The sequence below is a fragment of the Schistocerca cancellata genome, chromosome 5, assembly GCF_023864275.1.
Source record: "Schistocerca cancellata isolate TAMUIC-IGC-003103 chromosome 5, iqSchCanc2.1, whole genome shotgun sequence".
NCBI lineage: Eukaryota > Metazoa > Arthropoda > Insecta > Orthoptera > Acrididae > Schistocerca > Schistocerca cancellata.
The window spans coordinates 348664649-348953006 of record NC_064630.1 but is presented as its reverse complement, the minus strand read 5'-3'; positions in this window follow the sequence as shown (position 1 = coordinate 348953006).

Genomic DNA, 288358 nt, shown 5'->3' with positions numbered 1-288358 from the left:
AAATCTTTCATTTGCTAACTATGCCTATCAGTAGTTAGTGCCTTCAGTAGTTAGAATCTTTTATTTAGCTGGCAGTATTGGCGCTCGCTGTATTGCAGTAGTTCGAGTAACGCAGATTTTTGTTAGGTAAGTGATTCATGAAAGGTATAGGTTATTGTTAGTCAGGGCCATTCTTTTGCAGGCATTATTTAAATTCAGATTGCGTTGCGTTAAAAAATATTGGGTGTCAGTTTAGTGATGATCGGAATAAGTAAAGAGAGAACTGTCTGAGTACGTTTAGTTTTGTTCAGCTGTTTAGAAATCAAATAACGTAGAAGTTTACCAGCACAGTCATTCTTAATTTTTGAAGGGGAAGTTTCAATATATACGTACAAAATGTTAGACGAAGGTATTTGCGTGAGCTGATTGACTCCAACGGTGACTCCGTGATATTACAATCGTAGGACACTACGATTCCGCATTCTATTAAGTGCTCATTCTATTGTCAATGTCTGACCATTTAAAACAAGTTGCCAATTTCACCAACACTTTGAAATTTAGTCGAGATCTTACTTAACATTGCTGCAGCATTTTTCAGATAGTAATTCACTGCAGATAAATGCATCGTCTGGGATCTGGTAGGTCGCTAATATGCAACACGAACAACAGAAGTTCCAACACACTTCCCTGGGGCAACACATTTATTCATGAATCTCCAGTCAGGATCACATGGTGCCGTCTGCCTACCAAGAAATCCTCAGGCCAGCCACGAATTTTATTAGATACACCAAGTGATTGTATTTTCCTTAATAAGGGTTGGTTTGGTGCTGGTATTCTACTGGTTTTACTTCAAATACTCAAACGAACTCTATTCAAACGATTGTCATTGTGACACAGACCTACGCGTACTGAACATAAAAAGTGTATTTTCTAAAGAAGACATAGGAAAAGATAATTGAAGACAGCCGAAGTAAAACATACATCGGAAATAAAAATTCGTTGCTAGTATCAAATATTGACACAAACTTATGGGAGGTGTTCTAGAATTGTACGTCTAGAACAACAGACAGTATGAAACTTATTCGCAACGCGGTGTAACGGTATTACAAGTGATCTGTATTTATTTACTTATCTTTCCTTTCTGGTGCCTTGCTGTAAATCGCTTATTTACATTCTTCCTTCCACATAGTCTGTTGCAGACGTAAGTACCCTTTGGCAGTATTACTTGATAGCATTTTATAATGTGCAATATGGACACTGAGTCTTCACTACGAACTGAGTTAGGGACAACGAGTGAGTCAATTCTGCTGTCGCCGCGACGGAGAGAATCATTCGGCGTGTCACGGGACGTGGACGAGTTCGGAACTTGTTCTGGCCGCCTGTGTGACTGGCATCATGCGCCATATCAACTCATTTAACCGCTATCAGGCTGTGAGCGCCTGAAATGCGTGATATTCAGACGTCTCGCTGCCTCTGATTTTTGTGCTTTTGTGCTCCCGAAACCAGTTGTCGCCGACAAAATATTGATAAGATTCGTCACGGTCGACTACTGCGGATTGCAGCGGTTGATGTGTTGATAATACTACACAAATCACTTGCCATTTAGAGCAGAATAACAACAACCGTTCAACAGCCAAGTCAACCGGAACCAACACATCCGTATGAAGTACAGAAGCCATCGCCCCACACGCGTATCTGCTCCTACCGTGAGGGCCAAGACTAGTATGGGTGCACGAACACCGCTCAATAAAAGGAAGAGCCCCAGGCTTGCGATCGATATTTTGAAACCAGCTATAAGGAGGTATAGGTCAGGATCCTATGTGTTACACCCCGTATCCATCACTCTGGTGGGCTCTCAATTGCAACTAATGGCGAAAAAAGAATTTCTCCTGATGCACTAGAGCCGTTAAATTGACGATGATTTTGAAACGATGAATATAATAGAACGAATGAAGCTTTGCTCCCATTGAACATGCAGACCATGCAGACAGTAAACAGCGTTTCAAGCATGCTCGCATTGCTTCTTCCATTAACACTCTTGTTACATGAAGCAGATCTGGCTCCTTCTGTTGTATTAAAACTTCATCAGCCGCAAAGGTCAGGGTGTTGATTATTCTATTCAAGTGAATTCCTGTCTCTGGTGCTCTTTTCAGGACCTGATTAAACAGAAGAGAGAAGAGGACGTAACCCTATCGCACTCCAGTTCACACCTTGAACTTCTCTGACGTCTTTCCATTCTCTTTCGTAGTGTATGTTGTATCTTGTATACATGTTTGAGCTCGTCTTGTTAGTCTTATCGGAACCTCCACCCTTTCCAGTTCTTGCCATGTTGCTTGCCTGTTCACATTACCTTAAGCTTTTTGGAAGTCCACAAAAAAAACAGTGAACACATCTGCGAATTTCCCAGCTCTTTGATAGCACTTGTCTTGTTGTACGTAGTTGGTCTACAGTTGATTTTCCTTTTCAGAATCCTGCTTGTTGGAATCCAAGTACTTCCTCAACGTATGGTGTTTTTGGCAGCTTCAGCGACAACATGCTTATGATCTTATAAGCTCTACATAGTAAGGGAATTCCTCTACAGTTACTGTATTTCATTTGGTCTCCTTTTTAAGTATCGGGAAGATGACAACCTGCCCATTCTACTGGGATCCTTTCTCTCCTCCAAGTTTATCAGATAAGGTGGTATACTCCGTCATGTTGGATATCTCTACCCCTTTTTCAGCGTCTCTGTAGGTATTCCATCCCTGTTGGTATTGTCACTATATTTTCTCTGTTCTCTCGCCGTCGCAACGTTATTGATGGTTCTGTCCACATTCAGGAGATTTCTGAAATAGTTTTTTTCATTCCTTCACAATTTTCGTTTCATCTGTTATCATTTGTACAGCTTGATCTTTGATCGTGTCAATTCATGCGTTATATCCTTTTTTGAAGGACGTGACTGTCCTGTAAAAGATTCCTGTATTACCTACTGTTCGATCCTCTTCTGCCAGTGTTATTGTTTATATATTCTCTCGCTTCTCTGCTTGGAGGACTTTTCTTGCTCCTCTAGCTGCTCCCATGTATCCCAGCTTGTTTTTCGTCTTGTTCGTTTCTCAGCCACAACACTATAGCCGCTTTTCTCTTGTTGACGGCATCTCTGCACCTATCTTTAAACCTTCCTCTGATTCTCCTCCTTCAGCATCTCATCTGTGGCATGTTTGACGCCGATCTTGAACTTAGACCATGGTTTATTTTTTGGTCTGCATCTCTTCTTCTATAGTTACTGCCTTCTGTCCTTTCACTAATAGTTGTCAACACAAGATAGTGTTCTGAACCTGTTAATGCACCACTTTGAGATTCTACATTCTCAGTAACACTTCTGTATCTCTGGACGTTTTGTTTCTCTTGACTGTTATTTCGGTTTCCCACAAAGGGACGGCCTGGCAGAGGACAAACCATTCTTCAGCCAAAGGTTACAAATGGAAGGAATGGCTTAAAGTACATTAAAACAGAAGACAATAAGTGATGATTAAAAAGCAAATCGTTGGACGATACTCACGAGCTATTAAATCTTTATAAATGATTTTGTATTATAGTTAAAATATAATCACCTATGACAGTGTGAGTCATGCTATGGTGTAATGGTGATTCTGGTGATGCATGAAAATTATCACGGTGAAGACGGAGGCGGGTTGGTGTGTTTCAATATGGGACCCTGAGGAACGATAAGTTGTGACTAAAAGTCAGCAGGGTAGTGGAAGGCGGAGGGAGAAAAATCGAAGGATTGTGTGAGTTGGGGCCTTATGACTAGGTTTAGAAAGACGGGTATATCTTAAAACGGATATCATTGTTGGACAATGGACTTGGTTGAAATTCCGGCGGGAAAGAATGAAAAAAGTCTTGAATGCGCGTGGAAAGTGGAATATGAATGTAGTGGCGCAGCGGAGTACCTATATTGGTGATTAGTGGAAGGAATATTTGGTGCCGGGGTGGGTTTTGCGATTATTGTATTTGATCCGAAGGTGATTTAGGTAGAGAAGAAGTTGTGAGAAGTGGATGAGTTGGTTTAGGATGTGTATTGGGGAAGCAAGATGCATGCGGAAGTCGACGCGAAATACATAACTTTCCAGGATTTTAGGGGAAGTTGAAGTCAGGGCAAAGTTGCGAGACTAAAAGATTAGAGTTTAACGCCTCGGTAATGTTGACATGGAATAGGTGAGGAGTTACAGGTGAGGATAATGGTAGAAGGATGTTGTAGTTTTAGTCGGATTCGGAATTCGTGTTCCATGGTAAGGAGATTTGCTTCCATGTTAGTTTTCTGTCGAGGGTTAGTACTATATACTTCACTGTATTAGTCAGAGAGTTGGTTTAATTTTAGAGGAGAGATGGAAATACAGACAACAGGATCACCGAGTGATGCACCCAAACGTGGTGGCTTACCTTATTTGGGGATTTAATGAAGTTCCCTGTATTACACCACTCGACCAAGAGATGCAAGTGACTTTGGAGGGAGGCATGAGAGAATTGAAGAGTGTGAGTGGCGAGCATTAAACACTATGTATCGTATAATGGATTCTGACCCTTCATCAAGGGGACAAAAGCACAGAGATGTCGACCATGTCCTCCGTACGAAGCCGTACTACCGTCCAGAGGCACAGATCGACGGTGGGAAGTTCAAGGAAACTGGAGACCAATTCGATAGCTGAGAAGCTACGACGGGAAGGGTTGTCTTCGATGTTCATCGTAATATGTACCAACAAGACCAGAACGAGAGGATCCAGTAGCGCCGCCATACAGAGGACTATAGACAAATTTTGCAGTCAGGATGCTATTGTCGTCTTTTATTAGAATTTCTGAAACAGTGGGTCGGTTTTTCTCGTGGAGAGCGAAGATGCCGCAAGCTACCGCTTTGGCAGTATGGCCTTGTGGTTATCTTCGCTGCTTGGCGTGATGCACTTCGCCAGTTCAAATCTGACCACAGTCAATAATTTTTTGTTTAATATTTGTCGTTTCTGGGATGTTCTGCAAATAACTTACGTTTGTGTCAATTTTAGAATATTCGATGTTCGTGTAAATACTATCATTCTGGAATTTTCTATGTTTGCATAAGGAGCGATCAAAAGGTTTCAGTTCGAAGGCCGTACATTCCAGTATCGGTATGCCAATCACGAAAAATCGACAGGCGCAGTGACGCAATCGTCCCACCAACGCCCCAGTTTGAAGACAATCTTTTTGTTAAATTTCTACCCCGCTAGGTGAAGAACTTTATAACTGCTTGCCGCACATCCTTGTCCGACAGGAATCGTCGACCTTTCAAGGCATTTTTTATGGTATCGAAGGCGTGACAACCACAGTAGGTGGAGATCAGGACTATAGGCCTGGTGCTCGGATGTCTTTCACCTGAGATGGCGGAACTTCTATATATCGCCCAAATCGACCGGCATCTTGTGCCGAATCGCAACCTACCCGGAACATGGTGCACTATTTCACAACGGAGGTTTTCGACAGATATGCTATCCTGGACACAGTCTTCATTGTCCGATGGATGTCTATCAGTGTTTGTCCTTCGGCAGCGTCTTGTGTCGAATACCAACCAGCACGGAACATGGTGCATCATCCCACAACGGTAGAGATGCTGTCCCATACGCATTCTTCGTTCTTCGATGGCTGTCTACCGGTGCTTGCCCTCCGGAAGCCTAAAAAAAGAAGAACAGTACATTAGTCCTCTTTGGACACATTTGGTTATAACTGTTCCATAGTTCGTGTTTCCGCATTTACTGCATGCACGCCGGAAAGACACGAATGCCGCACTAATCCATTGCCTACATGTCGGAGCATATACACCCGCATCGGAGTCGTGCTACTTTCCATGTATTCTGAAATAACACCTTTAAATGGAAATTGTATGATTGACCCTCGTATAAATGCCTGTACTCCCTATCCAAGAGTTCATTTCTCTTCTTGTTGTACATTGGTGACAGTAAAATACTTGAAAAGCCCCGCTAAACCTGCAGGACGGACAGGTAGTTGGAATTGTGGAAATGGTCCAAAATGAGCGGCTGTCAGTTACACTCGAACACATATAACTTTATTTATTTGACCAAACATTACAGTAAAAATTCTTGAACTTAGTTATCGGTTGAATGCTCAACACTATCTTATGCCTTAAGGGCACACCCACTTTAATTTTTTTTTAAAGTCTAAAAGCCATTAACTCAAAATTCAGACGCCAAAAAGAATATTTAGAAGGCAGAAGGCCTCACATTAAGGAAGTTCTACAATTTGGCTGAAGGCCCAAAAATCTAACACTTCAAAAGCAACATCCTTAATTTAAAGACGGGTGAAGGCCGATGTTTTAAGACTCAAGGTAAAATTATATAAAAAAACACAAGGCAAAGCCTTACCTTCAATTACACTGAAGGCCTCAAACAGTGTGACGCTCGAAAGACAAGAATCGTTAATTTAAAAACGTCTGAAGGTCCAAGACTTAAAATATAACTAAAATAATTCTTATTAGGCAGAAGGTCCAAGGCTTTATCCTTAAACAATATATTAATCAGGCTGACGGCCCAAACAATCTGACAAGCAAGGAATTTTAATTTTTAAAACGGCTGAGGGTCCATGACTTCAAACACAACTAAAATAGTTTTTAGTAGGCAGGACGCGCAAGGCTTTATCTTTAAACAACATTTCAATCAGGCTGAAGGCCCAAACAACCTAACACTTGAAAATTCAACTTTAATTCAAAACCATCGGTTATGAGCCATACAAATGCACACCACAGAAAATAAGAAAAGGCAGTGCAGCTAACAGCGCTCGGAAGCTTCGGGGGTTGGCCAGCACTTGAAATACTAACGTTCACTTAGGTGAGACAGGCAGTCGACCCAGCCATTCTCGATCCGACGACAACATAACCAACAGACAGTCAACGGACCCACCAACAAGGTAACTTGAGCACCACTCGACCAGCACACAACCGGGAGTTCAATGCAAACGTAAGAGGCATGGACGCGCACAACCAAGCATACATTAAGCTGTCGAACTACACACTGAGCTGGACAGCGACAACACCGTGAGGAAAGAACAATGCCTAAATTTATGTCAAAGGTCAGGGCAGGTAACCGGAACGTTAAAGGCAGAAAATTCCGCTGGTGCACTTCAATTGCAAATAATCAAATACAGTTAGACTCCACCAGACAGTGGTTAAACCTTCGCCAACTCGAACAAACACGTTGTTGCTCGCGGGAATGTCCCAACAGCCAACAACGAAAACCATACGGCACAATGTGAACAGTCTTGACTTGCTGGTAATCTAAAACCAAACTCAACTTTTGTGTCCAGAGTCGGTGAGCCACAGACCTCATAGCAATGGGAACAGCCCCACACACTGCGACACTGTGTACAGACCGCCAGAGGACCCGGCAAAACCACGCCCCACGGAGATTTTCTTGCTACTCCACGCCAACCGACCAACTGCCACACATCAGCACGGAGACAGCACTAAAATAACTGAGCAGTCGACATCACAAGTTACACACAGGTTCAAGAACACTTGCACGAAGGACTAGACAACACTAACGGCAGCGACTGTCCAACAACAAGGACGAATCACGAGTCGGCACACGCAGGCAACCCATAAGCAATCGCCGGCTCGTCCGATAAGACAACCGATCGACAACCAAGCAAGGTGGTCCGGACTCAAGTGATATGTATCGGCAACCCGCCGGCAAGTCATGGCTGTCCGGATCTCACTGCAGCCGTGCCCCGACTGAAGTTCTGCCGCGTCCTAAGTCAACACTGCCAGGAACGAACTGCACTGCTCACGCCTCCCAAATCTCTGGCAGATCTGTACTAACTCCGAACACACGATAACCGGGAAGTAATAGCAGTCAGCAAAGATAATGCGCCTGGGGTTATATCGATAAGCGCCGCTGCTGCCGCTCACGGGGAGGCAAAGCAGCAACACAGTTACAACAGAAATTGAAACTAACATAACGAGGTGGCGGTATCGCAAAAAAAAAAAAAAAAAAAAAAAAAAAAAAAAAAAAAAAAAAAAAAAAAAAAACATGTAAAATTAGAGATGGCGCGAACACAAGCCACGCACGGCTAAAAACTTGCTTGTACTTCACCGACAATCTTGCCATCTTATTTCGACATGATTATGGCTCTGACGTGACAGTATTGAAGTCAGAGGTTGAGTTCCCGCTAGGCCAGGATACAATAGGGCCCGTGCCTACTTGCCGGCATGTCGGTGATACATTAAATTAATTCTTCTTCCTGTGGTCGTGTCGAACTAAAGAGCTCGAATCTGTTTGCTGTTCCTGACACACATTACAATTGTTATTATGCTGTTCACGACTGATGCAGACAAGCCACCCCTGGAAGTGAGCGGCAGGTCTCTGCAGCCCGCTGGTGACACTTGAAGGGCTGAGTCAGCCGGCCACGCCCCCTAGCACTGACGTGTCGTGGCTCGGCTTGACTCCGGCGCACGTGCCAAGCCACGTGCAGCGCGAGCCGCGCCCTCAGTGGCCAACCGCGCCGCCCTCCGCATCGAATTTCACCCTCAGTTACCTCTGCTCACGTAATGAGGCACGCTGCCGGACCATTGCTTTTGACACGTTCCCACATGCTCATCTTCGAGAGACATGTATTTGAACTGAAACTCTTTCTGTATATTTTTACACAAGCTCTGTCTGAAGGATGTCGTACCCACGTTTACATGTCATCGTCCCTACTGATTACTAATATTAATTGACTGCTTACTCACAGACTGGTAACTGAAGCAATCGAATATCTCACTTCGAACCTATCTCCATCCTACCATTTACAGCACCCCACAAATGCACGAATTTCAGGCCGCAGTACCTTGTCATCATTTTGGTTCTGTAACAATATTAAGTTTTCCTACATAAAAACCAGCAATACATGAATTTTCCACTCATGGCGATCCTCTCTTTTGGCGGCACGCCAGTCTCGTGACAGGCCATGAGCAGATGTTTCGAATGGGTGGAAGATGTGATGGACGTGTTGACGAAGGCAACAGCCGAACCCTGTCTGTATTGTGGTAGGTCTGGACTGCTTGGGCAACGTTCGGTGTTTTGCTATCTTGTTGAATATTAAAGTGACCCTTCTCGGTAGCTGCCCATTCGGTGTGGCAGATTCCTAACCGAAAAGGCCCATGTTTGATTCGCGGTCGGCTAGATTTTCATTATCACGGCATTTAGTAACTGTTATATTAACCAACAGACGTTACTAAATTCTTGGAATGTTGAAAGTTACACAAACCATTTAAGAGAAAGTCTGATTTAATATCAAAGTTTCTTTGTTTCCTTGAATAGTTAGTATGTTTCACTTTTAATTTGAGATAGCTTCATTTATTCACACAGCCACAATATAAATTCTGTCGATTAGTCTCATGTTGTAATATTCATTCCACTAGTGCTTCATTAAAAGTATGATTTTGTAATTTCAGTCAAGGTAGTGTGCGCCACATTAGCTTCTTCCAGTGCAGTGCTTGCATAATAGTAAGATCCCTACAATATCCATGTAAGCTTTCATCACTACGTGTTTAGCAACTTATTTGTGAATTCTCTGTGTTCTTTGGATAGTGCTCTCGCTATCAATAACTGCAGTTACGTGCTTCGTTCTTTTAATCTAAATTTTAAAAAATCATTAAATTGTGCTAACGAAAAATATGCATACAAAAATTTGGTGCCCCCTATTCATACAGTTTGTTCTTTAATAAACTGTACAGTGGCTCACCAACAGCTGTGGTTTCACCCACTGAGTATTGCTACCCATGATCACTTTTGTGTACTTTTTTGGCTTTTTGATTGACTGATTGAGCATTAGCTCTAATAACATTTGTCGCCTGTATAAATTAACTCCTGTGGGAGTGAGTTGCAACAGCTTTTGTGTACTGGAGGTACGAAGATGAAACCTAAACGTGTGGAGAAGTGTTCAGTTCTGTAAATTCCGAGCGTGGTCTAAGTCAGCAAGGAGTCAAATACCGAGAGTTTTATCAAGAAATCAGTAAGAATTTGATTCTCGAGATGTGGAGTAACCTGTAAACAAGAACTGCCGTGTCTTGTTCATATGTACGGTGATGAGCTGAAACATTCTGACCACCCGTTTAACACTGTGCTGGTTCACGAAAGTAGTTATTTTACGTGACATACATTCGACAAGTCCTTGGTAGACGTATGCGCAAAGGTGACGAAATTTCCGCATATCGTCTTAGATGAGCTCCATGGGTTCATATCAGGTGGTCAAGACATCAGCATCGAGACTCACCTGTGAAAATAGCAGGTGGCATGTTGTAGAAGTCCTATCTGTGCAGATGCGTAAGAGGTACACATACAGTGGGTCTGCCGAAGTCTTTTGTACGCGCTTTGCCTTGATGCAACACTTCCAATGGAGACTGTGAGGTCGGATACCATTTGCCGTGCAGTACTAAGGCGATACCATAGTGCCTTTGCAGTCGTGTAACGGTTCTCTATTTCTGATGTCACATGTGGTCGGCTCTGCCCCGGTCTTCGGGATACAGTTTCGGTCTCTATGAAGTGTCGCCACATCAGAGAAACAACAGAACGATTCACATTAGGCCGTCGGTCCACATCAATTTATGACTGTTCAGCTTCCATTGTTCCTATGGCCCTCCACTGCAGAGAGTTTTGTCAACGTCTTCTCTGTACAATACTGTATCGTCTGTAATTGTGTACACAGTGACTGTAGATGTGGGACTACCCGGCAAACACTATCTCATTTGATAGTTGCCCTGGTGTCATCGTTGGAGTTGTTCCCCGTTGAGCGGAATGCCATCTTCCGTGCAGAACACGACCGTACGGACATCTGTTGACAGTCTGTTTGATTATATCGTGAATTAGACTCTGAACGGAGAAATAGCGGTTTGTTGTTTTAATTTTGTCACCTGCGTATTTCATGTGTTCTAGCTCGATGAGCTTTCTCCCAGACCAAACAAAGAACCCGGAGTTATGGCCGAACGGAAGTAGTTTTGTCTTGTCACAACGAATATAACGTACAATGAAATGAATATCCTTAGCTGCATACAGGTGTTGATGTAAGTCAACGGGATGTAATATCTCTTTATATTCGATGAATTATTCTGATACAATTCTACCCTTGAATGACGTTTACTAATTTTCTATCTTCATACTCGCAGAATCCATGCGAAAAATAGTTTCATACAATAGCTATGCCATGAGCGCATAAGTATTCTTTGTAGTACTCTCTCTGGTGGTTGTTAGAAAAAAAAAAGAGAAGAGGGAGCTTCCGAGATTGTCTTCGTGCCGATTAGCCTGTGCTTGGTTCGGAAGAACTGTAATCTGATTATTGAGATTTATCACAGAAGATAACTGATACGAACTGTACGATTAAAAGGAAATATATATAGATGGCTCCTTCAAGGAAATGGTGTGTATTTGAAATTTGAGAATTAATGATATTTATCGATATATTGCGTAGTTGTTAATCAGAAGGGACTTCCGAAAGACTGGATACGAACCTGCATTTAATAATCCAAGAGCTCCATTACTTCTTCGGAAGGTTAAACTTCATCAAAGCCGAATATCCGCTTGATCTGAGGTTTCCCGACTGATTATACAACGCTCCCAAAATTATGAGGCTTTATATTTGTACAGATTAGCAGACTGCCGCAAAGCACGAGCCTGCAGAGAAGAATCATCGCCTGATTTCATTGTAACAAGTAAAATTTCAGAATCATTTTGAGTGACTGAGCTATGACGGTGTTTCCTATCATGAATGATTGATTGCTCGAACGAATTGAGAGCTACAGAATTACGTAGATAGGAGGAAAAATTACAGGGAACAGTTGAAAATGTGTGCCCCGACCGGGACTCGAACCCGGAATCTCTTTCTTACATGGCCGACGCTCAATCCAACTATTTTTTTAATAAAATGTTTATTTACTGCACTATGCTTTTCGAGCCCTGGAGGCTCATCTTCAGGTGCTTTTTAGTGATTTAACTTAGGTTTTTTAGTTGCTTGCAGTTTAACATTGTATGATGTCTGCTTGTGTTGTGCAGTTGGCATACACAATATACACCTTTAATTTTGCAGTACATACTGGGATATATACACAGTCACACACTTTTTCACACATTGTAGTAGCAGAACGCAACTTGTGACTGAAGGCGGTTTGTTCTTCATTTTACGAAAGTAAAACAGTCGCGGACGAAACACTGAAAAAACAATGGTTAAAATTAAGTTTTTTTACGTTCGATATAGTTCGTGACGTTTGGTCTGGGCGGACGTCACAAGACATCCGTTGAAACTGATCGTTGGTTCCTTAACTCAGTTTTTTTATCACAAGGAGCACGCAGCCCTCTGACCGAACACGCTGAGCTACCGTGCCGGCGTCCATCTGAGCCACCGAGGACACAGAGGATAGTGCGACTGCAGGGACTTATCTCTGGCACGCCTCCCGTGAGACCCACATTCGCAAGTTATTGTCCCGCACTATTATTCATAGTGCCCCTGCCCATCATACTCCTTACTCGCGGCATTACCTCCGATTCACGTAAGAGTCGGGCACTGTTTGTGCATCCGCACAGAAGAAGATGATGAAATGGCCGGTGAGCCTTCTATAAAGATGTCCCAAAGAACAGAGGCCATCTTCATACATAAATATAATACTTATTTTTCGTTCCAACCGTGATGTCATTATCTTGAAGTTCTCAGTTTAGGCTCCTGTGTCATCTGTATGATTTTGATCCTGAATGTCTATGACACCCCCTCCCAACGTGAGTTCGACGCAGACGAACCGCGACAGCGCGGCGACCGGACACGGGTCCCCGTAAATAAAGCGCGCGCAAGGAGCGGGCGATTCGCCGGTGTAAACAAAGGCACGCGCATTGTGTGCAGATGCTTGATTTATCCCGGAGCTGGCCGCGTCTCTCTGCCCGCCAGTCGCCATGTTTTATGTAAGGCTCGCCGCTCCGGCCGCCCTGTCCGGCTGCCGCATTAACGGCCGAGATTGCGGACTCCGATTAATTGCGTTTTTGCGGCGCGTAAACATCGCCGGCCTTCCGTGACAGACGCTCCTCCATCATTAAGGCGCCGGCTCCACCACCAGCGCCGGCGACTATCGATTGAGCGATCGGCTGCGCGGCGCGAGCCGACGGGCCTAATTTCCGGGCCTGTTTGTTCTTGCGCGTCTAGCTCCGTCCCGAACCGTCCCGTCCACATTGCTATTACTCATTCTATTGTAATTCCTCGTAATTGATGGGCAGCGTTCTGAATACATACGGCCTCATAAATAGCGGGTCGGAGCTAACATACACGTCAGGCGACTTGTAACGCATTCATGACTGGCACACGTCCGCTTGCGCCATTCATTCTTGCTCCAGAGTTTCTATTAAGGTTGCTGGAAGCTTTTGTTTCTCGAGGCCAGTTGAGTTTCCGTTAATTTATCAGAGAAAGGAACGTATTTCCAAGTACGGTGACGTAATTTTTTCTCTGTTCTCTTTTAAGAAGGCTACCGCCCATTAAAGTTACAGAACCACAATATTAATTGCGATACGTATCAAAAAAGCAAGGAACAGAACAGTGAAAGGAAATACTTACTATTACCGGTTACACATGGTGTTAGACGAAGGATTTCAAGAGAAGCACCCTTCTACGCTGTCTTATCCACCTTCTTGCACGAATCCTGCTCCTGTAGTAGTGTTAGATGAAACTAATATAAGTTTATTTTTCCATAAACTCCTTCTGTGTGGTACACAGTGTCAGACAGTCAAACTGTCTACCAACGTTTCGCCCGCTTTTGCGTATCATGGCTAAAAATGGTTCAAATGGCTCTGAGCACTATGGGACTTAACTTCTGAGGTCATCAGTCCCCTACAACTTAAAACTACTTAAACCTAACTAACCTAAGGACATCACACACATCCATGCCCGAGGCAGGGTTCTAGCCTGTGACCGTAGCGGTCTCGCGGTTCCAGACTGTAGGGCTTAGAACCGCTCGGCCACTCCCGCCGGCTGCGTATCATGATGAAGTCCAATCCCAATTATGACCGAAACATCCCTACATGATTTTATAAGATGACGCGGTATTTAACGTAATAGATACCTAATCTCGACTAGAAAGTCTTTCTTTTCCTTTTTTCTCTGTCGTCAGTCTTCTAACTGGTTTGGTGTGACCCGCCACGAATTATTCTTCTGTGCCAACCTCTTCGCCTCAGAGTAACACCTCCAACCAACGTTCTTAGCTATTCGTTGGATGTAGTCCAATCTCTATCTTCCTCTGCAGTTTTTACCCTCTACAGTTCTCTCTTTGTCATCCTGTCCCTTCCCAGTGTTCTCCACATGTTTCTCTCTTCGCCGATTCTGCGGAGAACCTCTTTATTCTTATCTTACCAGTCCACGTAATTTTCATTATCCTTCTGTAGTACTACACCTAAGACACTTTGATTCTCTTCTTTTCCGGTTCTCGCACACTCCATGATTCACTTCCATACAACTTCGTACTCTAGACGTACATCCTCATAACCAGCTTTTGTGAAAGGCTACGAACTTATAATATAGTCTTAGTCATTTCCATCCCCGGACAACGGTAATTCGTAAAATTACAAAATGAAACAAACACTGCAGACTTTTAAACCTTATCTTTTCGTCCCACCCAACCTGGAGGTTGTCAGCCCCTATGGCGTTCTCCAGCCTACATCACTTTCAAAACTCACTACAATATTACATTATTAATCGTAGATGGAAATAAAGAACTGAGATACCTACAATATGTTATGAATGTCATGTATAAAATCCGATGACTGTGCACTGCAGCAGGATGAATAGTCTGGTAATTGTCAAACGACGATTGAGTAAGTGGGAAGTTGTAGTAATAAAGGAAGCACAAGATTCTTGTGAGTTTGTGCGGGGGTTGGAAAGTGCTTTGTATGTCATGTTATGTTAGACGAGGAGTGGGAACTGGAGGTGAGAAATGAGAGCTGTGGTGGTACTTAAAAGAGACATGATTTAATCGGGAAAGAGAAAAGGCTGAGTTACTATCTATACGGATTTCTTCAACAGGAAGTGGGCGTTTGTTAAAGTTGTTTTGAGACAGAATGTGGAGGGTGTGGAGGTGAAGAGAAACAAGTATGTGGTGATAGAGGCGCGACGTTAGTCAAGGTTGTGTGAGGACTAGAGACACAGCGGGGATTTGATCACCAAATATACAAAATATACTGGATTTCCAAAGTTGTTCCAAGAATTCGTGGAGGGTAAAAACGTAAATATCTGGTAAAATACGATAATAGGGAAATGTAAGCCTATGCATAACATAAAGGGGAGACCTTGAAGCTCAAGGACTGGTAAAAATTTAGCCAGTGTGGTCAGCTTAGCTTCTGCTTTCCGTAGAGACAAGTCTGTAATGACTGAGCATGCTTGTATGCGATTCGTGCGTAACCGCATCCCGTATGTTACATCGTACAAGTCCTGGGAGTTGAGAGCCTCAGAGCTTACTGCAGTCCCGAAAGTATCCACACAGTAACGTCTCTGGGTGAACATCCTTCGCTGATGTAAAGAAAAATGTTAAGAATGCTTCTAGCAAAACCACCCAAACCCCTGTCGTTAGAGAGCCATGTTAATAAGTTTGTCTTGTTTCTGTATACGATGAAGGAGTTGACAAGGAAAATGTCGCAAGCTGACAAACCAGTGTCTCATAAACTACAATTCACTTTTCGTTTTCCGCCCATGTGCTTTCTGACGTGTTCCTACCTCCCCTGTGACCTCACTGGTGGAAAGAGCACGTCTTGAGAAGTATACAACAAATATTTGATAAAACCATTTCCATGATACGTCGTGCTAAAATCTCAGTTTCCGTTGCGCTTTAGAGATAGTTCATTGGATCAGTGTCAGTAAATTTTCATGAAGTGTTCACATGACATTGCACTTAGTGGAAGTGGGATATGGAAAGGCTTTGGCTATCGTTAATGAGAATCAGAAATAAGAACAGAAGAGTTTAAATACGAAAAAGAAGTGTACCTCTTTCATTGGGTGGCTTCTGCCAAGAAATATATTTTTATGCCTAACTGGCCTGTCTTGTTGTTGTTGTGGTCTTCAGTTCGAATATTCTACATTAATGCAGCTCTCCCCCTGCCCCCTCCCCTCCCTGTCTATAATTCATTCATAATATTCATCACTGTATAAGTATTGCAACCTTCATCCATTTGAACGTCCTTGCTGTATTCATGCTTTGGTCCCGCTATACAACTTTTATCCACCGCACTTCCCTCCCTCCACACACTGACTTCTTTGATGACTTACAGCCTGTGTTATTTACTTATTTTTTATAGTCATCTTCCGAACTCTTTTGAAGATACTATATCTTCCACTCAGCTGATGTTTTAAGCCCTGTGTTGTTTCTATCAGAATTTCCGTGTTGTCGGCTACCCACACAATTTTTATTTTCTCTCCATTTCCCAAATTCCCCTTGATTTTCTTTACTACTTGGTAAATACACATATTGAATAATGTCGGGGATAGACTACAACCTTGTCTCAAGCCATTCTAAATTACTAGTTGCCTGGCATGTTCTTCGAGTTTTGTAACAGCATCCCGGTTTCTCCGTAAATTGTAGATAACCATCCACTCAGTGCATTTGATGTGTTAGTAGTCGGGTTCTTCTTGATAAATCTTCTTCCGCACTATGCAACACCATCTCCTCAGTTCTACAGTGCTAACAAGTCTTTGTCTCCATTTCCATCTATGTCTAAATCCACACTCTGGAAAGCGAATGTGTGGTGGAGAGTCCTTTTGTGTACCACTGTCACTTCCCGTCCTTTCTGTTTCAGTCGTGAATGGTTCACAGGAAGAACGATTGTTGGTAAGCCTCCATGTCAGATTAAATCTCTTTGAATTTACCCTCAAAGTCTTTTCGCGAGGTATACGTAGGAGGTGGCAACATATTGGTTGATTCTTCTAGGAACGTAAACCGCACCGTGATGAAGTCGCATCTCTTGCAGCGTGTGCCACTGGAATTGGCTGAGTATCACAGTGGCGGTTTCGCAACTACTAAATGAACCTGTAACAAAACGCGTTGCTCTTCTTTGGCTCTCCTTTATTTCCTCTATAAATTACCTCCGGTTCAAATCCCACGCTAACGAGCAATATTCAAGTGTTGTTCGAACGAGAGTTTTGTAACCTACCTCACTTGTGGGTATACTATTTTTCATGAGGATTCTTTCATTGAATCTCACTCATAGAGTTACGTGCAGTTAGTTTTAATATCACTCCGTATACATACTCCTAGATATTTTATAGATGTAACTTCTTCCGCAGTTGTTGTGCAATCGTGAACGTATATAATATAGAGTCTTCCAGCCTATTTATGCGGAATACATTACATCTTTTTATGTTGGGGTTCAGCTATCAGTCCCTACACCAAACACCGACCCTCTACAGATCATTCTGAATTTCGCTACAGTTTTATAGCTTTGAAACTTCTGCACCCAACAGCATCATCTGCGAAAAGCAACATGGAACTTCCCACATTATCCAATAAATCATTTATTTATGTTGTGAAAAATGATGGTCCTATAGCACTCTCTTGGGCTCCACCCGGAGGTACTTTTACCTCTGAAGATTGCTGCCCATCGAGAATGACATGCTGCAGCAAACAGAACACGCTACACAAGTTGAATGTAAAATGTAAAAGAAGACGGCGTTCACAAGCAATTTCATCAGTTATATCTTAAATGATGCAAAGCGATTGAAAAAAGAAACGTTAATTTCATTTTGACGATGATGTACTAAAAATGATTCTGTTGAAGGAAGTATGTGATTGCCTTAAAATAAAATGGCTCTGAACACTATGGGACTTAACATCTGAGGTCATCAGTCTCCTAGAACTTAGAACTACTTAAACCTAACTAACCTAAAGACATCACACATATCCATGTCCGAGGAAGGATTCGAACCTGCGACCGTAGCAGTCGCGCGGTTTCGAACTGCAGCGCCTAGAACCGCGTGGGCTTCACGGTCGGCGATTGCCTTCATTCTTTCTATCAACTATTGGGGAGCGGCCGAAGGCTGAACGTGAAACTGTATCTACATTTATACTACGCAAGCCACCCAACGGTGTGTGGCGGAGGGCACTTTACGTGCCACTGGCATTACCTCCCTTTCCTGTTCCAGTCGCGTATGGTTCGCGGGAAAAACGACTGTTTGAAAGCCTCCGTGCGCGCTCTAATCTCTCTAATTTTACATTCGTGATCTCCTCGGGAGGTATAAGTAGGGGGAAGCAATATATTCGATACCTCATCCAGAAACGCACCCTCTCGAAACCTGGAGAGCAAACTACATCGCGATGCAGAGTGCCTCTCTTGCAGAGTCTGCCACTTAAGTTTGTTAAACATCTCCGTAACGCTATCACGGTTACCAAATAACCCTGTGACGAAACGCGCCGCTCTTCTTTGGATCTTCTCTATCTCCTCCGTCAACCCGATCTGGTACGGATCCCACACTGATGAGCAATACTCAAGTATAGTTCGAACGAGTGTTTTGTAAGCCACCTCCTTTGTTGATGGACTACATTTTCTAAGGACTCTCCCAATGAATCTCAACCTGGTACCCGCCTTACCAACAATTAATTTTATGTGATCATTCCACTTCAAATCGTTCCGCACACATACTCCCAGATATTTTACAGATGTAACTGCTACCAGGGTTTGTTCCGCTATCATATAATCATACAATAAAGGATCCTTCTTTCTATGTATTCGCAATACATTACATTTGTCTATGTTAAGGGTCAGTTCCCACTCCCTGCACCAAGTGCCTATCCGCTGCAGATCTTCCTGCATTTCGCTACAATTTTCTAATGCTGCAACTTCTCTGTATATTACAGCATCATCCGCGAAAAGCCGCATGGAACTTCCGACACTATCTTAGGTCATTTATATATATTGTGAAAAGCAAAGGTCCCATAACACTCCCCTGTGGCACGCCAGAGGTTACCTTAATGTCTGTAGACGTCTCTCCATTGATAACAACATGCTGTGTTCTGTTTGCTAAAAACTCTTCAATCCAGCCACACAGCTGGTCTGATATTCCGTAGGCTCTTCTTTGTTTATCAGGCGACAGTGCGGAACTGTATCGAACGCCTTCCGGAAGTCAAGAAAAATAGCATCTACCTGGTAGCCTGTATCTAATATTTTCTGGGTCTCATGAACAAATAAAGCGAGTTGGGTCTCACACGATCGCTGTTTCCGGAATCCATGTTGATTCCTACATAGTAGATTTTGGGTTTCCAAAAACGACATGATACTCGAGCAAAAAACATGTTCTAAAATTCTACAACAGATTGACGTCAGAGATATAGGTCTATAGTTTTGCGCATCTTCTCGATGACCCTTCTTGAAGACTGGGACTACCTGTGCTCTTTTCCAATCATTTGGAACCTTCCATTCCTCTAGAGACTTGCGGTACACGGCTGTTAGAAGGGGGGCAAGTTCTTTCGCGTACTCTGTGTAGAATCGAATTGGTATCCCGTCAGGTCCAGTGGACTTTCCTCTGTTGAGTGATTCCAGTTGCTTTTCTATTCCTTGGACACTTATTTTGATGTCAGCCATTTTTTCGTTTGTGCGAGGATTTAGAGAAGGAACTGCAGTGCGGTCCTCCTCTGTGAAACAGCTTTGGAAAAACGTGTTTAGTATTTCAGCTTCACGCGTGTCATCCTCTGTTTCAATGCCTTCATCATCGCGGAGTGTCTGGATATGCTGTTTCGAGCCACTTACTGATTTAACTTAAGACCAGAACTTCCTAGGATTTTCTGTCAAGTCGGTACATAGAATTTTACTTTCGAATTCACTGAACGCTTCACGCATAGCCCTCCTTACGCTAACTTTGACATCGTTTAGCTTCTGTTTGTCTGAGAGGTTTTGGCTGCGTTTAAACTTGCAGTGAAGCTCTCTTTGCTTTCGCAGTAGTTTCCTAACTTTGTTGTTGTACCACGGTGGGTTTTTCCCATCCCTCACATCTTTACTCGGCACGTACCTGTCTAAAACGCATTTTACGATTGCCTTGGACTTTTTCCATAAACACTCAACATTGTCAGTGTCGGAACAGAAATTTTCGTTTTGATCTGTTAGGTAGTCTGAAATCTGCCTTCTATTACTCTTGCTAAACAGATAAACTTTCCTCCCTTTTTTATATTCCTATTAACTTCCATATTCAGGGATACTGCAACGGCCTTATGATCACTGATTCCCTGTTCTGCACATACAGAGTCGAAAAGTTCGGGTCTGTTTGTTATCAGTAGGTCCAAGATGTTATCTCCACGAGTCGGTTTTCTGTTTAATTGCTTTTTTTTCGGATAGTGCACTCAGTATAATGTCACTCGATGCCTGTCCCTACCACCCGCCCTAAACATCTGAGTGTCCCATTCTATATCTGGTAAATTGAAATCCCAACCTAAGACTATAACATGCTGAGAAAATTTATGTGAAAAGTATTCCAAATTTTCTCTCAGTTCTTCTGCCACTAATGCTGCTGAGTCGGGAGGTCGGTAAAAGGAGCCAATTATTAACCTAGCTCGGTTGTTGAGTGTAACCTCCACCCACAATAAATCACAGGAACTATCCACTTCTACTTCACTATAGGATAAACTACTACTAACAGCGACGAACACTCCACCACCGGTTGCATGCAACCTATCCTTTCTAAACACCATCTGTGCCTTTGTAAAAATTTCAGCAGAATTTATCTCTGGCTTCAGCCAGCTTTCTGTACCTATAACGATTTCAGCTTCGGTGCTTTCTATCAGCGCTTGAAGTTCCGGTACTTTACCAACGCAGCTTCGACAGTTTACAATTACAATACCGATTGCTGCTTGGTCCCCGCATGTCCTGACTTTGCCCCGCACCCGTAGAGGCTGTTGCCCTTTCTGTACTTGCCCAAGGCCATCTAACCTAAAAAACCGCCCAGCCCACGCCACACAACCCCTGCTACCCGTGTAGCCGCTTGTTGCGTGTAGTGGACTCCTGACCTATCCAGCGGAACCCGAAACCCCACCACCCTATTATGAAGCTTCCCAGATTTCAGAAACAAAAAAGTAACAGGAGCGGAAAACATGATTAAATAGAAGTAATAACATTAATGATTATTATAATATCGGTAGACAGAAATATAGACAGGGGACCGAATTTCACATAATTTCTATGTGCAATACATAGTCGTTTGAGCTACTAAATAAAATGATTTTTAGTTTCTCGACTTACAAAAAGTAACTGCATCTAAACAGAGTAGAAATTATTATTGAAATCAATCGGACATTAATGGGTTTGGAGTCAGAGGGGCAGCCCTGACGTACTTGATAGTGGAAGCAATACTGAAGAATAATCAAGTCACGTTCATAGAATTTGTCGATCTGGAAAAAGCAAAAAATGGTTCAAATGGCTCTGAGCACTATGGGACTCAACTGCTGAGGTAATTAGTCCCCTAGAACTTAGAACTAGTTAAACCTAACTAACCCAAGGACATCACAAACATCCATGCCCGAGGCAGGATTCGAACCTGCGACCGTAGCGGTCTTGCGGTTCCAGACTGCAGCGCCTTTAACCGCACGGCCACTGCGGCCGGCCTGGAAAAAGCGTTCGACAATGTAAAATGCTGCAAGATGATCCAAAATTTTGAGAGAAACAGGAGTAAGTTTTAGGGAGACATGAATAATAGAAGTATATACAAGAACCAAGAGCGCGCCGGCCGGTGTGGCCGAGCGGTTCTAGGCTCTTCAGTCTGGAACCGAGCGACCGCTACGGTATCAGGTTCGAATCGTGCCTCGGGCATGGATGTGTGTGATGTCTTTAGGTTAGTTAGGTTTAAGTAGTTCTAAGTTCTAGGGGACTGATGACCTCAGATGTTAAGTCCCATAGTGCTCAGAGCCATTTGAACCATTTTGAATTAAGAGTGAACTATAAGACTGGAAGGCCGAGAACGAAGTGATCGGATTAAAAAGGGCGTAATTCAGGGATGCAGTCCTTCTCTCCTACTGTTTAAACTACACACCGAGGAAGCAATGACGGAATAAAAGTAAAGTTCAAAAGTGGAATTAAAATTCAGAGTGGAAGGACATCAATGATACTGATAACAGTACTATTGTCATTGAACCTGAAGAAAAATCTCAAGATCTGTTGAATGGAATGAACGGTCTAAAGAGCAAAGCACATAGATTGCCAGAAAACCGAAAAAAAGAAAACAATGAGAAGAAACAGAAAAGGAAGTAATGAGAAACTAAACATAAAAATGTTGATCACGAAGTAGACGAAGTTACGGAATTCTACTGCATTAAAAAGTAAAGTAACCGATGAAGGAAAAAGCAAGTATGGCATAAAAGGGAGGCTACCTCAGGTAGAGGGCCCGTCTGCGTAGTTGGGTGGTAACGTGCTTGCCCGCCATGCACTGGGCCCAGGTTCGATTTGTGGCCGGGCTGGAGATTTTCTCCGCTCGTGGCTTGGGTTCTGTGTTGTCCTCATCATTTCATCCCCATTATCGGCAACAAGTCACCCAACGTGGCGCCGACTGAAATAAGACTTGCACTTGGCTGCCATACCCGAGTGGGACCTCCAAGACAGAAATACCATATCATCATTTGATTTTCATTTTACAGGAAAAGAGGGAATTCCTGGCCGAAAGAAGTCTACTATTATCAAACTTAGGCTTTAATTTGAGGAAGAAATTTCTGAAAATGTACGTTTGGGTCAAAGTATTGTATGGTAATGAATCATGGACTTCGGGAAACTGGATAAGAAGAGAATCGAAGCATTTGAGATGTGGTTCTTCGGAAGAATTTTTAAAATTAGATGGTCTGATAAGAATGAGGAGGTTCTCCACAGAATCGGCGAATAAGGAACATGTGGAAAACAGTGACGAGAATATGGGACATGATGATACACAGTCCTATGACATTAACATGACCACCTGTCAAAAGCCTGAATAATCACCTTATGCAGCGTGGACGTGCAGTTAAGAGCCAGTGAGGTTCTGGAAGACACCTGCAGGGATGTGGAGTCCTGCCCACTCCAGTGCTTTGGCCAGCTGCGCTGGGTTTTGCCGTTGAGCATCCATGGCGAGAACAGCCCGTTCAAGGTGCTCCCACAGATTTTCGAAAGGTTTTAAATCCGAGGAGTTTGGTGGCCAGGGGAGTTTGGTAAACTTATCTTGGTGCTTTTCGAACCACGCACGTACACAGAAAACTGTGTGACAAGTTGCATTGTCCTGTTGGTAGATGCCATCGTGCAAAGGAGAAAAAAAAGAGAGAAGCCGGCCGAGGTGGCCGAGCGGTTCTAGGCGCTTCAGTCTGGAACTGCGCGACCGCTACGGTCGCAGGTTCGAATCCTGCCTAGGGCATGGATGTATGTGATGTCCTTAGGTTAGTTAGGTTTAAGTAGCTCTAAGTTCTAGGGGACTGATGACCTCAGATGTTAAGTCCCATAGTGCTCAGAGCCATTTGAACCAAAGGAAAAAAACAAACTAGGTGTGGGAGTCGACAAGGTCCCCAAGGATATATGCATACTTGTAGTGATCTGCTGTGCTTCTAGAATGACGAGATTGTCCAGTGAATGCCACGAAAACATTCTACAGACCATTATTCTCCCTTCTCCAGCTTGGACCCTTCCAACGATTGTTGCGGGGCCGTATAAGCCAACAGCCATTTTGTCAGATGTAGCATACAACGTGTTTCATCTGAAAAGGCCACCTTTCGCCACTCAGTGGATGTGCAGCAGAGGTATTGTTGTCCAAACTCCCGCCCTCGTCACCGACGAATAGCAGTCAGCATGGGTGCATGAACCAGGCGCCTGGTGAGAGGGCCCTTACTCAGCAAAAGTCGCTGAACGGTCGTTAAGGAGGCACTGTCAGTAGCCCCTTGGTTCATCTGGGGGGGGGGGGGGGGAGGATGGGGGAGGGCAGTCGTCGCTCAACAGTAGCTCGCTTGTAGACATCTCTGCAGCCGTCGTTCATCCCAGTCACCTATGGCCCGTGGTGCAACACACTTGCCTCAGTGCCGGTCTTACGTAGCGCCTTTAGGGCATGCACCGTATACTTTAACCACAGTGACACGTGCACAGTTCAGAAACTTGGCCGTTTCGGGAATGCTTGCACCCTTGGCCCAAAAGCCAATGATCACGCGCTTTTGGACATCAGATAAATCGCTCCGTTCCCGCTTTACGACAACCACTTCACTGTTTCCCGCATCCACCTGCCCACCCCCCACCCCCCACCTCCGCCTGCCCTTCGCCCATCCGGCATACTTTATGTACCCTCCACAGCTGGTGCTGCCACCTGCCGTCTGTGGGTGGTTATTGTACGTTGACTCGATTATAGGCAGTGGTCACAATAATGTGGCTGGACCGTGTATAAACCTGGAAGGTGTCAGTCAACCCGCCTCTCACATAACTGTATAGCTTTGCTACATCAAGCTCGGCAGACTAACTTTTCTCTCCCTGCTTTTGCTCATATTTTCCATATCAACAAGGAAGGTCAGGCCGAGAAACTAAGCTGAGTATATTCAATATTCGTTTTATTACAACTGATAATCAGGACAATATGTACATAACAACCTGTCCTCAACACAGATGATGGTTCGTTTCGAAGAATGTAGTTGTAATTACAAACTGTCCGCCCCCGGTAGCTGAGTGGTCAGCGCTACAGAATGTCAATCATAAGGGTCCGGGTTCGATTCACGGCTGGGTCGGAGGTTTTCTCCGCTCAGGGACTGGGTGTTGTGTTGTCCTAATCATCATCATTTCATCCCCATCGACTCGCAAGGCGCCGAAGTGGCGTCAAATCGAAAGACTTGCACGTGGCGAACGGTCTACCCGACGGGGGACCCTAGCCACATGACTCTTACATTTATTACAAAGTGGGTAAACTCAGCAGGTAATTCTTGGTTTAGCGACACACTGTCGCAACACTCAGCTGCACGTCCCTGGAGTGTGGCCACGGGATTTGTCCCTTGTTCAAATTTTCAAACGTTGAACCTGGTGGAAAATTTTAGGCCGAAGGAAACTGGTGCTTCCTCTCCTATCTTCTGATAGGAGGAAACCCCGGAAAATTCGTGTTGCTGGTTGGTCAGTGCGCCCCCACCAAGTTCTTCCGCTCTCTGTATGCAGAGGTAAATCACTTTGGTTTAGGAACAGAAGCTACCTAAGCACAGGCGGGTCGAGTCGTAGCAAACAATAGCTTCTCTGTGGTCACGTAAGTATGATGTGCTGCTTCTGTGCACAAGTAAACGGCGATTTTTGGATGGAAGTTAGTTCGATTTGAAGTAGGATTCTCCATAAACTTCTACAGTATAGGAGTCTCGAGGGTTATGATTTTAGTACTGATCTACGTAAATTCAGACTGAATCGAACTGCATCCTTAATCGGTCACGATTCACTTCATGTTTTCTTTGGCTGCGAATCACGAGCCGTCTTTGACAATTCAGTTTTTAATGGAAGGTGGTGAACGTCACTTCCGTTTACTCTGTGAATTGTAATCTTTGTGTATAAGAAATTGTGCGTCCATGTGGCGCTTCCTTCTTCCACAAATCCATGCTGAGTGGCAATGACAGGTACGTTATTACCGTTTGTCCGAATGGAACGATAGGATTATTATTTTTATGTGTGTTCCCTGTAAATGTAGTTTCTAAAGCGCACTACATCTGTCAAATAAATTATCATTATGCAGCTACTAAGTTGGCTAACTTCGACACAACGTAGATAACATCACGCCTTCCCTCCTTTGTAATCTACAACCTAACAGACCCTGTCCGAGAAAACTACTTGGAGTGTTTCATAAAGTGCAATCTCTGATCGGTCACTCTGAAGTTCACTCGGTAAATTTTTTTTTGGGCCGTTTTCTCTTCGGCGCCGTAGTAACATCGTTTCCCCTGAGATCGTCGAAATTAAGCGCTGCCTGGCTGGGCTAGCACTTGGATGGGTCGCCATCCGATCTGCCCAGTGGTGTCGGCAAGCAGTGTGCACTCATCCCTTGTGAGACAAACTGAGGAGCTACTTGACTGAGAAGTAGCGGTTCCGGTCTCGTAAACTGACATACTGCCGAAAGAGCGTGTGCTTACCACATGGCCCGCCATAACCGCGTCCAGTGACGCCCGTGGGCCGAGGATGACACGGCGGTCGGTCGGTCCCGTTGTGTCTTCGTGGCCTCTTTGGGCAGAGTTGAGTTGTTTCGGTTTTTTCCTTAGGATATAAACTAGGGTTAATACCCAATCAATATTCATGGGACTTAGTCGACTTGGCACTCAGGGGTTGGCAGAAAATGTTAAGCATTGTATTTGTGGAACGGGTAGCTCTTATGTACGAAAAGTCTTTGGTACAAAGCGAAAGACAGTCACACAGTAAAAGAGTGGGAGTTATTTTAGCATGTGGTAAGACTTCAGGGAATACATTGCATGATGCTATAGGGAGCTGTAGAGTGCAAAAACTGTAGAGAAAGACAGACGTTGGAATACAGCCAACAAACAATTAAGGTTGTAGGTTGCCAGTGCTACGCTGAAATGAAGAGGTTGGCCCAGGAGAGGAATTTGTGGCGAGCCGCATAAAACCACTCAGAAGACTGAAAAAAAAGTGTGTGTTAATACTATTCTGGGAAATACGAAAACAGATCTATTCCTGGTGAACTGGTTCACGGCTCGTCCTAATGCACTTTTAGTTATTTGAATAAAATGCGATCACAATCTGCACTTTAATTTTTATTTAAAAATTGCGACCAATTTTGGCCCCAAAGGCCATTATTCAGTGGTTATCTATATACGAGAGGCGTTGAATAAGTAATCTATTTTTTTCTCGGTCAGTTTCGGTTGAAAAAACGCGGAATTTGTTTTGGCAAATCGTGGAAAATTCTCGCTTTAGCCCTTATAATTTCGTGAAATTCCGATAGTTGGTGGCACTATACGTAGCGTTCAAAATGACGTCTGTGACGATGCTGCGTTCCAAAGTGAGTTTCTTTTGGCGTAAAACCAGAGAATCGCAGATATTCATGGTGCTTGAAGAATGTCTACGGAGGCCTAGCATTGAACAAAAGGACGATGAGTCGGTGGCTGAAGCGTCTGTCATCATCACAATAAGGTCTCACGCCTGTCGGCTGTCCCTAGTCCCGGCCGTGACTCCTGCAATGTTGGAACGTGCGTACTCCCTCATTCGAGGCGATCAAAGGATCATAACCAAAAACCTCGCTACTCAACTATACGGCTCTGTTGGCAGTGCTGACACACTTGTCCACCAGTTGGGGTTCTCAAAGGTGTGTGCCCACTGGGTTCGCCGGCCGGTGTGGCCGAGCGGTTCAGATGTTAAGTCCCATAGTGCTCAGAGCCATTTGAACCATTTGAACCACTGGGTTCCTCGCCGCCTAACAGAATACGCGGAACTGCTTGCGTGTGACGAGGCTCATCGTGACAGTTTTTTGTCGAACATCGTCACAGACGATGAAACATGGGTTCATCACTTCGAACTTGAAACAAAACGGCAGTCTATGGAGAGGGGCCACACCACCTCTCCCCTGAAAAAAAAACTTCAAAGTCGCAGCCTCAGCCGAGAAACTCATTCGACGGTCTTCAGTGACTGTGAAGGAGTTATTCTATTTGGAGTCTACCCTCGTAATGCAACGATCAGCTCTGAAGTGTATTGTGCGATCCACAGGAAACTTAAGAAATGACTTCTGGCTGTTTGATACCAAACAATCCGAACTAACTCGTACTTCTCCATGATAATGTTAGTTCCATTTCAAACATCATGGACCAGAACTATTATGTAAATACTTGTACTTATTCATACTTTATTTCAGTTTGTAGTTAAATGCTCAATTTCTTGTTTTTGTTATATCGGTTAATATATTGTTAGTGAAGTTGTATGAAATTAAAATAAGCAATCAACTTAATTATAAACATGCTGATTAGTTTTGGTTTGATAAGGTGATTTTTTGATATTTCTAATACTTTTTTACTTACCTTTCAGTATATTTTAAAGAAATTCCTGTTTGTTAAAGGTCAATTTGGTCAAACTAGGGCCGTTAGTGAAAAAAAAAAGAGTCCGAAATAATTTTTTTTAACAATGAACCCATCATCATCCCAGATTTATATTTTGCCATGTGATTTACAATAGTATGAAGTAGTTATGGAAATATTTTGAAAATTTTCAATTATGTACTTTTTGTAAAAAAATTAAAATTAAATCAAGATATTAATTAGTATTTTGAAAAAGGTTATTAATTAGAAGCTATGTTTTGTTTTACATCCCTGGAAATAGCATACTAAATGCTGCAAAGTGACATCTTTCCCAGTTCTCTAGCTCAATTAGGGCAGCTCCTAGGACAATTTAAAAAAAGTCCGTTCACACATTTTTGGCTGGTTTTTGAAAAGTTTACATAGGAATGGTTTGAGATAAAAAATTGATATTTGGTATTTTTCTCAGTCTCAGTGACCACTATAAGTATCCCAACTTTCAGCAAAATCTAAGAGGGTGAGGTAAAATAGGTGTATTGATTTGACATGGAATGACTCAACACAAGGTCTCACACAAGAATGAGCAGCAGACAGGATCTCACAAAACTTTACTGATCTATTCTTCCTCAAACCACCCTCCTGCCCCCGGGATCGATTCCCGGCGTGGTCAGGGATTTTCACCTGCCTCGAGATGACTGGGTGTTTGTGTTGTCTTCATCATTTCATCATCATTACTGAAAGTGGCGAGTTTGGACTGAGCAAAGGTTGGTAATTGGTACGGGCGCTGATAACCGAGGAGTTGAGCGCCCCACAAACCAAACATCATCATCTCACCCTCCTGCCCGACTTCCAAAATTTTGGCCCAGTGGAGCATGCCTTCCACTGGAAGCAGTACTTGGATGACGGGAAGGTTGTTGATGCAGCAAGACGTTGGGTCCGACGTCGACCAGTAGAGTGGTTACATGTGGACATACAGGCCCTCCCAGTAAGGTAGCGTAAGGCCGTCGCATTGAACAGAGATCATGCTGGAAAACAGGATTTTGTAGCCAAAAGAATGGGGAATAATACTGTGTATTGGAATCCTGAATAAAACCAGCCAGCTTTCAGAAAAATTGTGTTTGCAATACTTGTTGAACGCCACTCTTAGTATCAAAAAACAGTGTACAGTAAAATTGGTCGCATGGAGAATAATGTATCAATAATCATCATCAACCGTAAGCCGCATTAAGTAACTCATCCATAAACTTCATAAGACCAGCACAATAAAATTAATAAATTTGTATATACACACCCACTATTAAAGAAACAGATATGTATATGGCATAAAATAGACTAATGTTCAGAAACAACTCGTCAAGAAAAAGATAAAAAGCATAATAACATAAATTGGTATACAATTTAAGAGACTGTAACATGAACCTACATGCCGGTCGTTGCGAGGGAACACACTATCTGATGAGACGTGCATGGAGGTGGCACTTAAATAGGGAAGAGGCAAATTACAATGAGTCCTTTAGAAGTCAGGGACATAAGAAAAGAGAGGCAAGTAATGATAAGAATATAGATATAATGCTTTAAAAACAGAATAAAATGCAGTACTGTGTAGTATTTAAAAGATTAACATAGATACACGAGGAAAAAATTCGTAAAAACAAAAATTACGAGAAGAGTAAAGACACTAGACGATCGAAAAGTCGACTCTGGGGGACAGCGGTGGCAAACAAGTGGAAACAGCAAAGGTTATCTCTGCACACCAACACCATGTTTACAAGATATACAGCCTGATAAACTGCGAGGAGTCTGTTGATTTTCAAAGACTGGGCCAACCATACAATGTAACGAAAAGTGACAGACCTAGATTCATTTACGTTGTAATACTTCAAACACATTCTGAAAGACATCACGAAAGTGACAGACCTAGATTCATTTACATTGTAATACTTCAAACACATTCTGGAAGACATCACGAAAAACAATGGTTTTTACGCTTTTTTGTTTGTTGAGAATTTCGTTCTTATTGCGGTAGACATTGTTGTAAAATTCAATTTCCTGGAAGATGTCCATACAGGTACCTTTCTCAATCCTATGCAGAACTGTAAGGTTATTGTCAATATTAGTGATGCTATGTTCTTATGTAATGAGGTGAGAAGGCCGATTTGCCAACTGCCTTTTTCCTTCTCGTTTTTGTGCATTCTTTGAACCTCGTTTTGAAGTTGATGGCTGTTTGGCCGATGTAACCGGCGTTGCACTCAGTGCCGCAGATTTTATGAATGCCTGCAGTAGCACGTTTGTTGTTGTTGGTTTTAATATTGTGTACAAGCTACCAGCCTAATGTGTTAGCGGTCTTGAAGGCAATTTTAAGGTTACATCATCGAAATAATGCACCGAGCTTATAAAAAACATTGCTGTAAAAGGGAAACGAGAATAATTTTAACATTTCTGCAGTATCGTCATTTCCGCAAATACTGTACGCTTACACGATTACGCTTCCAGCTTTTGGCAATGCTGGGTGCCTTAAAAAACCCAATGCACAGGAAACAAGGTAGGAGGGAGATAGTGACGGCCAGAATAAGGTGCAACCATCACGCCAAACTCTAATTAATTTGCTATTACGGGGCTCCCATAACAGTTCCCCACTTTTCTCATGTAAAGGGAGTAAAGGGAGTAATTTGGTAAGACAGGTCGACTTCGTAAGCTACATGCAAAATGAATGTTCACTGACGGTAGTCTAAGTGGGAACTAATCACATTGTCGATTATTATCTCTCCTTTTATTTACGTTCCATTTGGTTTCTTATATATTTAGTTTCATAACTGGTTATATATATCACAGACAATCTCAAAATATGAATCATTCAAATGCTGACATGAAACACTAAAATGGCGAATTTTGAATTTCTTTTTGGCTACAGCAGTGGTTATCAACCTGGAGCCTACCGCCTGCCAGTGGACGTTTCAGCTTTCATGGTGGGCTGCAGGGGATATAGATTTTAAACACATTTTCATTAGGTTTTCGTAAAATTATGATAAAATATTTGGTAAGCAATAATTATCATATGCTTTAGCTTGCTCTAACCCAACTTTAGAAATTTTATAAAAGTAAGGCTACGTTCATTATGTGGAACCGGTGAGCGGTTCGAAAATTGTTTTACTTACAGAGATACAAATGTGGGTGGTAGATAAAAAAATGTTGACTACCCCCGGACTACAGCATGTGAAGTGCGCCATTTTCTACTGCATCTAGCTGTCTTTTTTTTCCGGAACATTGTAATGTTTGCTACTTCCAAGTGAGAACTGTATCGTACTTGAATAGTATCATGCAACTTCGTAAGTTCATAAACTTTCTACACGAAGAAGCTGCGAGTCGAAATTAACTGGCACTGTGCTGGTTACAAGCCATATACAGCAGCGAATTGTCAGGTATAAATTCTGGTCATACAGTTAATTTGTTGTGTATAGCCTCGTTAAAATATAAGGCTGGAGCTGAAATACCTGAGGACACATTGATACCGTTGTTTTCCTTTAATAGATAAGCTCAGTCGGAGAGTGAAGACAATGTGTGGAAAAAGAAGAAAGTGACGGAACTGGTCTAGAATAATAAATCAGATAATATAAAGCACATCCAAAGGTCATTTGTTTTCCGACTCACATCCTATCTTAATATTTATGTTCCTCATTAGTACTCGCATTTTCACGCAAAAATAAAAGAAGCTACAAGCTGGTCACTTTGGCAGCTCGAAAAAAAAAACAAACAAAGTAATCGAAAATTAAACCCCACTTGGGCTTGCGTTGATGCGACATACATGGCGCCACCATCACAGAGCAGGTAGCGCCTCGCTTCTTCTGCGCAGCGGCACGTCCGCATCAAATAGTGCTTCCTCTGCATCTCCGCATCGAGTGCCACCGCCAATTCTGGTCACCAGTAACGTGAAGGCCATGTGAACTGACAATAGTTGACGTCCTTCGTGTACAGTTCTTATCGTCTCGTCTATTTTACGTCCACAGTGCTCTTTGTTCATCAATTATGTTACTGTTTCCGTTTCTCCATTTCCGATTTAGTTTTCTGATTATTGTTCATCATCAAGAGTGGCCATTTGACAACCACTGCTTGATAATTTACTCGTCTTGACTTCTGTATGCACGATGATGTTTACTTGTATCCCTGTCAATATTGTTTCCTTATGATCTATGTCAGCTACCTACGTTCCACTAGGCAGTCGTCTCAGTCTTTCCTATACAGGGTGTTACAAAAAGGTACGGCCAAACTTTCAGGAAACATTCCTCACACACAAAGAAAGAAAATATGTTATGTGGACATGTGTCCGGAAACGCTTACTTTCCATGTTAGAGCTCATTTTATTACTTCTCTTCAAATCACATTAATCATGGACTGGAAACACACAGCAACAGAACGTACCAGCGTGACTTGAAACACTTTGTTACAGGAAATGTACAAAATGTCCTCCGTTAGCGAGGATACATGCATCCACCCTCCGTCGCATGGAATCCCTGATGCGTTGATGCAGCCCTGGAGAATGGCGTATTGTATCACAGCCGTCCACAATACGAGCACGAAGAGTCTCTACATTTGGTACCGGTGTTGGGTAGACAAGAGCTTTCAAATGCCCCCATAAATGAAAGTCAAGAGGGTTGAGGTCAGGAGAGCGTGGAGGCCATGGAATTGGTCCGCCTCTACCAATCCATCGGTCACCGAATCTGTTGTTGAGAAGCGTACGAACACTTCGACTGAAATGTGCAGGAGCTCCATCGTGCATGAACCACATGTTGTGTCGTACTTGTATAGGCACATGTTCTAGCAGCACAGATGCAGTATCCCGTATGAAATCATGGCGGTGAATCGAGGAAGTACAGTACATACTGACGAAACTAAAATGAGCTCTAACATGGAAATTAAGCGTTTCCGGACACGTGTCCACATTACATCTTTTCTTTATTTGTGTGTGAGGAATGTTTCCTGAAAGTTTGGCCGTACCTTTTTGTAACACCCTGTATAACGCGCGAAATTTAACACTGCAATCCTGGACTCTCATTCATGAAGAAGACGGAACTATTCCTCATACGTCCAAATTTTGGTTTCCTGTTGTTTCCCTAAATAGTTTAATGGAAATGCAGGGATGTTTCTCTTGAGAAAAAAAAGGTTCAAATGGCTCTGAGCACTATGGGATTTAACATCTGATGTCATCAGTCCCCTAGAACTTACTTCTACTTAAACCTAACTAACCTAAGGACATCATACACATCCATACCCGAGGCATGATTCGAACCTGCGACCGTAGTGGTCGCGCGGCTCCAGACTGAAGCGCCTAGAATCGCTCGGCCACAGCGGCCGGCTGTTTCCCTTGCAAAGAACACGTCCAGATTCCTTCCCTAACCTTCCCCAATCCCATCTTCTCTGCAAGAAATTCCCCTTGGGCTACATTTCGACGCATATGGATCCCTTGACGAAAAGATCCGGGAATTAACATCCTGCCGAGCGTGAGGAAGATATTGGGTAAGTAAGCAACTTCCACCCGTCGCGACTGAATATACGGACGTGCAGGCATTAAGGGACAAGGTGTAGAGAAGTCCTCCTGTACGGCATTACAACAGGCCTTACGAAACGTGACTCTGCAGATTGATGCCATGACCGATTAAACGTTTCAAAACCAGGAATCAATTATCACAACGGCAATTGAATTCCTGTCTCGATTAGTGCTTCGTATATGAAGATAGGCCGAAGTCTAGGGAAGGCACTAGTTGTGCTTATTGGGTACTTCTAAGCAAACCACAAAACCTACACAATCTGCATCCACACTCCTTTGTTATGACAACCGAGCTGATTGCCATTTTGGAAGCCTGATTTTCGCACAGGCGATAACTCGCACAGCTGACCACAGCAGACACAATAGTCATCATGTGTGATAGTATGTCAGCTCTACAACTGATTGGAAACTACCATAATAGTTGTACCGACCCTATAGTTGCAGCAGTTGTCGACGCTGAGCTTCGGGTACAAGGGAACTGTCGCAGCATCGTGATGGTATGGATGAAAGGCCATTCTAGGTTACCTGTAAATGAAGAAGCAGATATCGTAGCAAAATAGGCATCTCTGCGTGGAGCTGTCATACGATAAACTCCCTCTCACAGATATGATACTAAGGCTAAGAAAGCGGTTGTCCTCGGACTCCCAAGAGGAATGGTCTAGGACATATATAATCAAAGGCAGTCACACCGCACTAATCCATTCCACAATTCCAAGACTACCATGCCACAGTAAGGTACAAACATCAGGGAGCTTCAACACACAGCACTGCTGAAATTTAATCATTCCAAGTTCAACAAACAACAGTATCGGCTCATCTTAAGTGCCAGCCTTCTATGTGACTGCGGAGAGGAAGACGATTCGAACCATGTGTTCCTACGGTGTCTTCGGAACACGTATCACATAAACGTATTTGCAAGTAATCTTCGAACTCTTGATCACTTGTTCCCAAGCAGCCTCCAAGGCTTGTTAGCATTGAGATATACGTACAGTATAAGCTACTGTAAGAGTTCGTCAACAGTGCCAACATCAAAATGTATCTTCCTGCAATGCTAATCTAAAGCTCTTGGTACTTAGAATGGCACAGGAAGACCAATGGCTAAATTAACTGACTGTATTCCCATGTACCGCTCAACGGATTATGGAGCGCTCACCCTTTAACTGTACGTCACTGTGTACGTCCTACATGTACATATCTGAATACGGGCGTAACTACATGGATATATGAAAATTGCACCCAGTGAAAATCGCACCCAGACAGAATTGTGTGAAATTCGCACCCAGTTTTGCTGGAAGCTACCTGCTCAAGGGCAGAGCCGACCTGCGCCTCCTGGGATTGTCATTCACCGGAAACGATCCCTGTGCGGCACGGCCTACCTGCACTCAGGAAGTCCTCGTCCACGCAAGTGACTGACTGTTTGGCTAGTCACTGTCAGTGTCAGTCTAACTGTCAGAGTGTTCAGCTCGTTCGCTTTGTGTGTCTGTGTGCTTACACGTTCATTATGGAACTGTCAACAACCATCCAAGGGGAAACCATGTGCCCACTATGATGGTTACCCGAACATCGTAAACGGAACCAAAGCAGATGTGATTGTGATACTGCCGCATGCTTATGACTAAAGACTGTATCGTGCTTGGTTCAAACGAAGATCAGTGTGGGGCACCGGAAGAAGCTCGATTACCAGTAAAAAAGACGTTGAATCAGGCGAAGAACAGATCACGAGCGGAAGAGACTTCAATTTCAAAAATATATACCGAAGAGTTAGGCGACTTGCACTATCGAGGGTATCATTTTGTTTCCGAAATACCAGAACAGCAAGCAATGAAGTGGGTATTACACATGCACCGGGCCAAATCACACGGCACTCAGAAAGAGCCAGAAACACGATAAGAAGTTGATCTACAAGCAGAGTTACTATCCATGAATGACAGGAGCAGTTTCCTCTTAAGTGTGACAGCTTTGACGATAGGATCATAGTTTTTAGCAGAAAAGCAGGAAAAGAGGCTCTAAAGACTAAACAACTTTTTTTTTTATTTTTACGGATAGGGCCTTCAAATGCTGCAGCAAGCAATTTTCACAAATGTATACTACATATGCAAACTTCGGAGGTTCAAAGTACGAAACAAACATCTATCCGGTGGCTTTTGCATTATTACCAAACAAAAGAAAAGAAACATATATCCGTGTTTTCCGCGATGTTGTGGATAATGTACCAGAATGGAAACCTAATTATGTCACAGTTGGTTTCGAATCAGCTGCTATTTTTTCACTAAAACTTGTGATCCCGTTGGTTCAAGTGCATTGCTGCCACTTCCATATGAAAACTCTCTGGAGGAAAGTGAAAGACATGGGTCTTACTTGCGAATACATAGAAAACTTAGAAGTAAGGTTGCAAATTCCTATGTGCGCTGCTCTCGTTCCTTCGATCTGAAGATGTCTGCGATGGTTGGCTTTGATGCATTTACAAGCACCGGATATCGCCAAGCTTTCTCGGTTTTTCGACTATTTTTTAGATAGAATATTTGATCAAAAGTATCCGGACATCTGGCTGAAAATGACTTACAAGTTCGTGAAGTCCTCCATCGGTAATGCTGGAATTCAGTATTGTATTGGCCCACCCTTAGCCTTGATGATAGCTTACACTCTCGCAGGCATACATTCAATCAGATGCTGGAAGGCTTCTTGGGGAATGACAGCCCATTCTTCACGGAGTGCTGCACTGAGGGGAGGTATCGATGTCGGTCGATGAGGCCTGGCACGAAGTTGGCGTTCCAAAACATCCCAAAGGTGTTCTATGGGGTTCAAGTCAGGAATCTGTGCAGGCCAGTCCATTACAGGGATGTTATTGTCGTGCAAACACTCCGCCCCAGGCCGTACATTATGAACAGGTGCTAGATCGTGTTGAAAGATGCAATCGCCATCCTCGAATTGCTCTTCAACAGTGGGAAGCAAGCTGGTACTTAAAACATCAATGTGGCCGAGCGGTTCTCGGCGCTTCAGTCTGGAACCGCGCGACCGCTACGGTCGCAGGTTCGAATCCTGCCTCGGGTATGGATGTGTGTGATGTCCTTAGGTTAGTTGGGTTTAAGTAGTTCTAAGTTCTAGGGGACTGATGATCTCAGATATTAAGTCCCATAGTGCTCAGAGCCATTTGAACCATTTTTGAACATCAGTGTAGGCCTGTGCTGTGATAGTGCCACGCAAAACAACAAGGGGTGCAAGCCTTTCCATGAAAAACATGACGAGACCATAACACCACCGCCTCCGAACTTTACTGTTGGCACTACACACGCTGGTAGGTGACGTTCACTGGGCATTCGCCATACCCACACCTTGCCATCGGATCGCACATTGTGTACCGTGATTCGTCACTCCACACAACGTTTTTACACTGTTCAATAGCCCAATGTTTACGCTCCTTACACCAAGCGAGGCGTCGTTAGGAATTTACCGCCGTGATGTGTGACTTATGAACAGACTCTCGACCATGAAATCCCAGTTTTCTCACCTCCCGCCTAAGTGTCATAGTACTTGCAGTGGATCCTGAGGCAGTTTGGAATTCTTGTGTGACGGTCTGGATAGATGTCTGCTTATCACACATTACGACCCTTTTCAACTGCTGGCGGTCTCTGTCAGTCAACAGACGAGGTCGGCCCGTACGCTTTTGTGCTGTACGTGTTCCTTCACGTTTCCACTTCACTGTCACATCGGAAACAGTGGACCTAGGGATGTTTAGGAGAGTGGAAATATCGTCTAGAGACGTATGACACAGGTGGCACTCAATCACCTGACCACGTTCGAAGTCCGTGAGTTCCGCAGAGCGCCCCATTCTGTTCCCTCAAATGCCTAGTTATTACTGAGGTAGCTGATATGGAGTACCTGGCAGTAGGTGGCGGCAGAATCCACCTAATATGAAAAACGTACGTGTCCGGATACTTTTGATCACATAATGTAGATGGTTGGAAAATAATGAAAATCCGATCAGTCTTTGGAACTGCTACAGACGGCACCATCGCACCACCAACGCTGTAGAAGGCTGGCACAACAAAATTAATAATCTTCTCGGTAAAACGAATCCTAAAATTAAAGTCGTGATCGAGTGTATGAAGACATAAGCAGAGAACTCAGCATGTGCATTAATGAGGTCAGAATTAAGTATGGAAAGCAAACGAAAGAAAACAACTTATACGAAACTTGATGAAAGGCTGGAAAAAATAGTAGAGAGGTATTAAAAGGGTGGTGACATCAGGGTTTGTTTGAAAGCAATCTCTTATGCCGAAAAATTTGAATGAAGCCATATGTTAGCGTTGTATGATGTATATGAAAAGAATGTACAAAATGGAAATACTCATAGTAACTTACAAACATAAAAATAAATTATAAAATTGAAAAAAATAAAAACCAAAAAATTAAAAAATACAAAAAACTGATTTTAAAATCGCCTAAATTGCAGTTTACTCGTGCTATTTAGCCACTCCAAAGTCTGGATAAATTATGATGGGATCTGTTTATTACGAAAAATCCTTTGACACAACATTGTCACTTTCTATACGAAAAGGCGTTTTACATAAGGAGTATCATGATTGTTTGATATTTTTCTTATTTTCTCTCTGATGGAATCACAAAATTTTCACGTATGGCCTGTACCGGCCAACGTCGTCCATCTAAAGAAGTAATGTAAAACATGTATATAATATTACAAACATATAATTTAAAAATCGTATCTCTTCTGCTTGTCAAAAGCATGCTTCAAAATAAACATAAAATAAAATATGGCTCATAACTACGGATGGTATACCATGTATATGTAATGTAAAGTTCATAACATGCATTGTCGCATTATGTGCGAAGATGAAGGCGGCCTGTGCAAGGGTTGTGGGTATTCGTGACTAACCCTGGGCTTTTAGTTAGTATGACAACGCGTCTTAGATATATTACATGGTTCAAACGGCTCTGAGCACTATGGGACTTAACTTCTGAGGTCATCAGTCCCCTAGAACTTAGAACTACTTAAACCTAACTAACCTAAAGACATCACACACATCAATGCCCGAGGTAGGATTCGAACCTGCGACCGTAGCGTTTATTTTATTCTTTGTGAAGTAGAAATGGTTATATCTTTAAATTCTGCGTTTGTAAATTAGTTTTTCTGTTTTAGATTGTAGTCTCTGAAGATATAGTACTATGTAAACATCATGTAACAGAAAAAATGATCACTTCTCATAATAAGTAATATGGCTTTACGAATCTTATATCAGCACTAGTCCTCTTCACCTGTACACCACATAAAAGGACGTTCGCACGGACTGTAAGAATTGGCTATTGATGACAATATAGGCTGGCAGTGTTGTCTGACAAAATAACGGCAACACGAATTACAGGCAAACGAGCGGCAACATCGCCGGCCATTTTCTCCCGGAAATGGCCGCATAATGAACAAAAGCAAGACAGTGGATGTGAGTGGAGCTCTCCTACATTTGCATTCTACAAGGAACGAAAGAACAAAAGAAATGGGTCATCTTGGATGTGTTCATTTTTAAACGTAGGAGAACTGCTTCAGAAAATTTATCTTGCTAACTGATACTGGGAACATACCTTTTCCAGAATGCTGAAATCCGATTTCGAATATAATCTTTTAAAAACAATTCGTCCAGAACTGATAAAAGCAATACCACTATTATCTACTGTGGACGAGCTACAACCTTTCAGTTTTCGGCTAGTGGGGGTTTATAGAGAGGTCGGATATTCCTCTTCCAAGAACCGAAAAAAATACATTTTTAAAAGTTTACACCAGAGCTGCTAGCTATTTTGTGTTGACTGACAAGTTTCGAGCTTTGCCTATTTTCATATGCCACTTGTTACACAGACTAAATTTTGTAATGAGTCGATGCATCTAATGTGGACAATAAATGTAGGCTCTCAGTAATAGTATTGTTCATATGGTAACTACTTAAACATTTTGTATTTAGGATGTGTCTGGTGTGGACAGTTCTGTTAATGTAATAACACTTACATGTGTCTCAAATCTGCGTTAAAATACGTCAAATTGTAGTTATAACTTAATGTATTATGTTAACATATCTGCATAATATATTTTCCTTAACTGTTGTGCCTTCATTACCCAGCATGATGTGATTCACTTGACAACGATAGTTTATATACAATGGAGTATTTCATCAATGATCTACACTGTGCATCTCGCTGGCTTATTTATCGTAAATATTATCACAATTTTGACAGATGTTGACGTGACGAATTTTATTATGTTTTATACACACATCAAAAGAAGTTTTGCATCACCCTAGTTCCCAGAAGCGCTGAAGATAGACGTTGACTGTGGATATTGTATCACAGACACAGCCCCTTTGACGGTTTAGAGATGGCACTAAACCCGCCCAAAGATGTAAACCACCATGCATGAGCAGCGCCTATTAGATGGAGGGGGTCCGACAGCCGATTACTTCCAGTCATTCCACCAGGAAGGAGGTACACGGCTCATGTTATCTGTAGTTCAACCATGCCTAGACAGTCTACACCGCGGTTCGATCGCGTCCACATTGTTACTTTGAGGCAGGAAGGGCTCTCAACAAGTTAAGTGTCCAGGAATCTTGGAGTGAACCAAAGCGACGTTGTTCGGGCATGGAGGAGATATAGAGAGACAGGAACTGTTGAACATATGGCTCGCTCAGGCCGCCCAAGGGCTACTGCTGCAGTGGATAATAGCTACCTACGGATTATGGCTCGGAGGAACCCTAACGCCACGATGTTGAATAATGCTTTTCGTACAGTCACAAGACGTCGTGTTACGACTCAAACTGTGCGCAGTAGGCTGCATGATGCGCAAATTTACTCCGGACGGCCATGGCGAGGTCCATCTTTGCAACCACGACAGCATGCAGCGCGGTACAGATTGGCCCAACAACATGCCGAATGGACCACTCAGGATTGGCATCACGTATTCTTCACCAGTGAGTGTCGCATATGCCTTCAACCAGACAATCGTAGGATACGTTATTACACTAACGCTATTCCCTAATAACCGAACCTTTAGTTCTGTCACGGGAAAAGCCACATTTAACACTTACGTACCGTTAAACACGCTTTGAGAGGATTTCGAAGTTCGACCGCTCGTGTGTCTGATGGACAACGGTGTCGGACTGTAATTTCGAATTTGATGAAATAACAGAAAAACCAAATGGGTTTTAATCTTGGGAGTTCACGAAAGTGGTAAAATCATAAATGAATGAAAAAATGAACGGTCGCCATCCCAGTTTGGTACATTAATTGGCAAATATATATTTGAGTAAGTTTAATATTGGTTATTGAAGTTACTTTTGTTGAGCTTTCCCTTTGTATATCAAACACGATACAAACTGACACAGTGCACTCTGTACTGTGGGTAGCAGCAGTTACCAATAACACACACACCAGTATATTACGGGGAGAAAATTTGCACCAAACTCATATTAATGACAGCCACACTCAAGAGCATTACTTAATCAAATACTGAAATGTCACTGCACTAAGTGCAGAACTAAATTTGGACATAAGGGGCTTTTATCTTGACTGTCATGAAAAAGACAAACAAAGATGAATAACATGATAAACACACTGTTTTAACCTCCTCTACATATATCAGTTTTCCTTAGCAACAGTAACAGTTCATTTTTTTTTCTAATAGCTGGAGAATATGATGGGGACCCATAAACTAGTATAGTTAAACTACTCAAACCTCTTTGATTATTACAATAGTAAAGGCTAACTCCAGAAGCTAATCATTCACTTCACTTGGAGTAGTTCATAATTTACTTTTCAGGACAATAAAATACAAAACTGGGTTTAATTAACTTCAAGAAAGAAACCTTTCATTATTGGTACCAAAAATACACGTTCTTTAAAATTGTGCATAACTTTTCTTTTAACAATACTATCGTAAATCTGTTCATTAAAGATTTATATGCACCTGAACTTTAATTACATGTGAAGCAGGTTTTCTTTGTAATAATATTTACATAATCTTGCATTGTAATCCTGCAAAATTATATTTTATGGTAAACCAAAGATACTGTCGCAGAAGACTATCCAACTTCACTTTTTTGGTCTTAGCTTTAACTTTTACTACGCCTTTTACTTTAGACAAAAAATCAGTTTTAAACACATGACTGCAAGAATTGTTCATTTAAATCAGGACACTCAGTTTTAGTAGCACTTAGGTGAGGACCCTGCGAAAGTTCGTGATCAGGATTGAAAATATGGTTCCGGACACGAATTTATGTTTTATGTGATCATTACTGAAACAACGCACAAATTAACTGGTCCATGCCTATATACATTACTTAACTGAACGTATGAAGTTTGTGAAGCAGTGGCGAAAATTAGTGGCAGACGCAATGGCGACTAACTGTAATCACGGCTCTTGATGTGGAATGCTCTATAAATACTCTTCTGGGCGTAGGATTTTCAACATATTAGAGCCATTCTATTATTCCGTGAATACCAAATAATAGCCAGATCCACATCCGAGGCAAATCCCTTATAATGCAGCTTCCAGTTGCCTCTCTTGGCACCGTCGAGGTGTACCGTGCTAAGGCTAGCGACACACTGCGCGCCGTTCACACAAAGGAGCCGCTCAGTTCGACCGCCAAACCCGCCTTTTACATCGCGCCAGCACTTCCGTTGTGGAGGGACGTCCCTACAGCGTTTACATGTTACAAATACAAGTGCCCTAAGCATGAACCAGTTTTCAATAAACATTTTCTTTTTATAATCTTATTCCTATTATAATAATTTACCGTTTCAACCTATCATTTTGCTTGTTTCATATATACATTACAAAATTCTAATTTTCTTGCCATAGATCAAGAAGTTTAAACAACACAGAATACACATTTCATTAATTGCAAATACACAGTTACATAACATAAACCTACTCCTAAACGATATAAGTGTTACAACGTGTTTGGAGGCAACGCCTTAGACACACTGTCCAGCGAGTGTAGCAACGTGAAGTTTCCCTGGTGTTTAGGGGTGGCAGTATGTGTGGCCGACGTTCGCCGCTGGTGGTCATGGAAGGCTGCACGATACGTGAAGGCCTTCCAAAAATGGTTGAAATGGCTCTGACCACTATGGGATTTAATATCTGATGTCATCAGTCCGCTAGAACTTAGAACTATTTAAACCTAACTAACCTAAGGACATCACACACAACCATGCCCGAGGCAGGATTCGAACCTGCGACCGTAGCAGTCGCGTGGTTCCGGACTGGAATGCCATCCTCCGACCGATAGCACAACCATATCGCCAGCATACTGGCGAGGCATTCGTCTCCATGGCGACAATTCGCGCCCCCATCGTGCACATCTTGCGAATGACTTCCTTCAGGATAACAACGCTCGACTATAGTGGCCAGCTTGTTCTCCAGACTTGAACCCTATGGAACAAGCCAGGGATAGATTGAAAAGGTCTGTTTATGGACGACGTGACCCACCAACCACTTTGACGGATCTACGCCGAATCGCCGTTGAGGAGTGGGACAATCTGGACCTACAGTGCCTTGATGAACTTGTGGATAGTATGCGATGACGAATACAGGCATGCATCAATGCAAGAGGACGTGCTGCTGGGTATTAGAGGTACCGGTGTGTACAGCAATCTGGACCACCACCTTTGAAGGTTTCCCTGTATGGTGGTACAACATGCAAAGTGTGGTTTTCATGAGCAATAAAAAGGGCGGAAATGATGTTTATGTTGATATCTATTCCAATTTTCTGTACGGATTCCGGAACTCTCGGAACCGAGATGATGCAAAGCTTTTTTTTTTGTTGTGTGTATAATCTTTGATGTATTCAGTTTACTTCGCGATTGTATTAAGATCAAAGACTATACCCATTGTAAGACAGAGTTCCATTACATCAGAGTTGTACAATAAATATTTCATTTCCGTTCAGCATTGTTTGAAAACAGATATATTGTTTAGTTCGTATTTCAGTGAAATCTACATACAATAGTATTCTGCTGTTATAATTCTCACTGTACAGATTGCGATTCATATGCTGATTAAGGTACTCTAGTAGGTTTCTATGAATCGTATGTAGTCGCGTATTTGATTATCAATGCTTAGCGCAGTGCCTTTCATGTGCTGGTTAAGGTGCTATGAAAATTTTCTATGATTTTTCCACTGCGCAGTTCTGTTTGGTGAGTTAACATTTGTTCTGGGAGCTTAGTCGTGTGAATGTAGATTTATACAGGTATTTCTTCTGGCGTGTCCATCAATCGGCCTTTGAAGACATTCGTAAAGTAGTGAAATTTCTCTCGATATTTTCGGTGGAGTATGTATTATTCTCTGAGATGCGTGCTGAATTGAAAGGTTATTTTCGCTTCTGTTCATGTATCCTGTATATCTCGTTTTAAGGGGACTGGAGTTCAACGGGCTGCATATCGACGCCTCGATTTCATCGCGTGCTACTCTTGATCTACAATGCGAAGGAAATTATGGTTTCGTACCCACAATGCATGAGATTAACTAAAGCTGTACAAACAAAGTTATTTTATTATCTGTTATAGTTTAAGAAATACGACATTCTGTATAATAGACGGTTCACTTTGGAGGAATTTGGTGAACATAGCTCAGATCATTGTGAAGATATATCTACTTAATGTCCTGAAAATGTAGTTTGGAGAAAATGAGAAAAGATTGTTCTCAGTGTTTTTGACTCACCGAAAGCCTCTTTCAGAACTTTTCAACTGCATTATTCTTGCTGGCGTGCTGCTTCTCCATCCTCTGTAGACTTTTTTAGGAATATTTTCCTTACTCTGGACCGTTAGTGCTGACTTTCGCAACCCTTACAGCTTCCACTACTTACTGACTACCTTTGGCATTTAACACAGCTATCATATTATTTCCTGGTTGGATGCCTAATTTGTCCATTAGTTTTGTCTCGCTAATTACACCATCACTGAAATAGATAACAGCATCCATTACACCTGAGTATTGTTAATCGAACAAACACTGTTTTTGATACTCTTTGCCACACTTAGCTGTTGAAACTCTCATTAGGGTTTTGTATATGGTCATGTACACATCTGCTAAGTAATTTTTATCTGCATGGTCCCTGTATATTGGCTTTATTGTTTCCGTGACTGTGGCAGGCTAGAGATGTTTGTGGTGATATTCTTTGCCTGTCGCATGAGCTTGACTGGTTCGCAGACATTTGTTCAAAGAGAGTTTAAAACCATATGAACAAGTGAAAAATAAATAAAAAATACATTTTTTTGAAACGGGAGAAATTTGTCTTTCAGATGATGACAAAAATATGTTTTCGAAAATTTCAGTCATTTCACTCCAGGTCCTCTTAAAAGTCCGACTGTCCAACGTAGCCTTTAATACATTCGTTGCATTCGTTTTTTTAACTGCCAGATTAGTTATATCGTCATGTTTCGGCTGCTTTATAAATGATGTTGTGTAGAGTGTGTTTCTGTCAGAATTGCGATAATGCTTGCAATAAATAAGCCAACGTAATCCAATGAGAACAAATTCTCCACTGTATATAAAATATTGTTGTCATGTAGATCACATCAGCTGGTTAATGAAGGTACCACAAATCCACATACATTAACATAATACGTTACAGTAATCTGCAAATACAATTGTGACATCTTCGAACGCAGATCTTAGATACATTCAAGTGTGGTGACATAAATAGAAGTGTCCCCACCAAACACTTCCTAAATACATAATACGTAAACAGTTACTATGTGAACCATATTATTTATGATACCTTTATTATCTACAATCACCGCATCCATTCGTAACAAATTTTGTTCCGTGTAAGAAGTGGCTTGTGGAAATGGGCGGTCCGAAACTAGTCAATCAACACTAAATAATTAATTAATGACTTTGTTGTAAATGTTTAAAAATGTCTTTTCGTCCACATTTTTGAGCTGCCAGACGCGACACACTGAAAAATTTTATGTTTTTAAAGTTCATTTCTTATCCATATGCTTCTTGGTACAAGGTGTTTGCAATGCTTTGGTGGAAGAGTTCAAGGTATTTATTAAAGTAGTAAACCAGAGTTATGGGGCGTGCAAAGCAATGTATACAACCATGGCAATAAAATAATAACAGTTGGAAAATTCAGGCGTCTTAATAACCGATGTAGAATAAAATTTCTGTTCAGTACTGCAGATATTCTAAAACGTCATTTTTCAAAATTCGCTCTTTGTATACATTACTTTCTGTTTCTTTCGCTCTAGTTGTAGATGTATTTATCGTGTTCATGGATTTCTCGTTGGTTGTCTTGTTTGCCCAATTTTACATACCTGCAGCTCCTTCTGTATTCTTGGAGCAGTGGTGCGTGTAATTAATTTGATCAACCTCATCTCCAAGAACGAAATAATGCTGTTTCACGTGACTTGACACAGCAGCACTGTCGGCTGAGGAAGAAGAATCGAGGCTGAGAGTGAATGGCAAACACATACAGACAAGAACTGAGGGGGATATGGCCTGGACATTAACACGTTGCACCAATGTTGCTGGCAACACAACTGCGCTCACACATTGCCGTAAAATAAGGCCTTCGGCTCTCCTATCTGCCGAGCGGCTACTCCGTATGCCGGGCGGAGAAATTCACAGGGTGTGAATTTCACTGGGTGCGAATTTCAAGACACCTGACTACACGTGTGGCTGTAAGACACAAATTTGATTCTTGTAAATTGTTCCCCTGTTCTGTCTATAGACGAGCACAAATAGTCAGTTCTCTATCCCAAGCTTTTAAAACAATTCTTACAGAACGTACAAAGAACATTGTTAATTTAGATATGTAATTAATATGGGTTGAATTAGGAATAAAAAAAAATGGCTCTGAGCACTATGGGACTTAACATCTGTGGTCATCAGTCCCCTAGAACTTAGAACTACTTAAACCTAACTAACCTAAGGACATCACACACATCCATGCCCGAGGCAGGATTCGAACCTGCGACCGCAGCAGTCGCGCGGAATTAGGAATATCCCAAATGTTTAACAACGGCGGTTTACCACTACTTATTATGTTATCAGTAGAAATTTTATAGCATACTACCACTTTGTATCATGTATTGTATACCCGTATCAGAATAGTCGCTTCAGTCCTTTGTTAAGCCTATGTAAGTTCGTGCTGGGTTACGACTGAAGTTAATGTCTACCAACGACTGTAAAAAAAATGTAATATAACATTTCGTGTGTTTAGATGGTTGTATGAGCATGTTCCGAAAGCAAATAAATTTAAGAATAATGTGAGAGGTGGTTCCTGGCGAACTAAATCATTGAAGCCCTTTCCAGTGTAATTCTATATGTTTAGTGAACACGCATGTGCAAGAGTAATATCTACACTCCTGGAAATTGAAATAAGAACACCGTGAATTCATTGTCCCAGGAAGGGGAAACTTTATTGACACATTCCTGGGGTCAGATACATCACATGATCACACTGACAGAACCACAGGCACATAGACACAGGCAACAGAGCATGCACAATGTCGGCACTAGTACAGTGTATATCCACCTTTCGCAGCAATGCAGGCTGCTATTCTCCCATGGAGACGATCGTAGAGATGCTGGATGTAGTCCTGTGGAACGGCTTGCCATGCCATTTCCACCTGGCGCCTCAGTTGGACCAGCGTTCGTGCTGGACGTGCAGACCGCGTGAGACGACGCTTCAGCCAGTCCCAAACATGCTCAATGGAGGACAGATCCGGAGATCTTGCTGGCCAGGGTAGTTGACTTACACCTTCTAGAGCACGTTGGGTGGCACGGGATACATGCGGACGTGCATTGTCCTGTTGGAACAGCAAGTTCCCTTGCCGGTCTAGGAATGGTAGAACGATGGGTTCGATGACGGTTTGGATGTACCGTGCACTATTCAGTGTGCCCTCGACGATCACCAGTGGTGTACGGCCAGTGTAGGAGATCGCTCCCCACACCATGATACCGGGTGTTGGCCCTGTGTGCCTCGGTCGTATGCAGTCCTGATTGTGGCGCTCACCTGCACGGCGCCAAACACGCATACGACCATCATTGGCACCAAGGCATAAGCGACTCTCATCGCTGAAGACGACACGTCTCCATTCGTCCCTCCATTCACGCCTGTCGCGACACCACTGGAGGCGGGCTGCACGATGTTGGGGCGTGAGCGGAAGACGGCCTAACGGTGTGCGGGACCGTAGCCCAGCTTCATGGAGACGGTTGCGAATGGTCCTCGCCGATACCCCAGGAGCAACAGTGTCCCTAATTTGCTGGGAAGTGGCGGTGCGGTCCCCTACGGCACTGCGTAGGATCCTACGGTCTTGGCGTGCATCCGTGCGTCGCTGCGGTCCGGTCCCAGGTCGACGGGCACGTGCACCTTCCGCCGACCACTGGCGACAACATCGATGTACTGTGGAGACCTCACGCCCCACGTGTTGAGCAATTCGGCGGTACGTCCACCCGGCCTCCCGCATGCCCACTATACGCCCTCGCTCAAAGTCCGTCAACTGCACATACGGTTCACGTCCACGCTGTCGCGGCATGCTACCAGTGTTAAAGACTGCGATGGAGCTCCGTATGCCACGGCAGACTGGCTGACACTGACGGCGGCGGTGCACAAATGCTGCGCAGCTAGCGCCATTCGACGGCCAACACCGCGGTTCCTGGTGTGTCCGCTGAGCCGTGCGTGTGATCATTGCTTGTACAGCCCTCTCGCAGTGTCCGGAGCAAGTATGGTGGGTCTGACACACCGGTGTCAATGTGTTCTTTTTTCCATTTCCAGGAGTGTACATTCGCTGTCAAGTTGTTAACTGCAATTGCTGTGTAGTGTATACGTTGATGACGGTATAGGTTGTTAACTGGAGAAGTGCTGTGGAGGAGAACACAAAGCGCTTAGCATGAAGGAACTGGAGAGTGTTTCTACACAACAGATTTTATCAGTTCTGATTGAGCTAGCGAGTTTGCGATTGAAATCTCACAGACAAGAATAGCACTCAGGCGGCTGTCGCTGGTGTCAGTGAAACACACTGCTTCTGATTAGACATGCCAGTAGACGACTTGACGTGTCATTAAGAAGGCAAGCTGACGGGCGCAAGGATGTGTTCATCGGCACGTTTACGGTAATAGAAGCGGCGACTCGTCGAGACAAAGAGCCAACTAGAATAGAAATCTGCTCGTACAAGTGCACAACACCAATGACATTCTTAATGATCAGACAGAGTTACTCAATAAAATGTCCCTAAAAAAATTCCATAAATAACTTGTACAGTCTAGTCATCAAGAGTAATCCCAGGAAAAACACAAACTAATAAATAACAGAAAAGGGACATGTTATTCTATCATCTACTCATGTGAAAATTAAGTAACTATGTGAAAGGTAATATTACATCTCACATGTTCTTGCCAATAGGTTACTGTCCCTTCCGTGCTGTCCAAATGGCATTGTTACATTAGTCTAGATAAAAATTAAAATTCTGCCTCTGAAATAAAGTCGCGTAAAGTATGCCATACTACTTTTGTAACATTCATGCCAATTGAGTTACCATTTTGTTAATGCTAGCCAAACAATCGCTGCACTCGTCAGAGAACAATATTTGAGTCTGCCATATAATATGATAAATGTTAATATGTTGTTGTTGTTGTTGTGGTCTTCAGTCCTGAGACTGGTTTGATGCAGCTCTCCATGCTACTCTATCCTGTGCAAGCTTCTTCATCTCCCAGTACCTACTGCAGCCTACATCCTTCTGAATCTGCTTAGTGTATTCATCTCTTGGTCTCCCTCTACGATTTTTACCCTCCACGCTGCCCTCCAATACTAAATTGGTGATCCCTTGATGCCTCAGAACATGTCCTACCAACCGATCCCATCTTCTAGTCAAGTTGTGCCACAAACTCCTCTTCTCCCCAATTCTATTCTAAATAGCAATTAATATGTTGGTGTTTATTTGCACTCCACTAATCTAAATGAGAAAATAATACAGCACTAATCGTTCCACAGTACGATAAAGTCTTAAGCAATGATAGTTGTGTGGCATCGTATGTAGTTTCATTCATACAGAAGTTTGTATTAAGTTCGAAAGTTGACAATATTAACTCCACAAACGCAACTGACTTCATAAGTAGTTTACGAAGATACACGAAAACTGTAATTTGATTTCAGCTGTATTTTTCGGTGTAAACCATCACGTAAATCGGCCACGTGGCTAGCGTTGCGCTGAATACGTATGCCAGTGGCCTTATGTATGTAAATGCGAAACAAGATGCTACAAAACGCAGAATAAAAACAAAGAGCACCAAACTGTAAATTAGACGTATCTAAGCCATTGGGAAAACGTGGAAGCTTAAGGAATTAATAACATAACTTTGAACAAAAGCGACCGCTTGTAATACAAAGTTTTGTGACAAACAATTGAATTCGAAATTTAAGTTTTTTAATGCGTTTCTTTCTTACTTAAGTATCTTCGTACACGTCCAAGATAAACGTTCAATGGTACTAAAGCGCCACAGATAACGTCGTGTAGCACAGCATTATATGATACAGATACAGCAACGATGGATTTTTCCATTGAAGTATCATTATTGTACGACTTTATTCGTAGTAACTACTGTGTATGTTTATATGAACTATTCACTAAAATGACATTCTGATTTAAGTAATGTGTGTGCTGGATGAATGGGCGACAGACTGGAAACCAGGTGAAACGGCAGAACTGGAAATAAAGAGTCTGGACAGAGTGTCTTGTGTAGTCAACCAGTGACATTAATATAGGCCAGCCCAGGCAAGGGGCATCACAGATAAGGCTGTTCCTGGTACCTGTGTCAGACACTGCCGCTGATTAGCGGCAGGCCAGTAAGTCGCTGGCCTCAAAAGATGGAGATCTGACACCCGTCAGGAGATCATCTGAAGCTTTACATTGTTCTGGAGACTACCACCTCCTTAACATCTCGACATCTGCGCTAAACAGGTTGCAGATTGTCGGCGAAAAAACTGGCTGTCAGCGACAAGATCCATTAGCTCCACTTCTCTGTCCATATTTAAGATACCATCTTACCGTAGTGGTATGTAGCTGCTGCTGAGCTCGTTACGTTGCTACGTGACGTTATTCGGTGACTGATCACCTTAGGGATTGACTATTAATGTAGTCTCCGGCGGTACTAAATTGATAATGCATTGTAAGTGACTTTGCATATGCCTGGTACGGACAGTTTATATCTTGATCCACGACACTGGCTGAATTAATCGATACATACTCGGCATGATCAGTATGTTATTTTCCTTTTAAAACCAATGGTAAATATGTTTTGCACTTTACTTCTGCTTCAGTCGTCTAAGCACACGAGTCTCGAGAATTTGCGATTTCCACCTTTCTTTCTTGTTGCCCTAATGGTGGACGCATCGACCATTTTGATATAGTATAGCTAACCTAAGCCGCAGATGAGACGAGGTACAAAGCACTTTGTAGAACTAGAGCAGAAGTGATCGGCCTCCTCCCAAAACTGTGGCTGAGGCACGTTTCTTTCCAGCTATATTCAGCCACAATGATAAGCCAAAATACACTCATGTTCAGAAAAAAGCAGAACAACTTGATCGACTACAAATAGGATGTCCATATTCACAGGACATGTACATTAGAATGTTCTGCCAAAATGATTAGCATTTCAGTCACCTAGGTTCAACACATGTCCTGTTGCGTAGCAGGCACAGGATATCCTGATAACTTTTTCCATGAGTGATGACATCGACGCGTCTAAGACGCGAATGGTGTCCTGTGGTATAGACATTCATGCTGCTTTCACCTGATTCCAAAGTTCATCTGCAGTGCTTGATATTGGATCACAGCACTGCACCCATCGTTTGGCCATACGCCACACATTTTCGATTGGCGACATGTGTGGCGATCTGGCAGGCCAGGGCAAAAGGCTGACGTCCTGTGACACAAAGAACACTCGTGGTCACGCAGCAACATGTGGTCGTGCATTGATTTGCTGAAAAATGGCCCAAATGGCTTGGTTCAAATGGCTCTGAGCCCTATGCGACTTAACTTCTGAGGTCTTCAGTCGCCTAGAACTTAGAACTAATTAAACCTAACTAACCTAAGCACATCACACACATCCATGCCGGAGGCAGGATTCGAACCTGCGACCGACCGTAGCGGTCGCTCGGCTCCAGACTGTAGCGCCTAGAACCGCACGGCCACTCCAGCCGGCTGAAAAATGGCAGCTGGCCGGAGTGGCCGTGCGGTTCTGGGCGCTGCAGTCTGAAGCCGAGCGACCGCTCCGGTCACAGGTTCGAATCCTGCCTCGGGCATGGATGTGTGTGATGTCCTTAGGTTAGTTAGGTTTAATTAGATCTAAGTACTAGGCGACTGCTGACCTCAGAAGTTAAGTCGCATAGTGCTCAGAGCCATTTTTTTTTTTGAAAAATGGCATCTGCGGTGTTGTGCAGAAAGAGTATTGCTGCGGGTCGCAGAATGTCATTCACGTAGGTCACCCTGGTCACACACGCACCAGTTATGATTTGTTGTTGTACCAATAGCACCCCACTCCATAAGGCTTTGAGTTCGTGCTGTATGTCTTGCGCGAATGCAGTCACTGTGAAGCCGCTCCCTCAGCCTGCGGCGAACGAAAATACGCCTATCGTTTTCAAACAAACAGAACCTGTATTCATCCGAAAACACTATTTGATGTTATTCCTTTCCCCAGAGACTTCGTTCCATACACCATTGCCGTCTAACAAGTTTCTGCACCTTCGTCAAAGGCAGGCGGAGGAGTTGACGACGCGTAAGTAACTCAGGCCGTAATAAACGGCGACGGACTGTCACCCCAGATAGTGTACGATGCGCTACACTGTTCCACGGTTGCACCAGAGTCGGGGAGGATACACATCTGCCCCACAAAACCATTTGGATGAGATGTCGATATTTTTGGGGTGTGGTCTGGGTTGTGCGACCTGACCCATCTCGTCGTGTTCTACGGCCTTCCGTGAACCATTCTGCACATCGCCGTTGCACTTCCGAAACAGTCCCACACGAGCAGCAGTTTCCCGGCTAGATGCATCACATTCTCTCATGCCAAAAATGCACCCTCTTTCAAACTCACTGATTTGACGGTACGGTTCGCGCATACTTCTGCGAGGCATCCTGCGCGTCTGCTGAAGTTACACTGGTCCATTACCTTCGGTTTATAGCGAAAACAATAGCCGCAGGGAAATTTTACTCGCCGGCCGTGGTGGTCTTGCGGTTCTAGGCGCTCAGTCCGGAACCACGCGACTGCTACGGTCGCAGGTTCGAATCTTGCCTCGGGCATGGATGTGTGTGATGTCCTTAGGTTAGTTAGGTTTAAGTAGTTCTAAGTTCTAGGGGACTGATGACCACAGATGTTAAGTCCCATAGTACTCAGAGCCATTTGAACCATTTGAAATTTTACTGGTAGGTGTTGCGCCGCGAATCGATGTTGATCTTGAAACCGCAGACCGAAAGGATTCAATTGCTAATTATTTCTGCAGAACATACTAATCTACATATCCTGTGAATATGAACACCCTATCTCTAGTCGTTCAAAGTGTTGTGCTTTTCTTGAACACGAGTGTATTACGACCGCTGGCAGCGAAACAGTGAACGCTGCCTGGTGGCTGGCACTTCGGCCAGATAAAGCCGTAAGAAAAGTATATAAGTGGTGCATAGACGAATGGGGATATCCACAGACATGAGTGACTTTGGCAGCGGGTAAATTGTTGTGGTCCGGCGCCTGGGAACAAGCATCTCTGCAAGGGAGAATCTGGTCTGCCGTTCGAGTGCTACTGTCTTAATGGAAGTTGGCTGAGGGACAGTGAAACCACGAGTAGGCGACAAGGTGTTGGACTTCAACGCCTCACGTCAGAATGTGGAGGACAGAGGCTTGCCCGCAGTTTTAAGCAAGAAAGAGAGCACTGTGGTAGATTTTACGAATGAGTACAATGTTGGTATAGGCACAAGTGTTTCGAAACGCACTACTCAGCGCCCTTTGTTGAATATGGGGCTCCGCAGCAGACGGCGCCTACATGTTCCGTTGTTGATTTAATGACATCGGCAGTTACGATTGCTTTGGTAACGGGATCATCAAGATTAAACAGTGGATCAATGGGTATGTGCCGCTTGGGCAGATGAATAACGTTTCTTGTTACACCAGATCGATGGTCGCGTTCGGATGATCCATCTTCCAGGCAAAAGACTGCTCGAAACATTACTGCGCCAAGGACGCGAATCGGTGGTTGCAGTGTTATGCTAAGAAGCATAACCTGGGCTTCCATTGGACTTTAGTAAACGAAAGCACCATGACAGCTGTGGACCACGTGAACATTAGTGCCGACCATCTGCATGGCTTCAAGGTTGTTGTCTTCGCCGACGACGTTGGCATGTTCCAGCAGGATAACTGTCAGTGTCATGATAGAATCGTGTTACAGATCTTTTGGGGACGTGACAGTGAACTCTCGTCGATGGTTTGGTCACCGAATTCAACTGATCTGAACGCAATGGAATAACCTCGGTGACATTATGTGGCACCCACGAATCAACGGCCCGTAATTTGCGGGTACTGCGTGAACTCTAGCCACATATCTCCACTTATGAAGAACTTGTCGAATCTATTCCACCAACAATCGCTGCTTTATTGCTTTCAAAAGATGGACGAACGTGCTACTAACCAGGAAGTCATAACGTCTTACCAATATTAATCATAATATTTTGGCTAAACAGTGTAAATTGGTCATTCGATAAATGTCAACACTTCTCCCAGCCCTTGGATGTTTCTCTACAGCCTTGAGAAACTGCTCTCCTAGCAATATTGTCGCGTCGTAATCTGGCACGAAGGAAATTTCAGATTGCCGCTGAAAATATTACATATAAACAAATGGATTTCTGTTTGCTGTAAAATCTGGTAGGCACAAATATGACCACCGTACAAAATCGCCACTGTGTACTGCTGGACGAAGTATCACAGTTTCACTGCCTGAATATTTGAATTTATAAGAAACTACATAGCACCAGAATGTTGGCTTACGTTACGTATTTCTATTCCTTAATGTCATATGGGATATTTTTCTGTGGCAGTGCTAAAACTAAACAGAATATTACTCTTTGCAGAAAGGACAACACCACAGTTTGGATGGGAAAGGCATAACTTATCTACCATTTTGATAACAGCCTCTGATCTTATCGCAAATGTGGAAACTCAAGATACAAAGAAATAAACTGCAGTAAAAGGTTAATATCGCCAGTGCATGTGTATTTTAACTTTTTTCCATAATATTTTTGGTTTTAGTAAATCACAAGTCTGCCTTTACAGTTTTTGGGGTGTTTGTATTCTGGCCAGCTTAAATCACTCCAAACAAGCTGTTTGAGCTATCCATTTGTGCCTCCACTGACGCATTTCCTATCTTTGGAGGCTTATTTAGACCATTACTCAATGGGAAACGTAAGTGGGTGTGAAACCACGCAGCGATAAAGTTTACGATGAGTTTTAACCATTCTGTTTCTGGTTTTCTGTTTGGGAAGCAGGCTGGCCTGATTTGCTGCTTACTTTGTTTGGTGTCGATGCGATCTGGTTCGCATTTTCTATAACAATGAATGTTACGGGTGAGATCTCGAATTAGCAATGGTATCCTTCCACATGGTGAAAGAAAGGTTCGTAATTTGCTTGCTCTTCGTGAAATACAAACTGATTATAGAACCCAGAAAAACTTTTTAATGAGTTCCGCTGACATTCAAACTTATATTCCTCTCATGCATTATAAATGACTTATAGTCCTGCTAGAGGTCGAGTATTGAGAATATGTAACTTCTTTGCTCTTTTCGCGAAGCTTACTTTGTATTACCTACATTCAGGGCTCAAGTGGGCTTTCTGGAACATCTGCACTGGTTTGGGAACTAATATATGTAGTCACTCGTACACTTTCTTGGAATTATTTCATTCAACATAGGTTCTTTCATTTATTATCTTACGTAACATAGTTACATGCAGCCATGCCGCCATATTGTTCACACCTGTTGCTGTTACTGTGTTACTGTAGGCCTCGTCACATCAATGAGTACTCGGCAGTATCAAAAGCCAAGTTCAGTGAATCAGAGACAATGGAAAAAAAAAAAAAAAAAAAAACAGATCGACAGAACTTTGTATCTCAGCTGAACTAAGTCTTCCCAGGATTGCTTCTTGCGCAAGGTGTTTGACGGCATCAGTAACCAAATTTTACTTCCGAAAATGCGAGTTTACGAATCTCGTGGTTCAGTTGTTCAATTGCTTATTTAATACAGATAAAGCAGAGAACAGTTGTAAATAAATGAACAAAACCAGCTAGGAGAAAGTTTTCCGACCGCGCTAAACCATTCATGTAATTCCATATGGTTGATCATATCCCATTACTGTTGCTCACAGTGTGAAGGACATTCATAATATTCGATTTACGGGACTAGCTGTATTTGCAGATGAGGGAGACATTACATTCCATCTTAACTCATATATAACAACAGAGAATATGGTAAAGAACATCGTATTTTTACTAGTCAAAAAAATTACAGTACACACTAAGTGATGTAGCATCGTTTGTAAATTTGAAATGTTATAAATGTTCAAAGATAACAAGTAGGGCATAACCATCTGAATCTCTGAGTGGATATGGATAATACGTTGATTTAAACATAAGATGATTTACTAGCCCAGTTTAGCAGCTCTGCAGATATCAGAAAAAAGAAACGAACAGGTTAACATATTTGTATGTATAATTCACTAATAGCTTACGGGCTGATGCAAGTGGAGCAAAACATTGACATGTACTGTTTCCTCACTCTCTCTCTCTACGCCCGTAACTACAGCTTCGCAATAAATATATCACGTAACCAAAATTATTTAAACAGTTCATCAGTATTATTATTTTATAATTATGACAAAAGAAAAGAAAGGATCCACATTACAGTCCTGTAAAGTTAACTCTGGAAGGGAATGAGTTCAGTTATATGGTGACAAACATTTTAGTCATACTCTTAACGATGCCACATGAGTGACAAATTTAAAATGTAAGAGCAAACTACTTCAATATCAGATACTATCTTTTTGAAACTCTTAATATACGTACAAACGTTGGCAGTTTAGTCTAGTGGCCTAATGGTAAGAGTGATAGACTCCAGGCTTGGAGGTGCCAGGTTCAAACCCGTTTAGGGATGGGAACTTCTTCTCTTTCCAGTCCCACCAGAAAGGGCCCAGGTCCACTCAGCTTGCTACTAAATTAAGTACTGGAGATCTTTCCCTTGGATAAAAGGCGTCCCCCATCCCTCCCCCTCCTATTGCCACGGCGAATACCTTTGTGAAGGAAATGTATTGTTCATTTTTTCTATTGTTCATGTGCAAATATGCCGTGTGGAATGCTGGATTATGTTAACAGCACATAAAATCTCTCCATATCATTATTATATGTAGCACAAACGTTTCATGGGACATGTAACTAACTGTTCATATTTCTAAAGTAGACGTTGTTGGCATAAGTCAGACAAAGGAACGCTTGAGCGCGAGGTCGCAAGTTCAATCTTTATTAAGACTCTTTTAAAACTGTTGTGCCGACGGTTATGACAGGAAAAATATTAGCTACTAATGACTCATCAAATGCATCAGGAGGTCAACAGAAAATGTGCGTCCGGAAGATGCAGAGATCAACCTTCTGTGGGATGTATACAGGGTGTTACAAAAAGGTACGGCCAAACTTTCAGGAAACATTCCTCACACACAAATAAAGAAAAGATGTTATGTGGACATGTGTCCGGAAACGCTTAATTTCCATGTTAGAGCTCATTTTAGTTTCGTCAGTATGTACTGTACTTCCTCGATTCACCGCCAGTTGGCCCAATTGAAGGAAGGTAATGGTGACTTCGGTGCTTGTGTTGACATGCGACTCATTGTTCTACAGTACTAGCATCAAGCACATCAGTACGTAGCATCAAAAGGTTAGTGTTCATCACGAACGTGGTTTTGCAGTCAGTGCAATGTTTACAAATGCGTAATTGGCAGATACCCATTTGATGTATGGATTAGCACGGGGCAATAGTCGTGGCGCGGTACGTTTGTATCGAGACAGAGTTCCAGAAAGAAGGTGTCCCGACAGGAAGACGTTCGAAGCAATTGATCGGCGTCTTAGGGAGCACGGAACATTCCAGCCTATGACTCGCGACTGGGGAAGACCTAGAACGACGAGGACACCTGCAATGGATGAGGCAATTCTTTGTGCAGTTGACGATAACCCTAATGTCAGCGTCAGAGAAGTTGCTGCTGTACAACGTAACGTTGACCACGTCACTGTATGGAGAGTGCTATGGGAGGACCAGTTGTTTCCGTACCATGTACAGCGTGTGCAGGCGCTATCAGCAGCTGATTGGCCTCCACGGGTACACTTCTGCGAATGGTTCATCCAACAATGTGTCAAAAAAATGGTTCAAATGGCTCTGAGCACTATGGAACTCAACATCTTAGGTCATAAGTCCCCTAGAACTTAGAACTACTTAAACCTAACTAACCTAAGGACATCACACACACCCATGCCCGAGGCAGGATTAGAACCTGCGATCGTAGCAGTCCCGCGGTTCCGGACTGAACAATGTGTCACTCCTCATTTCAGTGCAAATGTTCTCTTTACGGATGAGGCTTCATTCCAACGTGATCAAATTGTAAATTTTCACAATCAACATGTGTGGGCTGACGAGAATCCGCACTCAATTGTGCAATAACGTCATCAACACAGATTTTCTGTGAACGTTTGGGCAGGCACTGTTGGTGATGTCTTGATTGGGCCCCATGTTCTTCCACCTACGCTCAAGTACGACACAACATGTGGTTCATGCACGATGGAGCTCCTGCACATTTCAGTCGAAGTGTTCGTACGCTTCTCAACAACATATTCGGTGACCGATGGATCGGTAGAGGCGGACCAATTCCATGGCCTCCACGATCTCCTGACCTCAACCCTCTTGACTTTCATTTATGGAGGCATTTGAAAACTCTTGTCTAGGCAACACCGGTACCAAATGTAGAGACTCTTCGTGCTCGTATTGTGGACGGCTGTGATACAATACGCCATTCTCCAGGGCTGCATGAGCGCATCAGGGATTCCATGCGACGGAGGGTGGATGCATGTATCCTTGCTAACGGAGGACATTTTGCACATTTCCTGTAACAAAGTGTTTGAAGTGACGCTGGTACGTTCTGTTGCTGTGTGTTTCCACTCCATGATTAATGTGATTTGAAGACAAGTAATAAAATGAGCTCTAACATGGAAAGTAAGCGTTTCCGGACACATGTCCATATAACATATTTTCTTTCTTTGTGTGTGAGGAATGTTTCCTGAAAGTTTGGCAGTACCTTTTTATAACACCCTGTATATTACACTTCACAAAATCGATACCGTCGACATTCAAAGCGAGCCATTAACTTGCACCATGAACTCTGAATAAAAAATTGCGCACCACAGTCATAATAAAGGTTCGCACCATCAAGATCGAAGGCGAACTTCTGGGGTGTTACAAACCGTGCAGAACGTTAAGCTAGGTTTCCACGCTTAAAGAATGCATATTCAATCACATTGGTGTAGGAGGGTGAAGAGAAGTGATGGAACGTGATGGCAAGCAGTCGAATGCGAAACAGTCTGCCGTGGAACTTACCGTGAAACTGGCTGTATTGTAAGGCATAACTGCAGATAGTACAATGTTTTACATGCAAGGGAAAACAAACATCCAGAGGCTGTATTTGTCCATTGGTTCCAGACAGAATGAATTTCAATGTCGCACACTTTTCAGGAGGGATAGTACACCAGGAATCAGGCAAAAGTAAATTATTTTGACCAACTATTGGCCAAAAGCAGTGCTCATGGCATAGTTGTAGCTCTCGTACGCCCATTTTCCCACTCTTGCTTGCTGTGACATAGATATTGCCTACTGCCCTTGCAAGTTCATGCACACGAGAGAGAATCGTAGAAAGCAGAGCACTTCTAACTTCAGAAAAATTGTTCAAATGGCTCTAAGCACTATGGGACTTAACATCTGAGGTCATCAGTCCCCTAGACTTAGAACTACTTAAACCTAACTAACCTAAGGACATCACACACATCCATGCCCGAGGCAGGATTCGAACCTGCGACCGTAGCAGTAGCGCAGTTCCGGACTGAAGCGCTTAGAACCGCTCGACCACAGTGGCCGGCACTTCCAGCTTCCCGCAGCACAATAAATAACTTTCCAGACAATTTAACATCCAGCTTAACAGTCGGTGTAATGCTATACGAATGCATTGAGAAAGTGATTTTAGTTGATCTTGACACATCGCCCTTGGAACCTCTAATTTCTAGAGTTTCTCTCGTATGCTTTTCTTCTTCAAATCCATTGTCGTCAAACTTGAACAGAAATTCCTTACTGAACGATGAAATAAGTTGTTTATCTCATCTACAAATTTTCAGGCCGATTCCACAGTTTTTCGTACATAGTCGAGTTCACTCTTCGTTTGAAATTTCGTAATCTTAGGTCTTTCAATTCTGTAGCACTGTTTGAAGTTATGCAACCATCCACTGCTTCCACTGAAATCACTGTAATCTATGTCGCACGCTATTTGATGTGCGTAACGTAGTTGTTCGCTATCATGCACATCGTGTGTATTGTATCGAGAGTCCTTGAAACTCACAAACACCTGTTCTTAGAACAAGTGCGCCTTGCCGTCCCCATTTTTCTTAGGCATTACACGACCATATTGCTGTGGACTTATTCTAAATCAGTTTTAATTGTTTCTTTTTTTACTATGCTTCGGTTGGTCTTCCATGTACGTAATTATGTTTAGTATCCGTTCCTTTGACAATAACTGTTATTTGCTACGTTTCACTTGGGAGGGGATTTGTGACTCCTTGTCCGACAGGGATGATGAACTACACTGCTCAACTCGACACCCGTTTCAGTATCACGTTCACTTGTTAAGCACGTATCTTCATCATTGTACTCTCCATGTACAGTATCTGCACAGTCGAGCGTATACATTTCACTGACTCATCTTGAAAAATCGCAAGTATTTCGTCTGCCCCTTCTTTCTCATTCTGCAAAATACTTTAGGTTCCTTTCTGATGAAATGTCAACTTCTGCAGCTGTTATTGTAGATATAATGCAGTGTTTGCTTCGTTTATCGTTGCTGTTGTTTTGCTTTATATCAACACAACAAGCACTGTAGCACTGTTATGAGATACTTGTCGACTAAGCAGCTCAACTACACTCCGTAGCCTCAAGCTGTGCTCACTGTTGGATACCTCAGGTCCCACCCCGTGTTGCCATTTGTGGCCAAGATTGTAGTTGCAGGGTACTCAATATGTGGGGCGTCGAATGCCGTAAACGTGATTGGCTGTTTGCTACCTCGCACTCAAGTGGTTCCTTGTGCGATGAATACAGACGACGTTCCCATATAGCGTCATCTTCGTTCATTGATACTTCAATTCTGGACTGGTTCGTTATTAATGCTCTGTACTGGTTATTGCATTTTCTTACATTTTTAAATGTCTTCTCTTGATGATAAGTTACAACCATCCTCTGTAAAAGGGCATGCGCTCCATACGTTCTTAGGGCGGTATAGCATCAACTACGGTTTCTTGCTCATAATGGGTCTAGCCTTAGCCTTATTTGTGAATTTATCCGAACATTTAGCTTCAGTTCAGTATTCATTATTTACTCTCCCCCTGATAACATTGCGAAAGAATGAAATAATGTTCTCACGTTGATCTAATTGCATGGTCTGTGGATAACATTTACAGTTGAGCTGCCCGAGCCATAATGTCATATTTGATACCTGAAAATGTGAAACTGCTGCCAACCGTATGATGAATGGCATATATAAATTAGGGTACCTGGCAATCTAACTAGTCTTCAAGAATTAGTTCCAGCTTAATAACACATTCTTAGCCCGCAGAAAATATGTTTCTGTCACTAGTATTTCGTCTTTCCCGACGTGTACAGCATTTATTATTACATGTTGAACTTTCGTTTGCATAATTGCGTTATCGCCTCACCGTATTTTATGGAAGGAGAGGGCATTCCGAGGTTCACAGTACGGTCCCACAATAGTGCCGTAAAGCACCAGGTACAATAAGCACCAATTTATTTTGACGTGTCTATCCGGGCGTCAAAGAGAGGGACGGAGAATAAAAATAATAAAAGGACGCCGACGCGCGCGGGCGAAAGCGGAAAAAGGAACACAAACGAGTGGAGACCTTCAAGTAAATTACACGGCACGCCACGCCACGCCACCCCACGCCAGCGTTTGATGAACGGCCGGGGATCATGCGCACGGAGAGTTCTTATGACACATAAAACAGAGAGCTGAATCTACGTGTTTTTATTATTAATGGCCTGTCAGGAATCCTGTATTAAAGGGCGTTTAGGAGTAGCGCAAGTGATTAATATTCCGCCTGATTGGACGTTGTGTGGACACGCGTGTATTAGGCGCCGTATATTACAGTCAGCCGCGCCAGAGGTAATAACAGCGGGCGCTCTGCGCACAACCATACGCGAGTGCACGCACGCATACACACGTCTATTGCGTGGCAGCCGCGCACCCTGATGTCGGCATTGTTTCGAGTAGAGCGTTGCCGTCAACAGCTGACAGTAGGCAAACAGAGTACCACACTTGTCAGATTTCCAGATAAAGCTGTCAGATCAGGGATTTCATAGTTCCAACGAAATTGTTTCTATTGATGACAGTTCTCTTAGAAGCGCCTTACAGCTCGCGAGATAATGTGCGGATTTCGCAACGTAATAAAATTTTGTATCACGCACAATAAGAAAATAAAAATTTAAACCGAAGATAGCAACATGAAACAGGTAGCAAGAAGTGATCACTTCGTCAAAAATGAGGGGGAATTAGAAAGTTTTTGTTCGAAGGCCGTACATTCCAGAATCCATATGCCAGTCAGACAGAACAGCTGTGAGCAGTGAGGCAATCGTCCCATTGACACACCAGGCTGAGGATACCCATATGGAAAACAACACATCCTGCTGCGTGGAGAAGTCCTTAATTGCCTGCTGCACATCCTCATCCGACAGGACTCGTCGACCCTTGAAGGTCTTGTCTAAGGGACCGAAGGCGCGATAATCTCAAGGGGAGAAATCAGGATTATAGGGGCGGGTGCTCTAGTGTCTCTCCCTCGAGTTGGCGTAACTTACGCGTTTGTTAATGTGTCAGGATTGGCGAGGAAGGGAAAGCAGTAGGCACCTGCTGAGGTGATGAAGTTAAACATTTTATGATAGACATGATGGTTTATTGCAGTAAAAAGTGGTTGAAGGCAGGCCGTGAGAAGCCGCCGAAACTGAATGGGCTGCTGCCCAAGATAGCAGGAGAGGAGAGCGTCTAACCGGGTCGGAAGCTGCCAGCAGAAGAGAACGGACGGCGTGTCCGCTCCCGGCGGCTGACCACGGTTCCACCCCCACGTGACCACCTCCAAAACTCCCTATTGGACAGCCAAATCGTAGACGCGTGGTTCGGTAGCGTTACCTTGTCAGCAACACGTGAGTTTACCTGCTGATGGTTCAACACATGCGTTTCGAAGTGGTATAATGTAACGTGACTTACGAGCTGAAACTAGCTGCCTGGCAGAAGGCACTGGCGAACATCAATTGAAATATCAAAACTTAAATTTTAATAATATTACATCCATTCAGTAACGGCCCCCACTGTACACGTTGTTTCACTTACGATGTTGGGATGTGGATTATCATGAAGAGCAGCTCCCATCGTCGCAGTTTTCCTGGATGTTTCGCCTTAATTGCACACATCATTCATTCTCCGATGGATATCTACCAGCGTTTGTCCATCGGCAGCCACGAAAAGAATAACGGCACTTTGATTATATCTGTACACATTTGGTAATAACTACGTCATAATGCACGTTTTCGTATCCATTGCACACACGTAGAAAAGGTACGTATACCACACTGATCCCTTGGATACAAGTCGGTGCTTGTATACCCGCATCTGAGATGCGCTACGTTGCATATACACTGAAGCAACACCCTCAAACGGGAGCTTTTCGATCGCCCCTTATACAGTACCAGTGCCAATGGCGTTGCCGCAGTGGTAACTCTGGTTCCTCTCAGATCATGGAAGTTAAGCGCTGTCCAGCTTGACTAGCCCTTGGAGTCGTGGCAAGCGGGGTGCACTCAGCCCTCTTGAAGTTAATTGAGGATCTACTGGACTGAGAAATAGACGATGGCCGCGAGAGCGGTGTGCTGACCACATGCCTCTCCATATTCGCAAGCTGTGACGCCTATCGGCTGGGGATGACACGGCGGTTAGTCGATACAACTATGCATTTTGAGATTTTGAGGCCTGTTCTGGCGGAGAGAGGGAGAGAGAACTAGAGAGAGAGAGAGAGAGAGAGAGGGAGAGAGAGAGAGAGAGAATTATACGGTACGTAGAAGGTGAATGTTACTTGAGCTGGACATATTCATTTGTAAACAGGTGAGATAAAAAAAAATTCGGAAATAGATACCCTTCGGCACCCCGACTGGGGGAAAAGAATTAGGCTACACTGTTGTTCGCGACAGCCTAGTTCGCGGTATCTTGCTACGACGAGATTGGTGACTTAGTAGCAGGAAGTACGACAGGTCAGTTAGCGTTCATTATACGATTATACAAATACACAGTTTCAATAAATTGTTTCAAAATGTGGGGAAGTCATGGAGGTTAATATTCCACCAAATGTTACATGATGAATTTAAAAATGCGACAGTCGGCCTCTGTGACCGAGCCGTTCTAGGCGTTTCAGTCTAGAACCGCGCGACCGCTACGGTCGCAGGTTCGAATCCTGCTTCGGGCATGGATGTGTGTGATGTCCTTAGGTTAGCTAGGTTTAAGTAGTTATAAGTTCTTGGGGACTGATGACATCAGATGTTAAGTCCCATAGTGCTCAGAGCCATTTTTTTAAAAAAATGCGACGGAAGTCAATAGGTATTGCAACATAATCAGCCAGTGGAAACAGTTACAGTCATCTACAGCGTTTTAAGGCAGAGTGAACTAAAATGAGGAGGGCATAAGATGACATTGTCTACGTAATCCTTGTCTGACCTATTTTTTATTGCTCTGCGTTGGTCCAGGTCTTCTACCACGTGAAATTAATAATAAAATATGCAATTTCATAAACAGATGTCAGATTCGTCATAGGTTTGCTTGGTGGCTAGCAGAGAGTCTCTGAAATGTTCAGTGAATCCCAGGAAAAATTAAATGTTAAAAATCACAGAGAGTATTTCCGAAGGCAAGTCTCGAGGGGTTTTATTCGTTCCCAAATCTTTTTCACGTGGTGGCCGTGGCGGTAAAATTAAAGAAAGTCTGAAACATACGGAACGGAATCAATGTCACCTTACACGTGGTATCCGACAGTTGAACGGTTGGTTGAGTGAAAGGCAGAGATGACATTAATACTCAGTATAATCAGTGTAAAGTCTCATACTTTCAGTATTTTTATGATTATACTGAACTCTAATACACATTACCGTATCTAAATGACATGCTAATAATGTGTAATGTATTTTCTCAAACACATACGCTGAAAGTTTCGAAAATAAATGCGTTTCAATCTAAAAGCTGTAACAAAATACATAGACAGGAGCAAAGTAGACAGTTTATAAGCAGTTGTTCTAATTTGTACCACTACAAGTTTTATTTCAGGTACCTCAAGAAATAGAGAAATTTATATGCCCAATATTTACGTTAATTTTAAGACGTTAGCAAACAAATCTAGACCCTGAATACATATCCATTACCTAAAATATTCAGCTACTTTTGGACTCATACTGAAGAGTTTCAACATTAACTACTCATTTAAGTTTGCAGGTATCACAATAAAATACTTTTTCATCGCACTTACCTTCGCACTGACGGTATAGAACCACACACACACACTTTTTGAGAAACTTAATCATTTCTGCCAACTGGTCAATTCGCATATTTTGCAGAACCAACTTGATGACGTATTGCTACTTTTGGTTTTTCCAGTTTTAGTTCTGTTAGGACTCATTTTATTTTCCTTAGATTATTAGTCACGGAGGAGCCTCTTAGGGACTACTTGTGATCTCTACTGCAGCCAATGTTGCTCAATTTCTTATTCGTTTTTGTGTTGTTGGTATAGAGGAGATATCTTGTGGGTCTACTGACACTTTCCTAGTTAGGGAGTTAAAGGATTCAGAAGCGCATAATTTCCATTAGTTTTTTTAGATTTTCTTGGGAGTTCTTGCCTTATCTTTTCACTCATTTCTTCTTTCTGGTTTCTAGTTTTTTATGATGGACTGGATTTAGTAGCCAGGGAGTCCGAATACCGAGAAATGTCTGGTTCCAATGCCCAGATTACAGTTTTGAGGAAGCCACTGATAGCATTTTTTACAGCTGCAGCCCTGTCATATGACTGTCCCAACAGCTGAGCAATTGCTGACTGACTAATATTGATGTCAAGATTTGTACGAAGCCATTTTTCAGCTGCTTGTTTGTAATAATCTGCAAGTGGCTTAAAAAATACAATGTAGATACAACGTATGGTTGATGTGCGGGGTCAGTTAAAGCGTTATTACCCCATTATCTCTGCATATAGTTTTACCAGGCAACAAATATAACAGTACTGAATGAGTATAGTTATATGCTATACTCATTATAAATGGACCTACATATCTGTAATGCTTAACTTCACAACAAAATATTTATTTTCTCAGAGCACAAAATAAACTTAACGACTCCAAGCCAAAACTGTCAACAATCTGTCGACCTACTCTTGTACAACAGCTAGATACAACCTGACAAACATTCAGTCTATTAGTGGAATGACAACGAAAATCCGTGCTGGACGGAGACTCGAACCCCGGTTTCCCGCTTATCACTTAGGGTCGCCTTACCAGTTGGCTATCTGTACAGTACCCACCGCCAGACCCTAACTTCCATATATCGTCAACCATGCGTCTACAACCTGTACTCGCACATCCATTACGTATGCATGCATGTCCAAAGGAATTTTGCGCTGCATACATAATAACACAGGCACTGCAGTACCATTATACACATTCTGTCCAACATGTGGCGTGACCATTCAGACAGCCTGCTAGATATGTTAGTGGTACAATTTAAAAGGCGCGACAATTTCTAAGATTTTACCCTATAACTCAAATAGCGAAACATAAAGCATATGCTAATGTAGAATACTCTAAAAATGATTTTTTTAAATTCCTAACGGAAATGGATACTTCATAGCTCTGCTTTGCCGTCCATACCTGGTCGATGACTAGCTGATAGTTAAATAAAGTTGAATGCCACCAACGAATAGAGACGTTTAGCACACTTTAGCTTAGACCGTAATGGCCGTTGATAATTCCCTAGTGAGACACGTCGTATTATTGCAACCTACCTGTGGAGTTAAGTGCCCATCTTGCCCTATTATCACAAGAAGGACCCGAATCTATCTGCTATAACCACGGACTTTTTTTCTTCGTTCGATAATTGGGAGAGATGTGTTGAGTTATCAACGGACAACTGAAGGCGAACGAATGGTTCCCGTACCGAAGCCGCCATGAACGGCCGGATAGGAAACAAGACTATGGTTTAAAATCAGGCCTGCAGATAATGCTTAAGGTTGTACGTCGTTTCCCTAAATCGCTTACGGCCAATGCCACGATGATTTTTCTGAAACGGACAGAGCCGAATTTATTCCTCTTCCATGCACACTCCAAGATTGTGAGCCGTCTCTAATGACTTTGGCGCACGTTAATAATTAATCTTCCTTACTTCCTACACATTTCGCGTCCTCTATCACTGCCTACCCCACTTTCTGGACTGAGAGGCAAATCATCGATCAAGAATTTCTCTCGTCTTCCACGTCCGATTTCTCCTTCGAGTTCGCGCATCTCGCTGGAATGCTAGGAATTGTCTCCACGCCACTGATGGTGGTCTCCCGTAGGTGGGTATTCACGATGATTAGTCGCCGAACCAGGGAGGGAGTCAGGACGTGAGGAATTCATGAATTCAGCCTGTCATAACCAGGGGTGCCGCGCCCCGCTTGTCGCTGTCTGTTACGGTGAGGGGCTGCTAACGACGTCCTCGGTAAACGTCAGGTTTTTTCCCCTGTGCAAGCAATGGGCACATAATAACAGACTAAATTATGACTCCACAAAGTTGTGCAACTTCTACGGAGCCACTTTGCTACCGTCTAAGCAGCTCAATAAAGCATTTATGATGTCCACAAGCGTCCTATTAGATACTTTGACAAAAAAAATCCTTTGTCTGAATTGCTACGCTAACACTGTGTGATGTAAAATGAAGGAGAATAGACTTTGAACAACTTGCAACCATTGCTGTGACGCATAAAAGTGCCTCGCATTAGAATGTTGCTCGTAGCCCAGAGATACTACGTATAACCGTGTAGGTTCCCGCATTTAAACTCATTTTTTAAAAAAAAGTAGATCCATAAGAGGATCATTATATCCGTGACCGGAACGGCCGTTTTATCCAGTTCTAGCTATTTTACAATATGACACGGCACCATAGCAAGGCATCTTTTATATTATTAGAGATACTATAGCTTCAGGTAAATCATATTTGTCTGCAGGAAATTGGAACAAAAGCTTTGACTACAGTTAGAGATTGACAATCGATTGGCATGATTCGCTGTTTTATTATCACCTGCAGGTTGTGCTGTTGTATTTGACCAAGGACGAGATCTAATGAATCATTCTTTCACACAAATTACAGCAATGATTAAGTCGTCATAAGTGGTCTGCATCTCGTTTGGTGTCACAAGCAAATTTCGCAAATGGAAGAATAGAACTAAAAACGTAGTTTTCTGCTGATTATCAGGTTATTACACAACAGAAGAAGATGTTCAGAGATGTGTGCATATCCTTCAACAGAACTGCTTGGGCGTAACATGAAAATCTCTGCAAAAAAAGACGGACTGTACTGCTTACAGAGGTGAATACCCTGTTAAAAAAGAACTAACCCTAGATAATAGCCCTATTACGCTGGTGTCTCATTTCCAATAGCTCGGCCTTGAGAGGTAGGGGTTGAACATAATATTTGGGAAAATGAATGCTTGTACATAAATACAGATGCTATCCAAGCCTGCTGGTTGCGCTGTTGTATTTGACCAAGGACGACACCTATGCAATGTCCTCAGTACGTTCAGTCAGTGTCAGTCGTGTTCACAACGCTGTTCCGTTTAGTCCTGCGTGCATTATGTCGGAGCTAAGTAAATTCTATTGTGAACAAATTTTCGGTGCTCGTATGGTAAATGCTCTGATAACCGAGGTAACTAAAGTGTTCCACGAGACACCGTATCGAAGATTTATACCGCATACAGGGAAAGCGGGACTTCAACTTTACGTCACATCGCGGACGAAAGTGTTCGTTGAATGATCAAGATGGACAGTCATTGAAGAGCATCGCCACGAAAAATAAAAGGGCGACAGTTTCAAAACTCACTGCAGAACTGAATATAGTACTCGTGAATACCGTGATCACAAAAACAACAGGAAGGAGACTCAAGCAGGAAATAGCAGGGCAAGCGGTAATTTCAAAGCCAGCCTCTGTAGCCGAGTGGTTCTGGGTGCTTCAGTCCGGAACCGCGCTGCTGCTACGGTCGCAGGTTCGAATCCTGCCTCGGGCATGAATGTGTGTGATGTCCTGAGGTTAGTTAGGTTTAAGTAGTTCTAAGTCTAGGGGACTGATGACCTCAGATGTTAAGTCCCATAGTGCTTAGAGCCATTTGAAACATTTTTGTAATTTCAAAATCATGCACCAGTGATGCAAATGCCCGCAACAGATAGACGTTGTACCGAAGCCATTATGCTATAATGGTAGTAGAATGTAATTTGGTCGGATGAGTTTTGTTTCACACTGTTTCCATGTTGTCGAAGAATTTTCAACCCATGAGTGAAATAAAATTCACTTAAACACTATACCAATTTAAACATTCTAAGACTAATGGATGCTCTTTTGAACGACAACGGGTTTACTACACCATATGTGGTAATGGGTTTTGTTTTTGATGTTTCCATATATCTATCTACCCCTGTATATTATGATATTGATCTTGAAATCGACCACAAACTGTCTAAGTAACAAGCCATACATGGATCAATCAAAAGAACATTATGTAGGAAAACGATAAAAGGTGCAAGAGCCGAATTTTATGATGTTGTACGACTCGGAAAGTTGGGTGATAAGTGCTAAATACTTTAACTTTATTTACTTACAGCTCGTACAAAATAGATACGTGTTTCAAAGTTTGACTGACCTTCAAAGTAGTCACCAGCATTGTGTATAGCCCGTTGACAACGATGTGGAAGTCGTAGGATACTCTTAGCAGTGCCAGTTGTGTTGACAGATCAAGCGGGGCGGTCTATTGCCCGACGAATTTGTAGCAGTTCTGAAGCGAATGCTGTGAAGTGTCTCCTTCAGTTTAGAAATCGAGGTGAACTTACGAGGGCTTAAGTCAGGGGAGTGCAGCACGTGGTATAGCACTTAGCAGCCCTATCAGTCAAAAAAATGTACGTGCTTGACCATTGTCCTGCAAAATGATGATCAGGTCCTGCAAAAAGTGTATCACTTCTGTCTCTAAGTTTGACGTAGGTTTTGTTCCAAAAATAAACAGCGTAGAGACACTTTCTGCAGGACCTCTCTCTCTCTTTCTCTCTCTCTCTCTCTCTCTGTCTGTCTCTCTCTCTCTTTTGCTGCAGAACATGCTGTATTGGTACGTAGGAAAAGCCAAGGATAACCACTGTAAGCGCCCGCAAGAGATGTTTTTTGTTATGCCGGAAGGCGAGAACAAATAATAAGGACCTCATTCAATTTTTTGTCACCTTAGGTCTTGAGTTCTCGTGGAGAGGGGACGTGTTTAGATATGAGATGCGTGTAGTAGCTTTCACGATACCTGAATAATAATTTTTCTCAGTGCAAAAATATGTGGCGTTTTTATTTTCTTCTGCGCACCACGGAAAGGTCATGTCACCTCTTCCTGCCTGCAGTTGGTGAAGATGTCCGATAAATGAAAATTACATTACCGACACGGTCACAAAGAATAAGTTTTGCGGCGTCGGAAGAAGAAGCACCTAACATGGAGAGTGTAGATCTCTACTACAAGAAAGTAAGTTCAGCTTAATACGGTCGCAAAGGAGAGTACCTCTAATGACTAAAATTTGGGAATTAATTGAAAATAATTGATTTCTATTAATCTCTTTATTTATGTACCCTTTCTTCTTATTATTGTTATATATATTTGGATGTATGCATGTATATAAATTTGCACAATGCGTAATGTTCATCAGGGGCTCACAACATATGGGTATATTGACGAAACATAACCACTACACTCCGTCTACTTCTTCGTTTTCTTTGTTCTTCAACATTCATCGAGTAACTTTTTCAGAAGTGATGCACTGCATCAAAGACAACACCTGATGGGTTTAATTAATAATTCCATCACTGCTTGATGGAACAGATTAATAGTTTTAAATATAAGGAACAAAAATATTAGTGTGTGTTCGAATAGATGTGTGGGTGTGCTTTAGCGTAGACCTAGAATGTCAGAAGTAATTTCAACGAAACCTGGAATACCTATGGCTCAGTACCAGGAAACACTTACCGTGGAGATAAGACACACCTAGCACCCCATTAGTCGAGGTGGGAAAGTAGAGACATGTGTGCATAACTCTGGAATCCCTGTTGCAATGTCAACAAAACCTGTTGTATATATGACTTACAATATAGAACATACAGTGTTTGGTTAAGGCACCATTACCGGGGGAATAATCGAAAACTATATTACTGTCGAATGCATTATTTCCAAGGTTTTAGTACTAACTGGCGACAGTGCCGATGGGTTTTAACCACCAATAGTGGGGTGACAGTAAGAAAGGGTGACATGTAACGCACAGCTGTAGAATAATAGTAAAATTTCGATCGGACTTGGTACATATATGACTCACTATGTGGAAAAGTATACCGCTGTGATAAGACACCACTAACACACATAGGGTGATGGCGAGGGCAGGGGATTAAAATGAATGGCGTGGAGAAATAATCTAAATGGTTGATTTTAGTGTCATGTGCATAGCCTTTTAGGTCTTTGGCTGACAGATGACAGTCTAAAAAACGTTTAACTTTTGCTGGCGGCGTAGGGATGTGAAGTAAAAATAATTCTTTCGTTTATTCAAGAGAGGGTTAACGTAGGTATTTACTGGTGCTACATAATGGAAAGGAAACAAAAATATCGCATATAAACAAGTATTCCATAAATTACTATTACAGCTAATTTTTAAAAGATTTTTCATAGTAATTTGTATGCTGTATTTGTACTTTTAAGAATAACTAAGCAATCTATAGTGCCTTAGGCGAAAGAAGATCCCCGACAGCAGTGCTGGGGACAGCTTTAAACTGCGAAGCGCGAAGAGCTATAAAAGCACTGGCTGAAAGCCTTATTGCCTAGAACAGCAGCAACAATGACGCGTTACCACAGAAACATAAACAAAATCGTTTCTGATTGTGGCACGGATTTTCTCTGGCTGTACACGCTATAACTTAGTCTCCACATTATGGACAGATTTCAATCCTTTTCTTCCATAATAAATGACTGGGGTAAATAAGTGCCCAAATGACACCACGTAATCAGGCAACAAGCAGTGATGTGCAGCTATGATAATATGCAACTTGTGTTTGCATTAACTTCAAGCACATCACATAATTATCCCACAAATTTAACCATAACGCACTTCCTCCAGCCCCGGAAAATTGAGCAAATTCTTTTGCATTAGGTGTAGTCTACGGTGGGCCTTAGACAGCTTAAAGGAGCACCACTTTTTCATGGGCAGTTCCTGAGGAAACATCGAAAAACCACAAAACTATCTTTTTAGTCGTCATTTTATCGCCAATAAAATTTTATAACGAACTGTTCTATATAATGATAACTCTACGCCATACGGGCTGTCTTGACCTGGAAACAATTCGATGGTATCACCTGGCGACGTAAGCATGTTACAGAAAATTATTTTGTCATATGAAATTCTTTGTACTTGCAAAACAAACATCACACTTTTTGGTATACTGTAGATGTAGCCTAAAAATGTTGTGCATGTTTATATAAAGTAGTTTATAGTGAACTTGTGTTGGATGGGAGACGATATTGTGTTACCTTATACGTACTTATGTATTGTTTATATGTGCTAGTGTGGAAATGTATCGAATTATACAAACAAGGTGACAAAACTTTACTGACTTACAGATTTCGTTTTATACAGGGTGGGGAAAAATTGTCACGAAATTTTAAACCAGGGTAGCTGATGCCAGGACGAACCAAAATTACTAATGTTGTATAGAGCGAAAATGCACCATTTTTAAACTACGGAAACTTGGCGCCACGCGCTCCGATTGGCCAGGGGATTGTCCTGTTGCCGTTCGTCTGTTGACGGGCAACGCTATGATTGTCGGCTCACACATATAAACGTCCCTCGCCCCGTCGCTGCCCCAACGTGGTACGTACACGTGTCGAATAGGTCTTGCTGTTTGTCTCCACCTCACGTCAGAGGCATTCCCACGTAAGATTCGCTTCGGTGTACACACCCGTCAGCTGTGATTTAGTCATACAGTAAGCATGGCAGCACAGTATTCGTTTGAAGAACAATGAAGTACGGTTTTTGTTTATGGACTAGCCGACGGTAATGCGCATGAAGCTCGACGTTTGTATGAGGAACGGTACCCAAAAAGACACCACCCACACCCGCAAACGTTTACAGCATTTCACCGGCGACTTGGCGAAACAGGCTCGTTAGCGAGATATCGTGGTGGTGCTGGAAGACCTCGAACACGACAAGATGTTGCATTTGAAGAGGCTGTTCTCGAGCGATTCGAGGAAGCACAAGTACCCGAGCGTTTGGACACGACATGGGAGTCACTCATCGGTTAGTCTGGGGGCTTTTGAGGGATGACGGCCAGCATCCATTTAGTTTCCACCCTGTCCAAGACCTAAATCCTGTGGCGCACTATGAACACGGGACATGGTTCAGCCGGTGGTTTCTGCGATGTGTTGCACGAGATCCTGACTTCCCACCGTTGTGTTGTTTACCGACGAGTACATCTTCCATCGGGATGGCCTTTCCAACAGTCGAAACGTTCATTACTGGACAAGAGGAAATCCTCACGTCACGTACGTTCCCGGACACCAGGAACGATTTTCGCTCAACATTTGGATAGGTACTGTGGGTGACCATCAGACTGGGCTGGTCCATCTACCTCCCCAACTTACCGGGGAAAATTACCTTCGCTTTTTGCAAGAAACTTTACCCGACCTGCTGGAAGATGCTCCCCTGGACATATGGCTACGCATATGGTTTCAGCATGATGGGGCGCCTGAACACAAGTCGTGCTGTGCGCGGATATTTAAATGAACTCTTCGACGGCCGGGTAATTGGTAGAGGTGCTCGTAGGAAATGGCCCCCGCCTTCACCAGACCTCAAGCCACCGGACTTTTTCCTGTGGGGATTCTTCAAGGTTCCAGTTCACTGACCCGGACACGAACCACCTAGAAACGAAGAGGAATCAATGGATCGCATTCATCATGCCACCAATTACATCAGGGCAATGCCAGGAACCTTCGAAAGAGTTCCGGCAAAACACCGTTCGACGTTACCAAGCTTGTTTCGCGTCAGAGGGTCGCCAGTTCGAGCACCTGCTTTAAGTAATTAATTCCACCCGCCGCCCCACATATGGTTAATCGGCCGGGAAATGCATCTTTTCTACGTAACATTCTACATTTATAAACCAAATAATTTCCACCCACCGCCCCACAGTACGGAAATAAACAACAAAGAATTTATTACTCTCAAAGACTTCAATTCATAATACTAAATATAGCTACACTAAATATGGAACTGTTACATCCACAGTTACAGAAAACTAAAATAATTAAATAAACAACTGGGAAATTTTTTTTATAAGTGGCACTGACAATAATGGATCGGATAACCAGTCAGGTTCGTTAGTATGAAAAAGTGGTGAATATCTGGAAAAATTTGGAAATTTGTGGTAAGATCCTATCGGACCAAACAGCTGATGTCATGGGTCTCTAGCCTTACACACTACTTAATGAAGCTTACACTAACTTTATGCCGGCCGGTGTGGCCGTGCGGTTCTAGGCTCTTCAGTCTGGAACCGCTTGACCGCTACGTTCACAGGTTCGAATCCTGCCTCGGGCATGGATGTGTGTGATGTCCTTAGGTTAGTTAGATTTAAGTAGTTCTAAGTTCTAGGGGACTGATGAGCTAAGATGTTAAGTCCCATACTGCTCAGAGCCATTTGCACCATTTTGAACTAACTTTATGCTAAGGACAACACACACACCCATGCCCGAGAGAGGACTCGAACCTCCGACAGGAGAAGCCGTGTGAACTGTGGTAAGGCGCCCTAGAGCGCACTGCTGAGAATCTGGAGCATATTTGCTCAATCAGTAGCTGCTTAGGATGATTTTTACAGTTCCTTTTCATCCCTAGTATTTCAAGCAATGACAGTTGCTGCACATTGTATCCAGAGGGCAATATTCCTACATTTGCTAGATAACTGTGTCCAGGCAATGCTGCAGGGTGTTCTTTCTGTGCTGGCGTAAGCTGTCGCCAGCACACAAGTCGGCAAAGATATAGCACGAAGATCGATAGCAGGCATAGAATCAAGCGCGCCTATCAGAGACATACCAACGAGCAGCATGGCGCCAGCGCCCTCTAGACAGCATGTAGTTAGCCCGCCGCCGCTGATCAGAGGGCCGCACTAACTCACATTCCAATCTGATGTCTGTCAGTTATTCGCAGAGCGGGTGTAGTTCATTGCAGGTTACGACAGTACGTAGTGATCACGCTATAGCAAGATTACCTATATTATCTGCAAGAGTTAAGTCAAAATGGGTCAAATGGCTCTGAGCACTATGGGACTCAACATCTGAGGTCATCAGTCCCCTAGAACTTAGAACTACTTAAACATAACTAACCTAAGGACATCACACACATCCATGCCTGCGGCAGGATTCGAACTTGCGACCGTAGCGGTCGTGCAGTTCCAGACTGAAGCGCCTCGAACCGCTCGCCCACACGGCCGGTTCAAGATAAGTAAATACTTCAAAGTCATGTAAATAAAGAACCGCATTAACTCATGTCTTCATTTGTGCTGTAGAAAGAGGATATCTGCCACCTGTAACAACATCCTCTCCCTTGCTTCCTTGCAGTACAAGACTTAACAATAGCGACAAGTATACAACAGTGGCGACGAGGATACTACACTTTCAGTCTGGTGTGCCCTAATCTAAGTATACACACTTAGAGTAAACAGTTGTGTGCGAAAAAGCGTGCTGTGTAAAACAAAAGAAACGCATAGTTCTGCAGAGGAACTAAAAATCAGACTACAAGTACCAGTTCTAATGAAGAAAAAAAACCAAAGATGTGCTAGCAGACAGCATTTCCCGATGCAGACGAGAAACCAAGCGTAAATCGCCACCACTTATGATGCTTTACCTCAATAAAGCGGAATGCGTCTGGTGAAAAAACACACGCATTTTCTTGCAGCTTCAATGACAGAAAGAAAATACACTCCGAAATAATTTCCCTTGCTACACCTATTTGGCGAAGGTCCCACACACTCGAGCCAATAGTCTAGAATGGGTCGTATGAGTGTTTTGTAAGCAGTCTCGTTTCTAGAGCGATCGGATTTTCATAATATCCTACCAATGAAGCGAGGTTTGCCACGAACTTTATTTCCCTAAAAATTGTTAATCCTAGGTATTTGTATTTACGAATGCGACTCACTGATATTTTAGTCATAGGATACTACGGTTTTCTATTTTGCTATTTGCATAATTTTACATTTATGAAGATTTAAAGCATATTGCCAATATCTGTATCAGCTTTAAATCTTGTCAAGATCTGAATGGATAGCTGTGCAGCTATTTTGCAAGCAGAATCTTATTACAGGTATTACTATGATAAACGAAAAGTTGGAGATTGCTATTAGCAGTATTAGAATTATCTGTAAGGTCATGCACAGCAAGGGAAAATCTATGGGTACACTTAAAAAAGGGACAAGGGAAATGCGCGTACTCGTCATTACCGATTTCGTTCAAGTTCGTGGTGTATGCAGGGCTTGGCCAGAAACAAAAATGACAGTAGTGGGACCTCCTATTGGCAAAGCGCTTAGAAAAAACATCGTTTGTGGCTCGGGATGGGCGAGGCATGAGAAGTTTGTACTAGCACATCGAAAACAATGCACAGCGTCAATTCGAGGGTTGTGAGCAGAATTCTTTAGGCAAGAACTAATATTTATTTTCACTTTTTACCTTACTTATATTGCAAACAAACGGAAATATTGTTCAATTTATTGTCTTTATTAATATTTTCTTAAAAGGCTTGAAAATAAAAGGCAAAGAATATTTGGAATTGGAAACAAATTTCTAGAAAGTGATTATAAGGGGCACACGAGAATGTGGTACATACAATAATGGACTTTTATTATCTTAAAGTTGGGCGTTTACAAGTGATAGGGTGATATTCATCGTAAAAACAGGAAAAGTAGGAATCTTCTCGGCATCTTGCAAATGTTATAAGCCCGGCATTTTTACAATTACATGGTTGGTTTGAAGTTTCTGTAGAAAAACAAGCTAGGTTTACATTCATGAAATGTTCGCTCTCATCTTAAAGTTTCGCGGGAAACCTCGCGTCTCATCATTCCGTTAAGTATTAGGGAGGATAGCTGCAATGTACAGTGGAATGTATTTCTATTTAGTCTTCTCGGGATGTTATTTATTTTTCTCTTTCGATGAGACAAGAGCAGTTTTGAAGGTTTTCGATTAAATTCCTTACCTGATAATAAAAATAGGTGTCACAGGTTTACACCAACCCAATTCATTTGGGGCAGGGGGCGGGGAATTGCTGTCATGCAGTGCGATGACAGTCCTTCTCCATCTCGAAAACTCCCATCGTATAATTGTGAATTTGTTTGTCTTCTCCAAAAGTCAATTAAAAGAAGAAATTTGCTGTCCTGCAGGTAGGGCTTCTTCACACCACTCAAAATTTTTTGTGTACTTCTGTTGTCCGTTTCCCAAATTTCGTCAAAGTAATAATGACATTCCTATATTTTTCCGCGTACTCACCCACCGTTGCTTGAATGCTCGGTCCAAAAGAGGCTACGTTGAAAACGATGTTTCGGATAGATTTGCAGCATATTGCGCTATATACGAGTGGGTTACTTTGTTCATACTTCAGTATGCTTGCAGTGTAATTAACGTAAATATATGAAACTAAAAAAATAAAAAAAAAACTTGGTGCCTAGGGTCTCAACCTTATGAACCTCATATTACTTCCTGCGCTCTTTCCGCTGCCAACAGCTGCCTGAAAATCACACTAACATTAATCGCTAATGCCTCGAACGGCCAGTTCCCTAAATGCTATTGTTTTCTAACGCTTGGCCGTCTGGAGCTCCTAATTCTGTCACTTTTATTTCTTACCAAATCGTGTGTATTACGCAAATATGGACGAAATCGATGATGGCGAGAAGGTAAAAACTCCCCGTGTGAGTTACTTGTAGATGATCCGACGACTCTCCAAGATTGGCGAAGTTTTACAGAAGCTCGAAATATAGAGCGAACTTCCACGCGAGACGCTTTTATTAGTTTCCACAACAAAATCTGGGTCTCAAAATCTGGCAGAAAACCGAAAGAGATTCTGGTCGTATGTTAAATACACCGGTTGCAAGATGCAGTCAACACCTTCACTACTCGGTAAGTATGGTGACGTTATTGATGAAGGTGTCACTAAAGCAGAGTTTCTGAAATTCCTTCACAGAAGAAGATGAAGTAAATATTCTAGAATTCGAATCAAGAACAACTACTAAAATGTGTAACGTAGAAGTAGATATCTTCCGTGTAGTGAAGCAGCTTAAAACACGTAAGAAAGGCAAGGCCCCCGGTCCAGATTGTGTACCAGTCAGGTCCCTTTGAGCGTATGCTGATGCAATTGCTCCATACTTAGCATTCATACACAACCGCTCGCTCGTAGAAAGATCCGTGCCCCAAGCCTGAAAAGCTGCATAAGTCATACCAGTACCCAGGAAAAGAAATAGGAGTAATCCACTGTATTACACACTCGTACTACTAACGTAGATTTTCGGGAGGATTTTGGAACATATAGTGTGCTCGAAGATAATGAATCACCTTGAAGAAAACAATTTACTGACAAATACCCAACACGGATTCAGAATATAGCTAGCTCTTTATTCTCAGCAAGTAATGCTATTGAGAGCGGACGTCGAATTGATTCCAAATTTATGTTTCCAGAAGGCTTTTGGCACCGTTCCTCGCAAGCGACTTCTGATTAAAGTGAGTGTATATACTCTATCTTGTGACTAGATACCTGACTTCGTGTCAGAAAGCCCACGGTTCATAATAATTGACGGAAAGTCACCGAGTAAAAGAGAAATAATATCCGGCGTTCCTCAAGGAAGAGTTATGGGCACGCAATCTGAACAACCCTCTTAGATTGCTTGCAAATGATGCTGTCATTTAAGGTCATTTGAAATCATCACTTGGTCAAAACGAATTGCAGAATGGTTTAGACAAGATATCTGTATGGTGCAAAAAATGGCGATTGACTCTAAATAATGAAAAGTGTGAAGCCATCCACTTGAACACTAAAAGGAATCTGCTAAATTTCTGGTACCCAGCAAATCAGAGAAACCTAGGAACGATCACATAGATGATGTTACGCGGAAAGCAAACCAAAGACTGCGATTTATGGGCAGAACACCTAGAAAATGTAACAAGACTACTAAAGGGACTGCTTACACTAAGCTTGTCCGTCCTCTTCTGGGGAATTGCTTTGCCGTGTGGGATCCTCAATTGATGGGACTGACGGAAAACATCGAACAATTTCAAAGAAAGGCAGCTCGTTTTGTATAATGACGAAATAAGGGAAAGAGTGCCAAGGGTATGATGCACAAATTGGGGGTGGGGGGCAGTCATTAAAACAAAGGCGTTTTTCGCTACGGCAGGACCTTCTCGTGAAAATTCAATCACCAACTTTCTCCTCAGAGAGTGAAATATCATGTTGGCGCCCCGCTACGTTGGGAGAAATGATCATCACAATAAAATAAGAGAAATCAGGGCTCGCACAGAAAAAAATAAGTGGTCGTTTTCTCTGCCCGCTGTTCGAGAGTGGAACGGTGGAGAAGTAGCTCAAAGGTGGTTCGATGAACCCTCTGCCAGGCACTTAATTATGAATTGCAGAGTAATTATGTATATGTAGATGTAGAAACCATTGTGGACTGTAACACCATGGAAGTTCACAAAGAAGAGAAAACAGCACGAGGACTTAAGCAATGCTTCCAGAAAAAGAAAATGAGTAATGTGTAGCAGTTGCTGGTAATAAGTGAATCGCTTTGTCCTCGGCATTAACTTAGGCCGAGGTCTAGCTGCTTGCAGAGCCCTACTAATCCTCCCGCAGGAACGAACCGCTGTTTACAGCGGCGGGGACAGAATATATATGCGACCGTGCAAGGCCACTGTATATCCCGCCGGCCTCCGGAGGGCCTCGGCGAAAGCCTCCCCTAAGAAATTCCTGGCCCGCGGAGAGAGCAGCCGGGGGCAGTTAAAACGTTCGCACGCGCTTAGGGGCGGCGAGATAAATACGCCGTTATTAAGGCCGGAGGTGGCCGGTGTTTGCAGTCACTTCATTAATCGGCACCTGCGGCTTAGCGCGAGGTGTTCAGCGACGCGAGTTATGCCCCCGCGCCGGGATTACGGCGCCAGCGGACAATGGCGGCGCCGGCCTCCTCGGGGCTTCTTGCAGAGCCGGCAAAGCCCGCCGCTTACCGGCGCCCCGGCTGCTAATGCCGTTAATAAAGGCGCGCCTGATTTGTTCCTCTCGTTAGCTTTAGTTACTGCGCCGCCCTGAGTCACTGCGCCGACGCTCCGCTTTGGAAAGTGATTGTCCGCGCGCGCTGCGCTCCACCGCTCTAACAAAGCCTGAAGTCCTCTAAATGGAAGTTAAGAGGCGCACCTCGCTGCCACAGACTTAGTAAAGACTCGTAGAGTCACTAGCTCCTGAAGTTGTCAGCGAATTTGAACAGTCCCATTCTGTGCACACACACACTTAAGCTAAGGTACCTGAAGGTGTTATGGCTCTTTAACCTTTGAGAACTTTTAAAACCGCCGTTTTGGGTAGGTTTTTTACAAAATCTGTACTCATTTCCACCCTGCGACGTTATTTACCAGTAAAGAAGTCATCATAATTGTAAATCTGAATTTTAAATGTCCTAAAATTGCGGATTTTCAAAAGTTTAGTTTGGGCCATGACACCAGCGTCTGTATACGATATGGCTCACTCCTTTTGTATTTCAATAATTGAATGTATCCTCTCAGAAATTCAGAATACAATAGAAAATGTATTTACGAACGACAGCAATTAAGTCAGTTTAAAAATATAACATCATTAATTTCAAATTATCGTAAGAAAAAGGCAAATTGTAATTTTCACAGGTGGCAAAAGCAAGAAGTTCATAATCTCATTTCGGCAAACGCATGCATTCTTTCTGAACATAATTAACACACATCATGTACAGTCTGAGCAGTAACAATAAGTCTGGGTTGGCAGTTTTCTCTGCTGGGCCGTATCAACAGATGGGGTATTTTTCGTAAACATTGCATCTTAACCTCATTCACATATAATTTACACATAGAGACACCTTTTAGTAGACTTTGCGTAGCTGTGTGATAAGCCATCAACAATCAAAGAAATAAGATACGGTTAATAGCTACGTAACTGGAGCAAAAATAACAACGAAGAATACGGCTTCGTCTTGCACTAGTAAACTGCGGCTTCCACTGAAGGCCACATAATCTCCGACCGACTCAGTCGACTCTTGGAAACATCCTACAGACAGTTTCACTCTCATATACTGGAAGCTACATACCATGCTTACAATAAAAAATGGGTCATAGTACCAAACGGCTCATAATATACCCTCGGGTACCAATGATACACGAAAACGAAATTAAATATTTTTTTTCTATTTATTACTGTATTTTAACGTTCTTCTTATGGTGCCATGTATCATATAACATCTTTGTTTCTGCTGTCGTCAGAGTATATTATATGGCAGTTAGCTGAAATAAGAGACTTGTTTTATTAATTGATTATTTATCATTATTTTGGCCTTTAGGAGGTTTTTTCCTATGGAAGTCATCACCTTTCTTTTGTTTCCAGAAATATTCAGATTGTATTGAGTTGACAAGAGGTACAAATTAAGTAATGCTCTTTACAATCCATCTTCTATTTTATCTATAAGCAGCAGGTCACCAGCAATTAGCAGCATGTTGATAAATTCGCTTTGTCTGAGGTTAGTACCAATACCTTGTGTTGGAAACGTACTTTGCCACATACAAGTGGCGTCGACAAAATATATATTAAACAATGTCGGAGAAAGTCTTCATGCTTGTCTTATTCGTTGATTTAAAACTAGTGTCTGGTGCTCACTTTCTTTTTGCAGAACTGTCTGTGTGTTCAAACACAGGCTCTTTATTACCGATATCAGGTATTCAGGGTATCCATGTCTTTGCACAAAATAAAATTTTTTCATAGTATCTTCTTATTTATCTCATCGAATGTCGAATGTCTTTTGAAAATCGAGAAATGCAATGTGCTGGATGATTAATTAAACTTTTGCTACTTGAGCCCGGATAGGTGGAAAACTATTTACCGTATGGGAATGACGTTCAGACTGTGCGCTGTAGGATTTGCCTGTTAGTTGTGTTGGTGTCATGATTTTCAGTTAGGTGCCTGTACTGGTACGGCGACGTAGGGTTCAAATACTGCATTAGGGTGCATTACAGCTGCAGACACTCAACGTGGGTGCAGAAGATGAGCAGGGCCCTAATCGTGGAGATGTTTCATCAAAACGGCAGCAATAGTGCTCCTGCTCTTCTCGAGTGTCGATGCATTAAAGGAAGACAGAAAGGTCCTCTTTTCACACTTGGGTTGAATAAATTGATTCGAAAGTTCGAATTGACTGGTGACCTGGGAATTGATCCCGGGAGAGGCCGACGGGCAATTGCGCCACAAACTGTTGAAGAATTTACTGTTGCCTTGACTGAAAGAACTGGTCGCAATGTGCGATACTGAACCAGTCGACGAACTGCATCACGACACCTGAACATTCCATGCTCCATCGTTGGAAAAATGCGGCGAGCAGGTGTGAAATGGTATCTCCAGTGCAGTTCCAGGCTGTAGTGGATGCTGATGGTCGTGACATTGGGCAAACTTTAGTAAACTGGAACGTATGCATGGTACGCAATCAACAATTGTCACTCTCTCATGTGGAAATTAAAATGCGTTTCTTTCAATGATTTATTCGTTATTTTTCGTATGCATGTCCTTATAAATGTGTCCGTAAAGTGTCATTGTCACACGATCACAGCTTTTCATGAGGTCCCTCTCTAGTAACGAAAGTTTAATTATTACCAGCGTGTATGGAGGAAGATTATATTCTCTCTGCTTCTCCAACATTCTGCGTACTGAATGTATACTATGTAAGTGGGGTGCTTCTGTGTTGCCAGCACTATGTAGCGCTTTGCATTGGATCTCTGACTGCGCTTTCTTTGTAAGAGACCCTATGGTTGGATGGACTCGTTGTTGGAAGTTAATCGCCAGTAGTGTTGGGCAGTTGGAAGTTAGTCGCCAGCAGTGATGGAAGTACAGTTGGGCTGTTGGAGGTGGACAGCCAGCAGTGATGGATGTTAGATGTGAGAAGTTAGCATTGATGGAGGGTAGAGGTCTGAAGTGTTAGCGTAGGCTAACGATCTGTACACGTTCGACTTGGAGATCGAATATTATCCATGATTATATACCTTTGTACTAGATGTCAATGACGATTTTTATTCGTGTCTGAACTGGATGTCACATTATTAAGGTAAAAAATACATTATTTGGTTTGCAACAAGATCTTTTCTTTGCTAACCACTTGCCTATTAGTACTTAGTGGCTTTAGTAGTTAGAAACTTTTATTTAGCTGGCAGTATTGACGCTCGCTGTATTGCAATATTTCGCGTAATGAAGATTTTTGTGAGGTAAGTGCTTAATGAAATGTATAGGTTATTGTTAGGATTTCTTTTTAGTCAGGGCCATTCTTCTGAATTAATTATTTGTAGTCAGGCTATCTTTTTTCTTTTGAGCAGTCAGATTGCGTTGCACTAGAATATTGTGGGTCTCAGTCGTTCAGCAATTTAAGTACAGACTCACTCATTTAAATAAAGAAGTTTCAACTATCTGAACAAGATCGTCCTTTCCTAAATCCATTTTGAACTTTAGATAACTTGGCCTCGTTTATGGGTTCCAAACAGCACCATAAGAAGAGCATTAAGAGCAAACCCGGAGCTCAAGTTGTGTAGTGTAATGGCGGTCCCTACGGAAGTTTATAGGTTTGAATCAGGGATAAGGAGAGAGACACGTAAAAGCCGCAAACAAAGAGCGGAAATGAAATTTTAAAGTTTGTAAAAGGATGTTCTAAGCGAGATCCATTGAGAAAGTAAGGAATTAAAGAGGGGCTTCAAGTGTATAACTTAAATGATAAAATAGAACCACATAAAAAGTGGAAAAACCGTCTATAAAATATGAATGGGAGAACACTACCGAAAGCAGCAAGTAAGTACAAGCCAGTCGTAAGAAGTGTGGGAAGACCGAAGAAAAGATTGTAATGAATCCTGTGAAGCCGGAACAGGTCACGAAGGCCTAATCCTTGTTGGGAAGAAAAAGAAGATTAACGTATTTAGACTTACCTGCGGTATTACACTTAAATCTTATGCCATTTCATGAAATTCTCACGTCTTCTCTTTCATACTGAATGGCTCCACCTATCCTACATTATCTGCAGATTCAATTCCTACATGGCTATCGTTTCCCTCTATTTTCGTTTCCGGTACGCTGCTGCACCTTTAAAGTCGTTCTCAAATTATTATTTCTTCGGCGAGTAGTGAGTCACGCGTATGTTGCAAAGACGTTCCCTACAAGATGACCGATTAATTGATGTACAGATGTCTTGGACTAGTCCAGTGCAGTGAAGGCATGACTGCTAGGGGACAGCGTATATGAGCCAACCTAAGGCCTACTTCGGCTGAGTAGCGAATTTGTGAGGCCCCTTGAACGGGGGACGAAGCATTCTGAGTCTGTTTCTATCGGGCGATTTGCTTGCTGACTTTCTTCCGGGCGGTGTACCTGCTTGTTGGCTAGTCTCGCGCTTGCCACGCTTTTGCTACGGACGACTGGTGTGGTAACTTAGAGCTCGCTTCCTGAGGTCCGTTCACATGCAGAATTATGAAGTTTTATTGACTGTCGTAATACTGATCTGCAGTATCCTCGGGTGTTTAAATGTGCCTCCACCTGAGTTCATTCTTCCGTTGTTCGGAGAGGTAGATACTCGTCGATGCACGTGATACAGAATCATATTTCACTCACTCATCTAAACGAATTAACACTGTCGTCAACTTAAACGTGTTCAGGATTTACTGATGTATGTAGAATTTCTGTTCGTTCAGTTTTTCTTATATCGTATCTCTGTAATACTACATGGTCCATAGTAATGGGATATGTGTCATGTTTAATGTCTTTTTGCTTTGGAAACGAATCTAAGTAGTCAGAAATTTAACTAGAATATCTACGATTTAATTTTCTTCCCAATCACTTAATGGAATCCATCCCAGAATTCGACTGCAGGCGTGTTTGTGTTTCTCATCCTCGAATCTGCGTTTACTTTGAGTACGAACTTTGCTCAGAAAGCAGCGTTCGGCAGAAATATTAATCAATGCAAAGTCAAAGCGCAAACTAGCAGAAGTCTTTCTTCATTTCCTTGCATGCCTTTACAGCCTAAGGGAGGGGGTTCTTCTGTAGCTCTGAGACTACGAGCTGTTTGGCAGATCACGTTCGACGCGATTACTGTAATTCGTGTTCTTGTGAGGGCAGGCGTGAGCTGTCAGACTCAGGCTCACATCCTCATGGCAATTGGTCTACCAGCCTGGAAGATTAATTACACGCTCACCGAATCAGGCCATGAAGTTAACCGTTATCTTAAATCCATTAAAACTTCCATACATGGCCTCTTTTATTTCAATTGCGCAATGTGAGCATCTCCTACTCTTGAGTATATTTGCAAACCGTTGTCAGACAGCGTTATAAACTATTTATTAGCTCAAAAGTTTGTAACAAATGGGCACATGTTCAGGGGAATTCTACTGCAGACTGTATCATGTATTTTACTATAGACTGTATACTATCTCGTATGTTTTCCGCCTTCCATTATGGGTAGAGAATATTGTCATCTTCCAATAAAATATTGAGTAGTAATTCAACGACCAATTAGTATCTGAGATTACGTTAAGCCACAGTCAGAATCAAATATATATCTCTGCCTGTCTATATATGATTTCCCTTCCGCAGACTAAGATGATGTTAATCTGTTTTTTTTAGAAAGCTTGATTCCACCACTGCAGTTAAGAGATTTCAAATGACTTTTATTCGCCATATTTTCGCAATTGAGCTCACCTATCTGAAATTCATAAGTACTGTAACGTGCCAGAATAAATGGAGTTCAATTTCGCTCCTTACATAAGAGTTTTATACATCATAACAGGACGGTGAATATGAAACCTAACTTACTTTGGCGGCAATGAGAGTTTCAGGGAGAGCATAAGGGGAGAGCATAGATTAGGAAATGAGACACTTAAAGTAGTAATGGAGTTTTGCTATTTGGGGAGGAAAATAACTGATGATGATCGAAGTAGAGAGGATATAAAATGTAGCCTGGCAATGGTAAGGAAAGCATTTCTGAAGAAAAAAAAATTGTTAACATCGAGTATAGATTTAAATGTGAATATGAAACCTAACTTACTTTGGCGACAATGAGCAGATTTGCATATAGGTATGTAATGCAACTTAATCATAGCTAACGCTTGGTTCAAGAATCATGAAAGAAGGTTGTATACATGGAAGAACCCTGGAGATACTAAAAGGTATCAGATAGATTATATAATGGTAAGACAGAGATTTAGGAACCAGGTTTTAAACAGTAAGACATTTCCAGGTGCAGATGTGGACTCTGACCACAATCTATTGGTTATGAACTGTAGTTTAATCTACAGTTCATAAGGAACTGCAAAAAGGTGGGAATTTAAGGAGATGGGACCTGGATCAATTGAAAGAACCAGAGGTTGTACAGAGTTTCAGGGAGAGCATAAGGGGAGAGCATAGATTAGGAAATGAGACACTTAAAGTAGTAATGGAGTTTTGCTATTTGGGGAGGAAAATAACTGATGATGATCGAAGTAGAGAGGATATAAAATGTAGCCTGGCAATGGTAAGGAAAGCATTTCTGAAGAAAAAAAATTGTTAACATCGAGTATAGATTTAAATGTCAGGATGTCGTTTCGTAAGGTATTTGTATGGAGTGTAGCCATGTATGGAAGTGAAACGTGGACGACAAATAGTTTTGACAAGAAGAGAATAGAAGCTTTCGAAATGTGGTGCTACAGAAGAATGCTGAAGATTAGATGGGTAGATCACATAACTAATGAGGAGATATTGAATAGAATTGGGGAGAAGAGGGGCTTGTGGCACAACTTGACTAGAAGAAGGGATCGGTTGGTAGGACATGTTCTGAGACATCGAGGGATCACCAATTTAGTATTGGAGGGCAGCGTGGAGGGTAAAAATCGTAGAGGGAGACCAAGAGATGATTACACTAAGCGGTTAAGGGCTCTTCAGTCTGGAACCGCGTGACCGCTACGGTCGCAGGTTCGAATCCTGCCTCGGGCATGGATGTGTGTGATGTCCTTAGGTTAGTTAGGTTTAAGTAGTTCTAAGTTCTAGGGGACTTATGACCACAGATGTTGAGTCCCATAGTGCTCAGAGCCATTTGATTACACTAAGCAGATTCAGAAGGATGTAGGCTGCAGTAGGTACTGGGAGATGAAGAAGCTTGCACAGGATAGAGTAGCATGGAGAGCTGCATCAAACCAGCCTCAGGACTGAAGGCCACAACAACAACAATGTAATGCAAAAGGGATGACACTCAATGAACGGTACTAAAACAGCAATCCTATACAACGCATGTCAATGAGTAGAAGGAGAAATAAGCAGCGAGAGGAAACCTTTTGTGTGGAAGCCAGTGCAGGCAGGTGCGGAGGCTGCACACCAGTAGGCATTACGGAAAGCTCTTAAGGGGGGCATCCCGCAGCCAGAGTAATTGACCGGACAGGTGACGCATACTGCAGAGCGAGTAATAGGCCACCAGAAGTAGGACAGAAAGAAGCTTTAGAAAACTGCGTTTCGGAATTCCAAATGGATATGAACTAAACCAGTGATGCAGTTGATCATGTGAACAGCGAATGGTACACACGCGAGTGGGCACAAAATGTCCGACTGGCAGAAACGAACTACGAAAGTGTAAAGTGCCAAGATTTCGACACAATTCAGTGGTAGGGTCCTCAAGATTGGTAGAGAGAGTTTCCACAAAATAAGAGGAACGCTCCTATTGGTCGAAAAAAGCCGTGACGTGGAGAACGAAAGAACGCAAAAAAAAAGCAGATGGCTCTGAGCACTATGGGACTTAACTTCTAGGCGCCGGCCGTGGTGGCCAAGCGGTTAAAAGCGCTACAGTCTGGAACCGCGCGGCCGCTACGGTCGCAGGTTTTAATCCTGCCTCGGGCATGGATGTGTGTGATGTCCTTAGGTTAGTTAGGTTTAAGTAGTTCTAAGTTCTAGGGGACTGATGACCTTAGAAGTTAAGTCCCATAGTGCTCAGAGCCATTTGAACCATTTGAACTTAACTTCTAAGATCATCAGTCGCCTATAACTTAGAACTAATTAAACCTAACTAACCTAAGGATATCACACGCATCCATGCCCGAGGCAGGATTAGAACCCGCGACCGTAGCGGTCGCGCGGTTCCAGACTGTAGCGCCTAGAACCGCTCGGCTACCCCAGCCGGCCGAAAGAACGCAGGTGGGGAATCACTTTGGCTACAAGAAAGACGAGAGAGAAATTTTAATGGACTCTTCTCTGATTTGGCGTCATGTGCAGAATGGAGCGCATAACGCTCTGTACGATGCAGAGAGAAGTTTGAGTGAACACTGCGTTCACCGCGGCTGACATTCAGCTAGATATTAGCTTTAGCGTCGTTGAGCTCCCACTGTGGAGAGACGGACCAAAATATTAGTTAATTCTGCTTGAAAGGACTGAGAAGGCATTTTAATTTGCAGCCATGCGTGTGCATATCGCCATATTCCAAGACTAGAGATGAGTGCATGTTTTCTCGCATCATGAGAAACATAGGGAGAATTTCTGCTGAAATAAATCAGCAAAGGCTTAAGTAGATTTTATAGGAACTTCAGTGGGCGAGAGCAGCCATGTAGACGACAGCTCATCGCAGCTAAGGTAAATACCACGCGCAGAGGCATAAACTTGTTGGATCACCAGCTTGCGCCCACTGCAAACTCGAACGACCTTGGGTAATCTTTTGCTCAACTTGTCACAAAACTACCCATCCTCTGTAGACTTGATTGTCATCCTAAATAGTGCCGAAATTTGAACTGTTATCGGATGATTTATCGTACTGGCCAATATCATGACGTAGTCGTAAGAATAGTTTTGTAAGGAAACTTCTAGTTAAAATTTACCATTGTTGTGTTTAGGATTATTTCACTTTCTGAGGACGACATGCATTCACTTCACAACTGTCATAACATTCTCACATTGTAAACTGTGTAATGCGTGTATTTCTGTGATAAGTTTGCAACATTAAACCAAAGTTATTTACAGCTTACACAGTTGTTGTTGATCAGACACAAACCTTACAATACTGATTAAATTAATTATGAGAAAATCTGACTGAAGATGCTATTAAATAACTAGACATCACATACTCAAACGCTGTTGTGCGAGTATTGTAGAAGAATAAAAAGAAAAGGTATATAAAACATTGCTGTTATTTTTTTTTTAATTGTCCATATCCCACATAAAGTTGTTCCCAGATCCTGTCTCTATTCTGTGCTCGAATTACTTTTATAAGATGTGACTCGCGCTTAATCGCCTTTCCTGGTGCGAGTGGATCGTAAATTATTACATTTCGCGCCACTTTACAGCAGGGCTCCTCATTCCCTCTGTTTATGTGCACACCCTACGACCCTACGTAACTCCTAACGTTTCCCTTGCCTGACAAACTTTTCCGGACCTCTTCAGGTACGAGGGTACGTACAGCATTGTGGAACACTCTCTAGCGTTCAGTTTGCAGTAAAAGTGGAGTACTTCACATAATACCAAAGCCGAGTAAATATATCAATGTGTGGTTTTCGTCGGCCGGAGTGGCCGAGCAGTTCTAGGCGCTACAGTCTGGAACCGCGCGACCGCTACGGTCGCAGGTTCGAGTCCTGCCTCGGACATGGATGTGCGCGATGTCCTTAGATTAGATAGCTTTAAGTAGTTCGAAGTCCAGGGGCTGATGACCTCAGATGTTAAGTCCCATAGTGCTTAGAGTCACATTCTGTGCTAATCAGCCTATTTATTCCATTCAACAGTTCTTATATTTTCCTTAGTGTTTTGAGGTCTGGCTGAATCATCTTTGTAGTTCAAGAATTATATCGATTCTCTGCGTACTTGTATTCCATTTCTGAAATTGTAATCCATCAGATGAATTGCTGCTTCAACATTCAAGTTAAAAATCTATGCTACAAGAAATACGTCTACTTTAATTTTCCACTTCAAATACCGGATAGTAAACTACAAAATATTCATATAATCAGGAAAGTTGGTGAATGAGTAACCAGTAAATGTATTACATCCAAATACGGAAAAGACAACTGGCTGGAATTAAACGCAAAGAACAGGAGAAAAGAAAAAGAAAGAGGGGAGTTAAGAACAAGGGCAAAACTTTGGAAAAAGTGAAAGGAACAATTACATTTTAGGTAATGAGTTAATCAGATGCACCGATAAGCCTGCTGCCTTGTCATATAACCAGTGTAAGTCATCGGAAGATGGTGTTGAAAACCACATAAGTTGGCCCAAGATAAAAGGTCAAAAAGCCGGCCGCGGTGGTCTAGCGGTTCTGGCGCTGCAGTCCGGAACCGCGGGACTGCTACGGTCGCAGGTTCGAATCCTGCCTCGGGCATGGGGGTGTGTGATGTCCTTAGGTTAGTTAGGTTTAAGTAGTTCTATGTTCTAGGGGACTTATGACCTAAGATGTTGAGTCCCATAGTGCTCAGAGCCATTTGAACCATTTTTTGAAAGGTCAAGATTTCAGGGCGTGTCAGAAATTGTTATTTGAAGCAAACACCTTATTTCAGAAACATATTCTATCCTGAAATGTTTCCAAGATTTGTCGCGAATGGAGAGAGGTTTTCTCGTGGCCATCTATGCTCTTGATATTCTAGTTACAATGGATCTATACCAATGAATTCCCATTAGACTTGTTTGTTGTCGGTTAATGGAGGCAAATGATCGAGGATACGAGGTAGCGAAGATTTTGTTGGTTGTTTCTCTAAATTCTGAAATGCCCATGAACAGGAACACGTTACTAAAATAACTCTACTTAATGCTACAAGTTACACCTGGCAATGTGTGTATCCCGATGTTCCGCGAATACGTGTAGGATGGGTATTACACGCAGCAAGGTTGTAACCATTCCACTTCCAACTCCTGCCAGATTTCCATAATGAAGACAGTTCGGTGCCTCTGCAACTTTGCTATGTTTAAATACCAATTATGTTTTGCTTTCCTCAGCATTACTTGCTGGTGAAGATACTGACGTAGTACGGCATCAATAAAAAAAACGTAAAAGTTATTGATAGACGCTGGGCAACCCAAATTGTACAATTTCAGATCAAAGTTAAGGCAATTTTAAAAAGAACCCACGTCATGTTGAGAAGTGATTTGTGGATTTCGATGAGAAGTGTGTGTACCAGTTCACTCCAGGAACGAAACAGCAATCAAAGCAATGGCAGGAAGCCAGTGAACCAGCTCCGAAAATGACGAAGTCGATTCCATAATTCCAATTGTCGGAAAGATTATGATCAGTGCTTTTTGAGGTGCAAACGAGATATTTTTTATTGATAAAATTGGAAAAAATAAAAAATACTGGAGAATGCTATGCAAGTCTTCTGCATCGTCTGAATAAAGGAAAATGTTAGAAAAATCCTAGGCTACAAGAGACAAAAATCGTGTTTCATCAGGAAAAAGACCCTACAGAAAAGTTGCTTTCTTAATCGGACAACTGATGGACCTGAAAGAAAATTTTGTAATGCAGGTTTTTGACCAGATACCAATACATGCATTCCTATGTATTATGGAATATGTGACTAAGAAATCTATTTTAGTCCAATAAAAATGTTATGCTCGTCTTTGACGGATATTTTGGAGGCCCAACAAAACTAAACGTCATTATTGGAATGTACTCACTGTTTGAGGATTTCAAAAAGTTCAGTTCACACCGAGACTGTCAGATTTTCTCTTTATTCTCTTTCGTCGTATATTGGGGAATAAGTTAGCTGAAAAAGAAGCGAATAAAGTGTGCATCAGTCACGTTGAAGACCTTTCTCGTTCTGCTATATGTGTAATGCAGTACTTCAATCACACTTACCCTCATCGGTGAACTGGACGCAGTAATAACCAATAAGATCTCTAGACTCGACACAGTTACATACTTCTTCATTAATGTGGACAACAGAAGAGTGCACAATTATTTCACTTTGCCGACAGGAAGTGCCATGTTCCGTCATGGACACTGTTGTAGGCACAAACGAATGTAGATTTACATTAAACTGCTCACACCGGTTACAATCCCATTTGCAGATTGCCTGTCTAACGGATTCCAGGGGGCAACCAAAATTTTATTTTCAATATTTTTTGAAATTATTAAATGATTTTAAAAATTTTGAATGTTGCCATAATCAACTCATTAAGAGCTATAATCATACGTTAAAGGTTTAACACAATAAGTCAAGTACGAAAGTTGGTAACAGAGTGTATGTCTTGAGGCAGTGTGAGTCACGGTGCGATAATTAACCATGCCATAATCATCGTTATTTGAGAATAAGAGAACGTAGTGACTTCCAGCAAAGGGTAAACATGATTTCAAACATTTCAGAAACCTTTGACCGTTGATATCCCCCCAAGAAATGGAAACGAAAAACGTTTGTTGTTTACTATCTTTTCGCTGTACGCGCAGTAAAACGACCAACTCCATTCGCAATTTTGCAGACACTTTCCACATATAGCATTGAATGTACCTGCAAAATTATATCATATTACAAAACAAATTTCAGGAGATTTGACATCAGAAACATAGAGATGCGTGAAAAATTAACTAGTCTTAACACGGAGCACCAGAAACTAATAAAACCAAAATAATTAGGGTGTTGCGTCTTCAACTTTAAGGTTTCACATGTTCAAGGTCAAATATTTAACACATTAAGTCATTTGTAAACTACTCATACGTTTGAAGCTGTTTGATTCTTTAAAGAATCGTGTGGGTCTGTTTGTGTGTGCGGGGGGGGGGGGGGGGGGGAGGGAGGGAGGGCAAGGTTTAGCCAGTACATCCTGAAACGAATATATGTTATACTAAAAGCGACACAGCGCACTACAAACGACTACTGCAAATTTTAATGTGACCTATTTAAAATTGATTGAAATCTGTTATAGGTTTATTGTGGATGGCCAAATATCATTTATGAAAAGTTTTAAACGTATTGTGAATGATTGATAACTTTATAATAGAGCTGGATGCGGCCAGAGTTAGTTCACATAAACGTTTTCCGTATGTTGCTGTAAAATAACTGGGAGAAACTTGCTACTGTATCTGTAGCCAAAAAGTCGGTTCTATTCAGTGACAGTTGTTTTAAAATGTTACGCGGTACCACATCCAGAAAACTATTATTTTCATTGAAAACGCATGGACAAATGATTAAATACATAGCCTTACAAATAAGTATAAATGAATACACAAGATAAAATGAATGTCCGGGTTAGATTACAGTTGTAAATACAGCTTTGTTTTTCGTCTGTTGTTAATTTGTTTCTCTTTTTTTCTTAATTTTGACGATATCTGCGTAACATGAAAAGGTAACATTTTCCTCTGTAAACGCGCTTTAACTCATTGTTCAATAAATCTGCATGAGTAATATCTACGTAAACAACTCGACGTTTTGTCTGTGGGTACAGCATTCAATTGTCAATTTACGATGGCCTAAGAATCGGAAAGCCGGTTCATGATAAAATAAATAACATGTTGCAGAACATGAGGAAACAGTTACCTATTTAATAGTAATACATAAGAAATAATAAAAAATAATCGTATTGCAGCGGAAATAATAACATTTACAAATGTAAGTTCTAATCACAATAAGCTCTAAAACCGGAACAGGAACACATGTAGAGCAGCATCTGGGAAATTTGTAAGTCGAATTTTAGACTGTTATAACGTCATCCAACATCGCTAAGTGCCATAACTGTTTGTAGCTGCAATGTGCAAAGCCCAATGCGCAAAAGAAACTAGCATATACTTACATATGTATATTTCACACACCAGATGAAGCCTGGCAAATAGGTAAGGTGAAATACTTATGGCATGAAAAATTAGTTTTATTCAGTTTTAATTAAACTGTTCGAAAGTGATAATATTAAACTAATAATTCATGCCTGAATATTACTAGTACATGACAGATTTATAATCTTTCGCTCTTAAAAGCACAGTAATATATTCTGGCAATACTACCTTCATTTGGTTGAATTTGAGGTATAATTTTATTTATTGTGTTCGCTATTTAGCGCAAGCTAACATTACGTGCTTTAAATTGGCTTCTTCTTCACTGCAGTCATTCCCCGTTGGGGCGAATTTAATTTTAATTTGATAGAGTTAACTAGGATAACAGCCATTCTTATTATGGCGCTCTGATAACGTTTTCTCAATCTCATTCCTTCAAATCATGTTGTCTTCGGCAGGTCTGGCTGAATATCGACGTAAAATGTTCCCGAAATGGGTCGCCAACCTCGCTTATACCCGCGAGTAAGGCGTGAGACTATCACTTCCACTATTCAGTCCTCTGAGGCCATCTGACTACCTTTAAAAGCTATCAACCCCGGAAACTGGGTTGGACAGCAAACACCGAGAAAGGCAGCTCAGTGGTTAGCACAATGAACTCGTTTTCGGAAGGACGACGGTTCAAACAAGCGTGATTTTCTTAAATCGTTCCAGAAAAATGCCAGGATGGTTGCTTTGAGAGGGCACGGCCGATTTCCTTCCCCATCCTAGCCATCATCTTAGCTTGTGCTCCGTCTCTAATGGCTTTGATGTCGACGGGATGTTAAACCCAACCTCCCTTGGAAAACAAACACCGTAATCGGTCACAACACCGTCACCAGACAGTTTCTCCCATCTCTTCTGTAAACAAAACACGAACACACAAAGAAGGTACATACGTCTCCACTCTTCAGATTTGTATTGGAAGAAAACTCAATTTATTCCTCTTCTGACAACTCTCACGCAGACCGTTTCGTACGTTACACAACACCTTCAGCTAACCAGATGCTCCACACTCTGCTACGTGGTCCCTCACTCAGCAGTCCGTATACGCTCGCTAGCATCAACACCCACCTCGAAAACCAGCAATAGATTAAGACGTTTCCCGCCCGCGCGAAAGCGAACGCACTTCCGAACACTTCTTAACTTTCCACGTCTAGAAAACAGCATTTCTGCTTCCTGAGTACGAACTCCGAAATTGATCTCCATACCAACTCCTCCCCAGAGAGCTGAAAGTCGTCTCGTGGGCCATACTACGACCACCGACCGACTCCTCGATTTCGCGAGCTGTTCACAGGAACCACGATATTTTTCCACGTGCCTACATTCAACCAGTCGGGTTCCAGAGCAGAAACTAGTTACTGAGATTGGCCATTTCCTGCTAACGCTCAGAGTACGTCTATAAATTCTGCTGCCTGCCGAAATTTCATTTTGTGGGAAAGACACTCTTATTTTAATTCTACCTGGTCGGGCCAGGGCACCACACGTTAGCCAGATTAGTCGAATCTTCCGGCTGGGGAATAACCGCAGTCCCACGGACACTGGAAAACTGGCTCTCTCACTGAGCCGCACCGGCACTCGCAGACAGCCGTGGCCCGGTAACGAACCGTTATAAAGACATACCACACAGGAACTCGTTCGCTATCCAGGGCCTCTCCAAAATCTCCACTCAATTCTAACTTCCGAAGCAAGTTCTTCAAACCCGCTGCGACAAGATGACCTCTCCATATTTCCATAATGCGCCTATACTTGCGAAGAACAGCAGCACTATTGCTGTTGTTCTGATAAAACTGCTTTACTACTAAAGCTCTGTTCACCTTGTCCAGAGCCATGTTGACTGTATCCGTAATGCACTCTAACGCTTGTGTTTCAACCCTGCGTCGCCCTACCATTTTCGTGCAGTAAAATTGTTCGTGCAGTAAAACTACCGCGGCAGGCATGAAGTTTTAATTTATTACTTCTTTACTACCAACTGTATTCGCGACAAATTTTGCATATAGTATTCACATTTACCTGAAACATTATATCGTTGTACGACGCACGTTTCAGGAGACAGACTTCATAAAAACACTGAGTTGCCTGAAAAACTGCTGCATCACACTTGTTTGAATTTATTACTTCCTTGTTGCTAACTCTGTTCGTAACACATTTTGCAGAGAATATTCACATATGCCGCTGAATGTACCCACAAAGTTATACCATTGTACGACACATAGTTCAGGAGATATGACGTCATAAACAGCGAGAGAGATCTCCAGCATGCTACATGAGATTTAAATTTATTGCTTCTTTGCTACTAATTCCATTCGCAGCATATTTCGCGGAAAGTATCCAAATATGCCACTGAATAGACCTACAAAATTATATCATTATACCACACATAGTTCAGGAAATATGACATGATAAACACTGATCTACGTGAAAGCGAATCTCCAGGGTGAAATTCGCTAGAGATACAAGTTAACTATATGTACAAATATGTGTGAAATATGTTAAATATGTATGACATGCGTATACACTGGCAAAGCCAGATATAAAAAGCCCCTCATAAACCCTTGGATCGATTTCAAGCAAACTTGTTTTACATATTATTTACCATGTGGAAAGAAATACCATGAGGGTAAGAACGTTATCGCTACTCTTGTGGTCAGGGTGATAATATGGCGAGGGAAGTGGGTAGGAGCAGATGGACAGAGGGAGGGGAGACGAGGAGATGGCTCAGGAGGAGAGAAGGTGATGGACTAGGGAGGGAAGGAGGAGATAGAAAGGGTGAGGAGTAGGTGCACAATGACAGCGGGAGGAGGAGATAGAGACAGGCGATGGGGGAAATGGAGAGAAAGGGAAGGCAAGAGACAGAGGAGAGAGGGGGTGATGGACAAAGAGAGGACGAGGAGACAAGCGGCGTGATTGGGGGAGGAGATGTACAAGGAGAGGGAAGAGGAGGAGAATGGCAGAGATAGGGGATAGGAGGATGTGCAAAGAGAGGGAGAGGAGGAGAGGGACTTAGAAGGGGAAGGAGACGGACAGATAAATAAAATATGAGGAGATTGACGGAGTGAGGGGAGAGAAGGAGGCGGACAGAAAAAGAGAAAATAATACGAGCAGAGAGAGGAGGAGGAAGAGGATAAGACAGACAAAGAGAGGGAGGAGGAGATGGCCAGAGGGAGAGGAGCAGATTGCTTGAGATTGGGGGAGGAAGAGGTAAACATATTAAGGGAGAGGAGGAGATGGACAAAGGGAGAGCGAGGAGGAGATAGACAGAGGGGAAAGGGGCAGATAGTCCGAGGGGGAGGAACAGATAGATAGAAGGGAAGGACTAGATGGAGAGAGAGAGAGGGTGACAGAGAAGATGAAGTAATAGAAGGCTGGAATAGACACTTACCCGGGTAAAGCTAGATGCTCAGCTAGTCTGTGCTGTAAAATACTGTAAGTAGTTTGGCGTCTGCACTAGCTCAAATAGCCAAAGTTAGATTATAAGCACCATGTACATTTTAGAGTCCGGCTCAGATACTGGAGACTAGCTTTCTGAGCCAACAGCAACGTACTTGCGTTCATCCGTGAGGAAGTCGTTAACCCGGCTGCGACTGGAGTGTCGGCGCGTGAAGCGGACCAGGGCGGCTGTCGCTTTTCCGCCTGGAGTCGTGAGGCCGGAGTGGATGTGCTGACGTTGGCGACAGCAGAGCCCTCTCTCCCTCCGCCTCTGCGTCTCTCTCTCTCTCTCCCCGGTTCCAGCCGCAGCTGAAGCTGGAGCTGGAGGCCCGCAGCTGCCACCGGCGCGCCTCTGCGGCTGCGGCTGTGCTGTGGCCGCTCCGACGACAGGTCTCCGATAGAGCCGGCAATTACGCGCCGGGCCAGGAGCGGAGAGGAGCGGAGCGACGGCAGGGATTTGTAGCCGGAGATGGGCGCCATCCATCAGCCGCCGGGACGCCGACGCCGCCGACGCCTGCCGACGCCACGCCAGTCCGTCCGTCTCCGTAACAAGCGACGCGCCACGACGCGCCAGATAAATCTTCATTACTGTAGCTGGCGCATTCCCTCTCCAGTGATGTATTTACGTCACTAGGCGGTGCGTGGAGCGCGCTGCTCTATACGGTATGCGAACGTGTCCATTCTTTTCGCGGGAAGTATACGTAAAATAATGCGTGTGTTTTGCATTAGACGGCGCATTTCTGACCATGTCCGAGCTTCCACAAGTGTAATTTATTGACGGTCCTTACATTACTCTCAGACACGCGAATTTTAGTGACGGATGTACGGAGCCATTTCAGAAAGTTTCCAGACTGGATATATAAAAAAATAGAAAAAAGTTAAGATGGTGGTTTCAGTGCTTCAGGTGTTTTACATAGTACAGAACGTTCATAGAACCACGTGAAACTGTCAGAAATTTCCAGCTTCGGGATCTTGTTCTACTCGCGCATTACACTTGCTGGAATCTCGGTAATGTAGTCAACTGTTGACACTCTACGCGATTTTTGCACTTCGTTGTTTTATGGGAAGTTAATATTGATAACACCAAATCTTGTCACCCGTAAAGACTTTTTCCACTGCAGTTCAATGACGCAGTCTTTGTTCGGACAAATATTAGTCTTGAACAAAAATAAGGAAAAATAGAATGGAAGCGCCCTGAGCGTTGCGTTGACAGCTGTGGGTAAGTAGCTACAAGGATGGGTACATGTGGGTTACAGAAACAGACACGGCACAGGAATGTGCCAGGAGGGTAGCTGGGCTCGGCGGTAAACGGCACTGTACGACCATAACCGATTAGCAAGTGATGCGATGTCACCACACCAGAGCAAGCCCCTTGTTTTGACATTGTGACTAGGCACAGGGTTTTAGTGAAACAAATGGGCTCTGAATCGACAAAGAAACTGTTATAGGCATGCGTATTCAAATACGGAGATATGTAAACAGGAGAATACAGTGCTGCGGTCGGCAAGGCCTGTATAAAACAACAAGTGTCTGGCGCAGTTGATAGACGGGTTACTGCTACTACAAAGGCGGATTATCAAGATTTAAGTGAGTTTGAACGTGGTGTTACAGTCGGCGCACGAGCGATGGGACACAGCATCTCCGAGGTAGCGACGAAATGAGGATTTTACCGTATCACCTTTTCACGAGTGTACCGTGAATATCAGGAATCCGGTAAAACATCAAATTCCCGACATCGCTGCTGCCGGAAAAAGATCCCGCAAGAACAGGACCAAGGACAACTGAAGAGAATCGTTCAACGTGATAGAAGAGCAACCCTTTCACAAATTGCTGCAGATTTCAATGCTGGGCCATCAGCAAATGTCAGCATACGAACCATTCAACGGAACATCATCGATATGGCTTTCGGAGCCGAAGGCCCAGTGGTGTACCCTTGATAACTGCACGACGCAAAGCCTTACTTCTAGCCTGGGCCCGTCACCACCGACATTGGACTGTTGATGGCTGGAAGCATGTTGCTTGGTCGGACGAGTCTCGTTTCAAATTGTATCGAGCGGATGGACCTGTACGGGTACGGAGACAAGCTCATGAATCCATGGACCCTGCATGTCAGCAAGGAGGCTGTTCAAGCTGGTGGAGGCTCAGTAATGGTAAAGGGGCATGTGCAGTTGGAGTGATGTGGGACCCCTGACACATCTAGAAACGACTCTGACAGGTGACACGTACGTAAGCATCCTGTCTGAAGTCCTGCATCCCTTCATGTCCTTTGTGTATTCTGACGGACTTCGGCAATTCCAGCAAGATAATGCGACACCTCACACGGCAATAATTGCTACAGAGTGGCTCCCGGAAACCTCTTCTGAGTTTAAACACTTCTGATGGCCAGCAGCCTCCCCAGACATGAACATCATTCATCTGAGGATATTTCGAATGCCTTGGAACGTCATGTTCAGAAGAGATCTCCATCCCCTCGTACTCTTACAAGTTGATGGATAGCCCTGCAGGATTCATGGTGTCAGTTTCCTCGAGCACTACTTCAGACATTAGTCGAGTCCATGCCATTTCGTGCTGTGGCACCCACACGGGGGCCCTACGCGATATTAGGTAGGTGTACCAGATTCTTTGGCTCTGCATGTGAATAAGCCTGGATTTTAAGGCAGGTACCACTTGTCATTGCCAGAAGCCATCAGTACCACCACGATGCCGGACAACAATACGACTGGGCTCTGTCAGCATCAGCCATGAGATCGAGACCAGGCTGTGCCTGCCGTCTGCGCGAAGTCTTTCGTGAGACTTGTTGTCTGAAACCTGTTGTTCTGCCGTCCACACCTGCCGACTCCGATTCTAAAAGTCCCTAGCGGGACTCGGTAGTACAGTGCCAGCTGCCCCCCGACTTTGGTCCGAGGACAGCTATATGCACCCCGTGCATAGCCAAGTTCGTATTGCGTCGTGGTGTCGCGAGCAGGGCCTGCGGCCACGGGACGTAACTGAGGGAAGTAACACGAATCAGTGAGCCACAGCTGTGTCATTTCATTTTTCTTCCCTCTTTATTTGATGGCGCTCCGTTAGGTGGAATGAATTACCCTTAGCTTCCTGTGTGTCATCGCGTCTTCAAAACACGCCGGAGCGTGTGGAGTTGGGGAGTGTCTGGGTACGTGGCGTGAGGGCAACATCTGAGAGTGGCCGGCTCATCGGCTGTGTTGGCCATTGGCGCTATTTGTGCGGAAAATGATTAGTTACGAGTGTATCGTTAGTAGTGCCATCGAAATTTTCAGCACACCCTTCAGCGTAATTCAGCTGAATTGCCTTCCCTTATGTCTATACTGTGCGCTTTTGGATGCCGGCGTTTTGCTTTAAGCTCAAATGATGGAATAACAACTTCTTGATGTAGCAGTGGTTCAAATGGTTCAAATGGCTCTGAGCACTATGGGACTTAAATTCTAATGTCATCAGTCCCCTAGAACTTAGAACTACTTAAACCTAACTAACCTAAGGACATCACACACATCCATGCCCGAGGCAGGATTCGAACCTGCGACCGTAGCGGCCGCGCGGTTCCAGACTGTAGCGCCTTTAACCGCTTGGCCACCACGGCCGACGATGTGGTTGGTATAGCTCGCGCTGTGATATGCCCGCTTCTGTGACTCTCGCCTTTGGATCTCAATAACTTTTTCAGTTGTTGTAATTATTGTTAACCACAACTGGTCTGTATGACTTTGATTCATTTAATGGTTAGTGCTTGTTCCACGCGTGCACCGATGGCTGCTTGCCGTTGTGGGGGCTACTTGAAGTTCTACCTTACTGTTACTTGTTTATGCCACAAGCTGTCTAGTACTTTAAATCTGGTTGCTTTCAAATCAGCGTTATTTTCCTGTGAGCCATCAGGCCATTTGTTCTTACCTTAGTGTTTAATGAAATTGAGTATTCAGTGCTGTTAAATCACTCATAAGCTGTGTGGTAAATATGGTTTATTATTAAGTGGTTGTTTTTATCGCCTTCTGATATTTTCTTTGATTTATTATTCAATCTTTTAGTTATTTTAAGTAAATTTGTCGAACTAATGTATTGTGTTCAAATTGTATCTTACATCGTTCTGAAATCTAAGTGCCATGGAAGGGAGCCTTACTTGTAAATGCTAGCAGTTAAGTATAACCGCCCAGAGATAAGCTTCTGTATCTCATAGAAATTTCAGTTTGGCGAAAACAAGTCTCTGGCTGTGTAGCCTAGGTGACTTCTTGATTTTTTTTTTACGTAAGTTTCTGAGATTAATGATTTCACGCCATTCAGTTAAGTTATTTTGGGGAAGGCGTTTATTACACCATTGTTTTACCGTTTTATTAAGCTGTGTTTGTTCTGTGCAATTTTTAGTACCATTACTGTTTGATTATTATGACAGATTTGAAGATTTTATGACATAAAGTTATTAAGAAATGGGCAAATTACATTTTCTTAACTTTTACCTCTTAGCTCATGTTTCACCTAAGTGGGATTTGTCAACAGCTCTTAGTTTTACAAGCTGTGGAGCGGCAGTTGGCCGTGGGGACCTGTTGCTGTTACACATTGGCAAAGTGCTTGTGGCTGCCCGACATTACCTACGTGGAGCTGTTCGCCCTAGGAGCGTTTATCTTCAGTTTGTTCAGCCTACGCTCTAGTTTATAAGCTCTTATGTTAATATTTTCCGGAAAATATTTTACGTCTCTCCTGAAATGGGTAAAATCATCCAATTTATGATTAACCTTCAGATTTTCTAAATCAGATTATTTCAGCCTGTACTTATTGCGCTAATATTTCGAAATTTGAGCACACTTTCTCTTCTGGTGAATCTCTGAAATGTTTTTCTGATTGTTTTGCCATCACTTCCATATTGTATTCATTCCATGCATGAGAAAGAAAATCTTGCTGGATCGTAACTGTTGTTGCTTAATTTAACTTTCATGGTTGGTGTGTTCTGAAACTTTAATGTTTGGACTTGTGATTTGGTAATTAGTAATCGCAGCTGCAGATGTTCCTTCCATAGGTTAGCCTGATTAATGTTGAACTCAATTTAAAAATTTTTTAAATCCTTTTAAGAGCCGTAAGTGACGATTTGTTCTCAAGGTTTTGATAGAGTAATTCTTTTACTTATTCCAAGACTAACTTTCTTTAATTAAGAAATCTCTTATCCTATTATCTTGTAATTTTGTACTTATTACTGATTTCTTGGTTCAAATGGCTCTGAGCACTACGGGACTTAACATCTGAGGTCATCAGTCCCCTAGAACTTAGAACTACTTAAACCTAACTAACCTAAGGACTACACATACATCCATGCCCTAGGCAGGATTCGAACCTGCGACCGTAGCGGTCGCGCGGTTCCAGACTGAAGCGCCTAGAGCCGCTCGGCCACTGATTTCTTGCTTGTGACTTAGGGCCCTTGGTCAGTGGCTTAAACCGATTATTTGTAAAGAAAAAAAAAAGAGTCCTTTTGCTCATTCCTTGACATGGTTAATATTGTTTTCGGTTTGCTACTGTAATGTTTTCTATGAATAAATGTGAATTGTCAAAGGAAAAATGATACCCTTATCGTAGGTCCGCCCTTCCATTTGCCCTTTCCCGTCTTATGAAAGGGGGTTTCAATCAGCTTCCTCATGCTGCAACCACGGGCGCATGCGGAGCTGAGGCGCCGTCTTCCGAGCAGACCCCGTTGCAGCACAACAAGACGCGCTTTTGATATCAATGCCTGTGGCGTACAGTGGCTGCCGGCGTCAGCAGCGCGAGGCGTCGGCTCAGCAGCAGCGCCAGGTGGGAGGTGCCACCCGTTCATCAGCTCCAGCCAATCAGTCAATCGCATCAGGCGTCCAGCCGCCGTTGCTTTTGTTCGAGAGTCGACGTGTGAGAGACAAACATAGCACACACTTTTCTCTTCTTGAAAATGTTCTGGAGAATGTCTTGAACGCTTGATTTAGAGATGTTTCTCCAATACGATTTGTGGCACAATAAAGTTGACGCCCTGCAGCCGTCCGTCCACTACTTGCAACTGTCTGCCCATAACTGGCGAGTCGAATTCAGATTTGTTTTTTACATTTTGTTACTACAACCTGTCAATGTAGTTACTGTACTGACGTTGCTAATGTGCCAGACATAAAGTCATATTAAGTAAACTGAAGATGGAGGTGGCAGAAAGGAAAATAAAAGAAAGGGTTAAAGTGGTGCAAATGGCTCCAAGCACTATGGGACTTAACATCTGAGGTCATCAGTCCCCTAGACTTAGAACTATTTAAACCTGACTAACCAAAGGACATCACACACATCCATGCCCGAGGCAGTATTCGAACCTGCGACCGTAGCAGCAGCGCGGTTCCAGACTGAAGCAGCTAGAACCACTCGGCCACATCGGCCGGCGAAAGAAAGGGAAAGGAAAAGGAAGCATCTAATGACATCAGATGCATCGGGACATTGTGTGGAATCTGCGGTGATGAGTGAAAACGTGTGCTGGACCGAGACTAACCTGGGATCTCCTGCTTACTAGGCAGTTGCGGTAAGAACTGCACTGCGTGGACACAGTGTTTATCGCAAATGCACGGACTGTCTTGATGTGCTTCCCGGCGCAAAGCTACGGTACAGCGGTCAACAGAAGCCGAAATATACGTGTTCGTGACTATAGCAACTTCACGCTGAATTCACAGTCTGCAGAGTCTGAAGTAAATCAGGTGAAGAGCGACAAAATGAAATACGCTGGCCTCCGATGGGAACGTAGGACCAAGGAATTTGAAGTACTCTCCTGGGAGTCAGAATTTCGGAAAAATTGGTGTTTTATGCAGATGCTAACCTGCGGGATACCAATTCGATTCTACACAGAGTACGCGAAAGAACTTGCCCCCCTTCTAACAGCCGTGTACCGCAAGTCTCTAGAGGAACAGAAAGTTCCAAATGATTGGAAAAGAGCACAGGTAGTCCCAGTCTTCAAGAAGGGTCGTCGAGCAGATGCGCAAAACTATAGACCTATCTCTCTGACGTCGATCTGTTGTAGAATTTTAGAACATGTCTTTTGCTCGAGTATCATGTCGTTTTTGGAAACTCAGAATCTACTATGTAGGAATCAACATGGATTCCGGAAACAGCGATCGTGTGAAACCCAACTCGCATTATTTGTTCATGAAACCCAGAAAATATTAGATACAGGCTCCCAGGTAGATGCCATTTTCCTTGACTTCCGGAAGGCGTTCGATACAGTTCCGCACTGTCGTCTGATAAACAAAGTAAGAGCCTACGGAATATCAGACCAGCTGTGTGGCTGGATTGAAGAGTTTTTAGCAAACAGAACACAGCATGTTGTTCTCAATGGAGAGACATCTACAGACGTTAAAGTAACCTCTGGCGTGCCACAGGGGAGTGTTATGGGACCATTGCTTTTCACAATATATATAAATGACCTAGTAGATAGTGTCGGAAGTTCCATGCGGCTTTTCGCGGATGATGCTGTAGTATACAGAGAAGTTGCAGCATTAGAAAATTGTAGCGAAATGCAGGAAGATCTGCAGCGGATAGGCACTTGGTGCAGGGAGTGGCAACTGACCCTTAACATAGACAAATGTAATGTATTGCGAATACATAGAAAGAAGGATCCTTTATTGTATGATTATATGATAGCGGAACAAACACTGGTAGCAGTTACTTCTGTAAAATATCTGGGAGTATGCGTGCGGAACGATTTGAAGTGGAATGATCATATAAAATTAATTGTTGGTAAGGCGGGTACCAGGTTGAGATTCATTGGGAGAGTCCTTAGAAAATGTAGTCCATCAACAAAGGAGGTGGCTTACAAAACACTCGTTCGACCTATACTTGAGTATTGCTCATCAGTGTGGGATCCGTACCAGATCGGGTTGACGGAGGAGATAGAGAAGATCCAAAGAAGAGCGGCGCGTTTCGTCACAGGGTTATTTGGTAACCGTGATAGCGTTACGGAGATGTTTAACAAACTCAAGTGGCAGACTCTGCAAGAGAGGCGCTCTGCATCGCGCTGTAGCTTGCTCGCCAGGTTTCGAGAGGGTGCGTTTCTGGATGAGGTATCGAATATATTGCTTCCCCCTACTTATACCTCCCGAGGAGATCACGAATGTAAAATTAGAGAGATTAGAGCGCGCACAGAGGCTTTCAGACAGTCGTTCTTCCCGCGAACCATACGCGACTGGAACAGGAAAGGGAGATAATGACAGTGGCACGTAAAGTGCCCTCCGCCACACACCGTTGGGTGGCTTGCGGAGTATAAATGTAGATGTAGATGTAGATGTAGATGGGTGGCCTGGGAGGAACTAAATGGCAGAAGTTGAGAGGAAGGGAAATTTTGTGGGAATTTGTTCACTTCCCAGAGCAGGCATTGGTCAGCGCTGGGAAGCGACTCATAATTAACGCGATTTGCACTGCAATTGGCGTAAGTGATTTTGCTGGAGGGGAAACCGAGGCGAAGAGTGGACTGGCGGCAGAAGTCTCCGTAGGGGTTTTCCGTTCCCAGCTTGCCTAGAGTGCGGAAGTGGCGTTCTTTACTCAGCTTGCCTGAGAGAGAGTGAGCATCTTTGCAGTTTAGGACTTAGCAAACGGAACGATTGAGCTTGGAGATAGAAAGTTTTCGTTCAGCTATATACTGAACGAGATAGCTAAGAGTGAATAGACGAGCACAGCCAGGCAGCACCATGAGGCCGGCCGACATTCACACAACGACGCTGCCCCACTACGCTGAATTCGTTGATATTGCGCCCGCTCCGGCTTGAGTTAGGCCACTGATTATTGGATCACGTCGGCTAAGTTTCCACGAGGGTTTCATGGGCCATGTATTGTAGAATTCTTCTCGCACTTCGCATTACGCCTGGGTCAGTCGATAGGAATTAATTTTGATTTATCGCACTTTACTCCACGTAAACGCAATTTATTCCCACTGCCTGTTAGGACAGTCATGTAATGTGATGACTGAAGGTCGTGAGTTAAAATAAATCTGTGCTAATCGACTGCATCTGTTTTCAATGAAGTAGTTGAAATCCCAAGTCACTTTCTTAATTAATTTTATGTTCAACATTTTCATCTGGTGTTCAATAGCTGAATATAACATTAATGTGCACCCCTTTTTAAATAAAAGGGACCACTTCTGAATCAATTAACGTCAACACTGCTACCACAGTTCAATCAGGAGTCACAGGGCCTTATTACTTTCTTTGCGTTATCTGATATTGCGGTTGTTTTGCACTCTCTGTTGATCTGTTAGTCAATTAGCTGGGACGAACACACGCCAAAACCAGGTAAGTGACGGGTGGGGTGTTACAACTTTTAGTCTGATTGTCGTGAACCATTGGCATTGTTTTTCTAGAGAAATACCGATGCACAGTTGTACGACCGAAGACTTTGGAGTAGTGTGTTAGTGTGTTTCTTTGTTGCACTGATAAAAGTGTCTAGTGCTGGTACAGTGTACTACCGTGTCGTATTGTGAAATGCGAAACAAAGATCGAAATGTCAATGAAAACAGGCAAATACCGTGTAAAAATTATGAACGTGGTTTTAATACACCGAGCGAGATGGCGCAGTGGTTAGCACGCCGGACTCACTTGCGGGAGGGCGACAGTTCAAACCCATGTCCGGCCATCCTGATTTAGATTTTTTGTGATTTCCTTAAATCGCGCCAGGCAAATATTGGAATGATTGCTTTGAAAGGGCACGGCTAATTTCCTTCCCCATCCATCCCCAATCCGATGGGACCCATTATGTCGTTGTTTGGTCCCTTCCCCCAAATCAGCCAACCAAAACAGACACGACAAGGCAACACACTTGTTCTGATAGCCCAAATGATTTTGTTTATTATCACATGACGTGTATGGCAATCCCATCTTCAGACCTGTGGTATGAAAGATAGAATTTCAGATAAGAGGTCAGTACTGCCGTGTGATAACAACTGAGAACTGACCTACTAAAACGAATACAGTGTCGTCTCACTAATCCATAGCACCATCAGTGCCCAGGTGATACAGACAGTATGACACTGTACTCCAGTAGGTGGCGTTAGTGGAAGTAATGCGTTTTGACACGGGCAAACTGTTTTATGACAAATACTTATTAAAAACTGCTCATGTCAATTAGCTCCAATAGATACAAAAATAATTACTAAAAAAGGGGATCGAATTTGTACTCACAAGACCGTAGCTGTAGCGCTCCAAGCAGCTGGAATTCTAACGTAGTAAACTGGCGCATACGGAAATATCTCAGTATATAACTTTGATTTTGCCAAGAAGTACTGCTTTTAGTTTCTTATTGTTACTTCATCCGCCTCGCCTCATAAGGGCGAGAGCAGGTGGCCTGCATCAGTGCAACATACATACCGCTCTTCATCCAAAATCTTTGAAATATACACAAAGATGTTTCAAACATGATTAAAGAGTGAAAAAGTTACAAACATCTTTATAATCAATAAAAAATAGATATTTGATGCTGTTTACTTAAAATTACACTGTTGATTTAATTTGTTTTTTTAAAATAAAATGTTTTAAAGGTTAAGGTAAAAAGAGAAAATGATATAAAACACATGAAGAAACTATGACGTTCTTTAAAACGGAGCACTACATTTTCACTATAAAAGTTGGTGGATTTACACTGAGAAAAAATGGTTTTGTGGAGGTGAACGTTAGGTTTTCTGCAGGGTTGAAGGACATGAGTATAAATACAGCAGTCCGTTATATGACACCTACGGAAATTAAGATAGATTTTTGGGTGAATGGTGTGACAGGAAGGAAGAAGGAGTAGGTGTAGGGCCATAGTGTAAAGCGGAGATGGGATGGAGAAAAGTGGAGAGGGAAAAGAGAAAAGGAAGCCTTAATGTGTAGTGGGATAGATGGAAAAGGGTTGTAGTTGATAGTCCAAATATCTCAACAGTAGTATTCAGTTACTTAAAGGAAGCACTCAAGCCAAATAGAAAACCTCCATATATCTCGTTATTTATCAGCTTTTATTTCGGCATCTTCATCTGTGTTTCGCAAGTCAGTATGGTGCACGTGGCAGAGTACAAAGCATCTCTTGATCAAAATCTTCCCCCTCTTCTGTTCATTTCAAGTGTAGTACTCTTCAACATCGTCAATATTTCTCTATATTGCGCGAGACTTGTGTTGGGGAAATGATATGCTCCTCGTGTTGCAACGATGGCATCAGATATTTTCAGATAAAGGTTGTCCGTATGTTCCTTTTTTTCTAGCCCACGCTAAATTTCAGGATGAAATTACATCTTTGTCGAAGGACACGAAGTGAATGATATTCGATTCCAGATGAATACTTACGAAAACTAGCGACATCGACGATCGTAGTCACCTATTTTCCACTATCTGTAATTCTTTTATAAAGAACTGAGTGACGAAAAGGTTGTAATTTCCTGTGGTGAGGTACCAATTTACCTGCTGCACATTTATTTCCAACCGTCAGAACGTCTAGTCGTTCATTAACGACCTTTTACTGTTAGAACCTATGTCAATGTCTTGATTGTATACTGAAATTTATATTCATTGCTGTCATATGTTGTTTTGAATGTTTATTACGGCGCATTATGGTGCAGAGGTAATGGGAGAGACACCTAGCGAGAGCGACAGTAATATGTATCAGGGATGCTGCGCGATAGCTGTAGTTAAAGGAATGGCAAGAATGAAATACCACGTTGACCGCTTAAACTGAAGGTCATCATTGTAATAATTATCGTAAAGAATCATAGAACAGCTGCTTTGTCCGTTTTACTTGTTGTATGATAGATTCCATTAGAGATTTGCCTGAGGTACTGCATCGAGCGTGCTGATACGAGAAGATGGTGTTGTAATATGTTACACGGTAATATACACGAAGTAAAGTGGATTGGATCTCCGAGATTAGTATGGACGTTTGAATCTTAGCTGTGGAATAATGTAGGTCTGAGTAAATGGTAGAAGGAAACGCCTAAACGAAATAAAAGACCTATGTATTTATATTGCGGGAGGTGAAGTTGAGGAAGCGAGCAGGGATCTTCTCATGATGTTTTTTGATTTTTTCCCTCAGGTTAGGAATGAGGCTAGGAAAACCGAATTTTAAGGCAATTTTCTTGTTTCAGCATCACGCCAAATAGTATAATACTTTTCGTAATAAATGACCTATGCCACCCCAGCATATTCGTGGGCTAATGTGACAGGCATTTAAAAAAAGAGATAATAATGAAAAATATTAATTACTTGGTGGTATATAAGAACCTGATAAAAGAAGAACCATAATAAATCACTAGTTGTACTATACAGCGGGCTCAAATTATTTCATCACCAACGCAAGTTTTATCAAGGAAATCTTTTATTTGAATTCAAGTGATTCAGTTACTAGCTAAAAGTGAGACGCTTTATGATTTGGAATAAGTGAGACAGTTTTTTTCTTGAAAGGAAAAGATAAAAGATTGTACTTGTGACAAATATTACGCTGTAATATTGCAGAAACGCAGCCAGCAACATATTAGGAATTGTTAAGATCTAATGCAAAATCAACTTCATTCGATTAAGAATATAAATCAGATCGTCGATACTAAGATAATTAATTTGTGGTGGCACAGTTTTCATGGAATTTGATAATAAGAATACGCATTGCATCAGACGCAACTTGTGGCTGATATAATAAAGGATCTAACTATAAATCTGGGTTTGGAACCAGCGATATCACTAGAAGATTTTAAGTTCAATAATTGTGGAATATGCAGATCATAATAAACCACAGTTTATACTGACGATCTACATTTTAGGGCCCGCTAGGTGCTATCTTTTAACATATGAAGCGCAAGAATATTATAAACTCGAGTGTGACGAGCGTAATACACACATCAAAAAAAGTTTTGCATCACCTCGGTTCCGAGAGTTCCGGAACCTGTACATAAAATTTGAATAGAGATCAACATAAAAATCATTTCCACCCTTTTTATTGGTCATGAAAACCAAATATTGCCTGTTGTACCACCATACAGTGAGGTCCAGGTGGTGGTCCAGGTTGCTGTACACACCGGTAACTCTGATACCCAGTTGCACGTCCTCTTTCATTGATGCATGCCTGTATTCCTCGTGGCATACTATCCACAAGTTCATTAAGGCATTGTTGGTCCAGATTGTCCCATCCTCAACGGCGATTCGGCGTAGATCCCTCAGAGTCGTTGGTGGGTCACGTCGACCATAAACAGCCCTTTTCAATCTATCGCATGCATATTCGATAAGGTTCATGTCTGGAGAACATGCTGGCCACTCTAGTCGAGCGATGTCGTTATCCTGAAGGAAGTCATTCACAAGATGTGCACGACGGGGGCTCGAATTGTCGTCCATGAAGACGAATGCTCGCCAATATGCTGCCGATATGGTTGCACTATCGCTCGCAGGATGGCATTCACGTATCGTACAGCCGTTACGGCGCCTTCCATGACCACCAGCGGGTACGTCGGTCCTGTGGCTGCACGAAAAGCATAATTCAATATGGTGGCGTTGCTGTCAGGGTTAATCCGAGCCATAATCCGTAGGTAGCGGTCATCTACTTCAGTAGTAGCCCTTGAGCGGCCTGAGCGAGGCACGTCATCGACAGTTCCTGTCCCACTGTATCTACTCCATGTCCGAACAACGTGGCTTTGGTTCACTCCGAGACGCCTGGACACTTCCCTTGTTGAGAGCCCTTCCTGGCATCGAACCACGGTATAGATAGTCTAGTAATGGTTGAAGTACAGACAACACGTGCCGTGTACCTTTTTCCTGCTGGAATTACTGGAACTGATCGGCTGTCGGACCCCCTCCATCTAATAGGTGATGCTCATGCATGGTTGTTTACATCTTTAGGCGGGTTAAGTGACATCTCTGAACAGTGAAAGAGACTGTGTCTGTGATACTATATCCACATCCAACGTCAGGAGTTCTGGGAACTAGGGTGTTGGAAAACATTTTTGTTGTGTGTATAAGACGTAACAGACATATTACGTGGTCAGTTTAGTATAAAGAAACAAGTGTCACTGTTTCATGGGCTACAATTTGATGTAGGTAGATATGTGAACTATACTTTTACACAGAATATGTGTTTTTTGAAGTTTCATGCTATTTCTAATGTATTCAGTCTCTACGTGGAACATCCAGACCCAGACTTTTGGAATAAAACCTATGCACGGGTAAATTAATAGAAAAGTGATATGACTGTTCAGTTTCTCTTGACCTAACAATGCGCAACTGTAAGGCAGGACATCAGTTTATAATGAGAACAATAATTCGTAGAACAATGACGTTGGAATCATCGCTATTGCCAGTGCAATCAACTAGAATGAAAATACTCTGAAAATAAATCGCTCTTGACGTAAAACTTATTCTTTCAATTCCATAACTTATCACCTTTCCCTCTTTACTATAAATACTAGTTCGTGTTCCACGCGACTGCATCAGATCAACAGCTCTGAAAGTGGTACTACATTTTGTATACTTAGTTGAATGTATGTTGTAAGTTTATTTGGATGAACTTGTTTTGTAAGTTATTGTGTACGAGTCAAGGCCTAAAAAGAACCACATTACCTTGTATAGTGTATATATAGCGTGAGGCGAGTGAAATCGTCTACCTGGTTAGTTCGTGCGGGACAGCGCCGTTGTGTCGTGAATTTACAACACCAGAATATTAGCCTCCGTTTAGTATTCATTGCCCATAATGAACGTGAGAAGTTTAGCTCGGCGGGCGTCATTATCTGATTTCAAAATGGACTGCTTTGTAGTTCTTAATTCGCTTTAAAATATTCATGTATTCTTATCCGTGGTGCCAACTTATCTAAACTGCAGATCTCGGGGCGGGGAAACTTGAGGCGTGGGCCGTTTCGGCATGAGCAGCGAGATATCGCGCGCACTTGTCGATAAAACAAACGGCGGACGCCTACATTCAGCGAGTAATGATCCGGAAAACAAGGCGCGCCGATGTGCGGCGCGCGTACAAATTCCAGTCCGCGGTGTAATTCTCGAAAAACAATGTTCTCGCTCGCTCGCGTTAGAGGACGTTACACGTGAAAGTTTACAAGTCGTTTAACGGGAAATCGCTCGATGTGGCATCGCTCCTTTCTCGGAATAGCTCCGTAATAACGGAGCTATCCTTCAGGGGATCTCCAGCTTAGTGGTTCTCGCCGTTTAATATTCCTTTCTAGTAGCACATAAACTTCTTTGAACTACAACACGTGTAGAGGTCGTACGAATACATAAGGAACGCAGAAAAATCAGATGTTTTTATCAACTGGTCGCTAGGCGGCTACAAGCAAGGGTGAGATTTTACGCCGTCCTTTCTGATGCTGAAGTTCGCTACACTTCCTTCTTCCTCTTATAGGTACTTCGACGAGACGATGAAAACTAGTGGTTCGAAGAACCACGGTTCAAATTTCTTACCTTTACTTCCGCTATCACATTCAAAAAATATTCTACCTTAAAAGTCTCGCGAACTTATTTCCCAGTGGTTCTCAGCCCCTCTCACAGTCGTTTCGGTCTCGAGTAGACATTTCCATCTTTGCTGCCTATAACTGAATAGATCATAAAAGGACGCAGAAATTCTACAAAAATGACACTTGTAGTACACATCATGTCGTTAAGTTATGAAAATATGTACAGTTATCTAAAATCTTCCAAGCACTTCTAGCACGGTACGTATTAGCCTTCGTAACAGACTCAGTGCCCGCATCTCGTGGTCGTGCGGTAGCGTTCTCGCTTCCCACGCCCGGGTTCCCGGGTTCGATTCCCAGCGGGGTCAGGGATTTTCTCTGCCTCGTGATGGCTGGGTGTTGTGTGCTGTCCTTAGGTTAGTTAGGTTTAAGTAGTTCTTAGTTCTAGGGGACTTATGACCACAGCAGTTGAGTCCCATAGTGCTCAGAGCCATTTCAAACAGACTCAGTAAAGCAATTACCAGCAGTAGCAATGAACAGGTAGGCAGGTGCGTACTGACTTCAGAGCCTTAGAGTATACTCATGAAGGGCTGGTATAAAGGAATACTGTTGCTGCGGTCTTCGGTCCAGGCTTGTCTGATGCAGGTGGCCATGCTAATGTACGGTGAGAGAGGCTCCTTATCTTTACATAACAATTGCAATCTACATGATCTTCAGTCTTTTTACTGTAGTCAAGATCAGGACTCCCCAAACCGGTTGTTCGCAACCTTCCTAAGACAGTTGCCCTTGAGTGCAATCAGATGTTAGCTAATAACCTCACCCCCATAATCACAAACATTAGCGATTAAGTAAAATTCAGAAAGGAAAAAAAAAATCTTTGAACACTTTCATTTTCAAAATGGCAAAAGATAAATGATATTAAGTTTCTTTTATTAAACCACGAAATAATGAGTCAATGACTCAATTGGCACTGCTTATTTTTAACATTATTTTGCTTGTGGAATGATGAAGCTACTCTCAGTGCATCACAAGTGATACCTACAACTCCTCAGAAAAGAAAGTTAACTATCCACGTTGAGTGCAGACACGTGCTACAAAATATAGTTCCTCTGCACCACTCCTCTCCCTAGTAACACCTGCTTCACCCACACCCTGAACATTCTTTTAAAATCAACCAAGTTAAAACGCGTGTACTATACTTACTGTCTGCAAATCACATGACTGATAGACTCCTTAATTCTGAACTGGCAGAAACTGAAAGACATCATCGTACCAATGCTTTGTGTCTGATCAGTGACTCTAATAACAATAATATGGATAATGCTGTGTTCGCTCTACAGCAGATGGTTGCTGTTATCTTGAGCTGTCAATTAGAGTATTTATTGTTGCGAAGTGAATAGTGATACAATTTCTGGTCTCTTGCGGGAACTACCTGCAACTCAGAGAAGGCGTATTCATGAGATCTTTAAGCATAAATAATATGAATTTGAATTTGTGGTAAATTCCTATGGGACCAAACTGCTGAGCGCATCAGTCCCTAGGCTTACACACTACTTGATCTAACTTAAACTAACTTACACTAAGGATAACACACACACCCATGCCAAAGGGAGGACTCGAACATCCGACGGGGGAAGCCACGCGAACCGTGACAAGGGGCCCAAGACAGCACAGCTACCCCGCGTGGCTAAATGATATGTACGTCTCACTTTTACTGTAATAAAAACAAGGTACAACATAAAAAATATTTGTGGATTGGATGGACTATGTGAGGATGATGATCATGCATATGTTTCACAAGCGGTAACTTGTGCAATCAGTAGTGCAGTCCTTCGAAAAATAACAGTAGTAACGGTCTTCTAAAAATAGTTTACTTCCGTGATCTAAATACAGTTTAACCGTTTTATTTTCACCCCTCAGAAAATTTGTTTTTACTCCTAAGTGGGTACGAGTTGAGGAACACCGTGGAAAACAATTTTTACGTACTATATTACCAAGTGAACTATTTCTTGGCGTGTCCTATGAACTGATCCATTCTTTTAGTCGTGTCGTAAGTTTGTTTTCTCCACATTCGATTGCGTACATTTTGCTAATTCGACCTACCTATCTAATCTCCAACATCGTTTGTGGCTCTGAGCACTATTGGACTCAACTGCTGTGGTCATCAGTCCCCTAGAACTTAGAACTACTTAAACCTAACTAACCTAAGGACATCACACACACCCATGCCCGAGACAGGATTCGAACCTGCGACCGTAGCAGCAACGCGGCTCCGGACTGGAGCGCCTAGAATCAATATCGTTTGTAGCACTAAATTTAAAAGCTTCTATTCTTTTTGTTGACTCTAGTGTTTGTCAGCTGTACGTAATTCCCATATAATACAAATACTTTTACAAAATATTTCATAAATATTTAAGTTAGATGTTATCAAATTCATCTTTTTCAGAAAACTAAATTAAGTAATAAACTGCAGATAACCGTCAAAGTTGCAGTACAAATTTCCTTTATTACTTGATGACTAGTTTCGATTCTAAGCTCATTATCAAATCATCCTAAAAACAGAAACTAAATAGTAAACGTTTTGTACATTACAAAACTGTGCCACACTACAAAGAAACCTGATGAAAATTGGTTCATTCCAGTAAGCTATGCAGTAACGTACTTTACGACAGCTACATGAATTTTCACTGTGGTTAACTGAATCTGACTGTCTTAACTCAGACATCGAAGCGTTGGGGATATCAGGAAGACTAGGATAGGGGGCGCTTATCGGAACTGCGCCGTCTACAAGGACCTTTTTTTACATTTTTTTTCTCTTTTTCCTGTTTTTTATGAAGAGGTTGTGCGCACATTCCCATAACAAGCAGTACAAAATACGTTCTTCAGATAGAACCAAAAACGTTTACACAAAGATATCTTAGTTACAATTTGCAACAGAAGCTAAAAGCGTCTATAGGTTGCCATGCTATCGGCATACTCAGTAAACTGATGAAGCAAATTTCGTGGACGAATCGACGAAGTTAATAACACAAAATCCAATTTTCAGAACAACAACAAACAAAATCATAGACAAACTTAAAAGACAACTTAGTATGATATGGCAAGTAAGGAAGTCTAACATGAATAAAACCACAAAGCTAGGTATAAAATACTTACATTAAAATCAGGCATAAAATAATAATGAAACCACAGAGTCAAGTATACAACTATTACACGGAATCTGACATAAAGCAGTGGTTTTTCTGCCTAGAAAATCATGTTGCCAAAGTTCTGTACTACCAAAAAAAAAAAATGTATCCTCTAACGTTGTAAACTAGAGCTCATAAAACGTAAGGTTTTATCGCGGTGTGGAATGTTATTTTACCTCTCAAAAAATGATTGTAGAGGAGAATCAATAAAAAAATTAAAATATTAATGTAACAGCGTATTTCTAACAGAACTTTAAAATTGTTCTTAACCCTTAAAACATAGCTCATCGACATAAAAACTGAGGACGTCAAATGCTGTAAGACTAAAATTCTGTTCGATATTGACCATGAATGCATAATACACCTCTCTCACATTAGTTACGTAGCTTCAGAAAAAAACTGATAATTTTTTGCTCGGGCAAGCATAGTAATAGGTAGGTAAATCAAGGCAACCAACCGAATAAATGGACCACATGAATGGATACGTATCATATTAAGGAACGCACTGAAGATCAGTACTGTAAAGGGTAAAAGTAATACGAATTGTCATAATTTTCCCGATAACGGGATGTACGGAAAATGGAGGGGAAGTCAGGGGAAAGGGGGAGTGACGGAAATTGTGGCGATGATGGGGGAGGGCGGGGGACCTGGAGCCCCCGATTTAAAGTCGAGGCTACGAATGTAATGATAGCTACTCGAATAAGCGGAAGTAGCCAACGCATTGGATCACAGAAGCGCAGAGTGCAACCCAAATAATTGTATTCACTTAATCCACTACCAAGCAGCATCAACATAGACTGTGAGAATTTTGAGAGCACCCGGATCCATGCTACTTATCTCTATACAACAGGGGCCCGGGGAAGAAATGAATGGGGAAATCAGGAGGGGGAGAGGACAGTAAATAGATTATGCGGTGAAGCACGGACTTGAATTTAAAACCAAAAATGGGAATCTATTGATAGTTAGGCGAATAGGCCAAAGTAATCAGCACATTGTCTCACAGAATCACGCAGTGCAACATATATAATTGTATTCACTTACTCGGTCAATAAGCAACATCCCCTAAACCATGAGCATGTAAGAGTAACCACATCCATGTAACTCATCCCTAAACAACGCAAAGAACCTATTAAACAGAAAACCATCCTATTGGTTTAGTATTTTACCAGGATCACTTAATTTTATACAGTAAACCTTTAATCCTTCCAATATGTCAAGCTGCAACGCTTTGGATACGTGATGTACAATCTCCATTGACTTATTGATCTCCCCTACCAAATGATCAGTGTCCCTCAAATTTTGGCCTTAGGCCGTTTAATTCCCAGGGCTTACGTATTCTTTGAAACGAATACGGGACGTCCCACTCGTTTGACTCACACAAAAAGAATCACATGAACAACATTTCAGTTTCTGCTCTTCAGTGCAATTGTTCTTACTTTTATTTGAGCCAGTCAACTTATTTTCAAGCTCATTTCTCACCATATGTCTAAAATTGCTTTTTTTGTTCGGAAACCCACTTTGAATCTGTTGGGGCAGGAAGAAACCAATGTAGTGGACATAGGATCTCGATCCCATATGGTAAAAAAAGGACCATATATCTAAGCTTGTTTTTTCGTTCGGAAACACAATTTGAATCTGTTGGGGCAGGAAGAAGCCAATGTAGGTGGAAATAGGATCTCGATACTGTATGGTTAAAAAAAACTTTTTGGCTCCGACAACTTTTGTGTATGGCCAGCTACTTGTTTCAGTTTCCCTAATTCCTTATCAATTTCGTCGTTATTAAGAGGAAGCCTAATAAGTTCCGTTATCACTGAAACAAAAACTGCACTTTTATTTTGAATTGGGTGATTGGAATCTATCCGGTGGTGACATCGGAATGTGTTGCCTTCCGAAAAGCAGAGAAACTTAAAAATCTGCATCAGTTATCTGCATGCGGTCGTCGTGTGACTGGGGCCTCCCGTCGGTAGACCGTCCGCCGGGTGCAAGTGTTTCGATTTGACGTCGATGGGGATGAAATGATGATGATTAGGACAACACAACACCCAGTCCCTGGGCGGAGAAAATCTCCGACCCAGCCGGGAATCGAACCCGGGCCCTTAGGATTGACATTCTGTCGTCCTGTCCACTCAGCTACCGGGGGCAGACTGCATGCGGTGTAACTTATCGTTTGCACATTTCTGACGTCGTTTTTGCATGGTTCGAAGTACCATTTTTGACTATATTACCATGATTTGAAGATGGGTGCCGGCCCGAAACTGGTCATCGAATGAATAAAAAAAGTGAAATTTGCAACTTTGGCTGGTTTTCCATTGTACTGAATGAATTTAAATTCAGTCGATTCATGTAAGAAACCCACGCGTGGAGCTAATGGCTCTAGATTTACGTTCATTCAATGTAACATAACAAGATTAGGTCTTTTAAACAGGTTGACCACTCCCTCCTCCCTTTCTCGTGTTGGCTCTGAGTGTCTAAGCCAGAATACGTTGCAGTAGTACTAATTTTTCAGTTTTCTCGCTAATCTGTTGATTTCGTTGCCTTGCGACAGATAACAGCAGCAGGGGAGTGTTACAAAGTAGCGTCTGACGCCGAGGTGCGTATAAAATAGATGTGCCAAAGAGTTCCACAACAACGTTGGTACTATAAGCTTGTGGGAACTATATTTGATGTCAGAGAACGATGTTTATTTACTTTCCTTGATCCTGATTTTTTCATGTTTAAGTATAGGTGCAGCGCGAGTATTGCTTTCATCTCAGAATTGCACACATGGAACTAATCGCTTTAGACTTAAGTTTATTCGGTGTAATATAACAAGATTAGGTCATTTAGACTGTTTAAACTCAGGTTGATCATTCCCGCTGTGTTATACGTGGTGCCTTGGGTTACAGGAGTTGAGAATTTAAGCCGGCCGAAGTGGCCGAGCGGTTCTAGGCGCTACAGTCTGGAACCGCGCGACCACTACGGTCGCAGGTTCGAATCCTGCCTCGGGCTTGGATTTGTGTGATGTCCTTAGGTTAGTTAGGTTTAAGTAGTTCTAAGTACTAGGGGAGTGATGACCTGAGCAGTTAAGTCCCATATTGCTCAGAGCCATTTGAACCTTTTTCTTTTTTTTTTTTTTTTAGAATTTAATGTTCAAGAGACCTGAACCTATATTCAATGGGAGAAGGCAAGTACTATTTAGTGGATTACAGACACACTTTTGTTAGATTCAGCACTGATTGTTCAAAATGACTGTCAATGAAGAAGACAGGAGATCTGGTTTTCAGGTGCCACGAGATAAAGCGGTGGGAGAGGAAACGAAAACTATTAGTTATGACATGGAGGTACGGCTGGTCCAGGCGGAGGTTCGAGTCTTCCCTCGGGCATGGGTGTGTGTGTGTTCGTCCGTAGGATAATTTAGGTTAAATAGTGTGTAAGTTTAGGGACTGATGACCTTAGCAGTTAAGTCCCATAAGATTTCACACACATTTGAACGTTTTTTGGAAATGGAAATGGGGAGCAGATACCTGTACAAATCACGACCAGAAAAAGGTCACAAATGATAAGTTATAAACATTTCTATAGGTAACTGACTGAGCCACTGCTGAAGTGAACGAAATTGAATCTAGAACGAATGTTGTTGAGTACAAAACTCATGAGGTCAAAGGTGAAGTGAAATTTGCAATCGAGGCCCAGAAAAATCTATTTAAGAAATAAGTGAGCAATTGATAGGGCTCCAAAAGATATCGAAAATGCTTAAATTAGAGATAAAGAAAGAAATTGAAGATAAGGCACAAAAAATAATGAAAGGGTTTGAAAGCGAAATGAGGGAGGCCATTTTAGATCCCACACAGGATATACACAGCTGTACCGATTGAAACCCATCTTCGCTTGCTAAAGGTGTATGGATACGGAACAGCACCCGTGGATAATGTGAGGTGGTGGGTACAGCGTTTCAGTAGTGATGGAAAGACGAGCCACTCCCTGGTCGACTCTGCTCAGTTATCATCCCCCATAGTGAACAGCCAAGCCAGCGGTGGCTATCACCAGATTACAAATAAGGAAGGTGTGCGCACAGCTGAATGTCGGCTGTGATGCCTTAGACAAGATGTTAAGTAATTGTGATTATCAACAAGTGTACTCGAGATGATTTCCGCAGAGGCTAATACAAGATCAAAAAACCATCGTATGGCAATTTTCCAGGTGCTTCTGGACCAGAACGAGGCTGAAAGTCACAATTTTCAGAACATCATCGTCACAGGAGGTGAGGCATGGCGTCACCGCTGCCGACCGGAGTGCAGACCACAGTCTGCGGAGTGGCGACATGCGAATTCTCTAAGAAAGAAGAAGACAGTATGTAGCTGAAATATCGTTCTATTACACTACTTTATTGTGCTTTCTGGATCTGATGTAATTTCCATGAAAATAAATGGAAGACATCAGTTTAGGAATGATCCTCATATCATGTTCAGCAGCTGGTATCCGTGAATGTCGCACTGCGTCGACGCCTACGAAAACTGCGGTTCTGCAATCGATTCTAAATGCATTGTACTTGTGCATTTCTCACACAGACACAAAATATGAAACGACAATAAGGAAATCGACAGCAGGAAGTTGACACACATAACGTATAGTAGAAGTATTAAAAGGGGAGAAAATTGTAATAATGATGTGACTACTGTAAGATTTAGGAAGGTAATGTCCATCTTTAAAATAAACGTCTTAGTAGAGCTGCAACTTAATAAGTTACAGAGCTGTGTAAATTTAGCAGTATTTTCTCTCTAGACTGCCTCGCTATTAAGGTATATTCTTCAGTGAAATACGCACAAAAATGCATATTTTAGAGAATCGCGTCACAGGACTATTAGTGCGCTAGATAAGAAATGGCTGGCAGAATTCTCCACTGACATCCTGCTGACTAGTCAACTGTCATTGGAATTTAAAAAGGAGAAGGTAATATCTGTTCTGAAACCTGGCAAACCCAGCAACATGGTAGAAAGCTATCGCCCCGTTGCCCTACTTAGCTGCTGCTACAAGCTTTTTGAAAGGCTAGTATATAACAGAATAAGTAACGCTATCCTAGAGAACGTTTCAGTTGATCAGGCAGGCTTCAGACCAGGGCGTAGCTGCTGCGACCAAGTATTGTCTCTCACATCCTTCATAGAGTCAGGATACCAAATGAAGCAGAAAATATCTGTGGCATTTGTTGATCTAACAGCCGCCTTCGACACTGTGTGGAGGGAAGTCCTTATCTAAACATTTCTCCTCATCATACGCTGCAGAACAATGGCTCGACTGATTAACAGCATGCTAAGCGATCGGAATTTCCAGGTAATCACTGGAAGCAACATAAGTAAGGAGAGGAAGCTGAACAACGGTTTGCCTCAAGGATCAGTTCTGTCACCATTACTGTTCAACCTGTATCTATCTGATCTACCTGACACTTCATCCCGAAAATACTGCTATGCCGGTAACCTGGCTCTAGCCGTACGACACCAGGAAATGAAGACAACAGAAGAGATTCTAAACAATGGCCTATCTGCATTAGATAATTACTTCAAAATCTGGAGACTCCAACCCAGTTTGAGTAAAACGGAAGTGTGTTGCTTCCATTTAAATAATCGGTTGGCGAACGAAAACTGGAAGTAACTTGCAGAAGCAGAATTCTTCGTCATAATTGGAACCCAAAATATCTTGGTGTCATCCTGGACCGTACACTATGCTTCAAACAACACCTTCTTAACTTAGCTCAAAAGTTGAGGACTCGAGACAACATTCTCCGTAAGCTATGCGGAACTACCTGGGGATCTTCAGTAACCACCCTACGATCTTCAGCTCTGGGATTGGTGTACTCAAGTGCTGAGTATTGTGCACCTGTTTGGAAGAACAGTCATCATACAAGGCTTATTGGCACCCAGCTGAATACGACAATGCGCATAATATCTAAAGCAATCATATCTACTCCAGTTTATTGGCTTCCACTCTTAACCGGTATAATGCCTCCTGATCTACGCAGGTGTACTGCCCTTAAGAGAGAATTCCACAAGATCTCCAGGAATTCTAACCTACTCGTGCATGGCGACCTGCCACTTTTAGATCGTAAGAGACTGAAATCACGCCATCCAACTCACTGCGATGCAGCTGACATAGTTGCTAAGCATTTCAAACCTCTTGAAGAATGGAAAGGTCGGTGCGAAGTAGTGACAGATGTGTGCCTGCATAACATCTTCTCAGGTGCTAAACTTCCAAGTGATTCGACCTGCCTGGACCACTCTCAACAGAATCTGTACCGGCCATGGCCGATGCAGGGACGCTCTCTTTAAGTGGAAGAAGCTGCCTAATCCAGCTTGTGATGCGAGGCTCCATACCAGACTGTTCACATCATTGTCAGTGAATGCAGGATTCGAGCCTGTCACGGTGCTGAAGAGGACTTCCTGCTACCAACTCCAAATGCAGTGAGCTGGATTGAATGACTGGATATTCAGTTGTAAAGACAAACTTAAGTTTCTTGTGTGTCAATATGTACATACGTATATGTAATTTAATTTTATGATATGTCTGTATTAACCATAAGCTAAATAATAATTAGTGCACTCCTACTTAGACATCAAAAGTGAAAGTAAACATGGCCCAGATCATGGAGCGGCTGCCATTGCTTTGCACTGTAAGGATCGTGAACGTTGCATTATTAGCATTTGGTGCAAATTCTCCACGCATACATTCAGGGTGAGTAGTAAAAATCGTGATCGAAGCTTGTGCCCGTTTGCCCTAAATTCATTACGCGTAGAGAAGAGCTCTCCGCGTTCTTGTGAAACGCCCTTGTTACTTGTGAGAGGACACAAATTTTTCCCTTGACCTCTTATTAATTCTGTAAACTATGGTGTCGCATTTGTTACAATACCGATCGCTGAAAATGGAAACTGGAACAAAACGGCGGCAAGGAGAAAACTGCTTGACTTAGCAGTGAACGTCTGTGATAAGCAAGTGAAAGACTCAAATTTTCAACGTAGTTTCCTTCTTGGTCAATATACACTGTACAATGTTTTTACAGTAAGTAGATTCCATTCCTAAAGTGCTATTTTGAAAGGAGTGCCTTTTCGGAAGGTCTGCAAAATATCCATCTAAAGTTCACATAATCTTATAGGTGGACGATAGCGATTTGAAGCAACAAAATTCTATAGTCACGGGATTAACTAGATATTAAATGGTCTCTTGAACATGATGGATACTTTTAATCTCTCAGTTGTGCCATCACCAAAATATGGACAGTACATGATTCTAATGAAACACGATTTTCCCTTTCACACGCCAGGCCTGTCCTAAAAAATGTTTTTCCTTCCCTTCTCCAGAAGACTAGTTGGTGTACTCCAGTTATTATTACAACACTTACAATGAAATCAACAACAGGAAACAAACTGGGCTATCAGAAAATACTGACTGTTGAAATCTCTTCACCAACCAATCTTTTGATTGCTGTTTCGCTTCTGGTGTGGAAAATGAATACACGTTTCTGTGACAAATCGGCGTACACTTTCAGATGGATTTTAAATGAAACTACAATTTTACTGTTACCAGTCACAGTTTATTTTATTTTATTCTATTGCAGAGGTTTGAGCAGCCATTATCACATGTGTTATGTGCAGCCCTTTAGGGTAACCTGTGACGCTGTCTAGTAGGGAAAAGAAGACAAAAAATACTATTTTCGTACATAGCACAAAGTTTTGTGCAGAATTTTCATCGAAGAAGAACAGAAATATAAATGGAAAATTACCTCCTGTGGTCATACCCTCATTTTTTGTAGCGTTACATCAAATTTTTACTTTGTATACACTGAAGTAAGCAAAGGTGGCGTCTAGAATCTAACAAACGCGAAAGACGTATAAAATAATAATGTTGTCAACAGTGGTGAAAACAAAACACTCTTTTGCAACAAGTCTCAAACTATTGTGGGGGTCGCTGGCTGAAAATACTAACACAGGTATAAATTTAAATATCTCTAGTGGTCACAGATTATTTTGCTGTTATGTTTACATTTCAAATGCATGGAAATTAAAGCATTAAGAATATATAGAACATTTAAAACATATAGAACATACAAAATAATTATGTTGATGACAGTGGCAACCATGTATTACAATTTTACTTATTTTTTCTGTGTTCCTATGGCAAAGTGTGACTGAGTGTACATGTGTTTGTTTGTCAGTGTGTGTGTGTGTGTGTGTGTGTGTGTGTGTGTGTGTGTGTGTGTGTGTGTTAAAATGGCTCTGAGCACTATGGGACTTAACTTCTAAGGTAATCAGTCCCCTAGAACTTAGAACTACTTAAACCTAACTAACCTAAGGACTCCACACACATACATGCCCGAGGCAGGATTCGAACCTGCGACCGTAGCGATCGCGTGGTTCCAGACTGATGCGCCTAGAACCGCTCGGCCACTACGGCCGGCAGTAATTGTAGTACTTTCAGCAGAACTCAGTCACGAAGAAAAATAAGTCTTCTTCTAATAAAAACACACTAAGAAATAAATAGTTTCTTCTGCATAATGTCCACTTAAACTTTCTTGACCGATAAATAAATCACTTCTCACTTTCAACGATGTATTTAATTTGGTCGTGGTCTTTACAATAACGTCGATGTTGATCGTAAATGGTGAAGACAAGAACAAGGATTGTACTGACTATCATTAAATTTTACTTTACAACACTGATCGTCCATCTTTTACTTGTTACATATAATCCAACACATTTATTTTATTTGAAGCAGACACACCGACAGGATCTGCTAACGCGCGATAGCCTTAACATGGTGAACAATAACGGTCAGCTCTGAGTTTGGTGGCAGAGCTGAAGATGCTGCCGTCGTCTTGTTACTGAACTTCCAGGACATGAAATAGCTACAAAGCAATACATTTAAATGCAAAATTCCAATTTTACAAATGTTGTTGTGGTCTTCAGTCCAGAGACAGGTTTGATGCAGCTCTCCATGCTACTCTATCCTGTGCAAGCTTCTTCATCTCTCAGTACCTATTGCAACATCCTTCTGAATTTGTTTAGTGTATTCATCTTTTGGCCTCCCTCCAGGATTTCTACCCTCCACGCTGCCCTCCAATACTAAATTGGTGATCCCTTAATGCCTCAGAATATGCGCTACCAGCCGATCCCTTCTTCTAGTCAAGTTGTGCCATAAATTTCTCTTCTCTCCAATTCTGTTCAATACCGCCCCATTAGTTGTGTGATGTATCCGTCTAATCTTCAGCATTTTTCTGTAGCACCACATTTCGAAAGCTTCTATTCTCTTCTTGTCCAGACTATTTGTCGTCCATCGTTTCGCTTCCATACATTGATACACTCCATACAAATACTTCCAGAAACGACTTCCTGACACTTAAATCTGTACTCGATGTTAATAAATTTCTCTTCTTCAGAAACGCTCTCCTTGCCAATGCCAGTCTACATTTTATATCCACTCTACTTCGACCACATCAGTTATTTTGCTCCCCAAAGAGCAAAACTAATTTACTACTTTGTCATTTCCTAATCCAATTCACCCGATTTAATTTGACTACATTCCATTATCCTCGTTTTGCCTTTGTTGATGTTCATCTTATATCCTGCTTTCAAGACACTGTCCATTCCGCTCAGCTGCTCTTCCAGGTCCTTTGCTGTCTCTGTCAGAATTACAATGTCATCGGCGAACTTCAAAGTTTTTATTTCTTCTCCATGGATTTTAATTCCTACTCCGAATCTTTCTTTTGTTTCCTTTACTACTTGCTAATGCAGGAGTAGGTTTAATAATGAATAAAAAAATAGGAGTGCGGGTTAGCTACTACAAACAGCATAGTGAACGCATTATTGTGGCCAAGATAGACACAAAGCCCATGCCTACTACAGTAGTACAAGTTTATATGCCAACTAGCTCTGCAGATGATGAAGAAATAGATGAAATGTATGACGAGATAAAAGAAATTATTCAGGTAGTGAAGGGAGACGAAAATTTAATAGTGATGGGTGACTGGAATTCGTCAGTAGGAAAAGGGAGAGAAGGAAACATAGTAGGTGAATATGGATTGGGGGGAAGGAATGAAAGAGGAAGCCGCCTTGTAGAATTTTGCACAGAGCATAACTTAATTATAGCTAACACTTGGTTCAAGAATCATGAAAGGAGGCTGTATACATGGAAGAAGCCTGGAGATACTGACAGGTTTCAGATAGACTACATAATGGTAAGACAGAGATTTAGGAACCAGGTATTAAATTGTAAGACATTTCCTGGGGCAGATGTAGATTCTGACCACAATCTATTGGTTATGAACTGCAGATTGAAACTGAAGAAACTGCAAAAAGGTGGGAATTTAAGGAGATGGGACCTGGATAAACTGAAAGAACCAGAGGTTGTAGAGTGTTTCAGGGAGAGCATTAGGGAAAAATTGTCAGGAATGGGGGAAAGAAATACAGTAGAAGAAGAATGGGTAGCTCTGAGGGATGAAGTGGTGAAGGCAGCAGACGATCAAGTAGGTAAAAAGACGCGGGCTAATAGAAATCCTTGGGTAACAGAAGAAATATTGAATTTAATTGATGAAAGGAGAAAATATAAAAATGCAGTAAATGAAGCAGGCAAAAAGGAATATAAACGTCTCAAAAATGAAATCGACAGGAAGTGCAAAATGGCTAAGCAGGGATGGCTAGAGGACAAATGTAAGGATGTAGAGGCTTGTCTCACTAGGGGTAAGATAGATACTGCCTACAGGAAAATTAAAGAGACCTTTGGAGAGAAGAGAACCACTTGCATGAATATCAAGAGCTCAGATGGCAACCCAGTTCTAAGCAAAGAAGGGAAAGCAGAAAGGTGGAAGGAGTATATAGAGGGTTTATACAAGGGCGATGTACTTGAGAACAATATTATGGAAATGGAAGAGGATGTAGATGAAGATGAAATGGGAGATAAGATACTGCGTGAAGAGTTTGACAGAGCACTGAAAGACCTGAGTCAAAACAAGGCCCCGGGAGTAGACAACATTCCATTAGAACTACTGATGGCCTCAGGAGAGCCAGTCATGACAAAACTCTACCATCTGGTGAGCACGATGTATGAGACAGGCGAAATACCCTCAGACTTTAAGAAGAATATAATAATTCCAATCCCAAAGAAAGCAGGTGTTGACAGATGTGAAAGTTACCGAACTATCAGTTTAATAAGTCATAGCTGCAAAATACTAACGCGAATTCTTTACAGACGAATGGAAAAAGTGGTAGAAGCCGACCTCGGGGAAGATCAGTTTGGATTCCGTAGAAATGTTGGAACACGTGAGGCAATACTGACCTTACGACTTATATTGGAAGAAAGATTAAGAAAAGGCAAACCTACATTTCTAGCATTTGTAGACTTAGAGAAAGCTTTTGACAATGTTGACTGGAATACTCTCTTTCAAATTCTGAAGGTGGCAGGGGTAAAATACAGGGAGCGAAAGGCTATTTACAATTTGTACAGAAACCAGATGGCAGTTATAAGAGTCGAGGGACATGAAAGGGAAGCAGTGGTTGGGAAGGGAGTAAGACAGGGTTGTAGCCTCTCCCCGATGTTATTCAATTTGTATATTGAGCAAGCAGTAAAGGAAACAAAAGAAAAGAAAAATTCGGAGTAGGTATTAAAATTCATGGGGAAGAAGTAAAAACTTTGAGGTTCGCCGATGACATTGTAATTCTGTCAGAGACAGCAAAGGACTTGGAAGAGCAGTTGAACGGAATGGACAGTGTCTTGAAAGGAGGGTATAAGATGAACATCAACAAAAGCAAAACGAGGATAATGGAATGTAGTCAAATTAGGTCGGGTGATGCTGAGGGAATTAGATTAGGAAATGAGACACTTAAAGTAGTAAAGGAGTTTTGCTATTTAGGGAGTAAAATAACCGATGATGGTCGAAGTAGAGAGGATATAAAATGTAGACTGGCAATGGCAAGGAAAGCGTTTCTCAAGAAGAGAAATTTGTTAACATCGAATATAGATTTAGGTGTCAGGAAGTCGTTTCTGAAAGTATTTGTATGGAGTGTAGCCATGTATGGAAGTGAGACATGGACGATAACTAGTTTGGACAAGAAGAGAATAGAAGCTTTCGAAATGTGGTGCTACAGAAGAATGCTGAAGATAAGGTGGGTAGATCACGTAACTAATGAGGAGGTATTGAATAGGATTGGGGAGAAGAGAAGTTTGTGGCACAACTTGACTAGAAGAAGGGATCGGTTGGTAGGACATGTTCTGAGGCATCGAGGGATCACAAATTTAGCATTGGAGGGCAGCGTGGAGGGTAAAAATCGTAGAGGGAGACCAAGAGATCAATACACTAAGCAGATTCAGAAGGATGTAGGTTGCAGTAGGTACTGGGAGATGAAGAAGCTTGCACAGGATAGAGTAGCATGGAGAGCTGCATCAAACCAGTCTCAGGACTGAAGACCACAACAACAACAACTACTTGCTCAGTATACAGATTGAATATCAGTAGCTGCCTTGACATTTGGTTACACAACAGCCTCTGCTCGTCAGTAGGACGAAGATTCAGTTTCGTATACGACGATAACCTTGTAAGACGTATGCGTTGCCGGCGATGGGCGAGGCATGGCAGAGTCTCTGACCAGAGAGTAGTATGTAGTTAGTTGTTGCTTGTCGCTAGTCGGCATTAGTCTTCAGTAGTCTGCAATAGTCGACAGGAGTCCGCGCGTGCCTGCGCGTGTCGGCAGTCTGCTCTGGTCGGGACTTTGGAGGATGAGTATTATTGTAGAAGGTAAAGAAGCTGCCTTGCGCATATCTAGTAATGTGTATTAACTGTCATTAATTTCTTTTAAAAAAATGTCCCAATAATAATTTTTATAATATAAAGTAATTTTTTTTAAAAAAGCATTCATTTCAATTTAAAGAATGTTTCCAATGCATGATCATTCCTTCCAAGAATCAGAAAAAATATAGGCCAGCATTGGACGAAGCTGTGCCGAAAAGTTTTTACGTAAGAGCAGATATATTCGCAGTTTTTATTGAGGTAAGAATTTTTCCTTTTTATACAGAATACAGGGCCGAGGCGCAGCGCTGCTGTCATAAAATTTACCAGGTTACTGAATTTTTTTTTATTATTTTTGGTGTTTAGGAATTTTTCTGTTTCGAACTTAACATTAAATGAGAAAAGAATTTTGTGGGTACATTAAATGTGAATGCATTTCTGCACAGAGATTATCAATTGGAGCCAATTTTGTTCAGAGGTTACAATATTTAAAATTCATTTAATTATTATTATTGTGCGGAGGTTATACTTGGTTCATCATTTAATTAATATTTTCGTGTGGGAAGGTTACAACCTATAACAAAGACGGATCCGGTTATTGCAGTAAACATACAGTGTGCAACAGAAGGCGTCTGTTCTTCAGTACAAGAAACGAATCCAGTTGAACACTCTGCATGTGGTTGCGCCCGCTTCGCGCCCTTTGAGGGTAAGGATCTCGCCGAGATTGCGGCGACAGAATGGCCGGCGGCGCTTTATAAATATTGAAGGCACGCCCCGGGGCGCTGCCGGCTCGTTATTAAATACTCGGCCAGCACTTCCGCGCTCCGCCATAAATCTGGAGCTCCTGTGCGCTCCGGCCACCCTCCAACCCTTCCGGCGCACTCCGCCACCCACCCACCTTTTTACGCATTCTTGCCAGTCTCGCGCCCCGTTTTGCCCTCTTTGTCCACCAGTTATTAATTCGAGGAGAAGACGAAGAATAAGGAGGGGTCTGGGGGAGGGGGAGGGGGAGGGGAATCGCCAGCCGAGGCGCCAGAATAACTAATGATGTCGTGTAAGGCGGTAATGAAAAATTGGGTCAATTAAGTTTCATTACTGATTCATTATGCTTGCTTTTTGCGCCCGCCCGCGGCCGGCGGGGGTAGTCGCCGATCATTAATTCTCGGCGGGCTCGGGAGCGGGCGCCGACTGCAGGGCGGCGCCGAGCACCCCTCATTACTTATTCATCGGCGCGAGTCTGCGCCATTAGGCTGCGCCCTCGTGGGCGGACTCGGCTGCTTCGCCTCCGCCCGGCTCGTCTCGCCTGCCCTCGCCTCTGCTGCCGTCACGCGCGCCCGAGACCACTTGTCGGAACAGGGTGCTCCCTAAATAGCGACCACCCTGCCGTCGCGGTAGCGCTTCCATGTTTACCTCCTGTAATTACTTTAAGTATTTGAACTGCCGGGCACTGAAGCTACAACAGAAATAAAATTTACGTGAAGTTTACTACATATCATTGACGTCGGTTTGCAGTATGGTTTTGGAGCATATACTGTATTCAAAGATTATGAATCACCTCGAAGGGAACGATCTATTGATACGTAATCAGCGTGGTTGCAGAAAACATCGTTCTTGTGCAACGCAGCTGGCTCTTTATTCGCACGAAGTAATGGCCGCTATCGACAGGGGATCTCAAGTTGATTCCGTATTTCTAGATTTCCGTAAAGCTTTTGACACCGTTCCTCACAAGCGACTTCTAATCAAGCTGCGGGCCTATGGGGTATCGTCTCAGTTGTGCGAATGGATTCGTGATTTCCTGTCGGGAAGATCGCTGTTCGTAGTAATAGACGGCAAGTCATCGAGTAAAACTGAAGTGATATCAGGTGTTCCCCAGGGAAGCGTCCTGGGACCTCTGCTGCTCCTGATCTATATAAATGACCTGGGTGACAATCTGAGTAGTTCTCTTAGGTTGTTCGCAGATGATGCTGTAATTTATCCTCTAGTTAGGTCACCCGAAGACCAGTATCAGTTGCAAAGCGATTTAGAAAAGATTGCTGTATGGTGTGGCAGGTGGCAGTTGAAGCTAAATAACGAAAAGTGTGAGGTGATCCACATGAGTTCCAAAAGAAATCCGTTGGAATTCGATTACTCGATAAATAGTACAGTTCTCAAGGCTGTCAATTCAACTAAGTACCTGGGTGTTAAAATTACGAACAATTTCAGTTGGAAAGACCACATAGATAATATTGTCGCGAAGGCGAGCCAAAGGTTGCGTTTCATTGGCAGGACACTTAGAAGACGCAACAAGTCCACTAAAGAGACAGCTTACACTACACTCGTTCGTCCTCTGTTAGAATATTGCTGCGCGGTGTGGGATCCTTACCAGGTGGGATTGACGGAGGACATCGAAAGGGTGCAAAAAGGGCAGCTCGTTTTGGATTATCACGTAGTAGGGGAGAGAGTGTGGCAGATATGACACGCGAGTTGGGATGGAAGTCATTACAGCAAAGACGTTTTTCGTTGCGGCGAGATCTATTTAGGGAATTTCAGTCACCACCTTTCTCTTCCGAATGCGAAAATATTTTGTTGAGCCCAGCCTACATAGGTAGGAATGATCATCAAAATAAAATAAGAGAAATCAGAGCTCGAGCAGAAAGGTTTAGGTGTTCGTTTTTCCCGCGCGCTGTTCGAGAGTGGAATGGTAGAGAGATAGTATGATTGTGGTTCGATGAACCCTCTGCCAAGCACTTAAATGTGAATTGCAGAGTAATCATGTAGATGTAGATGTACATGTAGATATTGTTATCAATCCGAATTTCCTAATCGATTATCGAAGCAAAGTCCGTCACGACAGTTAAGGGGTGTCGGATGGTTGTTTGGTTCAAAATTTTTGATTTTTATTTTTTGCACTTTTTTTGTTACACTGTAAGCTTATCAGTCCGTCGCTGACATAGAAGACTGCAAACCTTCTTTCCTTCCCGTCTGGGCAAGCTGTGCAGTGACTAGAGCACATGTAAAGCTTACTGGGACAGGGTAAATGCTAGCTACAATGAAGTCGATAATTCGGTCGTAATATTGGCATTTTAATTTGATATTCCCCACAACTGACAAAATTTACAAAAAAAGAATGTGAATCTCTTTGTCCACCCACACACTCCTGAGAATGGCACATTAACAATTAGCAATTACGCGCCTCTATTACCGGCAGTTGATCAATACTCGGCACCTCGCAAGGATAGCTTCTAGACCGAGAATATTAGGTAAGTTGTTGGAAGTGGTTAGGCGCTTCTGAGCGCACAAAGAGCTCTAACCGCAGAACTCTGCACGGAACACGCGTTGGTGCAATGCTGCGGTACAGACCGTATATCTCCCTTCAAGGACAATGGCCAAGACGCCGTCTCAAAGTCCGTACCGGTCGATGGCTGAAGGCGAAGCCCCTCCACATTTCTCTCGTCTCCCACGCGTACGAAAACGCGGCGGAAGAATACTCAGTTTCGGCCAATGTCGAACGCTCTATCATCGCCGAAATCCCTCCACTGAGATCTACCCAATGATCAAGTAAGTCATAAAGCCCCTAGGCAAACGAAATTCCCGTCTTCGCCACGTGTTGCCCAGCACAGGTGGCTCCGGATGCCGGGCTACCCCCAAAAGCGCCGTATTGTCCCGCGTTTCCGGTGACCGCTACCTGCCGCCCACGGCGGCCCGGCGAGCTACGGCCATCTGCAGACTTTACGTTCCACAATTCTCAACTTCCGACGCTTTTCACCAACGCTTTAAGTTAGTGGCTCAATCCTGCAGACATGCAGAGAGTACTGCTCGAGAGTGCCTCATATTTATCATAATTCAATAGAGTCATGTTTAATACTAATGTTGGTAAGCTAACGTGTAAGTGCCCATATACTGGCACCTTGCAACGCATATATTTGAGTTTAAAGTGGCAATAAATTTATTAATTTATGTTTTAGTAAAACCCTGCAACGCACACTTTTCACGAAGTCAATCTTCTTTCTACTCGCTAGTGACTACTTGTTATAGTAAAACTGTTAGAAAGCTTAGTTGGTAACGCTGATGAAATACTGTTAGCAACAATGATGAAAACAGCTGCCAGTTTACTTTGTTGTTTTCAGTTCTTTCTTTGTGGTGGTTGAAAGTGAAGTTTGTTTACAATATTCGTATTTCATTGTTTATGCCAGTATTACAATATCAAATTTCTTTGTCCAATATCTTTGCCAAATATCTTTGTCAAAGAAATTTGATGGTGTAATAGGGAACTTTGTCAAATGTCGTCAAATATTTGATCAAATCTAGGGCCTCGCTGTAGATTTGATCAAAGAAGTCGCTTGTCTTCTGTTCACTGTAATGTGAAATGTTACCACATGGAGCTGCAGCGTTCTGTCATCTGTAGCGTTTTTTATAAACATTGCTGGTAAATACAATATGTGTGTACCGACAACTACAAAATTAATAGAGATGTATAAAGCTGAAGAGGTGCTTTACAACGTGAGGCACCCTGAATACAAAAATAGATTAAGAAGATTGGAGAACTAACCTAATCCTTTCCTGTAGCAAGGAATCGCAGTGTTACAATGAGCCTGTCTTCTGCAGATGTAGCAGTTCGTAAGTGAATATTGTGCTTTGTGATATGAGGTTCCACTTCACTGAGCACATACAGAAATGTATGCTCATCCATTCTTAAGTAATTGATGTACGACTTGAAGTCCTCCACTATAAGCTCACATAACAAGTTTTATAGAATGCTTTAATCGTGTCGTCGTAAAACCCACGGCTTCACCCAGGTAAGTTTCCTCCCTCCCCCCTCCCCTCCCCGCTTCTTTTCCGCATGTGCACACAGTGCACAGCCATGTTGAACTTTGACGAAAAATATGATGACAGTGTAATACCCCTTCTAGCGCTACGTCAAAGATCTTTGTCAAATATATTTGACGGAATATTTGATCAAATCATTGACAAAGAAATTTGATAGTGTAATACCGGCCTTAGATATCAGCAAATAAGTTTATATTATGTAAAAATGCCGCGAATACAAAACAAGAAAAGAAAACGGGAGTTCGGTGAGGGGGGGGGGGAGATGTAACCAAAAACAGTTTTTGCATTGTGGTGAATCTGAAGTGTAAGTTCATTGTGAAGGTGAGCCTAGGCCTAGTACTAGTACTGAAGCTGCTTGTGCTTCTAAAACAGGCTCTTCTTCTAAGAAGGTTACCCGTAACTTGGCTAATTATGAGATATATGGAAAACAAGAAGGTTGCTATGATATTGTTAATATCGACAGTTTAGGTAGCCTAGTTAGCCAAATTACGGTGTGCGTAAAATGTAAAGGATCCCTTATTGTCTCTACTGGAACCAGGCTAGGCTTACAAGAACCGAGAGTAATAAAGTGCAGTGATTGTTCTTTTGAAGTGTCCACTACTAATTCTCCATGCTTACCAGACTCTAGGTTAGATTAGATGAGGTTAGGTTAGGTTTAAGCAATCAGAAGTGAATTTTCGATTAGCCTACGCATTCCGATGTATTGGAAAAGTTGAAGAAGCGGCGAAAACTTTCTGCGGTGTAATGAACTTGCCGACTCCGCCAGCTTTCATATATTACAATAACATGCTTCGAGATGGGGCAAAAGAGGTCTGTGAAGAGAGTATGAAGGCTGCAGTTGAAGAAAGTGTCGGTGAAAATGATGGTAATAGAGACTTGACAACAGTATTTGACGGATCGTGGCAACGTAGGGGCCACACTTCACTCAATGGAATTGTAACTGCATTAGCAGAAAACACAGGCGAGGTAATTGATGTTAAAATTTCATCCAAGTATTGCAGATGAGAAAATAGAATGACCAACAATCACGATGCTGATGCCTTGCTAACTACTCTGGAGTAAGTGGAGGAATGGAGGTAAAAGGAGTTGTGCAATGTTCCAAGAATCACCGCCGAAATACGGAGTATGGTACAAGTATTATTTAGGGGACGAGGACATTGCTTCTTACCCTAAGGTTTGTGAGGCCAAACCATATGGACCCGACTTCTCAATTAAAAAATTGTAATGTTGCGGTCACGTCCACAAGCGTATGGGTAGTCGCCTCAGGAAATTGAAATAGAAACTTGGGAAAACAAAACTTTCCGGCAGCAAAACCATCGGGGTCATGGTCGCCTTACTGGTGAGGCTATAAATCAAATACAACTATATCATGGCTTAGCTATAAGAAGGAATGCTACAAAAACTCTAAAGGACATGAAGGCAGCGGTCTGGGCAGAATTTTTTAAATTGATGTCTACCAACGAAGATACATCTGTACAAGGACTATACCCCCAAGGTGAGACAAGCGGGTGCAAATTCCGAAAAGCCCAAGAGAAAAACGAGCCTTACGACCACAATAACTACACTCATCTTCCTTTCGATGTCATGGAACAAATAAAACCCATATTTAGAGACTTGGCCCATCCTGACCTCTTGTGTAAGTGCCTACATGGTGGAACGCAAAATCCGTCAGAGTCGTTCAACAGTGTTGTATTGTAAGTAGGCTGTTTATGTCTTTATATAGGTAACGCCACGTAGCGATCTGTATGTAAATCACTGGCTGTGCTGTGTGCAGTCTGTGGCTAGTTTGCATTGTTGTCTGCCATTGTAGTGTTGGGCAGTTGGATGTTAACAGCGCGTAGCGCTGTGCAGATTTTTGGTGAGGTAAGTGATTTGTGAAAGGTATAGGTTAATGTTAGTCAGGGCCATTCTTTTGTAGGGATTTTTGAAAGTCAGATTGCGTTGCGCTAAAAAAATATTGTGTGTCAGTTTAAACACAGTCATGTATAATTATTCTAAGGGAACGTTACAGTATGGTTGCGGCTACCAAAAGCAACTTTTATTTTGAAGACCACATTTCAGTTGGAGGTGTACCAAGCTATTACCAGTTTCAATGAAGGAAATTTAGCAAAGTGTTAAATTTTGAGTCATCTTGGAATATTTCCAGGCAAGAACTGTGTCAAGTTTTTGAAAAAGACGACGAACTTCGGATTAAAAAAGCGGACAAAGCTGTCACAGAAATTGAGAAAAAGTGTCGCCAGGCCGCACAGCAAGCAAGAAAAAAGATTGAGGACCAGTTTGAAGAACTAGAACATCTAGATAGGCCTTCTCATGAAGCTGGAATCTACTAAAGTAAGAATAAAATCACTGTTTAATAGTCTTCTCCTTATTTGCGTTTCCCTGACAACTGAGTTTTTCAATGGTTAGGAACGTTTTTCTTGGCTACTATTAATGTTACCAATATGATTTTTAAAAACTGTTCCTTATTTGTTAGTTGTTGATTTAAAATGAGGAAATATGAATATCTTTTAAAGAACTATCGTATAAATTTAATTAAAGTAAAAAAAATTGCAGTTTGTATGGCTACTTTTAAAAAAAATATTTTTTTTAAAATATAAGTTTTTATTATTTTTAAGACTTATCAGTTTAAAATGAAGAACACAACAAAAAAATCATGATAATATATCAATTGGTTAGGGAGAAAAATGTTCCTAAAGTCATATAATTTAATATGGCCGAGATAGAACCTTCCGATTCCCCTTAGTAACGGACTCATAGAATCTAACGAAAAAATTATATAGACTGAAACAAAATTTGTCCCATTGGGCGCCACAGCGCGATTCCTTGCGTAAGAATAGTACAAATATGTTTGTAATAAAATTTCTCCCCGTGCATATTTTCAGTAGAAAACTGACGTCAAAGGAAGGCAGTTTGACAACACTGTATGAAACGCATGACACGTATGTTCATCAAATATTGTTTGGATATGATGTTCAGTTTGTGCGATGGGTACAGTTTTGTGTGCATATTTTTGGTAGAAAACAGACGTCAAGGAAGGGGACTATGACAACAATCGATAATATGTACAAATATGTTCATTCAGTACCACTGGGGAGCGCTGTCCAGCTAGTACAGTATGTACAGTTTTACGTGCATATTTTCGGCAGAAAGGCAGCTTGACTACACTCTACAATATGCCTGACTAGTATGTTCCTCCAATAGGGTTTGGGTGCACTGTCCACTTAGTCCAGTGGCTAGGGTTTTGCGTGCATATTTTGGTAAAAAATGATGTCAAAGACAGGCAATTACACAAATTGCGTAGTATGTACAACAAGTATTTTCATTCAGTATCGTTAGTTGTGCTCCCCATGTAGTGTAGTGGGTGCAATTTTCCGTTTGAAGACTTGTTTGACAGTTTCATTACAGGTATAGGTTTATTTTTTAATTTTTTCTGACTAAGATCTTCTCAATAGTGCTGTAGAACGCAATGTTTCTTAAGAGATACCTACAGTGCGTCCATATAAATATGGACTACTTTAAAGCGTCATAGCATTTGAGCCAATAATTCGGCACATTTGCAATTTCCGGAGATGATAATACATACTTGGAAGATAACATACACACATACAAACCCTCACAGCAAATGTTGAAAGTGTCCTCCACCAACATCGATGCACAAGTGTATTAACTTCACAATATTTCTCGTTGTTTCGTGTGTAAACGCTTAATGGAGATCTACAGTTGTATTTGTTCTGTTCTTGTACAGTCAGCTTTTAAAATACCCACAAGAAACATTCCGGGAAGAGTTAGCTCAGGTGACTGGGGGAGGCCACAATTTTTTTGAGGTTATCCGCGCACCAAAGAAACTGGTTACAATATGCATGGAAGCGTTGGAGGTGGGACACGTAACTCCATCTTCTTTGTAGTAAGCTTATGTAAGTTCGACGTCATCCAGCTGCTCCACAAATGTATTGACCGTATAAACCATAGTGTCTCCGATTGTATCACAGAAAATGCTGACAACAAGCCTGGAAGCTGACATAGCGCACCACACTCCATTATGAAGGTAGCAGCGGTAAAATACAGGAAGCGTGAGGCTATTTACAACTTGTACAGAAACAAGACAGCAGTTACAATAGCTGAGGGGCTTGAAAGGGGTGGTGAAAACTGGGGAGGGGGGGGGGGGCTGGCTTGTAGCCTATCACTGATGTTATTCAATTTTACACTGAGCAAGCAGTAAAGGAAACAAAGTGAAAAACTGGAGCAGAAATTAAAGTTCATCCAGAGGAATTAGAAACTTTGAGGTTTGCCGATGACATTCTAATTCTGTCCGAGACAGCAAAGGAATAGACAGTGTTTTGAAGGAGAATATAAGATGAACTTCAACAAAAACAAAACATGGAATGGCTTAATGGAATGTGATCAAATTAAATCAGGTGATACTAAGGGAATCGAATTGGTTGAAATGGCTCTGAGCGCTATGGGACTTAACTTCTGAGGTCATCAGTCGCCTAGATCTTAGAACTACTTAAACCTAACTAACCTGAGGACATCACACACATCCATGCCCGAGGAAGGATTCGAACCTGCGACCGTAGAGGTCGCGCGGTTCCAGACTGAAGCACCTAGAACCGCTCGGCCACTCCGGCCGGCGATGTAACCTAACAGACGGAACCACGCCTCAGCTGTAAATTAAGTTATAGAGAGAATCTCTTGACGCTGAATAAGAAACCCACGAAACCATCGGCAGCAACGCATTCTTTTCTCATGAGCAGCTTCTTGCTATGCTTGTGTCTTATACTCTCTTTATCATCGCAAAGCTGATTTCTTCGCAGCTCTCTGACATGTGTGATGTGAAATGCCTGTCTCCTGGTTGAATAGACGCAACGATTTCATTGAAGAGTTGCCGGCAGCTGTGGCCGAGCGGTTGTAGGCGCTTAAGTCAGGAACCGCGCTGTTGCTATGGTCGCAGGTTCGAATCCTGCCTCTGGCATGGATGTGTGATGTACTTAGGTTAGTTAGGTTTAAGTAGTTCTAAGTCTAGGGGACTGATGACCTCAGATGTCCCATAGTGCTTAGAGCCATATGAACCATTGGAGAGTTCTCCAAACTTCTTCGAACGTTATCAATAACCTTTGCACTCAGTGATGATGTACGTTTACCACTGTCACTGTTTAGTACACCATTTGACTCCAGCTTCCTTCCAATCGATAAAATTGGTACCATTGTTGGAATATCAGACACATTGAATTCTCTCCGGAATGCCTGTTCTGTTGTAACCAACGATTCTGTCTTCCAGTAAGTTATCAGAATAACAACCCCTCTCGAAGTGTCTACTGCATGTTTCTGCCAGCTAGGCTGCGAACGAATCACTAATTTGCTCGTTATTTTCACGCGGCCCGAACTACACACCCACTGACTTCATAAACCGCCACCGACGAGACTACGTACGAACTAACAAGAGCGGAGCAACCACGGCATTACACTGGAGGAGCGGCCTCGTGCGCAGAAGCAACAATCAACTTGCCAACAACGGCAGTGCTTCTGATTCACCCAGAACTACTGAGAGCATTAAAACAACTTTCCAGGTTTGGCGAGCTCTCGAAGGGAAACTATGACCCACTGAAGTAGTACAGGTTCATATGGATCGCCCTGTATCTTACAACTACGTTTTTTGGTGTTGTGAATAACAATTATCCAGCAGACAAGAAAGAAATATTCAGTAACAGTCAGTTTTCATTGATTTCCTGTATAGGGCAGAAATAACTACAAAACTTACCGATGTGTAGAAGTAACATACATATCACATTCAGAAAGTCCGGTCAGCTGGCTGAAAGATAAAGAAGAAGTAACTAGTCGTTAAATGATGCCGATAATTAAAACAGCGAAAAATGTTTGGTAAATACATTTCATTAGGGTTTCTAGGCTCACTGGTGATGGAAGGTACTACAGAAATGAGATGAAAGTGATAAGAGTGATACTTGGTCCTATCGTTTGAACTAATGACGGGAATGGATAGCGAAACTGCTTGGTTGCAGGGGAACTACAATGGGCGATCAAAAAGTTACCATTTGAGAGCTTTGCTGCTGCGTATATTAAACGTAGCGTGACTCTGATGCGGGTATATAAGCACCGATGCAAGGGACTAGTGTGGCACTCTTGTCTTTCAGCTGTGCGTGTCGTAAACGTGGAAATGTGAACTGTGGTGATGTTATTACCAAAAGCATCCAAAGAAGACCAAAGTACTGTACTTGTTTTCTCGGCTGCCGAAGAACAAACACCAGTACTCATCCATCAGAGAATGAAGAATGTGTATGGGGCAGTATATCTGTCGAAAACCACAGTTGTGGAATGGTGCGTCAAGTTCCGTGCTGACCGAGGTTCGACACAAGACGCCCCCTTACAGCAAATGTCGTTACACAGAAGTTAGGATAACTCAAGTGGGAGACACTTGAGCACCCCCCCTCCTCTCCCCCTCTATAGGCCAGATCTCTCCCCATGTGATTATCACGCTTTCAGTCCCTTAAAAAATTCCTTAAAGGATCGATGATTCGTGTCGGACGAGGATGTGCAGCAGGCAGTTAAGGACCACTTGACGCAGTAGGAAAAGAAAATTTGGAAATCTGGGGTAAGGTCTTATGGGACCAAACTGCTGTGGTCACCGGTCCCTAAGCCTACACACTAGTTAATCTAATTTAAACTAACATAGGCAAAGGATCACACACACATTTATCCCCATACCCGAGGGAGGATTCGAACCTCTGACGGGGGGAGTCGTGCGGACCGTGTTTACCAAACGGGTATCTTCAATCTGGTGCATGGGTGGGGTGATAGCCCCATTGCTCACGGCGATTTTGCTTGTCATACCTATTCTGGACTGCGCGGTCTTCTAACAGAATCTTTTCGGTCTCCCCTAACACCTACGACAAAGCAAGTAAGAGGTCAGGATTTCTTTTTACTTTTGAAGACAGGGTTTAACTAAAGAAAAGGAAAGCTAAAGAAGGCAACACAGCAAACATTTTAAGGAAAAAATGTCTTTAAAGCTGGGATAACTAATAAATGCTATTGTACTTCTATTTATCTGTTACTTTTAAATAATTTCACTTGTTTTGTATAAGATCTGATGTATCTGCTTATAACGATTGAAGCCTCATACTACGTCATACAGTCTTGAATAAGGAAAAATTTACGCCTAGACCTGGAACTGACTCTCTAAATCCAATATTCTAACGCAAAACTCTAATCACTGCACGAACTGCGTAGAACAGCTGCATAGTAATGGAGTTAGTCACTTCTCCTACACGTAACTACAGTGCTCCAGATTGTCGTTCTTTGATGTTGACATTCTACCGAGAATATGCATGGGACGAAATTTCGTTAGAAACATGTTTGTACACCTAGTATGCAAGGAATCACGCTTTGACGTTACCCTGGATACCACCTAAGACATGTTTAAGTGAACAGTACAGTATTGCTGACGACTTGCTGATTCCATTGATGCTGTACAATCCCAACGAAATTGTACTATAGATTCCTGTTAGAAACTCATGTGTCCACTGTTTAAACCACTTTAATTACTTACCCCATTTTTTGGTACCATGGACGGAGTATTAATAGCAACAAGATGGTAGGTTTCGTGAGGGATCAGCTTACTTGGCTAATGAAAAATATTATGCCGTATGAACAAAGGAAACAGTTGTACAATATTTACATTCAGTTAAATGTCTGTTTTGAAAAGTAACATTAATGCGGCAGACAAGCAAATTTTATACACACCCGATAAGTTCTTGCAAGTTAATTCCCGTATAAAATAGGGAACGGCCTGCATAGAATTTCTATTATTATGTACCAGTGAGACCTGTAATCAATTCCAGCTATCAAGTTTATCATATGACACACATGAGAGCCGTGGTGTGTGTTTGTGGAGTATCAGTCGTATACTGAATGAGGCTCAGAGTTTTTGATCAATCCCAAGCAGAAGTAACACTACAATATCTGAATGTGCAAATGATTAACATTCCATCACAACCGCACGAAGTAGCTAGGAGTGAAGCTACGTACCCTCAAACAGAAATAGGATTTCAACACTGGTTGATTGCGAGTAGTTAAATTTAAACTGTGAAATTGACCCCAAAACCGTATCAACATTGAAAGACATGTGCCTTTGGCATCACAGAATAACGTGATCTGAAAAGTACAACACAATATCAACACATGCAATCAATTCGATACAGGACTCGCAGTAAATCATTAAATTAACTAAACTGAGGGAACGAACGATCGAAACGCTTGTACACTGTGTAGGACTATGTGACAAAAGTTCGATTCTGTAACAAGGTTTGTATCTACTCACGTCACAAAGATTCGAATAGTTAGCAACACTGCGCGTATGAATACACTTTGTTTTCACGATTCATAGCAAGTTTAGGAGGACAAAACCAGTGATAATTTAGCCGTTGCATTTGAGATTTTCACGAATGATTTAAAAGTATGCCTTTACTTGCGAACACTCTCTTCGAATATGGTAATTAATGGAATAATCTCACCAAAATAACAAAGTAGCAGCACCCACATTTAACACCAGCCAGCTGTCTCCATGGGACTCCCAGAATAAGTGTATTTGAAAGGCAGCTATGCAGCCTGCGTTCCTAGCGCCTAAGCGTATTAGCCCGTTCCCATGGAATCGAGTGACCAAATCATCTGCAAACATCACGGAGAGAAACATCCCAAAAGTCGTAATTGTCCTAAGTCGGTGCTGGTCACAAAAACTATCTTTATAAAGTATCTGTGAATACTACTCCGCGGCATAAAGAAAGAAGGTGTTTGAAAAATATAAAAAATTTACGAAGATGTTTTTGTGGTCTTGAGTCAGAAGACAGATTTGATGGAACTCTCACTGTTACATTATCCTCTGCTAGGCCTTTCATTTCCGAATAATCACTGCAACTTACATCCTTTTCAATCTGCTTATTGTATTCACGTCTTGGTGATTTTTATCCTACGCACTTCCCTCCAACACTAAACTGATGATCTTTGATGCCTCATGACGTGTCCCGTCAACCGAGCTGTTCTTTCAATCAAGTTGCTCCACAAATTTCTTTTCTCACCAATTCTTTTCAGCGTACCTCATCAGTTACATGATCTTCCCATCTAACCTTCAGTATGCTTCTGCAGCACCACATTTCACAAGCATCTATTTTGACCTCGTCAGAACTGTTTATCGTCCACGTTACCCTTCCGTACAAGGCTTCACTCCCAACAAATATCTTTAGAAACGCCTTCCTAACACTTAAATCTATATTCGATGTTAAAAAATTTTTCTTCTTCAGAAACGCTTTTTTTCCCCTTGCCAATCTACATTTTACACTACTGGCCATTAAAATTGCTACACCACGAAGATGACGTGCTGCAGATGTGAAATTTAACCGACAGGAAGAAGATGCTGTGATATTCAAATTATTAGCTTTTCAGAGCACTCACACAAGGTTGGCGCCGGTGGCGACACCTACAAAGTGCTAACATGAGGAAAGTTTCCAACCGATTTCTCATACACAAACAACAGTTGACCGGCGTTGCCTGATGAAACGTTGTTGTGATGCCTCGTGTAAGGAGGAGAAATGCGTACCACCACGTTTCCGACTTTGATAAAGATCGGATTCTAGCCTATCGCGTTTGCGGTTTATCGTATCGCGACATTGCTGCTCGCGTTGGTCGAGATCCAATGACTGTTAGCAGATTATGGAATCGGTGGTTCAGAAGGGTAATACGGAACGCCGTGCTGGAGCCCAACGGCCTCGTATCTCTAGCAGTTGAGATAACAGGTATCTTATCCGCATGGCTGTAACGGGTCGTGCAGCCACGTCTCGGTCCCTGAGTCAACAGATGTGGACGTTTACAAGACAACAACCATCTGTACGAACAGTTCGACGACGTTTGTAGCAGCATGGACTATCAGCTCGGAGACCATGGCTGCCGTTACCATTGACGCTGCATCACAGATAGGAGCGTCTGCGACGGTGTACTCAACGACGAACCTGGGTGCACGAATGGAAAAACGTCATTTTTTTCGGATGAATCCAGGTTCTGTTTACAGCATCATGATGGTCGCATCCGAGTTTGGCGACATCGCGGTGAACGCACATTGGAAGCGTGTATTCGTCATCGCCATACTGGCGTATCGCCCGGCGTGATGGTATGGGGTGCCATTGGTTACACGTCTCGGTCACCTCTTGTTCGCATTGACGGCACTTTGAACAGTGGACGTTACATTTCAGATGTGTTACGACCCGTGGCTCTACCCTCTTTCGATCCCTGCGAAACCCTACATTTCAGCACGATAATGCACGACCGCATGTTGCAGGTGCTGTACGGGCCTTTCTGGATACGGAAAATGTTAGACTGCTGGCCTGGCCAGCACATTCTCCAATTGAAAACGTCTGGTCAATGGCGGCTGAGCAACTGGCTCGTCACAATACGCCAGTCACTACTCTTGATGAACTGTGGTATCGTGTTGAAGCTGCATGGGCAGCTGTACCTATACACACCATCCAAGCTGTGTTTGACTCAATGCCCAGGCGTATCAAGGCCATTATTACGGCCAGACGTGGTTGTTCTGGGTACTGATTTCTCAGGACTATGCACCCAAATTGCGTGAAAATGTAATCACATGTCAGTTCTAGTATAATATATTTGTCCAATGAATACCCGTTTATCATCTGCATTCTTGTTGTAGCAATTTTAAAGGCCAGTAGTATATATCCTCTCTGCTCCGGGCACTTACAGTTACTTTACTAACCAAATACCAAAACTCTTATACTAGTTTTAGTGTCTCACTTCCAAATCTGAATCCCTCTGTATCGCTTGATTTAATTCGTCTACATTCCACAATGCTCCTTACAAGACACTGTATATTCCGTTCAACTGCTCTCCCAAGTCCTTTGCTGTCTCTGACAGAATTGCAATGTCAGCAGTTAACCTCAAAGTTCGTATTTCTGCTTCCTGAACTTTAACTCCTTCTCCAAAGTTTTCTTTGGTTTCCTACAATGCTCGCGCAATGTACAGATTGAATATAATTGGGGGTAGACGACAACCCTGCTCACTCCATTCTCAACCACTACTTCCCTTTCGTGTTTTACGACTCTTATAACTGCTGCCAAGTTTTTTACTCCCTGCATTTTACCACCTGCTACCTTGAGAATTTCAATGTGGAGTACTTCCTTGTAGTCGGGTAGCTGTCCCGGCAAGACATAACCAGGCTTCGTCCTGACTCTACAAGGGCATGCCTGGTATGTAGTAAATGCATGCTCTTCATGTTGTTGTTGTGGTCTTCAGTCCTGAGACTGGTTTGATGCAGCTTTCCTGTGCAAGCTTCATCTCCCAGTACTTACTGCAACCTACATCCTTCTGAATCCTTTTAGTGTATTCATCTCTTGGTCTCCCTCTACGCTTTTTACCCTTCACGCTGCCTTCCAATGCTAAATTTGTGATTCCTTGATGCCTCAGAACATGCCCTACCAACCGGTCCCTTCTTCTTGTCAAGTTGTGCCACAAACTCTTCTTCTCCCCAATTCTATTCAATACCTCCTCATTACTTATGTGATCTACCCATCTAATCTTCAGCATTCTTGATACTGTAGCAGTTTCTGCAATCCAGCCGTGTGGCACTGCTTGCCGTGGGAGGGGGGGCGGGGGGGCTGTCCTTTATATCTTGGCATGCGCAGCAAGTAGCCGTTCCTTCGCGGCCGGCGATATGTCGAGGAAGTCACGCGACAGATGCGGCACGATAAGCGGTACCCGCGGAGAGCCTGAGTGGCAGTGGCACTAAATTAGCGCACGTGCTTGGCTCTCGCGGCGCTGCCCGAAATAGCGGGCCGGCAGTCGTCCAGCCGCCAGCGCAGCTGCCGCCGAGGTCGCGCCGACCCGCGCTCCCTGCACTGGCAGGTAGACCTGCCCGCCGCCCGCTGTCTGCTGCCCCCCTGTCACTGTGCGATAAATCGCCGCCTTGTTACTTTGACGCCGTTGCTCAACGCGGAGTGACAAGTGTGGCGTGCCGTCTCTCACACGCCTCGAAGTCTTGGCTCGTTGCTGTATGTCGACAGTTGCGCGCTTGCAGTTGGCACACGTGGGATTCAGAGCCAACTGAGCGCCTTTACTCCCACTTTCGCTTCCGTCAGTGTCAGACTGTACGAGGGTAACCGTAAGATTTTAATCATCACTTCGATAAATCGAGTTGTCCCAATGCGACACGCTTCATTGCGAACTTTTTCTAACTATATATGTCTTGATGGAGACCCCGGTTGTGGAGATCTGCATCTTGCTACTGAGTAAATGTTGCATCACGAAAATCACCTCATCGACATTCTGGAAATGCCTGTTACATAGCGGTTTCCCCATTCGACAAGAGAGGAAGAAGTCACTCGGTACTGTGTTATGAGACTACGGAGTGTGAAATAAAACGTTATAGCTGAAAAAAGGTGGCAAGGGTAAAATACAGGGAACGAAAGGCTATTTACAATTTTTACAGAAACCAGATGGCAGTTATAAGATTCGAGGGGCATGAAAGGGAAGCAGCGGTTGGGAAGGGAGTGAGAAATGGTTGTAGCCTCTCCCTGATATTATTCAATCTGTATATTGAGCAAGTAGTACAGGAAACAAAAGAAAAATTCGGAGTAGGTATTAAAATCCATGGAGAAGAAATAAAAACTTTGAGGTTCGCCGATGACATTGTAATTCTGTCAGAGACAGCAAAGGACTTGGAAGAGCAGTTGAACGGAATGGACAGTGTCTTGAAAGGAGGATATAAGATGAACATCAACAAAAGCAAAACGAGGATAATGGAACGTAGTCGAATTAAGTCGAGTAATGCTGAGGGAATTAGATTAAGAAATGAGACACTTAAAGTAGTAAAGGAGTTTTGCTATTTGGGAAGCAAAACAACTGATGATGGTCGAAGTAGGGAGGATATAAAATGTAGACTGGCAATGGCAAGGAAAGCGTTTCTGAAGAAGAGAAATCTGTTAACATCGAGTACAGATTTAAGTGTCAGGAAGTCGTTTCTGAAAGTATTTGTATGGAGTGTAGCTATGTATGGAAGTGAAACATGGACGACAAGTAGTTTGGACAAGAAGAGAATAGAAGCTTTCGAAATGTGGTGCTACAGAAGAATGCTGAAGATTAGATGGGTAGATCACATAACTAATGAGGAGGTATTGAACAGAATTGGGGAGAAGAGGAGTTTGTGGCACAACTTGACAAGAAGAAGGGACCGGACATGTTCTGAGGCATCAAGGGCTCACAAATTTAGCATTGGAGGGCAGCGTGGAGGGTAAAAATCGTAGAGAGAGACCAAGAGAAGAATACACTAAGCAGATTCATAAGGATGTAGGTTGCAGTAAGTACTGCGAGATGAAGAAGCTTGCACAGGATAGAGTAGCATGGAAAGCTGCATAAAACCAATCTCAGGACTGAAGACCACAATAACAACAGCTGAAAAAAAGCATTATGTGTCTAACTGTACTCTGTGCAGAATGAGCCTTGGCGTTATAGTAGAGCAAAAACACCCCCTTGGTCATATCCTTCAAATTTCGGGTGTTCAGCAGCATAAATTCGTTTTCTTCTTCCAGAATTAAATTTTCAGTCCGCTGCAGAGTGAAAATTTCATTCTGGAAACATTCCACGGACTGTGGCTAAGCTATGTCTATGCAATATTCTTTCTTCCAGGAGTGCTAGTTCTCCAAGGTTCAGCCGGCCGCGGTGGCCGAGCGGTTCTAGGCACTTCAGTCCGGATCCGCGCTGCTGCTACGGTCGTAAGTTCGAATCCTGTCTCGGGCGTGGCTGCGTGTGATGTCCTTAGGTTAGTTAGGTTTAAATAGTTCTAAGTCCAGGGGACTGATGGCCACAGATGTTAAGTCCCATAGTGATTAGAGCCATTTGAACCATCTCCATGGTTCGCAGGGGTGCTCCTGTGAAGTTTGGAATATAGGAGACGATTTACTGGCAGAACTGAAGCTCTGAGGAGTGGTCGTGAGTCGTGCTAGAGAAGCTAAGTTGGTACATCACTTGCCCAAGAAAGGAAAAGGTCTCGAGTTCGTGTCTCGGTCTAGCACACAGTTTTAATCTGTAGTTTCGTTTTCTTCGTGTTTTAACGTTTCGGCCTTACACTTTTCGGCCATATTCAGAAAAAGCCAACGAACTCAAGCTACAGCACGCATTCCATCGCTTTAACCACAGATCACACGTTTTAGAGACCTTGATCGCCGCAAAGAATGTACATAAATCGAATCAGTGATTAAACAGTTCATTCGTCCAGAAATGTCTATAAAGCGATACTAACTCCACTGTAACAAATGTGATGACACTCTGGGACACACAGTTTGTCGGAAGTCGACTCATATTTAAGTGAAATAACTGTCAGAATTTTTTTACACAGAGCACATACAGGGTGTTAGAGGAGTATGGGCAGATATTGTGATCATTGGTAGTTTAATATGTATCCACTTCAGTATGATAGTTGTTTCTCTCTGCTTCTAAGAGTCGTCCCGCAAACACAACACATATTTTACTACCTGATGTTCTCTGCACATCCATAACGGCACCACGAAGTGAACTAAACCTGTCAGTATAGGCCAACTGTTTCGCGTTCACGTGTCCACACTGCAACACGTGACCTGATGACAAGGGGAAAGTAAACAGCAATGTCTTGGTCTTGCCAGATGTACTTGGAGATACTAACCAACCTAAAAACATATTACTCCTAATAGCTATAATTATTAGTCCGCAGATGAAGTCATTATTGATGTTGTGGTGTTCACTACACTGTCCTCAGTTACCACTAAAAATATGTGCTCTTATACCCCCAATGCTCTTTATAATAGCTCATGAGAACACTATGCAGCATGAGCTTCTACATTTAAAGGTAGTTCTCGAAGCAAATGAGTATTCTGTACAGAAGAAAGGCGCCGCAAATAAAACCTAAGTTGGACATAAGGAACGAGGAGGAATATGTAGAGAAATTAAAATCCGTGATTTTCCTGCCATACATGGGAAAACTATCCTCAGAAATAGGTCGAAACCGCACCACCACAATGCTGAATCGATTCTTCGCCCTCCACCGATGATAGCAATACTTTCGGGTTGATGCTCCGCAAGGCTTGGGTTCCACAAGATCTCCTGCGAGTGTGGCCTTTCGCACATGAGTTAGACGAACCGTACAGTCTATTCGTCCCTAATGTCGATGGGATGCTAAACTCTAATCTTCTTTCTTCCTTCTTTCATAATGGCCGTGAAAGTTGCTTGGAACACTGCAGTTAAATCATGGCTCATACAACTCAATAAATCGGCTGTGGCAGAACACTTCATCGACACTGGTTATACTAATCCGGTTTGAAAATGTGGAAATTCTAACGACGTCATCTTTTTGGGATTCGGTGGTAAAAGAAGAGGGTGTAATTAGTCTGGAGAAGAATTTAATTAGGAGAGGTGGCGGTTTCAACCTTGAAATATCATTGAGTCTGAAACTTTCTTTAATAAATTCGCGGAGACGTTACTACCATGCAGCTAATAACGATATATCGATATGCCAGCATAGGTCGACCGCCTAGTCACAGGTTTAATTTGTGCTCACTTTTCACCGCCGATCAACGTCTCTGGCGCTTGTATATCTGGGGTAACACTCATCTCACAAAACTTCCCTCAAATGTGACGTCATTTTGACGTCACACGCTGTATCGAAAACGGAACGAACTGTTTGTTGACGGCTCACAACACGTGAGGCGAACATGACATTCAAAACAATAACATTCAGCTCAATTAGGAAGAGCTGGAGATTATGCTTTTTCTTTATTGCAGGGTAACGTCACAGTTACGCTGTTTATAAAATTTGTAAAGTTCTGCATTCATGTGGAGTGCGCTGCGGATAAGGGAGATTTTAAACTGTTTGCAAGAACTAAATCCGAAACTTACTGAAAAAGTAAGTCTTCGTCAACACCGAATGTGAAACGCCTTGCATAGTAATTTCCCAGAGTCTTCCTAAAATTCCGTTCCCTTTCCCTGCTACTGATATCACATCTTTGTCCTAGTGTATATTTCAACGATTTGGCAGATGCCAGAATTATGGCACTATTCTGATAACCGAATACTATCGTGTTTTGTCTCTTTTATAGAAAACATCTTTGGTTTAGTCATAGTGAAAGACTGTCATTCTATACACCACGTGGAATATTATCTACCTGTTCTATATTCCTCGACAATCATCTATTGATATATCCTTGCGTTTAACAAACCGTATGCGGTAAAGCCTTTACGAAAACGGTGGACGTACAGTCCCTAAACATATGTGTGATATTACAGCAGAATTCATTTTTTTTTCAGACGATCTGAAAGAATGCTCACTATAGAGAAACGCTGTTGTTTGTGAGCCAGCCGGGGTGGTCGAGCGGTTCTAGTCTCTACAGTCTGGAACTGCGCGACCGCTACGGTCGCAGGTTCGAATCCTGCCTCGGGCACGGATGTGTGTGATGTCCTTTGGTTAGTTAGGTTTAAGTAGTTATAAGTTCTAGGGGACTGGTGACCTCAGATGTTAAGTCCCATAGTGCTCAGAGCCATTTGAACCATTTTTTGTTCTTCGTGACCGTTTGCGCGGGATGACGCACATGTGGGGGAGGGTATCATCAGTAAATTTAGAAAGCTGGATCCTATAAGATTGTAATTCAAGAATTTGGTTAAAAAAATAGAAATTTACAGGTAATTTTGATGATCAGAAACGCTATGGAAGGCCATCGAAACTAAAAAGCAGTGCAATGCTTAAAGGATACGACCATATGCAGCCTCCTTGCGTCTACCAGGAGACTGAATAGGGAGCTTCGAATTTCGCAATCCGCAGTTTGGAAAACCCTGGCATACACATTTTCAATAAATTGCCAGCAGCCATTAAAAATTTTATTTCACATTAAAGTACAGTTTAAACAGAGTCTGAAAGACTTTTTTATAGGCAACTCCTTCTACTTTGTAGATAAATATCTAAACATGGACTGTTACACCATCGTAACTAAAAGTGACTGTTACATTTCTGTTTTGACAACACTTGGTCACAACAGTCAAGATTAGGTATTTTGTATATGATAAATTTATTAACAGTGCAAAACTATGTTTCAATCTGACAGTATATTAATTGTGTGAACATTAGCAGTTCCAGTTTACTGTAATGTATTCACCCATTTTGGCAATCTCCGATGTTTCATGTTTTTTTTTTTTTTTTTTGTTATGTTATACTTTCAGAGTTTTTCCACACCCATGAGAATCGTCTCATTTTTGGTTCTATGGAATAAAAACTGAATCTAATCTAATCTCGAAGATACGTTTATGCCGCGGCCAGCATAAGCTTGAAGCTGAGGCTTGTATGGCCTCACAGACTATATGCTGTGACCTGTTACAGACTGGAAAATGAGAATTTTGTCATTCATGCGTTGTTAAGAGATGAAACAACATTCTATGCCGGCCGCAGTGGCCCAGCGGTTCTAGGCGCTTCAGTCTGGAACCAAGCGAGCGCTACGGTCGCAGGTTCGAGTCCTGCCTCGGGCATGGATGTGTGTGATGTCCTTAGGTTAGTTACATTTGAGTAGTTCTAAGTTCTAGGAGACTGATGACCTGAAATGCTAAGTCCCATATGCCCAGAGCCATTTTTGAACAACATTCCACTCAGACGAAGTTGGGAAGAGGCGCAGTTGCACACTACGGTAAAACGAATAACCATACGCCGTGCAAGAGCGACAACAAGACACTCCGTGTGAGGTAACATTCCAGAGATGTTCGGGCTCACATATGGCTCCTCTTCGTCGAAATGTCTTGGTTCAAACTCGTCTAGGCGTTGAACCGCACGTGTCGCATTACACGCCCTAAATTAGACACTTGTGACCCTTTGGTTAAATTGTCTGACTGATGGCAAGTTTGCGAAATACAAAGTTAATACAACATACAATAAGAGTAATAATATCGGGAACTCTATTAACGACGCATAAATGATGTAGGTCACACAGTTGCCATTTGGTTAGAATAATGTTTATTCACAAAGCAAACTAATAGCGAAAGTGGTAGTATTTAGAGTTATTGTTACACTCGAGTGCATATCCATTTGACACAGTTCGAACTATCACAATCTCATAGCGAATTACAAGTTCGATACTCCACCTAGTTAACTATACGAAAAGTTAGAGTTGACACCAGGCGCGCGGCTGCTCACCGCTCAGAGAGTAAGTCCCGCGGTACCACACAACGCGAAATTTTCTAAGTCGTTCCACTTCCTAGCTGCCTAAGGACCGACTGTCCCTCTGCCCGTCTCCGGCTACGTCTCCCGCATGTCGAACATCGTTTTCAACTGACTAGTGCAGTTCCCTTCCCAGAAGGGATTGGCTACAGCTTATTCTACATTATTTTCCATTTTAACATACTTAAATAATCAAAGCTTGACAACTTTCACATTCTAAATAAAGTAACAATAATACCCACTACATAATAAACGTTAAATTCTTTTAAATAAAACCAATACAATTTCCTTATTAGCTTTGAATGCCACGGCCAGTAGCCTTGCACCAATGTGGTTTCTGATAAATAAGTACAGAACAAAAGTAACTATTATGCACTAAACCTTACAACAAATATTCTATTACCTAATGATTCAATAAGGTGTCATGCTGTCATCGTTCGATGTGTTTTGTGTGGAGGAAATGATGGTCTGATGCTTACATGAAAATACTGATAATTTAAATTTACTATATCTTTTAAACACGTGAAGTTACAGAGTTGATATTTACACCATTTGTCATTCTAATGACGCGCTTCTATATGAAATGTCGATCGTTAAGATCAACTACAGAGTTCAGTTTTTAGCATTTCACTTTAACAGTAAATCCTAAACTGTTATGGATATGATCAATATTCAAGTTTTATTGGGATCACCATGAAAATTTATGAAGGATGGTAGATTAAAATCAGTGTGGCTTCATTCCCTGCATTACTACAGAAACAAATAGTCTTCATAAATCTTTCCCTTTGTGGCCGATCTTAGGTCCGCCTTATTTAACACTGCTACGTCTTTCTGGCCACAAACGCCTTCTACTGGGTTTCCCTATGACGCTGGTTCTCGTCTGTCTCACTCGCGCACTACAGCGCTTAGGCCTCAATAGACGCCTGTGAGTCTCCCCGTCTCGTGGTGAATCTGCGCCCTTTGTGGCGCGCGGTCCTGGACGACAGGTTTCGTTTCACAATTTCTGAAGGCTGACTCTTTCGGCCATAGGCTTAAATGAGAGAGAAATGCTCGTTAACTCACATCCAGAAGTGAATATACAATCAGGGATGACAAGGATTAGCGTTTACGGACCCATTATGTTTGCGGATAAGCCAATTACCGGAGACACTTACCTCGATATGTTGTGGGTCTAACTGGAGCTACCGCCGGTAGAATATGGGATTAACTACTGTTTTCGAATAGGATAGGGCAGCATTCCGTTGAGCTGCAGTTGTCCATTACTACATCAATGCAGCTCTTCCCGTGGACGGATTGTTTGTGGCTTTCGAAGACTTTGGGCCTCTCGCTGTTCAGATCTGGTCCCCTTAAGTTTCTTTGCGTGACGGTTTATCAGCACTAAACTATGCCAGGGCTTAGCATAGTTGAAACAACGAATTAGAGAAGCAGTTGATAAAGCTTCCCCATTGATGTTGAACACAGTGTTTCGGTCTATTGAAGAGCACTGGCAGCTGTGCCTAGACATGGAGCCCTATCACATTGATGTGTGCTGACTGGAGGTCCTGTGGTGACGTATGCTGCGTTGTACATCGTAGGTGTTTAATAAATTTTCGTTTCTACAGATATCTTGCGGTACATGTGGTGTCCCTTCCATTCTCATTGAGCATTCGCAGAGAACTGTACAAGGCACAACAGTGGTGCAGTTGTCTGCTTGTTTCTATAAGGGACAAACAAGCGAAAAGAGACAGAGGGAAGAAAGTAAATTAGCTGTTCCTATGTCAAAAGTATTCGCCGTAACTGTTAATATATTTATCCCACTGCAGGACAAGATGGTCATTGCCTCCGTGGAGAAACGTTTGGTTTCCCACGAAAACATAATTATACACAGACGTGTCCGAAGCAAATTAACGGCCACGAATGTCTTACTTCACGGCTCCAAGAATGTGCATATCGCATGGAGAGCGATCCGGACTGTATGGAGGATGTGTAAGGTCTTTCTAGTGACACTTCTGCAGCGTAGTCGAAACACCTTGTCAACATGTGGGTCCTCCCATGACAATATCCGGAGGTCTTGTTTTTACGACAAAATTTTACTGTTTTACTGTATGGTTCGTGGATTCACTAATTACCAATTAAAACCAGTTTCCTTCACTATATCTTCTGTAACCTCGATTAATCAGTTGACTGGTTCACAAAACAAGTCAGTTACAAAGTTGTGATTGTATATTACGTCTACCGAAAACATACACTATGTGATACAAAGTATCCGGACACCTGGCTGAAAATGACTTACAAATTCGTAGCGCCCTCCATCGGTAATGCTGGAATTCAGTACGGTGTTGACTCATCTTTAGCCTTGATGACAGCTTCCACTCTCGAGCATACGTTCAATCAGGTGCTGGAAGGTTTCTTGGATAAAGGTTGTCCATTCTTCACGGAGTGCTGCACTGACGAGAGGCATCGATGTCGGTCGGTAGCGCCTGACACGAAGTCGGAGTTCCGAAACGGCCCAAAGGTGTTCTGTAGGATTCAGGGCAGGACTCTATGCAGGCCAGTCCATTACAGGGATGTTACTGTCGTGTAAGCACTCCGCCACATGCCGTACATTATGAACAGATGCGCGATCGTGTTGAAAGATGCAGTCGCCATCCCCGAATTGCTCTTCAACAGGGGGAAGCAAGAAGGTGCTTAAAACATCAATGTAGGCCCGTGCTGTAATAGTGCCACGCAAAACAACAACGGGTGCAAGCCCCCTCCATGAAAAACACGACCACACCACAACACCACCGCCTCCGAGTTCACTGTTGGCACTACACACGATGGCAGATGACGTTCACCGCGCATTCGCCACACCCACACCCTGCCATCGGATCGCCACGTTGTGTACCGTGATTCGTCAGTCCACACAACGTTTTTCCACCATCCAATATATGCGCTCCTTACACCAAGCGAGGATTTACCGGAGTGATGTGTGGCTTATGAGCAGCCAATCGAGCACGAAATCCCGCCTAACTGTCATAGTACTTGCAGTGGATTCTAATGCAGTTTGGAATTCCTGTGTGATGGTCTGGACAGATGTCTGCCTATTACACATTACGACCCTCTTCAACTGTCGGCGGTCTCTGTCAGTCAACAGACGAGGTCGGCCTGTACGCTTTTGTGCTGTACGTGTTCCTTCACGTTTCCACTTCCACATCGGAAACAGTGGACCTAGGGATGTTTAGGAGGGTGGAAATCTCGCGAACAGACGTATGGCACAAGTGACATTCAACCACCTGACCACGTTCGAAGTCCGTGAGTTTCGCGGAGCGCCCCATTCTTCCCTCTCACGATGTCTGATGACTACTGAAGTCGCTGATATGGAGTACCTGGCAATAGGTGGCAGCACAGTGCACCTTATGGTAAAAAAAAAAAAACGTATGTTTTTGGGGGTGTCCGGATGATTTTGATCACATAGTGTATTACTTCTCACAAAAGAAGTCCACAAGACTTCCTTTTACAGCTGTTTGTTACTATAACTCAAATACCGCTACTATCTACGACGTCTTACTCGCAATAGATTGCTTCCTGCAAAGGGCGAGAGAGGACTGAGATCACATTTAGATCGATGCTAAGGACGTTATTCGAATCAACTGATATAGGGGTGTAACAGGTAAAATTGCAGATTTTTTATGTGTAGTGCCTTAATACGTACCCACATAGTTGTTTTCTCTCTGAGTCGAACAGTCTTCCCACAAACACATCACAAACTTTACTATCCGGTGTTTTCTGAATGGCCATAACTGCACCAATAAATGGACTTACGTCTGCCAGTATAGACTAACCGTATTGCGTCTTCACACCCTAATTTCAACATCTGACCTGCTGCAGGGAGGAAAATAAGCATTAATGGCTTGTTCTTGCCACACGTCCTTGGAGGTACTACTCAATCTAAAAATGCATCACTTGTAAGAGCTACAATTATTAGCCTGCAAGTGACGTAAATATGGATGCAGCATTGTTGAGTACATCGAGCTTAGTCACCAGTAGAAGTGTCTGCACTTATACTGATGCATCCCGTATGTAACGAAACTGTGAAAGGATATTTCTGTATTTTCGTGTTAAAACTTCAAAATTATGTTAGTCACATGCAATATAAACAGTGAAGCATGATATAATGTATATTAGTAAAAATAAGTTTTACATAAACTTTTTTACTGACAAATGAGAATATCGATATCCATCGTTATCGTAAGGTTCAAAATGTGTCTCAGACTTCATTAAATCACAATATGTTGCAGTCATTTTGTCATAAGTTATGCCTTTGTTTATATTTATTTTGCAGTCATCCACATCTCTCGATATCTTTGCAATGCTTCGTACGCATAAACAGAATAATTATTAGCTAACAAATATCACGCAAAAGAATACCGCCTTTGTCGACACTTGAGACGTAAGTGTCGCTTCAACTGTCAGGCGGTAACAATTCTCACAGCATTGAATAATGAGGCAGTCACGGCTGCAAAGCCCTTTTTTTTACAAGTAAGCCTGGTAATGCTAACTAAGATTTTTCTGAAAGAAAAGGAAAAGCGAGGATGTAATTATATCAAATAAAAAATTACAGATCACCGCTCTAAATTGCGCTAAATTTTTTAAAATTTGTTTTAAAAAATTAAAAAAAAACGGATTAGCATTCACGAAATGTTACCAAAGCAATGCCCATCATAGGTTGGTAGAGCGGTTAGGCAGAACGATGGCTAAACCCATTTTAAAGGAAAAACTGTTGTAGAAGATAGGCTGGCACAAAACCAAGTGTATACACCTAATGGGATGAGAATCAAGGAATATTTTAATTATGAAGGCAAAATTAAAAAGGAATTGTGGGGGGGGGGGGTGTCACGGGCTACTAAATTAACGGAAATTACTTTGAAACAGTTATAGTCACAAGGTCATAGATTTTCCCGGGTTCTTAGCCCTTTAAATTTATACACTATGTTTTGTTCGAGGCAACGGCCTTGCCGCAGTGGATACACCGGTTCCCGTGAGATCACCGAAGTTAAGCGCTGTCTGGCGTGGTCGGCACTTGGGTGGGTGACCATCCAGGCCGCCATTGCTGTTGCCATTTTTCGGGGTGCACTCAGCCTCGCGATGCCAATTGACAAACTACTCGATCGAATAGTAGCGGCTTCAGTCAAGAATACCATCATACCGACCGGGAGAGCGGTGTGCTCACCCTACGCCCCTCCTATCCGCATCCTCCACTGAGGATGACACGGCGGTCGGATGGTCCCAGTAGGCCACTCGTGGCCTGACGACGGAGTGCTTTATGTTTTGTTCCAGTGTATCTTGTTCGACGTTTCTTCCTTTAACTGGTTGTTACCGTGGTTCTGACTAGCCGTCCTAGCAGCGGGTAATATGTTTTGCTTTGATAGCCTTTTAGAGAGCACTGATTATTTTTTATTTTTATTTTTTAAATGTGCATTTTTAAATTTAGCGCAGCTTAGAACTATGCTCAGTAATTTGTAATTTTATGTAATTACATCCTTGCTTGTCCTTTTCTTTTAGTAAAATCTGAAAAAGCCTTAACCAGTCGTAACATAACTTACTTTGCAACAGAGACAGTCTGTTTATCTGTTTATATAATTATGAAAACCGGTTGTTGTACCAGTGAGTCTATTGTGGAATGGAGTAAGCTGGCCGGCCGCGGTGGTCGTGCGGTTCTAGGCGCTGCAGTCCGGAACCGCGGGGCTGCTACGGTCGCAGTTTGGAATCCAGCCTAGGGCATGGATGTGTGTGATGTCCTTAGGTTAGTTAGGTTTAAGTAGTTCTAAGTTCTAGGGGACTGATGACCTCAGATGTTAAGTCCCATAGTGCTCAGAGCCATTTGAACCATTTTTGAGTAAGCTGCATAATTCTCACAGCAATGTGTGTTCGCGACTGTGTACGTTAAGTGTGGCATAGGTCTTCTGCGACGCCCTCTGCTTCCTGCTGCCTCGCGACGGCAGGTGGAGGCGCTCCCTCACTTGGCGGGTCAGGGCCAGAGGCCTCGCAGCACGCAGGAGGCGGCCGTTTTGCCTGCGGGGCAGCGCTGCGTCACCTGACGCGCGGCGAGGCGATCACCGCGGAGCAAGATGAATTAGCTGGGCGCGGCCCTAATCCACTTGTTTGCGATCGCAGGAAGACGGCAAACAGCGGGCGCTGGCGCGGTGCGCTCTATGATGGATGCGCGCGCAGTTTTTGATGGCGGCGGCCGGCCATCCATCACGGGCGGCGCTTAGCCTCGGTGACACACCCCCGCGCCGCGGCCGCGGCCGCGCCGGCGACTATCGCTGCCGTCAATCCGCGCGCCCCGCCTGGCCCGCGTCTGCGGTGATTGATCGACTCCTTGTTTGTTTTATTCCCGCCAGCCGGCCAGCGCCGAAATGCCGCCTGCTCACACTCGCGCCAGCTCGCAGCAAATGAGACCCAGCCGACTGCCACTCCGAGTGTCTCAGTGAGCGTCACAACTAAACGATATTTATTAACGAACGGGTTGTCCGAGTAATACCTGTACGCCTCTTCACTTTGCATTCGGTTGGTGCATAGGTTCGTAGCGTTTTTGTAGGTATTCCGGTCACTATGGGTTTCAATCTGTATATTGAGCAAGCAGTAAAGGAAAATAAAGGAAAATTCGGAGTAGGTTCAAATGGTTCAAATGGCTCTGAGCACTATGGGACTTAACATCTGAGGTCATCAGTCCCCTAGAACTTAGATCTACTAAAACCTAACTAACCTAAGGACATCACACACGTCCATCCCCGAGGCAGGATTCGAACCTGCGACCGTAGCAGCAGCGCGGTTGCAGACTGAAGCGCCTAGAACCGCTCGGCCACCACGGCCGGATCGGGGTAGGTATTACAATCCATGAAGAAGAAATTAAAACTTTGAGGTTGGCCAATGACATTGTAATTCTGTCAGAGACAGCAAAGGACCTACAAGAGCGAAATAGTTCAAATGGCTCTGAGCACTACGGGACTTAACTTCTGACGTCATCAGTCCCCTAGAACTTAGAACTACGTAAACCTAACTAACCTAAGGACAGCACACACATCCATGTCCGAGGCAGGATTCGAACCTACGACCGTAGCGGTCGTGAGATTCCAGACTGTAGCGCCTAGAACGGCTCGGCCACCCAGGCCGGCCCTGGAAGAGCAGCTGAACGGAATGGACAGTGTCTTGAAAGGAGGATATAAGATGAACATCAACAAAAGCAAAACGAGGATAATGGAATGTACTCGAATTAAGTCGGGTGTGCTGAGGGAATTAGATTAGGAAATGAGACACTTAAAGTAGTAAAGGAGTTTTGCTGTTTGGGAAGCAAAATGACTGATGATGGTCGAAGTAGGGAGGATATAAAATGTGGACTGGCAATGGCAAGGAAAGGGTTTCTGAAGAAGAGAAATTTGTTAACATCAAGTATCGATTTAAGTGTCAGGAAGTTGTTTCTGAAAGTATTTGTATGGAGTGTAGCCATGTATGGAAGTGAAACATGGACAATAAATAGTTTGGACAAGAAGAGAATACGAGCTTTCGAAATGTGGTGCTACAGAAGAATGCTGAAGATTAGATGGGTAGATCACATAACTAATGAAGAGGTATTGAATAGGATTAGAGAGGAGTTTGTGGCACAACTTGACAAGGGATCGGTTTGTAGGACATGTTCTAAGGCATCAAGGGATCTCCAATTTAGTACTGGAGGGCAGCGTGGAGGGTAAAAATCGTAGAGGGAGACCAAGAGATGAATACACTAAGCAGATTCAGAAGGCTGTAGGTTGCAGTAGGTACTGGGAGATGAAGACGTTTGCACAGGTTAGAGTAGCATGGAGAGCTGCATCAAACCAGCCTCAGGACTGAAGACCACAACAACAACAACATAGGTTTATTTACCGATTATCATTTTTTATAGTTCACTGCTGCTATTTGAGTTTACATATTGTCATTGGAGATAGTGAGTGGAGTTGAGGGCTTTAGAAAAAGGATTGCCAAGTGGAAAAATCGGGGCTTTTCCTATGTATTCTTCTGTTTGAATTCAGTAGAGGGGTGACAGCAGCGAAGGAATGAAGAAACATTTGCGCGGTGTGTGGGAATTATGCCATTGGACGGAGCGCGTTAAGAAAATGGTTTTCTCGTTTTAAGGAGAATGGCATTGACACTAGTGACTCTCCACGTTCAGAGAGACTTCCGAGGTTTCATGAAGATCGTTTAAACACATTAATATACAATGATTCGCGTACTCGAGAACTGGCGAATATGTCAAACTGTGATCATTCCGAAACTTCCTGACAGATTAAAACTGTGTGCCTGACCGAGACTCGAACTCGGGACCTAGCCTTTCGCGGGCAAGTGCTCTACCACGACTCATGCCCCGTCCTCACAGCTTTACATCTTCCAGTACCTTGTCTCCTACCTTCCAAACTTGAGTTGTGAGGACGGGGCGTGAGTCGTGCTTGGGTAGCTCAGATGGTAGAGCACTCGCCCGCGAAAGGCAAGGTCCCAAGTTCGAGTCTCGGTCCGGCACACAGTTTTAATCTCCTAGGAAGTTTCATATCAGCGCACACTTCGCTGCAGAGTGAAAATCTCATTCTGTGATCATTCCACTATCGTGCGACATTTACATGGAATGCGGCAGGTTAAAAAATCGGGTACATGGGTACAGTATGGTCTAAGCCAAAATCACAAAAAACAGCTGGTGGCCATGTGCATTTCTGCTTGCTCGTCATCAGTTGACTCTTGAAAAACACAAACCATTCCTCTCCTGTATCACTACTGGTGGTTATAAATATTGTCTTTATGCTAACATAAGGAAAATAAAGGAATGGTTGAGCCCAAACAAAGCAGAAACTCCCCATAGAAACACCTGCGCGCATCCACAATAGATAATTCTATGCATCTGCTGGAAGAGCGAAGGTGTGATGTACTGCAAGTAGCTTCCCCGAGGTGTAACCATCACCGCTGACATTTATTCTCAACAACTGAAATGTCTTTCAGACGCAGTTCGAGAACGATGGCCATGAAGACTGTGCGATTTTGATGCTACTCCACAATAACGCCTGCCCACATTCCCGTAGACCCTATACGGGAGTTTGATTGCGAAACTATTCCGCTCCCACCTTATTCACCTGATCTTGCGCCCTCTGGTTTTCACCTTTTCTGCTCTCTATCGAACAGCCTTCAAAAAATTTCCTGTTCAGATGAAAATGAGCATCGCACACGGCTCTCAAAACCACGTGGTTCCAATCGAAAAATTATCCCAGCCTTGGCAGACTGTCGTAAATAGTGAAGAAGCATTATTGATGACTAACGTCTCTTTCATGTGTATCTGTTGTGTTTATTAAATTTAGGAAAAAATTCCACGAACGAACGCACCAACCCAATACTGTTCCTGATAAAAATGGTTGTTTTAATGAAATCTCTACTTTGAAGCTGAGAAATAGCATTGTTGTCAGTAAAAAATTGTTTCCTATCAGCTGGAACTCGCAGTTGATGTAAGCGGGCACAGTTACAACGTTGAGAAGCGATTAGCGGTGTGCGCAGGTGCACCGAACCTCTACAGCCAGGGCGAACAATAACAAAATAATGAGTGCGTTTTGAAGTCGCTTTGGTTATTCTTCATTAGTCCTGTAATGCTGAGCACCACGGGACTCGATTAGTCCTCATAATGAATCTGAGCTTAGTAGTGGCTATTTCAATGAAAGTGGAGAAGTCGCTGAACAACTCGCAACCCAGCGCTCTCGAAAGTGTACATCAAGGAACTAACACACACGAGTAACAAAGCGAACTTAGAGCTCTGTCGTGCTGTAACCACGTATGATCCATGATGCCTTTGTCTTCTGTCCGAAATATTAACCAAGTTGACAGTGGAGAAACACTCCTTTGTTAGAAGTAACGTGCTTTTGTTGCAGGCAGTGTCCAAGACAGTCCTTGTGATTCATCTACGGGAACTCTAGAAGAAACGAATGACACCGTCACTCAGCCAACTGAGCAGTATCCAATGAAATCGATTCACCATAGGGCAGCTGAAGATCAAGTATTGTGGTTAACAACGCATGACCTCATTAAAAAAAATTAATTGAAAGGACTTAGACAGATGTTTGTGAATGAATATCCTGTCAAATACATGGATCAGCGAGCTTCAGCCTTTCATGCTTTGTTCGCAGTGTTTCAAGTGTCACGTCTCGCTCAAGAGTGTTATTTTCTGATTAATATGCGATATATGGCACTTCACAGAAGGGAAATGTGGTTTTCTGCTCCTGATGTGTCGCTCACGCTGACAAAGAAAAAGCAGTGATCAAAGTTTACAGAACTGACCAAGGAAAGAAACGTCTGCTTCGACGATAATAACAAAATCACTGTTACAGGGTCTCACAGGTATCAAGACTTGACGGTATGGTGTTCCAGAGTCTGAAAAAGTAACACAATTAGGATCTTCATAAACAAACACACTTGTATGGAAAATACTTTAAGTGCGATGAAGCTGTCCTGAATAACACCAGCATGGGAACAGAAAAGCCTATTCTGGGTGGAGTCTGATTGCGCCAAGGTAAACAACGACGAATGCTCAGTACAGCGGCGTCGGTCCCTACGATGGACTTCGACAACGTCCTAAGGCGGTGGAGTGAATAGTACCCGCCCGGAGGCTAGGAGAGACTCTCGAAGCCGGAAGAACTGACTCGTGCAGCTCTGGCACCGACCTTTATGGCGGACGGCGGTGGAATATTTGCGGCACTCTTTTCTGGTCACAAGTGTGGTCGACGCGTATAGGTCCCTTGGAAGTGGCGGCCTCTCCTAGCGCTGGTAACGCCCCTTGTGTACGTCCCATTGTGGGACAGGACGAGTTCGTGACGATGAGGCGTGCAGGGGCCATGTAGGCTGCACGCATGCCCGAGGTGCCCAACGGGTTACCGATCGCTTTTGCGAAGATCTCCGGTATAGCATTCTGGTTTAAGGAAAACCTCCTTTATGTGCCAGAGTTGTAAAGGTATGCACCTCATGTTATTATGTGGACCAGGATGCGATGACGGTACGTGTTCATTGGATGGAAACCCTTACTTGGATATATTACAAAAGCTGTTCTTACCTTGGCTAGAACACAAAAGAATTATGCGTAAAGTGGAGTTGCAGCAGGACGGACCTCCAAAGACACTTTGTTAGCAATGCGCGTGAGTTCTTTGATGGTTTCGAGCTTCTTTGATTGGGTACGGTTCACAAATATCTGCGGCATTAGTGAAATGAGCAAGTGAACATCTAGCTTAGGCAATGAAAGAAATGTGCAACGTTAAACTCAGATTCATTACGGGGACTAAACAACTCCCATGTGTCTCATCATCAGAATATCAGTACAGCCCTAGTGAAGCACTGCATGAAAATGCTTTTGAAGCAAAACTGCTGAGCGGCTCCACAAAGTCATGGCAGACAACGAATACCTTACAGTGGTCACAAAATTACTCGTTTATCAAGCATGTGTACTGGGCACACTCTTGTATGGCGCCAAGACTTAGATATAATATGCTAAATATGAACGCAAGCTCAGTACCTTTCATCTGGAGAACTTACGAAACATAGGAGGCAAAACATAAAGGTAACATGTGTGTGGTTCCGAATATTATGAAGCTACCGAATATCACTACCATTCTCAAGAAATGGTACCTGCAGTGGCTAGGACACAGTGTCTGCACCACTCCAGTCTCTGACACACACCACTAAGTGAGATAGCGTTTGCGCTTTAAGGATTGCGCCTAACGGTTCTAACAGAGACTGCGACAAATGGGAAAAGGCGTTCAAAAATCACAACAGGAGGAGGAAACTTAATGAGGGCAGATAAATGCACGACGACGCCTGGCTCAATAACACAGCTGTACAACGAGCGTGTAAACAAGCACCTACGATGAACCCTTCTTTCGTGGTGATACCCACTTACCAGACCTGTGAGCACAAATTGGACTATCGCATTCTGAGTCACCTACAAGGGCGCTAGTGTGATGCTATTTTAATCTTCAGTTAGACAGTACACGCCTGTGATTAACTGACAAAGAGGACACAGAGACACACAGGGCCCTGTGTAAGGAACGATGGTGCGTACACTGTTTCGGTGCTACATAGTTTTTCTATGTAAATACTCCAATACACAATATGCTACAAACTGTATCGACCTAGGTGTACAAGCAGTTCTCGGACCTATTGTACAATGGGCTAAAGAGAAGAGGTAGAATACCACACAGAGGCAACACCATGACCAATGTGAAGCAAACTGAATACCCTTCCGCCATGTTTTGTGTAGGCAAAATGTAGGGACGTGATACAAGACAATGTGTAACAACATTACGAAATAACTTTCAAGTGTTAGCGTTGAACAAGTATAGCCAGAAACAATATTATCTCTGAGTATAGTTTACTAACTCGTTATAAACAGTGTCTCTCGAACGCTGAATATCTACACGAAACACGGCGGATGATAGTACAAGGTGACATCGCAGGGAGCACTAAGTAACATGCTACAGAGTCTCTATGAATTTTCTGTCCCTTTGGCCTGAAGAATGCACGTTTTCTTTTATTCTTTTACTTAGCTTAGTGTATGCCACTGTCGTTGTAAACTGTTCAAAACAAGTTTTGCACCAGTTGCATATTTGTGAATGTGTGTGTGTGTGTGTGTACTTAGAAATGCGCTGGAAATGAAACAAAAGAATGTAAATTTACTGTAAAATTTAAAAACAAAATAATAACCAGTCAGTTCGAACTAGCACATCCCTTCACATCCGAGAAACGAAAATCAGTTGCTGGGTGACATTCGCTGCCCTGATGCTCGATCCTTGCAATGCAACATGCTTGAGCTAACCTCTGCACGCTCTCCGCAAAGTTGTCGAGATGTTGATGTTTAAGTCTGTCACATTCTCTGACCGCAGCTCTCCTGAGATCATCCAGTATGTGATGGGCATTCCTACGATGAAGCGTTGCAAGCTTCATTTGGTCTCAAGAATGCTTAATCGAGTTCGTATTAGCAGATACCGCAGGCCATTCCCTTTGTTTCATTCTTGCCTTGTGGACGAAGGTGCTTACGCGGCAAATATGCTGTGGTTATGCATTGACGACTTGAAAAACGATCCCACCAGCGAATTGTTGAATGTAGGGCTGGAAAACAAATTACAGGGTCATGTCCGTATAGAGTATAGCCTTCAAATTGCTCTCGATAGCAATGAGGGCCGTCGTACATTAGTACATAATATCGATGCAATCACGACTGACCCACTTCCTTGCTGAACCCATGTAAGCATTTCCGAAGCGCTTATTGATACGTTGTCATCTCTGCACTCCTCTACGACGATCATTCGGCATCAGATGATAGCTATTTTCGCCAGTGAGGGGAGCCCAGCCTCACTGATCCACGTGTTGTGCACGCCCTCAAGCACTACTGCTGTGGAGAATTTGTCCTTTTGTTCGTAACGATTGCCCTACCAATTGCCTGTAAAAAAACAACGCGCCGTTCTGTGCTTTGTCCTTGAAGTGCCTCCGGGTCTTAATTTGTGTGCATCGGTCACCAGTTGGTGTTGTCGACCGTGGGCTACCATTACAAGGCACAGAGGAGTGTCGTAAGAAACATTCCAAATGAAAACAAAACTCCTGGGAAAGAAATCAGGGAGAAAGCCTTGAGTATCTGTATTGCAGTTATCAGTGGAATTAACCGCAGCAAGCGCTACCCTATGGTAAGTATGTCTAGGGACGGACTTCAAAGTGTTGGCGTTAGTGTTGTACCATGACATGTCCAGTATCCTTGAAGAAGTGATCCACGAATGAGTAAAACAACAGCTTTTACTCCTATTACTGCTATTACCGAACGATAGGTATAAAGGCGAACGCAGACTTGACACGTGCAGTTTTGTCAGCTAGTCAGTTAGAAGTTACGTGCTGTTCTTTTCATCGTCCCTACGCTGGTGGCGAAGCAGATGGAAATTTGTGGTAAAGTCTTACGGGACCAAACTGCTGAGGTCATCGGTCCCTAAGCTTACACACTACTTAATCTAACTTAAACTATCTTACGCTAAGGACGACACACACGCCCATGAACGAGGGAGGGCTCGAACCTCCAAGGGCGTGGGGGGGGGGGGGGCGGAGGGGAGGGGCGGAGGGGGGGGGGGAAGAGCCGCGCGGACCGTGACAAGACGCGGCAGACCGCAAGGCTACCCCGCACCACATTAGACAAAACTTATGATCATCATTCTGCCGAGTCTATCTGTACTATGCTCGTTTGGGTGCATATGGGTCATTCAGTCTAGCGTTGTGGATCTGTAGTGATGGCTATTTTGCCACTGTATTGGTCATTATGGATAACCTAAAGCTTAGTATATTACGACACCGATATCGAGTCGGAGACAGGGGCTGCGGTATCAGAGTCGTTGGCCTTAGATCATGTGCACGCGACGTACCTGCGTTCGATAAATTGGACACGCCCTTCAGCAAGCATGTGGTCATCATGCACGGTCGTGGCGAACGGCTTTTAAGTCCCACGCAGCTCGCCAAATCGCCACTTATTGCCTTTGTACTGATCTCGGACTAAAACAGTTCCAGTACAAAGACCCGGCTTACTTTTCTTGGACAACGTTAACGGAATCTTCTGTTGGTACTATGAACTTGTTTCTGGTTTTACGTGATTCCACGGATCCGCTTTGCCACTCTATTTGCTGTTTGAACTCCACCCAGCTCTCGAGCTGCTGCGGTTGAACGACCTCAGTTTCTTATTTACGCAGCTTCGCTGCTCTACGCGAGTCAACAGGCGCAACATACAGGAAATAAAAGAAACGCAAGAAATATTAGCTGATAAAGAAAGAGCTACAGCGTAACATTGTGTAGGCCATACTGGACTGTTGTAAGGAACTGTCACTGTTTATGACAATGAAAGTTCGAATCTTTTTGTTTCATCTCACGACGTGTTTCGAGAGTTTACACTCTCATCTCCAGGTGGAACAATGATATTACGTTACATTGGTTACAGTTTAATTTTGCTACAAAACTTATAACAGGCAATTGTTAGCGTAATATGACATTAAGACTATAAACTTTAAACGGTGATAGAGGTACTTACGATCTATTCCAGCGCACAGAACCCTGTTGTTCGTCATAAACATACATTTTTAACTTAATTTTTCTTACATAACACGAGCCAATAAGATACAAAAACCAAAATTATAACGATGTAAAGCTATAGTGCGTTGCCTCAGAGATCATTCATTACTAACTTACATTGCGGACGATAGATACATATAACAGTTATAAATCTGATTCATTACTTACAACATCTTGTTAAAAGTATTACTCCTGCAGTTACAGTCAAGACACTTAAATAAAATAAAAAGAACGTAAAAGATATGAAACCTACAGACTTAATATCAAGAGAATCTAATAATTACTGTTTCTGTACAGCACTTTGGAAATTATCTTTTATTAAGTTCACTCGGGAAGTAGAAAGTGAAAAGATCTATCGCGCATCGTCTAGTATACATGCGAAGCTCTTGAAAAGCTCATTGGCACCGTCTCAGGTCTTTCATTTAGTGTGTTCTGTCCATGTTTTCTGTTGCGAATAAGAATTTCCAGCTTTCGTAAACACTGAGTTTGTGGCCTTTGTCTATTTTGTGATGTATTATTAGATTGCCCTCTTTGTTAGCAAAGGAATGTCTTGCGTCCTGAATGTGTGCAGCTATGACAGTTTTATCTAATGTGTTGTATCTAAATGCATTATTGTGGCCTTTCAACTGGAACCTCCCCTTAGAAAAATTTATGAATGATTGTGCTGATAAACCCCTTACGTTATTTGATTTTCAAACAGCTGAGCAAAACTGATCATCACTAAACTGACACACAATATTTTTAGCGCAACGCAATCTGACTTTCAATAATCCCTACAAAAGAATGGCCCTGACTAACGGTAACCTATACCTTTCATGAATCACTTACCTCACAAAAAACGTCGTTACTTGAACTACTGCAATACAGCGAGCGCCAAAACTGCCAGCTAAATAAAAGGTTCTAACTACTGAAGTCACTAACTATTGATAGGCATCGTTAGCAAATGAAAGATTTTGATAGAGAACAAAGTATGTATTTACCCTAATAGTGTTCAAAAGTCATTATTTATATGAGATCCAGTCTTACAAATCTACTGTCTCTGATGGACACACGTCCAGATCATCCGCTCTCAAAACTCTGCCATATCTCTCCCCACATCCACACTGCTGGTGGCTCACCTCCAACTGCGCAACGCTACATGCTGTTCACATCCAAATGCCCAACACTACAATAGCGAATATTACAACAATGCCAACAAGCCATCGACTGCACACAGCACAGCCAGTGATTTTCATACAGAGCGCTATGTGGCGTTACCAATATAAAAACGTAAATAGCCTAATTACATAGCCCCCATGCTCCCCACAAAAATTTTACAAATTGTTTTCGGCAGTGGTCAATACATATTTGTTAAAATTTTTCATAATTGCAATAGCAAAGATCTCAAATGCACACACTTATTGATACAATGTTAGTCAAAAGCTAAAATGTTCTCATAATCCATAAAGACAGTCCTGATCATTCATCACAGTAAAATTGCAGTGTTTTTTTACTCAACGTCTGAGCAGTAAAAAAAAATGCACACGGGAGTAGTGGATTTCCATTCAGTCTTGAGGAAGTAGTGTTGTCCATCCAACGGAAAGATGACTCTCGACATGCAGACAGATAATGGGCCACAACAGAACAAACCCACAGCAGAGTCAGTCGAAGTTTTGAAGAATATTGATAGGTAGGTCATCACAGAGCATACCCACTGTAGTCCTGGTAGAGATAATGGTATTGGTGGGCCATCAAAGGTGTAGACCTACTGTAGTCCTTGTAGAAATAATGGTATTGGGGGTCATCAAAGGTTTAAACCCACTGTAGTCCTTGTAGAGATGGCCAGCAGCTATCTGTTGCAACTGTATGGGTGCACAATCACCATTAAAGAGTCTTGCAGACAACATAACAAGTCCATAAACCACCAATTGTGCACTCACAAAGTTTTTGGCTTGTCCTTAGAACCAACAATGCTGTTAACCAGTCCCTTGCTGAATTATTAACACATGTGCAAACACTAACAGTCCAGACTTCTCACATATTGTGCATATACTATGACCAACAGAAATGTGTGCATTGAAATGAATGCTTACAAGTTACTTAATTTGATGCACTGGTGTCAATTACCATTTTATAACATGAGAATACAGTCACAAAGGTACAGAAAACATAATTAAAACATAATAATACAGATAACATGTGTAGTAATACAGGCTTTACAAAAGAATAGAAATAAACATGTACATCAGTGTTACAGGAATTATGACGTAAGTAAATAAATAAAATAATGCGAATAGTTTTCGAAACATTAATTTCACACATGAGCATTGAAATAGAACTGAATAAATTATGTCTAAACATCTTTACAAAGAACATAACATGTTGTTGTTGTTGTGGTCTTCAGTCCTGAGACTGGTTTGATGCAGCTCTCCACGCTACTCTATCCTGTGCAAGCTTCTTCATCTCCCAATACCTACTGCAACCTACATCCTTCTGAATCTGCTTAGTGTATTCATCTCTTGGTCTCCCTCTACGATTTTTACCCTCCACGCTGCTCTCCAATGTTAAATTTGTGATCCCTTGATGCCTCAAAACATGTCCTACCAACCGATCCCTTCTTCTAGTCAAGTTGTGCCACAAACTTCTCTTCTCCCCAAATCTGTTCAATACCTCCTCATTAGTTACGTGATCTACCCACCTTATCTTCAGCATTCTTCTGTAGCACCACATTTCGAAAGCTTCTATTCTCTTCTTGTCCAAACTAGTTATCGTCCATGTTTCACTTCCATACATGGCTACACTCCATACAAATACTTTCAGAAACGACTTCCTAACACTTAAGTCTATACTCGATGTTAACAAATTTCTCTTCTTCAGAAACGATTTCCTTGCCATTGCCAGTCTACATTTTATATCCTCTATACTTCGACCATCGTCAGTTATTTTACTCCCTAAATAGCAAAACTCCTTTACTACTTTAAGTGTCTCATTTCCTAATCTAATTCCCTCAGCCTCACCTGACTTAACTTGACTACATTCCATTATCCTCGTTTTGCTTTTGTTGATGTTCATCTTATATCCTCCTTTCAAAACACTGTCCATTCGGTTCAACTGCTCTTCCAAGTCCTTTGCTGTCTCTGACAGAATTACAATGTCATCGGCGAACCTCAAAGCTTTTACTTCTTCTCCATGAATTTTAATACCTACTCCGAATTTTTCTTTTGTTTCCTTTACTGCTTGCTCAATATACAGATTGAATAACATCGGGGAGAGGCTGCAACCCTGTCTCACTCCTTTCCCAACCACTGCTTCCCTTTCATGCCCCTCGACTCTTATAACTGCCATCTGGTTTCTGTACAAATTGTAAATAGCCTTTCGCTCCCTGTATTTTACCCCTGCCACCTTCAAAATTTGAAAGAGAGTATTCCGGTTAACATTGTCAAAAGCTTTCTGTAAGTCTACAAATGCTAGAAACGTAGGTTTGCCTTTTCTTAATCTTTCTTCTAAGATAAGTCGTAAGGTTAGTATTGCCTCACGTGTTCCAACATTTCTACGGAATCCAAACTGATCTTCCCCGAGGTCCGCTTCTACCAGTTTTTCCATTCGTCTGTAAAGAATTCGCGTTATTATTTTGCAGCTGTGACTTATTAAACTGATAGTTCGGTAATTTTCACATCTGTCAACACCTGCTTTCTTTAGGATTGGAATTATTATATTCTTCTTGAAGTCTGAGGGTATTTCGCCTGTCTCATACATCTTGCTCACCAGATGGTAGAGTTTTGTCAGGACTGGCTCTCCCAAGGCCATCAGTAGTTCTAATGGAATGTTGTCTAATCCCGGGGCCTTGTTTTGACTCAGGTCTTTCAGTGCTCTGTCAAACTCTTCACGCAGTATCTTATCTCCCATTTCGTCTTCATCTACATCCTCTTCCATTTCCATAATATTGTCCTCAAGTACATCGCCCTTGTATAAAATCTCTATATACTTCTTCCACCTTTCTGCCTTCCCTTCTTTGCTTAGAACTGGGTTGCCATCTGAGCTCTTGATATTCATACAAGTGGTTCTCTTCTCTCCAAAGGTCTCTTTAATTTTCCTGTAGGCAGTATCTATCTTACCCCTAGTGAGACAAGCCTCTACATCCTTACATTTGTCCTCTAGCCATCCCTGCTTAGCCATTTTGCACTTCCTGTCGATATCATTTTTGAGACGTTTATATTGCTTTTTGCCTGCTTCATTTACTGCATTTTTATATTTTCTCCTTTCATCAATTAAATTCAATATTTCTTCTGTTACCCAAGGATTTCTATTAGCCCTCGTCTTTTTACCCACTTGAACGTCTGCTGCCTGCACACTTCATCCCTCAGAGCTACCCATTCTTCTGCTACTGTATTTCTTTCCCCCATTCCTGTGAATTGTTCCCTTATGCTCTCCCTGAAACTCTGTACAACCTCTGGTTCTTTCAGTTTATCCAGGTCCCATCTCCTTAAATTCCCACCTTTTTGCAGTTTCTTCAGTTTCAATCTGCAGTTCATAACCAATAGATTGTGGTCAGAATCCACATCTACCCCTGGAAATGTCTTACAATTTAAAACCTGGTTCCTAAATCTCTGTCTTACCATTATATAATCTATCTGATACCTTTTAGTATCTCCAGGATTCTTCCAGGTATACAACCTTCTTTTATGATTCTTGAATATTATTAGAAAAATTCTACAACATAACTCTTATCAGAGAAACACATAGAGACAGGAAGAACACAAATACACAAGAGTACACAAACACATAGCGGAATAACACAAAAGGAAAGGACAGGTTTTGTTTTGCTGCAGTATTTTGCAAACAAAACTTTCTTTACTTTTTGGAGATCTCCCTTCATTCATCATTACTTCCAAAAAGTCCTATCTATACCTGTTGTCCCTAAACCCTACTGTTTTCTTCATATCCTCTTTCAAAATAATTGTTCTTCATTGTACGCTACTCATTTTGGCTCAAATCTTTTTCATATAACTTCTCAATGCATTTCTTCCAATTCATCACAACTCATTCTCTTATATAGCCTACCCCCTCTTAAGCTAACTTAAACCTACTGAGCTCAGATGCATAAACTAAGGGACAAGGCAATGCAACAGCACTAAACAATTAACACAAACAGCAATGACAAAAAATACAAACTGGCAAAGCAAGCAGCAGTATATCTAAATTAGCAAAGCAAATGCAACATTACAACTAATACGAGTATGAGCCAATGTGCAGCAACAAGAAAAATAAATCAGTAGTAAAACTGGCTTAACAGAATAATACAAAGTGAAGTTTCATAGCACTATGCCTGGCAAACAGCTGCAGTAAATGCTATAACTCATACCTAAACATGACAAAGCTCAATCAGAAAAAATATTACAGTAAAGATGGCCATGTCTAATACCTATGTCACATCTTAACACCAGAGTGATGCATCATGATAACTTACTCTAGCAGACAAGTTACCAAAACGTGAAGGGAAATGTCTATTTGTGTTCCCTTTTTTTTTAAGAAAGTAGATCATAAAATTATTGTTTGATTGATCTGTAGACAGAAAATATTTACATTAGTACATCTATTAAATTTTATTTTAACCAATGCTGCAGTGTAGCTAGAAACTAGATATAGGCAAATATATATACAAAGCAAAGCATGAAACATCATTCACTAGCTATATGGCATTTCATAAGGCAGTAAAAAAATCTCTCAACTAGAAAGACAGTAGTCATAAAAAGGTGTATAGACATAAAATATTTCTCATCATTTCATTAGGCATTTCAGTAAATACCATAAATTATGAGCTCAAAACTGTAATCATATGTTTCAAGTATGAGCGTGTCTTATTTGAAATGCTTTCTACAAACAAATGTCAATAGCGAGGTTAATGGCCTCTTTTTTTCACCTAATGGCGTTTTCTCCAGGCGACTGTCACAGCTGGGTGCCCATAACGCATTATGTCAAGGTCACTTAGCTTTCTTACCGAAATATTTACGACAGCAGTTTGCGCTACAGTGACAGTCTCATATAAAAAACTCACAGGTCGAGAATTTGCGTTACAAATGTGTAGAAACAAAATCCTATAAATATAACACTGTCCAAAAAGTTTCATTGGCATTGTGAAACATTCACACATTTACACACATATCATAACTCTTAAAGTACGATTCTTGGTTTCCAACATCCTTTTTCACAAATCAGAGTCCCTAACCACTACTCATTATTCCTGACTTTATTACACATATACATATTCGTCGACACTTCTTCAATATTCCTCATAAAGCATCAGCTTATGGATCGTAAACATACCCCAACAGCACAATACACATCGTTGTCGTAATAATAACATCATAACACCTCAGCCAAATCTTAAAAACGTCGTAGGTTTCTGCAATAATTTCAAAAAAAATTCTCTGCTCATTACAATAGTGTCATCTACCTCAAACATACTTTAAAAATCATGATCACATACCAAATACATCATTCAAAGCACTCATGGTATCACAATGGTACCGAAAAAATATGAACAGTTCACAAAGTACAGACAAAATACAATTTCATAAGTGTGAAGTTATGCAACTGTGTAATTGTGTAAACATCTGTCACTGACGTAGAAAAAAATGTTTGTTTCTCTGTTAAATAATCAGACAGCTGTGTAATTCTGTTAGAGAAATAAGGTACCAATGTGTAAAGTTGTATAAGCAAATACCATATTAGCTAGGGCTCCTAGCGCTCGCTACACTCTTAGCACACAAAGTAGGCGTGTACTCCCCTGAGGATTAATGTAATTATACCCCCAGGTGCTATCGATTACAGCAATGGAATGAAATGTATCACGAATAACCTTTGTATCTTTGTAATTCAAAAATCTTTAAAAATAAATGTTTTAAGTACAACATTAATCACTCAACTGCATGTCCTGTAGCGCTAAATGTGCGACTTGCTGGAAGATAATTCTTTGGAAGTGTCGTAGTTGTCGTTTTCTGTAAGCGAAGTTCTGCAGAAGTCAATGTACTCACCTCATCATAAACAAAAGTGAAATACTTTGCGTATAGATATCATAGTTATTACGCTTATTGCCATGATGAATGAAGCACTGTACTGTAACGTGTTGTTCTGCTACGGAAAAGGCTGTCTCATTGTAGCTATACAACAAAAGTTACTACTAAAACATGTTTTACTTTCCAGAATAATGCAAAAAAACTGTGCAGATATAAGACAGATACACCGCAAAAGCAACAATGTAAATTGTGTCAGTCATTAGTAGAATCGTGACATAATCGTGTAGCTGTCAAATAAACTAAACACTGTGTCATCTGGTATCTCTCAGAAAGTACTTTAAATCCAGAATGTATTTTCAAGTAAACCAAAATGTTGCATTAAAATCTCATTAGCAGTACCGGTATACGTTCTAAGTACGTGAGCCTTATAGTCATCATGTAATCGTGCAGCTAACAAGCAAGAATGTGCACACACAATAACACTGTGTCATCTATTCACTATAACAATGCATTCGTAATTACTTGTCTAAATAAGTTCCCTAGGTTCTTGACTGGATAGTTAGCTTTAAAACATAGTTGCATGTTAACAGTTTCTAAGTGTGACAAAGAGTACTAGTAAGGTGAAGTGAAAAATTTTATGGCATAGACTAAGTTAAAAAGCAGATTATTTCTCCATAAATAGTTTTACATGTGAAATATGGTGTAAACCTTTACTCTTCCTACTACGCAGAGTTTCAACTTGAACGCAATTATCATGCGGTATACGTCGGTAAATAATACTGGAATTTTTCTCAAGGTTAGCGTCTATGTTATTTTTCTCTGAGCCAGCCGACGCACGTGGCTGCCTGTGGTGCGAGTCATTGTCTGTCTCTTTGTTGGCGCCTGTCGTTATTGGAATTAGGAGACCTAACTTCTACAAATTCACCTTGCCGAGATGGCCCTGCCCTGTTTGAATCCCACCAGTTCTGATGAAATTCAGGTCTGTCGTTAGGATTATATCGTCTGTCGCCATGTTGGTAGATTCCATAGTTTCTATCTTGTCGGTGGAGAATTTCTCTCTGAATCGTAACTGCATGCTGAACTGTTGCGTCTGAAGTTATAATGTCTCCCTTGATAATAATTATTTTGGTTCCCATATTGTCTGTTTCTCTGATTGTCTCTGTCATATTCATTACTATGGAAATGCAATCTTTCTCTGTAATTATTTTTACTCGGCCAACGGTTATCATACGTGTGGTGTCTGTTTTGGTCATGATTTGCGTTGTAAGAATAGCCTTGTCGTGTCCAGTTATTATTTCTTTCATCGCGGAATTGTGATGGATGTGACCTGTAATTGTTGTGTTCCTGTTTTCGCGTCCTGCGATTGTCAGTGTCGATTTCCAATTCTTGTAACAGTCCCTGAAAAGCTTCAGTATCGTCTTTGCAATGTCCTGCCAAAATAATATGTCGTAAATGTTCAGGCAATTTGATTAAGCAAATGCGGATGAGTTCTGAGGGGCTGTATGGGTTTGGCAGGTACTGATTCTTGTGCAACATGTCTTCAAAATATTTCACAAGACTGGAAAATTCAGATTGTTCGAAATGTTTCATCATTATGATGCTATGTTTTACTCGATCTTGTGTAGCTTGAGACCAATATGCTGAGAGGAAGGCATGATAAAATTCTCCTTCACTGTGACAATCGTGAATGACCGATCGCATTCTTACAGCTGGTTCATTCTCTAAGTAGCCACACATAAATTCTAATCTGTGCTCTAATGACAAGTTGGGAGGAAAACAATGAGAGAATTGATGAAGTCACGATTGTGAATGAATGTCGTTGCCAGAATTCTTAAATGTTTTGAATTTACGTGTAGTAATGAACAGCTTATAGTCAAAGTCATCGTGTCGGCAAGTCGCATGTCGGTCATTGTTACGTCGTGTCGGCTGTTCCATCTCAAAATTCGGTGCACCTTGCCAATTTCTTTCATAATTTCCGAAATGCCCTGTGTTATTATTTTGTGGCTTTTCCGTATTTCTAAGTCCCTCTTCCCATGTTAGAGCGCGAGTCTCCTCTTAAATATGTAATTCTTGTATTACTTGTGCCAACTGAATTTGTACTTCCCGGATTTCTCTTTTGTGTTGCGTATTAATTTGATTCTGATTTTGTTTGAATTTCTTAATTTTTCATACCCTTCTGTGTCAGTGAAGCCTACGGGTCTTGTGTCATTCAGATCATCATCTACCTTTGTAGATAAGTTAGTGAACTGTTCCGAAAGTTCGGCTACTTTCTCCGATAATGAACTGATTTCCTCAGTGTGTTTTTCTGAACCAAGTTTCAGAGTGTCCATTTGTGTTGAAAACGTATCTACTGTGTCCTTTAAGTTTTCCTGAGTTTTGTAAGTTGCGTAACCGAATCTGTAGATGCAACTGAGTCAATGTTAGCTTGCAAGGTGTCGTGATTTTCATGAACAATAGTTTGCAGTTCCTTTATGGCTGCTTCGTGATTCTGTAATGCATTTTCATGACGCGAAAAAATTGGTTGCAAATGCTCAAAAATTTGTGTTTTTACGTCATTACAGACTTTTTGACATTTCGATTCGATTTTAAGTAACTCAGTAGTTAAACCTTCACGTGTTTGTTCAAGCGTGGTGCCTAACATTTGAAGCTGTTGCTGTGTTTGTCTCTGATTTTGTTCCATTCTGCCTAACTAAGATTTTGTTCCATTGTGTCTAAGTTTGAAGCTTTTGTCCCATTTGATTCTGATTTTGTTCAAGCGTTGTGTCTGACTTTTGTAGCCTTTGTCCCATTTGTTGCATTAACTGTAATAGCAATGCACTGGTGTCTGAAACATGTTCCTCAGTGCTATTCGTCAGTGCATTTGAACCGGCAATATTCACATTTTGAAAAGTAGAAAATGTGTCTTGATTTATTTGAGAAAACGGTGAGGACGCAAAACCTGAATCTACAGTATTTGCAAGATCGTGTCCTGTTATTTCGGAATCCTGAGGCGAGCTGTTGCCGACCGATCGATCGATAATGCTTCCCTGTTCACAAATTGTTTCACTGTCTACACCATTATTTGCCGCCTGATCCATTTCCCTATGCACAATTACAAAATTACTACTTTGAATGTCTGTTAATCCATTACACGGTGGTGCTGATAAGCTACGTTCGTCGTCACTATCATTTCTCAATTTACTTTAGAGCCTAGTGTTACGTTTTTCACACGCCATAATTATCAAGTATTTCACACGATAACAAGAAAAGCACAATTTGAAGAGCAAAAATAAGAAAACACATTAACGTAGCACTGAAAATAATATCTAGTTAATTGCAAGCGCAGCTGCGAAATACTTGGTGCAAATCTACATGCATGCCATAGCTGTTTTACTTTACAACAATGAAAAACTACTACTGCAACGGAAATTCTCTCTACAATTACGCTCTAGCAATAAACAATACCTGCACTAATTACACAAACTACAAGAAGAAACCAGAAGATTCTAATGAGGTATCCTCAGCTAAGGGTCGACATATGAAACCTCCCCTTAGAAAAATTTATGAATGATTGTGCTGATAAACCCCTTACGTTATTTGATTTTCAAACAGCTGAGCAAAACTGAACGTACTCAGACATTTCTCTCTTTACTTATTCTGATCATCACTAAACTGACACACAATATTTTTAGCGCAACGCAATCTGACTTTCAATAATTCCTACAAAAGAATGGCCCTGACTAACAATAACCTATACCTTTCATGAATCACTGACCTCACAAAAATCTTCGTTACTTGAACTACTGCAATACAGCGAGCGTCAATACTGCCAGCTAAATAAAAGTTTCTAACTACTGAAGTCACTAACTACTGATAGGCATAGTTAGCAAATGAAAGATTTTGATAGCGAACAAACAACCTATTAACCTTAATAGTGTTCAAAAGTCATTATATATATATAATATATATATATATATTAATAGTGTTCAAAAGTCATTATATATATATATATATATATATATATATATATATATATATATATATATATATATCAGTTCATGAGATCCAGTCTTACAAATTTACTGTCTCTGATGGACACACGTCCAGATCATCCGCATCCGCTCTCAAAACTCTGCCATCTCTCTCCCCACACCCACACTGCTGGCGGCTCACCTCCAACTGCGCAACGCAACGCTACGCGCTGTTCACATCTAACTGCCCAACACTAAAATAGCGAATATTACAACAATGCCAACCAGCCACAGACTGCACACAGCACAGCCAGTGATTTTCATACAGAGCGCTACGTGGCGTTACCAATATAAAAACGTAAACAGCCTACTTACAAAATCTACTTCGGAAGCTTCATCTTGTATGCAGCTGAGTTGGAGAGTTTACCGTTACTGGTTTGTGTATTGTGTGGCAGTGTATTACCTAATTTATTGTCGGTGGAGAAAGTATGTCATCATTGTGTAGCCTTACGACATTAGCAGTTTTTGTGAAATGGTACCAAAGAAGGGAAGACATCTGTCTGCATGTTATTCTTATTTATGTTTTGTCTATTCCTTTCCAACTTTCTTATACATTTTTTCTATGAGTGGAGGTTTTCCGCTTCCTTTACTAGTAATGTTTCATTCACGTACCTTTTGTAAAGCTTTATGTTTTATATTCATGGGCTGCTGCTACTAAACAATTTTTGCTCAACGTGGTTAATGAATAGGTTAAATATGGTCCTAATACGCTGGAGCCCAGTGCTATACCAATTGGTTGTCTGTATACAACTATTTCTCTTTCAGTATCAACTGACTGCATCGAGCTAGCAAAAGTGTAATATAATATCATTAATCCACCTGAAAATGAGGCTGTAAGTAGAGGTCTGCGCGGATGCGGATATCCGCGGATATCCGCGGTATTCGTTACTTGGCGGATAAAATCGTGATCGGCGCGGATATCCGCGGGTCATCTGCGGATAATGAGCAAGGCATCTGCCCAGTACGTATGTTGTAATGTTAGTTGAAAACTTCAAGTCTGTTGACATTCTTGGAATCTTGCAGGGACCGGGGTAGAGGGGATATCTGTTGTCCTCAGCCCCCGGCTACGACCGACGTAGCTGTACCCAGGAGACCTGCGCCTAATCCGTTTCCGCGACCGTGTCTTTCCTGTGGCCTGTGAAGTGCTCTCTGGGTGGCAAACCTGCCCGTCTACCAGACAGGTGCCCGTTGCAATTTTCCGCTGCCTTCAGTTAGCGCTGTGCAGCAAATATCAGCGAGAGTTCTTTCTTCAAATGAACACCATATCGATGGATACAACTTCGTGTAAGGTGAAAAAAGGTGATTTTACATTAGTGAAGGAAAACAAATTGAAATCGCCAATTTGGAAAAAAATTCGCATACGTATTTGATGGCAACGAAAAGATAAAAGATACAGTGGCTTGTTTTGCATTTAAAAATGTATATTCCTACACTGGACACAAAACTGGGACTTCAAATTTGCTAAAACATTCGTGTGAGGCTCGACAAAGTAGCATAATTATTTATTTAATCACCAAGAGAGACGTGAAAGTTCCTGAAGTTCCGCCAAATTTGAAGACAGCCGCGACAGGAAAACTTATCAATCTTGTCAGCAAAGACATTTTACCATTCGAAGTTGCGTGTGGATCTGGGTTTCTCGAGACGGCACAGTTTCTTATTGATGTGGGGGCCAAGTACGTTGCAGTGAGTGCTAAGGAACTGCTACGACATCCAACCACTCCTAATTTCTATAACCGCTGATTTTGTTGTCACTCTTCGGAAGACGAGTTATTTCTTCCAGATAACGTCAATTATTGCTGGCAGTTTAACTTTTGCACAGGTGCGCCAGCGTTTTGCAGTCTAGGCCTAATACTGTAAATATTTTCACCTGGAAATGACGAGGACTGAACGCGTAAGCTATAATATAATCATCAGCTGACATGAATGGCTTCAAAATTTGACACATCCAAGCAGTGAGTACAAAAAAACTGTCGGTAAATGATGCAATGTGCTAGTAACAGTTTAAAACCATCGTCATTTTCAGCTGCCTTGGCACAAGAGCAGCGAAATATAATTGTTTCTGTACACGTATTTTCATCATTTAATACTATTACATTGAATTTTATTTTTTTAAATAGCGTTTCCAATCTCACGAGATCCGAGCCGCTACTGTGTGTGCTCTGGAGCGCCAATGCTTTCCTGTTTGGAATGGTCTGCTTTAGAGTAGGTATGCAGCATTTCCTGTGATTTAAGAAGTCAAAAGTAGTTAAGTTGTCGCAGAAATGGCACCCGAACAATAACTATGTCATTACATACCATAATTCTAAGTACTACTGTCTATTACTATTAATTACTCATTCAAATCTTAAATATATGCGGATGCGGATAAGGAACTTGCGGATGCGGTGCGGATGCGGATTGCACTTTTTTTTATCCACGCAGACCTCTAGCTATAAGCTCCCGAAACGTGTCAATTTATGAAAAAAAAAGAGTGACTGATGCAAGTAATTGTTTTATTTGAACTTTTATTGAGCTTTAGCGTACTGTGTATAGCAATTTATAACAGAAATTCTTTCGTACAGACAACATTAAGTCTCCTACCTTGTTTTAGCCACTGAATTTTGCGTATAAGAACGTGGAACTACAATAAAATGCATGCCGTAAAAAAGTGCCCTTCACACCAAGTTTTAACTCAAGTAAAAATCTACAACGCTTTGTGTACGAGGTTTTATAAACATATTCTAGAGTAGCGGAGGCGTGCACTGAGCTACGGGAAGAAATGGGGGGGGGGCAATAATATTTGAAGTACAAGATCAGTTTCATAAACTGATTCGGTGAGGGTATACGTGATCTTTCTTGCAGACAGACCAAGTGCCTCAGTATGATAGCTTGGCACCTGTCCACGCAAGAACACGAAATATTATAACCACGTCGTACATTATTTGGTAAACAGCAAGTAATCTCGAAGTCTTCACAGTGCTACTTACTTCCTGAGCTATTGAGAAAGTCTTCTGCTAATTGCAGTTTGACTTCGCGGTGATTAATGTCACCGCTGAAGGCAGCTTTCACAATTAAGTTCTTGAAATTAAATGCAAATTCGAGAGTGAACACAAAAGCACTCATGCAATCGAAGTTTTAGCGTGGGTTTCATTAACTCACTTGGGAAGAAAAATAGATCTTAGACTGAATTCCTGATTATTGAGACTCATTTCAAAAGCAATAAAAGATGGAAGGTTATGGCCACTGTATATGGAAAAGTGAGTAAAGAAAAATTCTAGATACATCAGCAGATCCTGAACTCAATTAATTTAACGATAATATGGATATAGCCAATACGCCTACGATACGGATGAACGATTGAAAACCCAATGCTGTACCACGTGCATGGACCACGATTTACCTCTTCGAACAACAGAAATGAACACGGATAAAGGACCATTTAAAACTTTAAAATGCTGCAAATCAAATTTTACGCTCAGCTGCAAGTGCAACCCCTAACAGTAATTCCCGCAGATCATTGTTTGAGAATAGCAATCAGGAAGTAACCTAAACGGAAAAACACAGCAAGGTGACAGCAGTCGTCAGCAACTAAACGTGGAAGCGGCGTGATGAGCAAAAGCCAATCAGAATCAGGCCGTCTACCGTTCAACGAGGCCATCAAACACGGGACACTGAACGCACAACATAGGCTAGTAGAAACGCGTTGGCTTCAGTATATTAAGCGATGGATTACCTGGTAAAGAATGTCATAGCAAGAGACCTGCCTCTCAAAGCTCGCTTGAGAATGAATTACTTGTTGACAATTGACATTTAACGGACGCGTCGGTGTACACCACACCTTAGCGTTGGAAAGTTGTCAGGACAGGAAACAGAGCTGATGCTGCTGAAGCACGTGTCAGTCACGTGTCGTGAAAGACAGACAGAGAGAGAGAGAGTGGGTACTGCTGATGGCCGTTGCCCGTAGTATGTGACACCATACCTTCCAAAACACCAAAAAGAATATGGTTATTACGAGTTCTAGACGTCACCAGGTGGAGGGGAAAGCCTTGACCAACTGGAAGCAATGGCGACATCCCCAGGGCTGCTGGAATGACAAGCAAACGACTGCAGCCAGCGCAAGTTTCTCACACATCAAGCTCTCTGGATTATCACTACTATGTTTGTAGTAATCCCTGTCCAACCCCGAAACCGCACACTGGTTCCTTGTACCACGACATCCAGCCGTGTTCCTAACCATCGCCACGTGCCACCTCCCCCTAGACAATTGTCTCTCCCAGCCAGCAGCACTTTAAAACACTTATTAATGCCGTTGACTGCAAATAACTGATCGGTGCAGGTGAGTAAAATTAAGACACCTGCCACGGGTAATGCAAGATGCTGCATAGGGGGTCAGACCCGGCTGACGAACGTTGTTCCATTGGAGCCTACTTTCTGGTACCACTGGAACCGCCGTTATGACGTTGGACAGTTAGCACTTCGCAGATGATGACGAGAGTCCGAAGTTGAAAGATCACCAACTGATGGAGAAGGCGTTGCTGACCTGGTTACTACGCATCAGAGCTGCGGACTTGTTGTGGCTTACATGATTGTAGCAAAACAAGGACGGGCGAGTACCGTATAAACGCTCGTCGTTTTTAGTCTGGATTCTGCCGCTGCTAGCTGCGGCTCTGACGCTGGTACTAATGCTCTGAACTCGGTGCCCTCCAACTTGCGAGCCACCTGAGGGCCTACTTCAGCTGCTGTGCCGGCCTTCAGCCTTGGAAGTCGTCAACTCCAGCCCGGGGCCGAGCAGCCGTTCAACTGCCGGCATCTGTGCAAGCCAACTCGTTGCTGCCCGTCTCTCTTCTCGTCTGGACATCCACCACTGCTGGTTGGACCCAGCTCATCCCCCCTGGGGTCACGACGTGATTCTCCGCGCTACGACCTAAGCCAGGGGTCTCCAAACTTTTTAGTCCGCGGGCCACAATGACTCCTCCACGAAGTCATAAGGGCCATGATCTACCTAGTGGGATTAAAGCACCCTAGCACTCCATGATCACCGTAATGTAAGGCTAAAGTAGGGTGACCAAACGTCCCGGAAAACCGGGATTGTCCCGGTTTTCATCCCTGTGTTCCGGTGTCCCGAAAATTTGTTTCAGGACGCTCAAAAGTCCCGGAATTTAGTTTTCAAATACATTTCGTGAAACTTTCTCAAATTTTTGGGATTTCGCTATATTAAAGGAAATACAACACAAGAAATTAATATATTTTAGCTTACTTGTCTAAAACCTCCTTAGTCCCATACTAGTAATCACAGTATCAGTATTGATACACTCAGGTAATAATTTACTTCTAGCGGTACTTTGGCCAACAAGTAGTAAGTTGTATTATTGTAACAGAGCTATGAAACCGTCCGATTGTCGCACCACTTACACACTCATTGTCGGAACAGTGTAGTAGTTGACGTTTTGTCAGACAAACTGCAATAGTTTTTTCTCATATTAGTGGTATTATTGCTGCAGTACTGTGAAACGCAATGCCGAAACGTGCCTGCAAGTTCAGTGACTGTTATTCCAAGGAATGGAATTTCATTAAGAAAGGTCGTTTTGATTACGAAGCAGAGTGTTCCGTATGTAACTGTTTTATTAGTATAAGTCATGGTGGACGTTCCGACATAGTTGATCACATCAGGTCAAAGAAACACATTAACAGATACAGTGCACCGAGCTGCAGTAAAACTCTACAAAATTATTTTGTGAAAGATCAGTCAAGTGAAGAGACAAAAGTTCGAGCAGCCGAGCTTACACTAGCCTACCACACGGTAAAACATCACCAAACTTATAGATCTACTGATTGTACTAATAAGCTTAACAGCATTATGTTTGATGATTCTTCCATTGCAAAAAAGTTTAGTTCAGCAAGAACTAAAGTGTCAGCATTAGTGAAAGGAGTTACTGCTCCCCAGAGTGTAAAGGAAAGCCTTCAATACATCAAAAAGTGTTCATTCTACGGGATATCCACTGATGCCAGCAATCATAAGGCCACTAAAATATTTCCGTTCGTTGTTCAATTTTTCGATATTAATCAGGGAATTCAGATCAAACTTTTGAAGGTGAGTTCCCTACCTAATGAAACATCTGGCGAAATTTCAAGATTTTGTATGAATACTATCGAAATGTTTGATCTTGAGAAAAATAAATGTGTGGCATTTTGTGGAGACAACACCAACACAAACTTTGGTGGTTTAAAAAGACAAGGTAAATGCAACGTATTTACCAAATTAAAGGCAACATTGCATGAAAACATTGAAGGCATAGGGTGCCCTGCACATGTTTTACACTATAGTGTGCAGACATCTGCTGACAGTTTAAGCTGCATACTCACACTTTTACATATACACTGTTACAACAGAGGGGCTTAAGGAGTTCTGTGATTATGTGGGAACTGAATACACTCCTGGAAATGGAAAAAAGAACACATTGACACCGGTGTGTCAGACCCACCATACTTGCTCCGGACACTGCGAGAGGGCTGTACAAGCAATGATGACACGCACGGCACAGCGGACACACCAGGAACCGCGGTGTTGGCCGTCGAATGGCGCTAGCTGCGCAGCATTTGTGCACCGCCGCCGTCAGTGTCAGCCAGTTTGCCGTGGCATACGGAGCTCCATCGCAGTCTTTAACACTGGTAGCATGCCGCGACAGCGTGGACGTGAACCGTATGTGCAGTTGACGGACTTTGAGCGAGGGCGTATAGTGGGCATGCGGGAGGCCGGGTGGACGTACCGCCGAATTGCTCAACACGTGGCGCGTGAGGTCTCCACAGTACATCGATGTTGTCGCCAGTGGTCGGCGGAAGGTGCACGTGCCCGTCGACCTGGGACCGGACCGCAGCGACGCACGGATGCACGCCAAGACCGTAGGATCCTACGCAGTGCCGTAGGGGACCGCACCGCCACTTCCCAGCAAATTAGGGACACTGTTGCTCCTGGGGTATCGGCGAGGACCATTCGCAACCGTCTCCATGAAGCTGGGCTACGGTCCCGCACACCGTTAGGCCGTCTTCCGCTCACGCCCCAACATCGTGCAGCCCGCCTCCAGTGGTGTCGCGACAGGCGTGAATGGAGGGACGAATGGAGACGTGTCGTCTTCAGCGATGAGAGTCGCTTCTGCCTTGGTGCCAATGATGGTCGTATGCGTGTTTGGCGCCGTGCAGGTGAGCGCCACAATCAGGACTGCATACGACCGAGGCACACAGGGCCAACACCCGGCATCATGGTGTGGGGAGCGATCTCCTACACTGGCCGTACACCACTGGTGATCGTCGAGGGGACACTGAATAGTGCACGGTACATCCAAACCGTCATCGAACCCATCGTTCTACCATTCCTAGACCGGCAAGGGAACTTGCTGTTCCAACAGGACAATGCACGTCCGCATGTATCCCGTGCCACCCAACGTGCTCTAGAAGGTGTAAGTCAACTACCCTGGCCAGCAAGATCTCCGGATCTGTCCCCCATTGACCATGTTTGGGACTGGATGAAGCGTCATCTCACGCGGTCTGCACGTCCAGCACGAACGCTGGTCCAACTGAGGCGCCAGGTGGAAATGGCATGGCAAGCCGTTCCACAGGACTACATCCAGCATCTCTACGATCGTCTCCATGGGAGAATAGCAGCCTGCATTGCTGCGAAAGGTGGATATACACTGTACTAGTGCCGACATTGTGCATGCTCTGTTGCCTGTGTCTATGTGCCTGTGGTTCTGTCAGTGTGATCATGTGATGTATCTGACCCCAGGAATGTGTCAATAAAGTTTCCCCTTCCTGGGACAATGAATTCACGGTGTTCTTATTTCAATTTCCAGGAGTGTATATGAATGTAATGTGTCACTCGAAAACTCGCTGGTTGTCACTGTTTCCAGCAGTTGAATGAGTAATCCGCCTGTTTGAACCGTTAAAAGATTTTTTCCTAAGTGAACACAAAGCCCCCAAAATATTGGTTCAGTTTTTCAGTAACCCTTTAAGTGAGGCCTACTTATTGTTCATTCACAGTCAGCTTAGCACTTTGCAGCATGGGATAAAGGAAACTGAGGGAAGCACGAAAAGTGTAATAGAGGTAAATGATGTTTTGAAAAATACTCTGGAAACTGTTACTAAGAGGAGAGAATAGCAGTTCATTTCTTTTAATATTAAATCTGTCCTTAAAAGAGCAGAAGTATCAGAAGCAGCGGAAAGGAGTTTTAGAGAAGAAGTTAACAAGTTTTATGACACTTGTGAAGAATATCTCAGACAGTGGAGCGCCTCATATTTACCCTCATTGCCTGTGTTTGATTGGATGTTACTGAAGAGAGTGCCAAAATGGGAAAGTGTTGAAGAGACAGTTTCTTATTTGAAGAGTAAAGAGATTGAAATCGATGATTCCATTCTCTTTGATCAGTTCGGCATACTGACAAATTTTGTTGAAGAAAGTCTTCACAAGTGGAATGATGAAAAAAAAAGACCATTGGAATGTCATGAAAAGTGGGTGAGTTTTTTTAAAAGCTGTGACTGTCTTCAGCATTACTCTGAGTTGGTAATAATTGCAAGGTATTTACTTGCAATCCCAGCCCATAATGCCAATGTGGAAAGAATATTTTCGTTCATGAATATCCAGTGGACTGACGAAAGAAACAGAATGGAGATGGACCCTCTTGAAGCAATCCTGCAGATCCTGTACAACTACAAAATGGATTGTGCCGAGTTTTATCACTGTGTCTCAAAGAACAAAGACATGATCAAGAAGGCTGGAGGCAGTGAAAACTAGCCTTTTACTCCAAGGACAGTCAATTCCATCTACAAGTGCTCAGTAATATTAAAGCTCATGTTAATATTAATTGATTAAAAGTTGAATGCCTGTAAAATTTTGTAAAATCGTATACATTTCTTTATTACTGTATACGTTTATTAACTGTCATTAATTATACAGATAATCTAGATTATATCAATCTTTTGTATCCTCTTATTAGTTGTAATAACCGGGTTAACAAAATGTATCAACAAAACATTAATATTTAAAATTAAGAAACCTGGGTACATGTAAAATGAGGTGTCCATTGGCACCGGGGTGAATGTGTACCGGTTTTCACCGAAAATAATTTGGTCACCCTAGGCTAAAGGAAAGATGAAATCGCAGAAATCTAAGGTTCTGGGAATATCTAACACTGAAACGAACTACGATTTTTATTTAATTACATAATTTTGATTGGTGGACGTACCTGACCGAAATTCTGGCGTATTTTATTCTGGCGAGTTTCACCGACAAAAAAGAACGTCACTGCACATTCTTCACGAAAGCGTCCTGCAAAGTTAACGAAATCTCAAAATCATTGTTAGCAACACCATTACTGCAAGACGAAGAGGTACAGAATGTCAACGCATTGTTATTTCAAGCGGCGCAACAATAAGTTTAGGTATGTAGTCTTGTAGCCAGTAGCAGAGCCAGAGCATATATTTGATAGTTCTGTTGCGTGATTGTGTCCGACAATGTCGCGGTGTATTGGTCGCGATAGGCCTCGAAACTCAATTGTTGGCAGTATAGGTACCACCTCAAATATTTGGCGGGCCGGATACCGGGGATGTCCGGCCAGCTAACGCGGGCCGGTTTGCCGGCCCTCGCGGGCCGGTTTCGGCCCGTGGGCCGTAGTTTGGAGACCCCTGACCTAGGCTGATGGGCAGTCTCCAGTCGGTATTACGAGCCTCCGCGTTTTGCTGCGGTCGGTGCAATTAGAGAAGTGCTACCGATATCACTTGTGGTCGCCCTACACTGAAGTCTGTCAGGCCGCTCACGGACAGCGTACCTCCTCGCTCGAATCGTTGTCTTCCCCCAGTAGGCCTACCATCATGGTTGTTGTAGTATTACAAATTTTCGGCTCTCTGCGTTCCGTTCTTGGAGAGCTGAGTGACGTTAGAAAAGTTTGTATTACCTTTAAGTAACGCATTCAATGTACACCGAGTTGATAAAAGTCACGGGATAGCGATACGGAAATATGCAGACGGTGGCAGTATCAAGTAAACAAGGAGTAAAAGGACAGTGCATTGGGTGAGCTGTCATTTGTACTCAAGTGAATCGTGCGAAAGAGTTTCAGGCGTGGTTATGGCCGCACGACGGAAATTGATTTTATTTTGAATGCGGAATGGTAATTGGTACTAGACGCATACGACCTTCCATTTCGTAAATCGTTAGGGAATTCAATAATTCGAGATTCAGTATCAAAAGAGCTGAGAACACCAAATTTCCTCTCACCGCGGGCCACGCAGTGGCAGACGGTCTTCACTTAACGACCGAGAGCAGTAACATTTGTGTCGAATTGTCAGTGCTAACAGACAACCAACACTACGTGAAACAACGGTAGAAATCAGTGTGGGACGTATGACGTACGTATTCGTTAACACAGTCAGGCGAGATTTGGTGTCAATGGACTGTGGCATCAAACGACTGACGCAGGTGTCTTTGTTAAGAGCACAGCATCGCCTGCAGCGCCTCTTGTGGGCTCACGACGATAACGATTGGACGCTAGACGACTGGAAAACCATGTCCTGGTCAGAAGATTCCCGATTTCAGTTGGTAAAATCTGTGTCACAGACCCCGCGAAGCCATGCACTTAAGTTGTCAACAGGGCGCTTTGATAGTTGGTAATGGCTTCATAATGGCGTGGCCTGTGTTTACGTGGAATGGACTGAGTCCTCTGGTCCAAATGAATTGATCATTGACAGGAAATGCTTATGTTCGATAACTAGGTGACTATTTGCAGCAATTCATGGACTTCATGCTCAGAAACAAGGATGGAATTTTTCAGGATGACAATGCGCCATGTTACCGGGCCACAATTAGTCTGAAGAACATTCTGCACAGTTTAAGCGAATGGTTTGGCCACTCAGAATGTCCGATACGAATCCCATCGAATATTTGTGGGACTTAATCGAGAGGTCAGTGCATAAAGTCCTGCAGCGGCAGCACTTTTCAATTATGGATGGCTATAGATGCAGCATGGCTCAATATTTCTCTATGGCACTTCCAGCTATCTGTTGAGTACATGCCACGTCGAACTGCTGCACTAAGTCGGACAAAAGGAGGTCCGACACGATGTTAGGAGCAAGCCCACGACTTGGTCACCTCAGTGTATCAGCTTCAAAGTAACAGATGACACTAAATAATGTTGCATGGCACTGAGCGAGTACAGACGAGAACAGCATCATTTACTGTGCTTCCTGTACTGGTGGTGGTCATCGAAAACCTACCAGCTGATCATTAGCTCACATAGGAAGATACCGCTGGACTCATATGTCAATGACATTTGATTACTGCACATTATTAAAGAAAAGTGAAATGTATTGTAAATGTTAGCTCTTTGCTACGGGTTATAGAATTTAATTTATCCGGAACTATGTGAATTCCCATTAACTGAAATTCACTTCCGAGCTCTGTAGCATATACTGTAACGACTGGGGGGCCATTTCACTATCTTTGGCCATAAATGAAGCTTTATCAACATTGAAAATCAATTTAAGAAATGCAAACGTAGCATCTGAGTTGATAAGAATGGGATGTGCCTTACAAAGCAGGAGACATGAGTTTTGTTTAAGACTTCACTAATTAATTTTATTTTCTGTTCCAACAGGAACCGAAATCGACATGAGGCAGTTAATACTTTATATAAGACCACAGCCTGTGTTCGTAATAATATGAAACATAGACATAAAATCGTGGGGAATCTGAAATAGAGTCGGGGATCAGTGCATCGTAATGTGAGGGACAGGAAGGGTGTGGTGTCACCGCCAGACACCACACTTGCTAGGTGGTAGCCTTTAAATCGGCCGCGGTCCGTTAGTATACGTCGGACCCGCGTGTCGCCACTATCAGTGATTGCAGACCGAGCGCCGCCACACGGCAGGTCTAGAGAGACTTCCTAGCACTCGCCCCAGTTGTACAACCGACTTTGCTAGCGATGGTTCACTGATAAAATACGCTCTCATTTGCCGAGACGATAGTTAGCATAGCCTTCAGCTACTTCCTTTGCTACGACCTAGCAAGGCGCCATGTTCAGTTACTATTGATATTGTGAATAATGTACAGTCAAGAGCGACGTTCACCATTTATGGATTAAAGTTAAGTATTCCACCAGCTACGTCCGTTTTTCTAAATTCTAATTTCCTTGTCCTGTTCCAGACCTCACGCCAGCCTGCGTGAGCTAAAACGCGTGCCTTTCGGCTTCCTCTAATAACACGGTGTTGTCTCTCCTGCCAACCCCCAACAAAGGGAACACTTAATTTCATAAACAAAATGATTAAATATGGAACCAAAGACTCGATCACCCATACTAAGTATGTAGGTTTATCAAGAGAGGCTACCACACAACTATATATACTGAAACAATGCAGGCTGGGCGGAGAAGCAAGTCATCACAATGAACATGTATGAAAATCGCAAAATTTGTTCAGTTGAGAAAAATAAAAAATTAATAAAATACCGCTACACATATAGGTCCTCGTTCTTCATTAAAGCCGGCCGCTGTGGCCGAGCGTTTCTAGGCGCTTCAGTCCGGAACCGCGCGGCTGCTACGGTCGCAGGTTCGAATCCTGCGTCGGGCATGGATGTGTGTGATGTCCTTAGGTTAGTTAGGCTTAAGTAGTTCTAAGTTCTAGGGGACTGATGACATCAGATGTTAAGTCCCATAGTGTTCAGAGACATTTGAACCAATCTTCATCAAAGAGAAAGAACAATTGATTCAGAAAGATAAAGCATGTCTCACCACAATGTGACTAGCACGTGGTCAGATAGAAACAATCATTTTAGAAAATCACGAAAAAATCATTAAATCAGAAATCGGAAAAACGGCTACATGAATTGGCATTCATTTTATGGGGAAACTTACCATATGTCAACAGTGAAAACGAACAGACTCCGTAACATAATCTAGGAACCACTAGGTAGAACACTGGTGAACACGCAAAGTGTAAAACACGACTATTTAGCCACAAAAAACACATCTTAATAAAAAATCACCTACATTCTAAACAAATCTGAAGGAGCAAACACTTACGATAGACTACGAAAGTAAAAGACGTCGTTCCCATCACTGTAACGTACGAGAAAGTGGCTGAAACAAGGACCCAATTTCAGTGTCCACAAAAAATCGGGAAATCCAGAATTCCAAAAACGCCCTTAGCACGAACATAGCCCTTTAATTTATCTACAGCACTGAGGCTGAAACAACGTGATAAAATACCTAACTAATTATGATTCATTTGTCTTAGCACCCCACCTACTATTCAATCGAAATACAGAAAAAGCACTACTCATGTAAAAACCAGATATACTCGTGCACTTGTGAAATTATGCTCAGTAGAAATAACAGTAACTTTTTCCTAATTTTTTAGTCCTGAAACCTCACTGTATAACAAAATTAAATACACGAAGACCATTCCAGTACCTGTATCAACATCTCGAAGTGTCCACAGGAGACCCATCCTGACCTACCAAGAGCTCGATCAAAAGCGCCCATGATTCGGATGACCAGCGCTCGCCTGCTCCAGAAGCCAGTGTGGAAGTGAATGCTAAGGCAAAAACCACTACTACCAAATTCTAATATCTACATCTACATCTACATGTGTACTCTGCAAATCATATTTAAGTGCCTGGCAGAGGGTTCATCGAACCACCTTCACAATTCTCTATTATTCCAATTTCGTATAGCGCGCGGAAAGATCGAACACCTATATCTTTTCGTACGAGCTCTTTTTCCCCTTATTTTATCGTGATGATCGTTTCTCCCTATGTAGGTCGGTGTCAACAAAATATTTTCGCATTCGGAGGAGAAAGTTGGTGATTGAAATTTCGCGAGAAGATTCCGTCGCAACGAAAAACGCCTTTGTTTTAATGATGTGCAGCCCAAATCCTGTCTCATTTCTGTTTCACTCTCTTCCATATTTCGCGATAGTACAAAACGTGCTGCCCCTCTTTGAACTTTTTCGGTGTACTCCGTCAGTCCTATCTGGTAAGGATCCCACACCGCGCAGCAGTATTCTAAATAAATAAGCACTTGTCTCCCTACCTGTTGGTAAACCATACTGCCCTTCCGCCTAAGCACCCTACGTTGGCAACCTGCCCCTGGACTCACGAGAAAATACACTCGTCTCACACACTCAGACCAGACATACAGAATAAAAACACAAGGTTTGGACATGGTGAAAATATTTAGGGCGCCAAACATAAAAGAAAAGAAAACTCGGCTTTTCTCTTTCCTTGAGGTTCTCTTCTTACACCTAGAGGAAGCTAGAGGCATCAAAACTAAGAAATAACACAACTAAGTAACACAGGCAAATGAAGCTGGATCTGGCTGATCGTTTTAAATTATTTTAAATGGGTGACTTACTGTAAGGTTGTGAATCAGTCTACATTCACACGCCTGCCAAGTTGCTAGCGGTATTAGAAGTAAAATATTCCATTACTGCAAAACGTTATTATATCGTGTATGTGATTACTTGTGAAGATGTGTGTTTGTTATGAGACAATAGACACTCTATTTTTCTCCTTTCCTGTAATGGCCTATCGCAGGAAGACTGTGTGACGCCTTGAAGGCGTGGTGCACTGTCAAATGTCTGCTCACAAACCATAGCGAGCGAAAGTAAAGCTCACATACTTTCCCAGTTTTCTCCGTGAGACAATTATATTAATGTTTGTGATCTTACGTATTGAAAATGGTTTTGAGTTGAATGCAGTTTTTATCATGTTTCCTTGTTTATTCAGATGTACAAACCTGTAGACCAAATAAATGTTCTTGATGCTAGAAAGCTAATGCTGGATTTTCATGCAGAAGGAAATTAATTTTGTTTGAAAAATGTGTCTCAAATTGTTGCCATACGACCCTCCTGTTCATTATTGTTTTACAGTGCGGAAGCACCACTCCAAGCGGCCATAAATCTACACTTCTGATTTCGATGTCGGACGAGTGCGAATAATATCGTTTACATTGATTTGTAACAGAGATTTTACAATAGGCAATGTATGTAGTGCCATAAAAAGTCGGTAATAACTAAAAAAAATACACATTTTATTTTCCTCAGGGAAACAGTACATTACAAGGTAATTTATTTACGTTTCTCTTGTAACCGCCAGTTATTCAGTGAAGAATGTCGTTGTCTTTCATGAGCGAAAAGGGTTAATAAACAGCAGAAGAGCTGACCTTTTGCAGAAAGATCGTATATCTACTCCTCGCCAAGTTTCCTTTACTGCACTTGCAGTGAAATCATTGAATGTTGAACGCAAGCAAATCGTGTGGATGCAATACCTATATTATTTCACTTATCAAATAAGCCATCACAACCGTAGCTGCGGCGCTATCAATGGACTTGAGAGTGGGAGACAAACATGATACGATCGACAGGGACATGGGGGTAAGGTATGTGTGTGTTTTCTAAAAATCTGAATTTCAGAATGTTATTTTGCAAAAAATGATTTCTACTATTGTATTGTTGAATAGGTGCGTTGCAACACCAAACATTTTAGAAATTAAGCATTGGTTGAGCCCACATAAACCGCAAAGTAACACACGCACGCCGGATATGTTTTCATTATTCAGGAACATTCATTTTCAGTAGCTTGCCTGAACGAATAACAAGTTTAACTAGAAATAAATTACAATTTCATCTAGGAATTATTGGAGACCAGCTTCTTCTACTCCGAACCTAACAATTTGTATGTAGGGCATTCACAGTATTCCACGTTGAATGAAAAGGATAGTTGCGACTGTTTAAAGTCTTTATTCAAGATCACGACCGGTTTCGCAAACTATTTGCGTCATCAGGTTTTTGTAGTCAGTCCCTAACAGCGATCTGTTTAAAAGCCGGGGAACGTTGGAGAGTGTGATTATCCGGATTTTAAACTGATCGCTTTCATGAATTGACTATAAACACCTGATACGCAAATATAGTTTACGAAAGCGATCGTGTCCTTGAATTAAGATTTTAGACAGTCACAGCGCTTCTCCTTATGCAACATACCTCCACTCCATTTATGAGTTTCTTAGTAGAACCAAAATATGCATATATTATGGATAACGTATAGTGAGATGGCTACGTAATAATTGGCTGCTGTGCATCGTAGGTATATTAACATAACACTATAACAATATAAATTTATTTTTAATTTTATATTGTGTGGCTATAACACTCAAGTATTTTTATGTACTTTATATAAACTTCTGCAAACGTAATAACTTAATATTAATCGTATTTTTGCTACTTTCACATCCTCGAGAAGCAGTTAATTATGGATGTGTGAAATGAACACCTAAATCTTAATTATACTAGTTCTCGTTAAAGACAATTTTTTCACTTGTTTGACATCCACGAAGACCTCATCACTATGGGTCTACCTTACTAACAGCTCATCTAATCTTTACAAAACATGTTCTGTAAACACCTACCATTTGTTCGTCAGCCTTGAGTGACTTGTAAAAAAAAATTAAAATTAAAATAAAAAAAATTGAGACAATAAATCGCCTAGTTTGATAATTTTTTTTATACTGTCTGCCTTCCATTATTGAGCGGTTTCTGTTCATGAGTTTGTCGTCTGTATGTTCCTAATTTTTACCATCAAAGAAAAGTTCTATATGACGTGTACAGTATCACTTTACCAGTAACAGACTTAGGAAAAACTTCAGTTTAAATGACAGTAAGAGCATTTGCTATACAAAACTGCCTTCAAGTCTGTGAAATACGTCAAACTAGATTCTGAGTGGCAAATCTTTGACGACCATCACATCAATGTGTCTGCTGAAATGCGAGAACATGGCCGTTTCCAACAACACCAGCACGAGAACATTCACAACCATGAAGGCCGACAAGACGTTATTTGTCCCTATCTGCTTGCGGACAGGAGGCTCAGAATGAATGCATCGACGTGAATGGACGCTTCGAGATACTCTTATATATGGCAGTCACTTCGAGCCATACATCGGCCGTGTCGCCCTTTTAGGAAATAAATTTCTTTTCCGATAATATAGCCATAAAACTCAATTTATGTGCGTTGCCGGCGGACACGGGCGACGAGGGGTAGGGAGGTTCGTCCGATGAAGGATATATGGGCTGCAACAAGAGCCGAGAAGATGGAGAAGGCCAGGGAAATAACTTTCAATGACGCCGCAGAACAGCGACTGTGGCCGGATTGCGCCAAAGCCGCGTCGTGCTGTGCGCAGAATTTAAAGAGGCCAGCTACGAGACGTTGCGTGGGGAGCTGCAGCGCCAGTGTTGCACATTTAACGAATCTTTTTGTCGAGGTGGCTAAGGTCAAGTGCCCTAAAATGACTTATTAACGTGTAACACTTCAGTTTAAGAAACGTGTTACCCCGTGCACAATGTCCCACTGGCTCTTTGCGCAGATTAGTTAACTGATATACAGTGAACTAATGTACGAAAAATTCGGAGCGCTTCCTTTTATGTGCTACATCTATTTCTGTTCTCTCTCCCTCTCGACTACTTTCCTGAAGTGACCTACTATGTTGGTGAATATCTTCGTAGCTTTTTTGTTTTGCACGTTGGTATTTTGGTTGCTATCGGTTTATTTATCGATTGCCATTTTTGATTTGTAGCTGATCTTGACGTCGGTGGAATGACTTTGGTGCCTCAGCGATGCAGATGCAGATGCAGCCACAACGGATGGATATCCCGTTGAGAGGCCAGACAAACGTGTGGTTCCTGAAGCGGGGCAGCAGCCTTTTCAATAGTTGCAGAGCCAACAGTCTGGACGATTGACTATTGTGGCCTTGTAACATCAACCGAAACGGCCTTGCTGTGCTGGTACTGCGGACGGCTGAAAGGGAAACCTGCAGCCGTAATTTTTCCCGAAAACATGCAGCTCTAGTGTGTGGTTAGGCGATGATGTCGTCCTTTTGTGTAAAATATTCCGGAGGTAAAATAGTCCCCCATTCGGATCTCAGGAGAACGTCATCAGGAGAAACAAAACTGGCATTTTAGGGATCGGAGTTTGGGATGTTTTATTCTTTAATTGGGCAAGTTAGAAAATTTAAGAAGGGAAATGGATAGGTTGAAGATAGATATAGTAAGAATTAGTGAAGTTCGGTGGTAGGAGGAAGAGGACTTTTGGTCAGGTGAATACAGAGTTATAAATACATAGCCAAACAGGGGTAATGCAAGAGTGGGTTTAATAATGAACAATAAAATAGGAATGCGGATAAGCTCCTATGAACAGCATAGTGAACGCATTATAGTAGCCAAGATAGACACGTAGCTCACGCCTACCACAATAGCACAAGTTAACATGCCAAGTAGCTCCGCAGATGATGAAGTGATTGAAGAAATGTATGATGAAATAAAAAGAAATGTATGATGAGATAAAAGAAATTATTCAGATAGCTAAAGAAGATGAAAATTTAATCGTGATGGGGGACTGGAATTAGATAGCAGAGAAAGGGAGAGAAGGAAAAATAGTAGGTGAATATGGACTGGGGAAAAGGAATGAAAGAGGAAAGTTCTGGTAGAAATTTGCACAGAGCATAATTTAATCATCACTGACACTTAGTCAAGAATCACGAAAGAAATTTATATACTTGGAAGGGACCTGGGACACCGGAAAGTTTCAGATTGATTATATAACGGTTAGACACAGATTTAGGTATCAGATTTTAAATAGTAAGACATTTCCATGGGCTGATGTGGACTCTGACCACAATTTATTCGTTATGAACTGCAGATCAAAACTGAAGAAATTGAAAAAAGGTAGGAAATTAAGGAGATAGGTCCTGGATAAGTTGAAAGGTTGTTGAGAGTTTCAGAGGGAGCATTAGGCAACGGTTAACTAGAACTGGGCAAGTAGAAGATGAATGAGCAGATAGATTTAAGAAACGAAATAGCGAAGGCAGCAGAAGATCAAATAGGTAAAAAGACAAGGCCTAGTAGAAGACACAACAGGTATTGAACTTAATTCATGAAAGGAGAAAACTTAAAAACGCAACAAATGAAACAGGTGAAAGGGAATACAAAAGTTTAAAAAATTAGATTGGCAGGATGTGCACAATTTGCTAAGCAGGAATGGCTAGAAGAAAATGAGAGGATTTAGAAGTCATTTCACTGAGCGAAAGATAGCGAAAACAGGAGAATTAAAGAGGCCTTTGGGTAAAAAAGAAGCATCTATATGAATATCGAGAGCTCAGAACAGTCCGAAGGGAAAGCTGAAAGGTGGAAAGAGTACATAGAGGGTCTATACAACGAAGATGAACTTGAAAGCAATATTGTAGAACGGGAAGTGGACGTAGATGGAGATGTCACGTGACATATATTGTGAGAAGAATTCGACAAAGCTCTGAAAGTCGAAACAAGGCTCCGGGAGTAGACGATATTAGGTCAGAACTACTGATAGCCGTGGGAGAGCCAGTGATAACAAAATTTTTCCATCTGGTGTGCGAGATGTATGAGACAGGTGAAATATTTCCAGAATTCAAGAAGAATGTAGTAATTCCAATTGTAAAGAAAGCAGTTGCTGGTAGGTGTGAAAATTAACAAACTGTCAGTTTAATAAGCCATGTTTGCAAAATACTAACACGAATTCTTTACAGAAGAGTGGAAAAACTGGTATAAGCCGACCTCGGGAAAGACCATTTTGGATACACGTGAGGGAAACTGACCCTACTACTTGTGTTAGAAGATAGGTTAAGGAAAGGTCTACCTACATTTATAGCATTTGTTGATTTAGAGAAAGCTTTTGACATTGTTGACAGGGACACTCTCTTTGAAATTCTGAAGGTAGCAGCAGCAAAATACAGGGAGCAAGAGGCTATTTACAACTTGTACAGAAACTAGATGGCAGCTATAATAGTCGAGGGGCATGAAAGGGAAGCAATGGTGAAAAAGGGAGAGAAACAGGGTTGTAGCCTGTCCCTGATGTTATTCAATTTTACATCGAGCAAGCAGTAAAGGAAACCAAAGGAAAAATTGGGGCAGTAATTAAAGTTCAGGGAGAGGAATTAGAGACTTTGAGGTACGCCGATGACATCGTAATTCTGTCAGAGACAGCGAAGGAATGGACAGTGTTTTGAAAGAAGAATATAAGCTGAACTTCAACAAAAGCAAAACATGGAGAGGCCTAATGGAATGTGATCGAATTAAATCAAGTTATACTAAGGGAATCAAATTGGGAAACGAGACACTGAAAGTGGTAGGTGAGTTAGGTATTTGGGCAGCAACATAATCGATTATGGCCAAAGTAGAGAGGATATAAAATATAGACTGGCAATGGCAACAGAGTTGCATCAAACCAATCTTGGGACTGAAGACCACAACAACAAAAGTTCACTGTTACTATTTGAATTCACATATTGTTACTTTGTCACTTGGACATAGTGAGTGGAGCTGTGGACGCTAGAAAATGGCGTACCAAGCGGAGAAATCGGAACATTTCCCACGTACTCTTCCTTTTGAGTTCAATAGAGGCGTGACAGCAGCGGAGGCAGACAGAAACATTTGTGCCATACATGGGGAAAATGCCATTTAACGGATCGCGGCAAGAAAATCGTTTCCTCGTTTAACGAGGATCGTTTTGACGTTAGTGACTTTCCATGTTCAGGAAGAACATCTGGGTTTTATGAAGTCCGTTTAGACACATTAATCCATAACGCACCACGTCAGTGTACTCGATAAGTGGGAAATATAATGAAATGAGATCATTCTGCTACTGTGCGACATTTGCAAGTAATGAGGAAAGTTAAAAATCGGTTCAACAGGTCTAAGCCAAAACCGTAAAAGTCAGCGGGTGGCGACATCTGCATCCCTGCTTGCTTGTCATCAATTGGCTCGTGAATAACACCGACCATTCCTACCTATATCGTTAACAGTGATCAGAAATTGTGTCTTCCTGGTAACATAAGGGAAAGAATGGGAAGTTTGAGCCCATACGAAGCAGCAACGCGCTGTATGAAGACCTGCAAAAGATAATGTTACGCATCTAGGGGAGCAGCGAAGGTGCACTGTGCTACATATAGCTTCCCCGAAGTGTAACCATCAACGCTGAGATTTATTGTTAACAACTGAGACGCCTTGCAGACGCAGTCCAAGAACAACGGCCATGAAGACTGCGTGAAGTGGTGCTACCCCACGATAACGTCCACCCGCATTCTGATAGACTGACAAAAAACACTATACACGAGTTGAGTTGGGAAGTCTTTCCGCACCCTCCTTATTCATCTAATTTTGCACCCTCAGATTTTCACCTTTCTCGCTATCGAATAACCTTCAAGGAACTTCCTTTACAGATAAAAATGCATGCCGAACATGGTCGACAAGTTCTTCGCCTCTAACCGGCGTGATGTCTGCATTTGCGGAATCAAAAAGTTACTCCAGCGTTTGTAGTCTGTTGTGAGTAGTGAAGGAGAATGTACACTCCTGGAAATGGAAAAACGAACACATTGACACCGGTGTGTCAGACCCACCATACTTGCTCCGGACACTGCGAGAGGGCTGTACAAGCAATGATCACACGCACGGCACAGCGGACACACCAGGAACCGCGGTGTTGGCCGTCGAATGGCGCTAGCTGCGCAGCATTTTTGCACCGCCGCCGTCAGTGTCAGCCAGTTTGCCGTGGCGTACGGAGCTCCATCGCAGTCTTTAACACTGGTAGCATGCCGCGACAGCGTGGACGTGAACCGTATGTGCAGTTGACGGACTTTGAGCGAGGGCGTATAGTGGGCATGCGGGAGGCCGGGTGGACGTACCGCCGAATTGCTCAACACGTGGGGCGTGAGGTCTCCACAGTACATCGATGTTGTCGCCAGTGGTCGGCGGAAGGTGCACGTGCCCATCGACCTGGGACCGGACCGCAGCGACGCACGGATGCACGCCAAGACCGTAGGATCCTACGCAGTGCCGTAGGGGACCGCACCGCCACTTCCCAGCAAATTAGGGACACTGTTGCTGCTGGGGTATCGGCGAGGACCATTCGCAACCGTCTCCATGAAGCTGGGTTACGGTCCCGCACACCGTTAGGCCGTCTTCCGCTCACGCCCCAACATCGTGCAGCCCGCCTCCAGTGGTGTCGCGACAGGCGTGAATGGAGGGACGAATGGAGACGTGTCGTCTTCAGCGATGAGAGTCGCTTCTGCCTTGGTGCCAATGATGGTCGTATGCGTGTTTGGCGCCGTGCAGGTGAGCGCCACAATCAGGACTGCATACGACCGAGGCACACAGGGCCAACACCCGGCATCATGGCGTGGGGAGCGATCTCCTACACTGGCCGTACACCACTGGTGATCGTCGAGGGGACACTGAATAGTGCACGGTAAATCCAAACCGTCATCGAACCCATCGTTCTACCATTCCTAGACCGGCAAGGGAACTTGCTGTTCCAACAGGACAATGCACGTCCGCATGTATCCCGTGCCACCCAACGTGCTCTAGAAGGTGTAAGTCAACTACCCTGGCCAGCAAGATCTCCGGATCTGTCCCCCATTGAGCATGTTTGGGACTGGATGAAGCGTCGTCTCACGCGGTCTGCACGTCCAGCACGAACGCTGGTCCAACTGAGGCGCCAGGTGGAAATGGCATGGCAAGCCGTTCCACAGGACTACATCCAGCATCTCTACGATCGTCTCCATGGGAGAATAGCAGCCTGCATTGCTGCGAAAGGTGGATATACACTGTACTAGTGCCGACATTGTGCATGCTCTGTTGCCTGTGTCTATGTGCCTGTGGTTCTGTCAGTGTGATCATGTGATGTATCTGACCCCAGGAATGTGTCAATAAAGTTTCCCCTTCCTGGGACAATGAATTCACGGTGTTCTTATTTCAATTTCCAGAAGTGTATTATTGACGACTAAAGCCTCTGTTGTGTTTATTAAATTTATGAGAAAACGCCACAAATTTACGCACCAACCCAATACCACAGCGCAATAGACTCAAGTATGCACAGTAAAGGGGTGTTGCATTTTTAGAGACACTTCGTCATTCAGGGCAAGCCGTTTCAGTTATTGCCAGATTTGACGTATTACAATACTAAATTACCGTCTTGAGGCATTAATATATTTCGCGTTTGTTTACGTCCAATAGACTTCAGCACTACACCTCTACTTCAGTATTACACATCCACTGAGGTTCTGAGTACAACATTTGAGTCAGTTATCACTTAGCATCAAGGAAACGAAATAGACCTCTATGATGATGCTTCATGATTTCATTGTCCAAACGTAGAGATAACGTTATCAAATACCTCACGATTACGAAATGTACACTTCAGAGGATGAAATCTGCACAAGATGAACCTGATCTCTTCCCGTTGCAGAGTGATAATGTTTTTATGAGTTATTACGTTTGATACTCCGCCTATCTTTGCTTCAGTAAAAAAATACCTGTTTGTACGTAACGTACAATGCGAAACACATGCTAGTGAAGCAATTCTCACGTACGTAAGTTCTGTAACGTGCCTGCTGTCACTGCGGAATCTGCTCAATATAAAGTTGTTGCGTCACTCTTCCATTTCCTCCAGTGAACATATTGCCAACTCTTCACCAGGAAAACTATCCGTACTGCTGTGTATCTCTGCCGACGTACAACTAACAATGCCGACCGGTGTGGCCGAACGGTTCTAGGCACTTCAGTCTGGAACCGAGCGACCACTACGGTCGCAGGTTCGAATCCTGCCTCGGTCATGGATGTGTGTGATGTCCTTCGGTTAGTTAGGTTTAAGTAATTCAAAGTTCTAGGGGACAAGACCTCAGATGTTATGTCCCATAGTGCTCAGAGCATTTGAACAACTAACATTGACGGAAAAACAGACACGAGACAAAAACGACGTGCACTGAATGTAGACTTGAGGACAAAGACTAAACAGAATTTAATGTTGCCAAATTCAAGTACCGTTATTGAATGGAAGAAAAGTGTTTCCAAACAAGACGCAGAATACAGATTGCACAGGGCGCACTCTATAGCAATTATATCATGTGCAATATAAAATACACAAAGATGAAATGGGGATAAAAAATCAAACGAAATACAATTAATATCTAACATGCTTTCGAAGATTATGGGCACCTCATGCCAAAATACTCAGCAACTGTATCTGAACCACCTCGGAAATTTAGTCGATGTAGTTCAGATTCACCCTGTATATCACCATAACTTTACATAGTATACGCAAATTGAAATTCAGTAGTCTTCTAGAATTTTCACGCTACTCTCGTATAGACTTTTTTAGTTGTAATTTCTCAAATTTTCCATATTAGTAGTTAGTCCTTCAGTTGTGTTTCACCTGTTTCAGTATACAGGGTGTTCCAAAAATTAAGTATTTATTTTGCAGAAACAGTGATGGTACTTGCATTGTTTACTATGGTATTGGTTTATTAATGATTAGTTTCAATATGTTCATCATCAATGTCACGACACACTTCCCAGTTTGCAGTAGTGGCGCGAAACACATTGTGAAGCATTACTGGTATTGTGGCAGCAGCAGCTTGAGTAATGCGGTTCCTGAGCTCCTGTAATGTGGTAATGCATAAATCCCCATACAAAAAGTCCATCGGTGTGAGTAAGGGGAACGAGTTGCCCACGGCAAGGGGCGTGCGCATCCAGCCCATCTCCTAGGAAACTTTGAATCCAGGAACATGTGAACATCTAAGACATAATTACATGGTGCCACGCCCATCCTGGATAAGCTGTGGAAACAGAAATTATGTGGGCATGTCAAGGTACACTGCTCCATTTATGGATTTTTCAGCAAAGAAAAACTGTCGGTAAATCTTGTTACACGTGATATCCATCCAAACATTAACCTTGGGTCTCGCATGGCTTCATCATGTTCCACGGGTGGTGTGTTAGCCCAGATAACGCAGTTATGCCTGTTAACCTTATGGCATGCTGAAAGAAAGGGAGAGTGTGAGAGGGAGAGATAAGGTGATACATACGTGCGTATTATAAACTCTTACCTCGAAAACTTCTGTCCTTCATACCTCCTCTGGGTTACCACAGATGGCGTGTCACTGATCTCATTTGTACTAAGACTGCAGTATACGCGATGTGCCCATTTGCTTCCACCGCCCTGAGTGGAATGCGTAAGTTCTAATAAATGTTCACCTACCTGCAGTCTTCTACAGTTGTTGTCCCCTGCGCAGAGAACAGCACGTAGGTCGTGAATCTGTTATCTTGAGGCTGTATGAAACTCTTATCCAGGAACTGTTATTTTAGAAATGATTAAATTTGCAATCAGTTTGTTTACACGGGATGCCACTCGCTTTTTATTGGCAGAAAACGAAAAACTGTACGGTTATATTTTACTTTAGAGTCACAAATAACTTCGATTCTTCAACAAATTAACGAACTGCGTATTTCTGCAATTATAATCACACTTTTCTCGCCTACACGTCCATATAACCATACATTGCTAATAAAGTCTTAACCTGACACCGACCGCGGCAGACATGTCTGTCCACCGAGGCTTCCCTACCAGCTGTGATCTTACAGCCGAGCCACTTCGCCCGCCATTCAATTTACGCCCGACCCGAAGATTGCCGAAGCCCTACGTTTGCCTTTCCGTTTAGCAGTTGTTTATTATTCTGTTGATTATTAATACTTGTGAAATAATGAAACGATAGCACACTATTGACAGATGCTTTAATTTGAACTGCAAGTAAATGCACTGTTCAATTTGTCTAATATTAATAACAGAAGATTATCATTTTGGCGGGCACCTTCCGAATCCAGCAGCCAGACGCTAACAAGGACGAGAATTCAAGCGGTCTTTCTCACGATACCCGTGCCCAACAAGCCATTTGTCATCGGTACCTCACACCACATGACGTCATCTTGCCACTGCTGCTTTCTCAACTGCTCAACTGCTCTAAAAAGAACTTATTGTAGCCGAATATGATGGCTGCAAAGCCCGAAATAATACAACCTTTCAACAAATATGGAAGTCTTTCCATCGCTGAATAAGATGTGATTCAGGATATTGTGCTCTTCATGTGCAACGAAGTGGTCGATGCACATGGCTACACGCTCTGCAAAATCTTCTTCATTCAGAAGGTGGAGTACCCGCAGGTGGTACGGCTTCTTGTTTACGGTAAACCGCAACACCTTGTGTACTGTCGAACGAGAAATGTTCAGTTCCACTGACAAATGCCGCACCGATTTTGGTCTCCTTTCAATGGATGTCGTGATGACTTCAATCTTTGCATTGGAGGTTGATGGACATCCTTGTCTGTGTACCCTTGCCAGCGATCTAGTGCACCTGAAGTTGTTTACGAATGCAAGGATTGATTTATAGTGGGACCATCCTGATGGAAATGCGGTGAAATTTCATCGAAACGTCGTCGTAGTATCCAAGTTACAATAGCCGCCTTCTCTTCTACGTTAAACATAATGTACATTCACCCTGTAAACAATGAAACATGTTTTCAATTTTTAACATGAGGTTAATGCGTGACATCAGACAACAAAGTACACAAGAAATATGCTAAACGTGCGAGGAATGATCTACCATTTACAACCCGGTCATAAAATATGTATTTCTACAAAATAGATACTTAATTTCTGGACACTATGCATAGATTTTCGGAGATATGTTGATTTCGTAGTATTCGAAAAATACTATTCTTGTTCTGTTAGATCATTACGCCTCCTGGATTCCGTAACTAAAGGAAAAATCGCGAATATAGTAAAATACAAGCCATGTGACATATTGAATACGTTAGATTACACCCGCGGTGTACGTAACAATAACAACAAATCACTGCAACATGTCTGTTTCATTTGCCCACAGGAGGTGGCTCCGTGGTCTCAAGGTATAATCTCTGCACGTAAATCGTTTGCTGGTTCGCTTCCTAACACGAACATGAGTGAGAGTTACAACAACTATATTTCGTTACTATGTTGAAAGTTGTCTATTAGAAAACTTGTTTCGAATCATTTATTCTTCGTTGTACACGTGTTTTGTCTGCTAGGAATGCCAGTCTTCGGCTGCGTAGCTTTGGAGGCCGTACCTGACTGACCAATCCTTTGTCGGGGCAGCTGAGATCTGAACTGATGTGCCTATGTGGGCTGAGAGACAAATCAGACTTTGGTTTCAGATGACCGCTGGTGTAGTCGCTGCTCATGGTTCGTTTGGTTCAAATTCGACGATTCGGTGTGATGTTTTACTTCAGTGACCATTTTACACTGCGTCATACAGGAATTTATGGTGAGAACGTTGCTTGCTGGTGCACTGTAGCGTAATATTCTATTTGCAAAATTTTGCTGTATAGATGTGCTTTCTTCGTAACCAGGGTCAAATCCGTTTTTCCACGCTCAAGGCTCAATATCAGTATTTCATTAACATATCCGTGAATATAGGATATGGCGCACCTTACTGTCCCACTTATTTCGTATTACTACACGGATCTGACACTGTACAACAGGGGCGGGCAGGAATTCTGCACGTGTGCGATGCACATGCACGTGTGCAGGTAACAGGTGTTCTGCGTGCACACAGGGGCAAGCTGGCCATCCGCTTCTCGCCCCTCCCCACCATACCGTCTCTCCGCTTCTTCCCCTGTAATGCGTTTTGTTTCCTAGCTTGCTTTACTGAGTGAATGAATAAGGTTAGTAGGAGTGCTTGAAAGGAATCGTGGTTTGAAAGAGTACCTGTTACCTACGATACGTTTTGTTTAATTATCACAGGTGGAGTTTACAATACGTTTAATGTCTGCAACAAAATTTCTACATACAGACAAACGCAAACAGTTACGTAAATTTTCATTACTGATGTTTGCTCTTAACCGAGACTTATTAATTTTCATAACAGAAAAAATCTCTCACAAAAATATGTCAAGCCCAACATTGACTATCTTCATGGCTTCACGATGGAGACGAGGAAACTCTTGCTGTGGAAAGTCGTGATAAAGATCTATTACACGCCTTGTCAAAAGGAAATTGTCTCTCAGACGAGAATTACACTGTAGATCTATTAATTCCATTTGCAAACTGAGATGAATATCATCTACAGAAACCAGATTCTCTGGAGAACTATTCAAAACCTTGGGATAAGTAAGATATATCCCCAAATCGCTTGAGAAATACCTCTTTTATTGCACTAAGAACGGCAACATACTGAAATTTTTATTATAATGGCGTTCAATATTAAACTTCCGCTCACCAGCGAGAATACTGTCACATATTATACATTTCCAATTTTCACGTTTTTCCACAGAGAACAAATGATTCTCCCATTCCTTTTTAAAAGATAGCAAATCTCCAATTCTCCGTTTCCTTGATTCACTTTGCATTTTCCGGTTATTGAAATACAACGTTCACTACGTAGTGGTCGCTTCGCTTCAACGTCCGCAGCTTAACCTGGTACTACACTGCCGCAACCGGCAGGCTGCCGGCACTGTCCAGTTCGACGATTGCACGCGAGCAGCACACGTGCAGCGCTGTGTGCTCATGAGCCGCGTGCAACGTTTGCCCGCCCCTGCTGTACAAGGTTCCTCATGTTCTAATTTTAGTGATTTGTGGCAACTGTATTCGGCGAAAACCCACGAAGGGCAGCCGCCTGATCCCTTTAAGCGCATCTGTTATTTCATTGCTGAACTATCCCATTGGTTTCCTTTAATAATAGTCATAACTGGTCTAGTTGTTCTTCAGTCAGCTCCCATGTGCCCAGTTACTCACTGTCTTAAGTCATAACAGACGCTAGCACACTTAACTGAGTACGCTCTGCATTCAGAGGAATCGTTATTTAGACAACCTGCCATCGATAGACGATACATTGTAGTTATTAATTTCATGCGCATTGCAGCAAGTACAATTTAGGTCGGGCCGCTGAGAGCTTCGATACACGTGCTATATCTGAATATGTCGAGAGCGATAATATGATTGAGTACGTGTGGTGCTACATCATGTAGTATCTACATTTCCACTGTACATACACACTCTATATGGGACGGTGCGATATACATTCAGGGTATGTTAACAGGTTTGTTGGTCGTAATAAGGTATTACTTAAACGAATGTTCAAGGTGCCCAATCCCATTCTTATACTGGGAAGGTGTCTCCTATCTCCAAATCCATGTATATTGTTAAAGTGGATGTACGTATGTATAAACGTATATATGTATGTATGTATATTCTACATCTCCTTGAAAACGCTATGGACCGATTTCAACCAAACTTGGTACGCATATCGCTTACTGTCTGCAAGGAATCGCTATGGGGGTAAGAATTAACTACCTATCAAAGGGATGAGAGCGGCAGTGAAAAAGCAGTGTAGTCCACGACATTTGAATATCCATATTTTATTCAACCTGCATTTGATAATGAGAGCATTACGTGACTTAAACTTTTTCTCTCTGACAACCCCCACGAAATGATTAAAGGAAAAAAATTTACCGATTACTACATTTTCGCTGTTCATGCAGTAAAACTGCCTCACGAAGTGTGACGCGTATTCACACATAACACTGAATACACCAGCAAAATTATATCAGTGTATGATTCATAGTCCAGGACATATGATCTCATGAACACTGAAATGCGTGAAAAACTTGTCACGTCATGGAAGCCGTTTAAATTTATTACTTCGTTGCTACTAACTTTTCACCGGTAGTATCGATATATGCCATTAATGTACCTACAAAAGCATATGACTGTACGACACATAATTCACGAAATATGACGTCAAATACAGAGATGTGTAAGAAACTGCCGCATTATGCATGGCGTTTTAATTTATTACCTCTGTACTACTAACTCTGTTCGCAAAACATTTAGCAGAATCTATCCACATGTCCCGGAATGTAACTACAATGTACAATACGTAGTTCAGAAGACATGACACTGAGAAAAGTGAAAAACTACAACACCATGTATGACGTTTTAATTTATTACATCTTTTTTACTATGATCACAGCACATTTCGCAGACAGTAGCCACAAATACTACTGGCTGTACCTGCAAAATTATGTCGGTTGTACAGCACGTAGTTCAGGAAACACGACGTCATAAATACTGAGGAGCAAGAAAATGAAAATTCAGTGCGAAATTTGTTAGTGATACATGTGAAATATGTGTACAAATGTGTATGAAACAATAACAAATGTTTTTGGGTGGGGTCCGTCCTTAGCAAAACATAATTTTGTTTTTTGTCCCAGACATGTTTCACTGCAGTTGCAGCATAATCAGTGGTTTTTTTTTTTTATTATTATGACTGTAAATATGAGGAATGTTCTTTAATGTTTAAATACATATAAATATTAATTTCTAAATCGTAATTACCGATTTTTGAAGATCACAAAAAATTGTGTATTCATACCTTCGACAACATGGTGTGGTTTTCCTGCTGTATTACGTTTATACACTGTCTGTTTTTCTTCGCAGTTTTCCTTTACAGTTTGTCAACTGCAACTATATACAACTTAACGTAGGCAAAATATTTACTCAAAAATTACGATTCCTAAAACTGTTATAGCTACGCCTGAGATTAATAATTTATGTGAAACGTTGTGTGTGTGTGTGTGTCTATTTACATTATGTTTCACTTACGTTTTTTTTCCATCATCTTCTTCATTATCAAGTTCTGTGCATTGAGCTGTTACTGGCACTGTTTACCATCTATAATAACAAGACGGCGAACAGTGGAACAGTTGAAGGTGTGAAAACAAGACGAAAAAAGAAACCGTAAGTGAAACATAATGTAAATAAACAAACACACACACAAAGTTTCACATAAATTATTAATTTCAGGCATAGACATAAAAGTTTTAAAAATCGGAATTTTTGCGTAAATGTTTTGCCTACATTAAGTTGCAGGTGACAAACTGTAAAGGAAAACTGTAAAGAAAAACAGATACTGTAAAAACGTATTGCAGCAGGAAAACCACACCATGTGATAAGATGGTATGAATACACAATTTTAACTGCTCTTCAAAAATCTGTAACTATTATATAGAAACTAATATTTACATGTATTTAAACAGTAAAGAACATTCCTTATGTTTAACAGTCATAATAATAAAAAAACCACTGATGATACTGCAACTGCAGTGAAACATGACCGGGATAAAAAACAAAACTGTGTTTTGCTAAAGGCGGACACCACCCAAACACATATGTTATTATTACAGCAAACGCAGACAATAGAGCTCCAACCTCAAGATGATTGTATGAAACATTTTAAATATATATGATATATATTGACACGTGTGCATGTAGCCAAAGCCAAAGGAAGAAGCTCATCCTCAATCCCTAAAATGATTTCAACAAAATTGATACACATTTAGTTATGAACTAGAAAGAAATACTGTTGGGGTAAGAATCACGACTGCCTGTGGATGTTACCGTGATAATGTGGATACAGAAAGGGTAAGGAGATGGATGGATGGAGAGAGGGAAGGAGAAGATGAACACATGTAGGTGGAGGAGAAGACGGACAAAGAGAGGGGGGGGGGGAATGGACGTAGAAAGAAAAGAGGAGGAGATGGACAGAGTGAGGGGGGAGTAGGAAATGAACAGAGAAAGGAAAGAGGAAGAGATGAACAGGGATGGGGGTGGAGGAGGTGGACAGAGGGAGGAGGAGGAGATGGACAGAGGGGACCGAGCAGATAGACAGAGGGGTAAGGAAAACATGAATAGAAAGAGGGGGCAGGAGGAGACAGACAGAGAGATGGGCAGGAGGATACAGAGAATGGCGGGTGGAGGAGGTAGACAGAGAGAACGTGAAGGAGGAGGTAGACAGAGAGCGGGGAAGGAGTAGGTAGATTAAGAGAATACTGGAATAAATACGTACCCAGGCAACGCCTGGTACTCATCTAGTTTCTTACAGAAAGAACTCAGATTGCGTTAATACAGATTCATGGGTCAAAATTTTTCATACAAGGCCAATATTTTCAGGTCATTCATACTGTAGTCATACCAGCTACGTGCTCAGATTAAATATAAAAAAGAGTAGAAGACTTCCAGTGGATACATTCCATGGTTACTGGATGCCAATGTATGTGTTGTGGTACAATGAAAATGAAAAAAGGAAATGCAAGAAAACAGCGTTAAAATAATTAGACTAACGTGTGGTGTGTAATTACGAAGACTACTGAGATCTCAAAACATATGAGCTGGCTCCAAGCAGGCGAACGACAGTTAAAACAAACTTTTACAATACTAGCTAATGCATGTCCGAGGATGGGACGTCAATTGGAGATCGCAGAGATGAGAAAGATGACTACAGATTCGCCGTAGCAGTCAGCTACACCTGCTGGCGCATTTAACTGATGTGTTTTCACACTGACGGCTGTACGCTACCGCCACGTCAATCGAGCTGCACATGCATGCTACTAATAAAGAGATTTCGACCGATTCTACAGTGTGACAGATAAGGCACCTACAGGAGTCACTAAAAACCAAACGCTCTTGCCTGTGTGGAGACTCTTGCCGTTGAACGCCCCGGCTTTCCAACACGGCCTGTACCGCACGGTGGGGCAGATTTCTGTCTGGCTGGGCCTTCAGTAAACCAGCAACATTATCATGAAATCGGGCGCCTAAAGTACATCAAGGCGTGGAGTAATTTTCATTTTTTTTCTTTTATTTTCTTTTTTTTTATGGGATATGACAGAGATGCAAAATCTAAGTTGGATTACACTATTAGGGTACAATTTTCTAAAGTTTACGTGAGAACCAAGCATATGTTTGGAAAAAAACATGGTCAGAACTGCTGGAGGAAGTGGTGGAGTATGTGTATTAGAGGGGGGAGTATGTTGAGCGTTCTGCAGTGCTCCCACTGGAAACACCGAAATTTCTTCAACGGCTGACGTTTCCACTTGGTTGGAGAGTGTAATGTGCGAAATAGTGTGAGAGTATGAATGCAGCGTCCAGGCAGTGCAGCAGGTTGTCAACAGGCACACACCTTTTCTACGTTATATGGCAATGAATCGCGCCTGCCGCGGCCGGCAGCTGCCTTGCAGCTGCGCCTGGGCGTGCCGTGGCGTAGCAGCCGGCAGGTAACGGCTTGGACCGGCCGCCACCTGGTCCGCCGTTTGGGAGGCTTAACTGCGCTCCATCAGCGCTCCACCGCCGGATTAGCACTACTTACGCTCATTGCCCGATAAACAACGCGTCAGCCCGATGGCAATAGCCGGCCATTCGCCCCGGCATTCGGAGAGCCTGATTTAGAGGCAGGCAGGCCCAAATAATTTCGGTTATTATTACCAACTGAGTGGCCGAAACTTTTCAGGAGGGTGCTCGTCTGAACGGCTTTACATCAGCTACTGAAAGCTGATCTTTTCACGCTAAGGAGATAAAATATTTTGACTCGTTTTTCATTATCTCGTTTGCCACAATAAAAGCATTGAATATGCCTCCCCTTATCTTCTCACAGTAAAGAAATAAAATATTTCGACTCGTTGTTTAATATGTCGTTCAACACAACAAAGGGGTGAATATGACACCTGTTCAGTATTTTTATTATAACAAGCCCAGTAAAATACACACACAATATATATATATATATATATATGTGTGTGTGTGTGTGTGTGTGTGTGTGTGTGTGTGTGTGTGTGTGTGTTTATTTTACTGGGCTTGTTATAATAAAAATACTGAACAGGTGTCATATTCACCCCTTTGTTGTGTCGAACGACATATTAAACAACGAGTCGAAATATTTTATTTCTTTACTGTGAGAAGATAAGGGGAGGCATATTCAGTGCTTTTATTGTGGCAAACAAGATAATGAAAAACGAGTCAAAATATCTGACTTGAAACATACAAGTATGTGATATAAAAACTGGAAAACTTGTTACCAAAAATCTCTAAACCTTCGTGGCCGATTTACGTCAGATTTCTAGACCATCCCTCAACGAACATTTGAGCGGACGGAACGTTGTTATTAAACATCTCGAAAAGTACTTGACCAGTTTGCTTCAAATTTCTGTATTCAGGTGAAACAATAGACAAAATTACATGCCTAACAAATGAAACATATCGCGGTAAACTCACTATAATTCCTGTCGCGACAGTAAAATACGGTGGCAACACCCATTTTGGAAGTAGTACCATCAGATGGATTCCAGAATGCGATTTTCACTCTGCAGCGGAGTGTGCGCTGATATGAAACTTCCTGGCAGATTAAAACTGTGTGCCCGACCGAGACTCGAACTCGGGACCTTTGCCTTTCGCGGGCAAGTGCTCTACCATCTGAGCTACCGAAGTAAAATGAGTCGTGCTTCGGTAGCTCAGATGGTAGAGCACTTGCCCGCGAAAGGCAAAGGTCCCGAGTTCGAGTCTCGGTCGGGCACACAGTTTTAATCTGCCAGGAAGTTTCATATCAGCGCACACTCCGCTGCAGAGTGAAAATATCATTCTGGAAACATCCCCAAGGCTGTGGCTAAGCCATGTCTCCGCAGTATCCTTTCTTTCAGGAGTGCTAGTTCTGCAAGGTTCGCAGGAGAGCTTCTGTAAAGTTTGGAAGGTAGGAGACGAGATACTGGCAGAAGTAAAGCTGTGAGATCGGGCGTGAGTCGTGCTTCGGTAGCTCAGATGGTAGAGCACTTGCCCGCGAAAGGCAAAGGTCCCGAGTTCGAGTCTCGGTCGGGCACACAGTTTTAATCTGCCAGGAAGTTTCATCAGACGGATTGCAGGTCGAGCGAAAAAGCTCGAGAATTAAACAGGAATATGGTTGCAAACTCTGATTTATTGATTAGTTGCCGTAGTTAGATATATTTGTATTTGTCTTACTCAAGCGGTGCTTCTTCAGTTGCTCTGTACATTTGTACGCTGTGTTTATGGACAAGTATTATTAAATATGAGAAATATTTATTCATTAAGCATATGTACATATTTTTAGAGTAAAAATATTTCTTGCAGAAAATGAAATGTATTGAAATGATAGAAGTTTGTGTCTTACAGTTAGATTTTAGGTACATTATGCGTCACAGATATATTGCTTTAATTTGCATTTTGAAAAGTAGTCGAAGAATTATCTATAACATAATAGTCATTTCTAATCTTTTGGTCTGAAATTGGTATGTACGAGGGCTGTTCAGAAAGTAAGCTCCGATTGATCGCGAAATGGGAACCACAGTGAAAATTAGAAATGTTTTATTTTTAACAGTTAGCTACACCATCCAGCTACTTCTCTACGTAGTTGCCGTTCTGACTAAGACATTTGTCGTAGCGTTGTACCAACTTTCCAATACCCTCATCATAAAAGACAGCCGCCAGTGCTTTCCGCCAATTCTCTACGCTGGCCTACAGCTCGTTTTCTGTGCCAAAATGTTGTATTCATAGCCAGCGGTTCATGTGAGCAGAAATGAAACGCAGGGGGAGTCAATTACGGGCTGTATTGTGGGTAGTCAAACATTTCCAATTGAAAACGATGCAGGAGCATCTTCATTGCCCCTTCTGAATCCGGCTGAGAATATTGCCTTGTAGAAGAAACTGCACGACAGTTATATAATGTTGGCTGTATAGCTTCAGGCGAAATTTCTCACCAGGTCCTCGTACTTGGCGGGAGACACTATTCTCTAGACAACTTTACGCGATCACTGTGAGCTCAGAAATGAGAGGAGTGACGTGTTGCTATCTAGGGTCATACTAGAGACACTGCCCAACACATCTGTGCAAAGCTTTATCGGATTATCATAGTCGTTTCCATTTCGCGATCAATCGGAGCTTACTTTCTGAACAGCCCTCGTACACTCCTGGAAATTGAAATAAGAACACCGTGAATTCATTGTCCCAGGAAGGGGAAACTTTATTGACACATTCCTTGGGTCAGATACATCACATGATCACACTGACAGAACCACAGGCACATAGACACAGGCAACAGAGCATGCACAATGTCGGCACTAGTACAGTGTACATCCACCTTTCGCAGCAATGCAGGCTGCTATTCTCCCATGGAGACGATCGTAGAGATGCTGGATGTAGTCCTGTGGAACGGCTTGCCATGCCATTTCCACCTGGCGCCTCAGTTGGACCAGCGTTCGTGCTGGACGTGCAGACCGCGTGAGACGACGCTTCATCCAGTCCCAAACATGCTCAATGGGGGACAGATCCGGAGATCTTGCTGGCCAGGGTAGTTGACTTACACCTTCTAGAGCACGTTGGGTGGCACGGGATACATGCGGACGTGCATTGTCCTGTTGGAACAGCAAGTTCCCTTGCCGGTCTAGGAATGGTAGAACGATGGGTTCGATGATGGTTTGGATGTACCGTGCACTATTCAGTGTCCCCTCGACGATCACCAGTGGTGTACGGCCAGTGTAGGAGATCGCTCCCCACACCATGATGCCGGGTGTTGGCCCTGTGTGCCTCGGTCGTATGCAGTCCTGATTGTGGCGCTCACCTGCACGGCGCCAAACACGCATACGACCATCATTGGCACCAAGGCAGAAGCGACTCTCATCGCTGAAGACGACACGTCTCCATTCGTCCCTCCATTCACGCCTGTAGCGACACCACTGGAGGCGGGCTGCACGATGTTGAGACGTGAGCGGAAGACGGCCTAACGGTGTGCGGGACCGTAGCCCAGCTTCATGGAGACGGTTGCGAATGGTCCTCGCCGATACCCCAGGAGCAACAGTGTCCCTAATTTGCTGGGAAGTGGCGGTGCGGTCCCCTACGGCACTGCGTAGGATCCTATGGTCTTGGCGTGCATCCGTGCGTCGCTGCGGTCCGGTCCCAGGTCGATGGGCACGTGCACCTTCCGCCGACCACTGGCGACAACATCGATGTACTGTGGAGACCTCACGCCCCACGTGTTGAGCAATTCGGCGGTACGTCCACCCGGCCTCCCGCATACCCACTATACGCCCTCGCTCAAAGTCCGTCAACTGCACATACGGTTCACGTCCACGCTGTCGCGGCATGCTACCAGTGTTAAAGACTGCGATGGAGCTCCGTATGCCACGGCAAACTGGCTGACACTGACGGCGGCGGTGCACAAATGCTGCGCAGCTAGCGCCATTCCACGGCCAACACCGCGGTTCCTGGTGTGTCCGCTGTGCCGTGCATGTGATCATTGCTTGTACAGCCCTCTCGCAGTGTCCGGAGCAAGTATGGTGGGTCTGACACACCGGTGTCAATGTGTTCTTTTTTCCATTTCCAGGAGTGTATTTACAGAAGTCAGATACGAAAGCCCAGAATCCGACTTTTATGAATGCGCGTTCCATTGACGTGATTCAAATATGCACTCTGATTTAAACCGACTGCAGTTTCCATGCGTCTAGCATTCGCTAGGAGTATCAACAACGGACAGGGTCAAGCAGCAGATATTAAACAGCTCAGGCAACTCCGGGCATTACAACTAGTACTCCAACGAATTTCTCCACCTATTACAGCGCTGTGAATGGAAAAATCTAGAAACTCCCTTAGCTTATCAACCAGACCGTATGAAGTATGTTTCGGAAGAGAAATAAATGTTAACACGTCATCGCGTCGAACATTACGAAGGGAAAACATGAAGTAGACGCATCTCCAACTCCAATGCCTTTTCCTGGTCGTGTAGCTACAGGCTGTACAGAAAATTTTAGATGACACCTGAACACTTTTATGGACATCAGTTGTAGTCTGATACTGACAAAATCATTGCGAATAACGATATCTGAATTTACCATCGCCTCGGATTTTCATTCGCGACAGTTTAAATACGTAGCCGTACCATTCTCCATATGCGCCCATGAATTCTTCCCTCCAGAATCGTCGGTAAGGCCATCTCTCAACAAAAGACACATCGACAGAAGTGTATCGACACTCACCGCTGTTTCGTTACAAAAATTTTTTCGTCCATCGCGTCACAGACGAATGACGGCGTCGTTTGCTTCACTCGAAGCGAAAGCGATCATTATTTCTAACGGTCGTTGGTTCTTATGCAGTCGCGTCACAAAACACAAGTCCATTCGCGTTACGACGGATCACTTGTTTACCTGTGTCCAACGAAATTTCTCTACTCTTTTTCCATTGCCAGCAATCAGGGACGTTGTATATCATTGATCGACCTCTATCACATGCTGTCCTACGCCGATTCCACCCAATTTCCAGAGAATCCTAGCAGTTACAGTCCATCCTCTCATGTTGTTCATGGTCTTCTACCGTGGGAGCTTCCTTCCAGTCTTCCTACCAACACTACTTTTAAAAGCATCTTGTATCAGCCTCGCAACATGTCCATGTTACTGTATTCGCTAACCTTTGCTTTTTGTACTACGTACATTGGTACATACATTGGCACAATTCATCACAGCCTATAATTCTCCATTTTTTCAGTCTCCTCTGCCCACTATCTGCCTTCACTGAAAAATCTTCGTCGTGGTTGTAGTCTTCCTCTCAAAGATGATAAGCTTTTCACTATCGTTCATGGTGGTAATCAGTGTTTCAATGCAATATAATATCGCTGGGGCAATATGCATTCATTTTAACTTTCGTTGGGATTACTCTTGTGAGGTAAAATTGGGCGAGTTGTGGCGCCCTGAAAATATTCTAAGTTCAGAGTTGGCGGCCACCGCTTCGTCAGCTCTGCAAGCCGCAACTCGTTAGTAACTACGTGATGCCGTACATCGGCTGGACCACGTGGTCCAGTCGACCGCATGGCTGGGAGTTCCACGGTGACGCTGTGTCGATGAAGGAGACACGCAGGGAGTGCCAAAGATGGCGGACTTTGTGAAACTTTAATGGCAGACATTCACAGTCCATATAGAAATTAACAGTAGCCAGAGGAATCATGATACCTTAAAATGAAACATATACATTACCATTATTTGCATGACGATTCTGATGATGTAACCAGATTTTCAATATCTTTATTAGTTTAAAGTTTAGTATCTGACTATAAATTACCCAAGTAACACCCAGCAACGAATTTCCAAAATCTAAACGGTTCATCCGAGTTTGTCGATCGATGTGTCTTTAGAAAGCGATTAGTGTAAACCTAAATTGGTATAAATTACAGACATGTAACTTGAATAGTACATGAGTTATTGGAGGTCAAAGTGGTCGATTACTATCGACGCATCAGGCCATAAGTACTCCTCAGTTACACGAAAAAACAGTAGCAGCATGCTTATAAAGATATTTATTCATCTTCGTCTTTGTTTATACGCTACATATGCTATTCATGAAGAAATCGGTCAATTATTTACTGTGTTTTAGAAAGCACAGAGGCTACTGGCTTACTTCTGTCCTATTCCGTTGATATATGTTTATTTAATCTGTTTATGTATTTAATATTGTGTGTTAGAGCGTGGTTATGGTCCAGCCATAGGAATATTTATTTAACTTCAAGTTATTTAAATGTAAATCCAGTATTTCGAATGTGTTTCATTATGTTTGTGAGTGTGCGTTGACTTGGAGACAGGGCAGGAAAGCTCTAGTCAGTCCCAGCGATCCTTGCAAAAAGGACATTTGGAGAGACTGTATGGAAGTGGGGGGAGGAGCATCGTTTCGAGAGAGGACAGGGGAGTTTTGGACAGTGTGGAAAAGGACACGAGGGAGGGCTGGACGAGTACGGCTTGACGGACGCACGGTCGCGGGAAAGACTTGGAGAGTGGAGCAGTGTTTTGCTCGTGGTCGTGGGAGACAGAAATATTTCGTAGTGCCGACTTGTGCACTTGTGAGATTTTCGTGGCTTCTGCAGTGAAGACGTAGTACACGTTTGGAAATGAATATCTCACGAGCTATGCTGATGTTCATAACTAATTACGTGAAGTAAGAATCTATTGCTTCTTTGTTATTCAACTTATATTTTATTTAATTGCTGAACCATCGACACCAACAAGTGTTTTACAGTAATAAAGGGATTTCTTAAAGGTACTTCCGCTATCGCACCCATCATTTAAAGTCGTTAAAATAGTACCTGCAGAATTTATTTAATTGCAATCTCTCATTTATAAATGTCTATGTTACGTTCAAAATTCGCAATTTCCGAGTGATAGGAACCTTCGACCATTGTATTCATGTGTGTATTCATACTGTGTACTGTAGACTCAGCAGTATTTGGCTTGTAATGCGACAACTACGTATCCCAGCCCCTAGACAACTAAACCAGCCAAAAATTTTAATATTTCATCTCTGAGTCTGAGGGTACGTAGCTGAGGACCACCACTCACCTCATTTTTATTTTGAAAGCCAGCACTCTTGATTTCGAGATTGGTTATAGGTTTTTGTATGATCTGGAAGCTTTAAAGATTCGTTAGTTTGCTTCTGGCTGGACATAGCATTTCGCTATGTATGATATTTTAGTGACTGTGTTGTTCAGAAGGATGATGATTAGTTCCTTCAGTAATGCGTGTGTAACGACATATGGAAGGTTGGGTTTGGCCGTGAGTCTTGCTCGGATAGCCCACTTTCGTCGCCTGTCGGCACGCTAGCGGCACGGACGTCTTGTTTACGTCCTCGCCGTGCAATTCGCTCACGGTGTTGTTCACGTGATTCTGCCGTCGTAGCGCGCCATATTTCCTTCGAAAGAGAATGGCTTATGACCACAGAAAATCGACACTAAAGATTAACTTTTCACCTAAATATGCCCTACCAAAAGCACTTGAAATCGAACAGTTTATCAGAGCTGAAGTCAAGATTGATTGCAATAATCTTGTTGGCATCCACCTGTCTATAGTGAGCAGCGCTGTATACGTGAAATTGGTTAACGACGACATGTTGTTGTTGTGGTCTTCAGTCCAAAGACTGGTTTGATGCAGCTCACCATTCTGCTCTATCCTGTGCAAGCTTCTTCATCTCCAAGTAACTATTGCACGCTACATCCTTCTAAATCTGTTTAATGTATCCATCTCTTGGCCTCTACGCTTTTTACCCTCCACGCTGCCCTCCAATACTAAATTCGTGATTCCTTGATGCTTCAGAACATGTACGAAGACATATGTGACAAACTTCTAAGTGGAACTCTAAGGGGTCTTAAGTTCCGTCACTCTGATGGACATATCGGTGACGTAACTGTGGAACATGGAGAACTGGGACTGCGGACGATCCGTGTATTTGAACTTCCTTTCGAGGTGCCTTCAGAGGTAGTGGTATCTGCATTCCACCCGTTTGGTGAGGTAACCAGTCACACGCCCGAAAAGTGGGTTTAGTTTACTACATACCCGGTTCTCAGTGGAGTATGACAGATCCCGCATAGAGCTAATAAACATATGCCGTCCTACATACATATTGGTGGCTGCCGTGCATTTATAATTTGCCGCAGACATTCTCGGGATGTGGCAAATAAGGACACCTCCGTTCCAGCTGTCTGCAACGCAGAATCACAGTTACCGCCTGGGGACCTGCAGGCCACGACCGCTCCGACGACGCTCCCCCTGACGTTTGTCGAAATTCTCCATAACGACCCCAGACCGCGATCACCACTGGCTCCTACCACTGACACATCGTCGTCTCCGGTAATTCCTCAGGCTGTTGCGGACAGACCGACGCCCCTTCCTCCTCTTCCCGTCATGCGCAATGGTGAACAATCTCTAGTGCAGGGTATGCCCTCCATGGTTGTGCCTACCGATGCTGTTGTGCCTGACCATCCGGATCGCCAGACGTCTTCGGCCATTGAAGATCACGTGCGCAAGCAACGGTCGCCGAAGAGACGTCGGAAACGGCGGATCACCCGGTCTGACACCTGCAGGACGCAGTCTCAAGACGATGAGGATCACAACTATCAAGATGTTCCCCCTATGGACGATTCCGTGGTGGAAGCACCAGTCTGTCCCCCGTCGGAGGTACAACCATCTTCCCATGCACCAGGCGCTTTAACCTATGAACGCTGAACAGCACTTGAGCCAGCACCACTCTTCCACTGACGAGGTGACGCCGCCTTCGGACTCCACAGGTACTCCACTGGACGCACACCATCCACGGACCTTTGCGTGGTCTGACGATGTAGACGACGAAATACCCATCGTTGTGACAGCAGTGAATGCTGCTGCTCCAACCTACGACTGCTACTCGATAGTATTACGGGATGGGGATGTGCACTCTGCTGGGACAACGTTCCTGTTCACTGCTGCTCTTCGTGCCTCCATGAGCGTCCCAGAAGTTCCAATTCCGCGACAAGCTTACAGGATTGGCTCCATCAATCTCAACACCACTAACACCCCTGTCACACTACAATTTCTCCATGAAATGTTGAGGGCGTCGGACCTCGATGTTGCCCTTTTGCAGGAAGTTCGCCTAGCGACGTTTCCTAATATCTGTGGCTATGTTTCTTACCTTGCGCCGCGTGCTGACGGTGCTGACGGTGGCTACTCCTTTAAAGGAAGACATTGAGGTAGACGACGTGATTTACCTCCCATTCGCTAGGAGTCTTACGGTGACTTTTCACGGTACCCGAATCATCAACGTTTACGCTCCCTCGGGCACGGCCAAGCGACGGGAACCGTCGCGGTTCTATTCAGAACAGGTCGCTCCTTTGTTTGTAGGTCGCTACGACCATATTATTCTTTGCGGCGGCTTCAATTGTGTATTATCCCAGAAGGACCAGCATCCCCATTTCACCACATTCCAGGAACTCAAGTTGCCCGTGCATGATCTGAACCTCACCGATACTTGGGACCGCGTGCATGGTGATCGACCTGGATATATGTACGTCACCAGGCATCCAGTAAGTCGTCTCGACCGTGTCTACGTTTCCCAAGGAATCGTAACTGCCACGCTTGACGTTGGGTTATGTCCTACCGCCTTCTCCGACCATATCGCCTACATTTGCACTGTTTCGCTCCAGAGGCAGAAGATGTGGCGCGGTCGAGGCCTGTGGAAGCTGAATGTCGCCCATCTCAAGGATCCGGAATGCAGGCAGGTCGTAGAGACGAAGTGGAACAACAACTGTGTAAGACGCCTTCCAACGTATCCTTCAACACTCCGGTGGTGGCTCGACTACATCAGGCCAGCTTTACGTCGTTCGATGATGAATTACGATCGCGACAAAATGCTGTGGCAACGACGTATCACGGAATACTATTTCACAATTCTCCGGGAACTCTCAAACCATAACCATGCCACCCCCGCCCCCCCCCCCCCTCACCACGCTGTTCAACGACAGGTTGAGATTCAACGGATTAAGGCGAAGATTATTTCTCTTATGCGTCACCGCCTTGAAGGCATAATAGTACGCGCAACATATCACGATTTTGTACTAGGAGAACCTCCGTCCATGCATCATATTGTCCGAGAGAAGCAGCGGTGCCGAAGAAAGCTGGTCAACGCCCTCGACATGCCAGATGGTCGTCGACTGACGTCTCAGAATGACATCGTAAAACTCTTTGTGGATCATTACAAACAGTTCTACGCAGCAGATGACCAGAACATGGCTGTAAGGATTGATGTCCTCCGTTCCTTGACAGGTACCCTTGACGGGGCTGCTGCTGAGATTCTCACAGTGACAATTATGGCTGATGACGTCGCTGATGCTCTTCGTAAGGTTGCGGCGAACAAAGCCCCAGGTCCCGACGGGTTTCCACTGGAGTTTAAGCGCACATTCCACGACATCATGGGCTCATGCTGGACTGCGATGTATGAAGAACTGATGAACACTGACCTTCCCCTCCCACCCGAATTCGTAGAAGGCCTCCTTATCCCGGTCCCCAAGCCATCGGGAGGGAGTTGGACATTATCGGCCGTTGACCATGTTAAATTGTGACTTCAATAATTTTACCCAAATTCTTGCCGCTCGCCTTCGGCGCGTCAACCCTCAAGTCATTTCTCTGGATCAAACGTGCTTTGGTGGTGACAGTAACATTCAGACGCCACTCAGCGATTGCCGTGACGTAATAGACCTGGCCACGACCTGCCGCAGTCGCGATGCCTTCGTGACAGTGGACTTCGACCACGTCTTTGACAGAGTGAGTCATGACTTTCTAGAACATGTACGCCGACGGATGGCCTTCCCCCACACGTTTATACACATCGTCTTGCGGCTCCTCCGAGGTGCCACGTCGCGAGTGCTGGTCAATGGCCCTGTGGCGGGCCTTATTAATGTCTTGGGACAGGTCCGTCAAGGATGTCCGCCATCGATGCTCCTTTTCGCCATCGCCCTTGACCCACCGTTACATGGTTTGAGGAGCTGGCTGACAGGGATAACAATGAGGGGGCATGCTTCCATCTGCCTCACCTATGCAGACGATGTGGTGTTCTTGGTTCTATCGGAGGATGACGTGCGAGAGGCACAGGCATGGATCAACCACTACGGGACCGCTGCGGGCAGCCGTGTGAACCTGACGAAATCTAGCGCTATGCTCGTTGGTAGAAGTCTTCCAGCAGAGATTGTGGCTCCACTGCCATTAGTGGAAAAGCTCAATTGTTTGGTGATCACCTTCATGCGTGATTCACAGTGCAAGATCTCATTTAACTATAAACGTCTGCTTCAAGCTATCCGCAAGAACGTTCGTGGCAACCTCCAGAGAGTATTGGACATGTTAAATGGCTCAAGTGGCTCTGAGCACTATGGGACTCAACACTTGAGGTCAGCAGTCACCTAGAACTTAGAACTACTTAAACCTAACTAACTTAAGGACATCACACAGCCGGCCGGTGTGGCCGTGCGGTTCTAGGCGCTTCAGTCTGGAACCGCGTGACCGCTACGGTCGCAGGTTCGAATCCTGCCTCGGGCATGGATGTATGTGATGTCCTTAGGTTAGTTAGGTTTAAGTAGTTCTACGTTCTAGGGGAGTGATGACCACAGATGCTAAGTCCCATAAGGGCTCAGAGCCATTTGACATCACACACATCCATGCCCGAGGCAGGATTCGAAGGACTTGTTACAACGGGCGGATTTTGTTAACACTCATCTAGTCTCGCGATCACTCCATTTAGCACAGATTTTATCGATGCCAAAGGCAATGGCACACAGACTTCAAAATGGTTCAAAGGCTCTGAGCACTATGCGACTTAACTTCTGAGGTCATCAGTCGCCTAGAACTTAGAACTAATTAAACCTAACTAACCTAAGAACATCACACACATCCATGCCCGAGGCAGGATTCGAACCTGCGACCGTAGCGGTCGCTCGGCTCCAGACCGTAGCGCCTAGAACCGCACGGCCACTAAGGCCGGCACACACAGACTTCAGGCGGCGTTCGGCTACTTTGTAAGCGCGGGTCGTGTCTTCAAAGTCCGCTACGACGAGCTGACACTTCCTCCTCGAGATGGTGACTTCGGCCTTGTCAACGCCCAAGCGAGAGCAGCTGCCCTTTATGTAAGCACGGTGGTTAAATCGTGGACCCGCCGCCGAACCGGACTATCGGGAAGCTTGATTGACGAACTGGCCCCTCCCTCCCGAGTATCTCCCGTTGCAGTAGCCCATATTTCTTCCTCTCTCTCACATGTCAGGACGTTTTCATCGAATACAGTTATTTCCATGCCGAGTTGCCTAGTACCAGCAACCCTACGGCACGTGATGTTCACCGCCTAATAACGAGAAATCATACTCGGAATGTTGTGGAAAGCCGATATCCCACGATCGCACGGCCCGTGGTTTGGCATTCTGTGCACCATGTCTTCCTCGAGACGAGCGCTCGTGTGACTTGGTATCTGGTCGTTAATGGAAAATACATGACACAACTTCGTCTGCAGGCCATGAAAATGACAGATTCGCCGCTGTGTTCTCGTTGTCACAAGTTCTTTTAATTTCTTTAACTCCCTTTTCGTTTTGTTTGTTATTAATAGTAATTACACCTCATCATTTTTCGCCTGGAGGGCATCCTATGTGATGTCAATAAGTATTAAAAATAATAAATAAAAATAAATTGATACGTTACATGATCTGAAAGAAAAACGATTTTGAAAAAGTATACTTATTTACGTTTCCAAGAAATATTTTTATTTTATTTTATGAAGAAGACCGTCGTTTATTTTAGAACACCAGGTATCTTTATTTGCTTTGTCGTATTAAAAAAAAGAACAACAATAAAGACAAATTCTTTTTAATGTATTAGAAACAAGAAGTGGTTAGGATAGCTGGCTCTCACCCAGCAGGCACGGGATATAAGAAAAAAAGAAACAAAATGGTAAGGCAACTGCTCGCGATGAGCGGGATATACGGGTTACAGTGCCGGTCGGCACAAATTTTCACTGTCGTCATTCCATTATACAGCTGATGGTTGTCCATAATCTCAAATGCGTGTCATTTCGTGTATTTTACGCTATGCATTTACTGATGTATAAACTAATGTTACGCAAACAACATTTAAGGGGTTGGCTGGAAACTTTTGGCAACTGTAGGTCACGCTAAATGCCTTCTGAAACACTGTTTATATTACCCACTAGCAATTGTTCAATGCTTTGGTCGTCCCCTCAGTTACACAGCGTGTTGTCATTTGCTCCACACATCGCCACCATTTTCTTGTATCGGATTTCTTATTTGATTCACACCACCCAAAGTATACCAGAAATCTTGAAGCGATCAGTGTTTCTGTACAGATCTTTGAAGCGCTTAATATAAATAAAACCTTGACTTGTGAAAAATCCAGAATTATTATTAACAGTCTTCTTGAAAGGATCCAGGTGGTTGAGAGTTATACCCCGAATCTCTCATTTGCAACAAGGAAGAATGCTTCAAAAATATCAAACTGGGGCTTGGGACGGATTTTCTGAGAAAAGTCAAGCTGAAACAAATTGTAGGAATTAAAAAAAAATTACAAAGTTTTCCGTTAGCTGGGAAACTAACCGATTACAAGTAAACAGCAGCTCTGGAAATCTACGCGTACGAATGTGTATTGCAAATTTGAAAGAGCACAAACTTACGGAGGTCAAAAATGTTTCCATTCGAGGTTCTTTGCACACATCTCCAGAAAAAGCGGACGGCTGAAATGACAATGGTGCCAAGGTATGTAGAATACTGACTACCGCAAAGACGGCTACCGACAAGGTGAGGAGAAGGAAGATCACTGAATTCAACATCTCTGGGACGCTAAGGTAATTACTGACGGAGCGCAGGAAGTAGGCAAGAACGGGACCGGAAATCTGCCATGGCCTTCGCCTGAATCTGGATGAGCTACTGGTGAATCGAAGACCAGTCTTAGCGAAAGCGAATCCAGTGTCTTAACTACTGAGTCACCTCGCTCGATTCCAAAGACCCAGGTAGGCTGTATGAAAGGAATGACTAAGAAATCTCTTCACGTGGCAGTATAACTTACGACGGTAAAATATTGATAATTGTCTGAATCTGTTACCTCTTTCACTATTCTAAGTTACAAAAACACAAAGAGACTCCTTGACCGCGGATAAGGCTCTTTTTTTAAAAAAAATTCAGAACATTTGGTTTCTGCTGCAATAGCTTATTTAACCCCAAATTTCGCAGCACTGTCCTAACAGATACGTTAGTCGTACGTCCCACATTGACTTCTCCGGTTTATCACGCAGTGTTGCCTGTCTGTTAGAACTGACAACTCCACGCAAACGCCGCTGCTCGCAGTCGTTAAGTAAAGGCAGTCGCCTACTGCATTGTCTGTGGTGAGGGTTAATGGCTCAGATTTGATATTCCCGGCACACTCTTGCCACTGGGCGTCTTCGAATACAGAATTCCCCAACGATTTCCGAAATGAGATGTCCTATGCGCCTAGCTGCTACTATCGTTCCGCGTTCAAGGTCTGTTAATTTCAGTCGTGCAGCCATAATCACGTCGGACACCATATCACATGAATCACATGAGTACAAGTGACAGCTCGTGTACAGAAAACTACCGCCTTCAACAGATGTGCTGACTTTCGTCACCTCAGTGTATATTTCAATACGCATTCTAACTTAACAGGACGGAGAAAAATATGGTAAGGAGAGCAGGGTAGGATGATATCGAATCGAGCAAAGTTTTACAAACAACCATACGAAGGGCGTTTGAAAAGTCAGTGCAAAATTACTTACGTGTTTGGGGTAAACCTTTTTTATTTTTGGACACAGTCTCCTTTTAGACTTACACACTTCGTCCAACGCTCTTCTAATTTGTTGATCTCTTCCAAATAATAGGAATTGTCCAAGTATTCAAAATAGCTATTAGTTGCTGGAATCACCGCCTCGTTTGAATAAAATTTTTGTCCCACCTGCCATTTCTTCAAATTGGGGAACAAATAGTAGTCCGATCTAGCCAAGTCTGGAGAACAAGGGGGACGTGAAACGAGTTGGAATCTTGTTTCCATTAATTTTGCGACCAACAACTGCTGAGGTGTGTGCAGGTGAATTGTCGTGATGGAAAAGGCCTTTTTTGCGGTCAAATCGCCGGTGTTTTTCTTGCAGCTCGGTTTGAAAACGGTCGAATAACGATAAATAATATGCACCTGTAATAGTTTTACCCTTTTTCAGATAGTCGATGAGGATTATCCCTTGCGAATCCCAAAAGAAAATCGCCGTAACCTTTCCGGCCGAAGGACTGGTCTTCACCTTTTTTTGTGCAGATTCTCCCTTGGTAACCCATTGTTTAGATTGTTGATTGGTCTCAGGAGTGTAGTAATGTATCTCTGTTTCATCCACAGTGACGAAACGACGCTTAAAGTCCTGCGGATTCTTCCTGAACTGCTGTAAACCATCCTTGCAACACTTCACACGATTCCGTTTTCGGTCAAGCGTGAGCAAACGCGGAACCCATCTTGCGGATAGCTTTCTCATGTCAAAATGTTTATGCAAAAATTTATGTACCCGTTCATTCGAGATGCCCACAGCACTAGCAATCTCACGCACCCTAACTCTTCTGCCATCCGTCACCATATCATGGATTTTACCAATGATTTCTGGAGTCGTAACGTCCATAGGGCGTCCAGAACGTTCAGCATCACTTGTGCCCATATGGCGACTCCGAAATTTTTGAAACCACTTATAAACAGTTCTAATCGAAGGTGCAGAGTCACCGTAATGTTTATCAAGCTTCTCTTTAGTCTCCTGACGCGTTTTGCCTTCCATAAAGTAGTCTTTAATCATCACACAAAATTCTTCCTCGCCCATTTTTTGACTATCACTCGACTTCCTTGATTCACACGAATGCCAAACACAAAGAAATAGATCAATATGGCTGAAACTTGGTGTGCGTCCTTTCCAAAGATGCTACTAACTAAACATGACCTCGATACGCGCCGGTCGTGCCGTCTTTCGGACGCCGCAGGGACTTTTCAAAGGCCCCTCGTAGATTGCAAAAACACCGTTGGGGAACTATCACGGTCAAATGATAACCACGCGTTTAATAGCATGTGACAACTTTGATGATTTTTTTCTGTCGGATGCGAACGACAGACTCGGCGGCTCTCTCTGTCCTCTTGTAGACGAGTATACTGTGTATTGCCATTGTGTTTGCCGATTACCTTCTTTCATCGTCATCATCATCATCATCATTGTGGTCATCGTCGTCGTTATCGTTGGCTTTTCGCCATCGTTGTCACCAGCAACAATAAAAACAACAACAACAACAACAACAACAACAACTGCTACACAAACACAACACTACGCACTTACCGACAGAACAGCACATTTAATAGACACCTGACCAGCAAGCAGCACAGTTGGTCTCATCTGTATAGTGTTGCACCCGGCCATGAACTTCACTAATAAATAAATAGAAGGCAGAATGGTGAATGATCGAGACTTTAAAAACACAATTATAAAGCGTATGTGTTATCAGGATATCCCCGCGGTAACAAATGAGTTAGTTATTGTTGATAGGGAATATTCTAAAGCGCGTGAAAGGGCCAATAGCACATGTTTTCCACTCTGGGATAAACACTTGGCCTTTCGCCATGTGTGCTCATTTAATTTATCTCGCACAAAGGTGTAACACCTCAGTGGAAGTTCACTCGACGTCTAGACTCGTGTGCTAAGGTGTTCTACCGAGCTCATTAGCCTTGGCCTCGGCCGCTATACATCACGTTACTCGTATTTACGACCGCACGAGACCGTCTTTAATGACTCTATTATAAGAGCCGCACCAGCACGAAATTATTGTGAGGTACGAGCAGATCAGGATATCAGTCATGTTAGGCGCATGTTTAAGCAGAAGTGTACTCTCATTAGCGGGCCTCAGCCGGGATTTATGGCAAGTGATAAATGGCCGTTCTGGTAACGAACGCTGGAGGCTGGATATCGGAGACCGGGCCGTGGCAGCAGCCTCATTTCCTGCGTATTGTTCCCTAATTGCGGCCGCGGGCGACTCCTGTGATTCAGAGTTCAGTTCTCGGCTACTCGACTGGCCGTCCAAACACAGTGTCCACCTCACCCCAGCCGGTACCTATGTTACGTACATGGAGGAATTTTATCTCTTACGTCGTGACTGGTCAGTTTGCAACCAGCAACATACCACGTACCGTTTGCAATGGAGTGTAGGGATGGCGGTTATCGCTGAAACAACATGTTTTGGATACACCTTTTTTTTTCAACAGCAATTAATCGGACTGTTAAGACCTCTCAAAATAAGCAGCTTCTGAAATAATCGAATTTCGGTTTTTCCTTATTATTTCCTGTAATAAACGCAGAATAGGCAAATAAAAGGAAACCATCTTCCCTTGCTGCTTTTCTTGAAAAGTTTTAAGTGGTTTAATACGAGGGCAGTTCAATAAGTAATGCAACACATTTTTTTTCTGAAACAGGGGTTGTTTTATTCAGTATTGAAATACACCAGTTTATTCCCCAATCTTTTAGCTACACAACACTATTTTTCAACGTAATCTCCATTCAATGCTACGGCCTTACGCCACCTTGAAATGAGGACCTGTATGCCTGCACGGTACCATTCCACTGGTCGATGTCGGAGCCAACGTCGTACTGCATCAATAACTTCTTCATCATCCGCGTAGTGCCTCCCACGGATTGCGTCCTTCATTGGGCCAAACATATGGAAATCCGACGGTGCGAGATCGGGGCTGTAGGGTGCATGAGGAAGAACAGTCCACCGAAGTTTTGTGAGCTCCTCTCGGGTGCGAAGACTTGTGTGAGGTCTTGCGTTGTCATGAAGAAGGAGAAGTTCGGGAACAAACCTTTGAATATCCCAACTGGTGAACAATTGTGACAGCACTACCAACAGAGATGTCAAGTTGAGCACTGAGTTGTTTGATGGTGATCCGTCGATCATCTCGAACGAGTGTGTTCGCACGCTCCGCCATTGCAGGAGTCACAGCTGTGCACGGCCGGCCCTCACGCGGGAGATCAGACAGTCTTGCTTGACCTTGCGGCGATGATGACACACGCTTTGCCCAACGACTCACCGTGCTTTTGTCCACTGCCAGATCACCGTAGACATTCTGCAAGCGCCTATGAATATCTGAGATGCCCTGGTTTTCCGCCAAAAGAAACTCGATCACTGCCCGTTGTTTGCAACGCACATCCGTTACAGACGCCATTTTAACAGCTCCGTACAGCGCTGCCACCTGTCGGAAGTCAATGAAACTATACAAGACGAAGCGGGAATGTTTGAAAATATTCCACAAGAAATTTCCCGTTTCTTCAACCAAAATTGGCCGAGAAAAAAAATGTGTTGCATTACTTATTGAACTGCCCTCGTATTACCAAAAAAATTCTATTCTATTACTGGTGCTAATTTTTTGACACTCTACTTAAAAAGACATGTCGTAATCGAATCGTATAGCTATTTGGACATCACAATTTCGAAACCTCTGGATTCGGCTACATTAAAATGACCACAGTGAAACGTGGACCTTGCTACGCCAGACAACTCATTTTGGGGGTAATCAAGTCCCATATGGCTCAATGTCGTTGCAAGGCAGATGAAGTATTGTGCAACAACTATAAGGATGCCTCTCAAAGCATAACTCCTGAGACGCCCCACCAAATTTCGAAGTAGACATGGAGACGAATACATTTCTGTGCAAGGCCCGATGGTACACGTACAGATCCACTGGATGCACAAGCACAAAGACAAACACACACACACACACACACACACACACACACACACACACCGTGAATATTGCCTATGGTGTTGTGTGCATGTGGCATGGTAAGGAAAGCATAGGCTACAAGCGGAGCTGGAGCAAATGGGTAATCACGCCAGCGATGATGCGGGCTGCAAGTTGAGAAATCCACCGACATAAGCGGCTTTAACAAAAGGCTGGGAGCTATGGTTCAACCCTTGCGAACGAGCATCCCAGGAACGGCAAAACTGGTCGGAGCTTCGGATGCAACTATTGAGTATCTATGGAAAGTAAACAAAGCATTTAACCAGGTGAATATCAGTAACTGGGAAACATAGAGTAAATATCCACTTCAGTTTCAAGTAATTTCTTAATTCATTCCACAACCTGTTCCGAAGCATAAAGCTTCATCTTCAGATGGCACCAACTGTGAACAAGAGGATGAGCTACTAGCGTACAAATGCAATGAGGCTGAAATAGAAAAATGAAAGCTATAGTAGTAACAAGTGGTGTACTCTCATAATTATGGAAACACCAAATGCGTGCCGGTCCGGCCAGTAAGTCATGAGGGTCACACCCACGTTAGACAAGCGCATGGGACTGGAAGAAAATTTATAACTTTGGGGAGGGTTCCAGATAGAAACGAACTCAATAATAATTTAAATAAATCAGTAACTGAGCTCACGCGTAGGAACAGCAACCACAGCGCTCGGCTGGACAGCACGACAGGGAAGTGATTAGTGCAGATAGCCCAGAAGCCAGCTGACAGCGGCGGCGGAAACGACTGCTTGGGAGCCAGTGAGGAGAGGACCCCAGTAGATAGCGGCGAAAGAGCGGGAACCGGGATTAACTTACATAAGTGTGGTTCACAAGATAATACAAATTATAACTACAAATATAAGAATAAGTATAGTAACATAAAACATGAGGAATCGGCAAAAGAGCCACCGTGACTGAGTACATCAAATTAAAGGGATGTAAGATAAAAATACAACTGAAACAATAGGTACGGATGATACACAAAAATTTATCTAAAAATTGAGCTGCGCAGTAACGAGAGATGAGATGTGGTAGGAGAATGATGTCAACTGTAGCTTTCAAAAAAATGGCTCTGAGCACTATGGGACTCAACATCTTAGGTCATAAGTCCCCTAGAACTTAAAACTACTTAAACCTAACTAACGTAAGGACATCACACACACCCATGCCCGAGGTGGGATTCGAACCTGCGACCGTAGCAGTCCCGCGGTTCCGGACTGCAGCGCCAGAACCGCACGGCCACCGCGGCCGGCTGTAGCTTTCATTTTGGTTTGTTAACCCCATAGTACTTGTAACTAGTTGCCCCCCCCCCCTCTTGTTCGTAGCTGGTGGTGAAACCGGTCGTGCAGTAAATTAAAAAATTACTGGCAGCTGAAGCGTATTTTTACTATGTAACTATGGAAAGTGATTGAACGACGGAGAAACATGTTTCTTGTTACACCGGGTCAGTGCTCGTGTCAGAATACGGTCATCCAAGTGAACGGCTTCTTGAAACGAGCATCGAAGAACGGCCGCAGACTAGTGGAACAGTATTATTGTATGTGGACATTCACCTGAGCTTCCATGGAACCTGTGGTACCAATCGAAGAAGACACCGTGACAGTTGTGGACTTCGTGAACGGAACTGCAGAGCACTTTCATCCCTTCATGGAAGTTGTCGTCCCCAACGGCGATAGCATCTTCCAGGAGGATAACTGTCCGTCCTCCGTGGCCAAAATTGTACCACGTTGATTTTAGAATCGTGATAGTGAACTTATTTTGATGTCTTACCCATCAGATTTGCGTAATCTGAGCCATATGAACACCTGTGGAACGCCATCAGGTGCCACCTCAGCATCCACAAATAATACTTTTATACATATATACAGTTTTTTATATATATAAACAAATAATATATTATAACAATATTATAAATATATAATAATAACAATATATATATATATATATATATTGTTATTATATATATATATATATATATATATATATATATATATATATAAGGCAGCACCCGATATATACAGGGTGTATAATATAACTATTTCAGACTTTTGTTACAACATCTATAAATTAATGTATTACACATATTTAAGAAATAGGTAAGTGAAAACACGTGGGTGTACCAGTGGAACGTTGTGCAAAGCAATCGGTCAAAAGCTTTCGGAGATTTGCCATTAGGAACATCTACAGCTTCTGTATAAATACAAACGTAGATTCTCGTTTCTTAAAAGTCTCAGAACTCCGATAGTTCTACATTTAGTGCTTTGAAATTTTGACACAAGTGTTTTTATATACCTGCTAGAACCCCATCTGATATAAATGTAATAAAAGGGGAAACACTATAAAATGTTTAATGTTTGTTTTTTCAAAATCGTTGATCTCTGAAAATTCTTGACCGATTGGTTTGAGATCTTGACACAACGTTGAATTTTAATACTGACGTGTTTTTGTGTATCTATTTCTTTAATATATGCTTATATTTAATACATATAATATATAAATCTGTGTATATGTAATATATAAAGGGTAAACATTGTTACAAATAAAGCTCAAAATTTTCCTTTCCGATTTTCTTCAAATTTTTACACGTTGCTGTAATAAACGTTTAAGCATACAATAGCGAAATGTTGATAGCAAACACGAAAGTTGCATTTATTGCTTATTGGTTTGCATTTAGAGTATTACTACAGACTCTACATGTGCAATGAGAAAAGAAAAGATTTAAGTTTAGAGAGAGGAGGGATAGGAGATGGACAGGGCGGTGAGAGGAAATGGACATAGAAAACGGGAACAAGGAGGTGGGAGAGAGAGGGGGGAGAAGATAAAGGAAAGAGAAAGGGGGCAGGAGTTGATGAAGAGAGGGGGAGAGAGTGGGGAAGAGAAGATGAACAGAGGGAGGTGGAAGAGGTGATAGGGAGGGGGGAGGAAGAGGAATTGGACGAAGAAAGAGAGAGAGGGAGAATGACACAGACAGGGGAGAGGAATTAGGAGGCATATCATCTAATAATTGAAACTGTGACAGGGTCGCAGGCTTATATTCGACATTTATTTCACACATTAATACTTACTCGACATGCTTAAACACAATCATTTCAATAGGATTAACCGAGGTCCTGTCATACGTTGATAGCTGATCTGAGAGCTTCTGTCAGAGATGCCACGCCCGTCTGAAGGGGCGGCGTCGCCATTGTGGGAGAGAGAGGCGACAAAGGGCGCGCGGCTCAGCTCACGGCCCACTTGTCGCCCACAGAGGGCGGCAGGCAGCAGGCGGCAGGTGGTGGCTCCTATTCAGGCTGCCCTTTGTGCCCACCGTGATTACTGGCGCCAGTGTCCGCGCCGTCATGGCACGGGGCTGCAGCCTGAAGGACACGACACTGCGTTACACAGCGATCAGGGACTACCGACTACTACAGAACGTGGATACCTGCAGCTGGAGACCTTCACTCAATGGAGAGACGTGCCTTGAGGTAAGGTTGACATATCTCACACACACTCACAAACACACACACACTTGCACGCAAATACTTGCTTAGTCATTAGATCATTAGATGCTATGGGCTGTAGTGGACTTTTCTGTCGAGTGTGAAAGTTGATAGTACGAAAGTCACTGAGGATAATTCTGCATATGTACGAGGAGTAGTAATGGAGTTTTAATAGCCACCCCCAATGAAATCCAGCTGCGAACATAAAATATAGTGATGTCGTTGGTTCTTCAGTATATTCAACCTTCAATATGACACATCTTTCCCAGCGAAGGATCACTTGGCGAAGATCTTGGTTGTAGAAGTAAACAATTCGGATTTTCATGACCTCGAAAATTACATCGGAATCGTTCTGGAACTGCCTGTCACGAAGCTGTTTCTTCAACCGAGGAATAAGGAAGAAGTCACTAGGTGTCTATCAGTTGCGTACAAGGGGTAAGGCGAATTTGTAACAGGAAAGAAGCAGCAGTTGTGGCTGGACCTGAAAAGGGAAATGCTAAGGCTCAATCTAAATATAGCGGGTTCTGTGAAGTGGAGTGGAAAGCAGTAAGGATTTCTAGTCAGAGGAGTAAAGGGTAGTATCAACAGCAGCAGAAAATGGTGTAACGGGCGTAGAATTCGGAAGGTATGGCAGAGAGTGAGTTACTGCGAACAGTTCAGTGATGGGTTTGTTCTCATCAAAATCGGCAGCAAACCAACACCAACGACGATAGTTCAGTTATACATGCCGATGTCGCAAACCGAAGGTGAAGAGATAGAGAAACTATATGAAGATATTGAAAGGATAATTCAGTACGTAAAGGTAGATGAAAAACTAATAGTCATGATGGACTGTAATGTGGTTATAGGCGATGAGTAAAAGAAAGGGATACGAGGGGGATATGGGCTTGGTTCTGCGAGTAAGTGAGGAGAGACCGAGTTCTGCAATAAATTTCAGCTAGAAGTAGCGAATACTCTGTTCAAGAGTCACAAAAAGAGGAGGTATATTTGGAAAAGGCCGGGAATACGAGAAGATTTCAGTTAAATTACATGATCGTCAGGCATACATTCCGAATTCAGATATTGCATTGTAAAGCTTACCCAGGAGCACACATATACTTAGGTCACAATTCAGTAGTGATGAAGAGTAGGTTGACGTTTACGAGACTAGTTCGGAAGAGTCAATGCACAGAGAAGTGGAATACGGAAGTACTAAGGTATGAGCGGATACGCTTGAAGTACTCTGAGGCTATAGAGACTACGATAAGAAATTGTTCAGAAGGCAGTTCTGCTGAAGAGGAATGGACATATCTAAGAACGGCAGTCACTGAAGTCGGAAAGTAAAACAAAGGCCTGATAAAGAAGGTAATTGGGAAGAAATCATGGGTAATAGAGGAAATATTTCAGGTGGCCATGAAAGAAGGAGGTACAAAAAATGTTTAAGGAGATTCAGGAATAAATCATTGGGAATGAGATAATTCGGAAGTGCGCACAAGCTAAAGCGAAATGGCTACATGAAAAATGTAAAGAAATCGAGAAAGAAATGGACTGGTTCAGCATATGGAAAAGTCAAAACAACCTTCAGAGAAATTAAAAGCCAGGATGATAACATTAAGAGTTCGATGGGAATGCCACTGTGTTAAATGCTCAGGAGAGAGCGGATAGGTCGCAAGGGTACACTGAAGGCCTCTAGGCTGATGACGTGTAGAAAAAGAAATACGAGTCAAAAGGGAAAAGATGGGGATCCAGTACGAGAATCAGAATTTAAAACAGCTTAGGAAGACTTAAGATCGAATAAGCAAGAAGGGATAGATAACATTCCACCTGAATTTCTAAAATCATTGAGTAAAGTGGCAACAAAACGACTTTTCATGTTGGTATATAGAATGTATGAGTCTGGTGGTATACCAACTTACTTTCGGAAAAACATCATCCACACAATTCCGAAGATTACAAGAGTCGACAAGTTCGAGAATTGTCGCACAATCAACTGAACAGCTAAAGCATTCAAGTAGCTGACGAGAATAACATACAGAAGAATGGAAAAGAAAATTGAGGACGTATTAGATGACGATCAGTTTTGCTTTAGGAAAGGTAAAGGCACCAGAGAAGCAATCCTGACTAACGACTAAGTAAAACCAAGTCACATTCATACGATTTATTGACCTGTAAAAAGCATTCTACAGTGTCAAATGGTGCAAGATGCTCGAAATTCTGAGAAAAATAGGGGTGAGCCATAGGAAAAGGTAGTGTAATATATAGTACGTATAAGAATCAAGAGGGAATAGTACTACCGGAAGACCAAGAAGTGCTCGGATTAAAAAGGATGTAAGGCAGAGATGTAATCTTTCGCCCCTACCGTTGAATCTACACATCGAAAAAGCAATGACGGAGGTAAAAGAAAAGTTAAAGAGTGGAATTAAAATTCAGGATGAAAGATATCAATGATAAGATTCGCTGATGACATTGCTATCCTCAGTCGAAGTAATGAAGCATTACAGGATCTGCTGAATGGAACGAACAACCCATTGAGTACAGAATATGGACTGAGAGCAAAGTAATGAGTAACATAAATGAGAACAGCGAGAAACTTAACATCAGGACTGGCGATGACGTAGTTGACGATGTTAAGGAATTCTGTTATCGAGGCACCAAAGTAAACCATGACGGGCGGAGCAAGGCGGACATCAAAAGCAGACCAGCACTTGCAAAAGGAGAATTCCTGGCCAAGAGAAGTCTGCTAGTGTCAAACACAGGCCTTAATATGAGGAATGAACTTCTGAGAATGTACTTTTGGAGCAGAGTATCCTATAGTAGTGAAATATGAACTGCGGGAGCACCGAAACCGAAATGACTCGAAGCATTTGAGGCGTGGTGCTACAGAAGAATGTTGAAAATTAGGTGCACCGATAAGGTAAGGAATGATGAGGATCTCAGGAAAATCGTCGAGTATAGGAATATATGGAAAACACTGACACGAAGAAGGGACAGTATGGTAGAACGTCTGTTCAGTAATCATGGAATAACTTCCACGGTACTAGAGGGAACTGTCGAAGGTAAAAACTGTAGAGGAAGTCAGCGATAATTGAAGACGTAGGTCGCAAGTGCTACTCTGAGATAAAGAGGTTAGCACAGGAGAGGAATTCTGGCGGGCCACATCAAACTAGTCAGAAGACTGATCGATGACTTTTGGACTGTTTCTCCCCGCGCTTCATCTTGAGAGCCTCCCATAAACTCGTAAAGAAACCGGTTTCGCGTTAAAAAACAGTTTCGCCTTGTCTTACAATGTTTCGGTCTTTGCCTTCATTCGCCAGTACTGAATCCGAATGTTACCACTGTCTGATCTGGCAGCTGAACAAATCGTCTGGACAGACGCAGCCGGTCGTAGGTTTTGTTCTAAAAATGAACAGCATAGAGACAGAAGTGATGACACTTTCTGCAGGACCTGACCATCATTTTGCAGGGCAATGGTCAAGCACGTACAGGGAAAGCTGTTATTGGTTTGTTTGACTGATGGGGCTGCCAAGTGCTATACTACCTACTGCACTCCCCTGACTTAAGCCCTCGTAAGTTCTACTCGATTTCTAAACTGAAGGAAACACTTCACGGCATTCACTTCAGAACTTCTACAGATTCGTCGGGCAGTAGATCGCGCCGCTCGAACTGTCAACACAACTGTCACTGCTAAGAGTATCCTACGATTTCCACATCGATGGCAACGGGTTATACACAATGCTGGGGACTACTTTGATGGTCAGTAAAACTCTGAAACACGTATCTATTTTGTACGAGCTGTAAATAAATAGTTGGCTCTATTAAAGTTCCAACCCTCGTATTCATGTCAATAGTGCATGAAACCCTGCCACACCCGCTTTAAAATCCCTCATATCTGTTGTACCAGGAGACAGGCAGCTTTGGTTCTAGTAAGCAGGTCTACAGGGATTTCATGCACCAACGTTTTGAAGTAAACCCACAGCTAAAGCTCCAGACGTGTGACATCTGGCCATGTGTCAGGACCACCCCTTCCAATCCAACTATGAGAGTACACGTTGTTCAGGTGCTTGTGGACATTAACATCGAAGTGGGCTGGTGCACCTTCGTGTTGAAACCAAATCCTTTCGCACACAACAAGAGTTATAGTATCCAAGAACTGTGGCGGCACGTCTCTCATGAACACCAGGTAACGTGGACCAATCAAACGGGGAGGCAACAAATACGGTTCTGTTAGACGATCTTAGACAATGTCCGCCCATACGTTGTAGGAGAATCTTTGGTCGTGGCCACCGATGCGAGTGGGGTGGGGATATTCCTCACTCCAAACTTTTCAGTACATGCATTAAGACTGGCGGGCGTCACTCTGAACAATTACTACAACCTACATTGTTGTTAGGCGGTGTACACTGTGTATGATTGTATCACAATAAATATGCGTTTCCGACCATTGGATGAGTATCTCAAATAATCTGTTTTGGAACCACTATCACCTGTTTCCATCTCTCAAAAGATATGAGACATCCTCTGACGCATTTATACCACCGTAGCCACACTGGGAGATCTGAATGAGTGAAATGCCACATTTGCTCTCTGGCGATGTTCACTTGTTGAAACAGTGGCGACGCTCAGCGGAGCAGAATGGAGCAGAGCGCGCTGACCTGCTGGCCGGCCGGTGCTGGCGAGGGCGACAGTCGCGTGGTGTGGCGAAGCGAGCCGGCCGCGGTTGCGGTGGGCTGCGGTTGTGGCGGTGGGCGGCGGTGGGCGGCGGACGCGGCCCGGCTTGCGGCCGGCTGAATGGCGGCCATTAGCGCCGCACAATGGCCGCGATTAGCGCGGATTAGCGACGGCCGCGTCCCCACACGATCTTCACCAACCAACACGCGCCGCTCCTCGTCTCGTCCTCTCAGTGTGCGGGAGAAGCAGCCAGGTGGTTTACTTCGCTGTCACTGGTCTCCTCAGAAAAGAGGCAGCAGAACTAAGAAAACGTTTTCTGTCCCTCTGCCTAGCATAGCGATGTTACCGGCGACAGGGCTACTAAAGCCCAGACTGCATATTATTTAGGTTTCATTCGCAGTATTCTGATGAAATAAGTCAGTTCACACCCACTATCTCGACGAAAGATCCGTATCTAAAGAAAGGAAAGTAGCAAAACTCACCCAAATAAACAAGAATGGAAACATACAGGGTTATTACAAATGATTGAAGCGATTTCATAAATTCACTTTAGCTCCATTCATTGACATATGGTCACGACACACTACAGATACGTAGAAAAACTCATAAAGTTTTGTTCGGCTGAAGCCACACTTCAGGTTTCTGTCGTCAGAGCGCTCGAGAGCGCAGTGAGACAAATTGGCGACAGGAGCCGAAAAAGCGTATGTCGTGCTTGAAATGCACTCACATCAGTCAGTCATAACAGTGCAACGACACTTCAGGACGATGTTCAACAAAGATCCACCAACTGCTAACTCCATTCGGCGATGGTATGCGCAGTTTAAAGCTTCTGGATGCCTCTGTAAGGGGAAATCAACGGGTCGGCCTGCAGTAAGTGAAGAAACGGTTGAACGCGTGTGGGCAAGTTTCACGCGTAGCCCGCGGAAAATTGGCTCATGCCACAACTGTAGACCAACAGCGCCGACTTCATCTTTCAACAGGATGGTGCTCCACGGCACTTCCATCATGATTTCCGGCATTTCTTAAACAGGAGATTGGAAAACCGATGGATCGGTCGTGGTGGAGATCATGATCAGCAATTCATGTCATGGCCTCCACGCTCTCCCGACTTAACCCCATGCGATTTCTTTCTGTGGAGTTATGTGAAAGATTCAGTGTTTAAACCTTCTCTACCAAGAAACGTGCCAGAACTGCGAGCTCGCATCAACGATGCTTTCGAACTCATTGATGGGGACATGGTGCGCCGAGTGTGGGAGGAACTTGATTATCGGCTTAATGTCTGCTGAATCACTAAAGAGGCACATATCGAACATTTGTGAATGCCTAAAAAAACTTTTTGAGTTTTTGTATGTGTGTGCAAAGCATTTTGAAAATATCTCAAATAATAAAGTTATTGTAGAGCTGTGAAATCGCTTCAATCATTTGTAATAATCCTGTACTTAATCCCCTGAATTATAGACCCATACCACTGACACTGATTTTTAGTGAGATTTCTGAACATATACTGCATTCCATAGTACACTGAGGTAACGAAAGTTATTGAGTACGTCCTAGTATCGTGGCAGACTTCCTTTCAGCAGGAATGGTGCAGCAACTTGACGTGGCGTTGACTCAAGTCGTTGGAAGTCTCCTGCAGAAATATTCAGCCATGCTGCCTCTATAATGCTCCATTTGTGTAGCTTCAACTAAAATTCCGATTTCAAAGTCTGTTAATTATCGTCGTACTGCCTTAATCTCGTCGGAAATCTTTTCAGATGAATCACCCGAGTACGAATAATAGCTCTGCCAACGTACTGCCCTTTTACATCTTGTGTATCCAGTACTACCGCCATGTACACTGAAGCTCCAAAGAAACCGGTATAGGCACCCGTATTCAAATATAGAGATATGGAAACAGGCAGCATACGGCGCTGCCGTCGGCAACGCCTACATGTGCCAGCAAGTATCTGGCGCATTTGCTAAATCGTTTTCTGCTGCTACAATGCAGGTTATCAAGATTTACGTGAATTTGAACGTGCTGTTACAGTCGGCGCACGAGCAATGGGACACAGCATCTCCGAGGTAGCGATGAAGTGCAGATTTTCCCTAACTACCATTTTTGAGTGTACCATGAATATCAGGAATCCGGTAGAACATCAAATCGCTGACATCGCTGCGGCCCGAGAAAGATCCTGCAAGAACTGAAACAACGACGACTGGAAAAAAGAAGTGCAGCCCTTCCATAAATTGCTACAGATTTCCGTGCTGTGCCATCAACAAGTGTCAGCGTGCGAATCATTCAACGAAACATCATCGATATCGGCCTTCGAAGCCGAAGGTCCACTAATGTACCTTGATGACTGCACGACAGAAAGCTTTACGCCTCGCCAGGGTCCGTCAACACAGACACTGGACTGTTGATGACTAGAAACATCTTGCCTGGTTGGACGAGTCTCGTTTCACATTGTATCGAGCGGATGGACATATACGTGTATGGAGACAACCTCATGAATCCATGGGCCCTGCATGTCAGCAGGGGACTGTTCAAGCTGGTGGAAGCTCTGTGCTGTAATGGGGCGTGTGCAGTTGGGGAGATTTGGGACCCCTGATACGTCTAGATACGACTTAGGTCTGTTAACCTGCATCCATTCATGTCGATTGTGCATTACGACGGGCTCTGGAAATTCCAGCAGGACAATGCGACACCCCACAAATCTATATTTGCTACGGAGTGGCTCCAGGAACACTCTTCTGAGTTTAAACACTTCCTGTGGCCACCATACTCCCCAGACACGAACATTATAGAGCTTATCTTATCTGGGATGCCTTGCAACGCGCAGTTCAGAAGAGATCTCCACCCCGTCGTACTGTTACGGTTTTATTGACACCCCTGCAGGATTCGTGGTGACAATTCCCTCCAGTGCTACTTAAGACATTAGTCGAGTCCATGCCACGTCGTGTTGCTGCACTTCTGCTTGCCCGCGGCGGCCCCACGCTATATTAGGCTGGTGTACCAGTTTATTTGGCTCTTCAGTGTACATGTGCATATGCTATTCCCATGATTTCTGTCATCTCAGAGTAACGAAATATCTGGAACAAATGATCCGTTGACACGTAACCAGCACAGAATCGGAAAGTATCATTGTTGTTAAACACAACTGGCTATTCGTTCATACGAAATAACGAGTGGCATCGACAGAGGATTCCAATTTCTTTCCGTGTTTCTAGATTTTCAGAAAGATTTTAGCACAGTTCCTTACAAGAGCCTCACAGTCAAACCGAGCGTGTAGGGAGTATCGCGTCACTTGTGCGACTGGGCTCCTGATTTCTTATCACAGAGTAGTAATTGTCGGAGAGTCATCGAGTGAAACTGTGGTGATAGTTGGCGTTCCTCATGGAAGTATTATGAGCCCTTTGGTGTTCCTAATCTATAAGAAAGGTTCTGGAAACAATTTGAGCAGCCATCTTAGACCACAGCAGATGCTGTCATTTGCCTTCTAGTGAACAGAATGGTTTATACAAGATATTTGTTTTGTGTAGGAAGCGGAAATTGATCCTACACTATAAAAATGTTAGGTCCTCTTCATGAGTTCTAAAACGAATCCGTTGCTGTTTTGTCATAGGGGAGACGGTGTCACGGACATGATGTGCGCATTGGGGTGACGATTAAAAAAGAAAGGTGTTTTTCGTCGAGGTGAGATCTTTTCTTGCAATTTCAGTCACCAGCTTTCAGCTCCTAAGGCAAAAACATTTAGTTGTCTCTAACCTACATAGGAAGAAACGACAGAGGTCAAAAAATAAGAGAAATCACAGGTCGCACGTTAAGATTTAAGTGCACTTTTTTCCCAGGTGCTATCCAAGAACGGAAAAGTAGTCTGAAAGCAAAGAACTTAAACATAAATTGCAGAATAGTCATGCATATGTATACAGCGCCAACATTAATAAAACCGACCAACTGCAGGGAAAGGAGGAAAAATGGACTTGTGAACATGTGTCTGGGAATGGACGCTTGCAACGATAACAAAAAAAAAAGGTTCAAATGGCTCTGAGCACTATGGGACTTAACATCTGAGGTCATCAGTCCCCTAGAACTTAGAACTACGAGGGCAGTTCAATAAGTAATGCAACACATTTTTTTTCTCGGCCAATTTTGGTTGAAAAAACCGGAAATTTCTTGTGGAATATTTTCAAACATTCCCGCTTCGTCTCGTATAGTTTCATTGACTTCCGACAGGTGGCAGCGCTGTACGGAGCTGTTAAAATGGCGTCTGTAACGGATGTGCGTTGCAAACAACGGGCAGTGATCGAGTTTCTTTTGGCGGAAAACCAGGGCATCTCAGATATTCACAGGCGCTTGCAGAATGTCTACGGTGATCTGGCAGTGGACAAAAGCACGGTGAGTCGTTGGGCAAAGCGTGTGTCATCATCGCCGCAAGGTCAAGCAAGACTGATCTCCCGCGTGCGGGCCGGCCGTGCACAGCTGTGACTCCTGCAATGGCGGAGCGTGCGAACACACTCGTTCGTGATGATCGACGGATCACCATCAAACAACTCAGTGCTCAACTTGACATCTCTGTTGGTAGTGCTGTCACAATTGTTCACCAGTTGGGATATTGAAAGGTTTGTTCCCGCTGGGTCCCTCGTTGTCTAACCGAACACCATAAAGAGCAAAGGAGAACCATCTGTGCGGAATTGTTTGCTCGTCATGTGGCTGAGGGTGACAATTTCTTGTCAAAGATTGTTACAGGCGATGAAACATGTTTGGCCCAATGAAGGACGCAATTCGTGGGAGGCACTACGCGGATGATGATGAAGTTATTGATGCAGTACGACGTTGGCTCCGACATCGACCAGTGGAATGGTACCGTGCAGGCATACAGGCCCTCATTTCAAGGTGGCGTAAGGCCGTAGCATTGAATGGAGATTACGTTGAAAAATAGTGTTGTGTAGATAAAAGATTGGGGAATAACCTGGTGTATTTCAATGCTGAATAAAACAACACCTGTTTCAGAAAAAAATGTGTTGCATTACTTATTGAACTGCCCTCGTAGTTAAACCTAACTAACCTTGGACATCACACACATCCATGCCCGAGGCAGGATTCGAACCTGCGACCGTAGCAGTCGCGCGGTTCCGGACTGAAGCGCCTAGAACCGCTCGGCCACCACGGCCGGCTGCAACAGAGCGTCATCGCGTCCACGTCATAACAGAGTTCAAAGTGGCCTCCATGGGATGCAGTGCACATCGCATCATGGATTGCCGCACTATTTCACACTTTCCGGCGTTTCCCCAAGTATTGTCACAGGCTGTTGAAGGGTCTGCACATCAAGACCTGCGCAGCAAACACAACGCTTTTCAGATGCCTCCAGAGGTAAAAATCCTGGGGGGTTTTAGCCCAGTGACCCAGCGGGCCATACTTCTGGTCCTTCTCGTCCTATCCATCATTTGAGGAAGCTGTTGTTGAAGTGTCGGAAACTGTAATGCTGAAGTGGGGAGGTGCTCCGTCGTGCAGACACCACATAACATGTCGTATAGCCAGACAGCCCAGGCAGAGTATTCTGCAGGAAGCTCAGGTACGGTCCTACATCGAGACGTTGTGGTATAATAACTGGTCCAAGTATGTGGTCGCCAAAAATTCCTGCCCACACAATGATGCTGAACCGATGTTGATGAGACGCCTCAACCGATCCCCGAGTATTATCTGTAGCCCACAGATGACGATTATGCAGGCTGATGATGCCAGTTCTGGTAGATGTTCCTTCGTCAGTAAAGCGGACTGATGACAGAAATCCGATAATTGTGATGATATGGTTCAAAAACTATCGACAAAATCGTTCCCGTAGAGAGAAATCCATTACTGTTAATGGATAGAAGCACCACTTATACCTGTTACACCCTGTACAATGAATGGCAACTTTCTTTATATAGGGATAAATACGAGATAATAGGAATTTTAAAACAAACAGAAAGAACCCTCTAGTAATCTATTACATAATTTGAGGTTAACATCTTCCACATCCAAAATTGTATAAACATTTAGTTGGAATACTAAGAAGAGATGTAAAAAGGGACAAACATGTGCAAACAATATTAGGGACAACGAATGTAAGATGGATTTGTTTGATCGTTCTGGGGAAGTACGGTGCATCTGCACAGTAAACCGCATACAAGAGGCTAGTGCAACGAATTCTAGAGTATTTTTCCAGCTTGTAAAGTTCTTAGCAAGCGCACATGGCGGCAGCAATTGAACAAGCTTAGATTGTATTGTATTGTACTGTATGTTAACCGGGGACCTAGACCCGAAACGACGGAGACGTTCCGTCCCCGCCGCAGCCGCAGTGGTCCACAACCCCAAGACGACTACCGCAGTCCACTTCACCCCTCCGCCGCCCCACACCGAACACCGAACCCAGGGTTATTGTGCAGTTCGGCCCCCGGTGGACAAACCCCCCCCCCCCCCCCCCGTGCTCGGCTTAGATACTTGCTGCTATGATCGTAACAACACAGTTAACTCCTTAAGAAAATTGACTTAAGAAAACTGTACACAGTGAGATGACAAAAGTCAAGGGATACCTTATAATATCGGTCGCACCTCCTACTGCCCGGCATAGTGCGACAACCCTACGAGGCATGAACTCAGCCGTTGGACGTTCCCTGCAGAAATATTGAGCCATGCTGCAGTGACTGCCCTATAGATTATGTCCATAAATATTCGATGAGATTCATGGTGGGCGATCCGTGTGGCGAAATCGTTAGCTCGAACTGTCCAGAATGTTCTTCAAACTAATCGCGAACAACTGCGACCTGGTGACATGGCACATTGTCATCTTTAAAAGTTCTATCGTTACTCGGGAACATGAAGCCCATGAAAGGCGGAAAATGGTTTTCAAGTAGCTGAACATAAACATTACGAGTTCAGGTGGACCGGAGGACCAACCCCATTGTACACTACTGACCATTAAAATTGCTACACCACGAAGATGACGTGCTACAGACGCGATATTTAACCGACAGAAAGAAGATGATGTGATATGTAAATGATTAGCTTTTCAGAGCATTCACACAAGGTTGGCACCGGTGGCGACACCTACAACGTGCTGACATGAGGAAATTTTCCAACTGATTTCTCATACACAAATAGCAGCTGACCGCCGTTGCCTCGTGAAACGTTGTTGCGATGCCTCGTGTAAGGAAAAGAAATGCGTACCATCACGTTTCCGACTTTGGTGAAGGTCGGATTGTAGCCTATCGCGATTGCGGTTTATCGTATCGCGACACTGCTGCTCGCGTAGGTCGAGATCCAGTGACTGTTAGCAGAATATGGCAACGGTGGGTTCAGGAGGGTAATACGGAACGCCGTGCTGCATCCCAACGGCCTCGTATCACTAGCAGTCGAAATGACAGGCATCTTATCCGCATGGCTGTAACGGATCGTGTAGCCACGTCTCGATCCCTGAGTCAACAGATGGGGACGTTTTCAAGACAACAACCATCTGCCCGAACAGTTCGACAACGTTTGCAGCAGCATGGACTATCAGCTCGGAGACCATGGCTGCGGTTACCCTTGACGCTGAATCACAGACAGGAGCGCCTGCGATGGTGTACTCAACGACGAACCTGGGTGCACGAATGGCAAAACGTCATTTTTTCGGATGAATCCAGGTTCCGTTTACAGCATCATGATGGTCGCATCCGTGTTTGGCGACATCGCGGTGAACGCACATTGGAAGCGTGTATTCGCCATCGCCATACTGGGCTATCACCTGGCGTAATGGTATAGGGTGCCACTGGTTACACGTCTCGGTGACCTCTTGTTCGCATTGACGGCACTTTGAAGAGTGGACGTTACATTTCAGATGCGTTACGACCCGTGGCTCTACCCTCTTTCGATCCCTGCGAAACCTTTCATTTCAGCAGGATAATGCACGACCGCCTGTTGCAGGTCCTGTACGGGCTTTTCTGGATACATAAAATGTTCGACTGCTGCCCTGGCCAGCACATTCTCCAGATCTCTCACCAATTGGTAACGTCTGGTCAATGGTGGCCGAGCAACTGGCTCGTCACAATACTCCAGTCACTACTCTTGATGAACTGTGGTATCGTGTTGAAGGTGCATGGGCAGCTGTACCTGTACACGCCATCAAAGCTCTGACTCAACGCCCAGGCGTATCAAGTCCATTATTACGGCGAGAGGTGGTTGTTATGGGTACTGATTTCTCAGGATGTATGCATCCAAATTGCGTGAAAATGTAATCACATGTCAGTTCTAGTGTAATATATTTGTGCAATGAATACCCGTTTATCATCTGCATATCGTCTTGGTGTAGCAATTTTAATGGCCAGTAGTGTATGTAAGCACAATCCACACCATTACGGAGCAACTACCAACCTGCACAGTGCATTGTTGACAACTTGTGTCCATGGCTTTGTGGGGTCTGCGCCACATTCCAACCCTACCATCACCTTTTACCATCTGAGATCGGCACTCATCCGACCAGGCCACGGTTTTCCATACGTCTAGGGTCCAACCGATTTGGTTCCGAACCATGGAGAGGCACTGCAGGCGATGTCGTCCTGTTTGTAAAGGCCCTTGCGTCGGTGGTCTGTTGCCAAAGTCCTTTAACGTCGTATTTCGCGACGCCGCCGTAACAGATTCGTTCGTCGTAAGTCCCACATTGGTTTCTGCTGTTATGTCAAGCAGTCTGTTAGCAGTGACAAATCTACGCAATCGTCGCTGCTTTCGGTCTTTAAGTGAAGACACAATGCCTGAAATTTGATGTTCTGGGCACGCTTTTGGACCCCTAACAGTTTCCGAAATGAAATGTCCCATGCGTCTAGTTCCGACTACCATTCCGGGTTCAGTCTTAATTCACGTTGTGCGGCCATAATCACGTCGGGAAGTGTTTTACATGAATCACCTGGGTACAAATGACAACTTTGCCAATGCACTACCCTTTTATACTTTGTATTTGCGATACTACCCTCAGTTGTATATGTGCATCTCGCTACCCCATGACTTTTGCTGCTCAGAAAGGAAGAACCCTTATTGTATGAAGCTCTCATCTACAATATCATATTGTGCAAATTATTACTTATCATTAAAGTTAGAGTCTAACTACGGAGTATGGGTATCGATTGTGAAGCATAGTGTGTTATTCTTGTTGGCGATTGTAGCGGGAGACGTGACTATTTTTTCTTGGGCGTAATGTACTTCGGTGTGCGGCGGGATGATCAAATGTTGTTCGTCGGTGTATAAGCAATACAAATTACGTAAACGAAATTTTGATAACCGCAGAAACCGTAGGGCCTATATGCTAATAGATGCGTACCTGGCAGAACGGAAAAGGTATCATTACGTTTGAGCTTCTTCTACACCTACGTCGTGTGTTGATGCTGCACGTTTTTGCACCTTGTAGCATAACATTCAAGTACTGACGATGGTAGGAGGCTAGGTGGTCATTCGGCTACAGGGTACAGATTAACGGCTACCACGACGTGTACGTGGTGGTGATGGGTCGGTGAACTGACGCTGCAAGGAAACCCGCAGCGCGGAAATGAAGTGCGAGGAACTGTTTGAACAATTTCACGCTGTAACAAGCATACGCATTTTTAAAATTGCCACCAGGTAGTACCAATAAATATAACTGTGTAACTGATAAGCTCAACAAGTAGTGTATCGTGATCTCATTGTTGCAAAATTGTAAATATTTTCTTACCCAGTATCGATTGGAACTGTGGCGTCCGCTCTCCTAGTTGACACGACTCGGCGGTGATGGTTGTTCAAATGGCTCTGAGCACTATGGGACTCAACATCTTAGGTCATAAGTCCCCTAGAACTTAGAACTACTTAAACCTAACTAACCTAAGGACATCACACACACCCATGCCCGAGGCAGGATTCGAACCTCCGACCGTAGCAGGCCCGCGGTCCCGGACTGCAGCGCCAGAACCGCTAGACCACCGCGGCCGGCGGTGATGGTTGTCCCAGTCGGTATGACGTGGAACGGCGTCCGTCGCTCACGACAACGCCACCCTGTAACTACTAGAAAAACACAAACTCCTCGCGTGGTTTTCTTTTGTTGTGCGTCCGCGACAGACTTTTCAGCTTGCGCGAACTGGCTAACTGTAGTTCTTCTTTCTATTATATCCGATTAGATAATGGTTATTGAATATTATAAATATAAAGTCTTGAATCTTCAATCCACCACCCAAGTCGTGGCCGCATTATGGAATTGCGAGGATGTTAAGTTAATAAATTGTTATTCCGTCGTCAAGACGTCGCCAGGTCGCGTGTTCAATAACTACACGACGCAATTCCAGAGATAACATATACTTAAGCAATGTTCAAAATGCGTCGTATCTTGAGACAGATCGATGACTGTTCACTGTTATATAATGATGAATTCACTTTTCACTTCATAACATTCTAATAGTCAATTACTTTTCACTAATACACTTGAAAATGGCTATTCAATTATGTAGGCGACACAACGATATAAAGTTTGAATCAAATTTTATTGTTCCTTGTAAGTAATTGTCCCTTCATTGAGCACGCACTCCACTCGGGGAGTTGCTTCCGTTTGCATCAGTAATCTTGTTGTTGAAGACAACTGACAACTCGGCGCAATCGTACGTTCTCCGTGTGGGCGTTTGCAAGTTACCTACTCTAGACTAATTGTTTTTCTGTCGGCGATCTTTCTTTTTCAAGGCCTATTCAGTATCACGAAGGCTAAGTCCCATCACATATCTCACACGATTTAACTTCGTCGCGAATCTCCGTATCCCGTTATCTTGCTAACGGTAAACATGACTTTGCTTTAGTATGACTTCTGAATAATGCTTCAGTCTATGTCGCAAAACTTTCAAACTTCCGATTACCTTAAAACAATCTAGTAGCGCTTACATGCATGCTACGATCGCAATAGTACTAGAGAGCTATTAGATAGCAACTGAAGCTAACATTTCCATTTCCGACTTACATTGTAGTCACATCCAACTTCCTTTTCGATGCTGCTTCAGCTCTCTTCTATGGTAAATGTTATCTTTGGCCAATTTACCATCTGGGCTTTAAGTTTCGTTATTAATTATTTTGCAATTCTTTCTTTCATGTTCTTCTTGCGTATTCTATCACATTCTTTCATTTAGTCTCTATTTCATGATAAATATTATTATTCACATGACATTCCTGTTGATCAAATTATCACAAGTGTAAATTTTGTCGTCAGTAGCTGCCGTCACTGTCAGGATGACTAATTTTCCAACTTATTTTACAAAGAAAGGTTGTTTATTAGGGTTTCTGTAATTGGGGTGTAACAGAACGGAACCGAGGATTAAGGTTTAGCTCTCCAGTCAGCCACTTATTCTTCGGCCGCAGGTGCGAATCCTGCCTAGGGCATGGATGTGTCTGAGGTCCTTAGGTTGGTTAGGTTTAAGTAGTTCTAAGTTCTGGGGGACTGATGACCTCAGAAGTTAAGTCCCATAGTGCTCAGAGCCATTTGAACTATTTTTTTCAGTCACATATTGTTTCTATCACAAACGTAAATGTTTGTTAATGAGAGAAATAACGTGTTCCACAGTGATTGCCGGCCGCTATGGCCGAGCGGTTCTAGGCGCTTCAGTCCGGAACCGCGCTGCTGCTACAGTCGCAGGTTCGAATCCTGCCTCGGGCATGGATGTGTGTGATGTCCATAGATTAGTAATGTTTAAGTAGTTCTAAGTCTAGGGGACTGATGTCCTCAGATGTTGAGCTCCATAGTGCATAGAGCCATTTGAACCATTTGAAACCACAGTGATTCAGAGCCGACATGAAACTGTAAATCAATTCTGAGGTTGGGAGAAGACACCTCCAATACGACTATGCCCAGTTAAACATTGGTAAGTTCAAATCAATCTTTGAGTCGGTAACAACTGTACCTTTTTATCTTTTTACCCAGTTGCTGTATTTAACAGTAAAGAATTTAATGAACTTTAGTTTTAACTTTACAGCATCCCACAACCTCAGAAAGTATTACAAAACGTGGAAATATTTATTCTGTGTTGTCTAATACAGTTGTTGTGGATGCTAAATTCACCTAGTGAAAAACATGCATTTTAATACCATTCAGGTATCCTGCTGCTCACAAGTGAACAAAAGTTTGCAAATTTTCTATTTTAAACGTTCCTGCAGTGATTTTCTATAGAACTTGATTTTATTTAAAATGTCAGGCTGTATTAATGTTGCGGATGTAACAGAGTCTGTAAAGACTTCTTCATATTTCCTTCTTCCTCTAACTGTATTTTTTAGGGTTATTTCTCTGCCGATGTTCACTACTATTACTTGCCTTTCCGTGGTCTGTCCAAAGTGTGTAATGGGATACAATATAGTAACAATTATTTCCAATCTTTGGTCAGCTCCGTCACTGAAGGCACACTTATTGGCCAATTAGGTGAGTTGTTCGCGCGCTGTTATTAGCCTATCAGCATTAGAAAGCGCTACTTTCGATTTTAAAATTTACTGGCCATGCCGACAGGCTTGACTCTTGCTGATATATTTACGTTGTTCAATTCGCAGTATATATATGTGTGGTATAGCAACCATCTCTAGTATACTGACGCGTTTTCGGGCGTCAGCAAACTTTTTTACTCTATGCAATACAGTGGTTCACGCTCCAAGCGTATGTAAGGGATCTGAGTGCTTTAATTGCTGTGAAACTGCAGTGCAATTGAATCACGGTATCAGTTCAGAGTGAGAACGCGCGAACTGTCCAAATGTGTTATCTATTTAACACAGCATGCTTCGTGACGACATGATGCCATTATAAAGTTCTATAAAACAGGAAGAACACAAATCATTACTTTGCTTTATGACACTTAACACTTAGATGTAATGGAAGGCTGTAGTGCCACACAGAAATACGTACCTTAAAATTAATGTGTCATTAGCCACAGTGAAAAATAAGAAGTAAGCTGCAGATGGATTGCCAAACATCTAAGATTGTTTATTACACATATCATCGGATAACAATGAAATTATGTGGTCCCAAAACACGTTTTGTTAAGTGCATTCTAAGACAAAACGACGCACCACGAAGGAATTATGCAGATGGGGCGGAAATCAGTTGACGTTACGTACAAGTACAGACAATAAAATGATTATAGTTTCAGAAAAATTGGTTGACTTATTCAGTAGAAAGAGCTTCACAAATTGAGCAAATCAATAACGCGTTGCTTCACCTCTGGCCCTTATGCAAGTAGTTATTCGGCTTACTAGAGATTTACAGAGTGTTTGTATGTCCTGAGGGACATGGTGCCAAGCCGTCTCTGCGCGATAACAATGGAGATACTATCGAAGACAGTGCTGCCGAAGCAGGGTTACTAAACACAGCCTTCCGAAATGCCATCACAAAAGAAGAAGAAGTAAATATTCCAGAGTTAGAATCGAGAACAGCTGTCAACATGAGTAACGTAGAAGTAAATATCCTAGGACTAGCGAAGCAACTCAAATCACTTAATAAAAGCAAGGCTTCTGGTCCAGACTGTATACCAGTTAGGTTCCTTTCCGAGTATGCTGATGCATTCGCTCCATACTTAACAGTCATATACAACCGTTCGCTCGACGAACAAAACGTACGCAAAGACTGGAAAGTTGCTCAGGTCACACCAATATTAAAAAAAAAATAGTAGGAGTAATACACTAAATTACAGGCCCACATCGTTAACGTCGAAATGCAGCAGGATTTTAGAACATATATTGTGTTCGAGCATTATGAATTACCTCGACGGAAACGGACTATTGACACACAGACGACATGTGTTTAGAAAACATCTTTCCTGTGAAACACAACCAGTTCTTTATTCACATTAAGTGCTGAGTGCTATTGGCAAGGGATTTCAGATCGATTCCATATTCCTGGATTTCCGGAAGGCTTTTGACACTGAACAACACAAGCGGCTCGTAGTGAAATTGCGTGCTTATGTAATAACGTGTCAGTTAAGTGAATGGATTTGCGATTTCCTGTCAGAGAGGTCACAGTTCGTAGTAATTGACGGAAAGTCATCGAGTAAAACAGAAGTGATTTCAGGTGTTCCCCAAGTTAGTGTTATAGGCCCTTTGCTGATCCTTATCTATATAAACGATTTGGGAGACAATGTGAGCAGCCGTCTTCGGTTGTTTGCAGATGACGCTGTCGTTTATCGACTAATAAAGTCATCAGGAGATCAAAACAAACTGCAAAACGATTTAGAAAAAATATCTGAATGGTGCGAAAAGTGGCAGTTGACCCTAAATAACGAAAAGTGTGAGGTCATCCACATGACAGCTAAAAGGAACTCGTTAAACTTCGGTTACACGATAAATCAGTCTAATCTAAAAGCCGTAAATTCAACTAAATACCTAGGTATTACAATTACGAACAACTTAAATTGGAAAGACCACATAGAAAATGTTGTGGGGAAGGCTAACCAAAGACTGCGTTTTATTGGCAGCACACTTAGAAAATGTAACAGACCTACTAAGGAGACTGCCGGACGCTTGTCCGTACTCTTTTAGAATGCTGCTGCGCAGTGTGGGATCCTTACCAGGTAGGACTGACGGTGTTCATCGAAAAAGTTCAAAGAAAGGCAGCACTTTCTACATCTACATCTACATTTATACTCCGCAAGCCACCCAACGGTGTGTGGCGGAGGGCACTTTACGTGCCACTGTCATTACCTCCCTTTCCTGTTCCAGTCGCGTATGGTTCGCGGGAAGAAAGACTGTCTGAAGGCCTCTGTGCGCGCTCTAATCTCTCTAATTTTACATTCGTGATCTTCTCGGGAGGTATAAGTAGGGGGAAGCAATATATTCGATACCTCATCCAGAAACGCACCCTCTCGAAACCTGGCGAGCAAGCTACACCGCGATGCAGAGCGCCTCTCTTGCAGAGTCTGCCACTTGAGTTTGTTAAACATCTCCGTAACGCTATCACGGTTACCAAATAACCCTGTGACGAAACGCGCCGCTCTTCTTTGAATCTTCTCTATCTCCTCCGTCAACCCGATCTGGTACGGATCCCACACTGATGAGCAATACTCAAGTATAGGTCGAACGAGTGTTTTGTAAGCCACTTCCTTTGTTGATGGACTACATTTTCTAAGGACTCTCCCAATGAATCTCAACCTGGTACCCGCCTTACCAACAATTAATTTTATATGATCATTCCACTTCAAATCGTTCCGCACGCATACTCCCAGATATTTTACAGAAGTAACTGCTACCAGTGTTTGTTCCGCTATCATATAATCATACAATAAAGGATCCTTCTTTCTATGTATTCGCAATACATTACATTTGTCTATGTTAAGGGTCAGTTGCCACTCCCTGCACCAAGTGCCTATCCGCTGCAGATCTTCCTGTATTTCGCTACAATTTACTAATGCTGCAACTTCTCTGTATACTACAGCATCATCCGCGAAAAGCCGCATGGAACTTCCGACACTATCAACTAGGTCATTTATATATATTGTGAAAAGCAATGGTCCCATAACACTCCCCTGTGGCACACCAGAGGTTACTTTAACGTCTGTAGACGTCTCTCCGTTGATAACAACGTGCTGTGTTCTGTTTGCTAAAAACTCTTCAATCCAGCCACACAGCTGGTCTGATATTCCGTAGGCTCTTCCTTTGTTTATCAGGCGACAGTGCGGAACTGTATCGAACGCCTTCCGGAAGTCAAGAAAAATAGCATCTACCTGGGAGCCTGTATCTAATATTTTCTGGGTCTCATGAACAAATAAAGCGAGTTGGGTCTCACACGATCGCTGTTTCCGGAATCCATGTTGATTCCTACATAGTAGATTCTGAGTTTCCAAAAACGACATGATATTCGAGCAAAAAACATGTTCTAAAATTCTACAACAGATCGACGTCAGAGATATAGGTCTATAGTTTTGCGCATCTGCTCGACGACCCTTCTTGAAGACTGGGACTACCTGTGCTCTTTTCCAATCATTTGGAACCTTCCGTTCCTCTAGAGACTTGCGGTACACGGCTGTTAGAAGGGGGGCAAGTTCTTTCGCGTACTCTGTGTAGAATCGAATTGGTATCCCGTCAGGTCCAGTGGACTTTCCTCTGTTGAGTGATTCCAGTTGCTTTTCTATTCCTTGGACACTTATTTCGATGTCAGCCATTTTTTCGTTTGTGCGAGGATTTAGAGAAGGAACTGCAGTGCGGTCTTCCTCTGTGAAACAGCTTTGGAAAAAGGTGTTTAGTATTTCAGCTTTACGCTTGTCATCCTCTGTTTCAATGCCATCATCATCCCGGAGTGTCTGGATATGCTGTTTCGAGCCAGGTCAGGTCCAGTGGACTTTCCTCTGTTGAGTGATTCCAGTTGCTTTTCTATTCCTTGGACACTTATTTCGATGTCAGCCATTTTTTCGTTTGTGCGAGGATTTAGAGAAGGAACTGCAGTGCGGTCTTCCTCTGTGAAACAGCTTTGGAAAAAGGTGTTTAGTATTTCAGCTTTACGCTTGTCATCCTCTGTTTCAATGCCATCATCATCCCGGAGTGTCTGGATATGCTGTTTCGAGCCACTTACTGATTTAACGTAAGACCAGAACTTCCTAGGATTTTCTGTCAAGTCGGTACATAGAATTTTACTTTCGAATTCACTGAACGCTTCACGCATAGCTCTCCTTACGCTAACTTTGACATCGTTTAGCTTCTGTTTGTCTGAGAGGTTTTGGCTGCGTTTAAACTTGCAGTGAAGCTCTCTTTGCTTTCGCAGTAGTTTCCTAACTTTGTTGTTGTACCACGGTGGGTTTTTCCCGTCCCTCACAGTTTTACTCGGCACGTATCTGTCTAAAACGCATTTTTCCATAAACATTCAACATTGTCAGTGTCAGAACAGAAATTTTCGTTTTGATCTGTTAGGTAGTCTGATATCTGCCTTCTATTACTCTTGCTAAACAGATAAACCTTGCGCCCTTTTTTTATATTCCTATTAACTTCCATATTCAGGGATGCTGCAACGGCCTTATGATCACTGATTCCCTGTTCTGCACTTACAGAGTCGAAAAGTTCGGGTCTGTTTGTTACCAGTAGGTCCAAGATGTTATCTCCACGAGTCGGTTCTCTGTTTAATTGCTCGAGGTAATTTTCGGATAGTGCACTCAGTATAATGTCACTCGATGCTCTGTCCCTACCACCCGTCCTAAACGTCTGAGTGTCCCAGTCTATATCTGGTAAATTGAAATCTCCACCTAAGACTATAACATGCTGAGAAAATTTATGTGAAATGTATTCCAAATTTTCTCTCAGTTGTTCTGCCACTAATGCTGCTGAGTCGGGGGGTCGGTAAAAGGAGCCAATTATTAACCTAGCTCGCTTGTTGAGTGTAACCTCCATCCATTAAAATTCACAGGAACTATCCACTTCTACTTCACTACAGGATAAACTACTACTAACAGCGACGAACACTCCACCACCGGTTGCATGCAATCTATCCTTTCTGAACACCGTCTGTACCTTTGTAAAAATTTCGGCAGAATTTATCTCTGGCTTCAACCAGCTTTCTGTACCTATAACGATTTCAGCTTCAGTGCTTTCTATCAGCGCTTGAAGTTCCGGTACTTTACCAACGCAGCTTCGACAGTTTACAATTACAATACCGATTGCTGCTTGGTCCCCGCATGTTCTGACTTTGCCTCGCACCCGTTGAGGCTGTTGCCCTTTCTGTACTTGCCCGAGGCCATCTAACCCAAAAAACCGCCCAGCCCACGCCACACAACCTCTGCTACCCGTGTAGCCGCTTGTTGCGTGTAGTGGACTCTTGACCTATCCAGCGGAACCCGAAACCCCACCACCCTATGGCGCAAGTCGAGGAATCTGCAGCCCACACGGTCGCAGAACCGTCTCAGCCTCTGATTCAGACCCTCCACTCGGCTCTGTACCAAAGGTCCGCAGTCAGTCCTGTCGACGATGCTGCAGATGGTGAGCTCTGCTTTCATCCCGCTAGCGAGACTGGCAGTCTTCACCAAATCAGATAGCCGCCGGAAGCCAGAGAGGATTTCCTCCGATCCATAGCGACACACATCATTGGTGCCGACATGAGCGACCACCTGCAGATGGGTGCACCCTGTACCCTTCATTGCATCCGGAAAGACCCTTTCCACATCTGGAATGACTCCCCCCGGTATGCACACGGAGTGCACTTTGGTCTTCTTCCCCTCCCTTGCTGCCATATCCCTAAGGGGCCCCATTACGCGCCTGACGTTGGAGCTCCCAACTACCTCTGCGACCGCCCGGATCTTGCAGACTGAGGGGCAACCTCTGGAACAGGACAAGCAGCCATGTCAGGCCGAAGATCAGTATCAGCCTGAGACAGAGCCTGAAACCGGTTCGTCAGACAAACTGGAGAGGCCTTCCGTTCAGCCCTCCGGAATGTCTTTCGCCCCCTGCCACACCTTGAGACGACCTCCCACTCTACCACAGCTGAGGGATCAGCCTCAATGCGGGCAGTATCCCGGGCAACCACAGTTGTAGCCCGATCGGGGGATGCGTGGGACGAGCTGGCCGTTCCCGACAAACCCCCATCCGGACCCTCACAGTGATGCCCATTGGCAACAGCCTCAAGCTGTGTGACCGAAGCCAACACTGCCTGAAGCTGGGAGCGAAGGGATGCCAACTCAGCCTGCATCCGAACACAGCAGTTGCAGTCCCTGTCCATGCTAAAAACTGTTGTGCAATGAACGTCTGAACTAATCTACAGAGAGCGCAAACAAATCGACACAAAATTTAAACGGTTATTAAAATACGAGATTGCCTAGTAAATGCAGTAATGCTGCCACTTGTGCACTGCTGACGCACTGCTCGGCGGCGGAAGGAGACTACGCGATTTTACACTATTCAGGTACTAAAACGCGATGCTACAACTCTCAAATACTATAATACGCCCGAAATTTATGAATTAAACAATGCAAGTACCAAAAACACGCAAAGAAATTAAGAATTAAACTATGTAACAAATGAGTGAGCTAGGAGTATACGACTTGCTGCTGCAGCTGCTTGTCCAACGGCGGCAGGGAAATACGGGAGAGAGTGTCACAGAAATGATACAGGATTTGGCCTGGAAATCATTAAAAGAAAGGCGTTTTTCGTTGTGACGGAATCTTCTCACTAAATTCCAATCATGAGCTTTCTCCTCCGAATGCGAAAATATTTTGTTGACACCGACCTACATATGGAGGAACTATCACCACGATAAAATGAGGGAAATCGGAGCTCGTACGGAAAGATATAGGTGTTCATTCTTTCCGCCCACTATACGAGACTGGAATAATAGAGAATTGTGAAGGTGGTTCGATGAACCCACTGCCAGGCACTTAAATGTGATTTGCAGAGTATCCATGTAGATGTAGATGAAGTTCTGTCCAAGTGGAACGTCATATCGTCAAAACCGAAACTGGTTGGAGGACCTGCTCATAATGCTCCACACGGTCTCAGTTGGGAAGAGATACGGCGAACCTGCTGGCCAAGGTAAGGTTTGGCAAACACGAAAACAAGCGGAAGGAACTCTCGCTGTGTGTGGGCAGACATTTTCTATGTGAAACGTAAGCCCAGGACGACTTGCTATGACGGCCAAAAAAAACGGCGCGTAGAAAATCGCTGACGTGTGCTGTAAGGATAGTGCGAATGACAAAAAAGGATTCCTGCTATGAAATGAAATGGCACCAAGACCACCCACTCATGGTTATCGGACTGTGTGGCGGGCGACAGTCAGGTTGTCATTCCACCGCTGTTCGGTGAGTTCCCAGACACGCCTGGTCATCGGGTTCATTTCGAAGCCAGACTCATTGCTGAAGACAGTTATATTCCGGTCAGTGGAATTCCAGGCCGAATTGGCCCTACACCACTGCAAACATAATTGTTGGTGAACAGAGGTCAACAGTAGTCGGCGTAAGGGGTGAAGTGAGGTCAGCCTCCTGTCTGTGAACCGCCTATTAATGGTGCTTGTGGTCACAGAAACACCATTTGCACGTCGAATAGATGATAATGATGAATCCATGGCGCTGGCTGCCTCTCTGACAATTGCTTGGTGCTCACGCTTCTGCCGTTTCCCTTGGTCGACCACTTCCTTCTTGACACTGTGTTCGGCCCTCTTTCTCGCATTCCTACCATTATTGTTGAATATTGGTATCGCTCCTATTCAAATGTCGAGCGATTGGCCGATTATTGCAGTCAGCTTCTTTGATCCCAGCTACACGTCCTCTATCAAATGCGGGCATTTGCGTATATAGTTCATGTGCCAGTCTGCGGGGCATAGTTACTGTCCATCAGAGTACACGGTATCAAACTCGCAAACAGTTTACGACCTGGTATCGACATGTCACCTGTTTACTATCTTTGGCAGTGGCACGGTAATATTGCGCAGTATCGTCGCACATTCATCCATCGGCTGCCAAAGTTTACAGTTTTGCATTTTCCGCCGAAACCTGTACGGACGTCGATTTATGACCAATTTTCATAACTTCTTCGTGGAGCGTTCCTTTTTTGTGTTAAAGTGTAAATTACACATTTGGACAACTGGTGCGTTCTTACTCTGTACTGGCATAGTCCTTTACAAGAAAGAGATTCCTCATGCTTTGTAAAAGTGACAGAATTGCTTTGAGTGTTTAAAGGAGAGTATGGAGTACTATTCGAGAATGAGATGCAAAAACTTACTTGGTTCCGTTGTGAAGTTTATACAAGATAAGCGTTATAATCAAAAATTATTCACAACACTAAAATAAACTGTTTATTCTTCACTATCATAAACAAAATATGTTACAGCATTTGTTTCCATATTAGCAAAGAATTGGGAGTATTCTTGCTGCATGCATAGTAATCATTATCACGCCACCTTCATAAGTTTTCGTATTGGTTGCATCAAACAAAAATGGCTCTGAGCGCTATGGGACTTAACTTCTGAGGTCATTAGTCCCCTAGAACTTAGAACTACTTAAACCTAACTAACCTAAGGACATCACACACATCCACGCCCGACGCAGGATTCGAACCTGCGACTGTAGCGGTCCCGCGGTTCCAGACTGTAGCGCCTAGAACCGCTCGGCCACCCCGGCCGGCGTTGCATTAAACCATTGCGGTAGAAATGAAATAACTCATTTAAGATACTGAGAAAGCAGCAACTGAAGAATAAAGATTGACCATCTGTTTAAAACACTGTATATTTGTCTTTCAGTCCTAATGCACATGGTTATTACCCACAATGATATTTATCTCAATTATCAGTGTTATCATTAACGTTTAAAAAAATGGTTCAAATGGCTCTGAGCACTATGGGACTTAACATCTTAGGTCATCAGTCCCCTAGAACTTAGAACTACTTAAACCTAACTAACCTAAGGACATCACACACATCCATGCCCGAGGCAGGATTCAAACCTGCGACCGTAGCAGTCCCGCGGTTCCGGACTGCAGCGCCTAGAAGCGCACGGCCACCGCGGCCGGCATTAACGTTTAACTAACGTTGATTTTTCAGTGATCAGTTTCGAATGAAAATGCAGTTAATGTATATTGATGAAAGCTCTCTGGTCCCAGAAGGTTGGAGTATAGAGGCACCACCACATTACTGATGAAATGTCGATAAGTAGCAGATATATCCCTTTATTTATACGCGAAGTGCAAGAGCTTTTCTTTGGGATAGATTAGACATCCTTTTTGTTCGATAGATCCATGGTGAGGAGATATTCACGGATGTGCAACGTATCCTAAAAAATAACACGTAACACATGTTGTTGTTGTTGTTGTTGTTGTCTTCAGTCCTGAGACTGGTTTGATGCAGCTCTACATGCTACTCTATCCTGTGCAAGCTTCTTCATCTCCCAGTACCTACTGCAACCTACATCCTTCTGAATCTGCTTAGTGTATTCATCTCTTGGTCTCCCCCTATGATTTTTACCCTCCACGCTGCCTTCCAATACTAAATTGGTGATCCCTTGATGCCTCAGAACATGTCCTACCAACCGATCCCTTCTTCTGGTCAAGTTGTGCCACAAACTTCTCTTCTCCCCAATCCTATTCAATACTTCCTCATTAGTTATATGATCTACCCATCTAATCTTCAGTATTCTTCTGTAGCACCACATTTCAAAAGCTTCTATTCTCTTCTTGTCCAAACTATTTACCGTCCATGTTTCACTTCCATACATGGCTACACTCCATACAAATACTTTCAGAAATGACTTCCTGACACTTAAATCTATACTCGATGTTAACAAATTTCTCTTCTTCAGAAACGCTTTCCTTGCCATTGCCAGTCTACATTTTATATCCTCTCTACTTCGACCATCATCAGTTATTTTGCTCCCCAAATAGCAAAACTCCTTTACTACTTTAAGTGTCTCATTTCCTAATCTAATACCCTCAGCATCACCCGACTTGATTCGACTACATTCCATTATCCTCGTTTTGCTTTTGTTGATGTTCATCTTATATCCTCCCTTCAAGACACCATCCATTCCGTTCAACTGCTCCAAAAAAAAATCTTCATTTTCATTTACGATGTTCCAACTCCGTAGAATTAGCCAAAAAAAATCTTCATTTCCATTTAAGAAGTGACAACGAACGCGTCACAAAAAATTAAAATGTGCAGTACAATGACGGGCATTTGGAAAGTTTTCAGTTTTTATAGACACGCACGTCAAACAAAAAAATCAATTTACGACTCTTATTTGTGTTGATAACATTAGTACAATGCAGATGAGCAGACGACAGATTTTACTTAACGCCCACATTATTCGATTCCACGAAAAATTTTTGAGTGTAGTAGGAGTCAACCCCGCCAATAAAAACTTTACGGCCTTCTTAAACTGAATTTCATAAGTAATTCAAGTTTTTATGGCCACTGGAAAGTTATTAAAAACGTGTGTTCATGAATAACGGACACCTTCCTGGATCCAAGTAAGTGGCTTACAATCTTTATAAAGGTCATTCTTATTTCTAGTATTGATTCATTAGTAACACACACTTCGAAAGCCTACTGTCACATAGTTAATGTCTAATTTTCTTAAGTGAACATGAATCATGTGTTTGACAGTCTTTATAAGTTACCGTAGCCGGAGATCTAAATTTGGATTGTTTGAAGAGAAGAGAACAGATGCCCTTTTCTGTTCAGTTTAGCTGTTGGAAAAGAGTAAAGAAAAACTTTATACCGTTGTTAGATAACGAAACAGATGGCGACTTGCATTGGCAAAGGCTCACATCTGCGCCTCCTTTTATGGTGAGACATGCATATTAACGCTCAGAGTGACGGTCATTATCTTGTTTCGTGCATCACAGCGCCACTTGTTTGCCATGTAGACAGTGAGAGCGATACTCCCACAGTGATGCGTTGATGTCTGTGCCACACACGAAAAGTAAAGCTCTAATTAGTTGTGAAATCTAGGAGCACATCTCTCGCATCACTTTGCATACGTCTGCGGCTAAATTCGAGAACAGGAGGCGGGGTGACGAAACCGTTGTCGGGGCGTCGACACTGGCTGGAGATGCGGCGCTGCAAGCTGCAGGGGATGGGCCGGCTGGCGGGTGTGTCAATATTTGACGGCCGCCTTTGTGCTATGATTTAGCGGCCGATCTCGGCCATAAATCCAGCGCCGCGCGAGCCGCACGATAAGATCGAAGGAGGAGGTGCGGCCTGCAACAGGCCAGCACCGCCACACACCTGGCCGGCTCTCCGCCAGCGCTCAGCTGGCGACCAGGGTTCAACATCCTGGGCCGAACACATGGCGAGACAGAGCAGCTACCACGCGTTATTTAAAAATTAGACACAAATTTACTTTCACATCACAGCTAAGGCAATTTGGAATTATCGTTTCGTCCACATTGGGATCATTAAAGATAAGAAATGTAGGGGAAAGAAGGGTAAAAGTGGTCACTGCTTATTTGATGTCATCAACAGTGCTGCTTCCTACCGAGAAGTGGCCAAACTAGGTGTAATCGACACAATTAGTGATGTCAGCGACGCTGACAAAGGAAGCTTGCTCCGTCATCTTTCTGTGAAAACATTTAAATTTTTCCACCGTTTGATGTAAGGTAAGTCACACATATTACTTCAATTGCTTCACTTTTGTGTAGAGCAATAGGTTTTTACAGTATACGGTTCACGCAATGCCTTTCGGCTTGCAACACAATTCACTGTTGTTCCCTCTGGTTGTATTGTTTCGCGTGTGAACCACTGATGCAGACATAGCGTCCGATCGGGAAAACGGGCCACGCAACATGTCAGGAAGAGTGGCCAAGATGGCCACGATTCATTTTCAACCTGTTAATCCCAATGAGATTTACCTAACTCCATATTTTATGCATAATATAACGATTGAAATTAAAACATTAAAAATCGTTTTATACATAAAACTAATATCCGTTATTCTGCTCTTCTGCAAGAATTTGCAAGAGCCTCAAGACGCCAATAAAATACATCCAGAAAACTGAGAAACAAACATGGGACCCTGTTGCGATCCAAACGGCAATTGAAGCAGTAAAGAATGATAACATTCCTTTTCCAGCAGCAGCAAAACATTTCAATATTCCACATAATACGCTAAAACGAAGAAAAAAAAGAGATGCAGTTGTCAGTAAAAAGATTGTGGGTAGCTTACGCGCAATGTTCAAGGAGAACATGTTGCGTGGCCAGTTTTCCCGATCCTTAATTATATGTTTGAAATGGAATAGCAATTTTATGGAATTATAGTCAATGACCTGCAGCGATCAGCAGTCCATTAGGCAGAGCGTAGCAAAATATCACATCGTTTAAACAAAGAGTCTGGATTGGCAGGCAAAGACTGGGTGGCGTGCTTTAGAGAAAGGCATCCTAGTAGAATTCAAAAATTTTAGCAGTAATCCACGTGCTTTCAAATCGAAACTGTTGAGTTTCCTCATGGGTCACTCCTTCTATTCTGTAGAGGAGTTCCTTGAAAAATTAAGCTGATTCTTATTGTATTGCTAATAGCCTTTACTTAAACTTATGGACTGCCTTTTTTCAGGTTCATGAACATTTATTTTTATCTGTTATTATTTTTATATTGTAATGTCATGTACTGACACGTTCCATGACCTTGGAGATTTGCTCCTCAATTTGGTCCTACGGAACTTGACGTGTAAATAAAAAAAAATGTTAGTCTTAGGAAGCCAAAATCCTCCTCTATGGCTAGGGCATAAGCGTTTAACAAGGTGAACGTAGACAAGTTTTTTGACAACCTTAAAACACGGCAAGATAAATCATTTCTTCCTGGTCATCATATATTTGTAATGAACATAAAACCGGTCTTCTAACAGTTCAGTCCAAAAACAGCGAAGTGTTTGCTGCTTTAGCTATAGTGATCTGCTGTGACTTTTGTACTGTGCATGTCTGCAGGAGGAAATTTCATTCTTCCTTTTGTAATCTTCCCTAGGCTAAGACTGAAGGCTGAACTTAAAAGTGGGGCTCCACCAGAAACCGAATTTGATCCGCGTTTATCCAGTTCAGAAGTTCCACCTCGATTAAAAAACCAAAATAAACAACGTTCATCACGACTGATAAACCAAAAATCAAGTCCTTTTCGCAAGCCAAAAAGCTCGAAAGAGCTCTGCGAGACATTACTTTCACATTTCACCGAATCAGCAGAAACATAAATCTTACGCCGCCCATGTTGGACTGAGGTTTGTAAACTGTGACTGTATATGACAAGTTATAACAAAAATGTGTCAGTCACATTTTATTTTCTCACACAATGCGTTTCGAGGGCCTTCATCCTCCTCTTCAGTAGACCAGTGGACTACTATGTTGCTAGATGTAGCCAATTGTTTGGTATGAGTTTCATTCCGCCACAAATAAGGTATAATTAGCACTTGTTAACGTAATATAGCGTTGTAATCATAAATTTCCTATAAAGCTACTTCCAATACGTTATAGCAAAAAGAACTCTGAGGCCCTGATAAACATACATTTTCATCTTTAGATATCACACAAATACATAGCTGCCATTTCTGGACTTCTAATGTTGTTAGTTCGATTTGTGTGACATCTAAAGATGAAAACGTTTATTTTTGACGACCTTCAGAGTTCCTTCGGCTGGAATATTTTGTAAGCATCTTTATTATTGTTTAAAATTTGTGACTTCAGTGCCATATTACGTTAAAGAGGGCGTATTGTATCTTATTCGTAGTGTAATTAAACTCAAAACAGCCAGCTGCGTACGTCCAGAAAACACAAATGAAATGCAGTCCACTGACGCGCCTAAATATGAGGGTGAAAGCATCCGAAAACTCGTCGTGGCAAAAAGTGAATGACGCAGGCAGCTGTTTTTTTTATTTTTTATCATTCATAGTCCAAAGAAAGGTGCACAAGACGCACTGACTCATGAAAGCTTCTTCGGAAATATCGTCGCGTGTACCAATTACGTTAAGTAATGGCAGGCAAAACAGCAGCCATGTTTCTCATCGACCTTGAAGTGTATTTGGTTTAGCGAGCCATTCAGGCGTGAATCTTTAATCGGCTGCCGCCTGTAACCAAGCCTGTAAGTGTGCACGTTGCTTGGATCACCGCCACCAGTACTGGTATATAGCTGATGCCTCATTGCAGTTTGCTGAGTAGTTACTTGCACATTTCGTACAGCCGTCTGCAAGCCTGAAATAAATTAGTGCTGAAACTGATTTCCAGAATGAAATTTTCACTCTGCAGCGGAGTATGTGCTGATACGAAACTTCGTGGCAGATTAATACTGTGCGCCGGACCGAGACTCGAACTCAGGACGTTTGCCTTTCGCGGGCAAGTGGTCAATCATCTGAGCTACCCAAGGACGACTCACGACCCGTACTCGGTCCGGCACACAGTTTTAATCTTCCAGGAAGTTTCATAAAACTGATTTGCTGTTTAGGTACTACAGGAATGGACAGGATGGCAGTACGTGTGTCACTATGTCAGGGAATAACTTCCATGATACTGCAGGGAGCTGGTGAGGGTCAAAACTGTACGGAATGACAGAGACCCGAATATGTGCAGCTAATAACTGACGACGTTAGATGCGAATGCACTCTGAGATGACGTGGTTACCACGGGAGACGATGTGAGAATGGGCGACATCAAAATAGTCAGAAGACCGATTGTAAAAATAAAATACGAGGGTTGCCCAGAAAGTATTGCACCGTATTTTTTTTTTCTCAGCCGAAAACAATGCTACGAATGCGAAACGTTACACATGTATTAGTTGAAGTCTCCTGAGTGAGCGTGCAAAGTTTCCGTCACTTCCGCAGATAGTGTAGCTGCAGCACAGTTTCAAAATGGCGTCTGCAGGTGATGTACGTTACAAGCAACGTGCCGTCATTGAATTTCTCACTGCGGAGAAAGAAACTGCGGGGAATATTCGAAAACGCTTATGCAAAGCCTATGGAGCATCTGTTGTCGACAGAAGTACAGTTAGTCGCTGGGCAGGGAGGGTGAGCTCATCGGAAGGCAGTTCGGCAGAGCTCCACGATTTGCAGCGGTTGGTGAGACTATCCACAGCTGTCACATCTAACATGTTGCAGCGAGCTGACGTTGTCATGCGCGAGGACAGACGCATTACGACTCTGCAGTTGGCGCCGCATCTGAGAATCAGCAAATGAAGGCACTGGCTCCGCCACCAGGACAAGGATTGGTACCGACAGGGCACAAACACCCTTGTTTTCGATGGAGGAAGGCCTTCGAGCGACGTGGAAAAATAGGGTGTGCAAATAAAACATCATCTTTCATGTGTGTGATTCCCATTATGTTCAATAAAGAATAGTTGAAAAAAAAATGCAGTGCATTACTTTCTGGGCAATCCTCGTAAAATAAAACATGAGAGACAGACTTCGACCCATGACGACAGTTGTGACTGACAATTCGCAAGTTTTCACAGACACAACTCTTATTGATGTAAGTTTACAGGGTTTATGACTAAACAACAAAAGAAAAGTAACACTAACGATGCGAGTAAAAGTCTCCTAATTGAGGAAAAAAAAAGTTCCCTTCTAATTTTCCACAAAGGTTCGTGGTAACACACACACACACACTAGTAAAAGTCCAATTCAGAGACGAAGACGTAATGTTCAGCAGTCGATGTCTGCGAGGTCGGTATCCGGAGTGAACTGAACTTCGGGGCTGATTCTAGTCTCTAAATAGCTGTCTCCAGCCAATCAGGTTTTGGCGTAGTGATACTTCCTTCAGGCCGTGGCTCGAACTCCCCCTGCAGGAAGTAGTGCTCGGAATGTCTGTTTCCATAATCTTGAATATAAATAGCCGGTGTTTACCATGGTGCTTTTGGTATGACTTGGACATAGACAATCCCGTCCTCTGTGGTGTAATATGGGTTGCCGGCCCTCAGGGGCTACCTTGGCTCCAGCATAACAACGTCCAAGAAAATGTACACTATCTGATCTGGACACCTGGTAATGGACGATAATATGAATTGTGTCCACTTCTTTCACGACTTCAACTCTACTGGGGGCACTGTCAGTGAGGTGTCTGAAATGTAATGACTGAATGGCAGCCCATTCTTCCTTAACAGTCGGAACCAGAAAAAGTAGTGACGTTGAACACTGGGGCTGAGGCGATGTCGAGGTTATAGCTCACACTAAAGGTGTTCCATTGGATTCAGGTCGGGACTCTGGGCACGCCGTTCGATTTCAGGAGTTTTTAAATCCAGAAACCGCTGTCTCACAGATTCTGATTTACGACAGGGTGAGGCATGCTGATACAGTCATTCTCTCCGAACGGATCCTGTATACTGTAGGCAGTACACAACTTTGTAAATTGCGTTCATTCCTTCCACAATTAGCTTGTTTTCTAAGTGCAATAAGGGGACCACACTGCAATCCCCAATAACTCCCCCAAACGGTAACACCACCTCCTCCGCACTTCACTCTTGGGACTACACATGAAGACTGGCTGTTAACGTTCTCAGGCATTCGCCAGACCAAACCATTTCCATCGGACTGCCGCAAGGTACAGCGCGGTTCATCAAATTACCCATTTCCAGACGTCCATTGCCCATTGGCGTCACTTTTTACACCAAATCAAGCAAGACTTAGCATTGACAACAGAAATGTATGGGTCACGAGGAGCTGTCGATAGTTGTACCACATTCTTTTTAACTCCCTGCGAACAGCCATTCTGATAGCTGGCCTGCTGGTAGCAATTTGGAACCAACGACTGATGCCTTCCATTGATTTTATGCGATTTTTGAAAACCATCATGCGACCACTCGACGGTCCTTATCCGTCAGTACATGAGGACTGCCTTGTCTCGGTTCAACTGTGGCTGTTCCTTCGCGTTTCCACTTCACTGTCATATCACCGAGAGTGGACTTGGGCAGTTTTATAAGGGCTGAAATGTCCATGTGGCTGAGCGGTTCTAGGCGCTTCAGTCCTGAATCACGCTGCTACGGTCGCCGGTTCGAATCCTGCCTTGGGCATGGATGTGTGTGATGTCCTTAGGTTAGTTAGGTTTAAGTAGTTCTAAGTTCTAGGGGACTGATGATCTCAGATGTCAAGTCACATAGTACTTGCAAGGGAACATCCCCATCGCACCCCCCTCAGATTTAGTTACAAGTTGGCACAGTGGATAGGCCTTGAAAAACTGAACACAGTTCAGGAAGAAGTTGTGTGGAACTATGAAAAAAAATAAGCAAAATATACAAACTGAGTAGTCCATGCGCAAGATAGGCAACATCAAGGATAGTGTGAGCTCAGGAGTGTCGAGGTCGCCGGCACGGTAGCTCACCGTGTTCGTTCAGAGGGTTAGCCGCTCTCTGTAATAAAAATCGGAGTTAATAGATGAACGATGAAATTGAACAAGCATAATGGGATGTCCGCCATGAACAAATACAACGACCACTAACGAACAAAATGAGATTTTTTTAAAAAAAGAAAACAAAGGTCCCGTGAGCAGCTGCGGAACGAGAGGTCCTGGATTCAAGTCTTCCCTCGAGTGAAAAGTTTAATTTTTTATTTTCAGACAATTATCAACTTCGCTCTCCAAAATTCCAGGACATATTCAGATTTGCTTGGACATATGCAGGATTTGACGGTCTACACAGGGAAAAATTTGAAAACTTTAAAAACATATGTTTTGACAGAGCACAGGAAAAACTGTGCGACTGTGAAACTGTTGCATTCATTTGTTGCAGTTTATGTGACAAACTCTTATGTTTTCATCACTTTTTTGGGAGTGATTATCACATCCACAAGAAAGCCTAAATCGGGTAAGGTACAAGAATCTTTTTGCCCATTCGCCAAGTGTACAAGTTAGGTGGGTCGACAACATATTCCTATCATGTGACGCACATGCCGTCACCAGTGTCGTATAGAATATATCAGACGTGTTTTTCTGTGGAGGAAGCGGTTGACCTATGACCTTCCGATCAAATGTTTTCGGTTCCCATTTGAGAGGCACGTCCCTTTGTCTACTAATCGCACGGTTTTGCGGTGCGGTCGCAAAACACAGACACTAAACTTATTACAGTGAACAGAGACGTCAACGAACGAACGGACATATCATAATTTTGCGAAAATAAAGAAAGTAAACTTTTCACTCGAGGGAAATCTTGAACCAAAGACCTCTCGTTCCACAGCTGCTCACGCTAACCACGGGCCCACGGCACTCCTGAGCTCAGACTGTCCTTGATGTTGCCTATCTTGCGCATGGACTACTCAGTTTGTATATTTTGCTTTTTTTTTTCATAGCTCCACACAACTTCTTCCTGTTTCCTCGATTGATCTGTGTTCAGTTTTTCAAGGCCTATCCACTGCGCCAACTTATAACTAAATCTGAGGGGGGTGCGATGGGGAGGTTCCCTTGTTAGAGCCATTTGATCATTCGAAGTCAATGGGCTCCCCGGACCAACCAATATTCCTCGCCTCCTTTTATACGGGAGGGTCCACCTGTCGCGACGTCTAGTAGACAATTCCGCATGAGAGTGGGGTATCCGGACACTTCTGATTAGTTAGTGTAAATCACAGAAAGCTCCGAATGAACAATGAACTGACACGACTCAGTAACCGAAACGGTTTCCTGCATTGGGAACTACACCTCTTTTGTTATATTCCGTATACAGTTGTCCGCACGAGGAAACGGGACAACTGTAGTCCCGCAAGAGGTCCGTTCGGCGGAGCCCGATCGCGTCTGGGCGTTGTCTCTATCGTCGCGAGTGGCGCACGTGCCCGCCCGTTGTCTTACTTTGTATAATGACGTCCGGCCGGCAGGCCAGAGCAGCGCCTAACAAGTGGCGGGCCGTGACAGGCGCGGCTGTTCTACCTGGCGCCTGATAGCTCGTTAGCGTGACAGCACAATGGCAAATGTCGCACCGCAGCACCGCGCAGCCCTGGCCGCGCTTATGCGTCGCCGCCCCGCCGGCGTAACGAAAATATTTCTCCACCTACTGCGAGCTTCAGCGCCGTAACTCGCGGACAAGATAAAAAGCGTCATAAAGAAAATAGCGGGGCCCCGCGCCGAGTGGTCGCCGCCGTAAAGGAACAAAGCGGGGCTCGAGTTACGAGTGGGTGCTCCACCTCGCACAATGGGACCAGTCAACCGGGACAGTGGTAGCAATTCAAAACACACGAGAAATCTCGTTCTTTTATACGGCTCCGTCACTCCCGCACCAGTTATTCTTTGTCGGCGGTTCTCTCCGGCGTTCGAGGAGACGTTTCATCGATATCTGAAATCTTCTTACCTTGTTTATTACTCACACACGCTCTCGAAAACACTTTTTATCTTATTTCCTGGATTCCGGTATATATTTTAAGTGCTTTCGTCGGGCTGATAAGCTAACCCTGAAGATCTAACGGTAGCTACGTCGTAACAGCTGAACTAATGGATACTGCCTAATACCTAAGTTACTGGCTGTTGTCCTCGCAAAACAGATATTAAATAGGATCTTTTCCTAGCAGTTTATCAATTTTAAATCTTTTTTTTTTTCATGGTTGAAGCTCAAGCATAAGAAGAACTTTAACTTATTTCATGAAGGCCTAGGATTCAAACACACTATTTAGAACCCTGAAAGAAATGTGTCTGGCTGATCAGAACACTATAAAGGACGCGCGAGCCATTCTGCAGTGCACTGAATGTTACAACGTAAAAACTTCAGCCTCGAGCGCGGATGATACAGCGTGCATTCAACAAGAAACGAGCCGCAAGCTGTAAAATCACAACCGCTAAAAGATCGTAATGTCACCGCCTGCGGAAGAGGGTGCGGTCCTTCTACGACTGCTGAAGAGAAGAACACGGTATGTGCCATAACTTGATTCCCCAGAAACTTCTCCCAGTGGGAGAGGGGTCAAAATAAGCGAACACCTGTCTGGGCTTATCAGTAAATACTCAGCCGTCCCTGAGAAAGCCACGGTCAAAGTTTTCGCAGTATTGTATGTGATTTTAGCGAGTAGCACAGTGGCTGCCGTACCGGTTTCACACTTTTGCACCCCGTGTTCGAAACCTAATTATTAATTTTGTTTTTTATTTATCTTCCAACGTCCATATAACTTTACTACACAAATGTTTTCTAGTGCAACTTAAAATAACATTGTCATTCCTTTACTAATTCTAAGTCAAGTGAATGAATTAAAAAACGAAAGGAAACAATAAATGAATGGAAAAACTGTTTAAAATAGTGTTCGGTAAAATACCTGTAGTGTATCTTGATTCATAATCAACTGCTGCTAACGTATTGACAACCGTGAAATCTTCAGCAATGTTAACCACGTTTCTTTCCGGAGACAGATTCATACGAAGAAATGTCGCTGTGACAAACCTATCTTCGCGCGATACTCGTAATGTTCGGAATATCTTTTTCGAATGTTTCTACGATCGATATCACCCAAGGGTGTGCACCAAATCTTCATGTAGAATAAACATAAGAGTAAAGTATAAAAATTAAGAATTTATATAAGAATGAAATATAAGAATATGAGAACTGAAAAAGATTGTAATCCCTAAAATTACGATATACATATATATTATGAGAGTATAATAAATTTATGACACTTATTGTGAAAGCCTGTTGTAATTTACGCTAAATACACTCCTGGAAATGGAAAAAAGAACACATTGACACCGGTGTGTCAGACCCACCATACTTGCTCCGGACACTGCGAGAGGGCTGTACAAGCAATGATCACACGCACGGCACAGCGGACACACCAGGAACCGCGGTGTTGGCCGTCGAATGGCGCTAGCTGCGCAGCATTTGTGCACCGCCGCCGTCAGTGTCAGCCAGTTTGCCGTGGCATACGGAGCTCCATCGCAGTCTTTAACACTGGTAGCATGCCGCGACAGCGTGGACGTGAACCGTATGTGCAGTTGACGGACTTTGAGCGAGGGCGTATAGTGGGCATGCGGGAGGCCGGGTGGACGTACCGCCGAATTGCTCAACACGTGGGGCGTGAGGTCTCCACAGTACATCGATGTTGTCGCCAGTGGTCGGCGGAAGGTGCACGTGCCCGTCGACCTGGGACCGGACCGCAGCGACGCACGAATGCACGCCAAGACCGTAGGATCCTACGCAGTGCCGTAGGGGACCGCACCGCCACTTCCCAGCAAATTAGGGACACTGTTGCTCCTGGGGTATCGGCGAGGACCATTCGCAACCGTCTCCATGAAGCTGGGCTACGGTCCCGCACACCGTTAGGCCGTCTTCCGCTCACGCCCCAACATCGTGCAGCCCGCCTCCAGTGGTGTCGCGACAGGCGTGAATGGAGGGACGAATGGAGACGTGTCGTCTTAAGCGATGAGAGTCGCTTCTGCCTTGGTGCCAATGATGGTCGTATGCATGTTTGGCGCCGTGCAGGTGAGCGCCACAATCAGGACTGCATACGACCGAGGCACACAGGGCCAACACCCGGCATCATGGTGTGGGGAGCGATCTCCTACACTGGCCGTACACCACTGGTGATCGTCGAGGGGACACTGAATAGTGCACGGTACATCCAAACCGTCATCGAACCCATCGTTCTACCATTCCTAGACCGGCAAGGGAACTTGCTGTTCCAACAGGACAATGCACGTCCGCATGTATCCCGTGCCACCCAACGTGCTCTAGAAGGTGTAAGTCAACTACCCTGGCCAGCAAGATCTCCGGATCTGTCCCCCATTGAGCATGTTTGGGACTGGATGAAGCGTCGTCTAACGCGATCTGCACGTCCAGCACGAACGCTGGTCCAACTGAGGCGCCAGGTGGAAATGGCATGGCAAGCCGTTCCACAGGACTACATCCAGCATCTCTACGATCGTCTCCATGGGAGAATAGCAGCCTGCATTGCTGCGAAAGGTGGATATACACTGTACTAGTGCCGACATTGTGCATGCTCTGTTGCCTGTGTCTATGTGCCTGTGGTTCTGTCAGTGTGATCATGTGATGTATCTGACCCCAGGAATGTGTCAATAAAGTTTCCCCTTCCTGGGACAATGAATTCACGGTGTTCTTATTTCAATTTCCAGGAGTGTATAAAGCCCTTGTATCCCCTAACGTGATAAGACACATTCGTGTCGTGACCTTCTACGGACAGGGGGTAGATAAATGAGTAAATTAAATTATAATAAAATAAGTGAAAACTCAAAACTGACAAACCACGATGTTAGCCACTGTGCCATCTGGTGGACTGAGCTTATCACTCGCTAAAAGGCATCTAAATTCCGTCGCAAACTTTGATGCTCGTTTTCTCGGAAACGTTAGAGTATCTACAGATAAGCTGAGACACGTGTTCGTTTATTTCGCCCCCCCCCCCTTTCCACTGAACGAAGTTTCTGGGAATCAGGTTATGACACTAGACGTGTTCTCCTCGTGAAACCCCAAACTCGAAGTTAAAGGGACGCAGGTGCCGAACCATGCGACGACCGAGCGAGTACACGCACGCCTGGACCGTCTGCTGCACTCAGTCGCGCTCAAAATAGTCAACGAGATGCAAGCGGCTGTAGTCTGTTCCCTGACAGCGGAAGGAGTGCAGGGAACGAAAATTGAGCGAATAAGGCCTAAGTATACGGAGAGCAACGAATGTCCGTCGCAAGGATCACGGCGTGACACAAGCGATTCACCCAGCGAAGGACGGATCTCGTTGGCCGACGATGTACGGCCTGGAACGCTACGCCACACTACCGACGTCATTATCCAGCAGGTGCATACCCTCAGTATTCATTTTTAATAAAAATGGAAGTACTTATGTTCGGCTACTTGGAAATCATCTTCAGCCATTCATGGACTTCGTGTTCACAAACAACGATTGAATTTTTGTGGGTGACAATGCCCCATGCCACCGCGCCACAATCGTTCGCGATTGGTTTGAGGAACATTCTGGACAATTAGAGAGAATGATTTGGGCATCCAGATCACCCGACGTGAATCCCGTCGTGGGACATAATCGAGAGGTCAGTTCGTGCTCAAAATACTGCACCGGCAACACTTTTGCAGTTATGGCCGGCTATGGAAGCAGCATGGCTCAATACTTCTGCAGGGGAATTCCAATGACTTGTAGTGTCCATGCCACGTCGGGTTGCTGCACTACAACGGGGAAAAGGAAGTCCGACACGATATTAGGAAGTTTCCCATGACTTCTGTCAATTAAGTTTAAATTCTGCTGTATAAACGAGACTGCGTCTACATCTATCAATAAAAAAGTAACTTCCCAAATACTGGTTATTACACGATTAATGTTGTTATATCTTATTACATCTCACTAGAACTTATGGGAATAACCGTCAGAGAATGCTCGGAGAAGGTATGCCGCTGCGATTGCGTGACGTGGTCTACAGAGGATATGATGCACTGTTCCAAAACATTTTCATGGATATCACTACGTCGAAACTGTAACTATGACTGAACAGAAGAGGACCGAGCTATGTAAATATATTATCTCACGTCTTCAGTAGGCTTACAGTTATGAAATCAGTTGTGAACATGGTCTCAGTAACTGCTGTATCAATAATTTATTAAAACTGGTACTGTGATGCAGCTAAGGAAATACCTATTTTCCTTACGACAAATTTTTCGTTTTATTCAATTAAATTGTCCCCACTATTAGGCCGTTCTCGACTGTTTCTTGCTTTTAACGTAAATGTTTTTCCCTAGAATTTTCGCCTTTGGCAGTGGAGCTGTAAATAAAAAATGAAAAAAAGTCTGGGACCATAACCCTCAACCAATGACACTCAGGAAGGCTGACAATCAAGTCTACTAGTAAGGCAATATTTTTCAGACGGCCGATAACACAAACCATAGGTAGCAGCGGGGCGCAAGGAAGTAAGCGGAAGGACTGCTTCACTGTTCCCACCAAAGCCCTCGCACGCGTTCTTCTCAGTCGCCTACTATGCAAACAAAATTAGTTTCCAAATACTACATCTGGAAAATATCCTCCATTGTAACCAAGGCATTGTTGGAGTGACTTGGCGGTTTTGAATGTTACAGCTTGTTCAGGTGTTGCACAATTTAGTCCATAATATACTGTTTGCAGACCCAGACAGTTGTGGGTATATTGACCTGAAATACAGGTTTTTAGATACTCCTATAAAACAGAAGTCGCAGTGAGTTATAAGTGTGAAAACTAAAGTCTTCGTGAAGAACTGTTCTCACCGATGTGTCACTTATTGATAGGCGTAAGGCACGTTGTCTGACTGATCGGTATGGACGTCTAAGCGTAACCTGCCTTAGAGCTATAATTTTATGTTAGAATCTGAAAATTAGTAATAACAAACTTGTGACCTAAGCTTTGACTGTTTCTGTAGCTGTTATTCTTATGTGACTGTTGTGCGTCAGTTTAGCAGTAGATCCTTAGTTTGAGACTCCTACAGTACGTCGCTGCTAGCTGCGATATGTATTATTATTGTCTTGTAGCTTTTAAGGCTCCTCCAAAATGAGTCTTACATTTTATGAGAGACGTTCTGAAGTAATTTTCCTCACTGTTTTCCACACGGAAACTTTATTGTCAAAAACGAATACACAATGACATCAGGAACTATACTCCTTGCACTGTTTTTTTTTTTTTTTTCGCCTCCAACATTGAGACATTTGTCGTAGCGTGCAATCAGTTTGAAGAAATCACTCTGTTAAAACACGGCGATGCAAGGAATTGAGGAGCTCCTCGAAAGAAGGCTGTGTATCACGTTTTTAGCACAGTTGAGTTTTCATTGGACTAATGTGGTACATCACATGAGACGCGCTAGCATAGCAATATTTTTTTTTTCATTTATAAGATGACCTATCTGTAGTTGGAAAGTTGACCATACTGGAAGATCGTTGTATATCAATGAAAGTAGCGGACGTGGCTGGTGTAGGTTTCACTCCAAAGTAAATTGCAACGTTAAATAAAACCACAGAAAGGAAAATCAATCAATCAAGTTGGCGGAGTGTCAAGAAAATTAGGAAGAACAGTGAAAAGTTTTGTATTTCTAGATCTGGTAAAGACGTTTCCGAAAAGTCTACATCAAAAGTGGTACATATAAGAATGTTGTATATCATTATGACGTAAAAATTGTACACTAGAATAATTTGCTTGGTCTGGTTGTCTGCTTGGGCAAGAAAACAAACGAGCAATTATACTTTCCTGTAATTATACATTTGACAGTAGAGCATAAGTGTATTGTTTCGGATCATGGGTTTCTGCCTTGGAACTGTACTTTTCAATTACCTATGAATGGAAGTATGTCGAATCTGAAGCTTGTTTAAGTACACATTAGAAAGCAAATGAGCCAGAATGATCTTACTGCTGTCAACATTCTTGAAATAATTGTGAAGTCTGACCCAAACTTGAAGAGTACATTTACATGGCCGAGTATCAATGCAGATGATTTGTATGGAATGTATCTGCGTCTTACTCACAATGTAATTCAATTTTGGTTCATTCTTTGCTCAAAACAAGAGAAAATATTAACCTACACTAATCGTTCTGATACCTGTACAATACCTGTGCTATCTCCTAAATGCGTTGCAAGTGTCAGTCATGATCAGAACAGTGTTCTGTATAGTTGTGTGGGAATGGTGTCGGAGCAAAGTGAATTCGGTAGTGGGACAAGTGTTGGCGCCCGTGTCGTGGGCCGGGATACTGAGGGTCTTGTTGTCTATGTGTCGATCCCTTGATGAACAATACAGGGAATGTTATGTGAACTTACATTCTGACTGAATAGCTCAATTTATTTTCACTCTGTTTAATTTTTTCTTTGTTATTTTTTTCTTTTCCTACACAAAACTATATTTTATATCTGGAGCTTAATTAAATAAATACATTGTACTATTTCAGTCCGTCAGACAGTGCATTTTGTTAATACTTCCTATTATTTTTACCATTGTAACAGAAAATTAACATGTTTTTGATATACAACGTTATTTCATAGTGTTCTTTTATAGGACATGCAACGTTCTTACACTGGAAGCTAATTAAATATCAAGGTAACTTTATAAATATTGTAAAATATGCTAAATAGATGTTACTATTTTATAATAAATACTGTATTTGGCAAGGGTAAAATACAGGGAGCGAAAGCCTACTTACAATTTGTGCAGAAACCAGATGGCAGAGTCGAGGGGCATGAAAGGCAACCAGTGTTTGAGAAGGCAGGAGCTATTCAGTCTGTATACTGAGCAAGCAGTAAAGTAAACAAAACAAGAACTTTTCTGAAGGTATTTTTCTGGAGTGTAGCCATGTATGGAAGTGAAACATGGACAATAAACAGCTTAGACAAGAAGAGAATAGAAGCTTTTGAAATGTGCTACGGGAGAATGCTGAAAGTTATATGGGTAGATCTCGTAACTAACGAGGAGGTATTGAATATAACTGCGGGGAAAAGAAATTTGTTGAGACCTCCTGGCAGATTAAAACTGTGTGCCGGACCGAGACCTCGGGACCTTTGCCTTTGCCCTCGGTCCGGCATACAGTTTTAATCTGCCAGGAACTTTCATATCAGCGCACACTCTGCTGCAGAGTGAAAATCTCATTCTGGAAACATCCCCCAAGCTGTGGCTAAGCCATATCTCCGCAATATCCTTTCTTTCATGAGTGCTAGTTCTGCAGGGTTCGCAGGAGAGCTTCTGTAAAGTTTGGAAGGTAGGAGACGAGATACTGGCAGAAGTACAGCTGTGAGGACGGGGCGTGAGTCGTGCTTGGGTAGCTCAGTTGGTAGAGCAATTGCCCGCGAAAGGCAAAGGTCCCGAGTTCGCGCCTCGGTCCGGCATACAGTTTTAATCTGCCAGGAAATTTCATATCAGCGCACACTCCGCTGCAGAGTGAAAATCTCATTCTGGAAGAAATTTGTTGTACAACCTGACCGGAAGAAGGGATTGGTTGGTAGGACACATTCTGAAACATCAAGGGATCACCCGTTTTGTACTGGAAGGAAGCGTGGATACAGTAAGCAAATTCAAAAGGATGTAGGTTGCAATGGTTACTCGGAGATGAAAAATCTTGCACAAGATACAGCAGCATGGAGAGCTCCGTCAAACCAGTCTTCTGCCTGAAGACAACAACAAAAACTTTGTCATACATAATAATGAAATGTACAAAGGAAAACAATAATCATTTTTATATCCAGAAAAATTATGAAATTGTGATATACAGTGTTCTCTGAGGGGGGTTTTCAGTGGTCGCACAACCTGCTCCATCTCTGCACCGATTTGGAAGTGACATCCGGAGAGTACGGTTTTCAGGGCAGGGAACTGGTGAAAGTCCAGTCGGGGCTATGGGCCGGATGATCCAATCTCTTCCGCTCGAAGCGAAGAATCTCATCTCGTGTGAATCCTACTGTGTTTCATTTCGCATTGACGTCCAACGGCACAACACCCTCACTTGGAAGCCCTGGTCTCTTTCGTTGCATGACGGACCTAAGTTTAGTGAGGGTGTCACAGTAGCGTGCCTCATTGATGATCCTTTGCTCGAGGAAATCAAGGAGAATGACATCTTTCGCGTCGCAGAACACTGTGGCCATCAGCTTTTCTTGGAGGGTGACACTTGGAATTTTTTCTCGCTGGTAAACTAGGATGCTTCCCTGTTATTAAGGCGGCCTTGGATTCTCGTGTAAATTGGTACACTCACGTGTCATCGCCAATGATGATTGTGAACAAGAATTCGTTTTCCTCTCTCATGTACAGTATCAAGTGATCGAGGCTGATTACCATTCTTGCACTCCTGTGATCTGAATTCAGGTTTCCCGGCAGCCATCTTGCAGGCACTTCGCGGTAGACCGACCCATCATGGAGCGTGCATTGGGCCCGAGCACGTCAGATATTCAGTGTGGAAGCCACGTCTGAGACCGTTATGCGCCTGCTCACTAACATCATGTTTTGTACTCCCGCTCTCCCGGCCGTTAGGATGGTTTTCTTTGACCAGAGCCGGTACTATTCGGTCGAGTAGCTCCTCAACTGGCATGATGAGGCTGAGTGCACCCCGAAAAATGGCAACAGCTCCTGGCGGCTCGAATGGTCACCCATCCAGCCATCCAAGTGCAGGCCGCACCCGACAGCGCTTAACTTCGATGATCTGACGGGAACCGGTGTATCCACTGCGGCAAGGCCGTTGCTCAGGAAATATGACCTCTTCACCATATGCCGTCTGTAGGCGTTCATGGATGAGAGACACACTAGTCCGACAGTCCCATTCATACCGGGTAACACCACACATTTCCATTGGCGACCCTTTTGACAGACTTGTGATTTGAAAAAAATGGTTCAAATGGCTCTGAGCACTATGGGACTTAACATCTGTGGTCATCAGTCCCCTAGAACTTAGAACTACTTAAACCTAACTAACCTAAGGACATCACGCACATCCATGCCTCAGGCAGGATTCGAACCTGCAACCGTAACAGTCGCGCGGTCTTGTGATTTGAACCCAAATAACCTCAGGCGCGCCTGTGGGCGCTACAGTCTGGAACCGAGCGACCGCTACGGTCGCAGGTTCGAATCTTGCCTCGGGCATGGATGTGTGTGATGTCCTTAGTTTAGTTAGGTTTAATTAGTTCTAAGTTCTAGACGACTGATGACCTCAGAAGTTAAGTCGCATAGTGCTCAGAGCCATTTGAACCATTTTGAACCACGCCTGTGGGCTTTATTTGTGTCTCTTTCTAAAACAATAACGAAACTTACTTTCGGAACCTCCCTCGTAACTGTGTCTCTTACCTGACACCTATTGTTACCGCTTTCTTCGTAACGGGTGAAGTTGTATATGCATCTTAGTAGCGGTGTTGTCAGCCGCTACCCAACCACTATATTATTGCTCTTAGCCTCCCATGGCCGTAGTCGTAAACATGCGGCGAATTTACCGTAAACAAGTACAGTTGTGACTGAGGAAAACTCATCGCACTTTGCTTTCTTTCAGGACTGTTGTGCATACACTATCAAGTAGTTCAGCGTGCCCGCGTGAAGTATCACGATAAAAACTCACAATAGGCCGACCGAAGCGCCATAACCCCCAGATGGAACAATATTGAGTTCGAGTAATATAAAACAAGTTCAAGCCGTTGCATAGCAAATCTACCTTACATAATGTCAAGAAAGAGATCTCTAACATGATAATTTGACGAAAATTGTTTTGTAAGGTGGATAAGAAGAAGTTCATAGCGAGGCCAGTATAAGTACACTATTGGCCATTAATATTGCTACACCAAGAAAAAATGAATATGATAAACGGGCATTAATTGGACAAATATATTGTACTAGAACTGACATGTGATTACATTTTCACGCAATTTGGGTGCATACATCGTGAGAAATCAGTACCCAGAACAACCACCTCTGGCCGTAATAACGGACTTGATACGCCTGGACGTTGAGTCAAACAGAGCTTGGATGAAGTGTACAGGTACAGCTGCCCATACAGCTTCAACACGATACCACAGTTCATCAAGAGTAGTGACTGGCGTATTGTGACGAGCCAGTTGCTAGGCCACCATTGACCAGACGTTTTCAATTGGTGAGAGATCTGGAGAATGAGCTGGCCAGGACTGCAGTCGAACATTTTCTGTATCCAGAACGGCCCGTACAGAACTTGCAACATGCGGTCGTGCATTATCTTGCTGAAATGTAGGGTTTCGCAGAGATCGAATGAAGGGTAGAGCCACGGGTCGTAACACATCTGATCTGTAACGTCCACTGTTCAAAGTACCGTCAATGCGAACAAGAGGTAACCGAGACGTGTAACCAATGGCACCCTATACCATCACGCCGGGCGATACACCAGTAGGGCGATGACGAATACACGCTTGCAATGTGCGTTCACCGCGATGTCGCCAAACACGGATGCGACCATCATGATGCTGTAAACAGAACCTGGATTCATCCGAAACAATGGCGTTTTGCCGTTCGTGCACCCAGGTTCGTCGTTGAGTACACCATCGCAGGCGCTCCTGTCTGTGATGCAGCGTCAAGGGTAACCGCAGCCATGGTCTCCGAACTGATAGTCAATGCTGCTACAAACGTCGTCGAACTGTTCGTACAGATGGTTGTTGTCTTGCAAACGTCCACATCTGTTGACTCAGGGACCGAGACGTGGCTGCACGATCTGTTACAGCCATGTGGATAAGATGCCTGTCATCTCAACTGCTAGTAATACGAGGCCGTTGGGATCCAGCACGGCGTTCCGTATTACCTTCCTGGACCCACCGATTCCATATTCTGCTAACAGTCATTGGATCTCGACCAACGCGAGCAGCAATGTCGCGATACGATAAACCACAGTCACGATAGGCTACAATCCGACCGTTCTCAAAGCCGGAAACGTGATGGTATGCATTTCTCCTCCTTACACGAGAGTTGTAACAACGTTTCACCAGGCAACGCTGTTTGTGTATGAGAAATCGGTTGGAAACTTTCCTGATATCAGCATGTTGTAGGTGTCGCCACCGGCGCCAACTTTGTGTGAATGCTCTAAAAAGCTAATCATTTGCATATCACAGCATCTTCTTCCTGTCGGTTAAATTTCGCGTCTGTAGCACGTCATCTTCGTTGTGTAGCAATTTTAATGGCCAGTAGTGTATAATTTAGCCAAAAAAAACTTAGAATCACCTTCAGGCAGGCAGTCACGTCGCTATTGCATGGAATTGTATAGTCAGGGAGTCTACGAAAAATAATTATGCTTCTTTTCGTGATGTAATCGTTGCCAAGGTTCCAGATAGGCTAGTTATTAACCAGAATGGTACACCCCCACCCACCTCATGCTTTCAGATTTCAAAACAGCAGTTGAAAGGTTGAGTAAATGCAAGAATTTACGTTCGCTACAAGGCTGTGGTCTCTGTCTTTCGCCTGCGGAAAGCGCAGCATTGCGAATGCACCGAGGCGAGCGGCACTGGCCCTGATGAATGGCGCTCAGCGACTGCACCAGCGGCGGTCGCGCCGTTATTATACGCACGACTAGAGTCCAGTCGCCATCCGTAACGCCGAATGAGGGGTCTAACTGAAACGCGAAATCATTCTAGACGCCCGCCGCTCGTTTATTTTCGCACAGACTGGCGGCCAGAACCGCACCGCTCCTCAAATTAAGGGAATTATGGGTCTCCCCGGGCAGTGCTGACTGCGGCTGGTTATCAGATGAGAGGGCGGCCGGCGCTGCCTTGTATCGCCGCCACCATCGCGATTATGACACGCCGGCTGGTGCCCGGCGTCCTTTGCCTCCAGGGGGCGTGTCCCTCACCTCGGGGGACGCGGGTTCAAGTCGTGACCGCGTCGGACCGGCTTTCACCTCGGCGTCACCGCCTGCCGCCTCGCGCGAAGCAGGCGGTCGTACATCTCGGCCCGTCCTTGGCAACCGCGCGCGAATTTATCATCCGAGAAGGCGGTGAAAGTACTCGCTCCGCACTACGTGCTGCGTTGTTGTGCGCTCCCACCTGATCGCTATCGGCTACGCTATGCGGAATAGCGATTAATTACCAGTGCGCCGCTAGAAAACAGATGTTGCTAAGTACATTGTTCAACGTTTCCCTCCAGTGGAGAAGCCATCAACATCTGCGCATCTTGCTTAGTTATTATGACACAGAGTTTATGTGCGTGGCGCTGTTACGCGTGAACCTACATACACTGTTTGATCAAAAGTATCTGAACACCCAGTATTTAATGCGGAAACGAACACTACATGTCACGAGAGATGGACCCGCCATTTCAAAAGGAGGGAAGAAGTTGTGGGTGGATCCAGACAGCTCATTGACTACGAACGTGGACTGGTCATTGTGAGTCATCAGAGTAACAAATCTATCGGGGATGTTTCAACCCGTCGAAAGCCTCTTAAGTCGACCGTTGCTCATGTTACCGTGAAGTGGAAACGCGAAGGAACAACAATATCTACACCAAGACCAGGAAGATCTGACGTACCGACGGATAGGAATCGCCGAGCATTGCGGATGGTAGTTATAAAAAATCGCATAAAATCAGCGGAAGGAATCACTAGTGAGTTCCAAAATGCTAACAGAATTCCAGCTAGCACAATCACTGTGCATAGGGAGTTAAATAGACTTGGGTGCAATGGTCGAACAACTTCTAATGAACCACACATTACTGTAGTAAATGCTAAGCGACGCTCGAGTTGGTGTAAAGAGCGATGCCGTTACATATTGGATGAAGGGGAAAAGAGTGATTTGGAGTGATGAATTACGATGTACCGTGTGTCAAACCGATGGAAAGCTTTGAGATCGGTGAATGTCTGGAGAACGTGCCAAGAGCGGAAGAGTTGGTGTTATGTGATGTGGGTGTTTCTCTTTATCATGGTGTGGTCCCTATACTGCATTTAAGGAAAACTAAATGCGGAAAGATGTAAACATGTTGACAGCACTGCGTACAGTAGATCTACAGTTCCCAGACAATGACTGTTTGTAACTGCACGCTGTCACAAAGCAGCATCAGTAAGGCAAAGGTTTGTGGGCAATAGCATTTCTCAAAGAGACTGGCCTGAGCATAGTCGCGACCTGACTCCAATGGAACACCTTTGGGATGGCTCAGAACGTGGACTTCGCTTCAGACCCCGGCGTCCAACTCAATACCTTCTCTGGTTTCAGCTCTTGACGAAGAATGGGCTGCCGTGCCTTCACAGACATTCAGACACCTCACTAAATGTATACCAAGCAGAGCTGCAGCCGTCATAAATGCGAAGGGTGGACATACTCGATAATAATGTCCACTGATAGGTGTCTGGATACTTTTGATCAACTGGCGTAGGATCCAGCACCGACAACGAGGAATATGCGACTGTAGTGTACAAGGTACCAACCCCACCTCTATCCCCGCTACCACGGTCACGTTGTGTTCCAGTGTCTATTGATAGAAGTACCCATGTATATCTGCAGTAATAATTACTTTGAGTGTAAAAGCCCACGCAGATGCGGACGCACACGGGAATATCTACAACTATCCGCAATAATAATTACATCGTGGTTTAAATATAAAAGACAGCGCCAAATGTCGATATTCGTCTATCTGAGTTCCATACGACCGGTACTATTATTTAATTTGAAATCACCATTATTACTCACTAGGGACGGTGTGCCGTTTTGTAGGCTGAAATGCCCAGTGTCCTGGTGAAGCTACTTAAGGTACTGATACCTGTAAGGACAAAATACGTTGACAATCCCTGCTGCCTGGCTTGCCGCAATATTAGACAATCGTCGATTTCCGCTTTACAAGCAGCCCTCTTATGACTAAGTCATTCCTGTTTTGTTTGCATTAACAACTGTCCCTTACACAATAACAGTAAGCTGCTACAAAGCGAAGGTTGACAAAACTAAAGAAATTATGGTTTTCTTGATTACTGAAATAGAAAGCAGGCAGGAGCAAGAGTAAATATTAAATAATAATGCAGGTTTACAAGAAAGCAAAATAGTATACACCCCATACCTGCAGTTTACAGGGTGGTTATAATTAAATTTTCGCTACCTGAGCCAGTGTAGACGGTAAACTATTTATCCCGTGGGTATTCAACTTCACAGGAATGATGTTCAGTTTACGAGCACAGTGTTGGCAGTGTTACTGTTGTGACTTGCCGTTACACGCCGGTAGGGGTACGGTGGCGTGGAGTTGAAACACAACCGTGAGTGTGCATTACAGTTGCGAACAGTCAAAATGGGTCTGGAAAAGGTGAGCAGGAATCTACTCATAAAGTTGTTTCATTAAAACAACAGCAACAGTGCTGCAAATCTTCGTGAGTATAGACGCATTAAAGGAATACAGAGAAGTCCTCTCTCAGCTGCGCTGTTGAAGAACGTAATTCGGAAATTCGAATTAACTGGCGATTTGGGAACTGATCCTGGGAGAGGCCGATGGCCAATTGAGCCATAAATTGTTTAAGAGGTTATTGTTGCTATGGGTGAGAATGCTGGACACAATTTGCGATCTTCAAGTAGTGCACGAGCTGTGTCACGACAGCTGAACATTCCACGGTCCACCGTTCGAAAAGTGCTGAGAACAGTAGTGGAATGGTATCTTTAGTGCGGTTCCAGACTGTCATCAATACAGAAGGTCATCACGCTGAGCTACATTTGTTTCCTCGAACGTAAACATGAGAAAAGTTAAGAAATGTCAACCAGTCATGTGGGAATTAAAATGTGTTTCTTTCAATGGTTAATTGGTTATTTCTCTTCCGCATGTCCTTACCAATGCTTCTACAAAGTTTCATTGTCCTACGATAACTTATTTTTCATGGATGGCCTCTGAAGTAGAGATTGGTTCAAATGGCTCTGAGCACTATGTGACTTAACATCTGAGGTCATCAGTCCCATATAACTTAGAACTACTTAAACCTAACTAACCCAAGGACATTACACACATCCATGCCCGAGGCAGGAGTCGAACCTGCGACAGTCGTGGTAGCGCGGTTCCAGACTGAAGCGCCTAGAACTGCTCGGCCACATCGGCCGGCCTGAAGCAGAGAAAATCTAACTATAATCACAGAGTATATCGGTACTGTGAGGCATGGTGGATCACTGTTCCTTATTATCATCAGCGGGTATGTCATTTTTCCTACATGGCTGTTTTCATTCAACAAAAATTACATGAACTCACTACTGGTAAACAAGATATACCTCCAGTCCCCAAGACGTACCGGTAGAAGCTGTTATACAGGATCTTTAAAAAAAATAACCCTATTTCACCAAATAGGGTGTAAAGGGCGTAGTTGTAGATATTTTTATATGTGATACCTTAATACTGTATATTACAGTTGGAGCACAAGTTCAGAATAAGGAATATTAGGGAAGGATATCGGCCCTGTCCTTCCAAAGGAACCATCCCAGCATTTACCTTAAGTGAATCCAGTGTGCTAATCACTGGTGTCTCATAATGCATTAGTACAACTACAGTTACTGATCAAATTATCATTCGCTTACAGAGAGAACACAATAATACTACGCTGGGAAACTACAGTGTCACAGTAATCAAACACAAATCAATGGAGTGTTCCGAATAATTCAACTTTTAACGACCAGTACTTGGGGGACAGCAACCAGCATGTAGCGCTCTTACTGCAGCTTACTGTAGCTAGTGGGGGCTCATTACATACTCGAATGAAGCGCCAAAGAAACTGGTATAGGCATGCGTATTCAAATACACAGACGTGTAAACAGGCAGAATACGGCGCTGCGGTCGGCAACTTCTATGTAAAACAAGTGTCTGGCGCAGTTGTTAGATTGGTTACTGCTGCTACAATGGCAGATTACCAAGAAAATTTGGAAATTTGTGGTAAGTTCCTATGGGACCAAACTGCAAAGGTCATCGGTTCCTAGGCTTACACACTACTTAATCTAACTTAAACTAATTTACACTAACGACAACACACGCATCCATGCCCCAGGGAGGACTCGAACCTCCGACGTGGGGAGCTGCGCGAAACGTGGCAATGCGGCCTAGACCGCACGGCTACCCCGCGCGGCCCGGATTACCAAGATTTAAGTGAATTTGAACCTGGTGCTATAGTCAGGGCACGAACGATGGGACACAGCATCTTCGAGGAAGCGATGACGTAGGGATTTTCAAATACGCCCATTTCACGAGTGTACCGTGAATATCAGGAATCCGGTAAAACGTATAATCTCCGACATCGCTGCGACAGGAAAAAGACCCTTCAAGAGCGGGACCAACGATGACTGAAAAGAATCGTTCAACTTGACAGAAGTGCAGCTCTTCCGCAAATTGCTGCAGATTTCAGTGCTGGGACATCAAGTTACGGCGTGCGAACCATTCAGCGGAACATTGTCGATATGGGCTTTCGGAGCCGAAGGCCCACCCGCGTACTCTTGATGACTGCACGCCAAAAAAAGCTTTACGTCTCGCCTGGGCCCGTCAACACCGACAGTGGGTTGTTGATGGCTGGAAACATGTGGCCTGGTCGGGCAAATCTCGTTTCAAATTGTATCGAGCGGATGGACGTGTACGGGTATGGAGTCAAACTCATGAATCCATGGACCCTGCATGTCAGCAGGGGACTGTTCAAGCTGATGGAGGGTTTGTAATTGTTTGGAGCGTGTGCAGTTGGAGTGATATGGGACTCCTGATACATCTAGATACGACTATGACAGGTGCCACGCACGCAAGCTCCTGTCTGATCACCTGCGTCCATTCATGCCCATTGTGCATTCTGACGGACTTGTGCAGTTCCAGCAGGACAATGCGGCACCCTACACGTCCAGAGTGGCTCCAGAAACACTCTTCTGGTTTTAAACACTTCCAATGGCCACCAAACTCCCCAGATATGAACATTATTGACCATACCTGGGGTGCCTTGCAACGTGCTGTTGAGAAGAGATCTCCACCCGCTCGTACTCTTACGGATTTATGGCCAGCGCTGCAGGATTCATAGTGTCAGTTCCCTCCAGCACTACTTCAGACATTAGTAGACTCCATGCCATGTCGTGTTGTGGCATGTCTGCGTGTTCGCGGGGGCCCTACACGATATCAGGCAAGTGTACCAGTTTCTTTGGCTCTTCAGTGTTTTTATGTAGCTTATCAATAATAATAAAACTGGAACATATGCGGCTCTAGGTGGCGCCCTACAGTGTCAGTATTGGCTCTTGCGCAAAAACATTTGACGACCACTGCCCTAGACCCTTCATTTGTAAACGTTGGTATTCTGACGCTCCCCCCCCCCCCCCCCCACCTCCCACCACCCCAAGAGCACAATGAAATTTTATTTTGCAGTCTTTATTCTTCTCGTACTTGTGAATAAGTACCCATGAGTTAGGTTGTCTTATACATTACTGGCCATTAATATTACGGCACCATGAAGATGACATGCTACAGACGCTAAATTTAACCGACAGGAAGACGATGCTGTGATATGCAAATGAGTAGCTTTTCACAGCATTCACACAAGTTTGGCGCTGGTGGTGACACCTACAACTTGCTGAGATGAGGAAAGTTTCAACCGATATCTTATGCACCAACAGCAGTTGACGGACGTTGCCTGGCGAAACGTTGTTGAGATCCCTCGTGTAAGGAGGAGAAATGCGTACCATCACGTTTCCGACTTCGATGAAGGTCGGGTTGTAGCCTATCGCGTTTGCTGTTTATCGTATCCCGACATTGCTGCTCGCGTTGGTCGAGATCCAATGACTGTTAGCAGAATATGCAATCGGTGGGTTCAGGAGGGTAATACGGAACGCCGTGCTGGATCCCAACGGCCTCGTATCACTAGTAGTCGAAATGACAGGCATCTTATCCGGATGGCTGTAACGGGTCGTGCATCCACATCTCGATCCGTGAGTCAACAGATGGGGACGTTTGCAAGACAACAACCATCTGCTCGAACAGTTCGACGACGTTTGCAGCAGCATGGACTATCAGCTCGGAGACAATGGCTGCGGTAACCCTTGACGCTAAATCACAGACAGGAGCGCCTGCGATGGTGTACTCAACGATGAACCTGGGTGCACGATTGGCAAAACGTCATTTTTTCGGATCAATCCAGGTTCTGTTTACAGCATCATAATGGTCGCATCCGTGTTTGGCGACATCGCGGTGAACGCACATCGGAAGCGTGTATTCGTCATCGCCATACTGGCGTATCACCCGACGTGATGGCATGGGATGCCATTGGTTACACGTCTCGGTCACCTCTTTTTCGCATTGACTATACTTTCAACAGCGGACGTTACATTTCAGATGTGTTACGACCCGTGGCTCTACCCTTCATTCGATCCCTGCGAAATCGTACATTTCAACAGGATAATGCACGACCGCATGTTGCTGGCCCTGTACGGACCTTTCTGGATACAGAAAATGTTAGACTGCTGCCCAGGCCAGCACATTCTCCAGGTCTCTCACCAACTGAAAATGTCTGGTCAATGGGGGCCAAGTAACTGGCTCGTCACAATACGCCAGTCACTACTCTTGATGGACTGTGGTATCGTGTTGAAGCTGCATGGGCAGCTGTACCTGTACACGCCATCCAAGCTCTGTTTGACTCAATGCCCAGGCGAATCAAGTCCGTTATTACGGCGAGAGGTGGTTGTTCTGGGT